This window comes from Sinohyriopsis cumingii, unplaced genomic scaffold, assembly GCF_028554795.1.
Source record: "Sinohyriopsis cumingii isolate HCF-2022 unplaced genomic scaffold, ASM2855479v2 utg002197l, whole genome shotgun sequence".
Classification (NCBI taxonomy): Eukaryota; Metazoa; Mollusca; class Bivalvia; order Unionida; family Unionidae; genus Sinohyriopsis; species Sinohyriopsis cumingii.
This window is the reverse complement of record NW_028316154.1, coordinates 1-221,299: the sequence shown is the minus strand read 5'-3', so window position 1 is coordinate 221,299 and position 221,299 is coordinate 1. Positions and strand designations below refer to the sequence as shown.

General features: G+C 36.1%; 5 protein-coding genes and 1 long non-coding RNA gene across 6 annotated transcripts; 3 read left to right on the top strand and 3 right to left on the bottom strand.

Moving 5' to 3' along the window:
- Positions 1-2,116: 2,116 nt before the first annotated feature.
- On the bottom strand, positions 2,117-7,774 carry LOC149770950 (uncharacterized). Its single transcript, XM_089948961.1, has 3 exons — positions 7,530-7,774; positions 6,060-6,263; positions 2,117-4,850 (listed from the first exon to the last, which is right to left on the bottom strand). Exons 1-3 carry the CDS (start codon positions 7,574-7,576, stop codon positions 4,622-4,624), a joined length of 480 nt encoding a protein of 159 aa, XP_089805087.1. The 5' UTR covers positions 7,577-7,774; the 3' UTR covers positions 2,117-4,621.
- Positions 7,775-12,864: 5,090 nt separating this feature from the next.
- LOC149770949 (uncharacterized) lies at positions 12,865-14,197 on the top strand. Its single transcript, XR_016418428.1, has 2 exons — positions 12,865-13,332; positions 13,834-14,197. It is a non-coding gene; the product is annotated as an uncharacterized LOC149770949 (long non-coding RNA).
- Positions 14,198-46,502: 32,305 nt separating this feature from the next.
- On the bottom strand, positions 46,503-85,086 carry LOC149770948 (uncharacterized). Its single transcript, XM_089948962.1, has 3 exons — positions 84,721-85,086; positions 57,374-57,577; positions 46,503-49,918 (listed from the first exon to the last, which is right to left on the bottom strand). Exons 1-3 carry the CDS (start codon positions 84,738-84,740, stop codon positions 49,690-49,692), a joined length of 453 nt encoding a protein of 150 aa, XP_089805088.1. The 5' UTR covers positions 84,741-85,086; the 3' UTR covers positions 46,503-49,689.
- A 9,099-nt stretch (positions 85,087-94,185) lies between these two features.
- On the top strand, positions 94,186-126,887 carry LOC149770947 (ankyrin repeat and MYND domain-containing protein 2-like). Its single transcript, XM_089948951.1, has 12 exons — positions 94,186-94,343; positions 101,314-101,378; positions 102,719-102,857; positions 103,944-104,042; positions 106,534-106,608; positions 108,834-108,919; positions 109,770-109,975; positions 114,228-114,363; positions 119,058-119,189; positions 120,889-120,961; positions 121,385-121,531; positions 124,977-126,887. Exons 1-12 carry the CDS (start codon positions 94,283-94,285, stop codon positions 125,093-125,095), a joined length of 1,338 nt encoding a protein of 445 aa, XP_089805077.1. The 5' UTR covers positions 94,186-94,282; the 3' UTR covers positions 125,096-126,887.
- A 4,062-nt stretch (positions 126,888-130,949) lies between these two features.
- On the bottom strand, positions 130,950-195,079 carry LOC149770946 (uncharacterized). The gene is made up of 8 exons (XM_089948950.1): positions 194,941-195,079; positions 175,626-175,879; positions 161,336-161,518; positions 156,112-156,843; positions 152,557-154,895; positions 151,747-151,895; positions 150,025-150,108; positions 130,950-144,611 (listed from the first exon to the last, which is right to left on the bottom strand). The coding sequence occupies exons 1-8, from the start codon at positions 194,987-194,989 to the stop codon at positions 144,394-144,396; spliced, it is 4,008 nt and encodes a 1,335-aa protein (XP_089805076.1). The 5' UTR covers positions 194,990-195,079; the 3' UTR covers positions 130,950-144,393.
- A 47-nt stretch (positions 195,080-195,126) lies between these two features.
- LOC149770945 (aspartate--tRNA ligase, cytoplasmic-like) lies at positions 195,127-220,862 on the top strand. Its single transcript, XM_089948952.1, has 7 exons — positions 195,127-195,288; positions 197,012-197,126; positions 207,443-207,611; positions 210,215-210,317; positions 210,937-211,039; positions 219,280-219,354; positions 220,671-220,862. The coding sequence occupies exons 1-7, from the start codon at positions 195,266-195,268 to the stop codon at positions 220,845-220,847; spliced, it is 765 nt and encodes a 254-aa protein (XP_089805078.1). The 5' UTR covers positions 195,127-195,265; the 3' UTR covers positions 220,848-220,862.
- Positions 220,863-221,299: the final 437 nt, after the last annotated feature.

Genomic DNA, 221,299 nt, shown 5'->3' with positions numbered 1-221,299 from the left:
ATGTTCAGATTCAATAGTAATTCCATACTTTAGAAAATAAACATTTCATGGGCTTCCTTTTCACTATGTGATAGATATTATTTCATAAAGCAATTTTAAACTTTACTTCTTGTTTAATCCATTCATAATTTTTACCATCAACATGGTGACAATATTTAGATATTGACATCTGCAAGACTTTCCCTACTATGCAACAAAAAGTTGAGGTTTTGCAAATTGCTAATCCAAGCAAACTTACATTGATTCATACTGATGTAACTGCTTCTTGTTATTTTAAATAAACCAGTATTTTATGTCATTATATTAATTTCAAGTAATATTCTTGTGAGATGAGAATCCACACTTTTGCTTGTGTAGTTTGTTTTTATGTAAAAAAACACATTCCATTTAACCCTACAAATAGAAATTTAATATAAACGCCCATCTATCGGATAGGTATCTTATTAATTGCAGATCAGGTATGAACCAATGCACTGGAGGTTATTTATTTTAATGAAGTATGAAATCCTTCAGGATATCTTTTTACATTTAAGGATGAAAATTTCATCATATGTAACATTCTAGCATTTATTTCTCACATTTTGACAGATTTATTATGAGAAATGCAATGACAAATAGCATATTATGATTTGAAGAAAGATGCAAAATGAGATTTGAGTAAACCCAATGTTTTCATTTACCAAGAGCTCCAGTCCATATGTTAAATTCATGGATGGCATGAATATCAAACTGCACGTATGCCAGCCCATGTGTTTAGGTCATGGGTGGATGAATATCAAACTTGAAAATCCAGTCCATGTGTTAAGGTCATGGGTGGATGAATATCAAACTGTAGGAACTCCAGACCATGTGTTAATGTCATGGATGGATGAATAATTATCAAACTCTAGGAACTCCAGTCCATATGTTAAAGTCCTGGAAATAGTCCTCTAACGTGTATGTACCAAACTCACTTCATTCAGGAGACTGGAAATAGTCCTCTAATGTGTATGTACCAAACTCACTTCATTCAGGAGACTGGAAATAGTCCTCTAACATGTATGTACCAAACTCACTTCATTCAGGAGACTGGAAATAGTCCTCTAATGTGTATGTACCAAACTCACTTCATTCAGGAGACTGGAAATAGCCCTCTAATGTGTATGTACCAAACTCCATTCAGGAGATTGGAAATAGTCCTCTGACCTGTATGTACCAAACTCACTTCATTCAGGAGACTGGAAATAGTTCTCTGACGTGTATGTACCAAACTCACTTCATTCAGGAGACTGGAAATAGTCCTCTAACGTGTATGTACCAAACTCACTTCATTCAGGAGGCCGGAAATAGTCCTCTAACGTGTATGTACCAAACTCACTTCATTCAGGAGACTGGAAATAGTTCTCTGACATGTTTGTACCAAACTCACTTTATTCAGGGAATCGGACATTAAAGTACAATATCAAAATTAGGATTACCCTGTCTGTCCTTCTATTTATTTTCAAGATGTAGATATGCAGGTGTCCATGCATGTCAGTGGGCATATGCTTGGTGAGAGAGTGTTGGCTTTTATATATAACTGTGCTGACTATATTGTATGTAATATGGGACACGGGAGTAACACCATTACTATAGTTTGACAGAATTGATACTGGTTCCCCAAAAAGAGCAGCATTGTACCAGTGTCGATCATGATTTTCTCAATTATTTACCCCCACCCCAGCTATTTTAACACCCTAGTCCAGCCCCTTTGGAATAGCTTATATTCTGACAGTTGTGAGAATAGATACCCCCAACATCCCAATATTTTGAACGTTTATTTCAGGCGTGTTGATGTTAAGGCACTTTCAGAGACACCGATGGACACATTCATTCAAAGAGAAATTGGTAAACTATTATTTTCGTTGTAATATGTGTCTGTGCATCACTTTGTCACTTCACTCTTCTTGAATACGGTCTTCATTTACATTGACACACAAAAGGTGAATGTTGTTTATGAATGGAAATTTGTCTCATCCTTCATGCATCCTAAAGTTGGGGGCGGACTGTGAGTAGAGGGGAGTGCAAATGACATTGCCATTCTTTTTTTCTTTTTTAAAAAAAAAAAACATGCTATTCAAACATTACAAATGCAATCAAAGATGAGATTTTTTAATACGAAAATGTTTTATTTTTTCTCAATACATAAATGTACAAAATCAACAATTTAAATCACATACAGTGCAATGTTTGTTTTGTTTTGTTTTTCTTATTTTCTGTTAAAACTCATAAGCATGTATAAATAATATTAAAAAAACATAAATTTTGAAATGACATGGAGGAATGCTTTTTAAGATACCATGAAAATCTTGAACTGTCAAAGAAATCTACTTGACAATACAATAAAAGACAAATTTGTTTTAAAAAACCACTACTTAGAAATATCTACTGTAATTTTTTGTTGCAAGAAATAGATATAAAAATTAATTTTATCAAAATATTTTTTTATTAACATTTTAAATGAATGAAAATTTACACAAAAATGTGTTCAAGCAAGTCGTAGTATGAAAACTTTTGAGATCTATTCAGTACATTGTTAGGAAACCAAAATTGTCTCAGAAAAATCTATTTAAATTTTGTTTCAAGATATAGGATAGAATTTTTTAAAATTTTGTCAAATATTATTTTGTTAGCAAATTATAACATTTAAAATCTATGCAAAATTGTGTTCAAGCAAGTCATAGTATCTAATGATTTAATTATACCAACAGTGAGATAAACATGACGAGGTTGACAAAAGTAATGTGATCAAATAAACGTTACCGTCTTACATAAAAGCGACACATCTTGCTTCGGATAGGACTAATTAGCAGGGTTTAAATTATGCTTTAAATTTTACAAACAAGCAAACATAAGATGTACAAACAGCATATTTTTTACAATATATTAACTTAAAATGGTTATAAAAATCTTCATTACGTATGTTAAGGCCTAGATAATTTTGCTTAGCATGGGTGCTACTTGCAACTTGTGCCAACCATGAAAAGAAAGCAGCACCAAAAAAGTATATATATATATATATATATATATATATATATATATATATATATATATATATATATATAGGCAACATTATTTAACTAAATATCGTTACCGTATACAATTCTTCATTGCGTAAGTTGAGGCCTAGGTAATTTTGATCATTATGGGTTTTAAATGTGCTAACAATGAAAAGAAAGGAGCACCAACCAAGTAAACATATATACTTTGGGCAAAATTATCTTCAGATTTACCTCTTTATATCATCCATTACACGATACGCATTCAACACCCAGATAAACCCTCTTGTACAGAATAAAGACTTTCTATATGCAAATGAACGTCTCAACCATTTTTCTGACTTCGATAAAATGTGATCAAGATGTCAAGGCAAGAACAGAAATGACCATTTCCATACATTAAATGTTTATTTCAATACGTTAAAAAATATAAAAATAGATAAGTAGAAATATCGTGTTAGAAATCTGAAGGAACGGACATAAAAAAGTAAATACTTTCAAACTGGCTGGGAATGTCGGCTGCAAACACGAGGATAATTGTTCATTCAAATTGTTCATAATTTTTGTTGTTGGCAGAATAAGTTTAATATAATATCCGGGCACCTTCAGAGACGTCATCACGTCGTTAAATTTTACTTGAAGAAACAACGTTTTGTTGTTAATCTTATTTAGTTCTCTTTTAAACGCATCTGAAATAAAAGAGTTATTTTAGATTTAGTTCACCGTTTTATACCTTTTCAAATATAGGGCCATAGTTTGAACGAAACAGTTAACAAGTGATGACGATCCCAGGTATGCTGAAGTTCACTAATACAATACTAGATAACAACTTTCTCCTGAGCTAGTTGACATACATCACAACTACTACAATTCATACTTGAGCAAAATGAGATCATTTTATTTAAACTATTCTCCTTTTAATTAAAAAAGAGAGACGAAAACAATTCAATACCGTCAATGCTAGTTGAAATATATCGCATCAAACTGCACCAACAAAACTTTAATACTCGTGAATAAAATGCCTCCGATTGCACAAATACCCGCCAAAGGAGCCAATCAAAGAATGACAAGTGCCAGCCCATTTTTCGATAATAATATCCGAGTTGACACTTTCAGGCGGCAGATAACGGTGATGAACTTTTCGATATAAACAAATCAGTGATATATAACCTGTATTACAGACACGTGCTTCACAAGTCTTTCACACGTGACATTTGCCTGTCAAATCCTATACAAATAAATATTAATTCTCTTTCTGATCTCTAGTCAGTATGAAACTGCATTTATATTTGGCGAAATTGAAGACTTAAAACGGGATCTCTAGTTTACTTTCCAGACCTGTGTCGCTTAAACAAATAATGGTCGCCAGTAGAATTTGTTCTCCAAGGGAATTTTTGCCCCTGTAGGAGGTGATGATGTAATGTATGTGAATTTTGAGACGTATCTTTAAAAAATTGAAAGTCTCTCAGGTCATTTGTTTTGTTTTGTTTTTTGGTTGGGTTTTTAATAGAGAGAAAATCAAATCCAATATAGTCAATGTCTACATTTTTAACAGGCATCCGCTTAATTGTTTGAAAAGTAAGTTCCCGAATTTCCTTCTCCTCCTAGCCTTTCAGCATCTTGAGGCTACATATAAGGTTGATGAACTTGGTGAAGTCAATAGTTTTCTCTGAACCTGCTGTCCCCTTGATGTATTTCTCTAGCTCAAGGTCCGTAGGGTTACGACCACCAATCGTCTTGATATTCTTCATATGGTCCCATAGCTTCTCAATGTCCACACATCCCGTCCCCTCCACCTCCAGCTCGTTAAACAGGTCCAAATACTCGTTAGTGCTGCAAAGAAAGAAAAGACATTTAATTTCTGACAGTCTTAAATATTTATTTTCATATCCTTTATTTACCGACAAACCTGCCTAGTATATGTCAAGCTATTAACTACCTTAAAAAACAACACTTTTCTCGACCCTTTTTTTTATAGCAATTACTGTATGAAGAAACGTCTACTGAGCGACCACGTGTATAAACAGGCCACTTTTTATTCCCTCGAAGGGGGCTGCTAAAGACAGGTTTTACTGTGTACTCGACAAATGACAAAAATGCGAAACTAGTGACATGCACCCAAACTCCTGGTCGGGATGTTTTGGGTTCAAGTGCATCCCTTGCTCCATTCAGCTCAGTTGTAAATGTATATAAGGACAGCTATAGAGTTAAACATGTGATTGCCTGGGGTTCACCCAGAGCAAATGATGCATCAGCAGTCGCTTCACGATATTGAAACCTGGATAAGCTCAGTCCACTATATCACGTTATAGACGCGAGAAGATTTTCATTGTACGAGTCAAGAGATTAAGTAGACATTTAATATTTTTCATCTGTATTTGCTACTCACATTTTAGTGCCATTATTAGCCAAGATGCAACACGAGAGTGAGATGCATTTACACTGACATGGTCCAACATGTACAGATGCATTTTTGTGCGCTAAATATAAATTAAAAATTTATGCGGCTCTTTTTTTTTTCTTCTTCCATTCTTACTTCCTGTCTTCCTTCTTTGCTCAACTTTCTTTACATAGATGTTTTTTTCTTTCTTCATCACGTGAATATACTTTATTACAATATATTCAACTGATTGCGCATAGACTTGTGCAGAGCTATGACCGTAGTTTGCCTGTATAATCCGTTAGTGATAATGACGTGTGTTTATTATATTTATTTATTTTGGGGGGTGGGGTGCGGGAGGGTATGAAGCTATCTGTATACGAAGGGTAGCTTTATAAAAACTAATTTGTGAACCGAAATGACACATACATACATACAGACAGACAGACAGATACTCAGACCAACAGACACACACACACACACACACACACACACACACACACATACATACATACATACATATATATATATATATATATATATATATATATATATATATATATATATATATATATATATATATATATATATATATATATATATATATATATATATATATATATATGTATATATATATGTATATAAAGTCAAAACAGACATACCTGTATCCCAAGCAGACATAAAATTGTTGGAATTCCCATATGCTCATCTCGTTGTTCTTGTCTTTGTTAAAGATGTCGAAGATGAGCTCGGCTCTCTCCTCGGACAAGTTAAATTCTGACTGCATCATTTGGATAGCTTTGTCCCTCTTCAGTCTCCTCACGAAGTTTTGGATGTGCTTGTCAAACAGAGACTGTGCCTCCTGGCTACAAAGAGTAAATTAAACATCTCGAATAAGACAAGAAATGTCCTCAGGCAAAATAAATACACATATTTTAGAAATCTCAGCTATATTTGTAGAACCTTAGCATTGTTTCCAAATTTGGAGCTTAAATAAGAGTTCCGTTTATCTGATCAAAATGGTTTGTTTTTTTTTGCCTTGGTTTTTTCTTCGTTTGTTTAATTATTATTTTTTTTTCTTCAACTGTGGGCCTTGATAATAGAAAGTTCAGTCTGGAACTTTGGTCTTATAGAACTTCTTCAAGTCTCCAGGGGACTCCACCACTTGCAGACAGTTCTAAGCGGTTCTCTTCGTAGTCCGTTTGATCCATTTTAATCGTTGCGTCTTTGTTCGTGTGTAAATATGCATCGCAGCTTTTCTTTTTGTTCATTCTGGCTGTACAGCTTTCCTTGCTGTTCATTCTGGCCATACAGCTTTCCTTGCTGTTCATTCTGGCTGTACAGCTTATATTCTATTTATGACGGTAGTTATTCCCGCTTTTTTTGGTAGCTATTAATAATTCACCCAACCAATGTCTATGAGGGACTATAAAGGCTGGTCTTAAATCAATTGCAGTATATGCCACAATGATGTTTTTATAATTTCCTTTGTACGGTTTCATTTGAAAAATGGTTTACATATTGAGTGTTTCCTTGCCTTTTGGATTTTGTTACAAGTATTAATTCAGCCGACTTTGAAACCCGTCCTCCTTTTATTTCTTTCTGGATATCACTTGTTTCCCACCCATATCATGTACTTAGAACAGGAATCAAATGTTGTTATTCCTTAATTTTCACTTCATTATATATTTGAGAAGTGTGTGTGTGTGTGTTTTTCTGTTTTTCTTCAGGCGTTAGACATGTTTTTGTTTTTTGTTTTTTTCGTCGAAGTGAAGTTGTTCTTCCTGGACATGGTGATATGAAAGTCGACGTTAAAAAAACAAGATAATAACCTAACTATTTGTATTGCTGTACCGAAGAAACCCTGATGAAAATCCAAATCGATCTTCCAAATCGAACTTAATTTATTCATTCGAGTTGTATTTAAAATGATAACCATAGGCCGAAATATATTAACTTTAAGAGCAGTTGATATCATTTAACATAAAACATACAAACAAAAAAGACTTTAAAAATAATATGAAAAATATTAAATACATTTTAATTACATCATCTTGCATGTACTAAATATATACAGAAGGAAGGCTTTACGAATAATTTGAAAAAAAATGTTAAATTAAGTTTATTCTTACCATGAGAAGCTTCCACCTCTGCCTCTGTGCTTAATTTGGAATGGCATTTTTCTTAAAGTAAGGCTGTTCAACTCTCCTCTTATGCTGTGAAGAATTATTTACTTTTGAGTCCCTTTTTGTAGTCTCCCTTTTCTGCAGCTAAATCCTAATCACTTGAAATATTTCCTTTGTTATTATATTCAAAACTGCTGTTTAGCTTTGCTTGCTTTCTTTCCGTCTGCGTCTGATCACTTCTACATCTCTCCTTTTATACCCTCAATCTGAAGTTGCAGAGGCTGGGCTGAGCAAAATGATTAGATTAGCATTGCTCCGCCCACCACCTCTTCAGCTTATTATGATAACTGGAAAACATTTCGGCGTAATAATACTAGTGACGACGCACTAATGGTATGTATTTCTTGATTCACTGGTTCTTAATTTAGGCTTGTCCTCCCCAAAATACTTGCAAGGAACAAGACTTTTCTTATCGATGATCAATGCTTAAACATTCAAGTAAACATTAATAAATGAAGCATAATCTTCGTCTATAGAGAAATATAAATGTTTCCAACTATCTATTCATTTCTGTAAGACAAACCTGATAGCTTTTGTAAAGTCAATTGGTTTTTTTTTTTTTTTCTTTTTTCTTTTTTAGACAAACTTGAGACAGAACTTTATAACTGTCTCCCATCCTACCATATTTTTTTCGTACAAAAAATGCGTAGAAAAGAGAAGGAAACTATTCAACGAGAGCCGAGATGTGAGCACGGTGTAAACACCTGTGATTAGGATGTTAAGTCTGCTGATATTAGTGGAATCATACACTCATCAGTATACTCTTGGACAAATGTTGAAAGAATATGTACACCTTTACCGCTAAACGAATTTAACGAATTCACTATATTTTTTGTGGGTTTAGAACGAAAGATCGGTAATCATAGGAATATTTGAAAGGTAAGATATGATATGGTCTTGAACTATAAAAGTCTGTCTCTTGATATGTGTATCATATATTTTAAAGCGTATCGAATAGTTACTTTTCTTTACTTTAAACAGACCATTCTCGTTAATCCGATACAAATTGTAGCCATCATCACTATACACAGTCTAATCTCGTTAATCCAATACAAATTGTAACCATCATCACATTAAACAGTCTAATCTCGTTAATCCGATATAAATTGTAACCATCAGCACTATACACAGTCCATTCTCGTTAATCTGATGCAAATTGTAACCACCACTATACACAGTCTAATCTCGTTAATCCATACAAATTGTAACCATCATCACTATACACAGTCTAATATCGATAATCCGATATCAATTGTAACCATCATCACTATACACAGTCCATTCTCAATAATCGGATAAAAATTGTAACCATCATCACTATACACAGTCTAATCTCGTTAATCCGATACAAATCATCATCACAATACACAGTCTAATCTCGTTAATCTGATGCAAATTGTAACCATCATCACAATACACAGTCTAATCTCGTTAATCTGATACAAATTGTAACCATCAACACTATAGTGTTCTTCTATCTATTTGTACATTTAAATATGTCGTAAAACTACATACTTGAACAAACGTGGTTAATCTATGATTAACACTGTAAATTGCTCAAATGACGGTCGTCTAAGGAAAGTTGTATCTGACAACGAAGAACTGGATTAAATAGGCATAGTTTTGTATTGTTAGGCTGTATCTGACAAAAAGAAGTTGGACTGATTAGGCATAGCTTTGTATTGTAAGACTGTATATGACAAAGATAGTCTGGATTGAATAGACACTGTTTTGTATTGTAATTTTGTATCAGACATAAAGAAGTTGGATTGAATGGATATTATATTATATTGTACGGTTGTATCTGACGAAGAGACATTCAGTTGAATACACACAGTTTTTTATTGTAATATCGTATCTGACAAAGAGAGGTTGGAATGAATAGACATGGGTTAATATTATTAGGTTGTATCTGCCAAAGAGAAGTTAAACTGTATAGACAGCTTTTATTGTAAGGTCGTATCTGCCAAAGAGAAGTTAAACTGAATAGACAGCTTTTATTGTAAGGTCGTATCTGCCAAAGAGAAGTTAAACTGAATAGACAGCTTTTATTGTAAGGTCGTATCTGCCAAAGAGAAGTTAAACTGAATAGACAGCTTTTATTGTAAGGTCGTATCTGACAAAGAGACATTGGATTGAATGCACATGGTTGTATACTGTGTGGTTGTTTTTTTACAGATTCGTTGGACTGAATAGACAAGGCTTTATATTGTATGGTTGTATCTGACACAGAGACGTTGGATTCAATTGACATGGCTTTATATTGTAAGACTCTATCTGTCAAAGAGATGCTGGATTGAATAGACTTGGCTTTATATTGCAAGATTGTATCATGCCTAATTTTAATTAAGTGTCCCCTTAATTGCCTTGTCTGTTGTTCTATTGTTGTTGTTCTAGGGTTTAACGCCATTTTTCAGCACAAGGTAGGCTATACATGGCGGCCAGTATAACTGGTGGAGGAAGAACCCTGGAAAACCCGGGGAAGAACCACCGACCCACAAGAAGCTACTGGCAGGCTTTCCCACGTACCCACGCTAGCCGAGCCTTGGACTCGAACCCACGCAGACAGAGGTGAGATGGCAGTGATCCGGAACGGTGAGCGCTTTAGACCACTCGGCCACTCAGGGCGCCTAATTGCCTTGTCTGAGATTCTAAATAGTTTATATTTTATGCATCAGTTGTTAAACAGTTTTGCTATTATTGTAAGTCCTTTCGAACCCATTTCTAGAAAAATAAGAAAAATCAGTTTATTTCAATAGGAAAACAACAAACGCGTACATTTCTTTGCTTTTTGTGACTCTGCTCCTTGCAATACGAGGTTTACACTATAATTATTCATATAGGAATCTCTCAACGCCTAATATGTTTACTGAAATAAAAGTTGAAACCTCCACTGTCATGACAGATTGACGCACGGACGAACAGACAGATAAAAATATTCATAAAATTCCAACCCACTTGCAAAAATGGTGTTATTTAAATAAAGGCCCAAGGCACTCCTTTTGATAACCATTTTTGAAAGTATTTTTTGTCCATGTGTATACTCTCACGCGTAATACTGTTTTTCGGAACAGATAAACCTAGTCTGACTCAGTTGATTTGGAACGAAGATTACCGAAAACTTATAATGAATGCCACTTTGAATTATCCCCATAGATGGAGTTAGTCATGGGTTAAAAATAGTTCGGGACATCTGTTTTGTTTATAATACAAACCGCCAGAAGGTTGTGTTGATAAAGTAAGTGGTTACTATTTTATTTGCTAAACATAAAAGTTCAAATTATGTTTTCGAAAACAGAGCTAAAAGAAAGGAAATGGTTCGATAGTTATTAGAAACAGTACTGTTTTTAGTAAAACATATTTCAATATGTTTTAACTGTCTGCAACAGAGCATCGAGACGTATATCTTTTTATCGGCCACTGAATCATCACCAGGTTTATCATCGACAAAATTGTCTTTGAATTTGTTTGATTCTACTTTGAATGTCTGGAGGACCCATATGATCGAACCGTTGTCAGCACTCTTAAGTCGGAACATCCTGAACCTTTTCCGACGAGTCTTGAAAGAAACCTAAATTCGTAATTATTAAGAACTATGTTCAGAACAACTTTTGTTCACATGTCACAACATGACGATGGACGGAGACAAATACACAATCTTAACGAAGTCGGTCTTTTCTGTAGCAACATACGTAGTGCACTCTGCCAGTGACGAATCACCAAACCCACAACAAGTATGTGTATTTTTACAACTACGCCAGAGGTTATTCCTCTACTAATCTGATTAAAATCAGATATCCACTGTCCTGCCCGAAGGAAAATGGAGATCAGTTTTTAATAAAATTGTTACTCGATGGAATTGGCCAAGCGATGTTTTGATTGCTGTAGTCTTTTAAATGATTCATTATCGTTGAGTGGTGTCAGTTTCTTTTTTTAAAAGTACTTTGTAGTCCTTTTTCGATCAATCAATCAATCAATCAGTCAATCAATCAATCAATCGAGAAAGAGAGAGAGAACGCAATATTGTGAAATAATTTTGAATTCATAAAACATATGGTTTGCTTTAGCATTTATCATCTACAACATCAGATATAGACTCTCCTTGGAAACATGTTGCCGTGGAATCTTTCTAATATGAAATATTTATTTTGTATGATTTAACACCACGTTATTTTTTTTTACTCAGCACATGATAGGGTTTACATGACCAGTATATATGTTACAGGAGTAACCATGGAAGACCAAAAAAAATCACCGACCACTGGTAAACTTTCTCACATACCTACGTTACTCGAGCCCAGGTTCGAATGATCCATAAAAGGCAAGCGTCTCAGTGCACTCGGCCATCCTGGGTCCCTCTGGTATAATATAGGAAACTGTCATCCTAAATAAGTTTTAAAAACATCATGCAGAGTTCAGTACAAACTAGAACGTGTTAGTTCCTAATTTATACTTGTTTCGATGGCTCTGGATGTCATTTTAGTATTCACAGAGTTACAAGATAATTTTCATCCCATACAGCGTTTTGGAATCAGAGCTATCACAGATTTAAAACTATATTTAGCTTCTTCCTGACGTTACTCTTATCTGTATATGGGTGCTTTCCATCACTGTCTAATCCGTTCACAGACTATATGCTTAGGTGAACGAACTCGATAATTGTTTGCTTACAAGTATTTAAGATATATGTCAAAAACAAATGCAGATGAGAGCGTTTTTCTTTATTAACACTGATCGTTGCAAGATTACACGGATATGCTGTCAAATACGAACGCCATGCCGCATTGGAGAGAGTTGTTTTTTCTTGATTCACTGGAGTACACTTTTCATTAATAGACTGGAATGTTGGACATAATCTGTTAGTTGACTCATATTAATGCACATCTATCACTTGAAAGTCGCACGCTGAAGACATACTCTAATTTATTTTTATGGCATCATCGAATTTGTAATTGTGCCGTTCCAGCAGCAGCAATAATCGTAGGGACGTTTAACTAGGTACTTAATTTGCAACATAATTGCGATGGAAGAGATTGCATGAGGATCAAGTGTTGTTAAAGCAAATAATCTTGCTTGACATGTTTTGACATTTTCGTTATATATATATATATATATATATATATATATATATATATATATATATATATATATATATATATATATATATATAAAGTTCGCAGTCTCATAGGGAAAATTTTAAAAACCACGACTCTTAACATCAACCAACCCCTTTCACGATCAAAATAATTACCTGTTCAATGCCTAGCATATTTAAATGTTGCATAACTACGTATGAGCCGCGATTTCCGAGTGATTGGCGTGCCAAACTAGAGACCGAAACTCAGCGGATAAACCCGCTTGACATCGGTCGGCCTTAGCCTGGTACCCTGGCCTCCTACACAAGTGTGTTGAAACATCATGGGAGGCGAGGGTACCAGGCTATGGTCGGCCTATGTGGTGTTTCCTTGGGCACCATATGCCTCGGCACTCAGTAACCTCCATCTGTCCCCTAGTCAGTACAGCCGATTTGGAGCTATTCCCTTAGCTGAATGTAATATTACACTATCCCCACACATCCCTAATCCAAACATGTTAGGGATGATGGATTGTCGTTGACCTGTGGCTGTCAGCCCATTAGAATGTTTTCATTATACAGTGCTATTAAGTGTTGGTTGAGCACGAAGACTTACTACAATTTGAACAGAGCCAGTACGTTTTGGGGGGAATCAATGTTGATATTAGGACTTAGGTATTTTCGATTTCCTTGAATTATTTAGCATTAATTTTATCTTTTATTTGATCTTCACGTGGAAGCTCGTTGACTGATGTCTGGATAATTGTATAAGCTACCACGGATGAAATATTTTTTTTATAAAGAAAATAATGTAAACGTTTGTGCGAAATAGGTGTGTAGAGAGAATTCGCATAGGAATGATAAACATAATTATAATTGCAAGAAAGATACAAAATATTCATATATTCAGTGCTATGTTTTTGGGTTTGGAGTATGAATATACATTTAAAAAACTATCGATTCACCTTGAAAGCTTATTGCAAAGTCTCTGCTTAAACTAAGAAGAAAGATAAATTTTCAGGCAGTCGAAAAATGAGATGAGCTTCTTTATTTATAAGATCAAATTGCAAACACAAATTGATTCCGTACATTAGAATCACATCAAGAGGAATAATTACGTCATAAAGATGTTTATTATGTCTGTTTGCCTTACAATGTTTGTTTTTGTTATTCTAGAATGGGACAACATGTGCCTTTCCAGCTATATTTCTAGGGTAGTTTTACTGGGAAACGGACAGCGGAAGAATGATTATGTATAAACAGACTGAGTCACAAGCGTTGTTTTTTGTATGCTTGTCTTCCTTGGGATTTTTGGAAGACTCGGAACTGAATTACATGGGGCATAACACATAACACTCTCCAACGTCCAGGAGGAAGCTAGAGAGCTGAACGTGGTGATGATGGGCAACTTATTCTTTTGGAACAGGATCAGTATCAATACAGCAAAGAAAATAATGGTTGAATATGCAGGTGTGAAATTAAAACTATTTGAAAATTATATCGCACAATATCTTTATCATATTAAAAATGGAATATTGAATTGACTGTTGAACACATTTCCTGAGACATAATATATCAAAGTATACTTAACTGGTGACACACACACACACAAAAAGAGATCGCAAGGAAAGAATACAGACACTCGCTGCCTGCAAAAGGACGAGACGTCATCAAGATACATGCATTGTTAGCTGTCCTTTATCTCTTCCGGCGTGGAGATGACAAATTTAGGCATAAAGTATATGTCATCAAGAATAAGTCTTGAGTTCGGGTTGTAAAGTTCGATATATATAACATCATATACATTATAGAGAAGTAGAAATGTTATACATAGAATATAATATAGTATAGGCTTTATCCTTTGTACTCAGAATTACTGGAAATTACTACTTACCAAAACGTGATGTCGATACTCATGATACGTTTGTCAGGGTGGCTTCTAGGAAACTCATCATTTTGAACAAGCCTTTTCTGCGTTGAAAAGCACGTAGATGCAGGGCATAACAACCGTAAACAGACGTGTACTTGAGTATCATCAAGAACTTGTTCTCCAAAAAATCTTGATCCTGCAAGACTTGTTAAAGCAGCAATCAGACAATAAAATGTCATTTAAAAAAAGTAACAAAAAATATTAGGCACTCCATTAAAAAAAACGCTATACAATTCTGCAATCAGCGCTAAAAGATTTAGCCTCGTTGACTAACATTTTCCTACATTATTTCATGATCATAGGGAACAAAAAGACTTAGACCTTTCAGATTTAATAGAACATGGTGTTTGAGACGCAAATGTGATATAGCCGAAAATGATTTGGGGTCGTATGTTCCATATAAAAAGGGAAGGAGGCCAGATGCAATGGTGACAGTCTTCAAAAATCAACTTAAAGAGCTAGAATAGTGAGACCCAAACAGGGACAAGTGCAGACCCCAAGAAAAGACAGCCGCGTTTCACTTCTGTGCCTAGGTATAGATACTGAAACTGCATTCACTGCATTACTTCCAGTCATGATGTTGCAAGCATTCCATTTTAAAAAACCTTTTATATGACCCAAGTTATTTAAATTAGATAATTTATTATTACTCGTGTGTGTGTAATACACTCTGCTGTAGCAAGCAATCATCGCAAAGAAGGATTTAAATATATTTCAGTAGTATAACAACTGGGATCAGAGTAAGAAATTAAAAAGCGTAAAAAGACTTTAATAAAAATACACTGAAGCGCTTGAAAAGTTTCTTTCTTTCTTTCTTTCTTTCTTTCTTTCTTTCTCTCTCTCTCTCTCTCTCTCTCTGAAAGAACGCTTATTTTTACATTACCAGTCAGGGATATAAGTAAGCGTACCAAGCATATGGAAGCAGTGTAATGTATTCTATACGGCTGCTTGTGGTTTTAAAATGTATATAATGGAATATACGTTTTACATCTGTCAGAGAACAACAATATCAGCTTTTTCTAAATACAGTTTGCTTTACATTCTTGAATGCTATATTTCTACTTTAGGAGCAAAGACTCTTTCAGGACTCTAGAACGAAGTAGGGACTCTAAAGAGAAGTCGGGACTCTATAAAACAAAAATATTGACCCTAAAAAGTAGAAACAGTGAAAATTATTTTTGTGAACCTCCTAATATATATGGAGTTGACGAAAGGAAATGTTTTGATTCAAAATTTAAACACGTAGTAGGAGATGGATGACTGTCTATACATGCACAGGATTGTTATTTATTCCATATTCATTCTGCTGTGAAATGATCGGTATCATATGTTGTACGAACTGTCTTTACAATTTTCAGATGGCATGAAAGTTACTACCGAAGCCTGTGATGATTTACCTTTATAAGATGCCATCATATACTTCTAATTGGAATCTCTGATGTGTGTGTGTGTGTTTTCGAAATAGAAGTTATCTTTTTTGTATATATATATATATATATATATATATATATATATATATATATATATATATATATATATATATATATATAGAGAGAGAGAGAGAGAGAGAGAGAGAGAGAGAGAATTATAAATATACACCAAACAGAACGGAACGTGCTATCCCTGGATTATATAGAAGAACGCTTGATAGTAGTAGTCAGAATTAATATTTAATACATATAATACAATCAAACAGGTTAGAGAACTTTTAATTTCGTACTCTACGGAGATTCGAACGTAGGTCCGCGGGTAAACGGCACCCATCACCTTGCCTGCACGCAACAGCCCATACTCTATCACGACAAAGCACGCATCATCACAAAATTGATGCGACTGAATCGGTGTCATATGCACTCGTGAGTAGCAGACACACTCGCACGACGACCAAGTAATTAATTCTCATCTATCTACACAGGACTGTAGAGTACGAATTGTGTGTGTGCGTGTCATTTGGATTTTTAACGTAGCTTTAACAATTTTTCAGTCATATCGCTACGATGTCTGCAGTGTGGCAGTTTATAGTGATGTCTAGCACTGGGGCATCATGCCGCAGACATGTAGCATGATGTCCCACCCAGTCACAATATCCTGACACCAGGCCGACCAGTCCTAACACTAACCTCTTAATGCTGAGCGCCAAGAGAGGCAGCTGTTAGTACCATTTTTGTAAGTCTTTGGTATGATTCGGCCGGACATCGAACCCACGACCACCGTATCCGAGGCGGACGCTCTAACCACTAAGCCACCGGAGCGGTATGTAGAGTACGAATTAAAAATTCGCTAACCTTTATGATAGTATATATATATATATATATGTGTGTGTGTGTGTGTGTGTGTGTGTGTGTGTGTGTGTGTTACTGACGAAATGGAAGATATTTATCGGTCTATATTTAGCAATTACTTTTTAAAAGTACCAAAACCAGATGAAATCTCTCTCTCTCTCTCTCTCTCTCTCTCTCTCTCTCGAAAATACAACTACACAAGCACGTTATCAGTCATCTCAACGTACTAAAATACGAAATTTTTGTTGTGTGGAGAGGGTGTCAAATTACAGAAAGTGGTGAAAACATGGGAGGGGGGCTGAAATTTTTCCAAAAATGCAGTGGAAAACTGCAGGAGTGTACTTTACAGCAGTGCCTTCAAGCGCCAAAACACCTGTTATAACAGGCTTGGACAAATCTGGCGATTATTTCGTCAGAACATGCCGCTTTATTTACGTGACCCGTATGCGCATACTGCGCGTATTGTTAGGTAACTGCGATGTTAACATTCTAACGTGACCCGTATGCGCATACTGCGCGTATTGTTAGGTAACTGCGATGTTAACATTCTAGCGTACTATGAAGATTAATTTTGTTACGAGCAACGCTTTCTATTGCTGGTCTTTGAAATTCAATTATCGTCTTTGAAATTCCATTCTCGTCGTTGAAATTCAATTTTCGTCTTTGATTAGAAACATATCGTCCATATCTAAGAGAGACTGAGATGAAAAGGTTCAGCTTGCGTTACTTTTTATTTTAAAAAGTCACAGAAAGTATGCTCTCTCTCTCTCTCTCTCTCTCTCTCTCTGTGTGAAGAAATTAATTGAATGTTATTTCAGATAATGTTCTCACTACTTTAAGACCTAAAAGGAAATTATCGGTATCCACGTTACTAAAGAAGCAATTGGACGACATACGATAAGAGAAGATAAGAATTCTTTATTTCAGACTACATAGTCCATACATCTAAATTGACACATATTGGCTTCTACCGCTACTTTGATTGAATGATGTTCTTTCGATTTCTGAAACCGTTATCTCTAACATTTCAAGCAATACCAAAATACTCGTTCTCAGGCTAAAATTCAAGAAAAAACAAGACGACGAAAGATAAAGATCTTCTGTACTTTAGTTCGAATTGACGAATTTCTCGAACTCCACTCACCCCTACCTCAAACTGTCAGTCAGTAGGTTGTTGATTCGGCATTCTACAAAGACTGCAGAGCTGACTATGTCAGAAATGCTGCAAAATTACGCCTGGGGCAATAACCGTGAGAGATGTTTTGCACCCACGTGCTTAAAAACAGACAGCAGACAGCCAAAGTCTATGTAACCGTAATATTTTTTATTAGATTTTCGTGATATTTAACCTTCCAAAGCCCTGAAAATTAGATCTTTATTAAAATCACGCAGTCTCTTTACAAATTATATTGGACTTTAAAAAATGCAAATGAGTGAGAGCGGTTATCGTTTTGGGGGAAATTCGTGAATTATATGAGAAGAATAGAGTTTTGAAAACAGTCTGATACTTGCTTTATATAGAAGCATGCCAGATTTATCGGATACAAGTTACTCGAAGTATAAGCTTGCGTTTGTCTTCAAACAGTTTTGAGGATGTAAGACCAAAACATCTTATGGCTTCATTTCTGATTTGGGTTTGGATTTGGATTTTTTTTAACGTAGCTGCCGGAGACATGTGGCACGATGTCCCACCCAGTCACATTATCCTGACATCAGGCCGACCAGTCCTAACACTAACCTCTTAATGCTGAATGCCAAGCGAGGCAGCTGTTAGTACCATTTTTGTAAGTCTTTGGTATGACTCGGCCGGGGATCGAACCACGACCTCCCGCATCCGAGGCGCACGCTCTAACAACTAGGCCACCGGAACGGTTCATTTCTGATACCGTTAGAATTTCACATTGTTATCATATTCTATCATCACCATTATTACCGTCATTCTTCTTCTTCCTCTTCTTCCTCAAAATCAGCTCAATTCGCAAATATCTTTCAGCTGATGCCACTAAAACACTTGTGTGTTCATTAGTACTTTCAAGACTGAACTATTGTAACTCAATTCTGTCTGGTTCATCTCAATACCTGCTCCAGAAGCATCAGAAAGTTCAAAACACAGCTGCTCGGATCATACTTAGAGTGCCACAATCAGAGCACACATCCCCGCTGCTCTGTGCCCTACACTGGCTATCCATTCGATTCAGAATCAAACACAAAATTTGTTCTCTGTGCTATGTTTCACTGTCGGACTCTAGTCCAACATATCTATCCGACCTCACCCATGTGTACACACCAGCAAGATACTTACGCTCCTCTTCTGACAATCGTATACTCATTATTCCAAGTATGAAAACAAAGTCATATGGACAGCGTTCTTTTGCATACCAGGGCCCAGCAACGTGGAATGAATTGCCCACTGAATTTAGACTCAAAGACACAGTGATCACATTCAAGAGGGCTCTCAAAACTCACTTATTTCGACTGCAAGAACAAACTTAAAGACCTAATAATGTTTCCTACCTTAAATATTCTCAGCATGTATTTTTAATGTTTTCTAATTTCATGGTGTTTGTTTTTGTAATCATATCATTATATGTTGTTTTTTTTTATCTTATAGGTGTTGTCTAATGTTGTAAAGCACTTAGAGCTTCTAAAGATTAGGCGCTATACAAAGTCCTCATTATTATTATTATTATTATTATTATTATTATTATTTATTTCTGTTGTCGTTTGTTAAATTGTTTTTGTTGATGCTCATCTTTTTACTCTCCCTAGATGTGTGTGTGTGTGTGTGCGCGCGCGCGTGTGTGTGTGTGTGTGTGTGTGTGTGTTTTGTTTTTTATTTTAATTTTTTTTACGTGGCTTTATCAATTTGAGTCTTATCGTTACGATGTCTGCAATGTGTCAGTTTGCAGTGATGTCTAGCACTGGGGCATTGTGGCATCATGTTCCACACAGTCGCATTATCCTGACACCAGGCCGACCAGTCCTAACACAGTCCTAACACCAGCCTCTTAATTCCGAGTGCCAAACGAGGCTGTTGCTAGCACCTTCTTTATAAGTCTTTGGTATGACTCGGCTGGGGTTCGAACCTGCAACCTCCCGCATCCGACGCGTATGTTTGCAGGAAATAGTTGTCAGACACTGAACTGTGAATAATTGAAATATATTTACTTTTAAACCCATTAAAAGCCCATTTCAAAGCCGCTGGTCGACTGTAAAAAACGTATTTAGTGCCGATTAAAAAAAAATTTGCAAAAATGTTTTCGTTTCAGACACATGCGCACTTGCTTTACTTAAGTAGTATGTGGGTATTGTATTGTATTGTATTGTATTTATTTATTTATTTATTTATTTATTTATCTATCTATCTACCTATTTGTCGTCGTCGTCACAATTATCGTCAACGTTGATTGTCTTACTTCATCATTACTGATTTAATCACCACCATTCTTCATCTAGCTATTCTCCCCTGCCATAACTTAGCATCATCGCAGTCGTCATCACCACCATCATCATCACCGTCGTCCGCAACAATATAATTACCTGCAGCAATAATGACAGCATGATATCAAACCTTTAATTTTCTTTCTTTCTTCGTCCTTGTGAAGCCTTTATTAACTATATCGCACCTGATTTCGAGGGGGAAAAAAAGAGTAATTTCGACGATTCTCACACAAATACCTGTAGTTTATACTCGAAAATAAAGTTAACATGTAACATGCATTTACACCTCAAACAGAAGATATACAATAAAATACTGCGTATCTTCCTGCCATAACTTAGCATCATCGCAGTCGTCGTCGTCGTCATCATCATCATCGTCGTCGTCGTCCGCAACAATATAATTACAAGCAGCAGCAGAACCAATAATGACAGTATGCTATTAAACCTTTCATTTTCTTTCTTTCTTCGTCCTTGTGAAGCCTTTATTAATGTCCTTATACCTTTGTCTACATGATTATCGCACCTGATTTCGAAGAAAGAGTAGTTTCGACGATTCTCAAAGTCCTGTAGTTTATACTCCAAAATAAAGTTAGCATGCATCATGTATTTACACCTACCTCAGACAGAATATATACGATAAAAAACTGCATAACATTGAAAGAAAGTAAAAGAAAGAAGCCTTCGTTACAATATATCAAAGTAGAACTGTACGTGTATATAATATAAGCTGGAATGTTTCCTGCAGTACAGCTGACCCCCGTCTTAGAACAAGTATTTCTGATGTCTCCTAACTTTTAGCAGCAGAGGGGGTGAACAGACCGAAACTAAAATAGTACTGAATAGACAAAAACAGTTTCGGTTTACTTATTTCGACGATAAACCTTTCCATGACGACCACAGAATAAAAAAAAAATATCCCTGAACGTCGAATAATTTCTCTCGGAGAGACTCTTCGACGACCGGGGAAATGCAATAACATCCGCGCGCTGACGTTCTTGGTTTACTTCAATAAATCTGAAACTATTCCCCCGCGGGTCGTCATTGACACGGTCGGTCGGTCCAGCCCCCCCCCCCCTCTGCTGCTCTACGAAATGAGTTTCCAAGGAAAAACATTTTTATGTTAACCATACAATGTATCAAGTCCGATACGGTATCGTGTCCGCGGGTCGTGTAAATTTATTGTCACAAATCCGTGCTGGTTTCTTTGAGCGTGACTAAAGAAATTCTTAAACTTATTAATATCCATATCGCCGCTACACCAGGTTTGATGAATATTTCTCAGCGTATGAACATCAACTCCATTAAACACAGCAAGAAGATTACAGTTATCCCTGATTACTTTTGGTATTTGTGTGTAACGTTGAGTAATATAAATGACATCGGTGTTTTTATGACGACCCCGGGAAAATATTCTTGCAGGATTTTTTTGCTTGTCCAGCATCACATCATCATACACTACTAGGTTATTTATTTCCCCGTTAAGGTCTTCAACGCTGGGAGCTTCTTCGATATCAGTGATAAATTCAACTACTTCCTCGCCGTCTTCACTCAGCGCTTTTGCACTCTCATTAAAATCTTTTATAACATTATAGCATCGCTGATCATCTACAGATGGTGCTACCAAATACAGCTTATCCCACTTCATCCACTTCATTATCATGTTCAACAGCAGTTGCGTTTTACCCGATCCTGACGGTCCTATGATGATCATTCTGATAGAGTTTGGTAGCACTGAATTATGCTTAACTGGCTCCTTTCTTCGCGTCGCAGAAAAATCTGTAATTTCCATTTGTATATAAAGAATAATAATTATGGATCTATATTGTGTGAAGTGTAAGGCACGAACCCCTACGAATGATCTAACAACCATTACAACAAAAAATAACAGACAAGCACTTTCTGGTAAGTGTACGCGATGTGGCACAAAAAAATTTAGATTTCAAAAAAAAAGCGAGAATTTAGCGGAGGTGACATTGCAGCCAAACTTGGAAAGCTCCCCGGAACTCCCTGGGCAAAGTATCCCGGAGAAAAACATCTCCCAGGATACAATTACTGCGGTCCAGGGACCCGACTAGATATCAGACTTGATGAACAATCTAAACCAAAACCGGGAGAGTATCCGATAAACGCTATCGACGCAGCGTGTCACATACATGATGTTGCTTATCGAAGTAAAGATCTACAAGACAGGCATATCGCGGATGTGAAATTAATTCATGCACTAAGCGCCATAAAAAATAAATCATTTAAGGAGTCACTCGCTAATTGGTTAGTAAGATCAGCGATGAAATCTAAATTAGTATTAGGCGCTGGATAATTAAATAAAAATGCAAGCGATTTATTATTCCCCAATCGGATACTGGAGAGGTAACTCAGCAATTAATAAACTCGCCAACGCGGCATCAGTAACACGCGAGGTTGCCAAAAATTGGCTATCAAAACAAGCAATATGGCAAATCTACTTACCACCACCTCGACAAATCAACTTTGCACATTTTGATGTTAGTACCCCCAATGAAGTTCATCAGGCTGACATACTATTCCTGCCTCATGATACTGTCCGTAGAAAAATATACAAATACGCGCTAACAGTAGTTGATGTTGCCAGTAGATACAAAGAAGCAGAACCGTTAGCGACTAAAACAGCCACTGAAGTTGCCTCTGCGTTTAAACGAATTTATCAGCGAGGACCTCTAAACTGGCCACGATTATTACAAGTTGATCCTGGCAAGGAATTTCAGGGCGCGGTGTCATCACTGACAAAGCAGCATAACGTTGTTATACGACGAGGACATACTGAAATTCATCGGGATCAGGCAATTGTTGAGCGATTTAATAGAACACTCGCTGAGAGATTATTCGGATACCAGTACGCGAGGGAATTCATTTACGATACGAGATCTCGTGAATGGGTTGCAAGACTGCCAAACGTGATAGCCGCACTGAATAATGAAATTACCAGAACAACAAACATGAGACCTGTAAATGCAATCACAAAAAAATATATACCCCGCGTCAGTGAACGCGGACAACAGCAACAAAATGTTTCAACGCAGCCAGGGACGCTAGCGTCCCCACTGCTGGGTAATGTCACCGTTAGGTATTTATACGAACCAGGCGAACTAGAAGGAGGAAAAAAAAGAGCAACCGATCCCACATGGAGTGTTACTACACATAAGATATCCAGCATAACCAGATCAACTGGGAGAAACGCAATCTACAGATTAGATTCGACTGCTCCTCAACGCGGATTTAAACGCGAGCAACTTCAGGTGATTCCCGAGGATACACAATTACCACCCCGATCACTAAAGTGATCCGCACTGAAGTGATTCAATCATTTAAATAACTGCAGCAACACCTCTGCGTCGGTTACACTCAAGACAGGTCAACATCACATTTTCACGTGTATGACCGCGACTGCTATCTATTCTATCTACGGTGAATTGCCTTGGGTCGTTTTTCGAATACTGCCACAGCAATAAACAATTACAACTCGCACAGTGATTATTCTGCTGTTGTTGTAATTGTATTACAAATTCAACATCCAAACTTTGTTTGGGATCAAACTCTCTACCATTTTTTTTGTCGCTCTGTTTGTAACCGGCTAATTTCTTTCTTATTGTGTCATCAGCGATTGAGCTGTCGTTGACAACATCATCTAATACAATTCTTCGTAACTGACCTATCCTTCTTACTCTTGACACGGCTAAATAAACTAAATTTGACCACTCGATGCGATCATCAACAATCCAAACTGTTGTATCTGAAATAGTTAGTCCCTGCGAACTGTGGATGGTCATAGCGTATCCTAGCGTCCACGGGGATTTGCTCATTTTCAGTGCCTGTTCAACAGCATCAACATCAACTGTGACAATATCATTTAATACTAAATTCTGTTTCTCCGGACCCGACGCAGTCAGGCGCCCTGGAATATCAACATCAATATTCTGCAATCGCGTATCAGCTGGTCTATAACACAACGGCACTGGCAACATGGGAAATTTCTTCTGATGTAACTGAAATAACCGCTGCTGAAGTGTGTCCCTGACTATCTTTCTACTTGCCACAATTAAATCACCTGGTTTCCACGTTTCCCAAAAGTCGCTCAGCGAAGTCTCTGGAATTATTTCACGCATTATCTCACACTGGACTTTATTGGTTTGTAGCCTGATCAGTGCCTTAAACTCTTTCAGCGTTTCATCGAGTGCTCTAACATCGTTAGTTATTTCCTCATAATAATCTACAAAAGTTTTCAGCCACTCGTGTGGAGATTCACCTGTAAATGGGGGTGGTTGACCATGATCGCCGCACATCACCACTGCGGTATTTTTCTTTAGCAGCCAATCCAGAAACTGTTTTAATGTATCCAACGGCACAGTGTCTATCTCATCCCAGATGATTTTCTCGGGAATATATTTCGTTCCCATTCGTTCAGGTGTCCACGTGCCGCCGCTGTATTTGAAAAAACTGTGATACGTGCACGCGTTAACATCCCGTTGTCTCATCTCCCTGGCAAGTCTGTGTGTGGGTGTTAGCACAATCATGTCAGAGTTTCTAAATAATTCAATCGCTCGAGTTGTTTTACCAGAACCACCAGGACCGTTCAGATAAACTGTTTTGTGTCTTGTAACAGGATCGTGCACCGGCGGCAACAACGAAGTTGCCCCCGACGAAACCATCGAAGATATTTCTGCGCTGCGATACTCATCCTCGATTTCAACATCAGCCGATTTACAATATCCGTGTAACATTTCATTCTTTATTCTCCACGAGCCCCACGATGGATCATCCGATATAACATTATCCAACAGCGCTGAGTGTTTTTTATCAATATAAAATGAATCCGTTGCAACTCTCACTGCGGCAACAGGGAATCTATTGATCATCGACAACAAATTTATGGATACATAAGCCAGCATCGAAGATCTCAAATGTATGTACTGAGATGATTCTCCGTCAATATAACTAAAAACAGTCCCTAGTTTTTCCCCGTTTGACAGAAACACATCTTTGCGGTTACAGAACATGTTGTTCGTGGCTGCATCAGCGACAATAAGATCCAATTCAGTCTTGTCCATGATTAATCGACTGTGATGTTGTTTATGATCATACGCTCCACCTTGAGTGAATTTCCCTATTATTCTTCGTCCTAGATCTTTTGCTGTGCTTTCATCATTTCTGAGTTTGCTTTTAAGTACTTCAGGAGCTTTCTTGATGATAGCGTCGATAGAAGTTTCTGGATATTCTCGTGACCAATCTTCGATGACTTCTTCTAACGTAACCGGCGTTGGAGTTGGCAACCAAACTTCGGTTTGACGACAATAACATATAATCGCTTCGCTGACCGTCAGCGACAACAGTATTCGACTGTCAAGCATGTATCGCAATAACACTATCGGTGCCCATCGCTTCTCAACGAAATGTCTGCCAAACCAAACATAACACACAGGATGTAAATCCTTAGCGAATTTAAACGACGACACACAAGCAAATCCGGTCAAGTCAAAATCGGGTAAAACACCGTTGACAGCTACTCTTGTCATGGTATTGCCAGCGTGGCCAAATCGTTTAAAATATTCGCTGCATTCTCCACGCCCAAGGAAACTTCCTGGATAACACGCCGTCATGTCCACGGATATCATACCGCGGTGATCATACTGAGTATTCCACAAACCGCCGTGTCCGTATTCGACACAGCTCTGCTGGATATCAGCAAGAAAACTTTTCGGAGTTGGTCTCCATGAATTTCGTTCCCGGGCTACATGCGCGACAACACCCGGGACAGTAAAACAGTGTGTCAGTAACGTATCAGTGTTGCCAGCATGATATTTTTCTGCGAGTTTTTTCATTTCCTGCTGTAACGCCATTGTTCTGTATATTTCCCCGTTGGGTCTCACAAACTGATCATATTCTCCATCTTCGCTACTTCTGAATAACCACACAGACACTGGATCGGTTTTACTTATCTGATAAATAAAATCAAACATGCTCCCAGAATTGCTTTGCAATTCCGGATAATACTTCACAACACGGTCTCGCGGGAATATCCTAACCGAGTCAGTCCAGGCGTGACTGTTATGATCGATAATAGTTATTGGTGTTCCACGGGAATTGTATTTACACTCATACAATACCTCACCGGTTAACGATGAAACCGTTATAGGAAATTTTAGTAATCGCTCTAGCTCAGCAACATCATTTATTGACGCTCCTTTATCCGCTACTCGTGTCGCCCACGCTGTTATTTTAGTTTGTCTTAGCGGTGTTAGGCCGTTTCCTCGCATTGCATTTTTAAAATGTTCCATTACTCGCTCAGCTACACAATTCATCCTTGACTCTGTCAACGGCGACACCTTCATCGGTTTGAGTTTATCAACGCGTGGTTTCTTCATCGGATAAATTCCATAAACAACTGCGGTCACAGGATACGCTCTGGCATAATATGGTATATCAATCCCAACAAGTACTCCCGGTTTTGAGTCTTTACTTAACAGAACGGTTTTTCCACGAACGCCTCTGGCATCAAGAACAGGGTCTAGTTTGTCTCTGATAATCCACGTTCCCTCGCCGACTCCAACAATACGAAATATCTTCTATCGTCGAGATACCCAATTATGTTACGCGCGATTGTATCGTTCATGGTAGCATCAATGATACGGTCACGAGAAATGCTTTGCATTTCCCGAGAAACGCTCGCGTTTCCGAGGATAATTTTATACGAAGACCACGTGTGTGCGGCACCATCACGACGAAACTCTTCTTTGGCATTCTTGATAACACCAATTACCTCTGCTAACTCTCTTCGTCGTGGATCAGCGGTTAACCGGTCAAGATCGAATCTAGAACCTGATATGGGTTTTATTCTGGATAGTCTTTCAAAACCCATTATTATAATTAAGACAAATATTTAAATAGACAAATATATTATATGATGAACCAATGCAAGTGGATCAAACTAAATTCATCAGCGCCGTGTAGCAAACCCTGCAGAGGCGAATACTGTGGACAACATGCTCAACAGGTCCGCGGTGGGAGTCTAGGACCGATACCGTGTATCAGATGCGGCATTGGAGTACGAGGAAAAACGCAATTATGTTCAGCGTGTGGTGGAAAACGCTATCGAGAACTAAAACGGTATTATGATAAAAAAAATCCAGACTGTGATAACGCTCTCTCGGAGCGTGATTACATAAATAAGTTTTCAGACAAATTATGAATTAGACAAATGATTTGCTTATAGTATAATGAATCAAGAATTCGTCCGACATCCAACTATTCCAAATTATGAGGCAAACCGAGATGGCATAGTACGACACTGCACGCGAAGACGACCAGTTGGTGGAGTTGATAATGGTGGTTATTCAAGATTTACTGCCACGTGCGGAAAGAGGTATTTATGTCATCGTTTTATTTACGAATGTTTCTTTGGAGTGATCCCTAAGGGTTTTGTCATTGATCACATTAACGGTAACATACTTGATAACTCTATAAACAATCTTCGCGTGGTCACTCAGAGCAAGAACTGCCTACTGGGTAACACAGGGCGTTGTAAAACAGTTGCAAGAAGAGCTATTAAATCTATAAACGCAATTACAGGTGAAGAAATTGTATTCCAGTCAATAAACGCCGCCGGTAGGTATTTCGGTATTTGTCCACCTTCTGTACAGCATGTCGCAGATGGGATCTACAAAACAGCATTTTCAAAGAAGCTCAAACAGAAGATTTCATTCTGTTATATAACTCTTATCGTTGACACAAACGACGATAACTCCTCCGAGAGTGTGTAACGCTTTGCAGAGTTGTCGTTGCTGGTCAGAGGATTTGCTCCCCCTAAGAAAGCCACCTTGATAAAATATTTTATCGAGTTCATAACATGTAATCATTTATTTACCGTAGAATATATATTTTTTTACAAACAATATCCTCGTTTTACTGAATATATCCGACTGTTTTGCTCTTCTGTGCTTGTTATATGACCGCGCTTAAGAAAACATACAATTAAAATATTTTAAACAAGTCCCGCCCACTGCTAGAGCGAATTTCCAACTCGCAAGTAACAGTTGGGTTATATACGAAATCGCTCCCTAAGACCTTTGGGTCGATCGAAAGTCAGCACGCGCAAGCAAAACCATAAATTTAATCCGCCAATGGCGGGTGTCTTTTGTGCACCATCCAATGGTCGATTCAATGGATGGTTTTGCTCTGCTGCTGACCGTAGAAAATGACCCACCTGTGTATGTTTGTGTCGTCATAGGATAAGGTCTTAGGATAAGTTAGGATAAGATTACATGTTCATTGTGCCTTTACTTGCTGTCATACTCGAATCAGAGGTAAAGGTTGTCTGTTCTGTACCGTCTCTTAGGATAAGATTACATGTTCATTGTACCTTTGCTTGCTGTGATACTCGAATCAGAGGTAAAGGTTGTTTGTGTTGTCAAATAAATGTTTGCCGGGCCTGCTAGAGAACTCGATCCTAGAAGCCAGGGCTGTCTCGTCTTGTAAATAAATGTGCCTCTGAGTCACTTGGCAGTCAGAGGGGTCCGTCCTTAGGATAAGTTACGTGTTATATGTTTGTCCTTGTCAATTCACTAAACACGTCCTCTTGAGCCTATAGAACGTTATTTGACGATCTAGAGGCTCTTGCAGGGGATAAAGTGTTTGGTGTTACATGTTGTATTGTCATGTCGGAAGCAGTCCTCGTGGGGTTCTAGAACGTTATTTGACGATCTAGGCCCTTGCAGGGGATAAATGTTTCCGACTGTCTCGTTTTGTTTTTGGCGATGCTAGCATCGCTCACGCTAGCGTTTTTTATGCAAAGTGTTTGTATTAAAAATATAAAAATATATAATAATATGAATCACGAAAATATAAATACCATACTTGTTGAAATTAAAGAATTACAACAGCGAGGTTTTAATATTTTACTAGACACTGAAACAATTATGTCAGATTTTGAATCCTTGAATGAGCTATCACGCTTGGGGAAGAACAATCTCCCTGCTCGTTATAGGTTCATTAAGGGTTTGCAAGATCGTGTTTACAGATCACTTGCCGGGATAACTGAAAATCAGGTATCTGAATTTATTCCACTGTGCCGTGCAGTTGAGAAGATTCGTCTTGGATTGTCACAAGAGTATGAGACTCGAAAATTAATTAGCACCAGGGTGAGACGGTTAAAAGGTTATATAAAGAATCTAGACACGGAAATGCCTTGCATTTCTGACAAAAATACTAGTGTTTCTGACTACGAGGCCGACAAGGAAGTATAAACCGCATAGCGTGTGACTCACAGCACAAAGTGAAAGTAGAACCTGAGAACGCTAGCGCCCCCCCCCCCCCCCGCTTGGAGTGTAAAGCACATTTCCACGGGTAAAAAAAAAAGTGTATTATTTTTTTTGCCCTTGGAAACTCAAAGAGTTTCTCAAGTGAAGGGCGCTTTCAGATTTTCAGGATTTGCTTAAGCGTTTCAACATCAATACAGGAATGAGAATAGTTCATAATCTGTTCTCGTTGACACCAAACTATGATCATATGATTTTGCTGTAGCTCTGTTAATTGTGACGGAGTTAACAAGAAGTCTTCGTCACCATACACGTCAATAACTATTTTAACGGGGAAATACTGTTCTGGGAATGTCTGTATTTGAAATGCGGTTTTTATTGCCTCGTAAAGAATTTGCTTATCATGAATATGAACTCGTGCATGAATGTACTCGGGTTGATACATTATACACAACCGTTTTTTTTTAAATGCGTGCTAGCACTTTCAACGATAACTTATGCTGGTTTTGATAGGGTATTTGCACGATAAAATGACGAAAATGGATCAGTGCAGAAAAAAAAAACTATTATAAATATTATGGATCCCTTGACTTAGGACTTCACCAGTAAGTTTATACTAACAGTCTCGTCACGCAGGTCCAACAAATTCCCCCTCTGGTCGGTGAGTTTGAAATTTATCGTTGACAACCACGGGTTATGACACCGTAGATAGACCGGATTGATTGGTTCTTGCACAATCAGAAAACCAGGGGGGTCTCTTGGTGTGAACGTATACAGGATAAACCCCTGTTGTGCCGTCGTAGTATCTGATGCGCTGTAACTGCCATCGATGACGTCACATACAAGATTGACCGCAATAACATCTGTGATATTTACGATCCCGGGTGAGATGTGTCTGCCATCGGATGCTGTACTGTTGTCGTGCTTGAGAATAACAGGTTGTGGTTTTATTCGTTCGTACGCGGCAAGAATATCTTCGAAAGATTGATCGATGAGATCAGAGACTGATTTTCTCAGCTCGGGCACGTTATATCCAGGAAATTTAAAATCTGAAATATCATTCACTTGAATACCATATTTAATTGCAAAATCTGCTCTGGCTATCTGTCTATAATTATCATCGATATAGTCTTTAAGATCCAGTAAAGCCTGAATTATTCTTAGATTTATAGTTTCCATGGCCGATGCGAGTTTGTTTAGTTTTTCTATGGTTGTGATAATATTATCACGCGGACTTGTTAAATCAGAAATATAATCTTGGAAATATACTCGCAGGAGTTGTAGCTGTTGTTTATGTACTAGATTGATCGGAATAAATAATTCAGATTCTATATCATCTAGACGGTAAACACGGAGCTCCTGCCCCCCCTTAACACGTGGAGCTTCTATACTCCAAGTATCGGGCATTAAAGTACTTTTTCTTGCTAGTAATTGATCTGCAAGGAGTAAATAATAATTGTACTCGAGGTCGTGTAGTGCTTCTTTATAGGTCATAAAATCCGATTTTTCAGGTTTTGGTGGACGAGGTTTAACCTCGGGGGCCTTTGGCCATCCTAATAATGTTCGGATTGAGCTGTTATAAATATCCACGGCGTATCCTGGCGTTGAGATTTCAATGACCGCAGACAGCGTTGGTTCATGAGCTGTTATAGATATTTTGGCTTCCTTGCCGGTGATTCGTTTTATTTGGCGTTGTATCTCATTATTGATTTCTTCGATCTGATAACTCCCAGTGGGAAGTGTAATTGTATTCCAGTCAAGTTCACCCTGTTCGCCGGAGTCGGCTTTGCTTTTCCCGAACACGAATGAATTATTTGGCTGCAGACCACCAAATGATGCCGACCTAACATTGGGCCAGCTGTGATACACACTGAGCTTTGCTAACGCGATTTCACTCACTGGAATTGGAGTTCGAAAATTAATACCGAATTCTGGTGTCGTCGAGGACACTGAGATCATTGTGGTCCTTACCGGTGTTGTGTTTGTGACTATTTGTTGAAGCAGTTCTATTGACATTATTTATTTGTTTAGTTTTCAAATAGTCATTGTACGCATCTGACATTAGTTTGAATTCAGAATCTGATATCGTAGCGTCGCTACTTTGCACGTCTAACGATGATGATATCAGCGATGATAATTTCTGATATGCGGTCGTGGCTGTATTTAATTTTGTCGTGTAATCGTGTAATTTTGTGTTAGCACATGATGATATTTTTTTTGCTATGATGCCGAAAACTGCAGCTGTTGTTGTGGCCGCGGAAACACAGATCGTGGCGGCGACTGCTGCAGTTACCGGAGTGACCGCTGATAGTATTGCTCCGGCAGATGCAACAACGGCAGATACTGAATAAACCATAATATCCAGCACTGTTATGCGGCGCTTGTATTTTTTTACTTTTTGACTAGTTACTTCGATGACAGTTTTTAACTCAGATTGCCACTCACGGACTTGATTGTATCGATATTGTTGAGCATCTGGCGTCGTTGACATTATTCAATTACGCGGTAACCAATTGAGGCGTTGCAGCGACGAATTCCAAACAAAACCAGTAAGATGTTGCTGTTAAACTATCGTCCTCGGCTTCAAGCATAAATGTTTCCTCGGTTCCGCTGTTTAGTATTACAGTGCAAACCCCGGAATACTTATCGGTGGAATGTCTCCAAGGATATGTTGTGAAGATTTCAAATTTAGCGGCTGAAAACACAGACAACCTGTAAACACCGGTGGCTGTTGCTGTATATTTGATAGTGTTATTTTGTCGTGACCATGTTGCGAATCCCGATGATACCGTGAATACGATGTTGGTGATATGCCCCGGAGTAACTCCAGTGGGAACTTTAATCAAACTGGTTTTGTTAACGATATCAGGAATACCCGATACGATATCCTGCTGTGTTTGTTTGATCGTGTTAATGTCGGTCTTTACATCAGCGAGTTTTACATCGACGACTGGAGGAGTCCCAAAGAACTTATCCACGACCTCATCAGTTTTTACGAAGTTTCTTCGAAATCTTGTAAACGCGCCCACGTGAACATCATGCTCTGCACGCAGCGTATTTAGTTTACCGTTGACGATGTCCACGTATTGTTTGTTTGACGCATCCTGGTCGGATTCGGGATTCGCTAACGCGGTTATTTTGTTGCCGCTCATGCTGAGTTCGCCTGTCATCGTGTCACCGGCTTTTTTCACACATTTATCAACACCTTTATCAATACTGTCTTTGATGCTTGCGATTGATATATTCGAGTCCTTGATCCGGCCGCCATCACTAAATGCAACGAAGTTATCCTTGGTAGCTCCAAGAACTCTGCGAATTATATCATTCCACTTAATGTTGCTCGTTCTTAGTTTTCCTTGCCTGTCTTGGAAAATAGCAACTTCATCTGGGTCAACTCCAGCTATATTCAAAAGATTATCGACTTCATCTTTGGTCGCATATTTTGAGAGATCAGCATCTGTGCTTGGTTTACCTCCTCGTGTGAAAGGTCTTCCGTAAATATCCACCATTATTCTTATTGCTGTTTTTCAAATGCTAGCATTTCTCGATGCGGTATATTCATACACTACTTTATGAGGAGGAGTTGCTGGATTTCTTGAGATTGCATCAAGAACATTTAAAACCTCCCTCCCACAAATGGGCGGATCAATTAATGTTTGTGTTGGTAACGTCGACTGCCACACTGGAACATTAGAAAATCTGCTGACATACTTGAGAAACTCAACTGGCGGTGCTAAACCGTACGAATCAAAATAGATAATTCCACGTGGATCGATCGCGTAAGCAACCCAGTGAGTTCCCGGACCATCTTTGTTGTCGAGATTGATAATGCCAGTTTCTGGATTATTCGGTCGTTGCGGTAATTGATCTCGCATAAATACGCCTCTGAAATGTTTTACACGCAATTTTTTAACAGCATCGAGTAAATCAAAATTGCTCAACGGCGTTAGAATTTTTTTGGATACCATGATGGTGGAGTTCCTGGTAGTCTTAGACCGCGTCCCTTTTTTTTCTTGTATCCTTTTCCCGTTGCCTTTTTTAGTGCCATTCCAGCTGCAGTTCCAACTGCACCGAGTGCTGCGGCTTTTGCTACGGCTGGTGCTGCCGCGGCAATCAACGCCGGTATTGCTGCGAGAAGAGGAAATATTCCACCGGTTTTAGTCATGTCCTTGATAGCTGCAGCAGAGAAATCAAGTCGGACACCGGTTTTTGCTGTTAGTGCCTTATTAAAATGTTTAAGCTGAGTATTAGTCAACGACAATTTGTTTGGACCACCAGTAATCTGATCTCGTTTTAGTGTTATTGATGTCCCGCACGTGCTTGCGTTCTTTGATTGCAATTTCTTCGTTTGACCGGAAGTCAAGGTGACATTAACATGACTGTATGACATTATATCCTAAGTTTGATTTTAATTGCGTTACATATTCTCGATTGGAGCGTCGATGACCCTCATTCGTCCGCCAACACCTTCAAGCAGCATTGCTTTATCGGAGAGTATGACAGCAATCGCTCTGTAACCACCAGCAGGAACACCTACACGAGCTCGGAAATGTAGGTCGACAACAGATTGTTTAACCAGATCAAGATGTTCCAGCGAAAAGTAATAAATCGGATATAAACTCATAAAGTCTCGCTGTGATATTTGCAGGCCAGTGTCTACATTAAGGTCGCGCCCCATAAATGACATCAGACGATGATACGCGCGTGCGACACGATGATGTTCGAAATCTATTAATATATCCTCAGATGGCTCCTGATGCCCATTTATTCTCAACGAAACTTCAGAAACTCCAAGTGTATCAAATACCATTGGATTTCTTTCCTGGCTATCTGTTCTAGCACGGTATTGAAATGTAATGAAAATATGTCGTGGTGCTGATACTCCTTGTTGCGATGATATATGCCATGTAAACAACCCACCATTATCACCCTGAATAACGTCTGTGGTTGTTGTTTTCCAGGATAGCAGTGATTTACCGCCCGTGTCCATGAAAGACAACAGTCGTTGTTCTTCGGTGATTGACGGAGACAACACTGGCATCCACAACCACAGTTTAGTTAGTATTACCTGACCAGGGGCAACAGCAGCATCTCGCCAGATAGCGTCATTATCATCAGGTTTTCGCACAAGTACAACTGTGTGTTTGGCACCGAATATGACCTTGTGGACATCTCTGCAGAATCCAAAGATGTGAGACAATGGAATCACACCTGAGAACTCTTCATCTCCACTTAACATCGATCTACGTGTTGCAAAACCCAAATTAAAATTTTCGTTCATCGATGCAACTGCGTCACCGGCATTATTCATTGTTACATTCCTGTTCTCGGGGCTGTCGGTTATATCCTTTGCAAACATCATTGATGGTCCGGCTGATCTGGTGTAATCATCCGAGTATCTCGCCAACCCGAGAATTGTTGTGGCAACGTCGACGTTATCATGAATTGTTTCAATTTCTTTTCCATCTATCATGTAAATAGCGGATTTAAATAACGCCATGATGCCGTTGTTAACAAATCCAACTCGGTCGCCGATTCCGTAGTTAGTGTTATCATTCTTTAAAAGCCTACCTTCAACTTCGATGAAGGCCTCAGCGGGCAAGAAGTATCTACTTGTATCCTGGACCTGTAGTTCAATTCTTCCGCGTTGGTTAGGATCACGTGCTTCATAAGAATAATATTGAAAATCACGTACAGAATCATCTTTAAGTACTGGTTTGGACATATCAAACGCGTCATTGGATTTTCGTGCAAACATTATTATTATTTGTGATGATCTAATTAAAATGTTATCGTCACCGGAAACCACTACCAGCTATCAAATTAGCAGTTACACTATCTTGCAACGCTTTGGAGGTAATTCCTGCTGTTGCGATCTCAGCTAATTTCTGATTTACGGCCTTATTTACTACGCTACTAACATTTGCCGGCATAGCTTCAGTGGATGGTAGTTTTACTGGCACCAACCTCTCGACTGGGTTTTTTTTTCGTATCAGCTGTGCTAGTCGATCCTTGATTGATTGAAATGCTTTCCCGGCAAGACTACCAACAGTGCCAATGGCTTTATCCTTGACAACATCAGCGGCTTTCATCGCGAATTGTTTTGCTAACGGTCCAGCTTTCGGAGCGATTCTTGTGACTAAATCCCTAACAACATCACCGACTCCATCTCCGTAAACAACCTCGTATACTGGTAATCGTGAGTTTACTACTCTGACACTTCTTGGTCTGCGAAAAGAATCGTGTAGTATCATTTTATTTAATTATTGTTTATCTAACTGAATTTGCTAGCAAATTTAATTATTAGTCGCTGTGGTAACCGTCTGCGAGTTCATCAATGAGCCCCCGGTAGATGCTGATATCCATGATGCCACGCTGAAATAGTCTCTGACAGATATCTGCGGCTTCATTTATAATTTCCGGAGAATTGTTTCCGGCACGTCTTCCTCCGATGAGAACTTCCAACCGTGATACATCATCGATGATATTATTAGGGCAGGCAATAAAACCGGATCCTAAACCCTCCCCTGTTGATGGTACAATTCTTGGGGATAAAATGTCTTGAGGCAAACTTTCAGAAGATGTTGTTAAGCTAATTATCGGCGACCTAGTTTGTTTGAATTTTTGGCCCCGCGGACTTCCTTCAGATGCAGCCTCGTATTCACTTAACGGAGTTAGGTCAGGATCTATTGCTCTTCGCCGTGAAGGATATTGTTGTCGTTCTGTGTGTTGCAACGGTGATTTTTCTTCTTGAGGTTGCGATGGTGGAATTTCAAGTTTACGTATAGCATCTACAAGTCTATCGTATTTTGTATCGTCCCTGCTGATTTGTTTTTTATTTTCACGTATACGATACGAATATTTGATAAAATTATCATCTGTCATAGAACCGTGTTAAAGACACATCTCTTCTAATCAATCCTAACAGTATTGTCTCAGGTAATTTCTCTTCTGGTACATTTTTAAGAAGTTCAATATAATCCGGCGTAAATCTTTTGGCGGGGTCAGTAATTCTCCCTGTTACTCGCTTACCAGCAGGTACTGACACAACAACTTCATCGGGTGGAGGCGGGGGTTTAAGTCCAGCTGAAATATCCTGTAAAATTTTCCTTTGCTCTATTAAAGCCTCTTTGGTAACAGCTGCGGATTTTTCAGTAGCTTTGGTCACGGGTTTAAATAATTCCTCCGTAGTCTCTGCAAAGCCTTCCCGTGCTTGCTGTCTTAGTTGTAATTTTTGTCTGACACTATCACGGACAGGAAGAAATTTCTGAATTGCTTCGAGACGTTCTCGAGCTAATCTAGTCGTATGTGCTTCTCCAATATTTGCCATTATTTATTTGTCAATGATTTAATTCCGCTAACATAAAAATGTTTTTCCTTGGAAACTCATTTCGTAGAGCAGCAGAGGGGGGGGGGCTGGACCGACCGACCGTGTCAATGACGACCCGCGGGGGAATAGTTTCAGATTTATTGAAGTAAACCAAGAACGTCAGCGCGCGGATGTTATTGCATTTCCCCGGTCGTCGAAGAGTCTCTCCGAGAGAAATTATTCGACGTTCAGGGATATTTTTTTTTTATTCTGTGGTCGTCATGGAAAGGTTTATCGTCGAAATAAGTAAACCGAAACTGTTTTTGTCTATTCAGTACTATTTTAGTTTCGGTCTGTTCACCCCCTCTGCTGCTCTTTTTCATGAGTCTGCACCAGCTAGAAGTCATTACATCGTATACACCAATATCATGGAGCATTTTTACACAAGACTGAGTAAGTAAGGGTGAACAAGTAACAAGTTTAAGAAAACGAAAGAACCTGATAGGTGTAATGCATGTGTTCAAGACACTTCTGACTCATATGAATAAAAACTCCTTCTGGATGGTTATGTAAAGCACTCCAAATGCTGATGGATGAGAAGAATGGCATTAATCTAATCTTAGATGAAGGGATTTCTTCATTGATTAGATAATATCCAGATGTGTGACTCGCCTGTTGGTGTAACGGATACAGCCACACCCGCTTATTAATCTCTCTCTCTCTCTCTCTCTCTCTCTCTCTCTCTCGTGGCAGTCACAGCCAAACTAATAAGCAATAAATATTCAACAATTAAGACCACCATTCCGGATCGGAGAAAACGGTTTTCGTTAGGATTTAGTATAATTTATCAGAATCAATTTGTTCCGTTACTTAGAAAATTGGATTAAAAAAAACCTACTTAATAAAACGATTGTGGTGTGTGGTCTTTTGTTAGGGGATGATCGCAATCTACTTAGATTTGAGATTTCCGACGTAACTCCTTATTACAGGAAGATCTTGATTTTGATTAAAGGATGGTCGGCATGTGTGGACTGTCTGTATTTGTTGAAAATGTCGTGGAAAAAACGGTTGGAAAATATTGCAGGTATGAGAATCTTCCATTTACTGAATGCTCCGACAATCTTTCGATATGCCTCTGATTGCATCATATCTTTCACGTTATCAGTAATGTTATTGGTCAGAGGTCTATCCAAACGGCATATAGGTTATTTTCTTCACAAGAATATGAATAGAGAAACAACAGTATACAATATAAAACTGTGACAAATATGTATATTATGCCCATACGGCATCGGAATGGATTATCAATGAATCGCGTAAGTTGGAATTATGCAACTTCATGTTGATTTTATACACATTTACATATAAAATAAACAAGATTCCGCGACAAACTATCGTTAACGAGCAGCGATTAAGTGTGTATTGTGTTTATCAGCAATCATACATATATATAATCTTAACATTCTTGATGTGGTTATTGAAAAGTGCATATAAATATATATTTTAAAGAGAGACTAAAACTTGAAGATACCGTATGTACTCGCTTATAAGTCGAGTCCCACTGCAAACTACGGAGACCCATATGTGGACAGTACAGTTTGTTAAGAGTAATCGGTAGAACAAACAGTATTGACTTTGATCTGCAGGCGTATTATGCTACTTCATATCAGAATCTTTAATTTTTGCAGTTTGCCTCGACTTATAATCGAGTATGAACGGTAGGTACTTAATAAAAAGACTATTACATTTTTATCAGACTTATGTTTGAGTAGATACTGACACTTAAGGCCACACAGTTAATTAATGGAGGCAAAATGACTGGGGTGTGATCGAAAACGCCACAACCACACCCTCCCCGCTTGACTATGTGCACTTAAGACCACGAAACAAGATACAAACTTTGTTTATTAGTCATACACTCTTTGAAGGAGATCCAAAAGAGGGTTTCCGGTTCTACTTGGAAAGAAGGAAGCAATGGAATGCTTGTTTCATTTATACTATCAGTCAGATTCGATCCAACTGCAAACAATTTGGATTCTGATCAGAATGCGCATGGTACGCCGGCAAATCTAGGGCCATGTTGTTTGTTTTACTGATTAATTATAACATACAGAATAAACCCAGGTCTGCCAGAGTAATTACAGTGAACACCTGTCTACGGGGATATTGGCTAAACATATTAGCTGAAATGCGTTGTTGTAACCCATCAATCAGAAATGTTACATGGATAGGCATAGGGGAATTATCATCAGAACACGTGATGCCATATCATGTCGTCTTTTTTTCTTCTTACAACTATTCCACTTACGAATAATAAAGCAAATCCTGTACTTATCTATATAGGAAGTTCGACTGTTCTTATCTTTTTTGCGTCTTACACTGAGCCGTATTTATCAAGAAGTAACATTTCATTGTCTAAAACGAAATCGCTTGGTTACATTTCATGTTTGCAGCTAATCAATGCCACATCTGAGTGAAATATCGTTTCTGTGTATTAATTATTGCGAACTGCTCTAAGCACTCTATGGTTGTAATTAGATTCACAGTATTACAAGTGAAAACAAAAGCGGTGAAATAGCATCCATGCAGGAAAAGAAGTCTTAACATACAAGTAAATTGTCCGCTTATTTAAATAGTATTCGATTTTATATTCATCAACGTTAATTGCGTTTGTTTCAGTTAACTGCCAAATTTAGAAGAATTTGTTGGTTACTAATTGCTTCTGTAATGGAACCACTGGCGTATTGTTTTGATGATATTCAGGTCGGAAGCATGCGGAGTGATACCCTGGATTGCCATTACTGTAATTAGTTGGCCCTTCTCTTGCGAATTTCCGCGATTTATTCTTTAATTGCCGTAATATAAGATGTCTAACAACTTCAGTATTAGTTACAAACATTTATAGAAACTTTATTGCAAACTGCACAATCGTCACCTACTAGCTCTGGAATGCAGAATAGGCCCAATACGCAATCATGCATATGGCAAGAAATGACAACGGAGGCAGGGGTCGCGGTGACACAGTGCTTAGCGTGACGGACTTGCAATTGAAAGGAGGGTATGGGTTTGAATCGTACCATCTGATCAGACCAGGTTGGCTATCCAAGTGTGCCTTTGGGCCATGCGCTTTACTTCGATTGCCTCTGGACTAAATAACATACTTTGATTAATACAACAAACCAACTTTACGAACTTGAAAGGTGTGCAAAGAATACGAGTTATATTTTCCATCAGCTCGAGAGATTCTCATTTGCGGATCTTTTGGATTCTTTCAGCGGTGACAGTCTTGTGAGAAAAGAAATCGACTGCTCGTGCGAAAGAGGAGTGTTCCTATCTTCTTGTTTTTACTGACCAGCAGGATCAACATAATACCGTGTACTGACCCTTCCTAAATTTCACAGATCCTTATACATCAAACAGAAGCCGGCTTATATTCCAATTCAACGTTTATTATTTATTAGCATTCAACTCAAGACAACAAAAACTGTATTTCACCAACAACAAAAAAATCACGAAAAGTTAAAATTTTGTTCTAAGATGCCACAGATTGCTTTGCTTCTGAAGAACCATCTTTCTGCTTGATTTCACGTATCACCCTGGTATTATGTGTAATGAGCTTCCATTGTGTAATTCTATTGAAGATTTATGAATTTTATATATAATCAATTCTGAGCGTTAACTTAAAAATACCACAAATAACAATAAAATTATTTCTCTGTCCAAAGTTAATATCGTTGTTGTTTGAATGTGTAGACAGTTTCATTGGACAACTCGTGCAAATTCCAGGCGTACACGTGGCTCTGGGAGGAAAATGAACATTTTGCGATAAACTTGGGTATACGCTATTTGTAATTAATTCTTAGTTTATATCTGTTAGATTTTAGTGGTTATTTTTTTATTATTATGGGGAGTCTGTATTTGGAAATTATTTCTCAACCCGAGCAATGAACCAATTTCCAGGAGCATACGTCATTTTATACTGTATTCAGTTTGATATTCTTTCAAAAATTTAAAATCCCATATCTCCGCAATTACATATCCTATATGAGTGGCCGAGTGGTCTAAAGCGCTCTCCGTTACGGATCACTGCCATTTCACCTCTGTCTGCGTGGGTTCGAGTCTCGGATTCGGCTAATGTGGGTATGTGAGAAAGCTTGCCAGTAGCTTCTGTTGGGTTGGTGGTTTTCCCGGGTTCTTCCTCCACCATTAATACTGGCCGCCATGTATAGCATATCGTGTGCTGAAAATGGCGTTAAACCCTACAACAACAACAACAACTACTACTACTTCTGTCAGGCGAGGACTTGCATGGCAATAAAGGGCTTTGGGTAATTCGCCTTATACCTGGGCACGATTATTCCCCATTTTAATGGGCATGAAAATTTTGTATATTTTATGAATATAAACCACTATGTTAGTTTGCTTTCTAGTGATGTCAAAAACTGTTACTGACAACATGGCAGTATGTACAAAGAGTATAAACTATGGATACACAGATTATGAGCACTTCGTTTGTAGATTAACTAGCTACTGCGTACCAGATATATGTCGGAAAAGGATTTGGCACATCCCGTGTTTCAAAGAAGAGCATATGTTGCACGTTATTTCCTGTATGATTCAGGCTCGGTGATTTCTAATTTTGTGGATATCTACGTTTCTGAGAAATTTGCAATGGCAACAGTGGAAATTTTTGGTAGACAAAAAGTTAGCAGGTTCGACTGAAACTTGATAACGTTCGTAAAAGGCATATCCGTATGTACCACAATAAGACATAACTGCATAATAACATTTACCTTTGCATGTTCACTGCAGCTGAGAGGTTAAAATGCACAATATAATGCAAAGAACCCCCTCCCTATTCCGCGATTGAATCATTACTTACGTCTGTAACGTGTCAGTTCAAGCCGATAAAAATAGGTTTTGAATCAGTGATGCTCAACACAAGCGCGGCTAATTTCATGGTTCAAGAGGAGTAAAACATATGAACTTAAATCCCATTATTATTATTATTATTATTATTATTATTATTATCGACTTGAACTATTATTATCATCGTCATCTTTATATTATAATTACTGTTGTTATTATGATTAGTTGTAATAGTAGTATCATCATTGGCATCATCAATAATATCGTTATTATATTAGTAGTAGTAGTAGTATCATTATGTCAACATCAATACTATCATTAAATTATTATTATTATTATTATTATTATTATTAGTAGTAGTAGTAGTAGTAGTAGTATTACTTGTAGTAGTAGTAGAAGTAGTATTGTTGTTCTTATTGTTTTTTCTGCTGCTGCTGCTAAGTCTATTATACAAGCATGTCTAACTTTAAGTTGCAATGGTACATGCATTTACTGTGAAAGAAGAGAGCATATAAACTGTGTTCGTTGCCGATGACTCATACGGATTTTCTGGTTATATCTGATGAGTAATTCTTATTTTTGTTCACTCAAGCTTCAGTGCCAACCATTCGGAAAATAAGACAAGAAAAACAAAATGAAATAACAGCAAACGATGTGGAAACAATATGTAACGCGTGTTGATAATATACGTTCGATATGTTCAGAATGTTCATTTACCTCGAAATGCAGCAGTAAATAAAAATATAAACTTTATATATATATATATATATATATATATATATATATATATATATATATATATATATATATATATATATATATATATATAGTAGTAAATTTAGAGTATGTGCACTTGGTTGTAGTGCCCCGTTTTAAGCAATTCTTAGATTTGTGTGATTACTTGTTTGATTATTGGAATTCGGCGCCATGGAAATATTCCTGGCCCGAACAAATGAGCTAATTAATAGGAGCAAACGTCACGGAGTGAAGTGTTAGTGTGTTTCCATGATGTCCTCGTTCACTAGTAGTGAATTCCGACCAAAATCGAATGAATGTCCCTGAGTAAAATAGTACATATTAAAATCTAGTGGTATACATTGGTAGCGTGACTGCAAGGACCGTACTTTCGGTATTAAACCGGTAAATTACACAAGGGCATAAATAAAAAGGGACTTGACAGACACCGTTTATGTCGCCATGTGGGCGAATATGGTGCACTTATATCGGCGAAATGTGCCTGGAAAGCATACATTGACTGGCCTAAGGTGGCGGAGTTAAAATAGTTCCCATTGTTAGGGAGTACTCATATATGTTCTAAGGCGTGAACGGTTGGTTGTACGGAAACATAATGAAGCCAAAACACGCAGATGTACGGTTGATAGATAGTTGGCAGTTTGGTTTATCTGTGGTCTTGCATTAATTAGAGGAAAATTTAGGTATAGAATGGACACGTCGGGCTTTCTGATTTACAACTGAGGTTGTATGGAAGTCTTTGGAAAGTCGGGGTAAACTTATGACTTCTAGCGAGAATCGCGCCAGGGTTTGACAACCGCTCGGTCAAGTAAATACCCGTGTGCGTGTAACAATATATATATATATATATATATATATATATATATATATATATATATATATATATATATATATATATATATATATATATATGTGTGTGTGTGTGTGTGTGTGTGTGTGTGTGTGTGTGTGGTTTGAATAAACCAATAAGTCGGTACGAGATCCGAATACAGGAGTTTATCATTTATTACAGATGATTAGGAGGATATCTATAATCCATAGGGATCCATTGAACGCTTGACTTATTTTTGGCGTGAACATGTACTGAACTGAATATCTGGAATATTTGGGATTGTAAAGGTAAAAATTTACTGTCTGGAAATAAACAACAACAACAACAAGGGATACAGGAAAATAATGAAGTTGCACGGACGGAATAAAAATTGGAATTTGCTAGCGGAGTATCTGAATAAATATGTTTAAACACTGAATAAATGACTTTTAATACAAACGGTTTCGGAAGATGCCATCATACACAAATATTTCCAGACGACATGACATTTTACACGTATTTGCAAGTCAGTTTTTCTGTTGTTATTTTAGAGTTCTCCAATGCTCCTTAAAGTATTATATTAAGGAAAAGAATTTCTCTACATCAGAAGCGTAAAGTTCCGTTTCTAAGTAAAATTTTCGGAGAATGATGTTAATATTAGTGAGTCCGTAAAACTATTACGTCATTCAAATTTGGTCGTGGGCGGGATTACCTGATGACCCAAACTTCAAAAGGAACTGTAGTCTCTTTCAACCAGACATCGCGCGTTTGAGTGAAATCTCAATCAATGAAGTGTCTGGTACAGTTTTCCACTTATTGCCAGAAAGACGCTTTCCCCTGATGTGGAAACGTAATTGCATTGGCTGATGAGATGGGGTAATGTAATACATCGATGTGACGATGAAATGGCGTTATGTCTTGCGTACAAATGGGATGGTGTTTTATTGTGGATGCTTTAGTCACGTCTCTACATTGATCAACTGTTTAAGCTTTTCGGATTATTGCAAAAAGTGTAATGCGTATAAGTAGAGAAAAAAATCCGGTTAGTATTAAAGAATCTTTGTCGGGGATTTTCACCGAGACAAGAAAATTTTTGTCTAGTGGTTACGTTATTTGTCTGCCCAGATGCTCGTAGGGAGACAATGTAACCACGTCACTTGGATTTCCTTAAGATGATATAAGCACTGACATAGGATAATTTTCTATCCCAATTTTTTTCGAATTCAAATAACCCTAAATTTTTTTGGCAACATAATTAGCAGATTCAAGACATACACTATTAATCAACTGCTAATATTGTCTCTCATTTTATATGAAACTCATCGGGTCTAGTACTCTTTTATGAAAATAAGAAAATATGAATAATCATCGAAGTAGAATATAGCTATATATGCCGTTCTAAGAAAAGGGGGAACATCAAGAAAAAACGGCTATAATTGTTATGTGTTGGAAGTATTTCACGATAAGCATCTGAGTCACGGATTATTTTTTTGTAAATACCGCGCATTAATATGAATATGTTAATGAGGGTAACGGGGTGACCTGTCCATCCTAAGCATACAAGTTCATCGCATGGAACAATATAAACATAAAAACATTTGATATTATTGCTGTAATATAAAATTTGATCAATGGATGTCATATGAAAATAACAATAAGTAAATAATATTTTTATACGGATAACGTTTAACTTGCATCAGTTCTAATTTGGAAAGAATTCGATGTTAGGTCAACGTTCGATACGGTACAATACTGGGTTCAGTACAAACGAATATTTCGAATTCATGATTTTAATGGAAATTTATATTTTCTGTCCTGGAAATATGATAAGTGTTGCTATTACCAGTGCAATACGCTACATGGAAAATTTTGTGGAATAGCGTGTGGACTTCTGAATAAACCACTCTGAATGGTACGTGCTTGAGTTTTCATTAACAATGTTTGATTCAACTGGGGCTGGTTGGAATTGTTTGATAAAGTTTAAAGAACGCAGGTCTGATATAACATATTTCGTATTGGTGATGTATATGGCCTGCTTCTGGAACCGTTTTCTTTCACAGCCCGTTCCACACAGTATCGTGAATTTTACCTTATCTGTAGCACGGGTCAGCGTCATTAAATACAGCTAAAAGTACATAATTCGTTTCCCACGAAATATTTAAAACGAATTAATACGTTTAGCTACATTAAATGATATATATATATATATATATATATATATATATATATATATATATATATATATATATATATATATATATATATATATATATATATATATATATGTATGTATGTATGTGTGTATATATATATATATATATATATATATATATATATATATATATATATATATATATATATATATATATATATATATATATATATATATGTATGTATGTATGTATGTATGTATGTATGTGTATATATATATATATCTGTGTGTGTGTGTGTGTTGTTGTTGTTTAAATTTTTAATAACTCCCTCAGGCACAGCAGAAGACAACAAGAGTTTCTTCTTTTTAAAAGTAGTCCCTAGCGCGTGGACACAATGACTGAAACGACCCGATTAAAACAACCCGAGTTAAGAAACGTAAGGTTAGCAAAACAACTTCATTTCTCTGTCGCATTGTCGAGAAAGGTATGACTACAGTTTGATTGCTACACAGATTTGCTGAAGCACCTTATATCGGTAACAGAGGTCGAGTATAGCTTTACCAGACCGTCGTATGCAGGAGATCTCGCGGAACCACGCGACATGTGTGGTTGCACGAGACTATTGCAACTGTAGTACTGAGGACTGGATATATATGGCCTTGGTTTCACTCATCAAAATATAATATGATGATACCGGAGTTTTAATCAAATCGATCTCCAATATAGAAATTTATAAGATCGAACTAAATAATGTTAGAAAAGAAGTAATTTCATATACATGCAGTACATTTTATTGGTCTCTATGTCCCTCTCAAGTATATGTACACAACTGTTTCGACAATATATTATAATCGTTTCTATGCTTCGACCACAATTCAATATCCAAATGATGCAAGAATGTCAACTGTAAATCTAAACGTTGCCACAATACAGACTGTAAATGTAAGCAATACTTGGATGTCAACTTGAAAATCAAAACAAATCGACACGGAAGAAGGAATTAACACAATCGCTTAAACAAGAGTCTTTTATTTCTTAATAATTCATGTCATAGTCTAATATTTTGTATAAAAAGCTTATATATTCTTGTGTTGAATAAAGTTTTGCAAAATCGATAAAGCATCTAAAGAAACAGTGTTCAACAATTCAAGAATGTAAAAGTGAATATTGCGCGACAATTTGCCTATAATAGAAAACTTTCTTTCCCATGATGAAAATGATACGATAAAAAAAATAACAATTACATAAAAATGACTTCGACAGATGTCACAAAAACAACAATCGGGTCCCAGTTCTCACAAGAGGACGTAGGTCAAATTAAAAGGTACTTTCACATAAAATACCTGTTTTCCGAACACCTTGACTGATTCCAATTACTTGACTTGTAATGTTATATATGCATCGTATCAAAGTATTTAAATGCAAGAGATATGCTACATTCTTAAACTGTAGACAAGCGCAAATGTGTTATAAAATAAATAAATAATACAAGATGTTATTTACGAAAATCTATGAACATACGTTAGGCAGTGAAAAGCATTTTTACGTATTAAAAAAGGTTGAAAATTAACATATTGAAAATCTCACCCTATGACCATCTCAATACAGCAAACTAAAATACTGTATCTATAAACACACAATAACCTGTGTACTGTATCTCTCTTTTTAAAACGATATGCACTGTATAGGCATAACATTGACAATCTAAGATGCCGAGGTTAGGATGCTCTTTATTTAAAATTTGAAATTAATTAATTAATTAATTAATTAATTAATTAATTAACTAATTATCTATTTATTGATTGAATTATAACACTTGTGACACCTGCTGCAGGAATCACAGTTTTCGACAGTTCAAACCGTGCGGCTGAAATTTATTTCACAGGAAATGACAAATATGTTTAATATTTTCTAGGAATGAAAACCATTATATTTTTAAACATAACTTATTGCATGGAGTGTATGGGAAATGGAATGTAATATTTTTTTAATATATCATGCCTAAGCCCTGACAAAAAATTTCAAAACGTCCTTGTCTAAAACGAAAAGGGCGAATCCTTTTGAAAAAAGTAAGCTGTCTATATATATATATATATATATATATATATATATATATATATATATATATATATATATATATATATATATATATATATATATATATATATATATCTTAATATTGGTCTTAAAAAATGGCTTTATAAATTGACAGATTGAGATTTTGAGCAAAATGCTTGGACGATAACAACATTGGTCATTTTAAAATATTCTGCGGAGACACTTTATAAAAGTTTTATTAGAAATAAATGTATTTTTAACTCACTGAATCATTAGATGAGACATTATTCAGAATCATTACAGCTATTCCTTATCTTCCAGAGAAAGAAATCCATTTTAATTTTTTTTTCCAGATGATATTCGAGTGAAGATCAGAAATATAATCTGAGACCGAGTAACCACTTTCGGCACAATAAAAAATGTTATTGTTAAAATTAAACGTTTTGTGGTTGGTTGGCATGGAAACTCAAGCTCAGATTCAAGCTCATAATTTGTATGATCTCCAGGCTTGAATTTTCTTCTTCTTTTGGCTTTTCGTAATGCCAGTACTTTTAAAAAATTAAAGAAAGTTTCATCTGGTCAGCAATGTGAGGAAGTTTAATAAGACCATTTGGGAATCAAGGGTGATTTTTTTTTTAAAGCGTACTTTCTAAATTCAGTATACCCCGATTTTTATTTATGTTATCTACAAACTCTTTACGGAACGATGACCTCAGCTAACATCGTTAATCTAAAATTAATACAATAATAAAAATAAAAACCAAGAATAAATATCTTGTATTCCGACAATGGCGTATTCGCAACACATCGTTACATTTGTAATTATTTTTAATGTATTTTTTTTTAGAAGAACAGTAAAACTTTGTAAATGAAATTAAATTTTGAGGACAGTATCACTGGTGTCATTGTGAGGGAACTAATTTGGGCCGCAGAGTAATAACAAAAGAAAACATAACAAATCAACAACAACTCACTTATTGTAGAAATGGTAAATTGGGTTCAATTATTGCATAAATTAATGTTCCAATCTCTCATAATGATAAACTCATTCGCATAGAAGCTTTCGATATGTCCTTACCTTTGTTGTACATTTAAGAAACAATGTTCAAAAATAAATGAATGATTTTTTTGGAGTATTTTTATTTATCTCTGCTAAGTGTATATATCATTTAATGCTCAAAATCAAGGTAGAAAGAAACATGAATTTTCCATTCAAAACAAAAAATGCTATCAACGCTTTCTTCCTAACAGCTTCTCAGAATTAAGAAATATAATCAATATAAAAATTTAATATAATTGTCTTGTTATCAATGGACACAAATGGATGTATTAGCACGCCTGCTCTTCAAACGGATGTTATCGAATTGAAAAAGAAATCGCAACTTGAGTAAATGATGCTTTTTTCAGTTTGTTTTAAAGATTTGAACAAAATTTGGTGGTAGTTGCTTTAGTGATTTCTTTTTTGTTTAAATATAGATGATTTGAGTAGAGTACTAGTGTGGCAATGATAGTTTTATATAAAACTTTTAAAAATGGTTTACTGATAATATTTATAATATTTATAACATAGGAGTAGTAGCTGTTATTGAGAGAACCAAAATGCTGCCATTTTTTCAGTGTAATAACTTGATTACTACACAGTAATGGCAGATTCGCAACTTCGAGATAAATTCTACTGATCATACCTCGAATATATCGTCGATAGCTGCCATTTTCTGCCATTCGGACCTCCTCAGTTATTTACAAAACCAAGATTGACTATTTTATCATTTTGCAACTTCTCAGTCATTTCTACGGTCAATCCAATCGTAGAAATAACGCAGCTTATATTATACGTATTAACTTTCCGGAGAGCTAAATATATGATTTTTAAATTTAAAAAAAGGATTACTGCGCCGGCATACATAAGACGCATATAATTGTCTCGCGGAAATTGTAGAGGTGGTCTGAATGAGTACTAACTGTATCTCAAACATAGTATACTTAAAGTCGGTTGAAATTAAATGTGTTATTAAGCGCTTTTTCTTTTAAAGTACATTTGATCCTTTTAAAGGTTCATGACCATAACTCCATAAGAGTCCTCAATGAAATATAAAACCTGATTGGCTATGCCCACCAAACACGTGCCTGAGAAAATGCCTTCTAGTTCCTCAGTTGCTTTATTCGGCTGATGAGGCCGATGAACTTGTTGAGATTTATGCTCTTTTCCTGACCGGCTGCTCCCCTGATGAACTGTTCCAGTTCCTCGTCCGTCGGGTGTCTCCCTGTCTGGGTGGTCAACTTTTTCAATTCTTCCCATGTAAGACTAATATCTGCATTACCGCTGCCATCTTTGTCCAGTTTGTTAAAGAGATCTAGGTACTCGTTAGCGCTTGGGAAGAGAAAGATAAATAATACTTTCATTTATTTTTATAAGAAGCTCAGCAAAAACCTGTCTCTTCTAATCACTAAACTTCCAGGTTACGTTATTGGTTTCGACATGTGCAGGTCACCAATCCTACCAGTGCTTGAGATTACTGTCTTTGCTAATATGTATCGTATATTAAAAAAATAAAATAATAAAAACGTCACCCACCCTCCACCAAATAAACCCACAGAAATAAGAGGGGGTGCAATTACAGGGCGGATCGGTGTTCTAGAATCGAGTCATCCGTATGTTTTAATTGTTACACGCAAGAGGTCTATCTATCGAGCGAATTAAAATCATGGGTGGGCATGGATTGAAATCTATTGTTTTTCCGTTTCCAATGACCTCAAGACAACAGTCGTTGTGAACTGAAATATTCTTAAACGCACGGATACTACAAATATCTTTTGCTCTACTCGCCCAATGACCACACGTCACGACACGAAACTCTAATTTCAAACTTGCAAGTTTTTTCTCTTGTTTCATACTTGTATGACCGATTAGTAAGTATTTCCGAGCCGAATACTAGTATTTCACGTCATGCAATATAAAACGCAACTCAAACAACAAATACAAAGAATTACTAAACACGCGTACCTATAACTATTTAGAAAATTCCCTATTTTAAGATATTGGGGGATTAATAAACTTAGACTATGTGCTATTTGTATTTGTGTCGCCGTTTATAGCTTTGTTAGATTATAGTGAGTATCTGCTTGATTATGGAGAGACTGTGTTGCGAAGATTTTTTTTCTTCCCGAGTAATTTGACAATTTCTAGGAGAAGACGTCATAACGTACAGTATTCACGAGATTTTATGCCAGTATGGAATAGTTTTATGAAATTGGCCCTCCTCCAATTTTTTAATATAGGTAATTCTAAGGACATGTTTAGGTATGCGTGTTCAGCGGTCGTCCAGTTCATACGTAGAAAAAGTAAAGCATTTAACTCTCTGTCCTTATTGCAAGTTTAACAATAAACGATTAATGAAACCAGTATATAGCGACTATGCATTTATTACCAAACCAGAATATGGCGCTATCTTCTGTTCATTCACACAATATGCTTATAGCAAATTTAAACTACACAAACTCATGTCCAATTCAGGTGAATTGCAAATCGGTACATTCCCTGGTTTATCGTAAAGGGGGTCAAATGCAGGGAATACCACCATAAGGTAGATTTTCTTATTTTCTTGTCTTTTTTGTAATATTTCTTTTTGTTTTGTTTGTTTATGTTTTGTTTTGTTTTGTCTCATTTAAATATCATGCAGAAAATGACAAATGAATGGTTTCCCAGTGGCGGACCAAACGCGACAAACGTTTCCCTAAATAAACCATCCATTAGTTTGCCCGTTACTTGAGAATTGAGAGCTGAATTACGATTTTGCAATGGAAAAAGCATGCCATAAAGTACAACTGTAGGGAAGTAAAAAAGATTTTTTTTTTTTAATTTTAGAAAATGGTTGGCTATTGATGCATTGTGTCGAATATAAGAAATAAATTTAATGATCACGCGTGCTACATGAAGACAGCCAATAAATATACAGGAAAATGTACATTGTTAATGATGGTGTCGGAAAGTGTAGGGAAATGATGCATTTGCTATTGCAAATTGGAACTGTGCGGTTGCTTTTAAGCTAACCCAGCGGTTGGTTATGTTTTTTATCGTCCTCTTACGAACAAGTGAAGGTTTCCGTCAAAGTAATGGCGCGCTGAAAGAAATTTGCTGTTTGTGAAACAATTTTGACAAAGACTGGTGTCATCGTGAAATTCCTAACACTAATATCTTCGAGAAATTACGATGACTGATGTGAAATTACGAAGACGGATGTCGTCGTAAAATTTCGAAAACTGATGTCGTGAAAACAGCAGTTTGATGAGCATAATGTAATGACTTCAATAAAAAAAAATACTTTCTGCGTCAAAATAGTAAAATTATCATAAATAATTTCATTTGTTACAAGTCAGCACGAAAAGGGTACCTTTTGCGAAAAAGTACAGTTTTCGTGAAGAATGTAGCTTTCGAAGGAATTTTCAAACAAGAAGTTACCGTTTTTTAAATAAACGTTAAATATTGATGAAAAATTAAAATTTTCACGAAATACGTATGATCTGCAGGAAGATGAGAGTTTTCGTAATGATAGGGGACTTTTCCGAACATGTTTATTCATTAAGAGTAGTTTGATTAATATTCTAACAATGTTTAATTAATATTCTTACAATATTTAATTAATATTACGACAATATTGCCAACACATGTCTTTGCAAAAGGACGATTTATTTAGACAACAATCCAGTGTTTTGTGAAAAGAATGTTTCCCCCTTAATAGTCGCCTTCCTTCGTCAAAAAAAAAAAAAGCAGGGCGTTATTGCATCAACGGATCTTTATAAAATGCCATCAGACTGGTTTATGATGCAGTAACAGATCCGTCCAACAGTACCTGTATTGTTTTGTTGTTTTGATGGATGAAAGAATTGGCGTTGAATATCACTTCTACATCCGGTCACAATAGAGTGAATAAATCCGCCCACTTTTAATTGACTTTTATAAACTACACAAGAAACAGAGTACACTGCAGTTATGATGGTGTATTCAGCTCGATCGAGACCGGCGTAGGCGTTAAACGATCATGTCTTACTTTTGTTCTTACATCTATAATTTATTCGTCACCAGTCAATAAGACAACCTGATTTTGGAACTAACTTCCTGGGCACGCGCAATGGATTTAAATACATTTATGTGGTGCCACTTTGGAACGACTTTTACTCCTTAAACTGCTTTCACATAGATTGAAGGCTTTGTTTTCACTGTGTTTTCTTTCTAAATGGATTGATTCTGAGTTATTTCTTTCTAATGCATTTAAATGTTGGTTCTAAAAAAAGATAAAGTCAGAATCTTCTCTCACGAAAAAGCACGGCAAAGCTAATGACAGAGAGGATCCTTTCTTGTACAAAACTGGATATGCGCAGTCATGATTCCTGTCGTTTGTGCATGACATCGACATTAAAAGGATCCAACGCCCAACGTACCTAAAACATTTTTTTTTCGAAATCTTTGAGATATCAAATTCCTGTTATGTGTATGAACATTTCTTTCTTTGTTTATGTTACTTGCCTAAAGAAGTTTGAGCATTATTTGCCTGTGCATTGTGCTCACTAAACCTAAGCGATGTCTTAAGCATGACGTAAAAGTGACGAAAATGCAGACTTTCAATCAAGAACGCAACATGTGTGTGTGTGTGTGTGTGTGTGTGTGTTAACTGCTCGTTGGCACAACACTGCATACTGAGTGCCGAATAAAAGAGGAGTTTAAAAACTGTACAAATATCAAATTAAAAAGTAGAAAGACAAATCATGTCAAATAAACATAAACATGTAGTCCTATAAAATAAACTATAAAACGTAAAGGTATTAGCATTCTTTGAAAGATATAAAAAATAAAAAGGAAGTGATAAAACTAAGCAACCTTTAAATAAAGGGGTAAAATATGTTATAAAGACCGCATTCCTTTAAAAAGTCCACGACTTTCTCTGGGTATACTCCATCATTAAGCAAATTTTAATTGATTTCATGTAATGGTTCTAGCTAGACACATATAGTTCAGTGCTGAATTCCACAACTCAATATAGCCCGTCTTAAATTAATTGTCAGAAAGGGATTGGACTGTTTTTGGTTTAGCTTTTTTCCAATCAGAATGCACAGATTCTATCCAGTCATTTTGCATGAATTTTCCTGCATCACCCAATAAAAAGCGGACCTTTATGAGCCAGTAAAAAACAGGAAAGTTACATTTTCAATCAACTGCTGGGAAATTGTATTCATTCCAACATTAAGTGAGAAATTAGAGTATGGATTGGAGGGGTGTTTGACTGAATATAAATTACACTTGAGACAATGAATGATGTAAATGGCATCGTTTTTGACGGTGTACACGTGCCTTTTTCCCCACATATTATTGCTTGCATATGCCAGGTATCATGGTAGGGCCGGATGTCTTGTGATTATTTTCACTGGTTGCTCTTTCGGAATCGTACTTGTCTGGATAATGCACGGGTTACGTAGTTCCAAGATCAACTCCCGTAGGCTTATGTGCGTGCATGTGTGTTCGCAAGGTGCACCTGGAGGGGAAAAACCAAATTACTCTTCAGACTCACGCAGACCCTCCAAAATCAAGATGAAGAGAATTGAATGAATCCTGCACAAAAATGGCGTGATAGTTTGGAGATTTAAGATGTGTCGGATCGTATTGAAAATTACAGATGTTGTTCGTTTGAACCATATCGCTGCTTTGAGAAAAAGAGTCGCCAGATTATGCTGGTATCTCTGCATTTATATAATGCTCCAGGTACGGTGTTTCCAATCAACGCGTGCATGGTATTGTGATTGGGCATGATAGTATGTATAGATGCTCCCCTATAAGGTGGCTAGCTGACGATATTCTTCCCATTTTAACTGGACAATGGGTAACCTGGCAGTTTGTCCTCTATGCGACCACCATAACTGACCATTTTGAACAAGGTATACTGAAGCAAAATCAGCTTATAAATACGTATCCAGATATTAACAGAAAGCCCGATTTGCATTCCGTTGTTGTTGTTGTTGTAGGGTTTAACACCATTTTTCAGCACACGATAGGCTATACATGGCGGCCAGTATTAATGGTGGAGGAAGAACCCGAGAAATCCACGGAAAGAACCACCGACCCTCGAGAAGCTACTGGCATGCATTCCGTTTATGTATGTATGTATGTATGTATGTATGTTTTGTAACAACATCTTGTGATTCATTGAATTTATTTCAACTTCCAAACACCATATAAACTCAAGGTAAATCTGTCAGCATACTGGCTGCTGAAGACGTCACTATCTATACTTGACTATTAATCCAACGTCGACACATGACATTCACATATAAAGTTTGTGTCTTACAAGGTGAAGTCGATGCACTCACCAAGAATATGTTTCACCTGCACGTGGACATTGAACAGGTGTGTGATATTTTCTAGGTTCGCTCTCTAGAAGGTAACCACGAGTCAGGTATATCCATCCTATGTCTCTGTGATTTGTTCCATCTGGAGGATGGCATTCTCTAGTGACTGGATTGATGTCTCAAAGCTTGAATGTGGTGTTTTCATTCTGCATATTTTGTCAAGAACAAAGAATGCGTTAGTTTAATAATAATTAAAGTCTGTATGTGGACTCTTCCAATCGGAAACAGGCGACTACAGGACTGCCAAATCTGCAATGCTATTACACAACGTGACTAAGCAGTTCACAGTACTGAATACTCACCCACCCCTACCCACCCCCAATTTTAAGACCAAATTATGTTTTTGTAAGATCTTGGATAATAAAAGGTTATTAAATTTAACTTTTCTAAATAAATGTTTTCAGTATGGAATATGAAAAGATGAATTATTCTGTGATTTTTTTATGTGGCTGAAATGTTTATGCAGTAAAACCTTCGGCTTAATCCGGTATTCAGTTCGAGATCGTACCATGAGTTACTTCAATGGCAGATGTAACATCGTCTCCGTCTTTCTAGTCCATTTTGAACCAAGCTAATCTGACTTTTAACAGAATAAACATCCTTTGAGCTATAGCAGATTAAAATGTCGTCCACGAATAATCAGCAGACATTTTTAACTAATGCGTTTCAGTATGTTGTTATTTGTTATGATGATAAGAGTGGCTGCCATGTTGCTGCCCTGAAGTAAACCCATATCAATGGCGACAGCTTTGTGAAGAGTTGGTAGCAACCTTAATCATGAAATTAAGGTATCAGAACACCGTTATGCAAAACAGCTGTTATCACATTCTAAACGCATTCGTACATTTTCTCTGAATATTCATGGAGATTTTATATCCAGTGAAGACTGTTATTTGCATTAAATAGAAAGCCGAATTAAATTCTAAACTGAAAATAACTCATTTATTGTGTTCAGCCTCTTTGCTTTTGCGTAGGATTATTAAATAAGCTGGTAGAATTCGGCCGGTTCTGGAAAGGTCGTTTGAACTAAAAAGTTCAGTATATCATTCAAAAGAAAACAAGTTTTAGATAAAATAAATCCATCATAACATATGCTAATGTTTTGATGTGTCGTTTTCAGGTCAAAGCCTGGCATAAATACAACAGTCTTGGCGTTGTTTTCAGGTCGAAGGCTGACACAAATACGACAGTCTTGGCGTTGTTTACAGGTCGAAGCCTGACACAAATACGACAGTCTTAGCGTCGTTTACAAGTCAAAGCCTGACACAAATACGACAGTCAAGACGTCGTTTTCAGGTCAAAGCCTGACACAAATACATTAGTCATGGTGCTGTTTTCCGCAAATACGTAAATACATTAGTCTTTTGGCGTCGTTTTCAGGTCAAAGCCTGAAACAAATACGACAGTCTTGGCGTCGTTTACAAGTCAAAGCCTAACGTAAGTGCGACAGTCTTGATATCGTTTACTGGTCAAAGCCTAACACAAATACGACAGTCACGGCGTCTTTTACAGGTGAAAGCCTGACACAAATACGACAGTCTTGGCGTTGTTTTCAGGTCAAAGCCTGACATAAGTACGACAGTCTTGACATCGCTTACTGGTCAAAGCCGAACACAAATACAACGGTCTTGCCGTCTTTGACAGGTCAAAGCCAAACTTAAGTACGACAGACTTGGCGCCTCAGAACGTATGCACCGAATGTCAAAAACAATTGTAGACAAATTAAGCAAATGTATCATTAAGTTCATTAGCCCACCGTAGTAATGCCGTTTAGAAGGCTTATCTAATAAATGTATTAGGTCGTATTATATGGTTACTTTTGTACTTATAGGGCGTCTGAATCCACTCTGCATCTGGCCTATTGCGGCTTTGTCCATACATGAATATGAACCAGGCTAGTTTTCTTTTGTTTTCATGATTGTAGCTATATTATTGACAGTTGAAGCACTGCAGTGGATCTGAGATGAAAGGGTCCACTAGGTAGTTCATGAATCCAAATTGATTGGAACTGACAAGTGGGCAGTTGAACGTCAGCATATAAGCGTTAGTGGGAATCAATTTGCCGCGATGGCGAATTTTCATTCATTTCATTTGGTAGACGTTGTGAGTTCTGAGATTCGTAAGAATTCATTCTCATCACAGCCATCTAACCACCCAGACTGAACGAAATCTCCATATGTTTAGAGATTCTTACGGAGATGAGAATATTCGTGTTGATAAAAAAGGAAGCGTGAAGGTCTAAGGCCTGCAATTGACCTGAGACTTCATATAAGGGATTATATCAATAATCATGCAGTCTGATTGTTTGAAATTCTATTTTGTTTATGTTTGACTAGTCAGAAACAATACCTAGTATCTTCATTTTATCTATAAACTTTATGACCTGTCGAAGAAATTCTGACTTAAGCACATTTCGAAATTTAATTACCTGTTTCCCATGCAGACGTAAAATTGGTGGAACTCCCAGATGCTGAGAGCGCCATTTTTGTCCATATCGAAAAAATCAAACATATGCTCCGCCCTTTCCTGAGACAAATTAAATTCTTTCTGTAACATCACGCATGCGTCCTCCTTCTTCAAACGTCTAACGAAGTTGTGGATATACTTGTCAAATATCTCCTGCACTTCGGGACTGAAAATATACATAACAAATTCACCTTAGGGGTATAAATTTGCATATACAAACACAGAAAGACATACTCATGTATGCGTGTTTACATACATTTATACATACATCTGTCGTTCGTTCTGATTCCTTAGTTTGATTCGTTTTGCTTTGATATGATTTTCATTAAACTTATCTCCAGTTTCATTGTTTTTATTTGTCCTGCTTTGGTGTTTTACGGAACGTCAACACATATAGGTTACTTAGTATCTCGGTGGCTGTTATAAAATGTCTTGCCCAGTGACATACAAAGGAAGCCGACCTAGGCTGAGAAAAACGTATCTGTTGAATGTACGCGTTGTTACACGTATACGCAAATTTGATGAAACATTCAGGTTTCTGACAAATATCAACATAACATGGACGGACTCTGAAAAGGAATGATCATCTGTTATAAGTTTTAGCCCCGTGGTTCCCAACCCCATTGTCGCGACCCAAACCGGGGTCGCGAGGACGTCCTGGAGGATCTGCAGGAATTTTGTTTTTGAGGATGACAAAACTTATTAAAATGTGAAGACTGGTCGTGAGGCTAAGAAAAACTATTTTTTAGGGTCGACGCTAAAAGGGATGGAACCACTGAATAGTATGGATCCTTTTAAGATGTAATTAAATATACCTCTCAAACTGATTCTGTCCATAGAAATGCAAGAACAACTCTAATATGACCGTGCTATTCCCAATTGAGATATATTTTCTAATTTTGTCCATAATCCAAGTCATCTAGTGAGAAACAATAACCGATGTCAATCCATTCCACATACGTCAAAGTAAGGCGTTAGCGGTAATTTATTTTTTCTTATATAATAATAATTTCAAGATGACCTCCGTGACAGCCATATTAGACATCAGACATGCATAATTTTCATTTAGAACAGGCATATATTATAAGAAGTCTGGTGAAACCCAGTACCAGTCTAATTTTCAAATTCAGGAGGAGTAGAGATAAAACAAAAATTCAAGTTTGCTGTTGTTAAAGCCATATTGGATATCAGAACGGTACCATTTTCATTTACAATCAGCCATACAACTATAACAAAATATGTGCTAACGGACGGACGGGCGGACAACTGACCATCCCATACGCTCTCCTGATGTATAATCAGCAGTGCTTAAAAAAGTCTATTCCGATACGAAGAATTCTCGTTTAAGAACAAAATGAAAGAAAAGAGAAAAGAAAAATGTATTTTCAGTAACTCGATCCAACAAAGTAAACTACAGTTTAATCACTTAGATACCGTGTGAAATCAAAATGTATGAATGGCATGCGATAATTCATGACAAGCAGCTCTACACAGAGATAAAACTAAAATTTTATTCCATCAAACGTTCCTCTCAGCACGTCATTTTAAGATATTTTCGTTTGAATTACTGCATGCTTCGTAAATCGATTCGTATGTAAGAGGGATGTCTATTTTCTTATCTGTCTTATGCGTGATGTAAAAACAAACCCCAATTCATATTTTTGCTACACGTTATACATAACCTTTCTGTGATACAGGGGCGTTACATAAGAAATCTCTTTTTTAAGTTCATAGTATCGTGTATGTTTTTTAAGACCATTAGAAGAAAATAAAGAAAAACGAAATAAAGCTGTCTTCTCAGTAAATCCATCCAACAAAGAAAATCATAAATTTATCAATAAATGACTACGTGAAATGAAACTCAATCACTGTCTTGTTATAAATCCTGACACTGCTCTAAAAATGAGATAAACAAAATTTGATTCCTTCAAACGCTGCGCTCAGCATGTCGTTCAATTTTTAAAGTTTTCTTTGAATTCTTGACACTGGCATATTATATGAATATATTCTTAATTATGAGGCATGTGATATCCTTTGAATGTTTGCTCCAGATCAAATTTATATTTCGTATAAACTTCCAGATATGCGTGAAGGAATGTAGCATTAGATAACCTCTTGGGTCACGTTGGCAAAACACATTCAAGGGTCTATATGTACATCCCCAGACCTAACCTATTTAAATTAGCTTGAAATAAACACTAGGGTAAATAACGTCTGCTGTAACTTAAACAGCGGTGTACAATGTTTACATGTCGGATTCTTTCTTTTTTCGGATTCATCTTCTCGTCATGGACATAATGAATCAGCATGCCGTTTATTACTGCCATCATCGTCGTTTTTGTAATTTACCTATCACCCGAGATGAAAGAACCATGCCCACTCATTAGCATATCGCATAATGATGTTAAATCAGAATATTTTATATTAACACCCCACATGATCTAGTGTTAATGTGTCGGAGAAGGGGATGATAGGTGAGATCCCCACTCCTTATTATTTTTGGGTTATCGTTATCTAGGAGATGGTCGACAACGGTGTTATTATCCGGATCGAGTAAACAATAAAATAAAATATGAAATTAATGGATGGGATAACAAAGATATGAGCAGTGATATAAAATAGAACAACACGAGCAACATCAGAATATAACAATTTAATCAATTACATGAACAAAATGAAATTGAACATTTCATTTTAAAGATTAATTTTCTCTCAGAAACAGGCTTATAAAATTTGTGCGAAATTTAAATAGCCGTTCTGTTATACCGATAGAACAAATTTCATCATATAATAGAGCGACTGATCGAACTCAAATTGCCGGCATGTAAGTATCAGATGCTTGTTTCATGTATTTTCTACATCATTTGTGTACTTCTTTCCTTCCATTTCTCTCCCTCTAGCCTCTTCGGTTCATCAGCCGTCTTGGTTGTAGACTGTGATCATTTCCACTGTGCAGTACAGATATGGAGCTATTTTTTCCTACAAAAAACATAATACCCAACCTAAATACGTGTCAGGGTTTTCCCTTCCTTTTCAATCAAAGAATATTCCCACTCATTTTTTGTCAGATTTCGTATATTGTAAATCTAAAGAACTAAGCGATGTTCAGCTCTCAAACTAATACTGATACACACACCCTACCGTAATAAATTAATGTCTTTTTAGCAGTTATTCCCATTCCTAGCTGGAATCATGGCATAACTAGATCTCGTTGATAACTATTACAGCGCCCCTGTGAATGACTAACTGACGGTGTCCATCGACATGCGTCCCTAATGTTAACACCATCGAGTTTCGGTTGCCAAAAAAATCACAACTTAATTACACAAACTAATGCACTTCACTCCTTGTCCTAACTACGTTCCTTTGCTAATTAGCGATTCATTGTGTAAGGATGCAAATTTCTGTCGATCTATGAAAAACACATTACTTTGGGCCAGACAGCAATTTTTTAAATATATGTGGACAGGTGCTTGCAAAATTGATATACTGCAATGATTTCTAATGTCTGTGTCGGGAGAGGAAGTGATTCTTAATTAAGACTTCGTTTACTTAACCGTTAGACAGCTAAAAAAAGGGACGGTTAACTTCGATTTCATATCGGAGCTGTCAGAATTGAAATTCTCCAGAACAGTTATTCGGGAAAATAGAGGCCAGGCTGACCCCAATTTTGGCGTTTAGTTTTAAAAGGCGGTAAATATATTTCATCCTGATTGGTTACACTAAATAAGGGACGTGTTTCCCACACGAAATTCCTTGGGCTTTAAATATTGCCCCCATTGAAAAATCTAATTAGTCTGCATTTTTTCCTGCAAGAGTGAAATTATAGGAGACTCTGAGAGTAAATTTGGAAGAAATTCTCTCGTAAAAACACTTATCAAAGGGTCCGGATGTCTGGAAAGTCAACGGACACAATTCTGGCGGTATAAGCGAACAAAGCTTGAAGCACGAATTATTTGCGTCAATTTCATGTAATTTGTTGATACCAATATTATAACATGCATGAATTCATTTGCTTATATTTGCATGAATTTATTTGTTTAAATTCCTAGATCAATTTTCTTGATATGAGTATAACTGTGTTTGAGTTCATCTGAATTCGTACAATAATCTTCTTTATATAAGTTTGACGAATTGGTTTATGTTGTCGTCTTGTTTGTATAGGAATTGGGTATTCTAAGATTTCATGCATTACTTTAGTTGATAGGAGTTACGAGAGTCCGTTTCTATTCACCAATCTTAGATGATTTCACGTATGATAAAGACTTGAATGTGTGCATTCTCTGAAAATAGAATAGTTAAACCATGTAATGAATTTCATTCATTCATTTGTGTAATTGAGACGAGAATGGAACTGTTATGTCTCGTGTGATGTTAATGTGAGCCAGGATCGAATAGCCATTAGGAAGTATATTAATCTTATGAAACTAGGGTTGTTTATGGTCTGCCATGTTTAGCTGACCAGCTAGCCATGGTATCTGTCTGAATTCCGATAGAACGATATCTGACCATAACGATAGGGGAGTAATGATCGAGTCCCAGTAGAATAACGGACAGAAAATTTAGATTGCTTCTTTGTTTATTTTAAAAGGGGAAATATCTCCACTGACGTAAACAGTGACGTTTCCACTGACGTATTCACGTACCTACTGATACCAGTATCTACGTATGTTTATGCTTAGGTATCCACCTACCCACACAAAGTTTGAGGGCCGGAAAGAGGCGAGACAGTAGGGGGCTGGAGGAGAAAAATAAAATAGCGGAAGGGCCGAGAGGAACAACTACTGTGACGTTGGAGTGAACCGGAATACACAGGTTATTAAGTTGTACAAGGCAATGACGTCGATTGTTCACTCGATTCTATGATGAACCAATTCTATAATTTAAATAGAACGGCTATTTATATAAATATATTTGTGTTTGAAATTCGGTGAAAGATTTATTTCAAAAAGAAGTATATCTTCCTATTGTAATGTGTTATCACAATTATTGATGCAATTTATTAGATTGTTGCTTCCATATACGGGGTCTCGTATCATTCTGTTCTATATATTTGCTCAGATCTCTATTTATTCCACCTATAAGTTCCACACTTTATATTAATATTTACTCGATCCGGGCAATAACACCGAGGGCGATCATCTCCTAGATAACGAAATCCGAATAAAGTGGACATCTTGTAAGAACGTACAATCCATCAATTAACACCCCCCCCCCAGGCGGGCTACACATTAACATATTCATAGTTAACTCAATTATTAGCATACACGCTACTTTTCATTTGAAACAGATTTATCAATTCTCAAGTTCGTATCAGAGTAATGCATGAAATTCCCATACTACATGGTTTATATTAAGCCTGAACGTGGTAATTCAAACAAATTCATATATCCATCAGTCATATACCATTCGAGACAAAATGCATGCAAACAATTAACTTCTGGACTCGAGTAAAATTGAGGCATGAATTGAAATGGAATAACTTACATCAATGTACATACTGTATGCTGTTGAGACTAACCTTGAGCTTTACTGAGACTCGCCCTTACTATGCAACTGAATCTCTCTTCGTTTTGTCCTGAACTTCTGACGCACGTCTCTTGGGTAATCTAACAATAAATACTTATTATTTCCCGGAGCTGAATTCTGGCTTTCTTCAGAACTTAGACAGACTAATTTTGCGAGGGGAATTTCTTAAAAGGTTTTATTTCGTCTGGGGAAACACTCCTTTCGTTTAGCTTAGCCAGTCAGATTATTTTCTCTACCCGCCCAAAAATGTTAACACACCCATCAAAGTCAGAATAAGCGTTCCTAGTCCGCCTTTATTAATAAATATTCAGGAAAATATAAATTCTATGACACTTGATTCAAATGGATCAAGATTTCCTAAACATTTTGCTTTGGTACGTCTCAACTCTATCATTTTCCGTGATTGACCTTACGTTAACATTGCCCCCTTCCCCTTTATTGAACAGACTCTAATTAAATTAAATTCGTGCCCCAAACAGAGCATATCCCATCCATCGCATGCATAAATTTATTGCGAGTCTAGATCATACGTAAATCTTAATGGCTACGTGTCACGCTAACCACGACTGAATGTATTGAGAAATTATCTCTGCAATATTTTCCACAATTACATAATGTTTTAGTGTTGACTGAATAATTTTACGAACCAAAGTAAAAATATGTTTTACTTATAGCGATTTAAATTTGTATATTGGATAGATAACGGCCTGTATGACTGGCAAGCTAACAGCTTGTATTTAATCACTGGATGCTTGGGGGTCCATAGGTATTGGCACGCATTCGTGTTTGAGTGACATGCAGTGATATAGTACTTGTCGCTTTACTGGGCGAACGTATAGATCTCATCTATTAGGCTTAAGTATTGCAATCTGAATGCCTGTCCGTTTGTGTCTGGATTAAATGAATGGTGTCTCAGAATGCGAGACTTGTAATTTTCTCGCCCGCGAAGAATATGCGAGACAGAGATGATGGAGTTGTTGCTGACATTAGTGTAGGCGTCAAGCTTGTACATGCTAATTTTTTTTTTTAAATGGTGATAGGTGTTTTCATGGTGGGGGTACTGATCCTCACATGCACAAAATAATGTCACAGCAACCCACTTTTCAAGCTCCATTGAATTTGCTGGGTACATGGAATATGTCTCCTAGAGCAGGCAAGATTTCTGCATTCTGTTGAAGTTATGTTGAATCGAGCGTCTGCGACGTCGCTTGCTATATATGTAGTGAGGATTTTGAGTTGGTAAGTTAAATGCTATTAATTCACGGTATCTTACACGAAAAAAAAAGCGCATTATGTGAGCATAAATGTGTGATAGATGAGTGTCTGTGACACAAAAACCACAAGATTTTGTAGAAAACGAAACAGCGCTGTGCTGACGGCTCGTGCCTCTGGTTGTCTGCATACGTGCATCATTGTCTCCATTGCCAAACCAGACACGAGGAATGCAAGTTCTCCACTACTTATATAGACTTAGTCCTGCTTGCACGATCGGGTCATTTAGTGTAAACATTCCATACATCGCCAATGTTTTTCTTCTTTTTATTTTATTGTTTTCATTTGTTTGTAATATCTGCACTAAAATTGGTAATTATTTTAGTTTTAACGTTTTAAAACTGTCCGACATTCTTTAATAACATCGTTTCTAACCGACACTACCATTTATAGAAATGTGCCGTTGGGAAAAACACTATTCACGACCAATACTGTATATAGGAATGTGACACGAGTAAAACAACATTTTTTATATTACCGGTACTAAATAAGAGGCGAATGGTGTGTGTGTGTGTGTGTGTGTGTGTGTGTGTGTGTGTGTGTGTGAGAGAGAGAGAGAGATTCATTAATATCACTGCCACGGCGTGGGAACACACATAATGCTTCGGCTTCGTGCACGATTATACGATTAATTCTGCTCCACGTACGTAGATTACTGCTGTTAAGAAAACACGCCATTCATTACCGGTATTATACGCAGGAACTGAGTGGGTGAGTGAGCTAGATAAGAGAGACAGAACAGAATAAGATCCACTATTAAAACCGCCTTGGCATGGGAACATGTGTTATACATCATATTAAGACCAGTAACCAGTCTTACCTTAATGACATTCCTGTCATGCCATTAAAGACAGCGAACTACACACCATGCACATGATTATAAAGATAGTAAGCGTTTCTGATGACCTGATAAAATAAACTAACATCCGATGTGTGCAGAAAACGAATGCTGCATAAATAGTATTGTGATCTTGTGGAGACGCTGGGTTTTCCAAGTACATACGGAAACACTAACACAGTGTGAATTACAACGATTATAGATCATTCATACCGGAGTTCGTGTCTTTGATAAACTATTTCAGAAATTTATTACTATACATTCCACGCATTGTATCAAAAAGTCTTATCACCATGGACTTGAGGGGAAATATCTTGATGTAATTTAAACCTTATCCTTACATTCCAAATTTAAACTTTCCATACTTAAGAATTGCGTAAATTGCAAAGCAGACGTTCGAAGGACGGGCTTGTGTTAGAAGGCCATGGCGGCCAGTATTACTGGTGGAGGTAGAATCCGGGAAAACCCTGGTAAGAACCACCGACCCACGGGAAGTAACTGACAGCTTTCTCACATACCCATATTGGCCCAGCCCAAAAATTAAACCCACACAACGGTGAGATGGCAGCACTTCAGTCTACTCTGACACACATGCTTTAGACTACTCGGACACAAACGCTTATGGTTTTATTCGCCGTTAATATTTACTGATTAGATACCAGAATACAAAACAACATGCCATTTTCTCGTGATAAAACTTTAGAACGATTTTTTTAAAAAAAGACATACTGATGTCAATAAAATTAATTTAAAAAAAAAACATAGTGAAGTCAATAAAAAATTAAAAGTGTATTAAGAGAACCGGATGATCACTGAACCCAAAGAGGTACTTAAATCAATATTTAGACAACTGTTATAACAGAAAGTAATTTTGGGAGTTATCTTTTTATGAAATCTGCTAATTCTGTGTCGTAATGTCTCAATAACATTATATTTTGAAAAAGTAGAACTTTGTCAGACACAGTGGATGATGTTCTTTTCATGCTGGACTAAGATTTAAAAAGAACGAACGTTGTTTTATTACATCACCTACTAAATTAGATCATGCAATCCGGGTAAAAATTGATACGAGTTCGATGGCTCATTTTGAATACCCGTTCCTCTTTTAGCCCACTCGTTTATGACTTGTCGTGCAGTCTGAAACTATCATTTTAGACCATCTACCTATAACGTCCGCATTCTAATGAAATGGAACCTCGCCGCAGAAAACAACATGCAAAACAACAACATCATAAAAAAAATCAAGGACGCTTGTGAAAAGTACGATCAATAACGTTCGACTCAAATGGGGAGCAGAATAAGTTGTTCAATGCTGATTGGTTGAATTTCCGAACACATAATTGTTTGCTGATATCGATACTTTTTTGAAGTCTATAAAAGCAAGTCTGTATTACGGGAAGGGAAGAGTTGCAATCGTTTCTGGTTTAGTCACACAAAAACACTTAATGGCAGTGACAAGTGGATGAATACAAGTGAAAAGATGGATGGCTGACTGGCTGGTTAGCTTGATAACCAGTGATGGTATGATAAAAAAAATGTAAACAAAAAGTTCCAGTATACATATCCCTTCACTGATTTCGTCTACGATATTAGCCTACAACAAAACTATAACCTAATGGTATCTGCTAAATATAGAATGCAATGGTAAGCTCACTATAGGTCTGTACTGCAATAGGGAGGTGTAGTACCTCAGAGTTGTAATACATGCGTCGCAGGTTTGATACCAGCCCATGCCAGTCCAAATTGGCTGCCTCGGCGTATCCTTGTGAAAGGCACTTAGCTCATACTTCCTCTGCATGATATAGCCAACAGCGCATGCCCTTATACCCCACGACCATCACCACCACGCACAGAAACCTTCAAATTTAAATATAGTAGTGCCTTTCTGCAATAGTGTGGCTTGTTTCATGAAAAAGGGAGACGGTGGTTTTGCTTCTAAAAAACGAAATTGCGATTTTCATAATCCAATTTGTATCATGACGTTATACAATCCGAATAAACTCTGCCTTCTCTGTCAAACCCTAAAATTAACCCCGCCCCACCACCACCACCAAAACAAAACAAAACCTGCTCGGATGAATAGAACGGACAAACACACACACACACACACACACACACACACACACACACACACATTCTGGAACGGAAACAAGAACAGCCAAACCAAACGGAACAGAATGTCTTTAGCAACAAAGCAAACGCAGCCTAAGATCTTTCCTCGGTGAATATAAAGCATATCACATGTAAATTAAAAATACTGAAGCTAAGAAGTTAATTGATAGTTGAAAACAGCTTTAATATTGTTATTTTAATGACTCAGTAATCTAGTTTTTATATGCAGAGGGACGTAGTATTTTGTCCTAATAATTACACACGTATATATTAGCGTTCAACGGCACATCTGTATAGCAATGGCAGCATAATGCCAATTAAAGTTATATCAATATAAAATTAAGAATTGTACAAAACTTTAGGAGGATGGACCATTCCAAATAAATATAAACATGAAGTAAAACAAAATAAAATTAAAAGATAAAAATGTTCACAAGTTTTAAAAAGGTATATAAAAAATATAAAACATGTAAAAACGTTCAGCTATATTGCTATAATTTGTTAAATAAACCGCATTCTTCTTTGAGTTCATACCAAAATACATCTGTCTCACGGGATAGGAGTAAACACATTCAACAAGAACGTGTTCCGATGTCAGTTGACACTTGCAGAATACTGCACTCTCTGTTCGATGTTACCCTTCAAGATGTATGCACGAGTCAGGTATATGTGTGTGCGATTTATTATATACGTGGAACGCGGCCCTCCAATAATGGGTTTCATGTTTTTAAACTTGTTTGTAAAGTTTTCGTTACAAACATATTTTAAGTCAGTATACGAAATCATCCAGCCTGAATGGGGTGATTGTAAGACAGCTTTGGCTGCTTTATCTGCCCTTTCATGACCTTAAATGCCAATGTGGCTCTGCTGTACGAGCAAATCGTGTTTCTGTAAGATCTGGGATAATAACTGGTTGTCAGATTTAAAGGGTTTCTATCAAGGATTTATAAATTGTCGTGTATTAGTTTACAGCTAACGTTAATGTGTATTTACAAATCATTCCCGTGCTAACTTGCACGATTCTGCCCATGTACCCAGTAGTTTGGGTTTCCTAGATCAATCGACCCGGGAAGCGCAGTAGCTCAATAATTAGCGGGCTGAATCCGAGACCGAACTGGTGCGGGTTTGAATCCTACCATCAGGCCAGCCTGGGTCGACTACCATGGTATGTCATTTGTAAGGCAATTTAGTCTAATAGCCGCAGTACTAAACAACCATCTTATGTTGCTGTTCCTTATGGTGGCGCTATACAGTTTCGCATTTTGCATAGGGTTAGGATTTTAAAGAAAAAGAATTTCCCCGGCTCTCCTCACTGGTTTTACTGGCTATTTAAAAAAGACCTTGTATATCTTAGGTATAATTAAAAGAACCTTTAATTCCCTTTATTTTGGTGTATGATTGATGGGTGTACTATGGGTTATAGAGTATACAGCTTGGCCTTACTTCAAATGTGCACCTTTCAAAAAAGTGCTAGCTCTTGGTCATTTTCACTTCATGAACTTCAGAGGTCAATTGTATAAAAAAGAGCCGATAACTTTTTTTACGTTTTATATATTTGGTAATTCATTCATTGTACTTTCAGACGCTGGTATTGTCTAGTCTGGCAAAATTCATTTTCCCTATTTTAATAGCTGCTATGTATAGTGCACTTTAGACTAATTCAGACTGATTTTTTAACACAAGGGAGCAGTCCTTTTAGTTAGCAGTGTACTTAAATCATGTAAAATTTCCAAAAGTACAATATCCAAAAGAAATATCATCCACATTACATTAATGTAGCATAGAGATATGCCAACATTCTCTCCACTGTGCATGTTTTAAATGCGAACTACTTCACCTTACATACGTCACTCTCTCAAAAGTACATATTATCTGGTGAGCGCCACCTATAACAGTGACGTCTGAGAATTCATTGCATATATGTTTGTGTTATGTTTTTGTTAAAATACGCGAACAATGGAATTTAGACATCAATGCCAATGTTATATGAGATCTTTGACACTGATGTGTGAAGTATAATGCATGTATTTTGTAAAACTGACATGATAACTATGCCTATCCTACACTGCTTTGAGGGTAATATTTGTCTATAATAAACTGCTTTGAGTAGTATTTGTCTACATTACACTGCTTTAAGTGTAGTATTTGTCTATATTACACTACTTTGAGTACGTTTTGCCCAAAGTTCACTGCTCTGAGTGTAGTCATTCTCATTCTTATTCTTTGTTTCAGACATTGCAACCATATAAATTATAAACTTTATAATATGATTATCACAAGGATATATTGTTTTATTTATAATCCCCCCTTTATTTATTTACGAATTAATAATAATAATAATAATAATAATAATAATAATAATAACGATGACGGAAGTTGCAGATTTCAATTTAAACCATGCACGTTTAATTTTACTATGCATTTCATATTATGTGCTGTTGTAGTTTTTTTTTTTTAAATTTACTTTGTTCGACTTAATCTTTCGATGCTAAATCCAGTGTTACACAACGTGTGTGCTGAAAGATAGAGCGAATGAGATGTGATCTTTGGGTATTAAGAGGCAAAAGAAAAAAATAATTCTCAAATCTTCATTATTATAACGACATGTGTGTATGGGAAAGTTAACTAAATTCGCTCTGGTAAGATGGGAACTGAGGAGACTAAAACTTAGTGTAAGTTTTGTATGTAGGATGTTAAGGTGACGTTTGCCAATATCATAATACGGTAATGGTCTGTTAGTTGAATGAAATAAACGTCTAAAGGTAGAAAGATTAGGATACTAATGGATATCTTTAAGTATAATGACCAAAATACCAAATGTACATGGGAGAAAGTACGCCTGAAAAATATGCAGCCTGGTATAGATTGGCGTGATGCTTTGTGTGTGTGATTTGGATTTTTAACATAGCTTTAACACTTTTTCAGTCATATCTCTACGATGTCTGCAGTGTGGCAGTTTATAGTGATGTCTAGCACTGGGGCATCGTGCCGCAGACATGTAGCATGATGTCCTACCTAGTCACATTATCCTGACACTAGGCCGACCAGTCCTAACACTAACCTCTTAATGCTGAGCGCCAAGCGAGGTAGCTGTTTACTAAGTAGTTGGTATGACTCTACCGCGGTTCGAACCCGCGACCTCCCGCATCCGGGGCGGACTCTCTTACTACTATGCCACCGGAGCTATGTGAATGCCTCATATCTCATTTGTGGAATAAAGTCGCTTATGTAGTTAGGTGTTTGATTATTTACAATCGAATACATTAACGATAGCTTCTTTTCCTTTGCAAGATTTTCCCAACCAGTTTCCGCGTAACTAGAATCCCTAGAACAACAGATGGGTAGACCTGCAACAGCAAATGGGTAGACCTGTAACAACAAATGGGTAGACCTGTAACAACAAATGGGTAGACCTGTAACAGCAAATGGGTAGACCTGTAACAGCAAATGGGTAGACCTGTAACAACAAATGGGTAGACCTGTAACAACAAATGGGTAGACCTGTAACAATTCGTGCAGCTTTAAACTGAGTTGCTTTCTCTGTTCTTTCCGAATCTTTACCAAAGCAATTATCCCCGACATCACGGTATCTAGTTTTGTCATACTTGTTTCGCCAAAAAAAGGAATAATTAATCGGGCGCAACATATTTAGATGAATAATCGCATTAATACAATCAGTCCATTTAGCATCAGCGGACAGTGTTTAGTCCTAAGTGTCTATGACTTTTAACAGTATGGAAATGCATGCACATTATCAAACTTCAGAAACGCAAAGTCAGTTTGCTTGTTAGGAGCTAATACAATAACTGTTTTGAATGTGTTTAAAGTAACAAGTGTTTTCCGATGCAAGAAGGTTTTCAAGATCATTAAAAAAAGAATAATATTCGGTACTTGTAAAGGGTCTGTAGAAGCTGCATCATCAACAAATAGCCCTGCAAGCAAGTTCAAATTATCTGATACTGCGTTGACATAAATAAGAAATAGTAAAGGCCCTAAAACGAAACCTTGGGGAACCACAACAGTTATATGAAATATTTTGTTGATGCTGAATTCGATAGAAAACTATCTGGTAGCGGTTCAATAAGTAGCTTTTGAACCATGATAGGACTTTACCGGCAATTCCATGCTTTTGGAACTTATTAAATAATCCTTTAATCCTGCTTTATCCATAATTATACTGACATCAAGGAAGTTCAATACGTGATCTAATTTAAGTCAAGAGAATAACGTATTTTCGTGATAAATTCAATTACATGATGAGTTGTTGAACGGCCTGGAAGAAATCCATATTAATATAGATATATCTATTCATGCAAAGAAAATTCTATAGTTTTTAAAAAAAATATAATTCTTTCCAGCGCCTTGGACATGCAGTTCAATAGATAAATTGTATAATCAGACGATAGCATTTTGTCTCCTTTATTATAAATCGGCACGCGCAAGCTTCCACTGATATGGGTACACGCGGGCTTCATGTATCTTACTGAATAATATTTGCAAGTGCTCAGAAAACACTATCTTACTAATTTAATCGGGTCCAGCGGCTTTGTTTAGACCAAGACTAGTTACTGCATTTATTATTTCGTGTTTATGTACATTGATGTCAGCAATATTAGTTTGATCTCCATCTTCAAAATGTGGTAACTGTTGTCATTATTTTTAACTTGTAACAGATTAAAAATTAGAATTCAGCAGCTCACACCTTTTCCGATGACTTGTTGCGATGCAACATGATCGGTTCGTGTGTCTCAGTTCATTATAGGTTGAATGTACTTGTTGCTGCGTCATCATCCCATGAAGTCGAAGATGTAAAGATTTAAAGAAAGCCAAATTGTCAAGTGGATTTTAAAAGAAATGATTCTTCAGTTGCTATGCTTTCAAATTTGAAAATACATTCCTCTGGTTCTTATATACAATGGTTTGGAATTTGGTTTCGGAGGGCCTTAGTCCTCAGCCCTTCTCTTTTTCTCGTCTCTCGCCTTGTGCTGTCAACCGTGGATTATTATCAGTCCTAATTGTGATCATTTTCATTGGGATACATTTTTTGACAGATTTACAAGAATACAGATGTAAACGTTATGCATGCCTGATCAACAGCAGTGCTGTAATACAACAGCAAAGTCCACTTTGTTATTTTAACGAGATGACGTAATCAATTCAAAATTGCTACTATGTAAATCTAAACATATGTTTAAATGTACAAATGAGCTTTTTAGCAGGTATGTGTGAGTGCGTGTGCGTGTGCGTGTGTGTATTAACTTATCAGTTGCACTTTATTCATAATCTTTGATTTGCAAACTTTCAAGTCGTAATCGAGCCATTAGCGTTTTGTGAACTCCAATAATCGTGCCGAAAACGCCGACTCTAAAACTGGACCTGTCGAAGATTTTGATGCATGTCACCGATTTCAACGTGATCATGTGATACTTATCAACTCATGTGATTTCTTTGTCAGGGGTGTTTGGAAATACGGCTTTACTGGGCAACAGTAACAGTCCCTTTAGACCTATAATACATTTCGAATATTTTTCATTTCCTTTAATACCAAAATTGCCGAAAAAATGACACGCATGGATCATGTGCCAACTCGAAGTAAGATTCATAACTGTGAAGTAGGGCTCCACGTATAAATACAGTCCCTAGACGCCTTTTCTACCTTTATATTTTATATTTTAGGCCAAAATGATTAAAAGTCACTAATACAGGTTAAGAAATAATACAAAAGAAACAAACGCGCACGCACACACTGTCTGGAAGATACTGCTTTTAGGCCTATATTTTCAAAATTAGCACGCATACATCTTACAACAATTTAAACCATGTTGATGATGCTGACATTGTATAACAGACTTAGGTTTGCCTTCGGAAAGGACAAATGACCATCGTGGACTCGCCCACCTCCCCCCGAAAAATATAAATATTTTTATTCGTGTAATATTATAAATTTATATGTGCGATGCATTCATTATTCCAGTACACCGATAAAAATCTCGAAAGATACCTTCTGGTCAAGTTTGACTTTAAAACATGCCGAACACCTCACCGTGCAATTTCTGGAGAAAGAGCGCAACAATCTGAAGAAAAAATACCGAAGTTGTTGCGCACACTTTCTCAAAGAAAGGTTTATTACAAGTTATCGCCCCACATAGTCACGAAAATTGAAATAGCCACATAAAGTAGGGTTGTGTCATTCAACTTGGATTTCCAAGTTGTCGAATGATTTGATCCGGAAATATTCTGTACTTATCGCCGAAAGGACCTTTAAGTCATCCGTAACTCAAGAGATGCGAGAAATAGCGGTATTTAAAATGTACAATGTGTTCGGACAGGTATGTAAACGTTCAACTGCACGACGTAATGAATTTGCGAGATCATCCCCAAAATATCCATCAGTATCAGTATAAGTTTGGAGACTTATCGGACTTAATTTGTTGTCAGGCGAAGCTGACTTATCGGACTTCATTTGTTGTCAGGCGAAGCTTGCATGAGAGTAAACATACAAGCTGAATAGTTTCATTTTCTGTTTACCCATAAATGTTTCAATTTCGGTTTAGTTTGGTTTTTATAAGATATAGCATAATTTTCGACACAAAATAGACTATAAATGGTGGCCAGTACAGTTGGTACAAGACGATTCCTAAAGGAATCAATAGGCCCACAGGAAGCTACTGACATGCTTTTGTCACATATCCAAGTTTGCTGAACTGAGAAATTGAACCATAGCAGACAGAGGTGTGTGAGTGATCTGTAATACCAAACACTTTAGACCACCCAGTACTAGGCCCCATTTGAATGTTTGCATCACCTCTACGAAATTCATAAATTGGAAAAGTATAACGCTTTCTTTTTATCTCAGAGCTACATGATAGATATTACTCTGTGTGTGTGTGTGTGTGTGTGTGTGTGCGAGCGCGTGTGTGTATACGTGTGTGTGCGTGCGTGTGTGTGTGTTTAGAAAATGTGGATCCACGTACACTAACGCCATTAGCCACGGGGGTCTATGTGAGTAAAATCAAGAAATTAGTAACTGACATAAAATACATTACGGAGTCAACAGCCGTCATTGTCGAATCAATACAACGAAAGCTGTCAGTGCAAATGAATAAAAATGGCCTTGAACTAAAAGTGTATTTGTTATGGGATGGGATAATACTAACTATACAGTTAGACAGATGCATGCATACCTTATGGATATCTCACAAACATAAATACTAGCAACGATTACTACATTATTAACATATGCAGAAAGTAAACGAAGGTGCGGGAGTTCTAAGGTAAACCAAACAATCGTGTCTGATATGATATTTATTTGGGGCCACGAGTGGCCGCGTGGTCTAAAGCGCTCTCCGTTACTGATCACTGCCATCTCACCTCTGTCTGCATAGGTTCGAGTCTCGGATTCGGCCAACATGGGTATGTGAGAAGGCTTGCCAGTAGCTTCTCGAGGGTCGGTGTTTCTTTCCGGGGTTTTCCCGGGTTCTTCCTCCATCATCAATACTGGCCGCCATGTATAGCCTATCGTGTGCTAAAAAATGGCGTTAAACCCTACAGCAACAACAACTCATATGATATTAATATTTGAAATTATATTTGAAAATAAGGCAGAATACAAAATTAGTACTGAATAATATTCCAAATAAAAGTTATTAATTAAGTAAGTTCAATTTTAACACCGGGGAAATACGTTCTTTGTCACTCAATGTCGTGCGAAGCGGACTAACTCGTATAACATCACACCTCACACGCCTTTGGTTTCCGAGTGATGACGGGAAAGATGCTGACAGAACGGGTCTGTTGTTCACGTTGCATTTTCTTGAAAATAAATAGGCTTTCGATGATCGGCCTTTTGTATGTAGGTGTGTGTATGTGTGTGATTTAGATTTTTAAAATAGCTTTAACAATTTGAGTAATATAGCTATGATGTCTGCAGTGTGGCAGTTTATAGTGATGACTAGCACTGGGGCAGCATGCTCAGTCATGTTGCACGATGTCCCACCCAGTCAAATTATCCTGACACTAGGCCGACCAGTCCTAACACTAACCTCTTAATGCTGAGCACCTAGTGAGGCAGCTGCTAATACCAATTTTTAAAATAAATCTTTGGTATGCATCGTTCGGGATTCGAACCCGCGACATGCCGCATCCGAGGCGGACTCTCTAACCACTAAAGCCACCGGAGCGGTAAGCATACAAATGTTATGAAGGATTTCAGTGTATAAGGGAATCTGAGAGAATACGAAATTTGTTTTATGATTGATTACAGTGTATTTAGAATATTTTAAGAGTGGATGTAAACTAAGCGTTAAAAATGGAGACTTCATCCGGTAACCGTCTCGAGACGATTGCATAGGAGTTTGCAACGGCAGCTCCAAACCTGTCATCTTTCGAACCGTCTGTATACTGGAAATCACGACAACAATAGGAGGCTCTCACTTTCGTTTTAATTTACTGTGAAAAAGGGAGAAGATCTGCCGACGATTTTATGAATTCACAAAGATAACAAAATAATGGGGTGGGACGGGGTAGGTGGGGATGATAACTAAGAAGGTGATTTTGCAACTTCGAATTTCGCAGTATTTCCAGTACTGATTTGTGATGTTTCTAAATGAGGACGTGTGCATTTGCCAAATGTGGAATTAATTTTGGTTTCTGAATGTTCAAGAATTGTCATTTTGGCCTGAAGACTGCAGCATACGCAGACATAATAGATGGATTAAAATATAGTTGGGTGGTATCTTGGAGAGTTAATTACGTTTATCTGAGATAGCGTGATGGAACTTGTGCCTGAGATAGACTGTGTCTGAGACGGAGCGATAGTTCGTCTGTCACAGCATAAAGGCTTTCAAAACGGGAAGTTCTTGATGAAATCAGACACAGTCTGCGTCCCTGATCAAGCATTAACAGGCACAATTTACAAACTGATCCGTATATAATATAGGCCCAATAAGATTTAGACATTGCAAATGACCCGTATAACCGGAGCAAGACCTTCCAATCTGTTCACCAACCTCTATGTGCCAAAACTCTTATTAAAGCCGGTCCTTTTTGACCTTTGTCCCTTAGGTATATGTTTGTAGCAAGTTCGTTTACGGTCAATAATAAAAACACAAATTTTATCAGTCCACAATAGCACCAAAAAACAAAAAAAAAAACTATCGACATCGATCATCTTGTCATCATATATTCAATGTATTTATTCGGCATGAGTACATACAATTTTTTATTTTTAAACTTTTGACAGATTTTTCCAGCCCGATTGTGAACGTTTTCTTGAGCTTATTTGTTGTTCATTTGTATGCAAACTCTATGATATATAGCGAATCAGAAGGTCGTCGATATTTTATGAGCAGTCGGCGCATGGATTAAGGCAGGTGAATGGTCTATTAGTTTTTATGTTGATTAATGTGACTGACAATATACTGCCCCGGGGTACACCCATATCTCGAGGATAGCCTTCAGAAAAGACGGTGCATACCTTTTATCTTCCCCCCCTCCCCCGACAATTGGAAATAGAGTTCGGAAGGCGGCTACTTAGATCTGGGTGAAATCAGTGGCGTAACTACACGGGTAGCAGATACATCCGTGCTGAAGTGGCCCGGCGTGTTGGGGACCCGGCTCAACCAGGATAAAAATTACAAAATACAAAGTTAAAGTGACGGGGGTGGGAGCGGTAGAAACGTTTGCTGTGGGGCCCGTGGTAAGATAGTAACGCCACTGGGTGAAATATATCCTTCATTATGACGTACTTCCATGTGGTGTTATAAGAGTACTCTTAATTCAAACACAGGTGTCAACTATTCGTCTTTCTTTATGAAAGCTTCTCTGATAAATGCACTGTTTACTTGTGTTGTGCTTCCATGTCGTTTTGGTGATTCGTCACGTGGTAGGTTTGTACTAATCAATGAGATTTTAAAAAATGCCCCCCCCCCCCCCCGCGATACAACTTAATTTTTTTTTTCATGTAAAAACGGATGATGCTTTAACCGGGGGCTTATTCCGTGTATTGACCAATGATAATTCGATATTTGTTCATTCGAAGTGGTGATCTACTCGATAGCTATCCTTGTAAATCATTAACCTCTGTTTTTATTATAGGAGATATTAGTGTCACGAAGAGCATCAATGTGTCGTCTATTCCTAATGTATGAACTGTATTTTTGATAATTCAAAAATTATTGAGGCTGATAATTTTAACACAGAATTAGGCTAAGATCCAATTAAATCGAATGTTTCCCCATACAGGAAATGGGTTACCTATGACAAGAATTTCACCACGAGTTTATCTGTGAAGGTACTTTAAAATAAGATATGATTTATTATCATTTGGACTCAATGGTAAGTTCAGCAGTGAGAAACGAATGTAGATAATATATATATATATATATATATATATATATATATATATATATATATATATATATATATATATATATATATATATATATATATATATATATATATAAGTAAATGTAATTGTAATCTCATTCCTTATGTTCAAAACATTGATGCGGAAGGAGGAGACGCACATTGCACTCAATCAAGCGCTGTTTTAAGTTTTAGTAGAACTCAACTTCTTTCCAACTTGGACAATTATGAAGGTGAACGCTGAATTTAGATAAGCAAGGGAAATGAAAGTTGAAGTATAACAATCCGTGACTGCTGATGTCATAAATATGTAACAAACGGAGATTTAGAGCCAACAAGTAATGCCTGACGAAGTCATTATATCACAGCACGTGAATGAGATACGTCCTCACGGCTTCCAAACGCATTCTGTTTGGAAATATATTCTTGATTGGTTCCCGATATGTGATGGGGCACTTTAAACTTGTATCCCTGCAGATTTCAAAGGATCATGACTATATAAGAAAACAAAGTTTTATTCTTGTCAATTTATTCATTCCTGATCAGAAATCAGCAACTCGGTATTCGATTAAAGTTATTGTTTAGAGGGAGCGATATCAGGCATACAACGAGCGAATAAATCTGGGTCATCAGCTGGCGTGTAAATTCTTTGATTGTATAATACGCCTAGATTGTTCCCAGCAAATCGCCGTTAGCAATATTTTATTATTGGACCTGGCGGTTGAAATCCACAGTATTTACGGTCCTAGCTAGTCCTATTTTATATGCCATTAGAGGCATGTTACACAGTGGTTCCTAGCAGAAGCAACATAAGGAGGGGATTTAAAATACAGGAAGACGATGCTTGATACTATTTAACGGACTTGTATTTCAAATTAAAAAATGTGAGGGTAGTAACAGTCTGACAACGTGGATTCGTCGGTGTTTTATTCCTTCACTAAAATGGACAATTATAAGATGTACTTTCCTTGGAAGGAAAGTGCATGGGTGGTCTGAGTTTAAAAAGCAAAATAATTGCTTGATACAATCGATGTACAAAAATTTAGTACTTTCAAGATTAACATATAATTAACAGATAACAGTTTGAAGTTTTCTAAATGTTGCCAAAATAAATAAATAAATAAATAAATAAATAAATAAATAAATAAATACACTTTTCAGGCCGGGGAAGCTTACATCTAAGTTCAATGAATATTTTTATCACGTGTAAATGGCGAAATGCACTATAAAAGATACTTATAATGAATTTATGTGCTACACTGAGATTTTCTTGAATTATTCTATGCACAATAAAACCCGCATTTAAAGGAACTTGCTACAAAAAATGTTTGAATTAGCACACGAAATCGAGTTGTTAATCATAATCGAGTTATCAATCATAATCGGGTTATTAATCATAATCGAGTTATCAATAAGTTGTGTGGTACTTTTTTGCAAAGTCAGCCCTCCAGTTTGCAACATTTTAAAATATAAGAGACATTTTGCAAATAAAATCAAGTAGTAGATGCAGAAAAGCTATGAAAAGAAATCAGTTTAAAATGAACTTTGTATTACACAAAAATTAACACCGTTTGGTATTATGGGGTTATGACGTAGAATCTGTATCACATGGAAGGTTCGTCGATATGGTCAGCCTGTCGTTCTTGTGAGAGGTAAATCTGGTCATGTGATGTATAACATTGTACCTGATGACAGAGGACCAAAACAAGGACTCAACAGGTGTCCCACACTTGCAAACAGGATTGTACATATACGAATATAAACATGGTGGCTTTCAAACCAGGAGACGGACGGACGGATTGACAGACCTACACGATCCTGAGACAATGCAGTTATATAACGTCTAGACGGATGAGCTGACTGTCACTAATTCGATACTAAAACGCTCAGTTTTAATGTTAAACACTCGTCTTATGCCAGCTGAAAGCAATATTGTATAACTTTCTTGTCGAAAGATCTATCGGATCGGTAATTAGACCTACATTATAAGATACACATAATGGTGGAGGACCCTGAGGGTGGGTACATGAAGATGTCATTACATCAGCTTTTGGTGGACTTTACAATCACGATTCCCTTAGATGGATCGGTACTAGATCCGATCTTGGCTCTGACCTTCTTAGTAATCCCATCCCCAGGAAATGTTTGCCCGGAGCAAAGAGAGATGTGCAATATATATATATATATATATATATATATATATATATATATATATATATATATATATATATATATATATATATATATATATATACACACACAGAGGGAGGGGTGGGGTTTGCTTAAATAAAAACAAAAAGTGTTACAGATATCAAAAACCCATTCTTCCTCTGGTTGCATCATTCCTTGCTTAATAGACACATCTCAAAGATTGATAGATTCCATTTCCAAATCCATACCAATTACAATAATCAACTCGTTGTCCTCGCCTGCAAATTATAGAATCGAAAAGCGGAGATTAAATACCGTCTGGCTATTTTTAACCGATAGTTTTCTTGATACTTTACGAGATTCTAAACAGGACAATTTATTCATTAAATGGAGAAGTATCGTAAAACAGCCACTTTTCACGAAAGGTAGTAATTTTGTGAGTAGAAATTGTGTGAAATTTCTGGTATGTCTGACTACTTTCGAATGTCAATAATCAAGATGCTAAAATATAGAATGAAGCATTCTATGCATAAATAGTCCGCCTCAAGTTGCAACGTGTTCATATTAATTTTTTAAAATCTATATAAATGTAGTTTAACAGATATTAAACACACCTTTTAAACAAACTAATGCCAGAAATGTTGAAACGCAAGCCACGTCTGCCTTTATTAAATTACCCTCTTTACGGTATAGCTGATGTTAAATTGTCAGGTATATGCCTCATTATCTATGCCTACTTAGCTAAAAATATAGCTCACTACACACACACACACACACACACACACACACACACACACACACACACACACACACACACACGCGCGCGCGCGCGTCTGTTAGTTATGTGGTTAGCGTGCAGGACTCGCGACGGAAAGGTTACGGGTTCGAATCTAACCAGTGGGTCAGCTACAGTGGTGTGTGTTCCTATGTAAAACACTTTATTTCAACTGTCTTGTCAATAAATAATTTACTTGTGTCGTTGTACCGTAAATAATAAATAAAAACTGATTATATTTCGTGAAAGTATTACGATTGTGATAAATCGATGATTTTGGGAGGCCGATTGGCCACTTGTTGGTAAGTGTTTCAGATAAGAGCACGATGTTATCTTGATTTTTACCAGAAGCAAACCCCGCCTTGTGTGTGCATAACGTGGTTACTGTTAAAATCATACAATTAATGATTATGCTTATAATTGCCTGATAACAAACCTGATTTTCTCGAGGGACTTACCATATTCAATTGGGTCCCATGCCGCACCCGCACCCCCTTTCTTTTGTCACGCTGTCAGATAATTAATAGCTCTACTCGTTATTACATTAAAGAGATATAACTTCATTTCATTTTCATACGTAGGTTTGCATGCAAAATGTAATTACTGTAGAAATATTTAGGGAATATAATTATTGGGGTGGGGAGGGGGATGTGGGTTGAAGTATGATGGGATTTGATGGTGTGTCAAGTTGAGCCTGGATTACAGTTTCAGGTGCAAACGTGTAGATAATACATCGCAATGTTATCAGAAACATTATTGAACAGCGAACCAATTTAACAAAATAATACAGCAACACGAATCACACAGATTCCTTGATGCGGTCTAGTATCCACGAATTTAATATAATTTGTTCATTGTATTTTGCCCCCAAGTCGTATTTCTTGACTTTGTTTATTTATGTATTTGTACATACTTTATCTTGCGGTAGCTGAGCTGTATCCTGGTCGCAAGTTTTCAAGTGGCGTCAGAGTATTATCGCGTGGGTGGACAAATTAGGTGATAGAGAATAGAGATCAACAGTATTCAAACATTGAAAAGTATTGAACTGTTTCAAAATTTAAACACGTTTCCTGAGAGGAATTTCAAACTATTTCGTTAGTTTAAATACTCTAAAACTTCGATAACTCAATTATCTCCGACTCGAATGCTCGGCACAACTCGAATAATATGTGTAACTCGAATGATGTGTTCAGTCTTGCTTTAAAGTATTCTTTAGCGTCTGACATCTTCAAACGCAAAACGACTGAAAAATCGAACAATCTGTATGTGTTAGGGCTGAACAGCACGTCGGCACAATACTGCATATGGAATGCACAACATAAAAAGTGGTGCTGTATGTTGTCGATTAGAAGTCAAGTTATACAAATGTAAATATAACGAATAGCACCCCAACAATAACAACACACAAAAACAACAAAAATGAACAAAGCTTAAGAAAGATCTTGTTGTTGTTATTGTTGTGGGGTTTAACGCCATTTTTCAGCACACGATAGGCTATACATGGCAGCCAGTATTAATGGTGGGGGAAGACCCGGAAAGAACCACCGACCCACGAGAAGCTACTGGCAAGCTTTCTCACATACCCACATTGGCTGAATCTGAGACTCGAACCGGCGCAGACATAGGTGATATGGCAGTGATCCGTAACAGAGAGCGCTTTAGACCACTCGGCCACTTAAGAAAGATCTACCCTTACAAATAAAGCGTGAACATAAAGTATAATATAAAAGGTAAAGCTATTCTGCAAAGAAAAACACAAAATAAAACATAAAGGTAAATATATACAACAAAAACAAAATATGGGCAGCACAATAATTGAATTAATATTACAATTCATATTAACAAATCTTGAACAACTTAATTCTGAGTTTTTAAACATAAAAGAAAGAGTTGTCAAATTAAATTATCTCTGCGTAGGGGCAAATTTAAAATATCTTTGAAGACCCTGAGTGTATTTTGTAATTTTGTTACTTTGACTGAGTTCTACTTTTGTACAAAACATTTCTTGACTTTGGACAAGTTGTATTGTGAAGCATACGAGTCAACATTTTCATACATCCATATCTTTCTCTTGTGCTAATTGATGTCACGTGTTTCCACCCTGCTCAATTTCTTTCCCTGGATATTATTTCGCGTGTGACCCCTTCCCCCGTTTATTTTGTATTTTGTTTTAATATACAGATTTTGCTTTCACTGTATTGGATTTAAAAACATCGTATAAGTTGATAGCTATATACTTTCGAACGGCTACATATAGAACATGCCATTAGTCCATGGTACGCCGCTTGAAAACAGTGGACTACTTATGCGGTATTTTGCCAATTAAATACTTCTATAATGTATCCTATATTGTTTTTTTTTCTTCTAAGACACCCTTCCAAAATTTTAAAAAGTGCACGTTTGTATCTATCGACCAACACACATTTATGCGTATATAATTATTATTCGGTCTTTGTTCCATAAATTTTATCTAACTACGGCGTTGGTTAATCGTCAAACCAGTAAAGTTTCAACGTAAAACCCAAGGCTTTAGTAATAGGATCTTATTCCAAAACATAATATACGCCATTTTTCATGCCTATGCATCGAATGGCGTGGATATGTATATTTTTATAACTGTTCTTTTAATGGGCAGCATATGGTCATTATACGAAGTCCAGTTATACCCTACTACATACATTATTAGGTATTTCATCATGCCGGCGCAATACATGTAACTAGTGCGTTTAACTTAAAACAGTTTTCACAAGCAAAATTGTCATTCATCAGTCACGATAGCTGTCACAGCATGAATAGGTTTTTGATGTGTTTGTTTTTAAAAAAATTCCTAACATATTTACACAACTGTCCCGAGGACAAATTCATTTTCAAACTTTTCTCACGTCACTATATATAGCCTAGTATATACGTGTAATACGGTATTAACCTAACACCGTTTGTAGGTTGTTATTATTGGACGTCAATCTAGCCATGATTGATCCATATTGATTCATCCGTCCGTCATACTGGCCATTCATTATCCGTACATTCACTTTATCGAGCCATTTATCCATTCGCCCCTTCGTTCCTCCATGTATGTATGTATGTAAGGGTGGACTACTTATGCGGTATGTATGTATGTATGTATGTATGTATGTATGTATGTTGACCTATGCGAAAGGTGTCTCTTATTAGCACATCCCCATGATCAACTTTGTTTTCGGGGGTGGGGGTCTATACTTTAAATAATACACATAAACGTACAAAGATTATCCCCTCTTGTTTTGCTCCTGATAACCCTCACAGCCGACAATCTTTCGCACCCAGGAGGGCAAACAGAGAAGGACGGAAATAATAAAATAGGATTATTGCAATATTTTCGATAACATTAGTGCCCGAATGCAGAAGCGCTGTAGAGTTATTTTCCGGGGGGGGGGGGGTAGGGACATGTAGGTCAGGTGTTAAGTTTTACAGATGTAGGCCAAAACATGTTTAGAGGTGGATATGGGTATCTTAAAGGTTACATTTTAAATTACCAAAGCAATAAGCCATATAAAATGGCGGGCTTTAATGAAGTTAATTCAATTTAGCTCCTTTCTTCTATCATGAACCATATCGTTGAAATTAAACGGTAACTCCGTTTTTCTGTTGTGTGACATAGGTTGAACATGTCACTAGAACATGACACAGGTATCAAAGGAAAAAGTGAACTAATTTGATTTTCGTGACTATGCATAGCGTCAATATCATCACCGCCACCACCACCGCCACCACTACCACCACCTAGGATGTCTACCTGATGAGATCCGAAATACAAAACACACACACACACACACACACACACACACACACACACACACACGAGCCCTTAAGAAAGTGACATATTACAAGTCTACATGATACTATTCAACACGGAACAGTGCCATAAAATACGTAGCAGGTGGCAACCGTATCACCACCACGTTATCCCGTTTATCCTATTTTTTCTCTCACAATAATTAAGTATAGGGTTGGTGTTCTTAATCATTTGTGAATGAAGTCCTAACTAAAAGGAATGATTTATATCACGACTATATTGAAGAAATTACAATATGCTGATGCTGAATTGCTTTAAAAACGACAGTACGGCTAAATATTTCAATAGAGTAGGGCTGGGGTGGGGGATGTAGGGTGGGGTTCAATACATATAATAACATTCAGCAATGCTAAAGTTCGTGTCTGTAACATTTACATGGCATCAATCAGGTGGGAGCAGAATATGCGTAGGTGGATTCAGTCATCTACTTACGGAACTTTCCTGGCTGCCATTCTTTATAAGGAAATAATACAAGACTATACTCCGAGAAAATACGTTCTGAATGATTCTGAGCCAACAGCGCAGTCTTTCTTCGTCTCGCCACAGGTAGAGCCAAGAAGGAAGTCGTAAGAACAGGTGAGTCAGGTATGAAGGTGAAAATGCCGACTGATGTCCTCTTTCACGTCTGTGAGATACACTATCTACCTGTATGTCAGCCCTACGGTGTAAAATAGCTTAAGATTAACAGTTCTTGGTTAATCTTCTCCAGAACGGTGCACGACACAGATAGTGGGGATGATAACGTAGCTACCATAAAATGGGCGTGGTACAGTCGTGTGGTATGGTACAGAGGACTGCGTAATTCTGTTGTGCACACGTCTTTCCTACCTGTACTATGTGGAAACTGTTTGGTTGAAAGGAGCTATTAGCTCATGGATTTTCAAGCTTACTAAATTCTTCTTCCAACATAAGGATACGAGTTCTACTTATTCAAGCATTTATATTCATACGTAGATAAATGATAGTTGCGCATAAATCGTTCATATGTAATTTTCTTTTTACCTTGGCATACGAGTTATACAAAAAAAGATCAGTGGTCTTACGTGCCCGTTCGCACGTATGTATGTATGTATGTATGTATGCATGTATGTATGCATGTGTGTGTGAGTGTGTGTTTTTATACAATTATCCCAATAGAAAGGTAACTAATAATACATTTTGATTTCTTTTCTTGTTACATCGGCTGTATGCATGTATACAAAATCAATTGAAATGTTAAAGTTTAAATCATCACCAAATTCATCCTACTTTTTCAAATGCCGATGTCAGTGGTGTTTAGTTAATGACGCACAAGCTGGTGTCAGTGGTGTATTGTTATTCAAGGCCGTATAAAGCGATCACGGGCCCTGGGGAAAGAAACACCCGGGCCTCTCCTAGTTCTTGTTCAAAAAATATTTTCTTATATAAAATTAAAAAGTGTTGTGTTATGCACGGGTCCCGGGGATTTATCCCGGGTTCCCCCCCCCCCCGTCGGCCTTGAAGCTATTGACGTACATGCTGGTGTCAGTGTTGTGGAGCTATTAACGTGTACATTATATCACCCATATTCACGTTAGTGGTGTGGAGCTATTGAGGTGCACGCAGAAATACAACCATTCCCGGATCAAGGAAAAAGAACACTTTAATTTCTTCTCTTCATACTTCGACAACATGAATCCGGGGCCCCGAGTGGCCGAGTGGTCTAAAGCACTCTCCGTTACGGATCACTGCCATCTCACTTCTGTCTGCGTGGGTTCGAGTCATGGATTCAGCCAATGTGGGTATGTCAGAAAGCTCGCCAGTAGCTTCTCGTGGGTCGGTGGTTCTTTCTGAGGTTTTCCCGGGTTCTTCCTCCACCACTAATACTGGCCGCCATGTATAGCCTATCGTGTGCTGAAAAATGGCGTTAAACCCTACAACAACAACAACATGAATACACTTGCAAACAATACAATGTTAAATTAAAAAACTCATTTACTTCGTTCTAAGACGTTTCATGTTGGTGCCAGTGGTGCGGATTATCGACGTGCACGCTGGTGACAACGGTGTCGATTTAAATTTAAAACTAATTTCATCCTAAGAGATATCATGTTGGTGTTGATTGTTGACACTATTAATAGCAACCGAAAACATACTTCCAATAGAAAATTATCATTATATTTATTCTTTATTTCTTTTCCTTTTCCTTTATGTCTGTCGTTTATGTCTTTAGCTGTCACTGATAACTAAGTAGCGGTAGCTCAGTTAGTCGCATGACGAACTCTTAATCTAAAGGTCGTGGATTTCGCACCCATTCAGATCATCCCAGGTAAGCTGCCTCGGTTTTCTCAGTGCTCAAGCACTTTGCTCTCATCTGCATTATATAGCCAGTAACGTATTTGCAGTAACTCGGAAACCAGCCAACATACTATATTATCGATTAGTCTGTCGGTCGTGTCTGTATTCTTCTTTTGTATCGCCATGCGTGGACTTCCTCCTGGCAGTTCCAGGACAGTGGTTACGATCTCCTGTGGATTCACATCCCAGGTATTTCACGGTACGGAACATTTACGCGTTTAAAATATTATACTGGGTTGATTAAGCAGAATAAGCAGGGTCCTTTATTTAAAAGCGTCGCTTCAGTGCCTGACTAACTAGGATAGTATTTATACAACCTTGCCGTTCAACACATCGATTTATGGTCATATATGCTTAATATGTGTATTTTGATACTTCATCCCACATTCACACTGAGGCTCACCATGGTGATTAATCGATTAAGGGAGAATAAAGAAATGTACACCGCTGTATTACTTCAAAAAAGTATGATAGCATAACAGTACCTGGTGTAAAATTACTTCATCGCCAATATTGTTCCTCTCTCTCTCTCTCTCTCTCTCCGATCCGGTGGCCTAGTGGTTAGAGCGTCCGCCTCGGAAGCGGGAGGTCATGGGTTTCAAACCACGGCAGAGTCATACCAAAGACTTAGCAAAAATGTTATTAACAGTTGCCTTGCTAGGCGCTCAGCATTAAGAGGTTAGTGTTAGGACTGGTCGGACTGGTGTCAGGATAATGTGACTAGGTGGGGCAGTACTAGACATCACAATAAACTGCCGCACTGCAGACATCGTAGCGATATGACTGAAAATCTGTTAAAGCTACATTAAAAATCTCTCTCTCTCTCTCTCTCTCTCTCTCTCTCTCTCTCTCTCATTATGTTGATTTTTGGCTTCCCTTGAGAGCAAGTGGGGATGACCGTCACTGATATAACAGAGAAAAAGGGACAGATCCCTGGGGCTTGGTAGGGCAGGGCGTACTCCTAAAAATTAGCGATAAACAACCGAAACGTTTCATACAATAAATTTTCTTTGCAGTAAATACAATTAGATGGTTACGATTATGCCCTGGAAACACATAGAATTCAGGAGCTTCAGTCAGTGGGACTTCGTCTTGTAAGCCGCATCCATGGTTTCCTTCTCACAGGTCGCCTCGCCTACTTGTCTACGTCCCTCCACCCATAATAATCTTTCTGGATCCGCCACTGTATATATAACAAACAAGACGGTCAGGTGGGCCTGTTATCGCTCACATGCTTGTATGACTTAAGAGCTGACCAGGCTCATTCTATGAAAACAACCTATATAAAGTCTCTCTCAAACTTTATATCAGGGGCGGACAACTCTTTTTGGCGGGGGGGGGATGCAAAACAGATAAAATGCTTAAGGTAGCGGGTGTATGAACAAGAGCGGTTTAGTAATTAAATACGAAAATCCAACACAATTATTATATGACATTAATAACATTCTTATTACATAGTTTTAATAATATTGTTCAAAAGGCAGTCACATATTGTGGTAGATACATCAAACAATATCAGAAGCGACTCAGAAAAATTGAACAAGTATTCATTAATATTCATATTTTCAAAGAACCGCTTACATTACCGCTGGCTACGCAATATGAAGAAATGCACACTAAATATTTTTAGAGGCTGCATTGCCATACTGTTCACTAATAAAGAACTTTGTTGTACCGAGCACTAATATTCAGAACTTTTAAATACCCAACATAAGCTTATAATTCAAGTTTGATCAAAATCGAATGAAAAATACGACTTCAAGAATGATAAAAATCCTGGACATTCAGATATAAGATCATCTCATTGGTACGTGTGATCCAGTAGCGTACTAAAATGTGTGTGTGTGGGGGGGGGACGTGGCGATTGACCCGGGCGCCATATGTCTTATGGCGTCAAAACCACGGGCGCCAGAGGTCGTGGTGCGTCAAAACCAGAGGCGCTAGAGGTCTTAGGAAGCGACATCCCATTTGGACCTTCATCATCGCTTCGGGCGCCATTTATCCTTAGTAAGCCACTGCGTGAATCTTAGCCTTGATCAAAAATAGCCATGATCATCACGATATAAACTTATATTCCAGATCTTATAAAATGTTTTCAGGAGTTTTAACAAATTCAGCCAATCAAATGCCAAGTCACCATACCTATCTAGTTATCGAACTTGTCCAAGATGATAATGCAGGAATATAAATTTGCCTCCAGAGAGGTAAAAATCTCAATCAGTGAGATGCAAGATCACCATATTACTATGCATGAATCTCGTTCATTGTTGAGCTCCTCATAGATCTTGATGATAAAGCATATATTCCAAGTTTGATGCAATTAGAGCAAGTTCGGATAGATACAAGATCACCTCACTAATTCGCGCATATTCAAATTCTTCTGATAGCTTGATGATATAAGGAACAAGTGTTAACCTACAGCAGACAAACGTAGGGTCCTAACAAGCCATGTGAACTAAAACAATTTTCGTTTTCATGGTGACAGCTCCGATGGCCTAGTGGTTGGAGCGTCCGCCTCGGATGCGGGAGGTCGAGGGTTCGAACCCCGGCCGAGTCATACGAAAAACTTGCAGCATTACGAAATAATAGCCTTTGAAAATGATTGTCATAGATTTTGGCCATGGACAGTACTACTAAAGTTCTTTCTCTTCTTCTTATTACTACAACTTCTACTTAACCACAGCTGGTGATGATATTGATAAGTACGACAACGACTACAAACACGAAGAAGATGATGACGAATTAATGTGGAGTTTACATCTTTTTGTGTACTTAATTGATTGAAGGAAAATGCCCTTCATATCCTGTTATACATTTTGAAATTGTGACCGACCATTTCTTGATTACTGATTTTTTTTTTAAAGCATATTACTTGCTCTCGTTGAATTAATTTGACGGCGAATAGGGTATCTCTAAACATCACCCTGTCTCAGTTTACTATTGGACATATAATCTACAACTCAGCAAACAGGCTTACGTATTTAAATTGTCCTCGTGTGCGACCATCTAGCCATTTACGAGTAAGCAAACATTCAAACGAGCGGAGCTATTTGTAGGTTGCCGACTCAGTCTGCTCTGGTTCTAAATTAAACATCGTCACGCTCTATGCCGTATTATGAGACAAATACAGGGCACACTATTATAATATTTATATTTACTTTATTCCGTAAATTAAAGATTGTTATACCTTCATTCTTTACTTACTTCTATGTCGTTTGTACATGTATGAAGCTAGATAGTGCTTTGTTCCGAGCCGACAGAAAGAACGAGTTTTAATATGGCGTTAGGATGTGTCGATGAATTCATGTCGACACGAATTCATACGCCGTATCAAACGAGTTCTATTCCCCAGACACGGAACAAACAACGCCCTTGCTTTTGTTGTTGTTGTTTTTGTTGTTTTTTTAAATATAATTTTTTTGGTATAAATTTATAAAAATATGTTATCTATACAATGTAAGTCTATTTTGAAAGAAAGAAATAACTTGAAATGTATCAAGAATATTAATTATGCTAAATAAGGTTATTAATGTTGTAGAACATTTTATCAATTAAATATTTAGTAAAAGTGCAATACTTTTAATTAAGCGTACATACAAATTAAGAACTTTGCTAATTTACCATTTTCAGTAAGATCACTTGCACACTTACAGTAAAATCGCTACCGGACTAGCCGTGATCACTAAGTTACCAGCGTTAAGATAGATCACTAGCACACTAGCTGTGACCACAACTGACATTGGCGGGCACGGGCGCATCTGCCAAGTGTTTGTAACTATTTTTTAACATACAGACGTGCCCTCAGCACAGGGTCATATGTCCGAACAGGTCATGGGGGTAATCTAAGGTAATTTTGTCACTCGGTATGACTTTTTAATTCAGAATATTGCTTTTATTTCAACATCAAGCTCGCGTCTAGCACCTGTGTATCCAACGCGTACGTTGTCCATATGCAGTATTCAATATGTGACACAGGAGCTAGACTGAGATTTTTTTCTCCTTCAGTTCTAGAAGTTTCCAGTAATAACTGGAGGAAGGACTCATCTATATTATGATTTGTGGGTTTACCACCATTTTCCAACACATGAGAGAATATACATGTCAGCCAGTATTCCTGATGGAAGAACCAGGAAAAAACCACCGACCCACTGGAAGCCACTGTCAAGCTTTCTCATATACTCACGTTGGCCGAACCGAGACTCGAACATGCGCGGACAGATGTAAGACGTGAGCGATCTGTGAAGTCGAGCGCCTTCGACAACTCGGACACTGTTGCCCCTGGACGATGGATCATCAATCGTGGAAAATGAAAGCATTAAATTAGTTGCAGACAGTGTATTAATGCGTTTAAGATTTAGGAATTCCAATCCAACATGATCACCAGTAATATTATTCTGAAAAAGTTTCTACAGGGAGCCTGGTAGTTAACTCGGATAAGTGAAACAAAGCAAGGTCATATCACAGTTAAGAAAAATAAAAGTAAAACTAAACCTGAAAAAAAAGAAGAAAAAGACAAGAATACAATTACGTACAAATCCGCTATGTCTTAGAGAGAAATTACTCATTTTTATATATAAATTCAGCTCTTCATTGCTTTAGTTGTTTCCAACTTAGTTTTTTTTCCAAAATAATGATAAGGTCATACATTGTGCCTACTCACGCTAGTAGGAGATTACTGTACATTTTAGTGATTTTGTTTGTTCGTTCGTTTTTCAACTAGAGACAGTCTCCGAATATAATAGAAATTGGAGATGTAAGCAAACGATTGCGTGATATAAACAGAGCAAAAAAGAAACCATCATCATTTGAGATTCATGAATTTATTTCAGAAATTGTCGCGTTTAAAAATCAAGAAACTGGTGTAATATGAGCATTATTCGGCGCGCACATCTATATTATATAATTAAATTTGAAAAAAGCGAAACCAAATGATCCTTTAAAAACTAAAGTTCTGTTTAACATCAGATGATTTGGTAAATTAGAGTAAATTCAAAATGCTTGACCCTTTTGAAACTGACTACATTCAAACTGTCACGTGCCCCCTACATAATTATTACTAACACCGGAGAAGGACGGACAATTAAAAGATTAAATAACTCCGAGTCCCCCCATTCAGCAAGGCCGACGGTCTTGGTGTAACAAGTATAAACATAATAAGATGAAAGGTATAACAATTTAATAAACGATATCACGGTATTCAACAATTACAGGACAATTTTTGCACGCAATTTCCTTCATTCAGTACAAAGACCTGTTCAAATTGCCAGTTATTTCATCACGCGAAATTAAAGGTGAGAGTGTTTCCTTCCCGTGTTCCTTCTATGTTACTAATCTGCAACTTCTGCTATGTATCCCGATTCGGTACTTCCGGTTCCATTGTTTATGTTCTCCGGCCCTGCGCCTTCACACAACTTCCTATTCTCCCGGCAATGCGCCCTCGCACAACTGCCTATTTCTACGTGCTCTCCACGACTTCTCCTATCTCTAATCTGCAGGTGGCGCCATATCATACTCAGAAATCTTCCTGTGGATTAGAAGGGACGTACAGTTTTGTCCCCTTGCTCAATCATACGAGAATTACCACACTCTCACATACCCTTCATCAGCATAATGGCAATGAAATCATTAGGTCAAATCATACACTACATCTAAATATTCCACACACGCTTGTTCTATACTAAAGTTTATAACACCAACAATAATATCACGACTTCTGATACATACACATATATCACTATTTCTCGATATAGTGAACTATCCACATCGACAATATTCCTACGCATTCCTACCTTACAAAGTATAAAAGACACGTACAAAGAAAAACAATGCCTAATTATACGTCCACAAAACCAACAATGCATAACTTTGCATAATCTACAACTATATATTCAAATACAAACAAGTATAAGTTCTAACACAACTCACTATTAAGTTCAGTTATGTACTACGATGCAACATCGTATCAGACTACACCATCCACTTCGATTCTATCCTAACAAAATACATACGTTGATCTTGAATATCAATAATTCGCCATATGTTACATTACGACATGTTGATAATATTCATCTGTACATAGAATATTCAATTTCTACTAAATTAAATGCACAGAATAACGTATAAATCTTATGAAACCTTGTAAGAAAGTGAGAAAGATTCGGGCGAAGATATTCCACCTTAGAACCCTTTGTTCCTAATCTCGTCAGAATTTCATAGAACGCCTTTTACCCGCTCCTTTTTACGGGTGCACAACTTGCTCTCGGAGTACCGTGATATTTCTTTAGTCACGTCAAAACCTGTACTGATTCTTCCAAAGTTAATGTAACAGGATGATGGCTGGCTGTATTAGAAACGCGCCCAAAAATTGACTATCTTAGTTATGATTGGATACCGGTGGTCTCTTTGAAAACTGTCTGGGGTAGTAGCACTGACATGTTATAATGTCGGGTTTTCCGGTCTCTAAGCCCAAGCCGACCTGTGACGTCACTGGCTGATTGCAAAACATAGTTTATCACCACCGCGGCAAGGTTCTCTTTATATTAACCGCGAACTTGACTGTGACGCAATGGCTAAATCACGGGCAGGTAGTTTCTTTGTTTCAGAATCGGTCTAAAGTCATACTATTCTATAACACGGATTGACTTTACCCAATAACTCTGAATTAGAATTCTATCAGAAGACATTTGTAACATTAGGCAGGAACTGATAGAAAATTTTCTCGCACAATGTGACAAATACGTTATTACTTTGATCTGACAGTTTTTATTTCAATCCACTTTTAACGTTCAGCTTTTGGCCTGGATGTTTGTAAGCAAATGAGTGACAAAAACACCAAAGTTCTACTCATTGTTTGCAGGATTTAATGTCATGATGACACTAATAAACTGTATAAAGTATTAAAAAATATCTCGTATAAGTATTACAGAGTACAGCATCAACACTTATAACGGTACACGTAACTGAGCAAGTTATTATATTTCTGAAAAAATGACAGATAAAGCATAGATATTCGTCAAGCATACAGCATAATTTGATTGTATAAACATTTCTCGTTTTACAAGTCAAAGCCTTCTTATGAACATCATCACGAAACGCATCCCATGACAATGTCCGTTGACTCCAATGTCTCTTACGATATGCGTATTTGTTTATCTCTACGCATGGTGCGTGTTTTGTGTGTGTGTGTGTGTGTGTGAGAGAGAGAGAGAGAGACACACACACACACACACACACACACACACACAATGCCATATCGTAGAACTTTCTAGATCAAAAAGAGATCACCCGATTTAAATGTTATCAGTAAAGGAGTTAACTAACATTGCTTAAAGAAAAACTACGTAAAAGATTAACGGGGGCTTCTTTCTTTTGTAGCACATATATACATTTGTAAAAACTGCTGAAATTTAAAATAAACGTTAATTGATCATTTTATTTTGTTTCTCTTTTCTCACAAACATAGCCATGATACACTTCTTCATGCAGACTAGTCCGAGCAATGATTTCCATATAACATGTGGTTGCAATTTAGTAACTTGCACCAGTCTATATGTTACAGAGCCGCTACTCTCTACCTTTCTTTTCCAAGCGTCTTGCGAGTCAAGTTTTTATTCGAATATTGTCCGTGTTTTACCTTGATTCTTTATAGAGCATAATCACTACGGCGAAAGCATCAAAAATGGCGCAGAAAAAAGAGATGAGTGATACCGAACGTAGAGTAATTCAGGCGATTGTCGATGGTAAATAAATTACCTGTTAATACTTACTTGCAAATATGAGTTTCAAAAGTGTCATTGTGAAATAGGTAGACCAATTGGAAAAGTATCTGACGCAAATGGAATATACAGTAGTCATTAGGCCTTCACATGTATTTTGACCTCATGACTTCAAACGAACATAGTAAACACTATTGTTTGAAATGAATTCTATTTGCTGGTGACACTTATATTACATTATGATAATTAAAATTATGTAAAAAAAAATATGTTATAAAGTCCTATCACAATAAACAAGGGAAACTTCGCCCAGCAACTTATTATGAAACAACCCCTATTAAAATACAAGAGAGCACATGCATAAATGGCTCTGCATTATAATAGTAATTTATTCATGACACTGATGTTTTGTATAGTTAACATCAGCTTTACAGCTGAATGTTTAATGAGTCAATTCAAACTATTTTGGACCATTTTTTAAAATAAGTTTTATAAATTGTAAAAGCAAGAGTGTTCTAATTTTAATGTATTTATTAGGTTATAGTCAGTATAATGTAATATGTGTAAAGCTTAATTAAATGTATAGTTTTTGCTCTGGACGTTTAAAGTCATATGGCTAGTTTAGTCCTACTATGTAAGACCGTGACCCTGCTATTTATGTTTTTGGTATAGAGCTCTTACTGCCCAATTAATGGTGCTGTGGTGCCTGTTCTGATGTTGATTAACATTAAGTAAAATTTTCATGAATGTCTCACACATTTAGCAGCCCATATCGGCACTTGCTACAAATTAAAGTTGTAATGTTTTAGTCAGACTTTACTTTTCCTAATAAATTTATATTCCTACACAAGCAAATGGACATGTTTTTCAGGTCAGGAAGCGGGGAATGTTGAAATCAGTTAAGTGAAGCTATATAATCACTTTCTTCTGTATTAATATATTTTTATTTATTTCAATAAAGAAGTATACTTCATCTTAGCCCAATTTCGGCATTCCAGGCTTCTAATGCATTTCAGCCTCCTGAAATGTGGGCCAATGAAACCTGAAAACAGGTCCATTTGGTTGTATGAAAATTTAAATTCATTAGAAAACAGACATCAGAGTAAGTAAAATCTGACATAACATTATGATTTTAATTTGTAGCAAAGCGTAATTTTAGGCTTCCAAGTGTGCAAGATATTCGTGAAAATTTGACTTTTGTTACGATGTTGGTCGACATCAAAACACACTGCACAGTGCCATTATTCAGGCAGTAAGACATTGACAAAGAAAACATAAATATCAGGGTCAAGGTCTTACATTGTAGGACTAATGGCCAATTTACATGGCGTGATCACTAGTAAAACTCATATAGGTCATATGGGAGTTCAGAAATAACTATTACAGTAATGAGTGTCATTTTATAGAATTTGATTACACATACCTTTTAATGGCATTTATTCATTTTATCTGGATCCACACACATCTATATTCTATTGAAAGGTCATTATTTACACCCCCCAGGATGTTCATGTGGCATATCAGTGTTAAATTATGTGGACATATTTTGATGAGGCTGTGCTATAAAAATTCCGATAGCCAGACACCCGGGGCTCCTCAAATTTTGGATCAGGCCCATCCTGTATTTTAACCCTTTACCTCATAGAGCAAAGTTACCCAGCGCGTTGTGTTGTAAATAGAACACCTGGTACCTATTCGACTCCATACACATAGGTCTGCCTGTTAACTGTTAAGCAGTGTAGTGTATGTTACGTTTAACAGCAATTTTAAAAACCATTTTACAATTTTGGTACACATCTATTATGTATGGAAAAATTTAGGAGCAAAGTCCAATCATTATAGCTGTGTAATTAGTTTTCACGGAAGAATTTTTTTATGTGCTTTAAAATCTTGAGAGAACTCGTTCACCATCAAGTCAGTGAAGCCGTGTGACCAGCCATAGCTGCCATTTCTCATACTTGAAATTTACAAGTTTTTTTTACCTCTGTCTGCGTGGGTTCGAATCTCGGATTCGGCTAATGTGGGTATGTGAGAAAGCTTGCCAGTAGCTTCTCGTGGGTCGGTGGTTCTTTCTGGGGTTTTACCAGGTTCTTCCTCCACCATTAATACTGGCTGCCATGTATAGCCTATCGTGGGCTGAAAAATGGCATTAAACCCTACAACAACAACAACAACAACAACAACAACAGCAAGTTTTTTGTCCGCATCTACATCGCCAAGTCATCTGAATTTGATAATTTATAAAAACTAATTGCTGCCTGCATCAATATCAGAGCCTTTACCTAATTTATTAAAGCTTTCATAGTTGTGTTTCAAATTGTGAAAACTTTGTAAGTACTGAATGAAATCTGCAACCTCCATTTTGGAGAGGGGAGAATATGACCCAGTTACTTTAAATAGCAGATTTCGACCAGAGCATAAACAGTGACCACATGATCTGATGTAATGTTCATTCGCAGAAATGAATGTAGTATCTAATAGGATTTTTTCCCCCCAAGGTGGCACTACGAAAACCGGCTTAAAATGGCTGATGTTTACAGCAGGTGTCAAACTGCCCAAGGGATAGCATTACATCAGCTCCAATCATAAGTGTTTGCCGTTTATACATCTTCCATCTACTCTCCATTTCTTCCTTTCTACTTATGTGCTGAAGCATGTTTGCACACTGGAGGCTTCCTTCTAAAACTCTTTTTGCACACTGGAGGTTTCCTTCCAAAACTCTTTAATTTTGAATTCCAATTCCCTTTTATGAGATAAGTCACCATGACTCTCGGAGTGGTCTTCCTTTAGTATTTACTTCAACCATACATTTTCGCTTTCCTAGAACACTAATTCAAGTCTCACATGTCTATACTATTCCAGAATTCTCATTACACTGAAAATCGTAGTGAAGTATTCCGTTATGAATGGTGCAAATTTTTTGCTTAAAATTTAGACCATGTCCCTCCCCCATTCAGTTTTAGCCGTCTAGCTGACTATACTTGACTTTTCTGTTCCTATTGTTTGAGTTTATCTCGGTGCCAACCTCGTCACACTTGGTGGCTTTAACATGGGGTGTATAAGAGGCTGACTATGCCTATGGTAATAACCAAAGCTCTCATTATTTGATATGCAGGCCTGTCCTCACAACAGTTTTGACTGCCCTTTTTCATGTCTCATTATTTGATATGCAGGCCTGTCCTCACAACAGTTTTGACTGCCCTTTTTCATGTCTCATTATTTGATATACAGGACTTTTCTTGTACCAGTTTTGACAGCCATTTATATGTCTCATTATTTGATATAAAGAACTGTCCTCACATCAAAAAAGGTGACTCTTTTGAAAATCCCATTCAATATATTCTGAGATTCACACTTCTGAATGTTTGACTCATAATGAGATTTGATCCTTAAATGCAAGGGCTAGATCTGAGTGTTACACAAAAAATGCAGGTTTACAACAACAGCAACATTCAACATACCAATTTAGAACTGCTATCCGGCAAGAATGATATATAAAAAATGATATCAACATTTGAATGTTTGTTTCTCATTTGTACTGAATAATTGGGCTCCTAACATGAAATTTAACCTGTCCATCAATGATCTAGTTGACCTAGGGAGTTGTTTTCACTCAAACAAATGCTAAGCCAAAGGTGTAAAGTTCTGATGTCAAGTGCATACACTTTGTGGGGAAGTGAGGCATATAAGTTTTTTTCTGTTGTCATCTGTGATTCTTCATCATCATAAGTTATTTGCTTATAAAGTTTTTCATTGGGTTGTGTTTCTCCTTGACCCCTTGATCAGTTAATTAATTCTGTCTTTACTTAATATGTCACATCATACAGAAAGGACAATTAAGTTTTGGCAGCAAGCTTGTTAATCCCTTCAACCTTTTGGTAAAAGTCACAGACAGAAAACACTGATATAGAAAATGTATTCTGCACCAGCCTTGAATTACAGAGATAGATTTATCCGTCCTTTTCTGGCTCACCATACAGCTCTGTCATGCCATCCACTTCCAGGCTGCTTGACACATTTACCTCAAAGTAATGTAAATGATATTTACTTTGTATGTTAGTTTTAATAAAACAGATTGCAGTGAAAGTTAAGTCCAAGAGCTGATTGAAAATTTGATTCATTAGTCTCTGGTGTATACCTTTTTGTGAAGGACATTGCTTCTTTTTATATGTAATATAAGGAATTGAACTTATAATAATATATTTAATGTAAAAAATGTAATGCTATTAATTATATTTTAATACATTTCAATGTATCCATTTTTTCCCCATTTTAAAGGAGTTAGAGCTTAGCTTAATTCGATACCATTTGAATTCATTTTTGTTCAAACAAATTGTTAAAACCTATAGTGTGTTAAAGAAAGGATTTGACTTTCTGCTAATATAATGTAAAGTAGGATTTGACTTTCTGTTAATATAGTATAAAGTGACTTTTAAAATTTATTTTTAAATAAATTAAGAAATAAAGTACATGTATATCCCCTTGTCCCCAAATTTTACTCTTTGAAGCCTTTTTGTTAGGTTATAAAGAGCCAGATCAATAGCTCAAGGGAATAGCTACTAAAGCAGAGGCTGCGAGCCTTATTTGCAGATCGGTAGGGAGTCCATCATGGGTTCAGAATGGACTTAGATAACACTTTCAGTGTAATACTAGTCCCAGGCAACACCCACTGGGTTGTTTTCACAAGAGTATACGTGTTACACAGGGATTGGAGTTTCCAGTGAGCTGATACACTGTACATGTTTGCCTACAAGTTGAGTCCACCATCCGTCACATGATATGCTGACTGATCAGTGTCTGCATTTGCTCTTTTCATTGCTCCTCAGATATGGCATAGACCCAGATCTGCTTGTGCATTATGTGAAGGCAGATCTGAGTCTGATCAGTTTGCTGTTAGGCTTGTGTTATAAGGGAATATATATGCTATATCACCAGTTCGTTTGATATGCAAATGAAGTTGGCAGTGGTGGTTCAGCATTAACATGAAAGTCCTATTAGAGTAAACTCCCTTTATTCTGGAAACCTAGCTGTGCTCAAATAGGAGGTAGGTTGAAGTTAGCTGCAAGTTAGAGTAATTAGTTGAAAAGCAACTTATCTTTTCTATGTTTCATATTTCAAATTATGATTTATAATAATGCTAGTGTCAACAAAAAAGAAATATAAACTTTTCCTCTCCCATCTGATTTTTTGTTGTTGTAGTTTTATGAGAGATATTGGCAATGATAATGCCAGTGAAAACAACTTTTGTTATTTTCAAGTTAACTTTTTAGTTTTAAAGTAGCAAAATGGTTAGGTTGACTAAATTATATAGTTAAAATTATTAGCATTGCATTGTCAGTATCTTAAGAGGTTATAGTAAATGAAAATTTCATTCTCATATCTTGCATATTAAGTATGTAAAGTGGGTTATAAAAACAATAGAACAAATTTTCTATGCAAATTCAACATTCATCTGTTACCTCTCATTCTTTGAAATATTTTATTTCCGATGTCCAGATAAATTATACCAGTACACTGTTGTATCTTATGCCAGTAAAAGGATGCCTCTATATCGCATGTTGATGATCACAAATTGGAGCAGAATAATTAATCAGAATACCATTATACACCATGAATAAACTTCTCTGGCTCCTTCAACAAGTTATCCTTACAGTCTTGCAATTCACTGGATACCTTGGTTGCATAATGATAGGGTACAGGTGGGCCGGGTATGGGGGTTTCCTGTTTGCTGACATTAACAGTAGCAATTAACTTTAAATGAATCAAGGTTTACAGCAGTACTATGGCATAGGCTTGATATTTACAGTGCACTGAAAGTGTATTGACCATTTCCCACTCATGCCAGCATATCTGCTACAGATTTACACTCCTCTGTACTGTAATATCAAGCCAGATTCAATCTTCTAGACTGCTGTGAGATGTTATGTTAAACTGTATTGTTTTTATGACCCATGAAGTATGACTTTCTGCTAAGGGTACAATAGGGTGTACAAGGCTTTCCAAGATAGTTACTGTGGTTTTGAGAATCACTTAAACCTGCAAGGTGTAGTACAACACATGCCAGAATTTCAATTGCATGTGATCCAAACATTCAGTAACACCCAACACTAGCATAAGTATAGCAGTTTGAATCCATTTTCTTATATGATAGGTCATGTCCTCTTTGTACTGTACATGTATTTGCTAAATGGTCTAAGAATATATATATATATATATATATATATATATATATATATATATATATATATATATATATATATATATATATATATATATATACTTGCAAACAACAAAGATCTTGATCTGCTGTAGCATAATGCACCTGTAAATCCAGGTGTATGCTTGTTCTACTGAATACTCCTAATAAACTGCACAGACCCATATCTGTCAACACATTATGCCACTGCAGATCTGGGTCTGTGCAGTTTGCAGCTGGGCCTGACTCATAGGCAATTATGCAAGGTATGTATTGCTAGTGTACCCACAATTCTGGCATATCTGTACCAATGCTCTGGTGGCCTAGTGGTTAGAGCATCTGCCTCGGAAGCGGGAGGTCATGGATTCAAACCTCGGCCGAATCATACCAAATACTTAAAAATGATGCTAACAGCTGCCTTGCTAGTGCTCAGCATTAACAGGTTAGTGTTAGTACTGGTCGGCCTAGTGTCAGGATTATGTGACTGGGTGTACTGGTCGGCCTAGTGTCAGGATAATGTGACTGGGTGGGACATGATGCCACATATCTGAAGTGTAAACTATCACTATGCAGACATCATAGCGATATGACTGATGCATTGTTAAAGTGACATTAAAAATCCAAATCACATGCACACATGTATACCATTGTGCACAAGCTTATTTAGTACCTTTTCTGTTGTTTTGACCTATATATGTAGTGGCAAGTTGATCAGCATATTGGAACTAGCTGAGTCAGCACTAAAATAAATTATCTCATAAATGTTCGCAAAAAGTATGATCATATTCTGTATTCCAGACAATCTGTCAGAAGTCCAGGCCTTGCTGTCAGAGCCCGGATTGAGTGTGGACTTCCTAGATGATGTAAGTTGTACAAAGACAGGGTTTTAATTAGGAACAGTTCATGTTTGAATATCTGCTCATGCTGTTTTGCTTGACCAAATCCTAGTAGACACTCATATATGCATGCATGCACACACACACACACACACACACACACACACTCACACACGCATTTTAAAATGTTTTGCTGTGGTAGTTGTTTTGAAAATTTTACCTAATCTCAAACCTTTTTCGTAGATGTATTATTTCAATTCCTTTTAAAGAAAGGGTGGAGTTTATTCAATCCTACCAATTCAGATGTGTGGGCTGCAATAATATTGCACAGCTCTTCCTTCACCATTAAAGACTTAAAACCTTGTAATCTTATTGGGGTGATCTGTAGAAGTACATATTGGTTTCAGATTTCAATCCATTCTCTCAGGTGGCACTTGCAGGATGGGATCACTTTGTGTATACATACGATGGGTTGGGGTGGTCTGTAGAAGTACACATTGGTACAATGAGTTAGGGTGGTTTGTAGAAGAAGTACACATTAGTACAGTGTGTTGGGGTGATCTGTAGAAATACACATTGGTACAGTGTGTTGGGGTGATCTGTAGAAGTATACATCAGTACAGTGGGTTGGTATGGTCTGTAGAAGATCACATTTGTACAGTGTGTTGTGGTGATCTATAGATGTACATATTAGTGCCATTGATTTGGGTGCTCTGTAGATGTTCACTTTGGTACAGTGGGTTGGGATGGTCTGTAGATGAAGACATTGATTCACTGGATTTGTACAGTGGTCTATAGAAGTACACATTGATACAATGGGTTGGGGTGGTCTGTAGAAGTATGCACAATATCAAAAGAATCCATTTACTGGTGCCAGTATTTTTTACTCTGCTTTTTTCCACACAAAAGTGATTGAACCAAAACTTAGCATATATCTTGTTACTGTTTGAGTTAGTTCGTGATCCATGTCATCAGGTTCAAGGTCAAAGGCTATATAAAAGGTTGTTTGTAGAGTACCAGTCTTATCAATATAGTAACTTGAACCTATAAGACAATATTTTTTTTACCAAATTGGTATATTAGAGTTCCTCTGGAATATCTGAGATGGTTTAAATGCTTCACAGCTAAGATGAATTTAAAATGGGAAGACTGTGAAGCCATACAAGTTCTTTTCAACCAGTAGAGTGTCAGTTCCTTCAAGGGACTCATGCTTGACATAGATTGTAGACAGGTAATTTCATTTGACATAGATTATAGACAGGTAATTTCATTTGACATAGATTATAGACAGGTAATTTCATTTGACTTAGATTATAGACAGGTAATTTCATTTGGCTGTATTCAGGATATTACATTTACCTCTATAGACTGGAATGACCCCACTTCAACATGCAGCATTCCGTGCACGACGGGAAATCTGCAGGTTTCTTTTGGCTAGTGGTGCTGACGTCAACTCAGATTACCATGACAATGGCTACACTGCTCTCATGTTTGCAGCTCTTTCAGGTAAGTGCTATAGATAGTTGGTTTCAGTTCCAAGAAATGTGAGGGTTTTTAAAATTTCTCTGTAAATTATGAGAGAGACAGAGACAGAGAGAGGGATATATAAAATAAATACACACTATTTGTACCACATTTTTCAATCTGTTATGCAAAGTTATGGGTCAAATGTGTTATAATAAATACTTGAACAGCTTTGTGAAATGTAATCAAGTCATAATTTGTGGATTATTGGGTATCTGTCAAGACCATGACAGTCCAAAAGATTTGGTATATAAATTGGAACATTCAGCATTCAGTTGACATTATTAACTATATGCTTAAAACAACCATCATCGCTTTCAGTGTTGTAGTTTGACAAAGGAATTGGACTCCTCTTCCATACATTTTGCTGTGTGCTTGTTGGTTTGAGCTATAATTCTTTGAACTATTGCCCAGAGAAAATAGTCCTAGATGAAACCTGTCTTGTTTTCTTCATCCAAAACAACAGTAGGACTGACACCTTCATTTAATTAAGTGACATGCTGGGCACATGATATCTTCTTCATACTGTCATACTGTGCTGTCTTCACCATCCATTCTCATTTTCTGAGTGATTGGACAAAGGTGATAGTTAATTATCACTGCCAACACTAATTATTTATAATGAATTTTGTTTTCTGATAAACCAGAAAACAGATTCCAAATCATAGCAAATCCAATATCAGCAATAGCTGTATGCATTAACTATTTACATGGTATAAATTCCAGAACCCCACCCAATCAGTATTTTTCAGCAAGAGCATCTTAACTCAATTTGGATTTGTTCAATGTCCTTTTAAAACCAATATTTTGTGAACGAGATCACTTGTAATACATGTATTAACCATATTGCCAGATTGCAGATTGCAGAAGACAAACAGTCAGACCTGTTATATTGGTCATAACTGTATGGCATCTGTTATAGGACAGATACAGAAAATCTGTTAAAGGACAGATACAGACAATTGGATTTAAAGACAACTTAGTACATATTGGATTGTATATTATCTTATCCATTATCTTTATACTTTAAATAAATAAATATTTCTTTAATTACTTTTCTTTCTTCAGGAAATGTAGAAGTAACTCGAATGATGCTTGATGCAGGAGCCAATCCAGATCATACAAATTCAGTTGGACGGACTGCAGCACAGATGGCAGCCTTCGTTGGTAAATTGGAATTCATTTTTTTTAAATGTTCAGCATTATTTGTCATTTCTTTTTATGCAATTTGCATTTTAGCATTAATATGTATGATTTTAATTGATTTTTCTGTTGAAACTATGGATGTATGTTAGAATCTCTAATTTCGAGGCATTTTTTTCATGCCATAAAGCCACATCCATAAGATTCCCAGTTGCTTTTGCTTTTCTTTTTCCTCGTGTGGGACAGCTAATTATCCATGATAGTTCTGTGTCACTGGATGTTTTGCCTCCTATCAACCAAAAAAGGATTAAAATAGAACAATTAAAATTTTTTTTTTAAAGAATGAAACAGTTCATTCCAGCAAACTTGGTAAATGACGTTGATTGGGGATATACTGGATTCAGCTTGTTCATCTGTAAGCCTTTTGCTTTCTTAATATCTACTGAACTCATCACAAATAAATTCATCAAACTCAAGCTTTTATTATGACAACATTTGGCGTCCTGTCAAATGTTCAGTTAGATCAGTTTTATAAGAGTTATCAAATTTTTATGAAAGCTTTGGTCTGCATGTCCATCATACTTTTTCTCCGGTAAATATCCTTTAAGATAATCTTCATGAAACTAAGAATGCATTTGTATCAGGATAAGACTTTGTGTCTCATATAAAATGCATATTTGTTAGATTAGTACTTTTTGAGTTATCTCCCCATGTTGTAAGCTGTATTTATGATTCACAACTCCGTAACTGAGATATTATCACGAGACTTAGTCTTCGATTGTGTCTTGACTTGAAGGTATTGTAAGATAATGGACTCTGTCTCAGCATCATGTTTAGGGTTATCCGATTTTTTTAAAAAATGTGTCTATTGACCTCTTTCACGCTAATGAAAGTTAACTTCTCCAGAACTTTTTTTAACATGTTCTTGAAACTTGCATTTGTATTATGACAAGAGTTCATGCAACATTTATAGAGAATCTTTCATGAGTGATCATTTCAAATGAAATGTATAAAATTTGTCAAATCAGTTCTATCTTTTGTGACCCTTGATGGGCAAAAGATTGAAACTATTCAATGAGTTGCATATAACATTATTTCTCACTTGATGAAAAATCCTGATTTTATTTGACTAAACAGCATAGTAATGTAGGAAAATGACTGAAATACATTTGGATGTGGCTTTCATTATGTATTTCCTTTGCATGACATTATGGTGTCATTTGTGATATCATAAGGTGTTATTACATATATGAAATTTATTATATGGGTGTATAAACATAAATAACAGTAGTCATGTGATAATAGAGTGGGCTTTGTTGAATTATTAGTTTTAGGTATTCTGTATGCTGTTTACTGACAGATCTTGTTGCATGAGGTTTTTGTACCTGTGCAGAGAAATTCCATCCATCCTTGTTAGCAACAGTTACACCGGGAACCATGGTAGCTCAGTTGGTATAGAGCTGGAGTTGTAATCCAATGGGTTGCAAGTTTGATACCTGCCCAAGCCAGCCTGGGTCAGCTGTCTTGGTGTCCTTGGGAAAAGTACTTATTTCCCAAGTCATTTGCATTCTGTAGCCAGTATTGTCAAAAGTACCATTATATACAACAAAATGCCATTAAATGCAACAAAATGCCACTAAATGCAACAAAATGCCATTACATGTAACAAAGTGCCATTAAATGCAACAAAGTGCATTAAATGCAACAAGGTGCCATTAAAGACAACAAAGTGCCAGCAAATGCAACAAAGTGCCAGTAAATGCAAGTGCCATTATATGCAATAAAATGCCACTAAATGCAACAAAGTGCCAGTAAATGAAAGAATGTGCCATTAAATGCAACAAAGTGCCAGCAAATGCAACAAAGTGCCACTAAATGCAGTGAAGTGCCAGCAAATGCAACAAAGTGCCACTAAATGCAATGAAGTGCCAGCAAATGCAACAAAGTGCCACTAAATGCAATGAAGTGCCAGCAAATGCAACAAAATGCCACTAAATGCAACAAAGTGCCAGTAAATACAACAAAGTGCCAGTAAATGCATCCACAATGAAAGGAGGATGCTGACATAACTTTCTTAGCTTTGACAGCCATAATGCCTCTGGTAATTTACTACTGAATAATTGAGTCATTTATCAATGAAATCATTAAAAGCAATAGTACATTCCACTAATTGGTAATTTAATTAATGTTGTATGATAATAATTTAGAGAAGTTTATTGAATTATGTTGATAATTAGGCATAGTTTCCAAGGAGGCTTTTATTGCAGTTTGGCAAGGAATAATTTGAGGTTAGTAAGTGGCAAATATTATAAAACAGACCATACCACCATCATGTATATTATTGTGAGCTGCATATTGTTTTCAAGGCAGTTATTTTGCACACTTTAAGGCATCAGTCTCACTGATTGCATATTAAAATGTTTTTTCTTTAAATTATTTGACTGTTATAGACCAATTTGTCTTGATTTTCAAGGTTTGGACCTATCATTAATTTTGTTTATATATTTTTTCCTAGGTCAGCACCAGTGTGTGGCAGCCATCAATAACTTCTTCCCCTCATCAGGTCTGGACAGTTACACAAAACCTCAGGGTATGTACAGTTGTAGACTAGTTATTCTGACTTCTGTGAATACTACACATTTAAAATGCCACAAATTACGGTTGTTTTTGGAAATTCATAAAAAATGAATTTCAGCAGTACAGATCAAAAGTTTATGAATCAATTTTCTGAGCAAAATGAGTCATACATTTTATTTCATATAAGTACAGATATGAGATTCTGTTTAATTTATGTCAAGAGAAGCAGATTAAAATAAAATTATTATTATTAAAGATTATTGTGTAAAGTACACCTTGACCAACATATATATGACATACTATTTGAGATTTCTTGTGTTTTTATTAGATGTGCATGTATTGTTGAAAAAAAATATGTTTATTAATCTGACAAATACAAACAAATGACAATAGTAAAGGCTTATTGGGCAAGATCCAGGTATGTAAAATATCAAGAGAAAAGTGGACCAGGAATAAACCATTTGTTCACAAAAAAAGTTTGCTTTGATATTTGCCCATGAGGCACTTAAAGAGGTTTAGCTGGGCACAGACAACTTGCTCAGTTCCCATGCACCATAACATAAGCAGATATATGGTCAGATTACCGTCCTTTTATGGTACAATCAGCAAACCATACTTATATTTTTGAATGATCTATCCCTGATAAAAATTTTAAAGTATTGAAAGTTATTTACTTGCACACCTCTTTTTTTTTTCTTCAAAAATTCCCTTCTAGGTGCCCACTATAAAAATCCAGCCTGTTGAGATCTTGTTTACATCCAGTAGTACCCATATGGTGATAAAATAACAGTGGTTGTAGGTTCCTGTCTTCTAATGCTTACAATTTACCCATATGCAGCCTTCAGGAAAATTGTGTTGTTTTTTCTGTTAAATATTTGCAGCTGGTGAGCAGCCTTCATTCTTTTAAATACAGTTTTAAATGTACTTCCACACATAGGCTGGTTCCATAGCTCATAAAATAATTGCTTGCCTTTAGTTCTCACGGGAGAGCTGCTCGTAAAAGCTCTGACCTTGAACATAATCTAAAAACACAGATGGCACAAAGTTTTTCTACACAAAGCCTACCATAGGCAGACTTTGATTCATGACATCTTTGCTCATAATGATTGAGATATATTGGCGTAGTACTCTTAATAAACTGCATAGACCCAGATCTGTAAGCACATAATGTGATGGGCCAATCTGGGTCTGTGCAATTTATAGTTGTTCTCAACCTAAAAGTGAAAATATGAGGTATCTCAAAAATGTCACAAAATTATATGCAATGGCAATCTGAATTGTAAAACAAAACTAAAATGTCAAAAGATATCGGGGGCTCAGAGTGGCCAAGTGGTCTAATGCACTTACCACTCCAGATCACTTTCACCTCATCTCTGTCTGCGTGTGTTCAAGTCTCAGGTTCAGTTAACGTGGGTACATGAGAAAGCTTGCCAGTAGCTTCTTGTGGGTCGGTGGTTCTTCCCGGAGTTTTCCAGGGTTCTTCCTCCACCATTTATACTGGCTGCCATGTATAGCCTATCTTGCGCTGAAAGAAAGGCGTTAAACCCTACAACAACAACAGCTACATCAAAATATATTAGTAAAATTTAAATTCAAATTGAGCACTCATAATATCCATCTGTGTCATTGAGTATACTGTCTTTTGGTGAGAACACCTTATAATGAAGTATGTTATACAGTGCTCCCTCATTATAATATTGTCCATGGGAGTCATTGAGTATACTGCCTTATAGTGAGAACACAGTGAAATACATTATACAGTACTCATACTGCTGTCCATGGGAGTCATTGAGTATACTGCCTTATAGTGAGACCACTATAACGAAGAACATTTTAAATATAATTTTACTACCACTTAATAAAATGGAACCCAAGACCATTTTCACTTTATAACAGAGGATGTGTTATTATGAAGAACCTTATAATGAGGGAGTACTGTATTACATTTGAGGTTGTACCCCATTGTTTTTTTCATATGGTCTTAAAAGATAATCAGCTTAATGTAGGGGTTGTTTTGAAAGACATTATAAATTTATTTCCACACTATAAATTCATTTCCTCACAGTGAAGTTTATTAATCTAAAATATCATATATCGGATAGAAAAAAAAGCCCTAACAAATGGTTAAAATGACTATATCTACCAGTAGTGAGACTTGCTAAATCCGAGTATTACTCATGATAGTAATTGTAATAGGTTGTCTTTTCTTGTCAATAGCTGAATTGTTCTTTGTTGCAGGCCTTGAAAAGGAACCTAGGCTTCCTCAACATCTTGCCCCAGTGCTTGTGAAAATGATCAACATGTCTAACATGAATCCAGTCAGGGTCAGTACACAAGGCCCTCTTTTAAATCATACAACTCTCCTTCATTATAACAGCTATATGGGGTCTATAATATATGGGGTCTATAACCGCCAATTGAGTTATTCACTGAACCATCGTATAACATATTATTTGGGTCCATAACTGCCATTTGTCAGTTATACATTGAACTTGCAGTTGTGTTTTCCACTGAACTGTCATGTAATATGAAGCTCATCATTGAATATGTATATGCATTGAATGTGGGTATAGGAAGGGCACCACATTTTCATACCTGTCATTTGTAACAAGACCAGATGGCCTGCCATATATATTGCCTAAACGAACAGTGGATTTATTATCAGTCAGTGGTATCCATTGTTAATATTTGTTAAAAGTTTCTCTGAAAACATTGATCAGTGTGCTTATTATCGGCTAAATTTAGTAAGATAAAGACCGTAAACTTTGTTTTGTTAAATAATGCTCATTTATTTGCATCATGATACCATAGCTGCAAAATATTTTACACTTTGTTGTAACACATAACTGTGATATTGCAGTTATTTAGTAATGCAAAAATACTCAACACATATAAAATTTTAAACCCAGTTCATTAGACATGATATTTATGACCCTTGTTTCACAGTGCTGCAACCAGCTTGTGGCATATAACATTATTCAACATGTTTTATAAATCTTGTATCTCATGTGTGATCCTCTGTATATGATAGGGATAGTTTGTACAGATGCTCATTAGTCTTAGAATTTTGAAGCATCTCCTGGTATTAACAATTTCCCTTCAATATTATTACTTGGGTGGTCATACTGTTGATTGCTTCCTTTGTACGGACTAGAATTGTTTTCTTTGTTTCAGATAGCATATTTCTTGCAAGATCATAAGGAGATTCTAGAGAATAGCAAGAAGGTGTCCAAAGTCTTTGACATACTCTGTGAAAAGGCGATGAAAGCTCGGGACACTAGTGATATTATGGCTCTCAAGACACACTACTTTGCGACGATAATACGGCGTGCCAGTAAGGTATATGAAGAGAAGCAGAATTTAGATGGTTGGATTAAAAGGTTTGTATTGTGGACACAAGATATAGAAAACTATATACAAAGTCATTGTAATATAAAGGATGGAAGAATCCCATATTCTATCATTGTATATAATGATAAGACTGAAGGTAAAAAGACAACTTTAAACAGAGGTGGCCAACATCATTACTCTATTTGCCTTAATACGCACGCATGGCTGAATAATTGCATGTTCCTTCATTTATTGTCAAAACTTGCAGAGAAATCCAATGCTTAAAACATATTTCTCTGTCAAATACATTACCTGATTGTATTACAATTTGGAAATTACTCTCCGTCCTCCAAATGCAGCCATCCCTGAAAGACAGAAAAAAAAAACTCAGTTGTCCATTTTTATACAGCATTATATACGAAGGGGAGTAACTCTTACAGATTAACTCCCAAGTTCCAGCATGTAGCCACCAATAGCTTGAATGTTTCAAGTTTAAACTTCTGCTTGCAGCTGTGAATAGTACATCTTAAGAATCATTGCAGTTTGCAATCTGTTTTGAACATCCAACATTTCTTTTCACTGGTATAAAGTTTGATATACCTGGTGTATACAACATTTGCATTTCTCCCCATTGATTTTATTTATAATTATACCTCGTTTTAACCAGTTGTCATTGTCCATGTGCTATCAGTCAGTGATACTCAGGTGTAATTGTATTGTGCTGTTAATTTTAATTTATTATGCACTTCCTACATTATCATATTAACATGAGTTTACTTATTTGTCTGTTTGTTATATGTACTTGCTTTATTTTTTCTCCTCTCTTTCATTACATAGATGTCATTAAAGTGCAAGAACTGTGGAAACTATAAAGTCATAGAGGAAAACTTTGAAACATGCCTTATCTGCACAAAATATTGTTGCAGCAATAACCACCTCCAACTGTTCTGTCATGGCCACATCATGATTAACCTTCCTTGGTAGAAACAGGAAGTTCTTTATCAAATGTGCTCGACACCCAGTCACCTTTATCATTAAGAGAGATCGAGAACAAGACAAACAACCTCAGTTACTGTCTTACACTTGAGACATTCGTACCAGCAGCTTGCATTAAATATTCTTACCACATCCTATTTTAATGAACTAGACAATGTCTTGTGAACTACAGTAGCCCTGTTTTGCCACAGGTGGACTCTGCAATATGGCTCTGGTCTCAATGTGGTCTCAGTGAGTCAGTACCATAGTTGATTGTCCATAGTCAGCCACCACAATAACCACAAGCCTTTGCTGCTCAAAGAGAGCCTTTAACTTACTGACCATTTAGAAGTCATATCTCACCACCGCAGTTGATCATATGCTAAGCTAAGACAGAAGGCCTTTATCGATTATACATTGGAGTGGGATTGAGATTAAAACAAGCCTACTCAAATATTATCTCCTACATCAGCTTTGTGGATTGGTTTTATGGATGAAATATCCCCTAACCCAATTGATCTTACCATTTAATACAAAAGATGCAAGGTCTTTGTATAGCTTGCTTATTCCACTAGATTTTTTCATGGATTAGCCACATGTTACTTAATGCACCCGGTGCCCAGTTTAGTGCCCCAGTACATACAGGATATGGATTCACTGCATTCTTTTACCTTTGCCACTCAAAGGAGGAGTCAGCATTGCCTTGTTCACCTAGAGATGATGAAGTAAGCACACAAGTTCCATCATCTTGCATAGATCTCACTGAAATGAGAAGACCCGGCCTTCCTTGTGTCAGCCAAGGAATTCATTTGCTTGTTGCCAGCAGAATGTCCTTTGCCTCCTCCTTCTCAGTCAACAACTTGGACCACTGCTGAAGCATCTATTGGCATCCTAATCAACAAAGTTCAGCCTACGTTCAGCTGTTACGTTGAGTGGATGACTGAGAACATTATAAACACATAATAGGAATGTGAATGCCTTATTACTAAGTACTTAAGATGCCATCTTGCATGTTGTATAAAATAGGGACTGGTTGTGTAGATTACATGTCCTATAACCCACTCCAACATATGGAAGTTGACAAGGTTATAGAGGATACAGTGTCACTGTTCTCTTACTCTGACATCTGAATCTGAATGCATGAGGCCAGTAATGAAGATGATACTGCATATTATGTTGATCAGCTTCATGCATGCCATCCTGCAATTGGTGCACTGGCACTTTTAAGGTTCAGTCTACCCATGGTGCCACAATACATTCAGCTCACTCCATGGACAGTTGTCTGCATTATTTTGTTAATATGGGCTCTTCTTGGGAGAGACAGTCCTGCAGATTCAATACAAGTTGCAAGCCATGGTTCTCAAGAATCATTGTGGATAAAATGCACGGAGAAGGATATCATGCCACCCCATTTTCTCTCCATGCCATGAGACGCAAATTGCTCACAATCAATACCAAACCCAGGCTAGCTTTTAAATATACCTGATGGGACTTATATGACCATCTAATATAATGTATTCTGTCACTGCATCTGTAAACAGACCCTCACAGGGAAAAGACCTCTGTGTGCATGCTTACTCTCAGTTAGGTGTTACAGTGGATGCATTCATCAGCCAGGTGTTAACTGGATGAGTACATCAGTCAGGTGTTACCTGGATGAGTACACCAGCCAGGTGTTATCATGGATGAGTACATATTACAACTAGAAGAATTATTCAGAATGATGTACATCCAAATTTACATAATTAGATGATCAGTCCCCTTAACATCTTTTACTTGGGGATACCATATACAGTGTCTAATCCAGATGCTAATTCTGATCTGCCATTGCATAATGCCCTGACAGTTAAGGATCTGTGTTTATTCAGCTATTTACTCCAAACAGACTGTATAAACCTAGATCTGCTATTTCAGGATGCTGTGACAGATCTGGGTCTGTACAGTTTGCAGTTGGACTCAACTTTCACACAGGTATTTTTGATGGCCTTTCATCAAAGGATAATTTTGTATTGGAAACGAGGTTTGATATTTTCCTGTTCACATTGGTTTGCATATTGTTTTAACTGAACAACATTAAACAATGGCTCTGTGTGAATCTTCAAAGGCTAAAATTTTCTGCTTAATAATGTATAAATATTAAAATGAAAACACTCCCCCTCATATGTATAACTAGTTTCTTGAGCTTGAGAAGAAGCATAAATAAAAGTAATTAAAAAAAAGATGCATGATGTCTCTTTTCATTTTGATCAAAATCATTTTGGTAATAGCATCATACATGCACCAGCTATTTGAGGAAGCAATGTGTTGCTATGGTATCATGTAATGGCATGTATTAAAGAAAGCATGAAGGTGTCAGAGTTGACTCTACAAAAAAATCACATTTGTATTTTCCTGGTTATGAACTTGGGACTGGAATGCAGAGCTATCAGAAGCATTTGAAGAACAATTACAGATTTTACACTGAGGAATCAAATGCAAGTGATCTTATGCATTGCCCAATTATTTCTTAAGTTTTTGGTCATGGTTTTATGAAAGGAAATAATTGTTTCTTACGATACCCTTTCTTCAGTGAACTTTAAATGAAATATAGAAGTCTGAGAAGAAATATAACACTGACATACACAAGCACAAGGTTTGAATTTCTGCTACAAAAAGTAAAATAAAAATTACACGCTTAATAACTGAATACAGTGTAGATGTAACTAACTCTGCTGGTTAAAGAATTGTTTCAATGTAATTTATGTTCTCAATTATTTTTAAATACTACAGTGTGATGTTAACTGTCATCATATCTGATTTCACCTGAAACTCGTTGATCTGACATGCTGAGAGGATAACTCCACGAGCGTGAAAAATCACTTGCTGATAAACCGTGCAAAATATTTATGATTGTAAGTGGAACTCTCAATAGCTGCTGCAAAATTTGGCACTAGTAGTGTATCTCAAGTATGTGCCAATGAAACATAAACAGCTTCGATATTTGAATACCCTGACCCAACTCTACATCTGTCTCTATTTTTTTCTTCATATTGCTTTGTTAAAAAGATATTTCCATTGCCTTCCTTTTTCTCCTTTTTTCTGATGATTTGATGTAGCTTGGTCTTTCCATCTTTGAAGAGCTGCACAGTGGTTTTTTCATTGGTTTGTTACAGTTCTTTTCACACAAAAAGTTTTGCAGGTGATTTCACAAACTTGAATTAGCCAAAAACTAGAAGTCATATTTTAGTCCTGTAGATTTTGTAATTTCAAAACTTTACTTTGTTATTCATTTAAATTTTTATATGAAGTGAATGAAAATTTTACTCTGAGCATGTATTGTGTTTTCAGTTTAGTCCGAGGGCGTGAAAGTGATGGCTTCCCTGAACTTCAGGACAAACTAATCAAACAGAGCCTGAAGGAATTTCCATACCCTGAGTCTGAGCTTCTGCAGCAAATGGTTCACAACCTGGCCAATCCCAAACTTGTAAGTATTAACGACTTTAAATTTCTGTCATTTTATCTGAACACATTTAGTTGACTTCATGTTCCCACTCTACTATGAAATCGTTAAAAGTTGGGAGAAATGATAGAATTTTGTCCTGACCATGAAAAGTCTTTGAATTTTGCAAATACTGAATTGATGGTCATATCAACATTGGATTTTCACAGAAAGACATGTGATGTCATTATAGAGAAAGGGAAGTAACTCTTACTCTGTATGAAAATGGTGCTGATCTGAGTCTGACATTTAATATGTCTGAAAATTCATGTTCTTGCTACTTATTAAGAAGGGGTTTTCACCAGAAGACTTATTACAATGTCTAGTTGATTCTAAATGAAAATGTTTGGCTGGGACATCTAATAATGTTGCCAAAATGGTCATTTTGAAAGTCTTGTTATTGCTACTTTATCCTAAAGGGATGGTCCTACCAATATGGGTTTGACTAAAAGACTGTGACGACTAAAAGACATATGATGTCTAGTTGATCCAAAATGAAAATTATGGCAATCTTTTTGTTTTCTTCTCCTCCTGATAAGAAAGTCATATTGGCAGGGGAATTTCACCAGAGACTTATTATTATGTATAGTTGGTTCTAAATGAAAATGGTTCCATTCCGGCACAGCAGTCATTGAAGCTAATTTGAAAATCTTATCAGTCAAGAATATCAGAGATGGATTCAGCACTAAGCACTTTAAGAAGAAGAAATGGTTTTATCTTGAATTCCTGGCAAATCTTTTTGGACAGTAGAGCATCAGTCCCTTTGAGGGACTTTGGTTTATATTTGTACAAATAATAAAATGTTGTATTCAATCATTGTCATGTGCTGTCAATGAAGTATCATCTAAAATTGCTATCTTAAGGAATTAGCCAGTGCAAACATGTTGATGGGTTTTGCTAGGGCAGTTCATGAGTGTACTTGTAGCTATAAAGCTTTTGGTTATCTAATTTTGCTTACATTGAATAATTAATTCTGACCTTAAATGTATATAAACATTAAAACCCATTAATGTGAACATTTGTGTAGCAAAATGGAGATCATAATTCTTGTGTGTCAATGAAAATTTGCTGGTACCTTACCCCCCCCCAAACTGTTAGCCACAATTTGAGTCTATATGCACTCTCACATCCTCATCTGTGCTGTGGTTAATGTTTATCAACCCCATCACTCATGAGTTTTTAAGGGAGAGTTGTATGTCATATAGACAAAGAGAGGAAAATCTTCCAAATCACCTCCCTTTTCCCTTTTCAAATATTATCCTGAATCACATTCCATTAGGAATATTATCCTGAATCACATTGCATTAGGAATATTATCCTGCTACCTCACAAATCCATTCCTACTAAAAGACGAAAAATCTTTTTTTTCCTCTCTATTTCAAATCGACAAAGGGAAATAACTCTTGCCTATTAACTCCCCTTAGCACCACCAGGTGTCACTAGATTTTAGCTTCGCTGCTGTACTGGGCACATTGTACAGCTTATCCTCTGATAATCCAAGCCGTTTTGTGTTCAAATTGTCCCATCTGATGTTCCTTTTGGATCTGTTTTGAGGTTTTGAAAATCTGCTGCAGGGTGTATACATTTTTTAAAAAATTTTTGGCCAAATTTGAATCATTTTGACATCTTTCAGGACTTCATCCTTTTAAGACCCCATCCCACCAAGCTATCGTTGACCTACAAGGTCATTATGAGTTATTGTGACTCTTACTCTTCTTTGCTTACTCTGTTCTTAATGGAGCTTATATTAGCCTATTCTAAGGTGCTGCATTGATAATTTATGCTTGGTTTCCCCTTATTTGATGCTGTTTTTGATAGAATTTTTGTTAGATTTATTAAACTAAACATTTTGCATAAATTCATGGCATGGCCGTAGGTTTCTAATACGACACATTTTGCTTTTCCATTACAAAAGTGATTTAGCAAGTAATTTCAAATGCATTATTAGTTTCCAATTTAATTTTCTTTACTTGTGTCATTTCATTGGAATGTCATCCAAGTGCTTAACCATGACTCCTACATTGTCTGTTCAAAATGAACATTGTCATCACCATGAAACATATGTAACACATGGTCAGAGGACACCTGGGTCATAGTGAGTGATCCAAAAGGCGGCTAAGGGGAAGGAACAATGGACTAAATCAACTAATGACAACAGGACAGATTTTTTCCCCTTTTTCCCTTGCTTGCTTGTGCACTTTTTTCTGACTCTTTGGGATCATTCCCTCAATTTTAGGCAGTCCAATGGGTGTAAGTCCTCTCAAATGTAAGAGCATGGCCTGTGCGCCTGTAAGTCAGAGTGCATTGGTTCATGCCAGAGCTATTGGATCCAGTTCTTAATACTGCCGCACTGTTACTGGCCATCCAGCCATCACCCACCATCCTAATATCACCAGCTGAACAGCCAGCACTGGCAGTCCATCCGTCCCAGCATGGATACCTTTTCGGGAGAATGGTCCATCCAGATAGATTATTTGGGGAGCTTAGTAACCAATCCATCTGTCTAGCTGCACCGTCCGCATCTTATAATGATTATACTATTGATTTCAGAGAGAAATCTGTCTATCCAGCCAAGGCTTTGGAGTGGCCGTTACCGGTGATAGCCTGGCCATCTTATATACCACCACCATCTGGGCCTACACTTACGCTGTTCACACAAGCCAGCAGTGCCGACATTGTCAGACTTCCCATTGTTCACTGCCTACCTTCAAGGGAGAACTAGTGACATTTCCAAATACTGGAGTTATTGATTCCACCTGGTATGACTTATACAGAGCTACAAGCTGATACAGATGGGGACCCAACACAGTGAGTGAGATGAGGCACCAGCAAATCAGTCTTATTTAGATCTGACATTAAAGCGGACTGAATTCAGTTTTCATTGTAGCAGCAGACTTGATGCCATTTGGCTGTCATTTTATGTGTCTCTTACAAATGACATTGTTAGCACAGTGCTGCCCCTTTTCAAGTTCCCTCAATCAAACAGTCATGATCACACCAGAGATTCCATTATTCTTGCATCAATGGTGCAGCCCAGGTTGGCTGACCATGGGAATCCCGCTGGAGAAGCCCCAAGTGGATATAATGATGTGTGCCAATGCCAGTGCGTATGGTTGGGGTGCCCACCTGTTGCCAGACCTCTACTGTTTGTGGCATGTGGGAGCCAGGGAAGCAGCCTCTGCACATCAACATTCTGGAAATGAAGGCTGTCATCAATGCCATAAACTTCTGGGAAGATTGACTCACAGGAAAAACAGTTCTCATCATGTCTGACAGCTCTGTAGTTGTGACTATTCTCCACAAATGGGTGGGGTGGGGCACCAAATCACCTGACCCATGTATTCTGATTTGGCTGTTTCTACATTGATGCAACAATCTCAATATCAGCGTGCAAGTCAGACACATTCCTGGCAGACTCATTGTCTTGGAAGACACTATCCAGGAGAGGTCAATTGTTTCATTCTGAATGGTCTCTCCTTCAAACAATCTTCACTTGGATCTGTACAATTTGGGGGCATCTGATGATCAACCTTTTTGCAATGAGGTGGAATTGCAAGTTACTCACCTCCATCTCTAAAGTCCCAGACCCAGAAGCTTGGACTGTGGATGCACTGTCAATTAGATGGGAGGGGTCGTGGGCATTTGCAACAATTTTTTGTCTTTTAGCAGGGCTGGATTTGAAAGTAGCTGGCTAATATTCCTAACTTAATGTGATTGGGTAAGTATTCATGGAGAAGCTTAATTTACTTAAAAATTTACTTTTCCCTGCATTTATCTTCACATACACTGTGTTTGTAGTCTAAGCTGTTTTTGGTTTCAAAAGCCAATGGAAAGCTTTATCTGCTTATAAATCTTGGCCTATTCAACAAATATGTAGCCTTGAAGTTCATAATGAAGATGACATAGTTGGTAAGGCTTCCCATCAAATGGGATGAGTTGGCAATCAGCATTGATCTAACCAATGCATATTTCCAGATCCCTCTCTGTCCAGCATCATGCAAGTGTCCTCTTTTTGCACATCTTTTTTCAGTCTAAACTAAAGCCCATGGGCCTTTAAGCTGACGTTTAAACATTTATATTTTGATGGCATTACACATTGCTTCTTCACATTATTTACTGTTTGCTGTAATATTCTGTCAAAGTTCAATGAAGTGCCTTCTGATGATTGTGTATATATTACAACTATGCTTTTGTAGACTCAGTGCTTTCTGCTCAGCTCAAATGATGTACAGATTACATTATTATGTCATGGTTATAACGTCACTTTTTACTTAGGTATATCATAGCATCAGGAACTCTGGGAGAGGTTTGACATCAAACATGGTTGTCACAGCCCTCTCTTATTAAATTATGAAGAAAAAAAATCTTATATGACTTTTCAATTCAAACAACAATCCTTTGAAAGAAAATGATAAAGTCAACAGGAAATGTACTGGACTGTTGGAACTATGTTGCGACTTGCAACCTTTCATAAATTGGTCATGCTATTTTCCTGTCATGGATAACTGATGTGATTTTAATAATTGTATCATACTGAAAACCAGCATACAGTTTTCTTTGTGAATTTGATACGAGGAGTTTATGATATTCAAATTTTGATCAATTTGAATATACTTGTACAGCTATAATTTTATAGGCAGGACTGGATTTTGTAGTGAATATATCTAAAATCATTTCAGGGGGCTCATCCCTCAGCTGTGGTTTTGCTTTCTCAAGCAATCAATGGACAGAGATATGGGGCAAATGAGGAGGAAGACTGTACCACTTGTGGGCAGATGAGAGCAGAAAAGAAATGCTCAGCATGTAAAATGGTAAAGATAAAGCTGAAATAATGGTCCAGTTTTAAACTATTGAAATGTAAAATGTCGAATACAGTCTGGACTCTTTCATCTGATTAAGGCAGTTACAGTAACTTTTAATTTAGCTGATTAAACTCAACTGTCAGACAAACAGATATTGCCTGGAAACATTGTACTGTACATTCATGTTCAGATGTGTACAACTGCATTAGAGAAGCCTGATAATAAGTTTTAAACATTGTTGGGTGCCTTTAAAACTAGATCATATCGATGATTCATCATATTATGAGCCATGCAATTTCTCCATTGAACTGTGAAACAGCCAATTTTCATATGCATACAAATTAATCTGATGTTGATCAGCAACATCTGTGAGTCAACAGATTGAAGCTGAAAGCTGGAATACAAGACTTGGATAACATCATGGTTGCAAACCTAAGAAGCCAACTATTTGATATTTTGGATACAGTAGTTTTTTTAAATAAAGTTATGGCAAAAGGTCAAGCATATGGTTTATTTGTACAAACTTATTTAATTTCAAACCTCTCAGATTCATTTAAAAAAACAGACCTACCTCATACTTTCATCTCTTAATAAATTTGGCCACAATGTGCAAATGTTGTTACTAGAATAGTCACTAGTACAGTTTGTTGAATGCATTACTTCGCTAGTTTTGGAGTACTCCCAGTAAATAATAAGCATGAATTTTAAGTATGAACTTTAAGCATTAAATGTTAAGTATGAACTTTAAGCATGATATTTTAAGTATGAACTTTAAGCACGAATTTCAAGCATAAGCTTCAATCATGAACTTTTAGCATGAATTTTAAGTATGAATTTTAAGCATGAACTTTAAGCATGAATTTTAAACATGAACTTCAAGCATGAACTTTAAGCATGAACTTCAAGCATGAACTTTAAGCATGAATTTTAAGTATGAACTTTAAGCATGAATTTTAATTATGAACTTTAAGCATGAATTATGAACTTCAAGCATGAATTTTAAGCATGAACTTCAAACACGAACTTTTAGCATGAATTTTAAGTATGAATTTTAAGTATGAACTTCAAGCATGAATTTTAAGTATGAACTTCAAGCATGAATTTTAGGCATGAACTTTAAACATAAACTTCAAACATGAACTTTTAGCATGAATTTTAAGTATGAACTTTAAGCATGAATTTTAAGCATGAATTTTTAATTATGAACTTCAAGCATGAATTTTAAGTATGAACTTTAAGCATGAATTTTAAGTATAAACTTCGAGCATGAATTTTTATTATGAACTTCTTGCAGGAATTTTTATTATGAACTTTTAGCATGCATTTTTATTATAAACTTTAATTTTGAACTTTAAGTATGAAAACATAAAAATGAAACATATTAGAAATTATTGAAAATATTACAAGTTTTAATCCTGGATGAGGGAGAAGCAAACATTTATTTTCCATCTATAGCATGATCATTTAATAATTTATGACAATCATTTAAATTGCCATTTTGTTTTGTAGAGACACTCTAATGCTGCTTTTAAGCTTTTTTCAGTTTATTTGAAAGTAGTTCCTTTATTTACCTGTGAATGTTTTTCAGGTTAACTCATTATTAACAGTAGAATAGGAGCTACAATACAGTTGGTTCTAAACTAAAACAACATTGGTGTCTAAGTACTTCACCATATGACTTTACACATTTTATATTGTTTTCCCACAGGTTCGCTATTGTGATGCAAATTGTCAGAAGCTTCACTGGTCGACACATAAAAAGTTCTGCAAGGATTTAGCAGGTATTGTAAGGGCAAAAATATAATGATAGGAACAAATAAAGCAGTTTAGTATGTGATCATCATACCAGTACTTTTGGGAAGGATTCCAAACGCTATAAAATGTGAAGGAAGTCAGTTAATTTGTCAGGAAAACTTTCATATGTTTTTAATTAAGGAACTCCTTATTTCAGCTTTTTACCTTATTTTATTTAGGTTTTTTTTAATGTAAGGATGAGCAAAGATACAGCATGTCCATCATCTTGCAAGTTGTGTTGTAGTTTGTGTATTGTGTAGTGAATGGAATTGTTAGCTTGAAATAATTGACATTTAGGAAGATGAAGCTATCAGTGAATGCTGTTAAATGTTTGGTTTAACATGCAAGTTTAGTTCTGTAATCTGCATGAGTTGTCTCCCCTTGCATACTTTGTGTTTCTTGAATTTCAGTGAAGTACCAGAAAATTCAAGAGCAAAAACAAAGGGAACAGGAGGAAGAGACTAAACATCTTGCTAAGATGGAAGCTCAGAAGAAACAGGAAGAGGATGAAGAACTGCATAAAAAATTGGAGGATACACATATTGAGGATAAGAAAGGTAACCTCCTCCCTGTGGAAAACATAATTGTCTTCCAATAATTCTACAAGACTTCATAACGTGTCAGAGGAAAAGAAAAAAAGGTTATGTTCTTTGTTATGACTCTTTGGTCATAACTTAAGTAACAGAAAGAAGTGAGGCCAACAGTTTTGTAAAATCAAAAATAAATTTATTTCTCAAAGTTTAAAAATGAAAATGTATGAGGAAGTTAGAGTATTGTAGGTTATAGCTCTAATAATCTTAAATATTCTATCACAAGTCCAGATCTATGAATGTTCCTAAAGAATGCCAGTAATCTTGAATGTATTGATATACTAATAGTCTTGAATGAGCTCACGTACCAACAGTTTTTATGTATCACAGTGATATAATCCAGAATGTCTCTGAATGAAATCACAATAATCCCGTTAACGTTTTTATCCAGAATGTTAATGGGCACTTTTTAAATTTTAAATAAATGATTTCTCTCAAATTATATCTGAACACAACTGTAAACTCTGATTATGGATTCCCATGAATTTTATTTTCCACAACCTCATATAAAAGCCTAATACTGTAAAATGACCAGTCACAAGATCATTTCCAGAACTTTCTAAGTTTGTAAATAAGGCTAGACCTTGAACTCGGGTAACACCTTTAATTTAGATTTCTGTTACTCTTTATTCTTTGTTGCAAGCTCCTTAACATACTTTTTAACATCTGTAAAGAAGATAGTACATAATCACCAATTTTTTTTCTTTCTCCATGTCATTTACATAAATACAAATCACACCCTAATCAGTTTTACAACTAATTTTAACAGAGACAAATGTATCTAGTACTCTTTTATGTTGGCAAGCATAGAACATTTGTATTTATGACATAAAATCACAGCTGTAACATTTCACAGACTTGTATGATTTTCTCTGTCATAATTGATGAGCCTGCCTTGGTACAAGCTTTACCTTGTGGTGACCTTGGCATCTGCTTGCTTGACCATCTGCCGATTCATACTCTGACTAAACTTTTTTGAATAAGTTCAGTGTTAGATTTTTTTTGCTTTTTAATTAAATAGAAGACAAGCTTGAAATAAAGGGAGTTTGCGTGTCTTTAAGTTGTGCAAGATAGAACCACGTGTATACCTTATATATATATATATATATATATATATATATATATATATATATATATATATATATATATATATATATATTCATGTACAAGTTAAGTCCAATTACAGACTGCATAAACCCAGATCTGCCATTTTAGGCAGATCTGGGTCTCTGCAGTTTGTTAAGAGTAATCACTAAGTCATTATTTGTTTGTTTTTATCTCCATTTTTCAGCATATGATAGGTTATAAATGGTGACCAGTATATGTGGTGGAAGAAAAACACTGGAAAATCCTAGGAAAAACCACTGACCCACTGGAAGTTACTGGTAAGCTTTCTCACATACCTGTGTTGGCCAGCCAACAAACTCGAATCCATGCAGACAGAGGTGAGATGCCAGTGATCTTTAAAGGCAAGCCCCTTAGACGACTTGGCCACAAGGGACCCAGTAATCACTAGAAAAAGCAGCATAGACCACAATCTGACACATCATAAGATGGCCAGTTAGAGTCTATGTTATTTGCATTTGTTCTCATAAGTGAGTGTATACAGTAAATGTTATCAGTTGGGTTTGGGTTTGTTACTTTAATGCCATTTTCAAGTACATGAGAGGTTATACACGGAGGCCAGCATATTTTGTGGAGGAAGAACCTGGAAAGACACCCAGAAGAACCACAGACCCATGGGAAGCTAATTGCAAGCTTTCTCACATACCCACATTTGTCAGGCTGAGGCACAAACATGTTTGGACAGAGGTTTGATGTGTGTGATCTGCCAAGGCAAACATCTTTGAACACTCAGCCATCTAATGACATGTGCTAATATTTTGGTTGTTGTTGATAAACATTTATTACATTATGCTGCAACATTTGGAAAGATGTGGAAGGTTTTGCAGTGTGTGCAGCTGCTACCAAAATGCCTAAAATATGATGATTGTAGGAAGGAGTGATTTTAAATGTGATCAAGAGAAAGGAGTGCAAAAAGTTAAAGAAATGCTGGAAATTGCATGCGAATGGCTGAAGTATGACCCAGAAATAGGTTTGATGTTGTGCATTGTTTGCACTGGGTATTTGAAAAAATTCCTGAAACAGAAAAGGAAGAATCTTTGGGGGAAGTTGGAGGCTGTGCCATTTTTATTTGTTTTGGTTTTACTCTTAACTATTTACAAGTATCCATTTTCTTTAAGCTAAAAACTTGTATTTCATCAGTGATCATCATGCAATGGAAAATACAATAAGTTATACAATTTATTTAAGTAGATTCAGGTTTTTTGCAGTATAGAAGACAGACACACACATCTGACTTGTGCATATCCCCTGAAAGGTGAAACCAATCCAAGAGCATATCCTGATAGTGGAACACATGCTTGTCAAGTGTGTTGATTTCCATCCTCTAAAACAATAGATTATTTTAATGAGAACTCAGTTAAGGAACTTTATAATGGTTTGCCTCCAGAGACAGTTTTGATCCTTTTGGAGGGAATGCATTTTATAAAACAAATTTTAACCTTATAATTTGGGTAATTTTATCTATGTTGCTATTTATAAAAAAAAATGCTTATTTAGAATTTCAGTATTTTTGCCTTTTATTTTTATTTTCTAGTACTTCATGTTTATGTATAATTGGAAACATTTTATCTTCTTAAAGTTTCTACATTTTTTTAATATTTACAATTTTACCTTTAATCTTGTAATATATCATCTTTACCAGATTTTTCAAGGAAGGATTTTTTAAATTGTTGTTATTGTTGTTGTTGTTGGGTTTAACGCCATTTTTCAGCACACGATAGGTTATGCATGGCGGCCAGTATTAATGGTAGAGGAAGATCCCAGGAAAACCCAGAGAAGAACCACCGACCCACAAGAAGCTACTGGCAAGCTTTCTCACATACCCACATTTGGCCGAATCCGGGACTCAAACCCAGACAGACAGAGGTGAGATGGCAGTGATCCGTAATGGAGAGCGCTTTAGACGACTTGGCCACTCGGGGCCCCGATTTTTTTTAATATGCAGTTTTCAGTATTTACATTTTTGGAACTTTACCTTTAACAAGCACCGTTTAGCCATTATTGTTTTGTTGACATGAAAATAAAACTTGATACATATATACAATTTTATGCTATTGATACGGTTGTGGCATATTCGTTAGCATGCTGGGCTTGTGATAAAAAGGGTGTGGGTTCAGATCATACCATAAGATCAGCACAAGGTGGGAAAAAATTGGTGTTTTCCTAGGCAAGGCATGTCGCTCAGATTGCCATGATACTAAATAACTTCCATATGTTTATATGCTGTAAAAAAGAAATCAAACCTAACCATTGATATCTGCACATAATTTGAATTTCTTTATTACAGATGCAGAGATTTTTAATGGTGAGAGTGAAGCAGAGGGGAACAGGAAAGTAATTCAGGACACAACACAGTTGCAGTCTTTAAATCAAGAGCAGACAACGCAGGCCACAGTAGAAACATGATACATTACAGTGGAATAGATGATGCAATAATTTCAGTAATAAAGAGCCCACAATAAAACCTCAGTACCATTGATATTGCTTATTGTCTAGGTAGCTGAATGTTTGAAATTTGTTAGGTTCTAAATCAGTTTAAAAAAAATTAATTCTAGTCTAATTGTCATTATTATGCTCATGATCTTAGCTGGGGTCATTTAGTGTTTTCATTCTTTTTTTCTTTTTTATTTTTTATGGGAAGGGGGTAAATATAAGATTATCAATGAGGTATTTTTTTTTTTGATTACAGAGGTTTTCTAATAACAGGACAGTAGACTTTAGTGCATGCAAGATGAGCTCATTTTGGAGGTTTTCTATTGAAAACCTAAGTTCCAGTTCGGAAACAATGTGCATAACCATAAATCTGAGTGTTTTCCAATATATTTACTCCTATGAGAGGACATATCCATATTTAGAAACAGTCCATTCTGCAAAATTAGAGTGCACTGAGATCTGATTAAAATCTTATGATAAGTGTCATTATAGATTCATGTTCTGGTCCACATTTCTTTTACCTATCAGATAAAGCATTGCATTTCCTCTTTGGGCAAGTTATTAGACATGTCATGTTTCAAAATGAGGTACATTTTCATAAATATGAAAGTTGTAATTTGATTGGTGAATTGAAAAGTCAAAGGAACATAACCTTGTATTAGTATCTGTCAAACCTCCATTATGTCGGAGACCTTGAAGTTAATCAGACTGGTCATGAGAATAATTTCTGATTGCAGGATTGTCCCAGTAAGAAGCGAGACCAAAAATCTTGCTATATTTCATGTCAGGCAACAGAAACACCTGTTGCAGTTCAGACATGTAAAAACTATGTGTTCTGTCATTTTTTGTTCATATAGATTGTGAAAAGATATAGTGTAATCCTTCTAAGTGTAGCTTTTCCCAGTCATTGCTAGACAGTTTGTGTAGCTGACATTGTTCTAGCCAGTGATTTAAAAAAAAAAAAGTATTTGGATTTAAATATGGCATCTAGGCTAGCTGTCAGTGTAGACGTAAATTAATTCGAGTATTCTGGCATCAAGTCTGCTTTGTACACAGATATCTTTTATCAATTTCAAAACTATCTTTTTATTACAATGTACAACTTGTCAAAAACTGGATTTCGCATGGATCCATAATACTCTTTTAAAATCCATAAATGGGAGTTGTACAGTAACTAGATCTTGCCATCAAAATGGCTAGATCTGGATCAGAAATATTAATGGCCTGGTTGGTGTCAGTGTATGTACCTGTTAACAAGGAAACAAGCTGAATCAAACTTTAATAAAGAGGTCATTGTTATACACAGGTGAACATTAAGAATATAGCATGTAATTTGACTTTATTTCTATCAACTGCTTAATAAGTCTGACCAGCATTATAAATAATAGTGAATGATCCAACTGAGTTATTTTTGACCCAGTTAATGCTTCTGCCACAGCATGTTGGATCCAGTTGTATCTTTTTGCTATTATTTGTAATGTTGTTTAGAATAGATGGAATGAAACATATGAAACAAATTTTTGTCTTATTTCAGTGCATTATTAGAGACCGTTACCAATACGTATCAAAATTTGTGGGGCACATATAAATGTAATTGTCTAAAAGCAAAGTTCATGTGACATTTTTGTATACACATCTTAAGTCTGGCATAAAATATATTATGTCAGAGTCCATCCTGCCATCACATTTGTTGTAGTTCTTTTCAGGTACTCTTGTTCCAGTCTGGTGAATTAAGTGAAATAAAAACATTTTTCTGCCTTCATAATTACTAGTCATACTTTTTTGATCATATTGTGTCATCTCATCTGAAAAAATAAAAACTGCTCTACAGTTGTGTGTGTGTGCATGTGTGTTTGATTTGGATTTTTAATGTAGCTTGAACAATTGTTCAGTCATATCGCTACGATGTCTGCAGTGTTATAGTTTATAGTGATGTTTATCACTAGGGCATCATGCTGCAGACATGTACCATGATGTCACACCCAGTCACATTATCGTGACAACAGGCCGACCAGTCCTAACACTAACCTCTTAAAGCTGCTTGCCAAGCAAGGCAGCAGTTAGTAACATTTTTATAAGTCTTTGGTATAACTTGGCTGAGGATTGATCCCATGATTTCCCACATCCAAGGCAGATGCTTTAATCACTTGGCCATCAGAGCGGTCCTCTGCAGTTGAGCAGAACTAGGTACACTTCTGTCACAATTGAGTAACATCCCTTTCCAATTTTTTATTCAGCAACCGAGTCACAATTTCTGTTCATTAGTTTCAAAATGACATGGGTTGATTGAAATCAAATTCATCAGTGTCATATCAGTAATATTTATTTCAGAATAATTTTAGCTGCATTGAAAAAGATTATTAAGTCTTTTGATCTGCATACCAAGGGAGGCATCAATTTCCAGCAGTAATTACCAGAGGCATTAATTACTAGCAGAAATTTCCAGAGGCATTATTTACGAGCTGTAATTTTCCAATGTTAGGGATGGAGTGAAGATACACCTTTGAGTACAGTGATCCCATTTCATTCACTGGAGCTATAAAGTACACCCTGTTCTAAAAGTTGACTGTGTTCTAAAAGTTCACAGTGTTTTAAATTAGACCATGTCATAAAGGTTCAATGTTATAAAAGTAGATGGCATATTAAAATTAAGAGTTAAAAGGGTTATAAAAGTAAATGGTATAACAAAAGTAGACTCTTATAAAGGTTGATTATGTTATAAAAGTAGACTGTTTTAAAAGACCGTGTTATACAAGAAAGTCCACTTCATACTGATGCAAATTACAATTAAAAAAATTGCAATAATGGGCATTTTGAACAACAGAACACAAGATGGTATGTTTCATTGTGATATGCTTTAAAACTTTCTCGCTATCCAAAAACATTTTGTCTTTGGTAACAAGATTAATACATGCAGATTTCATTCAGTTTGCCAGATACTTTAGTTGTAGTCAGGATGTGTGTAAAATAAGGAAACCAGAAGCAAAACTTGACATGAAATTACATGTTTATGATATAGTATACAAGCTGTGCTAACATTTTGTTTACTCTGGTGAAAAACCATTGATCCAGAGGAAGCTACTGGCAAGCTTTCTACCATACCCACATAGACTGAGCCCGAGAAACGAACCCATGCAGAGAAAAGTGAGATGGCAGAGATCTGTAAAGGCGAGTCCTTTAGACCATTTGGCCACCTTACTTTTTCAGATGTTGTTTAATATTATTAGGAATGCAAATTATATTTGGTGAAAGAGAATGGACACTATGCTATAGGCATGAAGAGATTGACCAAGTCAAAACCAAACGAGACTGATTCTAGGTGCTGAAACAAACAATATTCAAACACTAGATTGTGCTATACTTTTGTACACTGATCAGTTTAGAACATGCAGTTGCATGTGACCACTAGTGTCTGCATTTTTATGTTTGATTTAGCAATGTTTGGTATAAGTTCAATAATAAGAAAGATTCTTGGCCATACATTAGGAAATTAGAGCTAATACAATGTGTAGCAAACTGATATAATACCACAATAAAATTTTCAGTCCTTTGGGTTTGTAACAATAGTCATGTCAGTGGAACAACACTATGGGTATTGTACAAATAAAATCACAAGTATTTCTTCCTCAATGTAGGTGGAAACAACTTATGTTTACAGTAGGACTCAACTAATGGCTTTTATTATATGCTCATTTTTTTCCCCGTTAACTTTACATTGTGAGAATCGTTCAATATTCCCTGATACTGAACGCGCGTGACAATACGCATATAGCATTCACGTGAATAAAAGAACTACTTTCTTTTGTAAATAAACAATGGCCTCAGACGCCAGCACTTTTCATTTGTAAACAAATCATGTACACTCGCGTAAGAGGCTCTTTACGTTGTGGTTGTTTAAATTTGTTTCTGAATAATTAAAACATGTTTCGTGGACTGCAAAAACCCCCAGCTGTCTTGACATTTTGCATTGATACAATATTATGGATTTAGGCTAGCTACCTTATATAAATGACGGATTAGGTCCTTACAAATAACAAGGCATATAACTGTTTTCTTTAGTTGGTGATAAGAATGGCAAAATAAAATATACTTACAGTTTTACATCCTGAATTTCCTCAAAATGTTTTCTCTTAATTCTGCAAATCCGAATTACATGAGCCATGTCATAGGTTTTTAATCTACATGACACATTTCGAAAGTGTGCTGTAATTTCGATGATAAGTGCAATTGCATCCTCGTTACTGCACTCAAAATGAAATACACATTAAATTCCATAGCGTCTTTTTGAAAATTGCAATTGAAAGACTTATTTTTCCCACGTTATGATTTCAATCATTCAGTGACAGAAACAGAAACACATTTGCAGACGTAAACAAGCTTCTCCCAGGCCACTTCAATCCAATGTATTTCATGTATAATTTGCAAAGATGAATCCAGTCCAAATTCACAAACTTTCATCGAATCGAAACAAAATACCAAAATATATTCACTCCAGATCAAATGGAAAAGTTGTTGCAATGCGCATTCATTCACAATATGACTGCAAATTTCAATTTTAACTAGACATGCCATTTTCTTTCGAAAGTTATATCGACCACACGACTAAGTTCAAATTTATCTGGGCGGAGCTATGTGCGCATTAATAATGATGTCATTTTGTAATGTCAACTCTGCGCTTGTGTATTTAGTTTGGAATATGACATTCATTCATTCATTTACGTTGTTTCTTGTAGTGTATTTTGTTTATATAATTAAACCTTAGGTAGAATAAAAACTGAGCATATAATAAAAGGTTACTGCATTTGTATGGGAAAATATGAACTCGTTTTGTCGGAAGGATATACTGCACTCACAAATTCGTGCAGTATTCATTCCGAAAACTCGTTCATATTTTCCCATACAAATGCAGTAACCTATAATTACTGGATATTTAAAATATACTCTGGCCGACCGGTGCAATGACCCTACTGCATAATGCCAACATTGTAGGTAGGCAGACAGCAGTGTCTGCTAATAATAATGGTTCATCTGTAGTGCAGGATGATCATGAATGACACATTTAATAAACAGTACTATTTTGACTGCTGTTAAATATTTTATAATTATCTAAATGGGCCCCGATAGTTTAAGAAAAGACTGCTGTATGCCATTTTAATTTTTTTTTCCCTCTATGAAGTCAAAACTTTTGTCAGTATTAGTTTCAGTTTTGTCTCTCCGACTAAATTTTGTTAGGGTAACTTTTCGATATTCTGCATTGGTTTCATTTGTGAAGAAAAAGTAAAATTTGTGTGGTTTTGTAGGGCTTAATGCCATTATTCAGCACACAATAGGCTATATATGGGAACCAATATATTTGATGGAAGAACCAGGGAACAACCAATGACCCATGGGAAGTGAACGGCAAGCTTTCTCACATTCCCATGCTGATCAAGCCAGGACTGAACTCATGTAGACAGGTGATCTGCAGAGACACACGCTACTCTGCCTCCTGGACCTATACATTAGGCAAAAGAAAAATTTCCAAGGGCGATACCTTTGAGCAAGGAAAACTGTACCAACATGGACTACATAATTAATGTCCTTATCCCATGTTTTGGATTTTGGTCAGCAGGACCACAATAATTTTTTTCAACCAGAATATCTCTTTCCATTCAACAATAAATTAAAATTGGAATCAATGTTATGCACTTTTTTTCAGCTCTTAACATCCGAAACAGTGTGCATAGACAGCTTCCTTACATGAACGACCTCATATGGATGTAGGTTTATTCTTGAAGTTCTGGTACAAACCCACAAAAAAGGAAAGAGAACACACAAGACTTTCGGATACATTATAATATTTTATTTGCCATTACATGTACTGTTTATTATGAGGACATCGGTAATCACTGGCTTTGGAGAGGAGGTAGTAAGTAGAGAGACTGTGTACAGAGGGCATAACACTAAGATTATAATACCACATTTGCTTTATTATTATTATATACTCCGATTCTGTCCCATTTAGACATAAGAGATAACTAAACATTTCCCCATATACGTAATCATCAATGATACACATAAAGACACATCATAACATCATCCAACACGCCCAATGTGTTCATGTGTGCCATGAATTATAAGTGACGTTGAAGAATAAAAAGAATCTATTTGAATACTTGTCATTGTTACGAACAGTAAAGAAATAAAGTACCTGATACTGATTATAAATAAGAATATATAATAATCAAGTTATTGTGCATAACCTGTCAGTCTTGAGTTGACTTGTTTTGCTGCAGTCTATTCAATAGCTTGTCAGTCACCGCTAAAACTTGCCAACTTAAGAGATCAAACAGTACCCATACCTGTAAGTATGACGGCACACAACTGATACTAGTGTAGATAAAAATCTGGCAAAAAAGGTACAAGCTAATCTACACTTTTCTATCTACTTATGAATCAAAAGTGTCATATTTTCATGTGGAAGTTGGATCTAACTCCAAACTGCATAGACCCAAAAATGCTGGCACATAATGTGTCAGCAGATCAAGTGTCTATGCAGACTGAAGTTGGACACAACTTACATGCTAGTATTAATGATAAATGGTATAGACCATGGTGTGCTGGTACATTTTTCAAGAGCAAATTAAGGTCTATGATTTTCAAAGCTTGATGCATGTAACAAAGGATAATTTGGCAATTCAGTGTAAGAACTTCACTAAACCCAACACTTCAGGGACCAAATTTGTGGCCATTATTTAGTGCTGGCCAGGATAATAAAATATGAATTATAGTGAAAGGGTGGCCGAACTGTACTTACATTTACATGCAACCAGTCTTCAGAGGAGCATGTGTGTGCCCATTTGAGAATAGTTACACTGTACATGTCTGTGTTGTTCATTATTACTGATTACAGATGTTTTGCAAAATGATAATTTGTTATAAATAAGGAGAATAAATAGGAGATGGATCCTTCATCTTTACTACAAGAAGTACTGTAATGGATATAAGGATAATATAGCTTTTGCAGAGTGCAAACATTTGGAGTGGAAATTTTTTCATCCAGAGAGCAAAGCGCCATAGGTAAACGTCTTTTTCCATTTCATCTGGCATTGTCTGCACACAGCAAACCCTATCTTATTGCATTTACTTTTACATGATCGGTTACTAGGTACATAAACTAGGTATATGATGCAAGTACCAAACACCTACAATTGGGTACATACATAATATATGTACCACACCTACATTATCAATTACTATAGTATTCATTTACTCTCCCATTTGTTTGTAACCCCTACTGATTTTATAAGCAAAGGACATCAAGGGTATAAAAAAATGCACAAAACTACATCAATCAATTAATCAATTTATAATTTCTGACCCAAATGTCATCTGGGGAGTCCCTAACATTGCCATCTTATGCACGTTTCAAACCAAATGTTTTTTTTTTGTTACTAACACCATGCCATATTTGTGTGGGAGATGTGATGTAGTTCTGTCTTCAATAAGTTCTAAATAATTTCCTAATAATTTCTATAACTTGGAAGTTACATTCTTTAGAATACATAAGAGTTTTTTTAGTTTGTTGAATTCTTTATAGAAATATTAAAATTAGACGTTGCAAATACTGGAAGCAGACAGCTGTTTTTGCTGAAAATGGACTGTTCTAGACATCAGAAAAAGGACAGTGAGCAGTCATTCTGGTTGTTTACAACAACAGTTTCTGCTAGGTTTAAAATTGCTTGGCAGCCATCAGCTTAGAAATGAAAAATTGAAGAGTGAAAGGAATAAGTTCTGTGCATTTTTTAAAAATCCTTAATGCTTTTCCATTTTTACAATTTGTAATGGGGTACAAAGAAATTGGAGGGTAAGTGAATACTACTGACACATAATCTATTTAAGAAACACCTACAACTGGTATTTAAAAGGAAAAATCTCTGTACTGAAAGAAAAACCTAAAATTCAAACGCTCGAGTACGGCTGATGTCACAAAAGCACCTGATAATGCAAAAATTCAACAATAAAAATGGAACACCCGAAACACAATCTGATTGGCACATGATTTTAAATGTACTTGATTGAATGTTCCCAAGGTTTACTACACATTTTCTCCCCCAATTACATTTTCATCTATAAATAATTTTTGGCAAATATAGGTTTTAAAAAAAATGACATGACCCTTGTACAGTACTACTTCTTAACACATATTTTTTTTACATTACTGATTACTGTATACAATCACCCTCTGTATATTTCTACCAGTGCATTCGTGTTTTTTCCTGAACACGTAAGAAAAGGGTAATATGGGAAACGAATATTCTGTATCATTACATTCATAGGACATGTACTTTCAAATACCAATTTTCAGAGCATTTCCATTGGTCCTTGAAAATTATATGCAATATTATCTGCCCAAAGGCAATAACTTAAAAATCTACATTTTTTTTCCCCCCAGGTTTTTTTTAAATTAAAGAAAATGCAATGATTATCATTACTATATTAAAACTACTTGTCAAATGGTTGAGATGACTGCAGTGAATCCATCACCATTAAAAATACTACTATTGCATTAAAAGTACATCATGTGTATTTTTATACAAGGACTCCCACCCCAGAAGTAGTTTGAAAAAACAAAGATGTTGATTCTTAAAGAATTTGAGTTCATAACACATAAATTCATAAATTTAAATGTACAACAAATATTATATGATCTAACTACTTTGCTCAGAAATCAAGATTTTTTGATGGTGCTAGTGTTAATGGTCATAACAATTATGATGGGTTTTGGAATTTTCTCGTTTCCTTCTGTAACTGTAATTAGAATCTAATTTAAAATTATTATAAAAACTAATTTACACTCTACACCAACAATGAGGGAAAAAACATACCAACAAAATTTCTTACAGGTGAAACTAGACTTAAAATGCAGCAAATGATTTAGATTCAAAACTACCTGAAAACATCACGAGAACATTCAGCAAGCGGCAATAATGGTAATACAATTAACTTGACAGTAAAAGCACCTGTAAATCTGACATATTCGTGCATTATCTAACATTGGTCCCAAAACTGAATAAAACAAATTACTTAACATTTTCTTAAACAATACAGGTAACAAAATATACTTGCTTACAAATGGCATCCAACTGCAACAAAAAAAACCCCCAACAGACCCTGATCTGCTGTCTGCTCCAGAATGTCAGGGTCCAATTTGTTTCACTGATTACTCCTGAAAAACCCTGTGAGGGCAAATATGGAAAGGCAGATTGATCTCAACTTACAAGCAAGTACATATGGTAGCATACTTAAATTTCACAATTGGGTTAAACACTTACATTCATTAAGGCAAAGAAACTGACATATGGACAAGAATAATTACACAAGACTCATCAGTTCTAATGGATCCATTACAAGCATTCTCTCTGCACAAAAGTCATTCTATGACATTTATTTCATCACTGTGTATGAAATTTATTAGTCTATTATGTTGATTGAATTATAAATTTATAACTCGTGCCAGCATCTCTGGATTTCTAAACTGCCTCAATATCATTTCTAGCCTGTTCTTCTGTAACATAATGTAGTAACGGTGTTTAAAAAAAAGCATGTTGTCGCTGCATGCTCCTATTTATTTCTATGGAAACCAGAAATTAAGGAATAAATAACGTTTTCATTTTAAAACTTGCTTTTGTAAAACAATACAAATCTTTTAAATACTCAATATGCAATCCTTCTTGATATTGTAGAAAGAAACTATAAGGAAGATCAAAAATCAAAGCAACATTAAAAATGTGCATGAAATTTTCTTAGCTAGCCTGAATAAATCTGAGCAAATAAACATGGTGAGAAGATCAATGAATTAAAAATTCATGCAATCACACAGCTGCAAAATTGGCGAGACAAATGTACTATGGATTTAAAAACACTACCTAACGATTTACTCTAAACGGAAAATGTCAAGGAAGAGGAAGATGGTATGATAATTTATCGGAGGAGGTAAAAGTGCCAATTTGACATTCAGCACTGTTATGAGGTCTGAAGATAAGGTTGAGGTATTTTAAAAGCAAGTGAGGTACCTAATGTGTTTATCTGTGTATAGTCTTCATCCAAATACAAACATGTTTTCCATCAAACTTTACATATCTGAATTTATTTAATACACTGTAAACAGTTCCCTACTGTATGTAATATACATCCAAATGCAAACGGTATGGTTGGCTGGATTAATTGGCACTTTTAACATGATACTGGCAATATTACGCCGAAATAGAAGCCAAGGGCCTTTCATAAAGAAACTGTCATGGCCGTCCTGGGTGGGTATTGATCTCATGACCATTGGATTAGGAGTCTAATGCTCTGCCCACTGATTGAGTGGACTTCCCACAAACAGCATATACCAAAATCCAGAGTACAAGTATTTGATATCCTGTTACATAAATATAAAACAGATTGGAGTTTTACACCAGTATCTGGGTTTATGCTATTGGCTTCTAGTCACCTGTAGTTGAGATGACTTTGATGTATTGTTACTTTATCATACTGCAAAAATTCCACTCATCTGTTTGTGTTTACAACTGGTCAACTTAAGAAGGGCAAGTGACCAAATGGATAAAGTGTTGTAATAAAAATTTCAAGATCATAAATAAAGGAAGGACAAGTAGTTAATTGAAAATTTTTTGAGACCTGAGAGATCCAAGTGCATGCTGATTACATCAGGGTGCATGTTACACAGGAGTAAATACATTACTCTATCCACGAGACAAGTGTTAAATACCACAGTAGTGTTACACAACATCAAGTTGGTACATCTTAATGTTTTCTAAAAAAGTACTTAACCAAATTAAAATGATTACAAGACCTTGACTACACAAAAGCTGGGTCTCTGGATGGCTGATTTGTCTATGGTATTTGCCTTTACAGGTCACTGATATCTCTCTTTTGTCTGCATGGGTATCGAGTCTCTGGCTTGTGTGTGTCTGATTTGGATTTTTAACATAGCTTTAACAATTTTTCAGTCATATCCCTACGATATCTGCAGTGTGACAGTTTATAGTGATGTCTAGCAATGGGGCATCAAGTTGCAGACATGTGGCATGATGTCCCCACCCAGTCACATTATCCTGACACCAGGGTGAGCGGTCTTAACACTAACCTCTTAATGCTGAACACCAAGCAAGGAGCAGTTAGTACCATTTTTGTAAGTCTTTGGTATGACTTGGCCGGGGATCAAATCCACGACCTCACGCATCCAAGATTCTCTGGCTCAGCCAGTGTGGGTTCATGAGAAAGCTTGCGAGTAGTTTCCAATAGGTTGGTAGCTCTTCCCAGGGTTCTTCTTTCACCAGTATGATTGAGTTGGATTCTTTTCATCACAAAATGTCAAATTCATGTTGGAATTGATGTTGGTATACCTACTAAACTCTGAAGAGATAACTTTAATGCAAATTTTAATTTGTTCATTATAGAGATGTGAGCGACTCCTGCGCTTAAATTCTGATTTATGTATCAAATTCTTACAACTGACAATAATTCATCTATAATTCTAAGTCTATTACACCGATTTACAGCCAGCTGACTTTGGTTGTGTGATAATGGTGTTCTGTATAATAAGAAATGAAAAATGAATTCTAACCTAGATCGAAACAAAGAGTTATATTTACAAAGATATAAGATGGATGAACATTCTGCTAAATCTCTCGTACACGTGCACTTTTGAGTAAAATAAAACATAATTCAAAGTTACACAGATCTTAAGTCAGTTAATTAGAAGACAAGATTAAAACAAAACAAAATGGTTGAATAGTTTGCTTATAAACTATGTGATTAATAGTATATCAAAACATACTTGTAGCTATTCTAGGTAAATTTTCTAACTATACACGACTATTATGCTCTCCCTATGTAAGAAATTTAGTGAACATTTACTGGAGTTTCATGGATATGAGCAATTATATTGTGAACAGTGGACCAAACTCTGTTGAGTGCAAGTTTCTTATCAAATTGATGAAACAATTTAATGATCTATGTAATATATGAGCCTGGGTTAGAAAAAAACATTGAAATTAACAAATTCTGTTTAATTTCATATAGTACTGCAGAAAGTAGTGAGTCTATCACAAAAAATTCGCTTAGATTCTTGTTGTTCAACAAAACATAAAACAAGTGTAGTAATATCTGTTAAATACATTTGTTGGGATTCTATAATTAAACTAGATATAATATTGTGACATGACATATGTTGCAAAAAAATTGAAATTTGTTGATGTTAAATGAATGACATGCAATAACACAAAACAAGTCATGAGAAATACACTGCCATGCTGTAATGCTGAAGTGAACAGAAAATGTATGCACACGTTTTAATCCATGGTAGATAATTAAGAATAAGGTAACTGAGGTAAAGCAGAACAATTAGATTTTTGTTCAGCTCGTATGACAAAGTCATTTACCTAATTTTTCTTTAGCATTTTTGGTTCCATGGTTTCAAGATGAATCCTTGATCTTTATTAGAATGAACCAACAAAATAAACATTTCTTACACAGGAAGAGTATTCTTCCTTTGATATATCTATTCATCTTTTATTATAACTACCTTTTCTATCACAATAACACATATAATACTGCATCACATTGCATTTACAAAATATGAAAACTTAACAAATCAATCAACACTCATACTTATGCTAAATTTATTCATCCTACCCTAAATAAAAACATTGGCTTCTGTTAACAGATGTGTGAAAAACTTAAAAGATACAAACCTATCAACAATAAGTAGAATCTTTTTATTATGTAGCAATTTCACCCCCACCCCCCATTCCCAAAGAAAGTCTATTCTTCTTTCTCTAACTGATATTGCTTGCAACTGTTTATCGTTCTGCATCTTTCTTCTAAGGAAAATTGTCCAAGGCAGTGATGACACCCATAGTGAAGTCTGGTCATTTCCGATCAGAAATATGGCATTCTGAGTGGTAAAAAGCAATTGACAGATGCATAAATAACCACAATCAGGGACAGGTGAGCTAAAAAAAAAAAAGAAGATGCACTAAGTGCAAGAAATTTCTTAATAAAATTTGAAGTATTCATGTATCCATTTAATGTTCAAGTAATCTTTTATGTAAAACAAAAATATTTATGTAAATGAGTGATACTGATATTGGTATATTGATACTGATTCCTGGAAAGTATCATGGAGGATGCCTTGCATAGGAGGAAGAACAATCACCATGACCATCCTTCGCTCTGCAGATGATATTAATGGTTTAACAGGAGACGAAAAATAAAATGGTTGATATGGTCGAGTACCTCGAGACAACCTCCACAGCATATGGTATGGAGATTAGCACAGAAAAAAAAACTGATGACAAACAAAACAAACGGCATTAGTGCAGAAATAAAGGTCAGTGGACAGAAGCTGGAAAGAGTCACAAGCTTCAAGTACTTGGGATCAATTATCACAGATGAGGGCTCCAAACCAGAACTAATTTACAGAATTGCCAAGATGACAGCAGCAATAATGAGGTCGAGGCCATTATGGCAAGATACCAATGTTGCTTTTGGTTCCAAAATAAGGCTGATGTGCTAGATTGTCATACCTATCTTTCTGCATTCTTGTGAAATATGGATGCTCACATCAGGTCTACAAAGGATTCAAACCTTCAAAATGAGATGCTACTGCAAGATCTTGGGCATCTCATACATTGACCATGTAACCAACGAAGAAGTCAACAACTGGATCCAGCGAGCCATTGGATCCTATGAAAACCTCTTGACCACTGTAAAAAAGCATGAACTGAAGTGGTATGGTCAAGTCTCAAGATCATCTGGACTGGCAAAAACAATATTGCAAGGCACAGTGCAAGGGAAGAAGAGGCAGACAGAAAAAGAGGCGGGAAGAAAACATTAAGGCGTGGACAGGCATGGAATCTGGAGATTCCCAAAGGGCAGTAGAGAAAAGGGAAAGATGGAAAGAATTTGTAGTCAAGTCAACTGTGGTGCCCCAATGACCTCTTCCATTAATGGATTGATGATGATATCAGTATTGATATCAATGTTTACTTTTCATTTAAAGATTTAGTGGGTTTGATTTAGAGAAAAGGTGTAATATATAATAGGGCAGAAAGTCTATTACATCAAAAAATCCTTTAACTATACATGGAATTGCTAGTCTTTACCACCACCACAAAAACTTCTATATTTTCACTATCACACTTACTTTACAAACATAAGCAAATTAAAAAAATAAAATCAATTTACTGTCTGGAGAAAGAACATACTGATTGTATTCCTGCTGTTACAAATGTGGAATTTTTTAAATACAAGTTTCTGTTTAATTACCTCAGGAGCTACAGGTTTTCTAGGCCTTCAATTTCACTTTGCAAAATTTACTTTTCTACAGTGACATGAATTTCCGAGTTTTCCTTTCCCACAGCCATATGAATTTCAGATTTGTATTTCATTGTAAAGTTTAATAAGAGAGGTGGAGAGTTAATTAGCTGGAAATATTAACTTGGACTTCTTCACAATACATATTTATATTTGCCATATTAAATGAGTCCATTTTCGGACTGTATAAAACATGTGGTTCTGTATTTATTACATACCCCTTTTTGAAACTTTCTAGCTGCACTGTATGAATGAAATTCAGAAAGAAATGGGATTTTTAAGTCAGATTCATTGCATATAAGAATATCTAGTAGCACATGTCAAAGCAGTAGGCACTCATGTAGTTTTGAGTCTGGGTGTCTGATCTAAACTGATCACCAGATCCAGCACGTAATAATAAATGGGTTTCTAATAAATATGGATATGTGACTGGCCACTTGAAAATTATCTTGCTCGGTAAAACAGAAAGTTATAAATTTAAAGGCCTGGTTTCAGGCTATGCAACATTTGCAAGAACAGGAGTCCATTCGAGGAATTTACTTGTCCAGGATGTTGTTGGTAGAATTTACTCAGGAGTTACATGGGAATGTATTTTCTCATAGGTTGACTTCATCATAACCAGCAAACCAACTAACAATGTTAATGCCAGAGGGTGAACTAGCAACCAAGAAAGCTGACAATATCATTAATGAACAAAAAAAACAAAACAATGGGGTACAAAAAGTACAAATTGCTATAGTGAACTGATCTTAAATTATATCAGCTACCCTCGTATTTTACACTAATGATACTTTGGGATTCCCCAATCATTATTTAGTTAACCCCTCCAGCATTGTCATATTTGAGGCGTTGGTAATGCAGGATATGTTTATGACTGATACATCCTTGCACATGGCTGAATTCCAAGTAACCTCACCCCCTCAACTACTCAAACTGTCGATGCAAGCAGTGGAATACCGTTTACCTGTCAGTTTGATCCACTCCATGTATTTTCCTAATTGGCTTGCGAGTCTTATTCAGCTATTGCAATTTCAAGTCTGATCAATCAAGCATAACAAATGTATCTGAAGAACAATAGATTTAAAATACCAAGATTGAGGTACTTGAGGGGGGAAGGAAAGATATAAAGGCACTTGCTTCATATCAATTAACTGAGACTTATAAGTCTTTATTTGCTGACCAATTCGATTTATATTTGTTAAGCCATCATGAAAGTGTCCTCCAACTTGCAATAAGCAATGTAGTTCTTCAACAGTCCTTCGGAACTCTCTTTATGATGATGCTCCCTTTATGCACATCATTTCAATCAAATCTGTCATTTATTTCTGGACATCAGTGTAAGATGTCATCCTTTTCTTCAAGTAATTTTTAATTTTTTTAATAATAATCCAGGTATTCTACATTGGAATGGAAACACTGCCATCCATCCTGGACAGGAATATTAAAAAACACAACTGAATTTTAAGATGCAACAATGTTTTGTTTTCTGTGTGAACATTCTGTTCTAAATGTATGAAAATTGTACACTATGTATATACATAGATTTATATATAATGAATGAAACAGTAAAATACATGTACTACCCAAGAGTATTTACAGGAGTATATTAGATATACATCTAAGAGTATTTACAATATATTATCATTTACATTCTATTAAAAATCTGACCTGTGGAGGTAGCTTGTTCTATACATTAGTTTTATAGAATTCAATGGTTAACCAAACCATGCCAAGTAATTTTTATCGTTTTGTTTCATGTAAGAAATTACAAATAAGACAATTTAAAATTCCCAAATAAAAATTGTTTACAATTATAGCAAAGTAAATAGACAAAGTAAAGGTTGTAAGATTTGATAATGTTGTTGTAATTGAAGACAAGTTAAAAACACAGCATTAGGTGAGCATTTCATTAAAATGTAAATTAGGAATGCTATGCAGTTATTTCAATAAATGAAAAGCTATTGGAGGTTATCAAACTAACATTACTCAATCAGATAAAAAGCAAAGATCTCCAACATACTTAAGATTTGACTGGCGCCGGCCAAGTTCAATGTTCTAGTGATCTTTTTAGCATCTGATTCACTTATTTTTAGTAACCTATCACACAGCGTTACTGATTTGGTGTCGGTTATCATCATTAAGAATATATTCAAAATGATGTTATTCACTTTCAGAAATTTGAAAGCTGTGATTTGATCAGAGAATCAAAAGGTCATAAGAACATACTGTCCCCATCAAACATACTGTCCCCATCAGATCTATTAAAGTACAAGTCACACGGGTCATGTAGGCATTCAACACCGACTATTTCAGTAATGGGTGTAATTTTGTAGAATTCAATTCTAGATATCTTTAAATGGCAGGTATTCACTTCATTTGGATTTGTATACATCCATATTCCTTTGGAAGTTCATTATTTAGACACCACAAGAGGTGCATTTGGCAAATTCAACGTTAAAGCACATATACATTTTTAAACGAAATGAACTTAAAGGTGTGATCTAGTAAAATCCGGACCTGGCTGAGTGGTCTAAAGCGCTCACTGTTACAGATCACTGTTATGCGTGAGTTTGAGTCTCAGGCTCGGCTTATGTGGGTATGTGAGAAAGCCTGCCAGTAACTTCTCGTGGGTCGGTGGTTCTTCCTCCACCAATTATACTGGCCGCCATGTATAGCCTATCTTGTGCTGAAAAATGGCATTAAACCCTACAACAACAACAATCCAGACTGAATGTCGTGATAATCAGGATTGATTAGACTTTGGTAAAAGAAAATTATTGTTAAATTTTAAAAGAACAATTTATATTTAATTTTGAATGAGTAAATGCACATACATGACCCATGTGACTTGTACTTTAAAGTAGATCTTGGTCTTTATTCACACTGGATATTTCTTAAGCTCTCTTCATCTAAAGAATGAGTCAATGAAATGAGGAGAAGCAAAGAATTAGCAATGAAAAATTACACCAACATAAAATGGGACTACAGCAGCTAATGATACAATACGTTTGATGAATTAAACTAAAATGTGAAACTAAATAACAAAATGTGAAACTAAATCACAAAATGAGTATTAATCATTACCCAGAATCACCCAAAATGTTAGTCTTCTATCTACATATATATAACTAGTAAAACAAATGAAATTATACAAAAATAAAAATACATCTGCTTAATTAAATGATTAGGTAGATTGATAAAACATTGAACTATAAAATCTGGTAAATGCAACACTATTATATGCAGGAATTATACACATCTTTTTATACAGTGACATCAAATTTATACATATTACTCAAAATGATATGGATCCTTAGTTTTGGCATGTGGTGAACAATTAATGAAACAGAATTGTTTACAACCTTAAAAACAATCTGATAGACTATATCTAAAACTTTTAAATTCAACAGTTGATAAACAGATCTTGAATAACGTTTCCCCATCTTTTCTTGGACCCACCAATACACCGACCCTTACTATCCATTTATTTCTGTGTGTAACTGATACACATTTTTGAAAACTGGAATAAATGCAGATCTTGTACTTTGTTAAAATATAACAGACATCTTGGCCATGTGCAGTGCCAGTCAATAACCAGCATAACAAACATTCTAACCATGTGTGTTTACCAAAACTCTCCATGCTGGTCTGGTCAAACAGTTGAACTGAAATTGGCTATATCTGCTAAACAATTCACAGATTTAATACCTTCAGTAACTCTTCTCTAATTTTAATGAAATTTTCACCACATACATAAAAGTCCTCTGTAAGCCATAATTTCTTTTATAATCACTTTCTTTTACAATGACAGATCTTCAAGAAAATATCAAGCTAATTACTGGCAAACATTCTCCAATTTGCAAGAGGACAATTACAACAAAGGATTACTACTGTACAAGTCCAAATTGCACTGATCTAGATCTGTTGTCAAATAATGCACTGGTGAATCTGGGTCTATACACTTTAAATAATCAGCAGAACAAAGAGCAAGACCCTAATCTGCTGGTACATCATGCCATAAAAGGTTAGGGTCTATACTGTTTGCATTTAGACTCGACTTATAAGAGAGTACATAGGGTATAAAATGGTCATCCTCAGGGAAATGTAAATCAAAACAGGTATCACATACTTTCATTTTCCTATGGATAAGGAACTGACAAACATTTAGGAACCTGCTAAATCAAACTTTAATTCCTTTTGGCAAACTTAACATTGTATAAGAAATTCAGATCAATAAAACCAAAAAAGAGAAATGATAACCCATAGTCTTCTTTGCCATGCATCTGTTACAATTTTTTTTAAAAACTAACTACATTTCAAGATAAGTTTAAACACCTCTGAGGTAAAATAAAAACAACTGGAATTCTTATGATCACAGACTCAAAAGATGGTTATATAATGAATACAATGACCATTTGCCAAGTTGCACATGTGTATGCAGTGTACATGAATGCAGATGTGACATGAAGCAGAAATGAGGTATACACAAATAAAATAAACTTCTGATAGAGGTAAATATTCATGAATACCCGATATACACTACAGTATATTGTGAGGAAAATTGTACATTACGCTTTTTATGTCCTAGATGTTCTTGGCATTAAACATGGCTCTACACCTCCATAAAGTACTAAAAACTAAAAGGGAGATAAATCTAGGGAGGCAAAACGACATGCAAAGATCATTTTACTTTCCCTTCTTTAAAAATCATCCTAATTTATTAATTTAAAAATCTTTGGTTAAATTCATTGGCTAAATTCATTCCATCTTCATTTTATGAATGCTGATAAAGTTGTTTTTCTTCTAAAATTACAAATAATTTTTTGTGCTTAAAAACTCAACCAAAATGGTTCTTCAGAAGTGACAATCTCTTTCACTGGATAAGCGGAGACAACTTCACTACATTTTCAAGGACAAACAATTCCATTCTGTTGCTGCTGTACTTTGATAATACAGTTACCATCCAAATGTTTTTCCAAATTCTTTGAAGTAACAAATCCCTCTCCACAATGTGGACATTCATTGCGGGACTTTAGTCCATGGATTTGAGATTTCATGTGGCGATTCAAATCTGACTGAGTTACACCCTTGTAACTACACAATTTGCAGCAGTATTCACGAATTCCTGCAACAATAAAACAAATGTCAACATAAATATTATCGCAAGGATCATGAGAAGCAAATCCTTTCATTTCATTGTAAGAACATATAAATAAAGATGGCTCGATGTCTACTCAAATTTGTTAGGCATACAGTTTTACTAAGGTTGAAAAGAATGCATCAAGATTTCTACCAAATAATGTGAACAAAATCCAGCTTTTATTATTTTGGCTAATGATTGTCCTGTGTTCTATTTAGTTTTCCATCCCAAGATGGGCCCCAAAATGCTCCAAGGCACCTGCTTTTACAGATCAGACATCTCACCTCCGTCCATGTGAGTTGGAGTCTCTGGCTCAGTCAATATGGGTATGTGAGAAAGCTAGTCAGTAGCTTCCCATGGGATGGTGGTTCTTACCAAGGTTCTTCCATTTTCTTCCTCCACCCAATATACTGGCTACACATATTGCATATCATATACTAAAAATGGTGTTAAACCCACAACAAAAACAACAATAACTATCCAAGGAAATATTAACAGTCGAGTGTCATTTCGGTCTGTTTAAAAAAAGAAGCTTATACCAAGAAAAGATTTGTGGATAAATAAATTTTTACTTTGATTACATAATTTAAAACAATATGGAAATTTCTGGGAGCATTAGTTTTACCAAATCATTTAACTCAGTGTCCAGCCTATAGATCTCAAACTATTATGAAAACCACAGATGTCACTTCCTTGACAACAATATGGTTTTGCATGCTTGCTTTCCTGAAAGGTTGATGCATGTATTTCATGGATATATTAAAGTCCTTTTTTTGCTTATAAAAAAATCTATCAAAGTAATTTTTCAAGAAATTATAACATGTCAAGATATTTTTGATGTTTTCGATATCAGACTTCAAGATCATGGTATGTAAATACCTATCCAAACGATGTCAATGATCTACATATATTAAGAACTCGTCCAAAAATAAGATATTTCGTTTCTAAAAATGAAGACTTGAACAGTCCTGTTCTATCAACTTTAAAACAGGACATCCATTTCTTAAAGCTGCATTCCTTGCAGAAAATGTAAAAATAAGATAAAAAATGACAGTCATTATTTCGTGGCTCTTGTCATGAAATACAACAAAATTAACTGTAAAAAATGTAAAAAGTTTAAAGGAATAAAATTGGAGAATCTGAAACGGGGGAGGGGTCACACCATCAGGTTGACTCGACAACATGTAAATAGACTAGACTGGTTTCCAGTGTGCTGCTCATTACACACTTGTAATCAAAAAAAGGAAAAACAATCAGTGTGGCACATGCAACTTGATATAACCCATCCATAACATTAGGGTTGGTGAAACTCACTGTCCCTAAGTGCTGACGTAAGGTCATTTGTGTCTAACCCAAAACATATTCTGGATCAAGGGATAAAAGACCCAATAAACAAGATAAATAATCACCTGCATGACATCTGTTTTATAGCCAAATACAAGAAACTGAAGTAGAAATCTAGGCAAGTAGTATACTTTCTGTGAAGATTTCTTCCATGCCATAGATTACATATGTTATAGAAAACTATTTAGTGGCATTCTGGTATAATTTGTAACAAGAGGCCCAAGTGGACCTGTTCTTGGTCACATGGGTAGTAGAAATGTATCAGTTTGTGAATGTAAATTCACACACAATAAGATCCCACATACATTAACTGTGGTGGCACAGATATCAAGGGACTGGATTTTTGACAGGATAATTCCTGGTTTGATTCCCTCAATATGATCAACCTGGATCCTCATTAATTTGAATGGATCTCACTTAAAATCATACTGACCAAAACAAAGTCTTTCTGATCTAAATGAACATGCCAAAATCTTATAACTGATCACAAGTATGGCGTCTTGGGTGTTCACATGCTCATCCAATTACATGCAATATCACCTACAAAAATACTCGAATGTTGCTTATAATCAAACTTGCCCAGAGCTTCCTGTATAGTGCTCATACAAAGGTCAGAATGGAAATAGTGACTATCATTCCAGATAAAAATGGGAGAAAACATAGAGTGTGTGATTTTACTGAGGTCAACACAAGGAAATCTTAATATTTTAATTAAATTCAATGCTGTAAATTTTTCTTCCACTTGCTGAATCAGTTGAAAAACATCTTTCAAAAAGAATGACACTGCCTTTTAATCATTTTTTTGTTTTGCTACAATGATGAAATAGATTCATGTAATCATAGCAGTATCTTTCTAGCAAAGTAATAATCAAACCTTTTGAAGAAAGCTATTAGGAACTTGTCAAAAACAGTAAAGCATTTTAACCTTGTTTCTTTAAATGCATTTAGATCTTTATCAATCTGATAAATATTTGATCTCCACAGTCCAACATGGAGATCTGACAGTTGCCAATAAAAGTTAATGTTTTGGTGATCTCTGGAATTCACTGTCAGCTTATTTTTAGCAGCCTATCCAAAAAAGTGTTGCATTTCATCTTTGGAAGCATATTCATTAGTAACAGTATGTTCCAAATGACCTGTGTCACTTTTAGAAATTTGAAAACTGTGATCTGATTGGTGAACTACAAGGTCAACAATAAATTACTCTTATCATTATCCATTAGGTCCCCATAGAGGACTGTGGAGATCTGATTTTAATCAGATTGATTCTTCCTTTATTTCATCTTCTGTGTCACCCAATGTTTATTTTTGTTACTGTTTGTATTGTTGTTCCAGATTCTGTTATAATTTATTGTTCCAAGAAATGCATCAGAAATCTGGAATACCTTTAAAGCTAATACTATGCCCCAGATCACATGATGTTACAAGAGATTTCATCATCACATCTTCAGGATTGATTACAAAAAAAAATCCCCCAAAAATCAGTAATGTTTTCATTTTTTCATGTCCTCATGCAAAATATGATAACCCATGCAAAACAGTGACTTTATATATGATGGGCTGAACCAGTTGCATTCATCCATCTGCACAGTTTATCAATGGCAAATAATCCAAATGCGTGTCACAAGGGTCCAAGATTTGAATGAGCTATAAGCTACTAAACCAGGACCTGAATGACCTAGATAAAAGTACTACGGAACATTTGATCAAAGAGAAATAGATTAGGGAGTAAAGGGTGTACAACTTAAAAGCCCTAATAGGGTGCTCATGCATCAGTACCTGGATAAGGTGTATCAAGATATTTAATCAAATAGATAGATTAGGGAGTATAGGTGTCACAAATCAAAACCCCTATGGGTTGCTCATGCATCAGTACCTGGATAAGGCGCTTCAGGACATTTGATCAATGAAAAATAGATTAGCAAGTATAGCAGGCACAACTCAAAATATGTTTTTCATTGGGGAGGTACGTATACCTCAACTCCAATAAAAGTTGGATCAGAAATATGGCCTTTAAAGTGTTTACAAACTCATCTGCCTCAACAGTAGCATGCATGAACACACCATGGTCCTGATATAAGCTTACAAAACATATCTGGTCAAAATCAGATTGGAAATACAATCTCTAGAGCTCTTACAAGTTTAGCCTCATTACACATAAGTGTCACTCATAATTAAACCCATCCACACAATGTACACACCAAATAAAATCAAAATCAGAAAAACATAAATTGCCTCTGTAGTGTTCACAAGCTTAAGAAGTAAGATGCATTGACAACCTCATTAATATGCATGGAGGTTGCTTATAATCAAACTAATCCATGATCTTCATGATAAAAGATTACACACCAAATCTGATCAGAAGTATTGCCTCTATAGTTCATACTCTCAGCCATAAAGATGCAGGATCGTCTTATTAAATATGTATATATGTGGTTGTAATCGAATTTGTCCAAAATCCTGATGATATGCACTTTAATAACAAATCTGGTTCATATTTGATCAGAAATATGGCCTCTAAAGTGTTCACAAGCTCAAGCAATAACATACAACATCACTTCAATAATATTTATGAAATGTCATTCATAAGGCAACCACCTAAAAAACATTTTGCCAGCTGAATGTCCCTGTTTCGCATTACCTACAGACCTGCCATCCCTGACGAGTCCGTCTCAGTAAGGCAGTTGATTTTTTTCCATAAGACTGACCAGTTTTTAGTAAGGTAACAAAATATCAATAACTGCTATTGTAAAGCTGGAAAATGTAATTAAATGTTCGACGTATCGACAATAAACATTATGTTTAACTGAAAAGTTTGTAAAGTATGCGTAGACTTTATTTACCACTAGTACAGTTGCACAAACTCTTCCAATCCCTATGCAACACAATGGCTTGTTGCTATCTCTCGACCTGACATAGTTCTTGGAAATTCTTTTCCATTTCACATGACGATGGTAATCATATCTCCCACCATGAGACATACTCAAATTGGCTTGTGATGTCCAATAAACGTAACTGTGTCCTTTTCCAGCTTTTATTCACAAGAATCTGAATACTCCTTTATATTCTTCTGTGTTGATTATTAACACTTTTCTAGTAACTTATTTTCCCTTTCGTCTTAAACATGCATTACTTTCTGGATGCCATTTTAAAAAATTCTATAATCAAGAGTTTGATCATGCAGACACTTCATGTGAACAAACAGATGCAGTTTAAAGTGCCTGGGGTGCTGCTGTAAAGTTAGTCTGGTTCCCTGACTAATTTCACTAATACTAAGATGAAACCCAGATCCAAATCAAACATGGGTGAACCAATTATCCGTAATTTTCGGCAACAATCATTTTTCCATAGTTTATGCTTGCATGCTGTAAGTCCGTATTTTAAGGGAAATTTTCATAAGACTTGCGGCAAAATCATAAGAGTTGGCAGGTCTGTGCCTACCCGAGCACTTTCTTCTCCATGTTTAAAAAAAAATCACAATAAAAAATGACATTAAACATGATATACTTATAAAGATAAAAATAAGAAAAAATATCTTGTCTACCTAAATTTTAAACCTTGTGCAATAGGAAGCACAAACTTTCTTTTCTGGTCCATCAAACTCATCAGAAATCTTGAAAATATAAGCTTACATACCAAATCTGATCAGAAATATGACCTCTAAAGTGTTCATAAGCTCAGCCAATCAGATGCAGGATCACTTGCTCATGAGATCAACCAATCAGATGCAAGAACTGCCTCTTTAATATGCATATATGTTGCTCATAATATAACCCATCCAATTTCTTGATGATATAAAGCTTACACACTAAATGCTATCAGAATTGAGGACTCTAGAGAATTCACAAGCGTGTGTTAACATACTGATAATGAACACTACACAATGTTGGAATGCCAAAAGCCCATCTCATAAACTTGATTAGCCTCTAGCCAAGGCACAAACTTGTACAGGTGAGATGTAAAAATAATTTTTATAGGGAAGCGCCTCTGACAACTCTGCCACCAGGGACTAAACTTGCTGTGAAGATGAATTGAGAAAATGATAAATACTGACCTTGATGTCTCATCATATGAACCTTGAGCTGACTGTTGGTACGAGCAAAGTAATCACAATACTGACATTTATATGGCCGGATATCTGGAATTGGGGAGATGAAAAAAAGGTTAAAATAACGACATACATTTTAACAAGAGTCTGAAGTGAGCCTAATATCACTCACTTGACAACATTTAAATTTACAGCTGAAATGGAATTAAAAGAGCTCTGTAATCTTTAGTAACATATTTACCAAACAAGCCTAATATCAACAAACTGGAATTCACACTATACAAAAACTATATCTCTTTTAACCCCATCCCTAATAACACAACAAAATGTTATAAAAGTACATGATTCACTTAAAACTCAATGAGAAAGTCATTTAATTTTTCACCTTAGCTGATGAATTGTGGACCCTGTGTTCAATTTAAGTAACTCAAAGCACAAAATGTGTATTGGCCATTACCAGTATGTACTGTCAACTTTGGACTGCATCATATATCAATACCACCTATAAAGAATTTTCTGTAATAGTTCATGAAAGTAGCATAAGTATTGATACTGTGGCAATTTTATGAGTACATAAACCAAAATTCTCTACATTGTGATTCTTGCACAAATGCACACAGCTTCACCTTATACTGGTCCCTCTTTCAGAAGTACTTAATAACTTGGACACAGAACCTATATTTTTAAAGACCTTAATAATAATATTTTCTCAACACAAAACACAATATAAAGTGAAAAATACTGACCAATGGATGTTAAGAAATGCCTATTGGTGACTACACTGAATGAAATAAATATCAACTGAACATGTCAAGTGAAAGTAATTTTTTCCCCCTGAAATTCTATTTCATTGTAATTATTAAAAGGTGACAAGCCCTTTCCTTTTCAAATGTGAAAGAGTCAACTGACTGTCATGGTGATGCCATAAGTGTATGTGAGAATCTAATTAAGTCCTTACTAAGCGGCCAAGGTAGATCTGTTAAAATATGAATGGTCCTTTGGCATGATAATGCAAGCTAATTAATATATTCATTTGTCTCCAGCTGATTATAATAAATTAAAGATGCTGACACCACGGTAACATCTATGTGCACGGTCAGCCTAATAACTTGACAAAATCAAGATGCACAACTCTTGCTTTGTTTTTGCCTTCCTCATTCTTCAGTGATGCATTTGAAAATAAACAGCAATTTTGAATAAAACACATCATTTGTTGTCTTTTCTCTTTCTTTTCATTACTTTTTGTGGCGATATGGATTAAGTGTTCTGGAATCATACAACTGTGGTATGCTGACTTTTTTATTAGTACAAATGTACACCAAGCTATCAATCAAATGGCATTTAAAATCAACATCTTGTGGGATTAACTAGTGAATAATTATTGATACTCTGGCAGTTTTATGAGTGCAACTCTTGGAATGAAGTCTAATTCACTAATGTTTTCTGCAGTGGATACATGTGCTATAACCTTAAAAGGGAAGCAACTCCAACTTTACTGACACTTGATACAACAACAGGGATGAATGTTTGTATAAAGTTTTGAGGCAATCCTGCAATAATGAACTTGTGCTAATGGGTGGACAGATGACAGGTAATAGACCATCCCATAAGCTCTTCTGTTCATGAACTTAAAGAGTTAAAAAAACCACTGACCATTGCTACCCATTAACCATTATGATAGGATATTTTTTTAGTCCTGAAATATCCAACCTTGACAGCAAAACTAACCTTCATGGAAGTCCATATGTCTGTTTATATCAGAGAAAGACAGAAAGTCCTTGCTACAGAAGGGACAGCGGTACACTGTGTGGCCATCTGACCTAACCATTGGTTTACAGATCTGCTCTCGATTCACTGGGGCATGAACTATAGGCAGTCTGTAACACATAATAAATCACAAACTTAAAAAATGTTTTAATACATTCAGATAATACCATACTATTATCATATAATCACACTTTAGAGTTGTAGTGTCTTCTAGGATGACTATTTTATATTCTTTTAGCCTAATTGACAATAACAACAATCTTAGGAAACTTACATAGATTTTTCAAAAGACAATTCTGAAAGAGTGGAAGTAAAACTATGAGCATACATTTCCAGATACCTTCATTAATTGTTATGGCGACCACTCCGGTGGACGAGTGGTTAGAGCGTCCATCTCAGAAGCGGGAGGTCGTGGGTTCAAACCCTGGCCGAGTCATACCAAAGACTTACAAAAATGGTACTGACAGCTGCCTCACTAGGCACTCAGCTTTAAGAGGTTTGTGTTAGGACTGGTCGGCCTGATGTCAGGATAATGTGACTGGGTGGGTCATCAGGTTAATCTGGGGTGTGTTATGGTCAGACAAGTTAAGCACCACTGATGTTATTATGTAATAAATCCAATTGTGTCCAGATTAAGGGAGCAGAGTGTCCCATTGGAATCTCTCTCTTCTTTATATTTAGTTTTATAATCAGATCATAGTTGGATGGATGGATGGATGGATACCACAACAGTGGTGTGTAAATGACAAAAGACCAATAGCACCAACTTACCTTGAATGTGTTCTGGAGAGAGAAGTGACCTTTCTTCCATCAACACTCAAGCCATCAATGCCTTCTGGATAAAACATGGAGAATGTCCAATTGTTGCCCATGTTGCTGTTGTCATTTTCCATGAATCCTCCCTTTGATTGTGGGGACCACTGCACACGTGGAAATCCTACCAGCATTTCCCGTTCCTCTCCTGGTGAAATTTCTGATCTTGAAGAGGAACGACTATTAGGCGAGGGACTCAAGCTTCCATAATGCTGTGGCCGATCAACTCCATCACTTGTCGTCTTACTATCCAGTGCATATTTTAGCTGACTACCTGCAGTGGGCATATGCATGGAGATAGGGACAGACATTGGATTTAGAGGAAACAAACTGGAAGCAACCTCAGCAGGGACACCAGAATGCACTGGGGAATTCTGCGAGGCGAGAGCTTTTGCTAACAAAAGCTGACTTGAAGCTCTTAAGTCTCCGCCTGTTAAAGCAGGTTTGGCAGCTGAATACATAACACCGGATCTTTCTTTATCATCAAGTGCGGATGTCTCCCTGTGGTACTGGTCTGAACTAGAATCTTTGGATGGAGAGTCTCGATTCTCAATCTTCATGGGCTGACCTGATTTACGTTTTGATTTACTGCTCAGTGGAAGAAGGGAGCGTCTTGGAGTAGCAATAATCTCGGACTTTGTTGAATCATCATCGCCGTCAACAGTTCCTTCAGCAGGCTCTACTGTAACAGTTTCCCCACCTTCTGTAATATATTTGTTTTCCTGATCAAGGTCACCTTGAGGAGCTGAAGGCATCACAATAGTAACAGCTTGTTTTGTGTCATCACTTTGTGTCCTTTCAACCATGTCAGATACCACTTCTCCATCACGGGGACTACTACCAGATCTACTGCTCTGGCCAATATGTTGACCACTATATCCTCTCTTGGAAATTTCTCTACTTCTTGCAAAGTGTTGTCCTAGGTGAGATTTCATCGAGAATTTGCCTCTCGTTGTGGTGCCACTTGAACTGTGGGACACATGAAATGGGCCTGATGGTTTCTTCCAGTGGAATCTAAGCATGTGCTGCTGTAAGGTGATGTTTTGATTGAAACTTTTTCCACAAATGCGGCAAAAATAATTTCTGTTCCAGAAATGAACACGCATATGCTTATGTAGAGACAAGACACGATAAAATGTCTTCCTGCAGTATCGGCATACATAGCAACCATTGCTTGGTCCTCTTTTTGAGCTGTAATTTGATACTGGAATCATCTTTTCTTCAATATTTTTCTTTACTCCAGGGGAGGTGGAGCTATTACCACTGGTTATTGTGGAGCTATTTGGTTGCAGATATTTTCGAGATTCAGGGGAAGATGATCCAGTGCTGCTTGACTCCTTACAGTTATCTCCCTTTGCAATTGTATGAACTTTTCTTTCACCTGAATGTTTCCTGAGAATATGCTGACGCATTTGAGTTTTGAATTCAAAAGTCTCTTCACAGAAACAGCATTCATAAAATGTGAGATTACGTTCAAAATGAACAGAAAGATGACACTGCATTCGACTGAGGTAATGGAACATTTGTCCACAGAGGTAACACTTGTATACTGACATTTCATTTCCAGTGTTCAAGTCTACTCCATCAAGACGTGTAAGTAGTACAGTTTCATTTTGAATACTGATGCGATTCTTTATAAATGGTTCCTCTCCAGCTATCACATGCCCTCCTCTATCTAGTCTCAAGGATGAGGACTGCTCCTTATCCTGCAGAGCAAAATCATTGGGTCCACTCTCTTTATGGGAGACAGGAAAGGTGGACAGGGATCGAAGGTCGGGTGTAATATGACTAAAGCTGTATAATCCTGGTGCCCGATGGAAGGTGCTCATTGGAAATGACCCAGGCTTATTGTGAATGAAAAGGGCTGAGCTTTGATGAAAAGATGAATCAGTTGATCCCGTCTCATCTTCAAGGTCATCCATCTCTCCTGACTCCTGGTATACATTGACCTCTGACTCTGTCCTTGACATTGGCTCTGCCTTCAGCTCAGCATCCAATCTTCCATTATATGCCTGATCTGGCTTTGACCCATGATCTCTTGACCCAAATTCCTGTGAGAAGCCTGGTTCTTGCTTTACCATAGGAACAAAATTTAATCTTGAACCCTGAGAACTGTCTGAGTTAAAAACAGGTGAGGCATTTACCAGGTGTCGCCTCTGTAGCAGATTATTATTGGCCCTTGTCTTCATCCGCATGTATCGCTCCTCCAGGCCCGGACTTAGCTCAATATCAAGGCCATGTGCTGCCTTCTGGTGGTAATGCATACTGCTCTTGGCTCGGAATGGTTTTCCACAAAACTGAAAATATATAGAACCTGTATTTCCTGTATTGAAAAAAGTGAACAACAATTAAGCCTACCTAAATAATATGCTTCAAGAATCAAAATAAACATTTGCACTTGATTTGTCCTGCTGACATTCCATGATTCATCTGGTGTACTAACTTGAAAAAGTTTGTTTTCTTTCTTCTAATGTTACATGTGTCTTTGACAAAATGGTAGATTATAGAACCTCTGGCTATGTGTAAGAATTGCAGACTTGGTGATCAACCAGTTTTGCAAGTACTGTAATATCTTTATTTTTATGCTCTATTTTATGAGGTTATTTCTGGTTGGCTGCAAGTCTAGAACATATATGACAAGAAGCTGCAAGATCCCAATGCTTTTCTCAGTTATTCACTCTTCACCTGTCCCCCCCCCCCCCAACCTAGGCTAGAAATTCCAACCTGTGCATTTGTATGACACTGGTTTGTGATGAAGCATCAGTCCTAATTACCAATGATCCTCCTGTGGCAAAATTTCCTACCAAGCATGCACTGTACTTAAAAATTTTTTTGCTACAAATATTTACACATTATTGGGCAAAAATATCACACATATGAAAAATTAATTTGAACTGGGCAGAGCTAACAGGTCAATGATGTCACACTTATGCAGCATAACTGAAACATGGTTAGACTGTTTTGAGATTATCTTTGATGTTTTAATAGCTGGTGGAAAAGGGAATCAGTTATGACTGGATTAACGTTTGATTCAATATCAGCATTTGTTCAGTTGCCCTTCAGACTTTAATAACCTTTACAGTCAGTTTGGGGTATTAAAGAGTTGTTGTTGTAGGGTTTAATGCCTTTTTTCTGCAAATGATAGGCTATACATGGCGGCCAGTATTAATGGTGGAAAAAGAACCAGGGAAACCCCTGGAAAGAACCACTGACCCACGAGAAGCTACTATAATGGAGTATTAAAGTTCTAAGATTTGTCTGTTAGTGGATGTAAATAGACCTCTTAATATCCACCCATTTGTTCAGTTACATGTTCAACCATTTTGTTATGTGGGTTTGGTAACAAGTCTGTGCAGGGGCAACTGTTAGTCTGCAATTAGTCTCAGAATTTGACCATCACAATGTTAAATAAAGATGCCAAAATGTCGTTACAAATTTTGCAGAATCAACAAAAAACGGGCTTGAAATTCCTGATGTTACAATCCTGCTTGAAATAAAACTCTAATGACTTACTTCACATTTAAATGGCTTCTCTCCAGTGTGGCACATCATGTGACGTTTCAGATCACTTGGCTTTGGGAAAATCTTGGAGCATATCATGCATGTCCGTCCTGCCAAAGCATCCCCAGAAAATTCTAGAAGATATCGGTTTTGCTCGGGAAGATGCCTGACCTCCATTGGATTGCCTGGTAGTATTGGAGGTGCTGTTCTTGCTGTGTCAAATCCACCAAGAGTTGTCTGCCCCTGATGAAAATCAGATATAGCTCTGGAGTTGAGAGTCACATCCCTTGACTTAAGTTCAGTAAATGCCCTGTTGTTGTCAAAGGTTGCCCTTCGAGTGTCTCCTGCCGGAGTATCCAATAATGCCTTATTCAATAGTTCACTGCCCGCAGTACTATTTCCAGAATTTGGAGCATGGTAGTCTTCCTCTGGAGCTGGATCCCTAGCTGGAATGGTTATGTAACCTGTGTCCTTCACCTGATCAGGACCTTCAAACCCATCAGGATGATCCAATTGTTCAGAATCAAGTCGATACCTCTTCACTTCATGGTTATCATCATCTTCATGGTCAAGGTCATTGTCTTCTGAAGCTGACTGGTTGCCCCTTTGCTGGTCCAATTCAATCTTCCTCTTACGCATGCCTGAGTATCGTTCTACAATATTACAGTCATTGTGTATGATACCATGGTGGACATATTCATGATACTGAAGGCTTCTCTTTGCCTTGAAAGCCTTTTGGCAAACCTGAAAGAAAGAATTCATAAAATAAATAAATAAATCTTCCAACATAAGCCCGCACAGTATACCATAATAAGCCCACTGTGATACCTTATAAATGTAATGAAAATTGTGGTGGGCTTTATCGTTTGACAAAGAATTAGTACAGTAAAACTTGTTGTGAGAGATCGCCCCCTTCTGCCAACAAAAAAAAAGGCCTCTCAAGACAGGTGGTCTCTCATAACAGGTTTGTACAAAAATACGTTTTCACAATCCAGTTTCAGAACAATTTACAGAAAAATAACCACAATCACTGTGCATATATTCTATTCTTTTATTAATAGTTCTTGAAAAAATAATGTATGCATTAAACTGAAAACAAACATATATAGCAATAAAGAGATACTTACATTTGAAGATCACATGTACTGTATTAACATGTGAAATCGTTTCTGATTTGCTCTTTTTTCTTTATAACACCCTAAATTTGTTTTACCAACATTTAAACTGCCATTTTGCGAATGGTCTGCTCTGTTTCACTTCTTTCAGTCACAATTATTATTTTCTCCAGTATTAAAAGTTGTCTCTTTTTAGTTGGAGGTACTTCCATTGTTATTAATGGTACTAGGTGATACTATTATTAGTGCTCAGTTGTAATATCGACAGTAAAGATGGTTTTGACTGGGCCTGGGGGAAATATGAAAAATCTATACATGTACATTGCATATCTAACAATTAATTAAATAAAAAGAAACAGTTATCTCAACCAGAATCAGAATCATTTACTCAGAGAAAAAAGTCAATGTCTTAATTCAAAAAAGACATACAGAAATTAACTCTATAAACAAAGTGTGCAACCCAGTCATACCAACTTGAATAGATGACAGCTTGGTGATTGGGATGTAACCACTGTAACATCTTGGGAAGAAAAAAAAACAAACATCACAAGCCCCTTAACACTATCAAATGAATCCTGCAAATGATTCTCTCTTGCTGGTTTAATAGACAAAGACCTTATTCACCCTCAGGCAATACGGATTAACTGTAAAGACAAAACAAAATCAGAGTGGCTGCTACCTTAATTTCAGCACTACAATGGCAATTTGCGACATGTACATTAGCCTGGTTTACGGACTGTATCAAATATCACTATATACAAACTGGAAGCAAGACTCTGTTTTTTGTGTGTTCTTTTTATGTTTGATTTATTTCAGAACAATCTTTACTATTCAAGTGGTCGTTGTTACAAATAATTACTTAACGTCAGTGGTGTCTGTCTCTGTACTTGCAATACAGTCGTTCATAGGGATACTAGGTCTTACTTGTACATAAGGGTGGTAGAAACAAAATGACCCGGAACCAGGCTAAGTACTGGAATAATCTACGTGTACTTCAGTCTGGTTTATAATTGAAAATATGAATACTATAAGCATACCTAGACTATTTCAGATATTGACAGCCAGCCTATTTTTTTTTTAATGGTGTAAGCAATCATTGTTACGGGATTTTAAAAAATGCATTTTCTTGCCAAGAAATCATGGTAGCTGGTCACGTTCAGCAGGTGGTTGCTCAGGACAGAGCGTTTACATAATAAAATTGATCCGTGCATTACGATTGTTGCTGGACATGACAGGTAGGGGCTCATAGCAGATGTCACTCAAAACAAGTTTTACTGTAAACATACAAATATAGTGAAAATATTGTAAAAGTTGAGGATGCGCTTATGAGAAATATGGTTGTTCTATTGCAGCAAAAATATTAGAATAATGCATAGCAATAGGTCACTTAGAAAACATTACAATTAAATTAGACACTTAAGCACAAAGCCCTCCACACACTTAGGTTTAGGTATGTGGTCTGCAAATAACGTTATTTTGAAAAAGCTCATTTTCTTCTATCAGCAACACCAACATTGGATTTTGTTCTTTAGATCCCAATAGTAAAATGTTTTTTTTTCCTACCCTAAGTGCAAGCTATCCACAAAAATTGGTCCAGGTATGTGATATAGAAAAAATGTTACTGTGCAAAACTCTCTTTCTTCTTTCAGTCACAACTGACCATCACCTTGTCTAAGCCCCACTCCCATCCCAACCATGGCCAAATGGTCTAAGCAAGCTATCCAGAGTTTAATGACAGTAGATAGTGGAGAATTTACTTCACAGAAACCATTTTCATTTTTTTTTGTCATTGGTCATACCTTCTTGCCTATGAATCAGCGGGTTTCTTTCTTACTCCAAGTGGAAGCCATCCACAAAGTTATGTAACAGTAATTGTATGAAAACTCCAGTTGCTGTATGGACAAACAAAATGTAAAATGACAGCTGGCCAGACAAATCATATGATAATATGCTCCATCTTATGCAGTGGTAACAAATATCTTCAAGATGGCGGTTTAGGTGACAATACTGGATGTCAGATTGGTAGCATTTTCAGGACCAGCTATAAACTTCAAAAGAAGTATTTCAGTGAAAACTTCCTTGTTGAAACAAATGTCAGCTCAAAAGAAGTATCTTTCATTTTGGACCAGCCTGACATCATCATACATCTGTTAGCGAAAACCTTATCAAATCCCCATCATCATACATGTACGTCTGTTAGCAAAAACCACATCATCATACATCTGTTAGCAAAAACCACATCAAAACCCCATCATCATATGTCTGTTTGCAAAAACCACATCAAAACTCCATTCTGACATGTGGAGTAGGAATAACAAGAAAAACAAAATGGCCACCATGGTGGCTAGCACTAGGGTTCATACATCTTTTGGTATGACAAAATTCAATGACTTTTCAAGGACTTTATCCAATTTTTTCAAGGACCTCGATGCCCAGTACACTTTAGTATATTTGTCAATGGTCATTTAAAGGATTAGTGAGAATGTTTTGATTTCCTGACAGGGGTACTTCCTAACATTTGTGCAAATAGGCTTGAAACTTTATAACTGAGAATAAAAAAAAACAACACAACTGTTAGGAGAATAACAACACTTCATTTTAGCGATCAGAGTTTACAGAGATTACCGAAGCCCATCTTCTCTCTCTGACACATTTCATGAAAACACATCGACCAACCTCGTATATAACGACTTGCATAATTTACGAGTATCTTAAGTTGTTTGAAGCAGACAAAATAGACTTATGGAATAACTTTGATGCTTGACATGATGCATTCAAGCGGCATCTTAAAATCGTCCGCCACAAAAAGTATGGAGTTTAATTTTTTATATCAGCTGTTGTGTGATCGCTCATCAAAATAATACAGGTACAATTACACGTACATGTAAGTACATTGTACAGAAAGCAACCTTTCCAATAACAGGCATATGTCCATAACTTACATCCAAAGTTTGGCCACGATGCCGAAAAAGTCAATAACAGACTGCCACCAAACTTCAGAATTTTAGATTGTATGCCAAAAATCAGAAGCTTGGACGTACAATAAGAACAAATTGTGAGCATTTTTGTGTATACTTTTCATTTTCTTTTGTTTTGAGAGTTTGAACAGCTGATTCATCAGGATTTAAAGAACAAAGATATACTGCTGCCACAGAAAATAACTCGAAGAATGATTGTTGGAAAAGATTCATGCTCTTTTTAATGATCTCTATAATCAGGTCCATGCGCAATTATAAATATCTGATTGGCCACGTGTTGTAAACCACCCAACAGCAAACCGTTTTACTTCGATTACATGATGTGATGGTATGAAAAGAAACTTTCGTACATTATTTGTCAACTAATTTTATATTGTTCAAGCACCAAGGCTTATATTCAAGTACTTTTCAGGGAAAGAATGATTTTCAAGTACTTTTCTGGGAAATAATGATTTTCAAGTACTTGTCAAGGTAACGTGCTAAACCTGTTCAAGACTTGCTTGTCATCATGTGAAGTCTTTTAGTGAAAAACCAATGCATGTCTGCAGGGTACCATTTTCATTTAGGACTAACTAGACCATGGGGTACCATTTTCATTTAGGATGAACCAGACAATGGAATTTAATGTCTGTTACAAATTTCATGATAATCCCCACCCATAGGAGTTTGGAGCAGTAGTAATAATAAAGTTGTGTTAAAGGACACTGGACAAAAGTCTGTCAGATAAACTCTTCTGGTGTAAGGCCTGCAGAATGAAAAGTGGGGGTTGGGTTTTCTGTACCTCAACCAAACAGATTTATGTGTGGCTACAAAGGTGTGTTTTTAGATTCACCAACCATGTAAACAATTTTAAATGTTATGCATTAGAAATCGTGGTTCCCAAAATCATGGGGGTAAAAAACATTTTGACTGGACAGTTTGTGGACAAAAAGGCCTGACTGTACATTTGAATATGTTGTTGTAGGGTTTAATGTCAATTTTCAGCACGATATATGCTATACATGGCGCTCAGTATTAATGATAAAGGAAGAACCCAGGAAACCCCGGAAAGAACCACCGACCGATGCGAAGCTACTGAGTATGATGAGAGACTGTAATGTATTTTCTCAAGATTGAAGGATTCAACCTTTTATTCTATCTTACCTGACAAACAAACGGTCTTTCACCAGTGTGTTTTCGCACATGCCTCTGAAGATCAGCTGGACTTTTCTTGACCACATTACAGTACTGACATGTCCTATGAGCCAGACTTGGGGGTGGGACAGCAAAGGGCAAGGGTGGTATTTCAATTGTCCTCTCTATTCCTGAAATACTGGATCCCTTGCTCTGAAAGTAAGAGCAAAGTACATCAATTTACAACCAGAAATTCTTCACCTTCAAAAATTCCAGCATTTTAAATAATTAAGCAATAAAAATAAAGCAAAGTGAGGCTCACAAAGTAGTTTCTATAAAGCAATTTTATATCTGATCTGTATAACCCTTTAAGGCATTTATATGTGATTAGGTAGAAAGGAGCTCTTGAGGCACACCCAGTTTAAAAACATTTTTTCAACATATTATAACATGGTTAATACAGAAATTCAAGTGTTTTGCAATGACATGTTTAATTTTCAAGCACTATAATTAACTGTGCATAGAAAAAAATGTTTATGTTATTTAGAGTCCACATCATTTGTGAATTAAATACTTCCTTATGAAATCTGAAATATTTTTCTTGCGGCCAAATAAAAAAGAATATGTGGTTCTGGTTTCCTGACAGGCCCCATTTTTAACAGCCGACACTACATTCTTTTATCCATTAAAACATTAACAAAAATTAGAAAAAAGCCCCCCAAAATGGCATGTAGGAAGAAAAAACAGGAAGCAAATGATGCTTTTCCCCCTAGTTTATGCTCTATTTAAATCTGTATAGACAAAAAAAAAAATAAAAAAATACAGACACATTTAATATTTTTTCTCCAGTACGACCAAAAACACATTTTTTATTTGGCTTAAACTAGGCCTAGTTGAAGACACTAGCTTTAGGACTTTGGGAAGAGGTACTGTCATCTCATCTACATCAGTTTGGGAGTTGGCAATTTTATCGGCCAGTTTCTGACTCGTTCCTGAGCATCTGAGTATTTCACTTCTATGCAAAAAAATTATTCTACAGTCATTTATACTTTTGGCATTTCCTTCTTTTGTTTGCTGTTCTAGCCTGTTATGGAACTTCATAACAGTTTTATTCATTGATACAAATGAGATTAATTTATCTCTACAAATCTCTATGAAAATGGTAGGATGTTAACACTCAGTCAAATGCATAGATATTTTATTTTAAGCAGAATTCCTGAATCTGGTGATGGCACTATGCACTAGTTTTATCATTATTCTTCATCAATATTTACTGAATAAAAAATAAACCTCTTTTCTACAATTTCTACTTGTTTTTTTCTTGTACAACATGACCATAAACATACCATGTTCTGACTGTTAACTCTTGATTTCCATGTTAATGACTCCACTGTCAGTATGACTTAATGTAATCTCGACCACTGATCCCACATCTTTCAACAAACACAACGCATAGTTCATTGCTTGTTGCTTACCAATACAAACAATGTACATAGCACTTGTGGCACTCTTGCTAAAAAGTAGACTTCTCATATAAACATTGTGTACAACACAAACTGTGTGCGTGTGATTTGATTTTTAACGTAGCTTTAACAATTTTTCAGTCTTATTGCTATGATGTCTGCAGTGTGTCAGTTTATAATGATGTCCAGCACTTGGGCATCATGCTGCAGACATATAGCATGATGTCCCACCCAGTCACATTATCCTGACACCAGGCTGACCAGTCCTAACACTTACCTCTTAATGCTGAGCGCCAAGCGAGGCAGCTGTTAGTACCATTTTTATAAGTCTTTGGTATGACTCAGCCGAGGATTGAACCCACAACCTCCCGCTTCCGAGATAATAATTGTAATGTTGCTTAAAGATATGCATCCAATACAAACATCGATGTGATGTTTTACCCCAACTCCTTGTATTATACATGTATTTATAAGTCTGTAAGTGGAGCCAGGTAAGCTTTGTTTTTCCAAGTACCTAAGTTGGCTAATCCTCTTACGTAACCCAGTCTTTGTTTGAGCTCTTGAGTGGAAATCTGGCGGGAATCTTTGTACATGGGAACACGTGACGTAGACAACTTCAAAGAGCCGGAAGCCAACAATGGTAGGCTGGACAGTACATGGGGACACACAGACTGACATTTTTATGATTGACAGTTCGATCAAATGACCAGAGTCCGTCGCCATCCAATCGGGATGCGTTGTAGGTGGGACTTGATTCGAGAAACTGGCATAAGACTTGAACAAGCCTGAAATTCGTCAGTTGGTGTTTAAGAGTCGCAGTGACACACACTCCGTTAGCCATTCGTAAAAATTGGCGGAATTTAGGAAATTCATGAAATAGCTTCGATCAGGAAGCTTTCGGGGGACGAAAGAATTTCAGAGAATTTCGGAGGACGAGAGAAGTTCAGAGAATTTCGGGTGACGGTGAGAGATACCGAGTGAATTTCGGGTGACCTCAAGGGATACCGTCAAGGGTTCCGGATACTAGAAGAGGAACCGGAAGTCAAGATAACGGCAAGGAACAAGGATTATAGAAGAGGAAGCGGAAGTGGAGATCACGAAAGGAGAGAAAGACAAGGGAACGAAGAGATTTAGATGAGTAGCACTCAAGAAGGGAAAAATCTCCTCACACTGTGAACTCAAATGATGATCAAAGGGATCATTGGGTGAAAGAGAGACATTGATTACTTTAAATTCTTTTAAATTTCATTTATTAAATTGTTATTGTTTAAATTTCATCTTTGTATTTCTTTTAATTTAACTGTCGGCATTGCTGACTGGGGGCTCGTAGCCATAAATATATTTAGTCAATAAATAATATAGTGTCCAGAATTAACCTTCTGAATAAGGACCAGGGGAACTTCTCATAATTCGTTAAAGTCTATAAGAAGAACCCCACCCCTAAACAACCACTACACCCCCACAATCATGTACAGTATAAATATGGTTCCCATATGAACAATATATAACATTCACTGTAATATTGCTTGAAAATATGCTTCCCATTTAAGCAGTGTATATCACCCATGGTAATCCTGCTTAAAAATACACTTTGCACATAAAGCATATAACACTCACTGAAATCTTGCTTGAAAAAATGCTTCCCATGTAAACAGTATATAGTACTCATGGTAATCTTGCTTAAAAATACAATTTCTATTTAAACAGCTTGCTTCCTAGTGCAAAGTACTTAAATGACCTTTTCTTTTCAGTGTTATTGGTCAAGTAAACAAAGCCTGAATCCATGTACCTCATCAGGGTGCTATAATCCCACATGAGGCAAGTACTAATGAGTATGCATGCAACCTGACCCAGAAGTCTAGCTGAATATTTAAGTATCCCAAAAGGACAGCAGATTTCCTGGAAAGATCCAGTTTCTAACTTATATAAAAATGGATCTTTTATTCTCTTCATGCATGCATGCATGCATGTGTGTGTGTGTGTGTGTGTGTGTATATATATATTATAATAATAATGTTTTTCAATGAAATGCATTGTTTTGAAAATTTAGCATTTTTCAAGGACTACTGAGCAATCTGAAGCACTTTTCTACTGCTTTCTGGAGCTGTCATTAAATTTAAGCACTTTTCAAGGAACATGTAACCACCAAAATTCAAGCACTTTACAAGGCTTTGTGAACCCTGTTTAAGTTTGCTGTTAAATGTAAAGACAGGAGTTCACCAGGTATCCCAGGGGCCCCTGGAAGCCAAGTGCTCTCTTTTATTGATCACAGCCATCTTACCTCTGTCTACATTATGAGGGTATGTGAGAAAGCCTGCAGTAGCTTAATGTGGAGTTGTGGTTCTTAACTGAATTTTTCTGGGTTTCCTCCACAAGTCATACCGGCTGCTATGTTTAGCCTATTTTGTTCTATTAAATGATGCTAAATCCACAACAACAAAAACAAGGTGCCAGCCAGCTCATGTGGCACCTGTCAGTATCTTCAACTATCTGCAAAACACTGGTGACAGACATCTCTACTTTGCATGCAACCCATCTTAATCCCTAGATGTGACTACTATGCACTTTCGGTGAAAATAAGTTAAATATATTGTCAAATGAATGAAACCATCTTTAAACAATGTTCAAAATCACCAAAAAGAGCTAAAGGTTACCTTTTAAATAAAAAATGTTTCAAGCAATGTAATTCTAAAATATATGAGTTCATATTTGGCAGCAAAATGGTGAAAATGTACAGAAATTACAGAAAAACAAATTATAACCAACTCTAAACTTCTGAAATGTAAGTCACACTGACCCAACTTTAGTGCATGACATGCTCATCACAAGACGCACATAAGTCGTGTGTTTGCAATAGGTGTGGCATAAAAATTGCAACCCTGAGGATGGATAAAATAAGTGTGTGTGTGGTTTGGATTTTTAATGCAGTTTTAACAATTTTTCAGTCATATCGCTATGATGTCTGCATTGTGGCAGTTTATAGTGAAGTCTAGCACGGGGGCATCATGCCGCAGACATGTAGCATGATGTCCCACCCAGTCACATTATCCTGACACCAAGCCGACCAGTCCTAACACTAACCTCTTAATGCTGAGCGCCAAGCGAGGCAGCTGTTAGTACCATTTTTGTAAGTCTTTAGTATGACTCGGCCGGGGATCAAAACCCACAACGTCCCGCTTCCGAGATACTAATTGTAATGTTGCTTAAAAATATGCATTCCATATAAACAGTGTAGCAATCATGGCAATCCTGATCACAAATACGCATTGTGTACAGTATTCGTGCTTGCAAAATGAATTTTTCCAAGTCTGCAAGCTTGCAGAATTTAAAGTTCAAGCTCGTGCAAGCTTGCAAAATGAATTTTTCCAAGTCTGCAAGCTTGCAAAATCTAAAGTGCAAGCTTGCACAAGGTTGCAAAATAAATTATTCCAAGTCTGCAAGCTTGCAAAATCTAAATTACTTGATGTAAGCTTGCAATAATCAGTCGTGAAAGTTGAAAGTTGGCAGTTCTGCATGAGATCAGTACTTCCTGAAATGCTGAAGATTATATGTTGTGACTAGATCATGCACAGTATAAGAAACTACACTGTCAAATTTAAAGATGTTACAGGTAATTAGCTTTTATTTATAGCATCTGATAATGCACTCGAGTTAAGTAATATACATTTTCAGTGATGCAAAATGCTAAGAACTTGAATTACTTGTACTTAGCTGATACATAAATAAAATATACTATTCCAACATTTCTCTATGTTTAAATTAACTATGAACATTAGTAATATATTTCAAAATAAACTGAATCATTTCTTGACCAAGACAAATCATGAGATGTTATTTTTGTACAAATGTCTTTTCTTTCATTTTCAAATTTTTACAAATATTATTCATAATAATAATAATATGATAATAATAATAATGCTTTATTTATAGAGGGTGACTCATTAGTCAAGGACTATTCTCCCTTGAGGCCCTCTTAAGGAGCGTATAACAATGTTAGAGAAACAATTTTTTTTCTTAAGTGATTGTACAATCAATTAGCTATGCAGTTATTTTGTCAGGGAATGGAAGACTGAATAAAGAATTCCATTAGTAAAATCCTGTAAAATAGATAGTAATTGCTGATTGCAAAGTTATTTACAGACTAACTTAATACAGCAAGATATCTTTTGTCAAGTACTTGTAAATCCTATTTACCTACAATGTATGCACCATCAATTATAGTCTCAGTAACTATTCTAATATTAACTTCTGGCATTAAGTTTTTGAAAGAATTGTCATATATTTGTTTCAATGACAATCTGCTGCCAGAAGAAAAAAGTAATTGTCAGTTATTTACTTACCAAATAATTTTTTAAAAATATATACAATATTTGTTTTTCTTTGAGAGAGAGAGAGATGCATCCCATTCTGCCAACATTCTATAAAGAATTGAGCTTTGTGAATTTTGCTTGTTAAAAAAATAAAAAAAAGCATGGAAGAAGAAATGTGGTTTTCCACGACAGAGACTTAATTCGGTATAGAGTCATTAAAGGCAGTTACTTCCTCCTGTTTATGGTCAGCAGACTGGTTTACAAACTCTAAATATATACACAACATATTTAAGATGCAGGAACATGAAACATCCATTGTAGCCTTGTGTTAAAAAATTAGGTACAATTTTCAAAGTTGAACCGTCACAATTTGGCTCCTTAATTCTGTAAATTTCATTTCCTGCAGAAGTAATATATGTGCAGTAACCGATCCTATAACCCGAGAGATAGTTTGAAGCCATGGAGTTATCATGTTGGTGAGTAAACTCAAGCGTGTGTTTTATTTTGCCAGTTTTTGGGACTGTAGATTGGTGGTAGCATTGTTTCGCTTTTATGATTTAAATACGTCAAAAAATGACTGTAATGTTGCTTCTCCACACGATTGAGATGACAACTCTGAAGATCATTATTATTTACTGCTGTGCTTGCCAAACTGCAGTAATCGATGCAGTGCTGTAGAACATTTCTAACGCCATACAGAACAAAAGTATAGAGTTTCCTTACATAGAGTCATATGCTCTTATAATTTTATCTGATTAAATATTAAACGCTTTGACAACATTATTCTTTTCTTTATTGTGACAGTAAGATCTCATACTAATTAATGTTCATCATATATTAACATTTTCGTTTTGATATTTAATATTACATACTTTTCACACATCAAGGACTAGAAAAATGGAGGCATGTGACCATGTATAGAATGATTTAATCTATGCCATGAGTTCTTCTGATGCAGCTAGCTAGGTCAGCTTTGTTTGCAAGCTTGTGCAAGCTTGTAATTAATAAGCCTGCACAAGCTTGTAATTGGTAAGCTTGCTGTGGTTTCAAATCTAAGCTTGCCGCAAGCTTACATATCAAGCTTGCGTTTTTGGTTTTGGAAGGTGGAGGTGCAAACTGACCTTACTCTACATTAGGCAAGATGGTTCGTCCTAATGTAGATTTTCTTTTTACATAGCTCATATTAGGCCAAATAAAAAAGTGTGTCGTTCTGGTTACCCAAATGACTGACCCTAGTTCTTTTCTGCTGACCCTAGATTTTCTTTTGGAACAAAGGAAACAATGTTACGAGTAAAAAAATAACGGGATGTTATCATATATACTCCATACTTTTTAGTGAACATTTGCTTTCCATTTGTTTTCTTTGCTGTCACTCTTCAACATCAATAAACACGTACCATACCATGATTCAAAGAGCCAGTTACCGGTAGCTATTTTTCATTAGGTTTTCAAGGCATATTTTTTTCTTAACAAAATTCAGTTTCTCCATATGTTACTTTATCAATGAGTAAATACTGTACATGCATAAACAAAAGTAACCCAAAAAATCACAGAACTAATTAAGGCATCATAACAGAAACAGGATGCTGCTTAACACGTTAACTACCTGTATTGTGCACTTTTGAGGCACTGAATTTTATTCCATTTCAATTATTTATTTAATTTTTGGATAATACACAAATAGAAAAATAATTGAACTATTATATTCAGTTTTAACTGTTGGATAAATTTAAAAAAGTTTTGGAAAATATAAGCAATTAAACATTTAAGGGCACTTTATGGATAAGATGAATTTGATTAAATTCCATGGAGTTTTTCAAGGTCTCAAATTCAATGCTGTATGAACCAAGCTGAAACAGCTAACTGGTCTTAAATAATTATAAACCACGACTAACATATGACAGGTCACAGAACCTTTCACATGCTTGCTGTTTAGTCATTAATATACAGTAGTCGACATGTATATTTCAAATTAGATGGTTGAGGGAAAATTTATTTTGGGTATATTTTCAGAGATTCTGGAATTCATGTCTTATCAATGCCATCATCATCTGTAAAAGGTTCAAGACTCTGCCATTATCTCTTATAAGACCATAAAATTTACGATCTTAAATTCAATCTAGGAGCTGTTGCTGACACATTTTTGCAATACTTGTATATTTGAAGCCATCAGGTATAGCACTGTAAAGATAAAGTACAACAGAGTAGCAGGGCTCCAATTTTTCTTTTTTATTGCATGCAGGTTATTTTTGCGATTTGAGGAAAAATGGTGGAGCAAACTCCTAATTTTACTGGCCATATTTGGGGATGAGTTACAGTTATTACCATTACTACCATCTGGTGTGTGTGTGACTTAAGATTTTTAATGTAGCTTTAACAATTTTTCTGTCATAACGCTTCGATGCCTGCAGTGTGGCAGTTTATAGTGTTGTCTAGCACTGGGACATCATGCCGCAGACATGCAGCATGACGTCCTACCCAGTCGCATTATCCTGACACCAGGCCGACCAGTCCTAACACTAAACTCTTAATGCTGAGCACCAAGTGAGGTTGCTGTTAGAACCATTTTTTAAAGTCTTTGTTATGACTTGGCCAGGGATTGAACTCACGACCTCCAGCATCCGAGGAGGACGCTCTAACCACTAGGCCACCAGAGCGATTGTATCATCTGGGATTGTGTGAATAAAGGGGAACTACACTATTCCTCCACCATGTTCAAGTGCATTTATCATTTTGAAAAAAGAAACTCCAAAAAGCAAAATACATGTACTGCAGAGTTCTCTTTCTTGTTCATAACCATAACTGATACAACTTGTACAAACATCCAAGCTTGCATATTCTGACCATGAAAGGTTAATGAACAATCTGCCTCAACAAGACTGAATAAAACACTGGTACAACCATTATGTGTTTAGGAGATGACAAGGCTAATATGTAGTATAAGTATTTGTGACTGACCAGCCTATAAAATAAATAAATACCACTAGCAGAGCATGTCATTTGTGGAGAAATGGTAACAGATTTCACCTAAATCGGGTCCACGCTGGATGCAATATTTTGGCCAAGTAACTTTTTGTTGCCATCTGACAAAAGCAAAGTGGTTGGAAGATAGAGACAGTGTACCATGGTCACAATGTATTTAAAATATATTTATTACAGCCCTTTAAAGGCAACTCAAGTCAAATAATATCAAAAGAAAATACTTTCTCCATCAAATTTATGAATTTTTTAGAAATGTTCTTTAAAATTGCTATTATTAAATATATGTTACTCTTGACATCCAATAACTGATATCAAGGAACAAATCCATTTTTCCTATGTTTACATGTTGAAATAAGAAGTACCAGTAAACCGGTTTAATTTCGGCCAGCAATCTACCTATAAGAGTCCATCTGCTCATGAATAGGCTACAAATGCATGGAGTTTCACTGTATTATCAACATTCATGTATTAATATTTAGCAGGAATCTTGAAATTTAAACATAAATAATCATTTGATTGACACAAAAGTTTATAATTGCTCAAAATATCATGTTCAAACTGTTCGACATTGCTCAACGAACAAAATGAAAGATAAATGAGATGATAATATACATGTACTTAGAATATGAAGGCATTCAATGTGGCTTGATAAAGATGGGAAAAGGGGGAGGTAAGACATCATCTCTGGCTATCTGAGTTAAACGACAGGCACAGTCAATTATTTTACCGTAATTTCACCCTTTCATGGACCATGCTAAAATGAAGATAATATTGGATGGATATTTCTGTGAAAGATTGTGCTTCCTCTTAATATAATGGTTGTGCCCAAGTCAAATGTGTTTCATCAGTAGATACATGTATGGCTATAGCAATAGGCTACACACTAAACAGCACATCTCAAAGAAAAGTAATACATGCCAAATAATAAGCTTAATTTAAATTTTCAGAACTGGGCATGTAATTTTGCTAAATTTATGTACTTTAACGAGTTTTACTTAAGATTTAATGTATGGACCTGAATTATCAACCTGAAATTTACACAATTAGATTAAAAACTACCGTATTTACTCGCATATAAGCCTGTTCGTGTATAATCTGACCCCCCATGCTGAACAGCTATAAACACTAAAAGGTACATGACCCACGTATAGGTCAACCCACAACTCCGAGACATCTCAAGATGCACGAGGTAAGTTCTAAATGCGTTTATTTAGGCAAACTTATATTTAACAAAAATTAAGTGTATACTTATCTTAAGTAATTTATTTAATTTTTTATTGTTTCTGCCTAATTTAGATTTGTGTATAATCTGACTGAACGATGACAAGAATGTAGCAATCGCAAGTTGCTGTAACACTACCTCTCTCTTTTGACTCGATTATTATTTGTTTATGCATTATTGCATTTGATATTTTATATCAGTGCAGCAGTAATTAGATTTTTACTTTGCTTTGAAATTGTAAATACCTAACTCATTAAAATGTAATCCCAGTATGACAGCACAACAAACGACAATACGGTTAGATTTAACACTTGCAATTAGGCTGCTGAATGTATATATATAATGGCGCCACCACATGTACACTGTAGGTTTGATTACGCACTGAATTAACAATATCCCATAGAGTCGAGTCATGGGAACCATTGCACTAAACTTTAATGATATTTCAAAAATATAATAATGAAGTTTCAGAAATAATGCTTCGAAAATTATGCTAATACCGCAAAAGAGTTGTAGTTTGCTTTGATGGAAGTGACCTTACACCGTACCTGTCAACTTTCATGCCAGGTGGAAGAAATAAAAAAGCTCCCAATTTTTGGGGTCGCTCCACGCCTACCTCCCGATTTTATATCTCCTACATGTTCTGTTACTAGAAAGAACTAGCTTCTTCACTAAATAGAATGTTAAGTTTAAACAGTACTCACGTAAATTAATGACTTTAAAAAAAAATTCAACAACAATACAAAAATGAAAAATAAACCACAACAAAAAAAAACTGTCCACAATTAATTTCAATTCCAAGAGTGATCACTATAAATGTTTTAACTCCACATGCTATAGCACCATTCCCACAAAAGAAACTTACTTGAGTGAACACCTGAATTTTCATAGCGTATATACCAATGTTAATTAAAATGGTTAAATTAAAAGAAGGAACGAAAATACATACCACGCAGCAAATGTGTCATCAAATAATTATTCAGAATACATGTTTTATAATAAACAATACTAAATGCTTTACAAGTTGATAATAAGGGAATAAGGTCAGATATACAAGGGAATAAGGTCAGATATACAAAGAGGGGAAAATAGTTGGCACATGTAAGGTACCATGGGGCTGGCTATTTTGGTACCTTTAGTTCAACAAAATTGGAATCAACTGCTGGTGCTTGTGTAACACACAATAGTATAGAACATGGTTTCTTTGAATTATGACAGAGGGCCAGTCGTTTTCACAACATATTTGCAGCAATAAGGATCAACTATTAATTAGTCACGCTACCTTTCTTACTTTTTTATTTAAGACTAATCTTTAGCTATTGTGCAGTTTGACCACAGCTTACCACAACATGAAAATAGGTCACGACCTGGGGGAAAATAGGGTGCATCACAGGGAGAAACGGCAAGTCTTTTTGTGAATTTCTCACATATTGGACCAGGAAGATTGATCAATATTTAGTGAAAACAAGGCTTTTAAAATGCCAAGAAAAACCTCCCCATTTTAAGTCCAAATCATGTTTTTTTTATTCAGTCTCCCTACTTGGCTTTTGAAAAGTTTTTAGATATGCCTTACACCCCATTTTACAAAATTATGGTAATCGTGCTAATATTATGGAATAAAAGGCAATTGCACATCAATGTATTTGTATAGTTGCCGGTCAAAATTCCCTCTTAACGCAAGCCAGTTTCAGGGTTTTAACGATTAACTGGCCTCTACTGCTGTCGCAAAATGAAAGACAAATTAGCAGACTATCAACATAGGAGACGCTGAAACACCAAGCTTTCCAATGCGTGGAAAGTTATGATGTTTGTTCAGCCAAAACACAAAACTAAAATTGATTGAAGTTGATCTTAGTTGATCTTTATGAGAATTTTAGCCTTTATTATTACTACTCTATCTGAACATGTACATTATGCTGGTTATGTGCCTTGTACAATTAAACGTGCGTACCTTTTTAAAAATATTACCTCAATTTGTAGGATCACTTATATCATTGAAAATGAGTAACTCGTGAGCGCATGGTTCAATGTAAATGAAACTGTTATTAAGGATTAGCTGAAATGTTATCTGGAAGATTGCAATTTGGTCAAAACTATAAAGTAAAATATGCGTGCTTTGCACTGTGTAAGTACTGTACATTATAGCTCAGCCTGGTCTCATACGTAAACTCAACCAGCCCACAAATTATTAAGTCTGTATTTACCTTTATTTAATTTCATGTTGGAAAAATCAGAAAATATGCACATGCAAAATAATAACAAAATCAATCATAGTACTTTATAAGAGTTTAATAAATATCGGGTTAGCAAAAGTTTTTTTAAATATACATGTCTATGTCTTAGGACACAGAAAAAATTTAATGTTTCGTATCCCAAGATTTACAGCCATTAAAGTAGTCAACAAAAAGATGTAAAAACTGTCAAGTTTAGACACTGGCGGATAAGCCGACCCCCCCCCCCTTCTTTCAGGCCTTTAATTTGTCCGAAATTATTTGGCTTATATGCGAGAATATATGGTTTTTTTTTTTTACTATGAATTGAAGAAAAAATTTAGGGTTGAGGTGCATTTTTTAAGTATACCATATTTTAGGGGAACAGAAAATAAAGTCCATATTTTCTAGTATGTGCTAAATAAATGACCAAAACCTTTGTTTTTTTAAAATGAAACTTTTGGCGTAAAATAATAATTAAAAAAAAGGTTGGCAGATAAAAAGTGGATCAGTCAGGATAATGGAAACATATTTGGTGGTGGTGGAGCTTTAACATGCATTTTTGTTAATATGAAAGCATTGAGCATGGATTTGTATGAAGATGACAGTCTTTCACCTCCCAAAAATGAGCTTTTCTCTTGTGAAAGGAACACTGAATAAACAACAGAGCATAGAAATTACAGCATGGATAATGAGACCTTATTAATGAATGCATGGAACAATATCCTCTTTTGAAATCAGAAGGGGGATTCAATAATGGGGTTCTGCAGGACATGGCACGATCAAACAGTGCAGTGATGCATTTATACTCAATGACCTATTTATAATTTGCAAAAACATCAAGACAAAACTTTGCTGATTAATCTTCTTGACACTGATGACAAGACAAAGTATAATAACACATGATTTTACACAAAATCATAACACTGATGACTTTGACAGAGAATCAGAAAACTGATAACTTTCACACAGAATTTTAAAACTGACAACCGACACAAAATTTTAATACTTATGACTTTGACAGAGAATCATAACATTGATGACTTTGACAAAGAATCATAACTATGATGACATGGACACAGAATCATAACACTGATGACTGACATAATATCTTAACAATGACACCAATGACAACTCTTAATGTCAGACAGAGATCATAACACTAATGACTTTGACAAAGAATCATGACACTGGTGTCATGGACACATAACCATAACACTGATGACTGACATAATATCTTAACAATGACACCAATGACAACTCTTAATGTCAGACAGAGAATCATAACACTAATGACTTTGACAAAGAATCATGACACTGATGCCATGGACATATAACCATAACACTGATGACTGACATAATATCTTAACAATGACACCAATGACAACTCTAAATGTCAGACAGAGAATCATAACACTAATGACTTTGACAAAGAATCATGACACTGATACCATGGACACATAATCATAGCAATGATGACTGACATAGTATCTTAACAATGACACCAATGACAACTCTTAATGTCAGACAGAGAATCATAACACTAATGACTTTGACAAAGAATCATAACACTAATGCCATGGACACAGAATCATAACACTGATGACTGATGTAAAATCTTAACACTGACACCAATGACAACTCTTAATGTCAGAAAGAGAATCATAACACTAAGGACTTTGACAAAGAATCATAACACTGATGCCATGGACACAGAATCATAACAGTGATGACGGACATAAAATCTTAACATTGACACCAATGACAACTCTTAATGTGTCAGACAAAATCATAACACTAATGACTCTGACATGGAATCATAACAATGACAGCAATGCCAAGTCTTAATATATTAATGATACATAATAATAACACTGATGATTCACATATTCTTAACATTCACAACAATGGCACAAGTCTTAATATATCAATGACATAGAATCTTAGCACTGATGACTTTGACAGAGAACCTTGACACTTTAAACACTGACGATAATGACATATATCCATAACGCTGACAACAGTAACAGAATGTCTTGACCATTGCCACAATAAGAGTAATAACAAGCTGTCAGATATTAAAAACAAAAATGTGCACAGAACATTAAAAACTAAAATAGAGTAGAAATTTACCTTGACATTATCCAACTTCAAGCCATCGCCATCCTGATGAAGTAATTTTTCTTCATCCTGATTTAGTAATTTTTCTTCATCAGACATGACTTCATCTGTACTCACTCCATCAACAGCATCTGAGTTTGCTTCTCCATGGTTCTCAGCAATGTCATGTTCATCTTTGTTTGCCTTAGAGCTTTGACTGGTTCCGTTACTGGTTTCATGTGCCTCTATGGCGGTTCCACTGACCGGTTCTTTGTCATCATTTTCATCTACAAAGACACAAAAGTAAGTCAAATGTTGAATTTAGCATGACAGTAGCTGCACATAATAAACTTCCAATTCATGCATGCAATGTTTTGGACCAGCAAACAGTGTTAAGCTTTCAGCATGATATATCAGTAAAGTGCACACCTGATTTCTCACCCATTTTAATACCTGCAGGAAAACGAAGAAAAATTGAGCATGGCATGAATCACATGACAATTTTATGATAAGGAGAAATAATTACCTTGCAGATTCAGCCCTCCCAGGACAAAACTTGTTCGCTAAAAACCTAAAAGTTATCTGCCCACCTCAGCATCAGAGTAATTTCTCCTTATTACCAGATTGGTGCCAAATACCATGAGTTCTTCAGTTACGAATGCTAAGGAAGCATGCTCTCAATATGGATTGCTGTAGGAGGGGGAATTTGTATTACGATCAGCAAAGTATCATTGAAGAAACTTATTTTACTAGAAAAAAATTGGTTTCTTCTTCAAATATGTTACCTGATCATAATACCTTAGAGAATAGGTATGTAATGGAGGGAGATACATCTCCTTATCTAGAAAAGACCATCTCAGGTCCCCTAAAGAATGAGACAGCTTCTTACAGACTCCTTATGTCAGAAGTGGCTTCAAAAGGGAAAAATTTTCCCTCCCATAAATCAAGATCTGAAGCCATGCCCTAACGAAGCAGTCTAATGAGTTGGGAAGGTAATATGTTGTGCCATCGCCATAGATCCCACTAGACTGAGTTGAGCCTTTTAAGATGAAAGATCTCATAGGTAAAAGCTGAAGAAGTGTACTCAGATTTCCATAATAACAGATTTAGAAAGTTGTACTAATGCATGTGGCAACTTTACTAACTTCATGTTCTGAGATTAGAACCAAATTTGTTTGGTGTTGGGTTATTTTCCCATATGCGGAACACACAACCCACTTTATACAGGATGAAAATGTATGTGCTGATATATCTTTTCCCTCTCTGAGGGGTAAGAAGAGCCATGATCCCCCTGGATGCAATGGCTTGGTCTTTTCCAAGCTCACACTGGGTCCTGTAGATGACCTTGCGATGAAGTGTCAAAAGTAGTCAGGAATGCATTACAAAAGTCTGATTACCCATGGAATGGCAGCCTGTTCTTGGCAATGAAGGCAGGGGCCGTCATGAGTGATACTGACCTGATGTACACGAGTCCACCATACAGCATTATTTTCCCAATTCTGCCAGCCTTTTGCTAATGCAGCGAGGAAGCAGTCTAATATGGTTCAAATGGTGTCATGTTCAGCCATGCTAGTACCCATAATGGATTCCACTTTTGCAAGGATCCAATGCCAGTGGATGAGTGAAATAAAAAATGGACATAATACCAGATAGGTCTTTGGTTTGTCCACTATTGTCTCTTTCATGATGACATAGGGTACCAGTGATTCTGGCTTGGTAGGTTTCAATTGTGATTGGTGTTGTTTCTCATCAAAGACCCATAGGAAGTTATCTCTTGAGTAAAGAATGCTTGCAGTGGTATAAAGTGTTCTTGTACACAACACAGTGAGAATATATTCCATTGTTTTCATATGCCTTTAAGGGGAAGTCTTGTTTGAGCCATTTCTCCAACTTTGGTTATGAAAACCGTTGTTCCTGAGGGTGTATTATAATAAGATCCAGACATGCAGGTTCAGCAACTCTGGCTAGGACTGAAACACCTGCTGTTGGTTGCTTAAGCAGACAAGGGAATTTCTCAATATCCTAGAGATTCTGTTGTTAGATTGGCGATATGCTCGATCCAAGATTTCCCATTTGAGTTGGAGCAAACAGGATGCAGTGACATTCCAATTCTCTTGCTTCCATATTACCTTCAGTAACAGGTGTTCGAATGTAAGTGTATACCTTTGGCCATTCCAGTCTACAGAGAAAAGAACTTTGACTCTCCCAGCCTTTGGATCGAGGAATGATGAGACAGCTGAGAGTTAGGCATTCCACCTGTGGCAAATACAGCCACCACTGGTTGATCCCATCAGGCACCTATTGAGCGAAAAACAAAGCATTAAGTGACGATTCCTTCTGTATCGGTTGGTTCTTGCAGGACTATGAGCCTGCTAATACATTTAGCTGACATGGAATATGACGAACGTGGATATGGATTTGTCCCTGAAAAGACCACTTTAGAAAATCTCAAATAAAAATACAGTCCGACCCATTTAAGTCGACATCCTTGGGGCTGAGGAAATGTTGTCAACATATGCAGATGTTGAGATAAGTGGGGGGTGGGGGAGGTGAAGAAAAAACTACAAGTTAAATTCATCAGTAAGGGGTGACCTGTAGTCAGTGAGTAGCATTTACACCTTGAGAAAACAAACAACCGAAATTTTGAGTACATGAAGACAAAACCTGTCACTGAAAAATCACATTTTGGTTACCTATGTGTAATAAAAATCCACAATAAAATATTACATCTGTCACATCCTGATATGAAAAACATTCACTACCATATTCAATGTCAATATTCAATGTTGGCATTAGCACATGGTTGCATAGTTGTTATTTACATGCTTCAAGTACATGTACTTAAACTGGCCTAGATTTTGGACAGTCTGTTTCCATCTTATTGAGGCTACCAAGGGGATGGGGCTATTCTTAGGGAAAAGAAAACCTGCCAACAAGCTTGTTTAAACAGTACATGTTTATAGTTACTGAAGTCATCGTGAAATGTACATAAAAGCGAACAAGATATATGCAGCTGATATGATTGATGAAGGCATAATATTGTATTCATTGACACATGCTAAACAAAGTTAAAAAGTAAACTTGGACAGCACAATAAAGTTGTTTTAATCACCGATCACTTTGGAAAATGCAAGAATCGATCAGATTTCATTGCTTTTATTTCAGTCGGCATGACAGCAAACTTTATAGGACCAAACAAAAGCCTGTTTTTATATCCGACCACAACATTAAAGCCTGGTGGCAAGATCAACTAATTGTTGAACAAAGTACAGGTCGGAACTGGCCACTTGCAGACATAAATGATTAGACTGGAAAATAAAAGCCTGGCGGCAAGATCAACCAATTGTTGAACGAAGTATGGGTCCGAACTGGCAGCTTGTCTACATAAATGATTAGAAAATAAAGAATTTGTTCAAACTGGTACCAATGGCTTCTGTCGACATGTACATTTATTTTTTATCTCGACCTCTACATAAGCATGACAATTTTGGTAGTAATAGTAGACAAAGGGACTGGGACTTTGCTTTTTTGTTGAAATAGGCGGCTTGTCAATATAAGTGGGTAGGACTGTACACAGGTTTGGAGACATGGCTCTGTCTTGCTGTTTGAGATAAGTAACTACAGTGGAGCTGACAGAACAAGAACTCCATTCCAATGTGGGTTCTTCAGCCACTAATAAAAGCTTTTGGAAAGGTTTACAGCTGAGGATGTTGATATATAAAAGATGATCCTGAGGGGCCTACAATAAACTAGCATCCCGTAATGATGGATGGAGGTTTGCCCCACCCCCCCATGTGTTTGTATCTGTAGAGATTGTGGAGGTTGTACTTCGAGTAGTATTCCCAAAACAAGTCCAGTGAAATTTCCCCACCTTCAAGTTGGGGCCTTATATTGTGCTGATTGTGAAAGTTTGTCCAATGGTCAAAGGTTTGACCTCCACCTAGGACAAGCCTGCTACCTCACTGAGCAAGCCAAGCAGGCAATGGAATACTCTTGCCCGTGGATTATTCCATATAAACAAGAAAGCCAGTACTGAACTGATTCAATTCTTGTTTCCTAAAGGAGGCATTATTGGGTCTTGAGCTCCAGAAATACTTGACCAAATGTTTTAAATAGTGTGAGATCTGAGATGACCTTGTTGATAAAAAGACTGAAAAGTGTGTGTGTGTATGTGTGATTACGATTTTTAACTTAGCTTTTTAACATTATTTCAGTCATTATCACTACGATGTCTGCAGTGTGGCAGCTTATATTGTTGTCAGGCACTGGGGCATCAAGCCACAGACACATAGCATGATGTCCCACCCAGTCACATTATCTTGACACCTTCAATGATGCAGGTCGCATTACTAGATTTCAATAAATGACTCTAAAATGTTAATAACGATAACCCAATAATAATTAAAATTAATAATATGCATGCTTTAAGACTAAAGTTAGACGTCACTGTACACTGGCTGCGGCTAATACTGACAGCAGACAAATAGCATATAGCTAATTTGGCCAAGTAGGCGAACTGAAATCTGAGCGTTCCACCAGCCGTATATGTCTTCTTCTTTTGGAAAAAGAGGGCTGGCCAGATACAATTCAAGCATCGTGTCAACAACATTGTCCACATGGGTTGTTTCGTTGACGGTACAGACAGGTTCGTCACAGGCTACAGAAAACAAACACCAGAGACACAACACTGATGGTCCAGTGGCATTTCAGTTTTTATTTTTTTGGTTGGGGGCAGTCCTCCTGCTTGCCAGCTGATGCAACTATGATGCATTCTGCTCTAGGCCATTCTTTGGATCTGGTCACAAGTAATTCTTTGCTGAATAGGTGATATTTGAATCTTGGATCCAAGATGGTGGTCAAGACATGATTCTTATTGCTGGCAATGTCAGCAAAGCATGTGTTGAGTGATGTCAACATATCACAGCGCATTGTCTGAATACCTTGACTAGCTTCATGATCTTGAGCCAGCAACATTCGGAGCATTTTCAGCAAAGGAAGAATGACAAATAAGGATATTTGGCTACCACTTACTTCCTTGGTAATGTCTGCGAATGGGCCTAACATGTCCACAATATTGTTAATCAAGACCCACTGTTGGGCTGTTAGACTAGGCAGGTCATTGAGAGGAACGTAAGCCCCCAATACTTGTTTTTGTTCGTATAACAAAACCAACACATTGTATGTATAATTCCACCGTGTCCGGACATCCTGGATGAGTTTCTTTTGGGCAATGTCAAATTTTTCCTGCTGCTCTTTGAGCTGCTGTTGTGCCAGGATGGAGTGTGGGAACTTGCTGACTATGGATCTCAAGATCACCAAAACATCTTTGACAGCTTGTTGCGACAGAATGCCATCACTGACAACGAGCTGCAGCATGTGTGCAAAACACCTGATGCTGTCGACTGCAGCCAGACACATTGCTTTAACCATGTTTTCACCTCGTTCATGCAGAAGAACATGGATATGAGTTTTTGGAAATGTTGTATTCCTTGCATAATTTGTCCAGTTTGCTCGCCAAATACTCTCCTGTGTGTGATTCATCGAGAGGCACTGCTGCTAAAATCACCTGTTTCCATCTGACAGTGTGCCGTAAGACTCAACAAGGCTACACTGATGGATGGGTCTGACCACATCAGATGTCAGACTAAGGTCAGATTGGGCAGAACTACATCATTCACCTTGCTTTGTATCGCCTTATGCAAGTCAGGTATCAAAGATGTGGAAAAGAACTTCCGACTTAGAATTTTACAGCACGATTCTGCCTTGGCCATCAGATGTCAAAATCCAATGTCTTCAACAACGGAAAATGTTTGTATATCTACTGCCATGAATTCTGCAATAGCTTTGTACTAATTAATAGCTCTCGGGTTGTTAAATGCAAATAGCTGCTTCCGGTCCAGCATGGCGTCAATAGTCAGAGTACTAGGGGTTGCAGCATCTGCTGAGGTTAACTGCACAGCATCCTTTTCTTTTTAATCTGCCAGAAACAGGCCATGTTCAATGATGTGCTTGCAGCGCAAGTGCTGGACAAGATTTGATGTCATATAGGTTTTGGAATCCTTTCCACCTCTGGAAATGCATGCTTTGCAAAGTGTTCAATTTACTTTGGACTCGTCAACAGCATTTACTTTAAAATAATTCCTGATTAAACTGTGAATCGTGCACTGAAGCAGCTGGGGGTATCCAGGGGTAACGGTGCTGTCATGCCAATATCAATGCTGCATAATATCTGAATGTCAGCGTTCAGCTGTTTCAGCATGCGACCGCTATTCATTGATTAGCAGTATTGCAGGACTGGCTAAAGAACAGATTAACTATAGTGAGTCATAGTTTCGTAGTAGTTGGAAATTTCGCTAGCTATCTGCTAATGTGTATGCTGGAAGTTCAACATCAACACAAGGCCTCATTGGCTGGTTGGCTGCTGTGATTGGGATGAGTGCATGAATGGTATTGATAATTTGTCATGTGCAGACAATCAGCAGTAGTTTACAGCAAGTGTGCTAAAAAGTACTTACTTTTAAGGATTTATCGTCTTTCAATTAACTTCCAAAATCAAATGTTTATTTGTTAATTTCAACTATTTAATTCTGATTTAAAATTCAAACCGTGTCAAGATGAATGTTAAGATTGAATTTCTATTTTGGAAATTTGTTTACATCAGCACCGATTATTTCTGCCGATACCGATTATACAGATTGTTCTAATAATTGGCCTGATGAGTATGGCCAATTAATCGGTACATCTTTAAATAAGGCCAAGAAAAAAATGGGCATTTCCTATTGCACTGGTTTTAGATTTAAAGTAGGCCTGTCATTTAAAAATAAAATGAACTATATATATATATATATATATATATATATATTATATTATATTATATTATTTATTCATGATTTTGTTTCACCGTGGGGAAAAAGAAGATAGTCACTAATGAGAAACAGGGATGGTCGGCCAACCAGAAACAGATCTTTTTGTTTGGCCTGACAACAACAGAGGATAAAAAGATACAACTAATGGCTGAGGTTTATGTCTTGCACACAAGAAATACAGACATGTCAAACCTAACAAGGCTGTTGCAGTAAGGCAGTTGATTTTTTCCACAAGTTTAATCAGTTTTCAGTAAGGTGTAAGAAAATACTGTAAAGTTCAAAAACATGTATTTAAAAAGTTCAGTATTGAAACTGATGCAGTGATGGTAAACATAATACTTGCGTAAAAAGTTTGTAAAGTACACAGAGACCTTATTTACCTCATGTACAGTTGCATGAACTTCAGTTCCAAACCCAATCCAGTTCAATGGCTTGTAGTTGTTTCTTAACGTAATTCTTGGAAATTTTTTCCAATTTCACATGACAAGAGCAATCATATCTTCCACCATAAGACACTCAAATCGGCATGTGATGTTCAAAGAACATAACTGTTTCCCTTCCTGCTTTTACTGACAAGAATCTAAGGATTCTTTTTGTTCTTCTGTACTGACTATAAATACTTTTTAAGAGTCTTATTTTCATTTCATCTTGAACATTTATTGCTTGCTTGGAGACATTTTTGAAAATTCTATCATCAACAGTTTGATCATGCAGAAGTTTTACATTAAAAAATATGTGCTATTTAAAGCATCCAAGGTACTGCCGTAAAGTTAGTATGGATCCCTGACCAACTAAAATGTATCTAATGTGAAACCTGTATCCAAATCAAATGCATATGAGCCAATTACCCAGGTTTTACTGCAATCATATCTCCAGTTTTTGCTACTATTCCACAAGTCTGCATTTTAAGGGTCATTTTTGTAAGACCTGTGTCAAAATCGTATCAGTTGGAAGGTTTAGTAATATTCAGTTCTCTCAAATTGTTCTTTTCAATATGATATTGCAACACTTTATCTAACAGCTTACAGCTAACAAAAACTTTAGCTTCTCAATGTGGCATGGCTAATAATAACTAATACTGGGTGTTATTACTGGCTCGTCATAAGTTGTAACATACAACCATTATAAACCTACATCTGCTTTAAACAACTGTATTGTTGAGAAATATGTTCATGGAATGTAACCGAGTTTTAATTGTTACATGAGTAAATAATCCAAGGACCTTTTAACTGCTCAGCCAAAGTAAGTAAAGATTATCCATTCCCGTGTTGGATCTACATGGTTAAATTCTTGACACAGGAACTCAGCCATTGTTTGCTGAAGTCTCACTGCTAACTTAGGTAACTGCCATTTTATATATGGAATTAAGACAGCCCCGGGCTCAATGAAAATCTGCCATTGTTGTGAAAATATTGCCAGCAAAGAATGTTACTCCTACTTTACTGAATTATTTGCTCTATCACCACAACCTGTGTCTTTTGATTACTGAAACAGTCCGGTCAATTTACATTAAAATAAATCAGGAACCATAACACTGCACTGTTACATCCAAATTTGTATGTTCTTTAATTATATTTAAAGAACATTGTTATTTGCTGATACTTTATCAAATTACTTTTCAAAATATAAATGTCCTGCTCCATGCAAAATAAACTATCTTCAGTTTCAAAATAAAATAATTTACCCCCACAGTGTACATGTTATAGTTCATGAACTCAACCTTTTAACTCTTTAACCCCATGTGAAAAAGTTATGCATCATAAGGTTGTACGTGAACATCATTTATGATAAACCAATATGGGATGTATTTCTGAAAAGTAAATAGATGTACAGCGTGACCCTGCTATAACACAGTAGTTGCGAGCCATAGAACCCGACTGCATAATAGACTGAAACGTGCTATAAGCAACCAGGTCAGTTAGCTGAAGAAAATTATGCACATACCAACAAAAAAAAATTGTGGGGATGGGGTGTAGGTAATAAATGCAGGCGGTAAAATATGTGCTTCATCGGCACAGTTACCATCTTAAATTGATGCATATTAAATGAGAAATACACCTGTAGTGAAAACACAGAAGACATATATAATAGTTTACTTTGTTTAGAGAACCACGAATTGGTACATATACGTGAATACTGTTTATATATACATGTCTAAATGTATAGCATGAATAGTATCAACACCGTGTACTCAGCCGTGAACCTCGTCATATACATTGAATCCACAATGCAAGTGATTCCATCGAAAATATGAACACACAAAGCTTTAAAATGTTCAATAAATTTGTCACAGGTCAAACTGGTCTGAATTCAGTGGAAATATATAGCACAATCATGTAACGAATGACGAAGCATTTACTTTTCAGTACATCCCAAGTTGGTAAAAGTTAGTTTGCGTTTTAAGCCGACGTTGGTAGCGTTCATAAGCATAACCTTTTTTCTACAAAAAGAAAACTTTTATGGCACAGTTAATGTGTTCCAGTCATGTTGGAAAATGCAAAAATCCAACAGATTCCATCACTTTTATTTAAGTTTGGTACTGACTTCCTTTGATGAAAAGTTCTTTGTTTTATTTTAAAGATTCTAGTCGGCTTTCTTTGATGAAGGGTGCATGCATTATTGAAGTCACCGCTAAAGGACAGCTTTGGAGAACCAAACAAATGCCCATTTCTTACGTTGGCGGCAACATCAAATAATTGCACTGCATGTTTGAGACTAGATTTTTTTTTTCTCCATTTGCTGAGTACATTTTCATAACAATCAGTGCTTCAAAGGTAATCTGTTTCCTTTGAAATTTCAGCAAACTATTTTATCTGGGTACATTTTTGACAAGGAATTGGCTGTCGTTTGGACTATTCTATTTACTGTCCCTCCATGCCTATTGAATAAACCAATAAGTAAGATGTATTTTTTTTATTTTAAATTTCTTTACAAATATGGTAGCAGCATCTGAAAATTAACAAAGGGTCAACAGATAATAGAGATGCAGGTGTTCTGGTTTGATGACAGGGATTATTACAGAAAATGTGAGTGTTCTGAAGGATTTAATTCTGAGTGAAAAGAAGAGGAATTTTACTTACCATCCACATACAAATGTCAGTCTTTGTAAATATATTAATTAATAGTGAGCAGCCGAAGATCTGATGAAAGATAAATTACGAGATAATACCTCGTCTGGTTGATCTCCATTACCAGAAATGTCAACAACAAAAAAAAGCTGATATTTCACAACATGCATACTCTTGCTAGATGTCAAGATAAGCAGATTATAATATAACAATGCGCTGTTTAGATGGTTTGCCAATATTGACAAAGAATTTGTTTATGTAACAATAGATAAATTTCAGTATATTCTATATCCAGTTTGCAGCTTTCTTTCAAGGTGCCTCTGAATTTCTGCACTCCAAACCAATGGTTGTATATAAAAGTTTAAAAGCCAACAATGTTGCCAATAAAAAAAATAGCCACATGGTATGTTTTGCTGCCAATACGATAAAACAACCCAAGTTGGCGAAGACCTATGCGATCCCAGAATAAACTTGTTATGCGTTATTTTTCGTACTTTTAAGAAGAAAAAACTACTTTTTCTTGTACAAGAAAAATAATAACGGAGTATGCTATAGCGGAGTCACAATGTATATCCACAATGATACCAAATAATGTAGGTTTTCTACTACCATTTCAAAATACTGCAGAAAAAACCAAGGGGGAGGGGTGCAAAATTATCATTTTTGGAACCACAGTGTGTGTCCTGATATTATACTTTTTGGCCTGAGATCTAAAGCAGACCTGTCCAAATTGTACACAAGTAAACCTATGCAAAAAGTAGGATAACTTGACATGGACTAAAAAGTGGCTAGATCATATTAAAACTTGAGTCCAATAGGGAAAAAAAGAAAAGGAAAATAGGAGACAAATGTTTACCATTCTGCACATGCATGAGTGAAATAGACAATCAAAAACCTAGACATCCGACTAAAATGAAAATTTCTTTGACGCTGATGTATTTGGATTCAGTCAGAAGGTAACCCCAAAAGTATCTTTACAACCCTCATTTCTGGAGAAAATGAAAAAAACCTTATAGGGGTTAATAAGTAAATCATTAAGAAAGGTGTGACCAGGATCTGTATTCTCAAATCAATTAGAGCAAGGTACTCCACAGTCCTGAAATATTTGTACAATTGTTGTCTTTGGTAAGAATAACGTTAGAATCATGGAACATTTTTTTTATAAACTTTGGTCCTTCAACTAGATTTGTCATATTTACCTAATTCAGAAGCATCCTAAGTATCATAACTAATTTCCGGGGTTTTGAACCTTATCGTGATAAAAAATGATTAATGAAGCATTGATATTGCTCATTTGCTCATCAAAGAACGATGGTTTGTACCAGGAAATCTGAATCTAAATCATAAAATTCTCAACGTTTAATAAAATGTTATGATTTTTCTCAATCTTCTTGCCCAACAACATTCTCAGTACTATATAAATAACAATATTCAAAGAAATTTCATTCAATGAAAATGTCGCTAATGCATACTGTTGGCAACACTTAAAAAAAACAACAAAACCAAATAAATAGTTTTGTCAAATGAAATTCATGTTTTACTCCTTTTAATTCATTTTTAGTCCAATCATCATAAATTCAATATGCTCTCTTGTATTCAAATGTGAAAAATGTCAAAATCTACAAGTACAGCTGTATCCTGGAGTGTTTCTGTGAGAACCTAATTAAGTGCTGAACTTTTTTTGATCTCCAAGTTACATAAGCATCTGCTTACATCGTTATACTTAGCTAAAAATAAATTTGCTTTGATTTTTTAAACTCTCATGTTAATTTACATTTTTGAACCAAATCAAATAAATAAGGTGGAATAAAGAAAAGTAAAAGGCATGCAATTCCTACCCAAATAAGAGCTAACAGACCAGAAGCCATGGTTGTGTGTCAGGTCAATTGATTGATCAAACACTGTTATCAAAATATTACATAAGTAATATCAATCAACTAATTTTAATTAGCTGACTCATTCACAAACATGATCAAAGATTGCAAGGCAACCAACAAAATGAGTACTCGGTGAATGAAAAACATTTGGTTCACTGATCCAGTTCATTATAGAGAAGTGATCTAAAGAAATTGTCGTCAACTCAAATTTCCTATATTTGCACTCGGATTTCGTCAAGGATGAGAAGTTTCATTATTACTTGCAATGAAATCACGGCATCAATATTTTACTAACAGAACACACACAAAAAGTTAAACATTGCTTCACAAAGTAATTGTCCCTACGTTTATGATAAAAAGGGAATCTTGTTTGTGAATCAACCACAAAAAGCAGTGATGTAATACAATGTTTTCATATGAATGTACTGGTTGCTGAAACTTCATGCATTATGTTCTTACCAGTTGTTGTTGTTGTTGTTGTTGTGGGGTTTAACGCCATTTTTCAGCACATGATAGGCTATGGATATCTTGAAAGTATAGGTAATTTATACAAAAAAAGTGAATAACTTAAAAGCACTTTATTATTTATTCACATCGTGATGACAAAATGGGTATTCAGCATTTATATACTCTCAGTGTTGCATACAGGATCCTAAGGGCAAGGGCCGCCATGACTCCCGCCATCCAAATTTGGGCAAAATACATTTTAGTGGTACAAAGGAAAATGATAGTATTTAATACTTTAATAGTGAGTTAAAACCAAGGTAAACTTATCTTCAATTACAGATTTGCCACCTTTAACTCTGTTTTCTCCACTAATAGTATATCCTGTATTGCAATAAAAGATTTTATCATGTGCTCAAATCACTCAAAAAAATATTAACATGTTTCAATATTTGGTTAACCTAAAATGACCAGCACCACCACATTTTCTCTCTTTGCGGACATTGCTCTATTTGAACTGTTGTGCACAGCTGTACATAATACTTACAGTATCTGCATTTATTATAATGAACACTCGTTTTCTGAATTACTCTTCTTTCGAAAGCAACAAATCATTCTTTAAATGAAAAATTGTGTATGTGCAAAAAGTTAGTCTCTCTTGTCAGAATTTCAATCTCCAAATAAAGTAAATCTTGTTGTTGTTGTTGTAGGGTTTAACGCCATTTTTCAGCACAAGATAGGCTATACATGGCGGCCAGTATAATTGGTGTAGGAAGAACCCTGGAAAACCCCAGGAAGAACCACCGACCCACGAGAAGCTACTGGCAGGCTTTCTCACGTACCAACGTTAGCCAAGGCTGAGACTTGAACTCACGCAGACAGAGGTGAGATGGCAGTGATCCGTAACGGTGAGCGCTTTAGACCACTCAGCCACTCGGGGCCCCTATACCCAGTATGAAACAGATGACACAGAAATAATAAACCAGGTAGAATCACTGAGGGGCAAAAAAATTCTACATCATGATTGACAGCTTTGGAGGAGCTGAAATGGGAATGACTTTTATCAAGGCACTACAAACATAGAATGATAACTTTGTTTAAACGGCATCATGACATGGCTCCAGGATACACGTGGGCTTTGATTCTGCCATGTTTCAAGCAGGTAAGCACCAGACTGCTTAGTGATCGAACTAACGTCTAATTGCTTTTCTCTGTGACAAATCTATACCATACCAGTCTACTGCTGAATGCATTATTTTCCTTGGAAATATGATACATCCCTACATCATACATATTTCTGAATTTTATCCACATATGAATCTAAAAAATTCTTAATCTATTACCGTCAAGCAGAAATAGCACAAATTATGCACACAACACTTTGACTTGGATGTAGTTTTTTAAATGACCTTTTTCAAAAACCATGTCATCAATCAATAGATGTTTAAGAGCAGAGCATTTTCCCCAAATTACATATATGACTCCATTATTAATATGTAACCTGCTGCGACCTGTTTAGGTCAATGAAATGATATTCAAAATGACATAGTTAAATGATATTCAAAATGACATAGTTACAACTGAAAGATCTACTTGATCACTACTCATAACGTCATTCTAAGCTGTCATATCTCTGGTACATAATTTTTAAAAATTATAAATAGATATCAATCAATACCAACATCTTAATATTTTTCTTTGTTTTTTAATTTGTTGAGTTTTCAGTTTCCAGTAAATTTGCTGAAAATGCATACAAGTTAGTGTCTGACATTTTAATAAAAAATTTTCTTTTAATACCTGCTTAGCATATTTCAATGTTTGCAATAGTATGCCTTCATTAATCACGTCAGCCACAATATAAAAGTAAATAATGTTAATGACAGAGCATGATATAAGGTCATGCTTGTTGCTCAATCCTCTATTATCTCTCAATCGATTTTGTGTACTTTCCATGACGACTTCTGTAAAGAAATACTGTTGAAATCAACTTGACTGGGTAGCCTCTACACAACAATAATGCAATGTACAAATTGTGTTTGTTTATATTGCAGTTTGCTGTCATCTTACTTCACAATTCTGTATTTATTCATGAACTTCTTACGTTATGAAGCTAGTTGGTAAGGATCTGCCTAGTGTTTAAGAGAAAAAGAACATTTTAAAGTAAATTTTTTAAAATACCTGAAACATAATACAAACATTACTTGTTGCATTGATGGACATGTCAAACCAAGAACTGCACTGAACTATCCATCACCTGCTTTGGAAATGAGTACCTCATGGCACTTTTGACTTGCCACATTTATTTAATATCACAGGGTATATATATTTGTGCCTGTCTTATCACTTTTTTCTGTCATACTGTACCTCTATGAATGTACTTCGCTTGTCTTTTGTATCTTTGTATGTGTTTATTGCCCTTATGTCTTCCATAACGTGAAAGGCAATAAAATTATTAGTATTATTATCAATAGCTGAGGACCTGATGAACTGCACTAAATGGAATTCAAAATGTAACAAATCTTCTTTAGTGACCTGTATGATTTTTTTATATTTTCAAATATACCAACTTAAAGTTTTAACTTAGTAAACCATGCTAACCAGAATCTTTCCTCTTTTTTTCATTCATGTCTTTAACATTATACTACTGGAACAAATATAAAAACTTAACATTAAGTTAAAAGTGCCTGGACTCCCATTTAAACAGAGATGTTGATCCCTACCAGCTGCAGAGTATGTTGTTGTTGTTGTTGTAGGGATTAACGCCATTTTTTAGCACACGATAGGCTATACATGGCGGCCAGTATTAATGGTGGAGGAAGAACCCGAGAATACCCCGGAAAGAATCACCCACCCTCGAGAAGCTACTGGCAAGCTTTCTCACATACCCACATTGGTCGAATCCGAGACTCGAACCTAGCAGACAGAGGTGAGATGGCAGTGATCCGTAACGGAGAGCGCTTTAGACCACTCGGCCACTCGGGGGCCCCGCTGCAGAGTATGTAAATTCTAAATCCAATTTAAAAAAATACCTTTCCAATTAATATTGCTACTAGAGATTTTTCTATCAGATTAAAAGGATTTATTTTATCTGACAAAGAATATAGTTTTCATTGTGTTCAGATAGGTTAAAGTATATAGACACTTAGGCAGTAGCAAATGCTTGGTTTGTTAGCATTTTGAAACCAGAATGTTGTGTTTTCTCCTTTTGTTTGCATTTACATCTTTTCTAATCACTGTAGATGTGGAGGAGTTGGATACAAGTGCTGATGTACTTTGTTGAGATTCATCAGGTTCTCTGTCGCTATGGGCTCTGTCAGACTGGTATCCTGCTGAGGGTCACCTTCACTTATAATTGGATACTGTTAGAAAGTGATGACTGAAAGGATGTGAAGGCATAATTTCCCATCTGCTGGTGGGGATCTAGTCAACCCCTCTATCCCTGACCAGTTTCGTTCATACCGGACTCATCAGGGGTTACTGATATGGTTGATACAGTACATTTGTTCAACTCGATCTAGGCACACCTGGTCCCTGACAATCAAGTCACAGCCTGTCTCAATTTCAAGTCATTTTGATAATACAAAACATTTAAGTGCATTAAGCCTAAGTGATATTTAGTAGATGGGATAATGATTTTACCAGTATACCAGTTTCCCAGGTATATTTTCCTGTGGTATGTACCATGGTACTTTCTCCATGTACTAGTACTTTGTTAGTTTCTGTCAGTAAGGAAATTCCAGAGTAATTTTGTTATGAATTTAATGATATTAACCCTTTACCTCATAGAGCATAGTGACAAAGTGCAGCTCGCTATACAAAGAACACAGGTTACCTAGTCAACCGCATACGCATAGCTTGCCTGTGAACTATTAAGCAATGTAGTGTATGTTACGTTTAACAGCAATTTTAACCATTTTACATTTTTGGTACACATCTATTACATGTGGAACAATTTAAGAGTAAAGTCCGATTGTTATAGCTGTGTAATTATTTATCACGGAAGAATTTGTTATGTGCTTTAAAATCTGGAGAGAATTCGTTATGTGCTTTAAAATCTGGAGAGAATTCGTTCACCGTCATGTCAGTGAGGCCGTGTGACCAACCGTAGAGCTGCCATTTCTCATACTCGAAATTTACAAGTTTTTCATCCGTGTCTACATCACTAAGTCATCTAAATTTGATAATTTATAAAAACTAATTGCAGCCTATATCAATATCAGAGCCTTTACCTAGGTTATTGAATCTTTCATAGTTGTGATTCTAATCATGAAAACTTCGTAAGTACTGAATGAAATCCGCGACTGCCATTTTGGAGAGTGGAGATTACGACCCAGTTATTTAAATAGCAGATATCGACCAGTACATAAACAGTGACCACGTGATCTGACGTAATTGTCATTCACAGAAATGAATGTAGTATCTAATAAGGGGTTTTCCCCGAAGGTGGCGCTACGAAAACCGGCTTAAAATGGCTGATGTTTACAGCGGACGTCAAAAGGCGCTTCTATGGCACTTTTGTAGAAGCGTCAAAAGTCGCTTTGATGCGACTTTTGTAGAGGCGTCCAAAGATGGTTGTATGAGGTAATGGGTTAACATCAAGTTTTCACAAGACAAAATAATTCCAAATATTACAAATATAATTATATTCATGATCATTTAAGCACCTGTTTGACACTTGTCATGTATGAAAAGTTTTAGATCAAATCTAATTTGTTTATATTTCAGATTAAAAATAAATAATATATGTCGGATGTAAGTTTTTTTTTTCTTTTGTGTATAGTAATATGTTAAGAACATGTATTCCTTTATACGATTCCAAATCATCCCAAGATTTTCTGGAGGGAAGTTACATTATGTTTGAATTTTAGGTATCATTAATTTCTATAGCCCACTAAATATTTTCTCATTAATCAAGGCAGTGTGTTTTATTTACTGGCCCTCTCTGATAAATTATTTGCCAGGGTGTTGGCATCCCACTCAAAGTTTCCCTGCCTATTATATCATTAGCATGTGTGTGAGTATGATTTGGAATTTTAACAGGGCTTTACAAAATTTTCAGTCATATTGCTACTATGTCTGTAGTGTGACACTTTATTTTAATGTCTAGCACTGGGGCTGGGGCATCATGCTGCAGACATGTAGCATAATGTCCCACCCCATCACATTATCATGACACCAGGCTGACAAGCCCTAACATTAACCTCTTAACGCTGAACGCTATGCAAGGTAGCTACTGGTACCATTTCATTAAGTCTTTTGTAATACTCAGCCCAGGCTCAAACCTGCAACCTCCCTCATCAGAGGTGGATGGTCTAACCACTTAGGCCACCAGAGCAGTTTTATATCAGTAGTATAGCAAGTAAATTGTATGCTTATGTGTTAGCAATTCATGTTTTATCAACAAGCTCTCTAATGTCATCACAATGTCTTTTACAGGTAGAGTGCACTCTAATTAAAATGTTTAGATTACACTTTATACAATTATTACAGACACACATGAAGTTCATCTGCTACAAGATAATGAATATTTTAAAAGGGAGGGCTGTAATCTTCTGAGCTGAGATATATTATTTACTTTTACTGCAAAATATGGTTTTCTTCTTCTTTGAATAATGGAAATGATATAGTGTTATTTTTGCAACAAACATCAGAGTAGTATATTTTCCCAGCTATTAATAGATGGAATTTTTCTTTAAAATAGTGTCAGGCCCCTGCGTCAGAACATTAAATTGTTCGTCTCTAGTATAACTACTCTATGCTATGGCACTTATCGAGGTACGTTCATAAATATTGCTTATCGCAAGATAATATTTTTCATGGTACGCAGCTCTAGTATTTAGAGCGAGAAGATGGCTCTTCAATTCTTAAGTAATAGATAGGTATTCCTTCCTTAATTATAACATTCTGACCTGCTTTTGGGATAAAAGATGCTACATACTGGTTTTGACTAATATAGAGTTTCTCCTTTGAAATGCATTAAAATAATCAGAGCCTGAGATACATCTTTGAGTCATGTGATATGGTAAGTTTGCTTAGTAAATATAGTGCAGAACAGAATATAAGTTTATTTTAATGTGAAGCCAACAAAGTGTCATCATTACTGACAACTTTTATTCCAGCAACACCTATATGTAAAATACAAACTTATCATCATGCCAGCAGGATTTATATTATCTCAGAAGAAACAGGATTTATAGGCTGAAAATGTTCAGACCCATATTGTATATATACAAAACAACTATTACTACACGAGTGCAAATTATCTACACAATAAGAGCACAGTATAAGAAAATCACTGTTAAATGTTTGTAACAATTTACCCCCAAAATAAATTTGATCATAAAAAATATATAGTTTGAAGGATGGGGGATGAATAATTATTTTGTTGGAGTCATCCCTATATAATGTCTGTAAAGAAAAATGTAAATGAAAACTTATAATTTTATTCCACAAATGTCAAAAATAATTTTGTAATCTTTACAGCACTGGCATATCTTGAACAATGTCAGTCGTGACATGTCAACACGTGAGAATCTAAATATGGGATGAACGCCTGTTCTTATAAGACGAACGTGCAATCACTAGTCAAACTGGTTCTCTCAAGTCACTATAGTACATGTATATGCATTCAAGTAAACAAGTTTACTCCGGCGTGCGCTTGAGTCACGTAAGACCGACATTACCTATCTCTTTATATATATCCCCCAAGCTAATGTAGCGTGCGTATGCATGTTTTGTTAGCTGACCTACTTCTCCACACAGGCAATACAAGGAACGACTTGTTAGTGGTTGTTATCATGCCCACTCGTGGGGAACGAACAGGCCAAGTTCGCGATGAAATGCACGCGAGGTATTCAATAGGAATGCGGGGCTTATGGTTGACAATTACACACAATAAAAGACAAGCAACTGATAAACAGTCACTCGAAATACAGAAAAATCAAACCCATGTACTGAATTAAATGAATATGTGTCATTATATATTAGGTCACGTGCGCACGCGTAATTGCATGTAATGCATGCGAGAACACAAACCGCCCAATACAAGCTTGGAGCGACAGATCGAAGAATAAAAGATTAAAAAAACACTTACTAAGGAGATGCTGGGGCTTTGACTGCTTTCTCCTCGAGCTCTTTGGCATAATTTGTTCCCGGTACTTTCAATTTGGTAGCATACATGTGTAGTTAGTCAATATAAACAAATCAAGCCAGTGCTGTTGATTTTCCCAGGCCCTCGTCTTCCATGTTGATTATGAATGCATGCTGGGAATGCACATTTGGGCACGTGTGACACCGGAAATAGATTTCTGACAGGGAGTGTACATGCATGAAGGACCACGTTGTTTGGCGACAGAAATATATAATTTAAAGTTGAGTTCTTGGCAAGGTGGAAGTTGAAAAGGTCGATTTAATAAGAAATGGCAGATTCAGCTGAGAACCGGTGAGTTAATAGGAAGATTACAAGAGAAGTGATAGGTTAAACCGACGAATCGAGTGATCAGTGATAATGAAAGTGAGCATTTTGGAAAGGGGGGGGGGGGTAAGAGTGCTGATCAGAAATGATGCAACCGGTATATATTCTGTCGTTAAGTACTTGCAGTTTATTTTGGCGACATGTATACACAGGAAGTAAATTACTGAGAATAGTACAGGATTATAACCTTTTTTGTTTTCGCAGCTGGGATAAAGAAGAAACAATACGTTCAAAATATTTCCAGTGGCAGTTGCTTGTATACCATTTAGGCCAGCACGACCTGTTACCTCACCACGTCTTAGGATACATACCCAAAACAGTTTCAGTATACTTTCTGATTTTTTTTTTACTGAGGCAACGGGTGGCTGAGTCCTACTAAGATTAGTATACCCATTTTACTGAAGCGTTGGTTACATGAGCCTATGTATAACAGAGCAACCTGGTGCAATTCACACCCAGGGCTGTTTCAGCCTATATAATCAAATGTTCCTTACATATGCGGAAAGAAATTCAAAGTTCTTCTTATTTAATACAAAAATGTCTGCATCTCATTGCATAAAGACATGTTAAATATCATTTATCTTTATCTTATATTTTCTTTTATATAGTCCACTTTGGGACCGTCCATAAATGAGTCACGCACCTAGGGGGGAGGGGGGTCACACATTTGTGACTATGTGTGATGAGGGGAAGGAATCAAAAATCGGCCAAAATCGTGTGACATCATTTATGGATGGCCCCTTTAGTAGTTAAAGTTTTAACTACTGTTTTAGACTTGTTTTTACATGTGTCCTTCAAGGATATTCCTGCTTTGAAAAAGAATTTCCGTGATACTCTTGGGTTATCTGTCATGGTGGACAAAGCATTGTTAGCATAATAATACAAAAATTATTTACATGATATAGGCTTAATAACTTGTTGAAAAATAATTCTGCTTTGCCAGTAGATTTTAACTACAGTCATCTTTTTGTCTTTGACAAGTTTTATTTGCTACATTTTAAGGTAGTGGATCATAGATATTGCCTCAGCTACATTGAGGCTACGAAGCTGTAGATAGTGGCTGAATGGTCTAAGGTGCTCGCACATCTCATCTCTGTATCTTTCAGTGTGAGTTTGAGTGCTGGCTTAACAACATGGGTCATTGAGAAAGCATGCCATAAATATCTTTGATTTTTTTTTTAAATCTCAGTTTGCACCTTCAAAACATGCCAATAATTACATTTGTCCAAACAGACATCAAAGTAATGCATGTATATAGTTGAAGTAGAGTCAAAATGCAGATATAGTTACAAGAGCAAATATAGTCATATACATGTGGATAGGTAGAAACGGGTTTTGGATATGAAACCATCTATTCACACAGCCATGTACCAACTTTTGCAAAGACCCTTTGCAGGGTTTGGGTGTGCCTGCTATAGAAGAGACTTGACATGGCGCTGATGAATGCATTTGGGACAAGTCCAGACATAACATATACCCATCATTACAAGTACAGCTTTAGCAGCCAATTCATCTGACTTCAAAATCTTTTTTCACTGTTAAATTAAGATAGAGTTGACCATATTTTTTATTTTGGGGGTGGGGATATAAGACAATTCATTTTGCAACCTACTTGCTCAACCTTGATTTTAACGGCTTGACCCAGGCCTTGCATTATTTCTTACTCATTTGATGTCCTGTTCATTTTCAGGGTTATATCTGAAGAGACACCAGCCTTATCCAAGAAAGCTCTTAAAAAACAGCAGAAAGAGGCAGAGAAAGCGGCAAAGAAGGCGGCTAGGAAAAAAGAAGGTGAAGAAGAGGGGGTAAGCTAAATATACTGTATTTGATACCTGTTCATGCCTTAAAACACATAGACCATCTTTTGTCAAGGTTTGCATAAAAGTGATTCTAACTGTACATGTCTTGATCCTAGCATAATGTCATAGTATGGAGGCAGCTGCTAAAATCTCTAGAAATCATAATTTATTCATAAGCTAACATCATCCACATATTTTGTATTATTAGTTCTTAATGCTATGGGATAAATCAAGTCTCCAAACCACTTGTTTTATTCAGCATGACCATGTTAGGAGATAGAGAGAATGCACCTTCAAAGTAAAAGAGCTCACAGTATAGCTGAAGGTAGCTAACTCTCTTTTGGTAGTCTATACACATGATGGAAACATAGTTTTCATATCATTGGTGTGTGGCTATTATAATGGGCTTTAATCTTGTTATTTTGTCAAATATGTTACTTAATGACATATCGTGCAATGTTTTCTCTAGGTTGTGCCTTTTAGCATAGTAAAACTAAAACAGTGCATTTAGACATCTGCAACTTTTTATGGAAGACAGCAAACACAATAACTGTAAGATTGTGCTGTGTGTTAACTATTAGCCATCAACTCATTCATCAAGAGTCATATTATAACATTCAGATCTTGCACCAAGCTTCTCATTGATGAAGACTTTCATGTTTTACCATACTTTTGAGAAAGCAAATTGTAGCAGTTAAAGAATAACATACTTTGCCATGGTAAATACTTAGGTCAGTGAAGGTGATAACAACTGATATCTGATATAAATATCATTGCTATGTATTTTAGAGGCTGTGAAAAATGAACTAAATGAGGGTGACATGGCCTCAGGATTTCATATACCATTTCCAGGAGTGATAACTTCTTGCTTAAAAAAGTGCATGAGAAAATATTGGTAATATGCCCCATAAGGTAGAAGAAAAAAAATGACGAATTAAAATCGGGATATAATTTCTTTTCAACTGTGCAGCAATTTGAAAGAAATGTGAACATTTTTCTCGAACAAGAACGTGAAAAAAATTCTGAATAAGTTAGCATGAAAGAGAAATACTATTACAAGATTAACACAGTATTTTAAAGGAATGTAATATAAATATTGGCATTTGTGTTGATATAAGATGTAATATTCATGTTGATTTGTCTGGTTCCAGGTGTGTTAATGGATAGTATTTTCCTAAAAAAGGATCTTCCAAGCATGAAACCAGACTAACTGTTGATACACTACCAAACAAGAGTCCTTTTTATCAAAATAACGCAACATTTCATGAGACCCTCATCTACGTCAAAACTCTGTTTTTCATTGTTCAATTAGAAAGATATTGATGCCGTGATTTCATTTGCAAGTAACAGTGAAATTTCTTATCATCCTTGAGGACATCTTCTCCGTGGGAATTCAGGAATTCTCTGAAAATTGTTTTCTCCACAGTTGTTTGTATCTGTGAAAGAATGCTTTTATTTTATGAAGTATTCATTTCACTTGGTTGCCTTGCTATCTTTAATCAGTTATGATTGAGTAGGTTTATTTAAGGTAGTTTAATTAGATTACATACACAATAACAATTATAACAGTGTCTCGATTGATTGACTGAAATGAGTTACCTGACATATGACTGGGGCCACTGGTTCTTAAGCATGTAAGATTTATATGCCTTTTAATTTTTTTGTTAATTCCTCCTCCTTAGATTCAAAAGACATAATTAACGTGATAATAGAAAAGGAGGTCTGCTTTTTATTTAGTGCAACAATACAACAAATGCTTCTGCTAGTCCGATATCAAAACACGGTCGGCACGTAATTAGGTTCTCAGAGAAATGCTCGTGGACATAGCTGTTATGGTAGATTGACACATTTTACATTTAATTACAAGAGGACACATTGCAGTTATGATGATTACACTTAAAAGGAACTAAAAGATAGAACTTGAACACAGTTCAGTCAATAAAAAAATATTTAATTGGTATTTATTTATGAAAATGCTGCCTCAACTAGGCATGACATTTTCATTGATCGTGATTTCCTTGAATATTGTTAATTACAGTGTACTAAGAATGTTGTCTGGAAAGAAAATGTAACAAATTTTATGACTTCTTTTTAATTTAAAGCTGATATTTCAAAATGTTGATTAAAATTTCCAGGTCCTATCTACCATTTTTGAAGAGAAAACAAGTGATATATCAAAGTTTCCATTATCAATTTTTATCTAGATTTTCTTCCAAGTTCAACAAATAGGGATCAGTTTTGGGGTATTTTCTGATTTAAAAATGGGATCCATGCCTGACCCTGCATTGTAAGCCGGTTCACAGGTTATCAGGGTGCAAGTTATTGAGGGAGTGGTGTAAGATGATGTCAGATCTAGTTCTATACTGTAGGTGGCTTTAAAACCATATACTTAGGCAAATATTTTATATATACTTTATGAGGAGACTTGGTCAGCAAAAAATTGAAATTATTCCATGAGTTTCATAAATTTCATTTGAAATGAGTATAGATCTCAGAATCTTATTAGATAAAATATAAGGATAGAAGAGTGAAATGTGTGAAATACATCCAGAATCCATATCCAACGGATTCAGCTAATGTGGTTATGTGAGAAAGCTTGCCAGTAGCTTCTCGTGGCTCAGTGGTTCTTTCCGGGGTTTTTCCATGGTTGTTCATCCACCATTAATACTGGCCACCATGTGTAGCCTATCTTGTGCTGAAAAATGGCGTTAAACCCTACAACAACAACAACACTTTGATTTTTATGCCATTCATTTTTCAAAACATGTCTGTAAAGGTAGATGAAGTTTAGGTTCATTGGTCACAACGAGTAGCATTATAGCTTCTTTTGATTTTCTGCTCATTACAGACTTTCATGTAAACTGTATTTTGATCTTGGTGGGTTGAGCAACTGAATCATCCAGATGTTGTTTTTATAGCATGACCAAACTAAGATCTGTTTATTTTTACGTCGGTGATGATTTCATTTATAGGATGGATTAAAGTGAGCAGGATACAGTTGTCTTTTGTTGAACATAAATCTGGGAGAAAACAACATACCCTGTAATTATGATTTTGTTGTACAGTGCATCCAGGGCAGTAAAAAGAATAATAATAATGATGATGATGATTACAATAACAATATTCAGTGTAAGTTACTTTTTCAAAATCCAGTTTTAAAAAGGTAAAGCTGTATATTGCAGTCACCTTTGTACAATGGCCAGGTTTGCCTTTTGTTGTTAGTGAATGCTGGTGACAGGTTTAACTGTACTTTGAATCATGTGTTGTTGAGTCAGACCGTAGCACAGTTTGAAGCTTCAGTTTCCTTCTAAACTCAAGTTTATTGAATCCTGAACAAGGAACAGTTATTTTCATGAACAATGAAATAGTAAAAAAAACGTGTAGTCAACCTCAACTGATACAGAGTTGGTAAAATTTGGAAATCAAACATTTATTGCAGGAATTAATAAATCCATGACATGAGTGCCCATGATAATGATGAGTTTGAACTTCTTGGATAAACAGCCCTTTTTTATAAATTACTCCACATTTTACCATTTCTGAAATGAACATTGAATATTTAAGCTGGCTGCTTTGAAAGATTAAGGGAAGGTGGCAAATTCTGATATGGGTACTGTTATATATGATTTGAATTGTATTTCCTTTTGTTCATGATTTTTTATATATAATTTGTATTGTGTGATTGACCTTTATCCATAATTGAGGGTAAGAGTTTGGCCTACATCAAATGTCGCGTAGGATAAATATGTTTACTAAGCATGAGTTCTGGATACAGCCTTGATTCTGATTTTCTAGAAATGAATTTTGTTTACTGTTTGCTGGAAATTTCCATTAAGATAACAGAGTAGAGGGGATCTGTATAAGATTGTTTATGAATTTTCAGGAAATTAACTTTTGACCCTCATCCTGGTTCTCAGATTGTGTATTATGTTTTTATAACAAGGGTGATTATATAGTGTATTGGATTTACTTATTGTTACCATAATATCCAAAGTGGAACCAGTCTTATTGTTGTGATCAGTGTTTATTTGAGAGAGTTTATTTATTTATATTAAACACTGGGATTACAACATGCTCATTAATACTTTTTGGACCATATCATCACTATTTTGGGATTACTGTGAATTAATTTGAGGACATTTTTGGATTATATCATTGTTATACATGAAGACTGTTAACACTTCACCATATTCCAGGCTATTGGTACATCAGCACATTCAAGGTTGGAATTTGGATCACCACTGGAATTCATTTGGGACTATGTACTTTTGGACGTGTAGAACTTTACGACAATTTGGGATTTAATTCACGCTGTCATTTCTTCTAAAATTTTCTCTCTTTTTTCTTGGAAAATAAATTATTTGTTGAATTTTACAAAACTTGATGCTTTTCGTTTTATTCTATTACTTAAAGGCTATAACTCGTACCAGTACATCTATGTAAATAACACAGTAGTCATAAAAAGAAGAGGTGTCAAATACTGATATGGGTACATCAATGTAAATTCTGATACAGGTATATAAGTGTAAATACTGATACAGGTATGTAAGTGTAAATACTGATATTGGTACATTACTGTAAATACTGATATGGGTACATCAATGTAAATTCTGATACTGGTATAGAAGTGTAAATACTGATACAGGTATATAAGTGTAAATACTGATACAGGTATGTAAGTGTAAATACTGATATCGGTACATCACTGTAAATACTGATATGGGTACATCAATGTAAATTCTGATACAGGTATATAAGTGTAAATACTGATACAGGTATATAAGTGTAAATACTGATACAGGTGTATAAGTGTAAATACTGATATTGGTACATTACTGTAAATACTGATATTGGTACATCAATGTAAATTCTGATACAGGTATATAAGTGTAAATACTGATACAGGTATATAAGTGTAAATACTGATACAGGTATGTAAGTGTAAATACTGATATCGGTACATCACTGTAAATACTGATATGGGTACATCAATGTAAATTCTGATACAGGTATATAAGTGTAAATACTGATATCGGTACATCACTGTAAATACTGATACAGGTATGTAAGTGTAAATACTGATATTGGTACATTACTGTAAATACTGATATGGGTACATCAATGTAAATTCTGATACTGGTATAGAAGTGTAAATACTGATACAGGTATATAAGTGTAAATACTGATACAGGTATGTAAGTGTAAATACTGATATTAGTACATTACTGTAAATACTGATATTGGTACATCAATGTAAATTCTGATACAGGTATAGAAGTGTAAATACTGATACAGGTATATAAGTGTAAATACTGATACAGGTATATAAGTGTAAATACTGATATGGGTACATCACTGTAAATACTGATACAGGTATATAAGTGTAAATACTGATACAGGTATGTAAGTGTAAATACTGATATCGGTACATTACTGTAAATACTGATATTGGTACATCAATGTAAATTCTGATACAGGTATATAAGTGTAGATACTGATACAGGTATGTAAGTGTAAATACTGATATTGGTACATTACTGTAAATACTGATATGGGTACATCAATGTAAATTCTGATACAGGTATATAAGTGTAAATACTGATACAGGTATGTAAGTGTAAATACTGATATTGGTACATTACTGTAAATACTGATATGGGTACATCAATGTAAATTCTGATACTGGTATAGAAGTGTAAATACTGATACAGGTATAGAAGTGTAAATACTGATACAGGTATATAAGTGTAAATACTGATACAGGTATGTAAGTGTAAATACTGATACAGGTATGTAAGTGTAAATACTGATATTGGTACATTACTGTAAATACTGATATTGGTACATCAATGTAAATTCTGATACAGGTATAGAAGTGTAAATACTGATACAGGTATATAAGTGTAAATACTGATACAGGTATATAAGTGTAAATACTGATATCGGTACATCACTGTAAATACTGATACAGGTATATAAGTGTAAATACTGATATGGGTACATCACTGTAAATACTGATACAGGTATATAAGTGTAAATACTGATACAGGTATGTAAGTGTAAATACTGATATCGGTACATTACTGTAAATACTGATATTGGTACATCAATGTAAATTCTGATACAGGTATATAAGTGTAAATACTGATACAGGTATGTAAGTGTAAATACTGATATTGGTACATTACTGTAAATACTGATATGGGTACATGAATGTAAATTCTGATACAGGTATATAAGTGTAAATACTGATACAGGTATGTAAGTGTAAATACTGATATTGGTACATTACTGTAAATACTGATATGGGTACATCAATGTAAATTCTGATACAGGTATATAAGTGTAAATACTGATACAGGTATGTAAGTGTAAATACTGATATTGGTACATCACTGTAAATACTGATACGGGTACATCACTGTAAATACTGATATGAGTACATCAATGTAAATACTGATATGGGTACATCAATGTAAATACTGATATTGGTACATGACTGTAAATACTGATATGGGTACATCAGTGTAAATACTGATATTGGTACATGACTGTAAATATTGATATGGGTACATCAATGTAAATACTGATATTGGTACCTGACTGTAAATACTGATATGGGTACATCACTGTAAATACTGATATGGGTACATCAATGTAAATACTGATATGGGTACATCAATGTAAATACTGATATTGGTACATGACTGTAAATACTGATATGGGTACATCAATGTAAATACTGATATTGGTACATTACTGTAAATTCTGATATGGGTATATCAATGTAAATACTGATATGGGTACATCAATGTAAATTCTGATACAGGTATAGAAGTGTAAATACTGATATGGGTACATCACTGTAAATACTGATATGGGTACATCACTGTAAATACTGATATGGGTACATCACTGTAAATACTGATATGGGTACATCAATGTAAATTCTGATACAGGTATATAAGTGTAAATACTGATACAGGTATGTAAGTGTAAATACTGATATGGGTACATTACTGTAAATACTGATATGGGTACATCACTGTAAATACTGATATGGGTACATCAATGTAAATTCTGATACAGGTATATAAGTGTAAATACTGATACAGGTATGTAAGTGTAAATACTGATATGGGTACATCACTGTAAATACTGATATGGGTACATCAATGTAAATACTGATATGGGTACATCACTGTAAATACTGATATGGGTACATCAATGTAAATACTGATATGGGTACATCAATGTAAATACTGATATGGGTACATTACTGTAAATACTGATATGGGTACATTACTGTAAATACTGATATGGGTACATCAATGTAAATACTGATATGGGTACATCAATGTAAATACTGATATGGGTACATCAATTTGAATAATACAGCAGTCATAAGAAGTATATCATTAAGCATTCCCATTTCACATTAAGTTTGTAAACCTCTTTCATAATGAAACCATATGTTGCTTCTTGTTGTAACAGCTTGTGGCAAATTAGTTCGTTTTGATTCATGATTGATTGCATACATCAAATCAATGAACATTCATGTTTTTTTTAAATACGTGTTATACACAATACAGTACTCCCTCATTGTGGAAGTTGTAGGCTAAGCCACCTTATAGTGAGACCACCTTATAATGAAGTACAAGATGCAGTACTCCAACATTATGATGTTATCAGTGGGAGCCACAGTGAGATGGCCTTATAACAAAGTTCATGATACATATAATTTATTGCTGCTTAATGAAATGAGATTCATGACCATAATCACCTTATAACAGGAATAGTGTTATAATGGATGGTCTTATAGTGAGGGAGTGCTGTATCATGTACTGTGACAAAAGGACATTATAATTATTGATGAAGCTATATATATATATATATATATATATATATATATATATATAACCAAGTAAGGTACCTTAGGTTTAACCTGTATTTATGCTACAAAAAAGGATGAGCATTATTGCTCCCTAAAACTAAGTAGTGATATAGGGTTTGAAAATTCACTTCCCAAACTCAGAATGGCGAGAGAATTTCTAGTGTTCATTGGCAATGAAACTTTTTTGGGGCTGATGTGTTTCTTGTTGACAAATATTGCAGACTTTGTTCACTCGAAGTCCGTTATTTCTTCTAGAAGTTTTCTTTTTTTTAAAGTTTATACGAGCACCTTGCTTTTTCTCTTCAGTACTAATAAATGCATTATTCACAAGATTGTAAATTATTACAACAAATAAGGTATCACAGATATTATCTGTATTTCTGATACAAAACGATGAGCATCATAAAACAGGCTGCTCAATATTACTCTCAAAACTAGTGATGTTGTAGGATTTAATGCCATTTTTCAGCACAAGATAGGCTGTACATGGCAGCCAGTATAAATAGTGGAGGAAGAGCCCGGAAAACCCAGGAAGGAACCACCAGCCCACGAGAAGCTACTGGCAGGCTTTCTCACATACCTACATTGGCCGAACCCGAGACTCGAACCAACGCATACAGAGGTGAGATGGCAGTGATGCGTAACAGTGAGTGCTTTAGACCACTTGGCCACTAGGGGCCTCCAAAACTAGTGTTAAAATTAGAGTTTGAAAATTCACTTCCCCAACTTGAAATGGTAAGTGACAATTTTTGTTGGTCAAGGGCAACTACTTGTTTGGGGCTGACATGTCTTCCCTTTTTTAATAAGAGAACTCATAAGAAATTGATGTAAATGAACAGATTTTCATAAGAAAAACCAAAGGTTTTATTTTATTTTAGCTTGCTTGTCAGATTTATACACCCCTTTTCTTCTCTGATTTGGCATCTCTCTGGCACCCTGTGCAAGCACACTGCTTGTATGTAGCCTGCATTGGACTGATTTCTATAATTCCATATTGATTAGGTTAACATATTTGATACTTGCCTGACTGAGCAGAATAATTTTTTTTTTACTTGACTGGGCAGAATAACAATTTTGGTACTTGACTGATTGGGCAAGTGGATCCCAGCTATAAAAAAAAAACCTGTTTATGATTCATATCATTTATCAGAATCATCATTACGTGTCCTTCATTATATCTTGGCATAGTATATATTTCAACACATGTACCATATATACTTGCTTACAAGTTGAGTCCAAAATGCAAACTGCGCTGATCCAGATCTGCCATTACATAATGCACTGGTAGATCTGGGTCTATGCAGTTTGTTTGGAGTAACTAGTAGAACAGGTAACAGAGATCTGCTAATGCATTATGTGATGGCAGATCAGTATCTATGTTGTTTGGAATTTGAGTACATTTGATTTGGTACTCTGATCAGTTTTTTTTATTTGTTGAATACACACCAATTGTGATTTTTACAAATCACATTGAAAGGTCTGACAGGTAATTATCGATCTGGAAAGACAGTAGAACCCCTGCAATTATCCAGTCTATGAACTTAAGTGCTGTCAGTTATGAGGATTGTTTTGTTGTAAAACCAAAGAAATTGATATCAGTGACAGGGTCTATTCTTGGATGGAATTTGATAGGTTTTTTTTTTTTAAATTGTGCATACAAATTCAACAAATAATGAATGAAAGTTTCACATATTTTAAAACTTTGCCATTATTTTTTCAATAAATCACCTGTATATTAAATTAACTTACCCTTTTTCAGATGGAATATGGGATTTCCATGCTAACTTTTCAGTTATAAAATAGACCCTGCCCACAAAATGAATAAATAACTTTTGATTTAGTTACAACCTGAATTTAATAAAAACATTAACAAAGAGGTACATTCTTAAAGGACACGCGTAGAAGGCACATATAAATATCTTTCAGGATCCAACCAGGGGCATCAACTCTGATAAGATTTGCGGGGTCATTAAGGCTTTGTTTGGTATTTTCCAGCAGTGACATTTAATGTTAACAGTGCAATCTCTTATAGTCTTTCTGCGTGGGTTTGAGTCTAGGATTTGGCCAATGTGGTTATGTGAGAAAGCTTGCCAGTAGCTTCTCGTGGGTCGGTGGTTCTTCCCAGGGTTTTCCTGGGTTCTTCCTCCACCATTAATACTGGCTGCCATGCATAGCCTATCATGTGCTGAAAAATGGCATTAAACCCAACAACAACAACAACAATCTCTTATAGTCATCTTCCATACTAATTCTTGACAGCAGTTTGATGTGCAACTCGGCAAGCTCTAGGTGCCCATGGTTGATAGAGATAAACCTACAAATCTAAAAAAAAGTGGGGGAATTATATCATGAGAAAGTCAGTTGATGGCTTGGTAGGCAGAATTCCTATGTCCAGATTTAGTAGTGTATATTTTCTTCATTGTTATAGGCTGCTGAAAGTGAGGCAGATTGTTCAGAAGGGTGCTATGGTGACTTCCCTCTCATCCAGTCGAAAGAGAAGGTGGGAAGAAAATTGTATAAACTGAATGAACTCACTCCAGCTTTGAAAGACCAGAAGATTTGGGTACGTGCTCGGCTGCAGACCAGCAGAAGTAAAGGTACTCTCTTTTTCCTTATTTGGTGTTGATAATAATGGGTCATTGAATTTGCTGCTGCTTTGCGTGGACAGGTTAAACTGTTGATGAGTTAGTAGTTTTCTTTAGAGGGAGTCACTGAGTTTTCAGAAGATGCAGATTCTATAGACTGAGTTTACCAGAGTTATGAGCCAGTGTGTTTTTAGGATGAGTTATCAGCCAATACACACTCTTTAAGCAGAGTTTATCTGAGTTATCAGCCAGTTAACATTGTTTAAAATGTGTTGACATGAGATATCAGTGAATACACATTTTTTAGAAAGAGTTTAACTGAATTAACAACCAGTAGACAAATTCTTAGAGTTCATTATATACTCCTGCATATTTTATTGATCAGTGAAATGAAAAGCAGTGATGTACATTTTTTGGCAGTATCCATGATATATCATTTTGCATACAAAATTCTTAACATGGCATGCTAAGGTAATGACAGCCTATAGTAATTATGTAGAAATAGAATCTTATTTGAAACACAAATTAACGGCAGGTGCCGTGTTTTAAGCTGACTTGGCAGGGTACAGTGCTGGTTGCTGATAGCCTGCAAAGCCATTTTAATTATGACAAAGTCTCTTCTGAGAGCACCCTCTCCAGCAATGTTGTCCTCAGCTCACTAAGCAGGGCAGGGTGATGGTCATCTGATAGGGCACAGTGATGCCTACTAGCCGGGCCATTTTAGCATGATAAAGTCTTATTTAAGGGAACCCTGTTTGTGAGAAAGGGCATTTTTATGCTCACTTTGAGCATATCAGTTAATATGTTTACTGCAAGTGGATAATATGGGTAAATCATGCCAGTATGATGTGCTTTTGTCTCAAACCTCAGTGAAAACGACTGAAAATCTGTCAGTGTTGCAGCAATTGAAGAAAACCAGATTCACTTTGCAGAGAGCACATGTCAATGTGGTAGTCACGTGACACCAACAAAAACATCACTGACACGTGCTCGGTACTTCTTGAAAATGGTTTTCTCCACCCTGCTGTGATACCAACAGGTTTCTGGTCATTGTTCTTAGAATGAATATGTTTAGAATTTAGTGTGCATTATATTTATTTGCAAACATTAAGTGACTTCTATATAATATGTCCAAATTCTATGTACAACATCTTTGGAAATTTGTTTATTGTCGATATCAAGTGACTGTATGACCTCTGATGTCATTGACATGTTGGTTGTGAGATTTGATATGGTCATGTGACTTGAAATGCATATGGCCAGATCCAGGTCATATTGCAGCAACGATGTACTTTCATGTAGTCTGTCAGTGGATTAAAGAGATGACAAATGCTATGCTCATGATTTTTGAGAAAATAAGTCATATTTCTATTGATTTCATGCATGTATATCTTGATGAAAGGTCGTTAAAGTTTGCTGGGCTGGCTAGTAAGCGGCTACCCAATGCCGACACCAAATGGTGAATTCCAACTTTTCGATAGGGAAAATGGACTCTGACCCTACACCCCAACAAAAATGCCCAAATATCAAAAATGGGGTGACAAGGGTCAGAGGAAACTCAGACTATGGTAAGGGTGGAAGTGTCAGTAACTACCAAAGTAGACAAATAAGATAGATTTGAAAACTTTATTAGCATCATCAAAAAATACTCAAATTCTGTTCAAATCCACATTTATTATTGAAATAAATTAAACAGGAAAATTGATATTCGTTCCAGCTCTATCCTTTTTTTGTTACTTGATATAGTACAAGATATATCAAACTAGTGTTCAGATTTGATGGAATGGAAAAGAGAAAATCAGAGGTGGATTTTTTAAAAAATTGCCTTTAATAACACTGTGATATTTTTTTTTACAGTTCTGAATTGGACATTCTGGAACATTCTGTTTCATGCATCCTGTATTCTTCATGAATACATTTACTGTGTTTGAAAAGACACATTCAAATATGTTACAAAATTGGCATCTTGGTTAGTTTTTAAACTCCTGAAGTTGACCCAAGGGGGGCCTGGATTTTGGGGCGAGTGGGATAAACTTTGGGAAATGTGGAGAAATATGTTGAGTAACATTCTAGTTAAATCAGTGAGTGATGCATTCTTTTTTTAATACCATGTGTAATCAGGTTTCTTTACTGCCAGTGTAAATATACTTTTGTCAGTTATTACACTTGCTTAGATCAGGCATTGGCACTTTAGAACTGCTGTCCAGGTCTGCATGGTTATAGAGTGCTGAATGCCAAGTCATATTCCTCCCTTTAATTTCATTGTCATTTTTAAAACATACTACATACAAAACAAAAGTACATCTTGTATAAAATATGTTTCCAAAGAGTCCGGTGTGCCATAATTGGCATGCATGTCATACAGAGTAGCTTGCCAACAATTATACCCTAAAATATATACCATTAGTATTAATTCCTTCAGTTTCAGAAGAACGCCCCTTTGCCACTAAAATTAGAGCTTTGGGCATAAGGTGCCTGTCTTTCCCATCACTTTGTATAAGAGTTCCAGCCCAAACACTAAATGGGAACTATTTAAAATGGTGCAGCCTGTAAATTTTTCATTTTAGGTAAGTGTTTGGGATGTATTAAAGCTGTTACTCTTTTTCTTAATACAGGAAAACAATGCTTCTTTGTGTTGCGACAACAAAAATGGACGGTCCAGGCCCTGGTTTGTGTTGGTGATAGAGTCAGTAAACAGATGGTCAAGTTCACTGCAGGGTAAGGTGACAGATTCAGAGGTCCATGAATTGCATCTTCCACTGGATAAATGACAAATCAAAGATGAGAAACATTTACTAGAATACATAACACATGAACTGCAAAGTTTTGTGATTATTTTTTAAAAAAATATTAGAGTAAATTTATTTTTTGTTTTCCTGAACTGGATTTTTACTAGCTGTTATCTATTCTACATCAGTGATTTTCATGACTTAGATATGAAGCTGTAATAGACATAAATGTATATGATTGAGACACTAAACAATGGTGTACATTTTAGACATATATCAATTTTTTTAGCAAAGAAGAAACAAAATCACAGATGAAATACAAAGTTAATTTGCAAATTTACCTGTACTTGCAAACATGATAAATTTGACATGTAACTTGATGTGTCTAATAAGGTTTCGACTTCAGCAATTCTTTATTTTTCATGTAGTATTTATACCTATTACGTACAGTAATTAAAATTCAGACAGCTTGAAAACAAATTCAATTTACATTTCATTTCTTGAACAAATTAGAGCTGGAAAATCTTGTACTACAAAACTATGTAACACTTTAAGTGTTGATTAACATGTGCAATTTTAAATCAGCAAAAAGTGCGTTATTTTTTCAGCATCAACAAGGAGTCTATTATTGATGTCGAAGCTTTTGTCCGAGTTGTGGATCAGAAAGTAGAATCCTGTTCACAACAAGATGTGGAGCTACATGCTGAACAGGTATAAAAAAAATTACCATGTTTCTCCATTTATTAACCAGTGTCTATCTTTGACACTTTAGACAAATTTATCCCTAAAAAATGTCTATCTTTAGACAAATTTATCCCTAAAAAAAAACACACAGTGTCTATTAATAAGCCTACACATCACATTTCATCAAATTCCAAACATGGGCTAATGGAACTTAGTATAGCAAAAAATTACGAATCAATAAGATTAAACATACTCTGGTTTCATAAATTTTTGGTCTTGTTTTTGTGATTTTGTAAATAATAAAAAGGCCATGGGTACCTAAATTGGTAGAATAGTCTGTGTCAGACTTCGTGTATTTAAAGCATTTGCCTAGAATACAAAATTGAAATCAAGTCACAAGAATCTTTGACTAGTAATGATGCCTGAACAAGTTTACAGCCACTTTTGAGATACTGAGCTTCAATTGCATCTTAGATTGAAATCATAACCGAAACTATACATACAACAAAGGTTAGTGACTTGAATGGTTAAAACAATACTACCATTAGTATAAGTACCAATCAAACCCATGTCAAGATCAGTCCCTTACACAGTGCTTTCATCAGTGTCTGCAGCAACAAATGGAGCTGATGCTGCCAGTAACACAAAGTCAAATGGTCATTGAAGTGTATCTGTGTGACCTTGAACTCAAAAGACTGTCTGTAAACTTGCACCATTAGTATATTTTGATGATATTTTTGTTAAGAGTGCTAAAATTCAAGTTAGACCCAATATATATATTAGAAGCTAACTTCGAACAAAATGTTATTACCCTATTATGCACTACACCTACCCCCTGATAAAATACACACATATAGGACTTTACGGAAAACGATAAAACACAAACAATCAGGACTTTGGCAGAAAATGAAACCTCCTATTTCTCTCCTATTCATTTCATTGAGGAATAGTAAAATCAAGGTAAAAGCTGTGACAAATAAATCAAAACTAAACAAGTTACTCAGTGTCGGACAATACAGTAACTGGTATATTTGACTTCATAGATATTTTCTGAAGAAAAGAATATACACTGAATTCTTGAAAGTTTTCTGTCAGGAACTATATGAATGTGGTACTTTCTTCAAACAGTTTTCATTCTCTCTTTCTCAGTAGAATAAGATTTTGGGTTATTTTAAATTATGTGCGTGTAGATTGGATCCTGGATTACTGATTACGACATTGCATAATCAGCTATACCATTCTGCATGGTGTAAATGTGCAATTTAAAGTACAGCATCACTGCAGAAGGTAAATACATATACACTGGAGCCTGGATTGTGGGTTAGGGATTGTACGTAAAGTGCCAAGCCTCATTCTCATACTATTGTGTCCTTAAATACTAATAACCTTTTTATTTCCTTACTGATTTTGTATATTGATCGAAGGCAGTGAGTGGAACTGTGTATATATTGAATGAAGGCAGTGAGTGGAACTGCTTGTATATTGATTGAAGGCAGTGAGTGGAACTGCTTATATATTGAAGGAAGGCAGTGTTGAATGGAACTGCTTATATATTGATTGAAGGCAGTGAGTGGAACTGCTTATATATTGATTGAAGGCAGTGAGTAGAACTGCTTATATATTGATTGAAGGCAGTGAGTGGAACTGCATATATTGAATGAAGACAGTGAGTGGAACTGCTTATATATTGATTGAAGGCAGTGAGTGGAACCGCTTATATATTGATTGAAGGCAGTAAGTGGAACTGCTTGTATATTGATTGAAGGCAGTGAGTGGAACTGCATATATTGAGTGAAGGCAGTGAGTGGAACTGCTTATATATTGATTGAAGGCAGTGAGTGGAACTGCTTGTATATTGATTGAAATCAGTGAGTGGAACTGCTTGTATATTGATTGAAGGCAGTGAGTGGAACTGCATATATATTGATTGAAGGCATTGAGTGGAACTGCTTATATATTGATTGAAGGCAGTGAGTGGAACTGCGTATATATTGATTGAAGGCAGTGAGTGGAACTGCTTATATATTGATTGAAGGCAGTGAGTGGAACTGCATATATATTGATTGAAGGCATTGAGTGGAGCTGCGTATATATTGATTGAAGGCAGTGAGTGGAACTGCATATATATTGATTGAAGGCAGTGAGTGGAACTGCATATATATTGATTGAAGGCAGTAGTGGAACTGCTTATATATTGCTTGAAGGCAGCGAGTGGAAATGCTCGTAGATTGAATGAAGGTGTTGAATGGAACTGGCATCTACCTCATACTGCATAGATACACCTGCATTGAAACAAAAACAAATGCTTTATAATGAAAAAATAATTTCCAAATGTTTGAGATGAAATAATCAATCACATGTAATGAAGTCTAGTTCAGATAGTTGAGCTTGACTGATCATTAGCGATGTACAATGAAAGCAGGTTTGTGGGAGGAGGGTTTTCTGCATCACCTGTGGCTCATTCTTCACTGAGTTTAAATTAATAGTTTGAAGCAACCACACAGTCTATAAAATTTGGTATCCCAGTAGCTCCAAAAGAATGGATGTATTTTTTCTGTGCTTGGGACATTACATTTTAATACAGGGATTTAACTCTTGTTAGGACATCCTTTGGATTGTTATGAATTCTCTTCACAGATTAGGGTACATTTATGCTGTACAGCAAACATGATTGAATAAAATACATTTCTCAGACTTTGTATAAGTTGCAGATGTGGTAAGGAACCACTCTGTTGGTTTCAAGGGTCATGGTCATGAGTACTGTGATGAAAAGAAGAAAAATGGTTTAAATAGCTTGCTATATCCTGATGCTAATCCCCAGTACAAGGTGAATTCCTTCCAATTAATAATTGCTGGTCTTAGAACAAAAATAACATGATCCCAGTCTGATGCTTTCATTACTTCTTTTATTCAGAATATTTTCCTTGCTGTTCTTGCATATCTCTGGGCACTATTATTTTCACCATTTAAAGTGTCATCGGCGTAATTGCTGCCTATCATATATTTTTCTTTAGTAGCATTTGACATTTTCTTTCCCCAGATCTCTGTTCAAAGCGTTCTGGCATTTTGGACACCAGAATCCTCTCCAGTTTGGAAAGGCTTTCAGGGACACAGTCTAAAATGGACCCTCTGCTGCTTCCCCCCCCACCCGCCCCCCGCCCAGGGCCTTCAAATTTCTGCCCATTTCAACCTGTTTAAGGAAGAATCTGTTAACACAAGATCGAGACACATGCTGTAAATGTTGATGATGCTGTTTGTGAGGTTCTTCCATATCAGTTGAGATTCTGCCTTGGATACATGAGAGGTTATGCTTGAGCATATGAAAAATCTCTTGAGGGCAGCTGAGATTTTATTCAACAGCTTCATCCCTACAGTGGTCTTCTAAGATCTTAGGGATCAGCAATGCTAGTCCCTGGTTGCAGACTCAGTCTCAGATTAACTGGCAAAGAGATCAAGCCGGTGTGTCCCAGGAGAACTGCTATACCCATTTTAAGACTCTCTCTCACCTATCTTTTGGAAGAGACAGCGTGGCTAGAAGTGCTCGGGCAGAAGTCTATGTATCCATCTACATGTCCTCCCTTGCCAAGTGTCTCTTTTCAAAACATCCCAATCGATGCCAGACTAAACTTTTTTCAGGGACATTGCTGGATTTTATGGGAAATTTATGGGTTCATTGCACAATAAAAAACTATTACCGGCTTCATTTTCAGGACTCTTCATTACTAACAATGATCCCCATCCCCAAGGGATGTGGTTTACAACATTCTAAGTAGAGAGGACACCATATATTCACAGTCCAGGACTCTTTTCCCGGATCTTCAGTTTTTTTTAAAAAAGGGAAGGGGGTATTTAATATAATATCAGTCTTTTCACAATCAGAGAAGACTCTTTATGAATTTTTAAGATGGAGACCTTCAGCTCAGTCGTGAATGCAAATGGTTGAATAAATAGTCAATGTCCTTAGACTCCAGGATCCTGCTTTCATATTCCCATACTCCATCACACAGGAAATTCTTGTCATTTTGTCTGTTCTTGGAGGTTTTTCAGGTTTGTGTACTTTCTTTTGGTTTGGCTTCTGCTGATATAGCCTTTATCAGGGTGATTGGTGAAATAATAGCATACTCAAGGTCATGAAGGGTAGAGATATCAGAATTTTAGAAAAAGTCAATCAGGTACCCGATGATGCTAATGATCGGTTACCAGGGTACCTGATCAAAGGGAAATTATATTAAATGTGAGCCTGAACAGCTTTGTTGTAAGTTCGTACATGCCATCACAAGAGGCAAAAAGGTGCAGTTTGAGCTTAAAAAGAGTGATCTATATATTACATGCCATAATTACATAAAACCTTATGAAAAATGTACATTTATTTCTGCTACTTACCCGGATCTGCAGTTACTTAAAATTCTTGTCACAAATCGGGTAAATCCATGTGGATTAGTACAAGAATACAGACACAAAACAAAATGATAAATTGTTTATACACAACATTCACTTTAACTAGTCTACATCACGTTTTACTTTTGCTTAAAGGTCATAAAGTCTAGGTCCACAAATTTTGTTTGCTATATTATTTTACTGTAGAATTCCTTTATCAAAATTTGTAAAGCGCTGTTGATTTGTCCTTTTTCTGATGTTGTTGTTGTTGTTGTGGGGATTAACGCCATTTTTCAGCACACGATAGGCTATACATGGCGGCCAGTATTAATGGTGGAGGAAGAACCCGGAAACCCCCCAGAAAGAACCACCGACCCACAAGAAGCTACTGGCAAGCTTTCTCACATACCCACATTAGCCGAATCCGAGACTCGAACCCATGCAGACAGAGGTGAGATGACAGTGATCTGTAACAGAGAGCGCTTTAGACCATTCGGCCACTCAGGGCCCCTTTTTCCTGATGTAATATGTTCTTCAGTTTAACAAAATCCCTCTCCTCTAACATTTTTCAGTCATAAACATCCAAGAGTCACATTGATAAAGCCATTTCATTTAAGAATATTTTGGCGTCATGTTTTTTCAATAAAGACTGGTTCACTACATAAGTGTGTATCAAACTATAATTAATCTGTGACAGAAGGTTTTAGATTCAGCAAACCCATCCGTTTTCTTCAAAACATGTCATGTACAGTTACTGTAAATAGAAAATAAGGAAAGTGTTTGATTACATAGCCAAATGGTTGCACGTGTTGATGATATGAAGATCAGTAGACAGAGGTCAACAATGGATCAATGTCACATGACATGAGCCTCAAACTATGCTCATTATTTCATGTCTCGCTCACTTCTGACATCAACAGATATAATCTTTGACATGAACTTGGAAATATGTTATTTATTAAAAAAAATTATTTTTAACATAAACTGAATGGGTACCCTATAGCTAATTTTATTACCTGGGTAATTATAAACAGGTGGGTACTAGAGCACCCGGATACAAATTGACACCTTGAATTAAGGGTTCCCATCTTCCAGTACTGGTTTTTGCACACCATTCTCAGACATGCCCTACTGAGACATTGAGACTAATCCCCAATCATGGGAAGTCGGATCTGATCCCTTCTCAGAAGTTTGCTTACTTGGGGATGAATTTCTTCATCCATCAAGGGACAATTCATTTCTTCTACTCTCAACCCTCCCAACCCCCAGTGAACCAGGACCACACAGATGATGAGTTTTGTATTATATCTCTAGGAATTCTTCCTGCTGCTAACAAACTGGAGACTCACTGAAACTTGTCAGCTCTTGATTCATTTGTTTTCTTGTTCCTGTTGCTATCAGAGTTGGTGGCTAAATTTGTCTAGAGCACCAATACACGTCCAGAACCTAACTCCTTTTCTGTACATTGATGTGTCATATTCAGGTTTTGGTACTCATCTAGAGCCCAAGGGTGGGTGCTCGTCTAGAGCCCATGTGTGTAGGCTTCAGGAAGAATCTTCTCTTCCAATCTACAGCCTAGAAATGAGGGCTGATTTTTGAACACTACAGGAGTGCATCAGTTGAATAAGACACATAGCTTCAGAGGTTATCACTCTCTGAGTCCACCACAGGACAGGCGAGATAAATATTCTGTGTACATCCTTACCGAAAAAGGTACAGGCAGTCCTCTAGGGGGAAAGCAAATAGTAGACTTCTTTACAGAAGTTGAACTTGCAACGACTTTGTTTCCAGTTCCAACCAAAAGGGCATGTGCAGTGGACTTCTTCAGTCTGAAGTGGGATTGACTTTACTAACATTGCCTGACTTTTTGGAATAAGTTCTTCGCAGAGTTAGTATCTGCATATCAAAGCTCATCCTGAAAGAGAATCTAATTCCCAGGTTTATGATGCCAAATGGTGAATTTTCTTCAATTGATGCATTTGTGAAATGCATGGCTCATATATGACCCCCTTTAACTTCATTTGTAGATTATCTTCATGCTCTTTTAGAAGAAAAAGCCCACTTGGTCTCCTCCATTAAGGGCTATATGGCTGCCTTTTCCAGTACTGCTTCTCTATGAGCTTCACAATAAGGTTGGACCCTCATCCTTCAGAATTGATCAAAATATGGCATTTCATAATCATTATTCTTTGGCTGTCATGAAAGTTGTCTGCTGCTTGTCTCCAGCTTCTTTCCATTCTACCTTTTATCACTGTTAAACCTGAGTGATGGTATTTATGCATTAGACCCATGAAACTTGGGCCAATGATAGTCATATTGGTGTCAACTGTGACAAAAGTTTAAAATTTTGGTCTTTCCTTTGAGATCAGAATTGCTGGGAAGGGTTATTTCATATGTCTCACGTATGATCAGGCAGACAAGTCATCAAGCCATTGTTCAGTTTGCAGTAGAGCACCCTACTTATGACAGAAGGTTAGTTCGGTCTTACGACCGCTCCGGTGGTCTAGTGGTAAGAGCATTCAGTCTTACAGTTATACTTGGGGCCATCAGTCTCCAACTAGGCTGGTTAAGACAGCAGTGAAATAGTAGGTAGTGATCACTGTTTTTTAAAGTTTGTTTGGGGGGTGATGAAAAACTAATTTTATTTTGTGCATCTTGCCTGTTGTTATTTCTTAATTTCCCTCCTCCCTAACCATTCACATGTCCATTCAGTCCAAGTCTAAATCCAAGAAGGATGTAACTAAGGCATCAGTCCTGGATCACTTTTTTATTCTAAGACTTAATTTATAATTGGAGGAACGAATTCACTTTGGACTGGTAACTCGCACCAGGAAAATAGTTAGCAATACAATAATAGCAAGTAAGTCATTATATAATTAAAATTCACTTTACCTTTTAAAGCATAATAGGAATAAACCATCAGTTTTTAGATCAAAAATTCAAAGATCAAGTCAGCTTTGACTGCCAATTACAAATGATGTTCCACACAATAATGCTTGTTTTACATCACACCAGGTTGAGCCTTTTTTGATGACATACACTTGGGTAAGAAATAGCCTATTGATCTTGGGGTTAAAAGGTCAACCAAATTTGATTACAGTCTGTCAAGTTCTTCAAAGGTCAATAACAGAAAATAAATTAAAGGGTAAAGTTCTAAGCCAAATGGGCCAGTACTCCATAAAATGTTGCCCCCAAAAATTAAACATGACCAAGGTCTTAATACAAATCCTCAGACTTGACCTAGGTTGTAATACAAATCATGCAAATTGACCCAGGTTTAATACAAATCCTCAGACTTGACCTAGGTTGTAATACAAATCATGCAAATTGACCCAGGTTTAATACAAATCCTCAGACTTGACCTAGGTTGTAATACAAATCATGCAAATTGACCCAGGTTTAATACAAATCCTCAGACTTGACCTAGGTTGTAATACAAATCATGCAAATTGACCCAGGTTTAATACAAATCCTCAGACTTGACCTAGGTTGTAATACAAATCATGCACATTGACCCAGGTTTAATACATATCCTCCAACTTGATCTAGGTTTTAATACAAATCCTCAAACTTGACCTAGGTCTTAATACAAATCCTCAAACCAAATTTTATTTAAATGAAGTCCTTAAAACATTACTGAACAGAAATGAAATAGTAGGATAGTAGGGAATGGGATGGTATGGATGGACAGAGTTAACACTGTATGCCCTTACTTTGATGTGGAGGTATAGTTTTAATACTAGACAAATTTCCAATAAACTTGTTTGCATATAGCGTATCAAAAGAAAATTGAGTAAATAAAACACTTTTATGACATCTAATTTAGCTTTTTATGTAATTAAATGTTTTTGATATCTGTTTGGTCCTAATTCATACAGTTCTTCTTGTAGGTGTGGGTGGTGAGTTCAGCATCTCCAAGGTTGCCCTTGTTGGTGGAGGATGCTGCAAGACCAGAAACAGCAGAGGTAAGCATTAGTATTAGATCAACATTAGATATTTATGATGACAAAGTCTTGTGCATTATTTTCAGAGAAAAAACAACTGACAGCATCTTTAATGGATGGATATAGTGTTAGTAACCTTCCTTCCTACCGTCTCATTTAACTTCATGGTCAGCAAATTGTGTTCCCAGTCATGAATTCAAGACAAATTTAGTGCATGTCTTTACATTGAAAACATTTAGGATAAATTTGATTTTCACCATATTCCACCACAATTAATGGAGTTATAGCCTCTGTTTGACTTTTTCCCTTCATTTGCATCATAATTTCATTTCTGCAGAATAATTTTTTAAAGACTAAATGTTTTTGTATGAGACTTCACATAAAACCCTGTATCATGTTTAATATTTATCATTTTCCCAAAAATTTAATGGAATTATGGTTCTTATTTGACATGTGACTTTGACCTCATTTGCATCATACTTTTTTTCCTCAATAAATTTTAAAGGACTTTGTGGATTCAAACCAAATCTTGCATGGGGCTTTTCATTAGAACAGTCTTGTAAAGATTTCATCTCGCCCTTTTTGAAAATATCTTGACAAAGTTCTGGCCCCATTTAACTTAGAAATTTTCCTTAATTTCCTTTCCACTTGGTAGCTTTTGAAGGACTTCATTAAATGAAGATGAGAATTGGTATCACCTTTATGTTAATAAGATATCAGGTTCACTTTTCAAGGTTATGGATGACATACATTTGGGTAAGGAAGTAGAATATCTGTTCTGGGGTCAAAAAATTAATGATCAAGCAAACTGATGGAACAAAGAAAAGTGATTTCTGCAACAGTGACATTGGTTTTTCATATGAAACCTGGACCAAGCATTGTCAATGGCTTGCACTCGTTGAAGGAAGGAACCTGTCAAATTTGGGGTCAGAGGTCAAGGTCACTATGACAAAGAAGAAAATGGTTTTGACACAAAATTTCAGTTATCTAGAAATAGGACTATGAAATGTAATGTGCCATCCATGGTAGACTTCTTATACCAAGAAGAACTTCAAAAGTTTGAATATATGTATAAATTTAAATGTAGTTGTCACACAGAGGTGACCTTGTCCATGTCAAGGACAGATTTTGAGTAGACTTTATTTCAGTCTGTGCTTTCATTTAGGTGCTCATGGATGCACTGAACAACCCGTTAAAATAATGAGGTCTCTACCCCTGCATGTATTTGGATTATTTACTTTCTAGTTGTGAAGCTGTTATTGGTGCACTTTAGGCACTATAGGTATGGTCTCGTGGTTATTTTTCATCCAGTAATAACAAAACTCTTATCATTTCAGGGATTTGCCACAGTGCACCAAGACACCAGGCTAGACAACAGAATCATTGATATACGGACAACAACAAATCAGGCAATCTTCCGACTGGAGGCTGGAGTTGTCAAATTATTTCGAGAATTTCTTGACCAGAAAAATTTTGTGGATGTTCATACACCAAAGATAATATCTGGTAATTGATCATATTTGTCTTAGAAGCATATTTTATCTTTAACAGCTTTGTCCGTATTATCATTTTAACTGAACTGTGTTCCTAGCAGATACGGTAACGCTTCGATGGCCTAGTGGTTAGAGCATCTGCCTCGGATGTGGGAGGTCGTGGGTTCGATCCCAAGCCAAGTCATACCAAAGACTTAGAAAAATGGTACTAACAGCTGCCTCACTTGGCACTCAGCATTAAGAGGTTAGTGTTAGGACTGGTCAGCCTGGTATCAGGATAATGTGACTGGGTGGGACATCATGCTAAATGTTTGTGGCATGATGCCCCTGTGCTAGACATCACTATAAACTGCCACACTGCAGACATCATAGCGATATGACTGAAAAATTGTTAAAGCTACTTTAAAAATCCAAATCACACACACGCCTAGCAGATATGGTTTCAGCGTAAAAATGAACAAAAAACACAATCA

What these genes read in the sequence shown, in the direction of transcription:
- LOC149770950 (XM_089948961.1), bottom strand. Translation starts at nt 7,576, where the DNA reads ATGCCATTCCAAATTAAGCACAGAGGCAGAGGTGGAAGCTTCTCATG. An exon ending in AGAGGTGGAAGCTTCTCATG is followed by an intron (nt 6,264 to 7,529) that starts GTAAGAATAAAC and finishes TACTCTTTGTAG; the next exon opens with CCAGGAGGCACAGTCTCTGT. An exon ending in TATGTCTGCTTGGGATACAG is followed by an intron (nt 4,851 to 6,059) that starts GTATGTCTGTTT and finishes CTTTCTTTGCAG; the next exon opens with CACTAACGAGTATTTGGACC.
- LOC149770948 (XM_089948962.1), bottom strand. Translation starts at nt 84,740, where the DNA reads ATGGCAGCCAGGAAAGTTCC. An exon ending in ATGGCAGCCAGGAAAGTTCC is followed by an intron (nt 57,578 to 84,720) that starts GTAAGTAGATGA and finishes GTATATTTTCAG; the next exon opens with TCCCGAAGTGCAGGAGATAT. An exon ending in TACGTCTGCATGGGAAACAG is followed by an intron (nt 49,919 to 57,373) that starts GTAATTAAATTT and finishes TCTCTTCCCAAG; the next exon opens with CGCTAACGAGTACCTAGATC.
- LOC149770947 (XM_089948951.1), top strand. Translation starts at nt 94,283, where the DNA reads ATGGCGCAGAAAAAAGAGATGAGTGATACCGAACGTAGAGTAATTCAG. An exon ending in ACCTGGCCAATCCCAAACTT is followed by an intron (nt 114,364 to 119,057) that starts GTAAGTATTAAC and finishes AAATCATTTCAG; the next exon opens with GGGGCTCATCCCTCAGCTGT. An exon ending in AATGCTCAGCATGTAAAATG is followed by an intron (nt 119,190 to 120,888) that starts GTAAAGATAAAG and finishes GTTTTCCCACAG; the next exon opens with GTTCGCTATTGTGATGCAAA.
- LOC149770946 (XM_089948950.1), bottom strand. Translation starts at nt 194,989, where the DNA reads ATGCCAAAGAGCTCGAGGAGAAAGCAGTCAAAGCCCCAGCATCTCCTT. An exon ending in CTCTCCAGAACACATTCAAG is followed by an intron (nt 151,896 to 152,556) that starts GTAAGTTGGTGC and finishes TATGTGTTACAG; the next exon opens with ACTGCCTATAGTTCATGCCC. An exon ending in ACATATGGACTTCCATGAAG is followed by an intron (nt 150,109 to 151,746) that starts GTTAGTTTTGCT and finishes CCCCAATTCCAG; the next exon opens with ATATCCGGCCATATAAATGT.
- LOC149770945 (XM_089948952.1), top strand. Translation starts at nt 195,266, where the DNA reads ATGGCAGATTCAGCTGAGAACCG. An exon ending in AAGAAGGTGAAGAAGAGGGG is followed by an intron (nt 197,127 to 207,442) that starts GTAAGCTAAATA and finishes TCATTGTTATAG; the next exon opens with GCTGCTGAAAGTGAGGCAGA. An exon ending in GCAGACCAGCAGAAGTAAAG is followed by an intron (nt 207,612 to 210,214) that starts GTACTCTCTTTT and finishes TTCTTAATACAG; the next exon opens with GAAAACAATGCTTCTTTGTG.